The sequence below is a fragment of the Chanodichthys erythropterus genome, chromosome 4 (assembly GCF_024489055.1).
Source record: "Chanodichthys erythropterus isolate Z2021 chromosome 4, ASM2448905v1, whole genome shotgun sequence".
Classification (NCBI taxonomy): domain Eukaryota; kingdom Metazoa; phylum Chordata; class Actinopteri; order Cypriniformes; family Xenocyprididae; genus Chanodichthys; species Chanodichthys erythropterus.
The window spans coordinates 6,917,752-7,206,109 of NC_090224.1; the positions used below are offsets into that span (position 1 = coordinate 6,917,752).

Below are 288,358 nucleotides of genomic sequence, written 5' to 3' on the forward strand. Positions count from 1 at the left end.
GCGTGATGACATTAATACAAAAGGTTGCACCACATTGTTCATGTTAATTTTTGCTATTGATGTCAGGCAGCTAGTTTTCAGGAAAATAAACATCTCCCTTCTGCAGACCTGCGATACCATGCACAGCATATTCATCTCTGGAAGGTCTCTGGACTAAAGCCCTGTTTGATCTTTTGCCATGGTCTGACATTTGATACTGTGACATTTCTCAAAGAAACAAATGATTTAACTAAGGCTATTGTTACACTTGAGTTCTGTTTAAAGGAACCAAACTGAGACCCCTTTAAAGGGATAGTCCGCTCAAAAATGAAAGTTCTGTCATCATTTATGCAAGAGCACCTTGTTTCACCTTATGTCTGTCAGACATTAGCTAGGGATCATTTGAACTGAAGTCGTCATGGCATAGAATTGTAAATGAAAGTAAATGATAAAGATGATTTTTTTTTTTTTTTTTGGATGAACTATCCCTTTAAATAGACATCATTATTTTGGGAAAGCCAGTTGAAAAGAAAGCAAAAAGAAACATAAAGAAAAGGAAATGAGGCCCCCAGAATGTGTGCATGTCCACTACAGTGAGCTATTTTATATTTTGACGTATAAGCTCATTGTATTTTACTGACAACTCACCTCCCTCTCGCCCCTATAATCTTTCCATTTGTTCTCTGTACTGACCTGTGCTGTTGAGCCAGGGGATGATACATCAGAATGGCAAGGACAAAGGTCAGGTTACTCCATAATAGCACAAATAAAAACAAGACCTCCTGCTCATGTTTTATTTAATTCCTTTGGTTTAACAATTAATTTTGCACCTATTAAATTAGAACAAAGCCAATACTTTCCAAATAAATGGCTTTATGTCAAAGCTGAATTTTCAGCAGTCATTACTCCAGTCGTCAGTGTCACATGATCCTTCAGAAATCATTCTACGCTGATTTAGTGCTCAAGAAAAATCTCTAATTATTATCATGTTGAGCTGCTTAAAATTTCTGTGGAATCTGTGATACATTTTTTCATGATTCTTTGAAGAATTTAAAGTTCAAAAGAACAGCTTTTTTCTTTAAATGGAAATCTTTTGTAACATTATTCAGTCAAACCAAAGTTTATTCAGACACCTTGAACATTTCATTTATTAGTTATTTCACTAAAACAATGGTAATAAAATATGACAAGATCTCAGAATTAAACTGTGTCAGAAAAAAATAATCTTAATTATGTCAGATAACACGTGGTCATGTCAAAATGTCAATTTTTGGTCCCAAATTTTTATCAATTTACTGGTAGTCCACTGTATGAAGAATATTTGGGTATAATATGTCACAGTTTACATTATTTTGCTATCCACACTTACATAAATAAACTATAGTGTCCTGCACCCACTAGTAAAAAATATATCTAGTGTCTGAATAATTTTTGGTTTGACTGTAAATGTTGGTAACATGTTACAATAAGGTTCACTAGTTAACATTAACTACATTAGTTAACATGAACTAATAATGAACTGCACTTATACAGCATTTATTAATCTTTGTTAATGTTCATTTCAACATTTACTAATAAATTATTAAAATCTTGTTAACATTAGTTAATGCACTGTGAACTAACATGAACAAACAATGAATAACATTAACGAAGATTAGTAAATACAGTAACAATATATTGCATGGTTGGTTAGTTCATGTTGTTACGTTACAGTGGGGTCGGACACAGAGATTCACAGGTAAGTGATGTTTGTTAAAAGCAGTGAGCATAAACTGAAGTGCAGGAGTGAAGAGATGGTAATTAGGATGAATTTTGAGATGGATAGAGATAGTTACAGTCCTTTCTGTTTCAGATGAATGAGTCTTTGGAATCGCTGGAGCTGGGGATCATTGGAGACAAAGGAGCACTCACACATAGACGGAAGAACACACTGGGAGAACTGGACACACTGGGAGAACTGGACACACTGGGAGAACTGGACACACTGGGAGAACTGGACACACTGGGAGAACTGGACACACTGGGAGAACTGGACACACTGGGAGAACTGGACACACTGGGAGAACTGGACACACTGGGAGAACTGGACACACTGGGAGAACTGGACACACTGGGAGAACTGGACACACTGGGAGAACTGGACACACTGGGAGAACTGGACACACTGGGGACAGGTAAGTAGAGAGCAGAGGGTCCTTGAGATAAGCATTAACGTAAGTATCTGCAAACGAGACCGGACATGGAGCGTTGTGTGTGAGTGCTCTTTATAGTGGTGCTGATGAGTGCGTTGACGAGGTGCAGGTGGTGGTGATTAGTATTCTGGTGATTGAGTGCGCTGTGATTGGTGAACGGTGGAGCCTGACGTGTCTGTGACACATGTTAGTTAATACAGTATTTAACTAATGAACCATATTGTAAAGTGTTACCTAAATGTCTTCACTGTTACTTTTGATCAATTCAATGTGTCCTTGTTGAATAAAAGTATTAATTTCTGACCCTAGACTTTTGAACAGTATCATATTTGTATTTATTTGTTACATAGCTATTTTATTGTACAAGTACAATGATAAACAATGCACTGAAATTGTTTCAATTTGAAGTTTAATCACAGAATCAGCACTGGGATGTAATGTATGCCGATTGCCTTAATGTGAGTAATGAGTAACTGATCACATATCACTGATCAGGAAACACAGTTTACAATTACTTAGTAAAAAAAAGAAAGAGCTCATAACAATTATTAGTTCCAATACAGAGTATATATATTACAGATCTTTTACATGCTGCATGTGAAGATCAGACAGCTGCGTAATTAGTCAAGGTTTTTCTGGTCAATATGGCTCAGTTAGCCCCTGCTGGCAGATGCCATAACTATATCTTCTAGTTGGAAAAAGCGTTTTTCTCTAGCAACAACCATTTATAAACCTTGTATTCTGGTGCAATTTTTTTTAAGTCAACACTTATATAGATACATTTGACCAGATAAATTTTTTTTTTTGTTTTTTGAAAGGACTGTCCCTGGAACCACAACTTAGGACGCTATTAAAGGTTGCATGACTTTGACATTTGTGGACATAAGCAAAGCCCAATATAATTGCACATTTACATCATTGTATAAACATTAAATTATTGCTTTAGTTTAAGTCATGAGGTGTCAATGGTTCAGTCAAGCATTTCATTACTGTGTAAAAATAATGACTCTGTAATTTGCATGTCAGTTCAACTCAGAACCCCAATAGTTTATTTCTAGATCTAATTCATTGGCATCTACAGCACTTAATACTTATGGCTATTACAAGACCCGGACTTCACGTTTAGAAATACTTAAATTCATCGGACATCATGCAGAGATCAACAGAAGAGGTGAATGCAAAGACATATATGATGCAATACCTGTTAATGATAATGCTAAAAGCTCCCGTAGATCACTTGTTATCTGTAAAGTGCCATTAGCTATCTTTCGCAGTAGTGGGTGAAGCATACTTCAGCACTGGCACTTAAAACTGTTCTCAGCTTAGATTTAAAAGTTATCTTGACAGTTAGAAAAGAGATTAACTGTCTCATGAAAAAAAGGTAAAAGACCATTAATCACAGAACAAATATTCTGTCTAAGCCTAATGAAAATGTATACTACTCTCTCAGAAGCTCAGAAAAAAAATTGCCAAAAAGTACCTTAAAAGGATCATAAAGTACTTCATTCAACAAAAAGTAATCATGAAAGTGTGTATAGCACACAAGTTGTATTATTAACTCTATATAATGCCAAACTTGCATTGACTATGCTTTTTTGCTTGACAGCTGTTCAGGATAGACACTGCAAAGTGGTGCTGCAGTTAATCAAACAATAAATTATACATTATAAATTGCTTTAAAGCAGATACTATTATATAATATTTATATAATTTTTATTACAAATATTTCATTAAATATTTTAAAAAGACTTCTTAGCAATATTTAAAGTCTTTAAACTGGCTTAGGTGGTATAACAAATAATGACCGACTAACTGTCCATTTAAAATGCTTGAGTAGGAAACAGTGATTGTGGCAAATGTTGCACAAGAAAGCAGATCATTTTTATCTACTGTATCACAGCACAGACTTTTTTCTGTGGACATGCTCTGTAGCGATTTACTTCAAGGATTGCATGGTTTTGCAGAGGCTTTTGGCAGCTCTACGTCTATCCTGTCAGAAAGTGCAATGTGCTTTTTGGGAGCTGAGGGATACCTTGCTGGATTTGCTTCTCTGCTGCTGGCCACTCAGTCTCTTTCACTCAGATCGATTTACTGTTGAAGCCCAGGTGGAAAAAAAGCACACTTCTATAATGTACTTAATGTACTTAAAATGCATTTAAAAATGTATTTAGATATCACTTATAGTACATTTGAACCCAAAGTGTACTACAAGTGGTAACTAAATACATTTTTTAAATACATAGATAGTATAGCAAATTTCAGTTCATATTTCATGGTGTCTAAAAAAAAAAAACAGTTGAGTACACTTAAATGTTCTTAAGATCATCTTAATTAGCACTAAAGTACAATTTTTAGTATATTAAGTACATAATTAGTGTGCGAAAATAGAGCACTTTAAGTACATTATAGAAGTGTACTTTTTTTTCACCTAGGAGCACAGGCCTTAAATCACAGTGCCATGGCTGTGCTGACTCCACTGCACTTCACTCCTTGACCTAGGGCAGAAAAAACCCAGCAAGAAATGAAGTGATGAAGTCATCTCAGGACACAGTCTACCCATGCAACCCCCCCAGGACTTGTGCAAGGTTGGACACTGTGCTTCAGCTGCATTATATCCAAGTGCTCTCCACAGGCTTCCATAAAACATTACATCATGGAGAGACCATGCAAGCACAAAGAAATGTTTTGCAGCATGTTATTAGAGTTGACACGGAGTAATGCAGTGGTGTGGAAGTCTTATCTGAAAGACAAGAGTAAGAGGTAGGCTGTTATTTTTTGATTCATCTAAAAGGCCACAATATTTTACTCACTAGGTTATTAGTCTTATAAATGGATTTTGACATAAAAAAAATTGAACATTGTGTACAAACCCGATTCCAAAAAAGTTGGGACACTGTACAAATTGTGAATAAAAATGCAATAATTTACAAATCTCATAAACGTATATTTTATTGACAATAGAATATAGATAACATATCAAATGTTGAAAGTGAGACATTTTGAAATGTCATGCCAAATATTGACTCACTTTGGATTTCATGAGAGCTACACATTCCAAAAAAGTTGGGACAGGTAGCAAAAAGAGGCCGGAAAAGTTAAAGGGATACTCCACCGTTTTTTCATATTAAACTATGTTATTCCCTTAACTAAGACGAGTTGATACATACCTCTCTCGTCTCAGTGCGTGCACTAAATCGTTCTGTCTTGCGGCGAAACTTTGTTAGCCCTTAGCTTAGCCCAGTTCATTCAATAGGGGCCAAGCAGAGAAGCTACCAAACACCTCCACGTTTTCCCTATTTAAATACAGTTACTCGAGTAGTGTAACTCGACCTAGGACGGTGACACAAAACAAAACGTTGAGCTTTTCTAAGCGCGTAAAATGGATAACTATATTGTATGGCGGAATACCACAGCAAGTGCTCGGGAGCACTTTGACTTGGCGCAGTAATATCTTCCTCTCACCGGCCCTATTGAATGAACTGGGCTAAGCTAAGGGCTAACAAAGTTTCGCCGCAAGACAGAACGATTTAGTGCACGCACTGAGACGAGAGAGGTATGTATCAACTCGTCTTAGTTAAGGGAATAACATAGTTTAATATGAAAAAACGGTGGAGTATCCCTTTAAATGTACATGTAAGGAACAGCTGGAGGACCAATTTGCAATTTATTAGGTCAATTGGCAACATGATTGGGTATAAAAAGAGCCTCTCAGAGTGGCAGTGTCTCTCAGAAGTCAAGATGGGCAGAGGATCACCAATTCCCCCAATGCTGCGGCAAAAAATAGTGGCGCAATATCAGAAAGGAGTTTCTCAGAGAAAAATTGCAAAGAGTTTGAAGTTATCATAATCTACAGTGCATAATATCATCCAAAGATGATAAATCTGGAACAATCTCTGTGCCAAAGGGTCAAGGCTGGAAAATCATACTGGATGCCCGTGATCTTCTGGGCCCTTAGACGACACTGCATCACATACAGGAATGCTACTGTAATGGAAATCACAACATGGGCTCAGGAATACTTCCAGAAAACATTGTCGGTGAACACAATCCACCGTGCCATTCACCGTTGCCGGCTAAAACTCTATAGGTTAAAAAAGAAGCCATATCTAAACATGATCCAGAAGCGCAGGCGTTTTCTCTGGGCCAAGGCTAATTTAAAATGGACTGTAGCAAAGTGGAAAACTGTTCTGTGGTCAGACGAATCAAAATTTGAAGTTCTTTTTGGAAAATTGGGACGCCATGTCATCCGGACTAAAGAGGACAAGGACAAACCAAGTTGTTATTCAGAAGCCTGCATCTCTGACGGTATGGGGTTGCATGAGTGCGTGTGGCATGGGCAGCTTACACATCTGGAAAGGCACCATCAATGCTGAAAGGTATATCCAAGTTCTAGAACAACATATGCTCCCATCCAGACGTCGTCTCTTTCAGGGAAGACCTTGCATTTTCCAACATGACAATGCCAGACCACATACTGCATCAATTACAACATCATGGCTGCGTAGAAGGAGGATCTGAAATGGCCAGCCTGCAGTCCAGATCTTTCACCCATAGAAAACATTTGGCGCATCATAAAGAGGAAGATGCGACAAAGAAGACCTAAGACAGTTGAGCAACTAGAAGCCTGTATTAGACAAGAATGGGACAACATTCCTATTCCTAAACTTGAGCAACTTGTCTCCTCAGTCCCCAGACATTTGCAGACTGTTATAAAAAGAAAAGGGGATGCCACACAGTGGTAAACATGGCCTTGTCCCAACTTTTTTGAGATGTGTTGATGCCATGAAATTTAAAATCAACTTATTTTTCCCTTAAAATGATTTTCTCAGTTTAAACATTTGATATGTCATCTATGTTGTATTCTAAATAAAATATTGAAATTTGAAACTTCCACATCATTGCATTCTGTGTTTATTCACAATTTGTACAGTGTCCCAACTTTTTTTGAATCGGGTTTGTAATACAAATGACTGATGTGTAAAGTGCTTTATTACGTGTCATATCTTAGGGCGTTTTCAGACCTGTAGATCATTTGCTCTGTTCTGAAACAGGGACTTAAAGGGTTAGTTCACCCAAAAATTACTCACCCTCACAACGTTCCAAACCCATAAGACTTTTGTTCATCTTCGGAACACAAATGAAGATCTTTTTGATGAAATCTGAGAGCTTTTTGTCCTTACAGCTACGCAACTGAAATTTTGACGCTTCAAAAAGTTCATAAAGAGTTTGGAAAACTAATCCATATGAATCTAGGGGTTTAGTCAAAATATTCTGAAGAGACTCTATAGGTTTTTATGATGAACAGATTTAATTCACGCTTTTACTCACATAAAAACATCGATCAGTGAACATGAACAGAAACTCAACTGAACCTGAATGACAAATGAGAACAAACCTCTTGCAGAAGCTCAAACACAAGAATGAACCTCAATGGTTCTCGCACGTCAAGCAAACATGCTTGAGCTTCCGTTTGCCACAAATGATGTGTGCGTTGATGAATTTACATGTGAATTCAACAAAGCACACATCAGACATGTGACGTGATTATAAGCCTAAATTCAATCTGTTCATCAAATAAAGTAGCCTGACGTGGTCATACTCAATTCTAGTTTGAATATGAGTCTGATACTGCTCCATTGGGCTTTGATTATGGGGGCGTATTTCAACCGATCCAGGAAAGACCTCAATTGGATAGACCTACAACCAATCAGAGCTACAGAGTAAGTGATGTATGTTGAGCGACGCATAGTTGTCAACAGAACTCAACTGCACACATGCTGGAACTAGTAGAAGATGAGCGTAAACAATCTTTGCCGGTGTTGTAAAAAGAATAAGTATACACGGAGTACTTGCCAAATAATGCGCTGTCGATATCTTCTATAACAGACGCAATGGCGGAATCCACACATCTCAGTTCTTCAACAACATCATCATTGTTGTAAACTAATTCAACCCAAGCACTCTTTGATGACGTGGCTGATTACTTTTCTGGTGATAATCTGTCAATCATCGCCCTGACAAATGTGATTAGTCCGAACAGTTTCTGTTCGGGCATAATTACTCCTCTACGGATCGAGTCCAGACCGAACTCCCCGACCTCAAAATGTTGTGGGCGGGGCTAAGTTCAGCTGGCATCCAGGCTACAAATAAAGTGTCTCTTCAGAAATGTTTTTGAAGTAAAACGATTGAAAGTGGGGGGAAACTCACATTATGAAATAAATGTTTTTCTCCAATACATGTTGGCCACACTTATTGGCACCCTTAGAAATTCTTATGAGTAAAATATCTCTGAAGTATATACCCATTCATATTTACATTTTTTAGCACACCAGGGTGACTAGGAGCATGAAATTGTCCAGCCATGACTTCCTGTTCCACAGGAATATAAACATGAGGAAACACAAAGGCCAAATTCCCATAATAATTCATCACAATGAGTAAAACCAAAGAATATAGTTCTGATGTGCAGCAAAAGATTGTTGAGCTTCACAAAATAGAAAGTGGCTGTAAGAAAATAGCTAAAGCACTGAAAATCCCCATTTCCACTATCAGGGCAATAATTAAGAATTTCCAATCAACTAAAGATTTTACAAATCTGTCTGGAAGATGACATGTGTCTAAGCATTCCTATTGTGAAGTGAGGAGGAACTCTCCAAGGATCACATCTGGAGAAATGCAGAGATTAGTTGAGTCTTGAGTCTCAGAAAGCCTAAAAAACAAGTTGTTCAGGAGGGTTTCAAGAAAAATCCTTTCAAGAAATGCTCTCATTCAGAAACAATTTCCAGCATATTCAGTTGTCAGACATGACTGAAACTTCAAACGGGACCGGCTTCTATGGTCAGATGAAACTAAAAAAATAACTTTTTGGCAGTAAACTCACCAGATGGGTTTGGTGCACACATGGATAGAAAGTATCCCATGCCCACAGCTAAATATACTGCTGGATCTTTATTGTTGTGGGCCTATTTTTGTGCTGGAGGTCCTGGACATCTTGTTCAGATACATGGCATCATGGATTCTAGCAAATACCAAAAGATAAAAAATCAAAACCTGACCACTTATGCTAGGAATCAAATAATGGGCCGTGTTGGATCTTCCATCAGGACAATGATCCAAAACAAACATCAAAACCAACACAAAAATGTGTCACTGAGAACAAAATGAAGTTTCTGCCATGGTCTGCCCCTGACCTGAACCCTATAGAAAATGAGTGGAGTGAACTGAAGAAAAGAAGCACCAACATGGAGCTGGGAATCTGAAGGATCTGGAGAGATCCTGTATGAAGGAATTGTCTCTGATCTCTTGTCAGGTGTTCTCCAAACTCATCAGGCATTATAGAGGAAGACTCAGAGCTGTTATCTTGGCAAAAAGAGGTTGCAAAAATTTCCAATAAAAGGGTGCCAATAATTGTGGCCAAAATGTTTTGGAGAAAAACATTTATTTCATAATGTGATTTTCCCCCCACTTTCAGTTCTTTTCCTTCAATGAAAGGTTATAATTTTGTGAATTTTTTTAATGAAAGATCAAAAGGATAAACAATGCAGATTTATTTTCACAGCCGCCTTTGCTCATAATTACTAAGGGTGCCAATAATTATGGAGGGCACTGTATATGAATGTATCAAAGTCTTCATTTCTGCTCTAATTGATACATATACTGTTTATCAAGTAGAGAAGGAATCAGGGATAGCATTTTTGCAATGCACTTGTTTCACAGAAAAGCAACAACAAGATGAAGAGGTGCTCTTTTGTTTTCAACTGCGATACTACAACTAAACTATTGTCAGGGTGGAGCAAAAGTTTGATATTGCTGATCAGATTAGATAAAGTCAATGTTTATAGCAACTTATCTAAATAATAACATATCTGATTAAAAGTCAGCGTGGAAGCTTAAGCCGACTTTATTTTAGTATTGTGACATATTTCAGAGTGAAACAGGGCTTAATATTAGTGTATCTCATTGTAATATTAAATATAACATTTATGGCAAACAAAATAATTGAGGTTCATAGCAAGTCTGGTCAACGTATAAATTATAAAAGGCTGACTTTTCATTGTATTAAATGTTAGAATTGTGTATGATGAAATGACGATGTCATGTGACTTATTATCAATAGTGTTTGAATTTGAACACTTTTGAATTGCTTAATTCTTCAGTCATAAGAATATATGTGGTATTTCCACATGAGTGACCGATTCAATTTAGAAATGAAGATAACTGCAAATGAACTTATTATAAATGACTGTAGCAATGCAAGATGGTCCTCATTTTAATTACTTTTCAGAAAATAGATGGAGCCACATTATTTCTAAGAACTGAACATTTTGTCCTGGACAACAGCAGAGGCTTTATCTATTAACACTTTAATTGTAAAAGAAATTTTGGCTGTCCCAAACTGTGATAAAAATGATTAGTGATTATCTTATTGATTGAGAGAAGTTGTATTCATAAGAAAATTCTGGCTACATTAAAAATAGAAAAAGCACTAATTAGACTAACTCAGATTAATTGCATTACGTCTTATCGTTACTTTATATTCATCAATGAATAGTTGTCAAAAACATTTACAGAGAATTTTTTTAACATGGCAAAACAACCAGTTTATGCTCTAAATGACCAAAAGACTAATTTCAGATTGTTCCCTCAAGATTAATTAATAAAAAGTTTAAACATATGAGATCAACACAGATAATAATATCTCTTGTGGTGCCTTTTGTCTTCATGCAGTAAAGGTCCCAAAAATAGACTGAGGACTGAGTGAGTGCTTTATTTTGTTTATGATCATTTTAGATTGTTATGCTATCAACTTTCTTGAGTACACCTATACAATTTCGTAATCACTTATTCCCAGAGGTCTCTTTGATCTCTTTTATAACAACAACATTGACATAATGTCTACTGAGAGCATTCAGGTGGTCTGCAAAAGTACTTTATCGCCATGAAGCTGGCGCCAACTTGAGACAGAACCATAGGGTTGTTAAGGTGCAAAGTTCCCTCAAAATGTATTGAATCTGCCAAGAGAATACCTACTACAGCCAGTTTGATTCACAATCCAATTCCATCGTCAGCAGAAACCCCCCCCGGAATAGACTGAGGCTTTCTTTAGGTGAGGAAGAACAAATAAAGAATTCAAGACCGGGAGATAAGGGACAGAAATCGAAAAGACAGAGAGGAAGGAAAAGAAGCAGCGTGAGCTCATCTTGATTGAACATGGCCTAATGGCCTGGACTCAATTGGATGAACAATCGGACAGATCTACCTTAATGCACAAAGAGCCATCAATCTCTTTTTTTAACTAGATTACAGCACCCTTTAGGGTTGGTCAGCAGGCAGGGGAGACGACTGCTGCAGACCAAGCAGGACTTCCTGGCATCAAGCTGTTGGATCAGCTATTGTCTGAATACACCCCACCCTGTTTTGCGACCCTACTTCCTATGTCTAATCTACTCTGCAGTACGCCATGTCTCAACTAATGAAATGGCATTAACTTGGACTAGAGCCTATCACTAAAACCAAGCACTCACATTGATTCCTATTGACTACATTTATCCAGCACTCAGGAGAACGCATGTACGGTACCTGCATTTCTAATAGTGTTGCACTGTTTTCTGATCTTTTGTGAAAAGTATACAGAGGCAGGTAGTTTTTAAAATAAAGTATTGATTAAATAATACTTTGAATTACTGTAATTAATTTCGCATTATTGGGTAAAGATGTGTTTAAACTGCACTAAATAATCCTGGTGGTGTTTACCAAGTGAATAAATCAAAATATCAGCCAGTTGATTTTTAAGAGCCAATGAATGATCACTGTGATTAAACAGAAGCAACACATTGGAGACACACTGTCTGAGGTGCTGGCAGACTCTGACTCAGTCCATAAAACAAGACCTATAAATTAAGATTCAATTTATTCTGGGTAGTATTGCTTTGGTGATTTACTGCAGCAACCTCATTTAGGATGATCACATCAGAGGGCTCCTCAGTCTAATTAAATCTGATGAAGTGGGGGAGGGGGGGGGTGTCTGTCACCACACACACACACACACACACATATATATGTCATATAAAAAAAAAAAAGTGCACTAAAAGTGGTTCTTGGCTCATAATCATAGGGGAACCACTTTTGGTGCTATGTAGCACCATATCTTTAAAGGTCCCGTTCTTCGTGATCTCATGTTTCAAACTTTAGTTAGTGTGTAATGTTGTTGTTAGAGTATAAATAAAATCTGTAAAATTTTAAAGCTCAAAGTTCAATGCCAAGCGAGATATTTTATTTAACAGAAGTCGCCTACATCGAACGGCCAGTTTGGACTACATCCCTCTACTTCCTTCTTTAATGACGTCACTAAAACAGTTTTTTGACTAACCTCCGCCCACAGGAATACACAAAAAGGGGGCGTGGTCTTGTTGCGCTCCCACGGAGAAGAGCAAGAGTTGCGTTTGTAGAGTGTGTTTGTCGCCATGTCATCGAAACGTGTTATTTTCATCCCGCAGTCCAATCACCTTTGTTTGGCCTTCCCAGGGATGCTGTACTTAGAGATCAATCGTTACAATTTATGTTTAACTCGTTCCCGAAAATTATAATTGTGGTATCCTTACTGCAATAGTTAATGTTGGACTGCAGTGCACATAATGGACACAAGAGGGGACTATGTTTATGTATATGGCTGTTTTTCGTATGAGGTACTCTTCTGAGTGAGTGCTAACGTTGTACATTTTCTGTCGCTGCTTGTGGAGATTAAAGAGTTCAGTCTCTTGGGAATTATTGTCTTTTGTGTTCATTCGGCACAACACCACAATAATCCACATGTAAAACTATGTGCAGCACACGTTATGGTAAGAGGCAAGGTGCGCTAAGCTGCTGTCGAATCACAACACAGGAACCGCTGGCACAATCAGAACTCGTTACGTATTTCTGAAGGAGGGACGTCATAGAACAAGGAAGGCATCAGCCCGTTTTTATGACAGTGGAAACAGTGGTATACAGATAAGTAAATTATGTGAAAAATACTGTTTTTTTACACGCGAAATATGAACACATGTTATATTGCACACTATAAACACAATCAAAGCTTCAAAAAACCACGAAAAACGGGACCTTTAAAGGTGTCTAATGGTACCTTTGTCAAATGGTGCTATGTAGAACCCACAAGAGGTGCCATATTGCATTTTGTTTCTTCAACAAAAATGCTAAACAGAACCAAAAGTGGTTCTTTGGCTCGAAAAGAACCTTTAAAAGGGCTTAACAGGTTCTTTGTACAGCAGTAGTGCTCTATAGCATTTTAACAACCCCAAAGAACCACTGAAGAACCACTGAAGAACCATACAGGGGCTAAACTGGTTCTGCATATGGTAGAAGTGCTATATAGCACCTCAGTCATCCCAAAGAACCAGTGAAGAACTGCTGAAGAACCACTGAAGCATTTGGTTCTATACAGCACTTCATAGGTTCCCCTATGATTACGAGCCAAATAACTATTTTTAGTCCTATATAGAACCTTTTTTTTTGTGCTATAAAACATGGAAAATATTTTGATATTTTATATATTTTAATATTTTTTGATTGTCCTTTTGTTAGCTAGCTAGATATCAGCCTGTTAGCATTATTTGAAAATATCATAATTTGGTATTACCAAAAGACAAAATGACAAAAGTAGTGTTCATTGATTATAAAAAATTGATTATAAATTGATTATAAATTGATTATTAACACTGAATAAAACTTCAAAATTAATTAAATCTCTGTTAGGTTTTTTTACACTTTTAAAATCCTTATTAGTCAATGACCCATATATATATATATATATATATATATATATATATATATATATATATATATATATATATATATATAATATATGGGTCACTAATAAGGATTTTAAAAGTGTATATATATATTATATATATATATAGCACCGATGCATTATGCTTTTGTCATTCAGACACAAGCCTAACTATTTATAAAGACACCGGCACTTCCTTTTCTATACTTTGCTCCAGTACTTTACCACTTTTACTGCCATTTACAATTTCTTTATTTTATCTTTTCTTTATTGAAGTCTTTTAATTAAAACTATTTTTTTCTGCTGTTAATCAAATCCCATTTTGATGGTAATACATAGGCTGCACAAAAAACGTCCTTAAATTTACCACGCAAGCTAAAATTAAAATTCTGCCACCTAAACAAAAGCTGTGGATGGCAAACTGCCCCCCTCCCCCTCGGCTCTCTCCCTTACTGCCTCATGTGTCTGTCTACTCTGCAGAGTACATTCAACTCGCCCCGAATACATGCTCACTGTCTAACGCAAACGTAACCCTAATGTTCCTCGTTAAATACATATTTTAGCTAAATCCGGAAGCGATAAAAAACGTGTTATTTCGTCGCTAATGTAAATGGCTATTACATTAATAACAGTGCGTTATCTTGGCGCGCGTCTCTCAGTGGACGCCTTCACGTCAGCTGGTGCTGTAGAAGTAATGAAGAGGTGAATCCACAGTCTACAGTTTTGGGACCTACTTGAGCACCGGCGTCCGAGCGATTCGCCGAGACACCGTGTGTTCTCCGTGCTGTTTTGAGTGTCAGTAACTTCTGTGCCGTGTACTGCCATCATCTCATCATGCCTGGCAAGAATTGAATCCTGATTCAGCGCTCGACTCACACAGAATCGCGCGCGGAGAGAACTTTGCTTCGCAACTCTTGTGTGGATACGGCACGCGCCACGGCAGCGCGCGGAGGATCAACAACTTTCCTCAGAAACAGCGATAGCGTCCTTCCTATGTTGCTTCAAACCCGTCCATGTCACCAATTATTGTCGCTCTAATTGGACGAGAATGTTTCAGAGACCATATCTGCTCAAACTCGGGGAAAACATCGTTGGTAAGCCTTGAGAAGCGGATAATAAATGACTTTTATGCACCTCAGACTCGCGTCCTCACCAGGTGGACTGTGAAGAGACAGAAGAGGAATGTTTATCCGAAATTTATTGCCGCTCAGTTTGGGGTTTTTGCCGTTTCTGTTCAGTCACTGTTTTCTCTCAGTATTTCTTCCGTTATTGCAGGTAAGTTGGACTGAGTAGTTCAGTCGTTGATGATAATTCATAGTCAAGTACAATAACGGACTGTAGCGAAAGTGCACGTGCAATAACGATCACAGTGTTTGACCACTGCGCTGAGATTGGTCAAACCATGTATGAATATACCTAGCTAATATTAACATATATTCTTTTGTATTTGTATACTTAATCACTGTCAGACCCCATTGTAATTTAGGAATTGAAAACTATTAAATCATAAAAGGCATTTAAATACGTAATTTATATGTTATAAATCATTAACTTGCGACAGTTCAAATTAATATGCTTAGATTTGATTTGGAGATTAGTTTATGACTTGAATGCACTTGATGGTTGAAAGAAAACATACATGTGTAATATTTTGATCTTACACATCTAATAGTAGTATTTACTATAAGACCAGTGCTTTATTATGCACTACTTTTTATTGAAAGTGCATCCCCTCCCAGTTCCAGCCCTGATTAAAGTCATTGATATTGAACTGTTTTCTGGAGACATGGCTTTTGGTCCTTTACTACTGTCCCCTGTGGCAACAGTGCTCACAAGACTAGCAAAAGTGTTTCCAGGATGGCCTATTAGGGGGAGGCAGTGTCAGGGTTCACCCCTCAATACTCCCACTCCTCTGGGGGTCTGAGGCTCTGCGGTGTGGGTGGGTGCTCTCTTTGAGAGACCTCAGCCTCCACACACCCTTCATTCTCCACTTCAGTGGGAGGGAGCTCCCATTCGCCAGCGTGCCGAGAGAAAAAAGAGAGTGCTTGTGTTGTTGTGGTGTTCTCTTCATTGTAAATTGTAAGTACTATTGTGAAAAATTTACTATGCAAGTTTTTGCTGTACTAAAATGGCATGGTGATGAAAGTGACAAAAACACTAATCGAATTAGTGCTTTTTTTCTCTACCCTAGTTTGCAAAAGGGGAGCTCCAAAAGTCATGCTCCCAAACCACAGTGGCACCGCTGGAAGGGAGCTGCCAGTTGCCATGCCAGTGTAGGCCCTACCCACCGTTACCGCCTCCACCCCCTCCTCCACCACCCCCAAGGCTTCTGGCTCCAACTGGTGAGTAGCTCTACCCTGTAATGTCACTGCAGTCCTGATTCATAGTTTTTAGAAACGTGAGGGCTAGACATCTATAGAACTGCTGCTCAGGTCTGTCAATATTACATATGTTTCAACCAGTGAATATTTACATCACCTCTCTAAATAAGAAAAATAAATATATGTGAATAAACTTTTGGCACTTGCGTTTCACAGTTGCCCTCCATATACAGCAACCGCTGCAGTATTTCAATCAATAAAAACAGCTGGAAGTTCTAAGACACTTAAAGGGATAGTTCACCCAAAAATGAAAATTCTGTCATCATTTAATCCCCCTCAAGTTGTTACAAACCTGTATACATTTCTTTGTTCTGCTGTATACAAAAGGAGGATATTTGGAAAAATGTTTGTTTCAAATTCAACATACAGCACTTATTGATCATGTGTGTTATATACAGGCAAGCAGATGAGCCCAGAATATGAATGCAACATGCTAAATTGCATGTTAATGGTTTTCTTATATTGTTTTTCTAAGGTAAAATGCTTAAAGGGTTAGTTCACCCAAAAATGAAAATTCTGTCATTTATTACTTACCCTCATGTCGTTCCACACCCGTAAGACCTTCGTTAATCTTTGGAACACAAATTAAGATATTTTAGTTGAAGTCCGATGGCTCCGTGAGGCCTCCATAGGGAGCAATGTCACTTCCTCTCTCAAGATCCATAAAGGTACTAAAAACATATTCAAATCAGTTCATGTGAGTACAGTGGTTCAATATTAATATTATAAAGTGACGAGAATACTTTTGGTGTGGCAAAAAAAGAAAATAACGACTTATTTAGTGATGGCCGATTTCAAAACAATGCTTAGATAGCATCGGAGCATTGTGAATCTTTGTGTCGAATCTGCAGTTCGGAGCGCCAGAGTCACATGATTTCAGCAGTTTGGCGGTTTGTCCCGCGATCCGATTCATGATTCGATACACTGATTCATTTATGCTCCGATGCAGAACTGTGTGTGTTGCATTCATATTCTGGGTTCATCTGCTTGCCTTTATGTAGTATGTTTTATTAATAAGGTGTACGCTGAATTTGGTCCTCTACTATCAATGTCTTAATGCATGAAGACAAATTAAGCATTTTCTTTCATATGCATTCATATACTATGCATCTGCTTGCCTGTATGTTGTAGGCATTATCAGTAAAGTGTATATTTTTTTAATATCGCTGTCTTAGTTCATTAGTACCTAGTACAAACTGCTAAAATAACTGCCGGACAGTGGAGGAACTCCTTGTTTTACTCCTTGGTTCATAACAGTGGCAAACGCTGACCTCAGCGAATGTTTGAAAATGAACACAGTAGGGCTGCTCCCTAATAGTCAACTAATGTTAGTTGACCAAAACTTTATTAGCTGGCATGTCGCAGGAAAAAAAAAACTCCACAGGAAGTGGAGTAAATGAGTAGTCCATGAGGGACAGATTTTTAAAGGGTTAGTTCACCCAAAAATGAAAATTTGTCATTAATTATTCAACCTCATGACGTTCCACACCTGTAAGACCTTCGTTCATCATCGGAACACAAATTAAGATATTTTAGATGAAATCCGGTGGCTCAGAGAGGCCTCCATTGACAGCAATGCCATTCAAGCTCTCAAGATCAATAAAGGTACTGAAGACGTTGTTAAAACGTGACTACAGTAGTTCTACAATAATTTTATGAAGCGACGAGAATACTTTTTGTGTGCAAAAAAATATAAATAACGACTTTGTTCAACAAGTTCTTCTATTCTGTCTTGGGTCTGTGACGACAGCTCACGAAAGCAGCACGACACATGCGCGGGAAGAATTTTAATTGTTGGGTGAGCTAACCCTTTAACAGTGGATCCTTGTGGTGATTACAGTATGTCGAGCAGGAAATCCAAACATTCGCCTATCATCCATCACCTCAAATATGGCTTATAATGTAAGTAGTAGCCACTCTACATAGCTGTTTACTCTATTGTTAACCTAATTAAATGTGTTTGTGTTTGTGCGGAGTGTGGAAGCTACAGTATTAGCACAACATGGAGGTGCCTGCGCAGTCATTTGCATTTTTTCCTGATAACAGCAGAAACAACTTGAAAAACTCACAATAACAGCAAAACATTGTGCTTTTGTAAAATAAAGAAAACAAACAGGATGCACTTGCTGCTATCTCGGTCTCCATGACCTAGGCGGCAGAACTAGGAAAATCTGTAACACTATTTTAAGGTGATGTAGTTACATGAAACTATATGTACTCACTATAATAATAACAGTAAATTATGCTTAATTATGAGTAAATAATCCTAAACCAAACCCTAAACATAATAGTAACTTTATAGTAAGTATGTGTAGTTAATTAATATTACTCAGCACTTATCTGAGTAAGTACAATGTAACCACGTCACCATAAAATAAAGTGTAACCAAAAAATCTTTAGTTGGGGGCAGCCCTAGAACAAATTTTGTAAGCTCAAACACATTTATCTGCATCACCTCAGAGAGGTGTTCATGTAGCTTTCCGTGTGTCACAAATAAATCTTGCAATCCAGGATTTTATCTCAGTGTCATGTTGCCAGATTCTGCAGTGAATTCAATCCCCAAAATAAATGAATTGGCTGTGGCTGCACGCCTTGCCAGAAAGACAGGCGAGTTCGAAGGTAGCTTATAAGCAGTTTAATAGATTGCTCTTCTTGTTGAAACAATTTTCATTTCCTGACATTTCCCGTTTTGAGAAATGGACATGGCCGGTACATAGTACGTTGCTGTTCGCAATTGACACAAAGCTCAATCCGCTTCATTACAGGGGGAGGAAATTTTAGATTTGTCATCAGGGGTCCCTGTCAGGCTCTCAGGATAGCCAGATCAATGAGGCCACAGCTTTGAAAGGGTTGTGAAATCAATCTGCTTCTGGAGTTTTAGCTTTCTGGTTTAAGCCTGAGTAATGTACTCTCACAACAACGGCAAGTTCTTGGGGAAAGACATTCATAAGAATTTATGACAAATACATTAGTATGTGCCTTGCATCAATACCTGCCTCATGCATACATGCTTGCTAATGCTACTTCTTCAGATATGAAGTGAACAAAATCAATTCGGTTGTTAAGTCTGACGTCACGCGGCAGCGCTTCCGGGTCCTAACGCTCTATCACATACCACAAGAAAACAACAAATGGTGCTAATATACACACACGATGTGGTATAATACTACAAAAAAATTATAATCATAACCTTTATCTCCATACCAAAATTCCAGATGGCCAGACAATGATTCATCTTTTATAAATCGTTAAAATATTAATGTCTGTGACGCTGTGAGCACGGAGACTGTTGTGTAGACTGTAAGTATTTAAAATGTTTAACTTTTTAAAATGATTGATGTTTAATATGAATAAATAGCACTCATAAACAGCCGTCGATGGCAATCTCAAGTGAAATGAGTGGCTTGGACCCGGAAACGGCGTTCCTTATGTCATGACTTAACAAGCGGATATTTACCATGAGCAGCCTGAAAGACTTTAATATTATGTTTTCAGTCTGTGTCATGAAATGTTTGAGGGCGAAATGCAACATAGCTATTAACAACCATGTGAGGGCTGTGGATTTAACTGTAAAAGGCGGTTTTGATAAGTAACCAGTTGAAGGCTGGTGACAGGCTTAGCCTTTAGGGGCGAAATGGCTTTAACATTAGCTTTTTAAAATTATTCATGAGGAAGTTGCATTTAATGAGGACTCCCACACCTGTCGTTATTGAAGCAGCGATAAAAGGTTTAAACTGAGCAATGTATTAGTTGTGCAAAAGGAAAGGCGGCTTCAGAGGGCCTGATTGTAATAAGAAGCGCTACCACCCTACACTTAATAGTAGGATTAAATATAAGTTTGACTTTGACTGAATATTGGAAGCATCCTGCTGGATAAACTGATTCTTGAAGTAGTAACTGACATTCTTAAACACCCAAAAGACCAGACTGATACAGATAAAATAAGATTTTTTTTTTTAAATGGTCATTTATCACACATCCACTTATCTAGTCCAATAATTGGCCACAATGCATAATGCTATGCTGTATTACTCTCTGTTGTAATGTCTCCATAATAATCCTATTGGAGAATACACATAGTACTGATTAAACCCAGAGTATTGTCAAATTGCACACATTTTTATCTCAAGATTAGTCTGCATCTATTTTTAACAGAACTGCTAAGGATGTAGATGAAGGGAAGTAGATTAGATGGAATTGCTCCTGGGCTCTTGGAAAAGAACACACTCTTTTTAAGCCCAAAAAAGGACATGCGTGGCAGTCAGAAACACATGGCGAACACTGCTAACCTTACAGAGGTGCTCAGAGACATTAGGATTGTCATTGTGTCAAATTATAGTAGCCTAAAAGCCATAAGAGCCCATCTTCTCAAGCGTTTACCTTAAGCTGTAAAGAATTTGATATTATTTTTATGGTGCTAGCCTATGTGTCAATCAAGATGTTTGCAGTGGCGGTAGTGGTAGCAAAAAAGGAAGTAGGATTTTTTTTTTTTTTTTTTTTTTTTTACATTTTTACATTACCTTTTCCATCATCTAACACAAACTAACTTAAAATTAATCTTTTAAAAACATTAATTATATATATTTTTTAAATAATCTTTAGCAAATCTCAAATTGTACATTACAATGTTGTGATGTCAAAATTCACTTATAGCATTTAAAACAATTGATTTTAGATTTTTGGTGTTTTTTGTTTATTTAAATAATTTACATGTTTGTTTTTAATTTATTTAGGTCAAAAATATAAGAATGTGCATTGTTTATGGGCAATTGTTTTGATGTACAAGATGTTATTCTTTAAAATCTAGGCAGAAAGTCGCTGCCTAAAAAACAACAGGATATCACAAAGAGCTTGAAAATGGCAAGTACTTATTTCCTCTTGTCAGCCATTCTGTCAGCTTGACTCCCCCTCCTGACAATCAAAGTAAGGGAAAGAAAAAGCAAAGCTAATGTCTCCCTGTCCAGAAGGCTGTTTTGTCTTGCAAGTGTATGTGCCTGTTTATGCTAATTCAAAGCATTGTGACACTGTCACATAAAATACATATTTTACCACTCTATTTATTACAAATATTTTATGTATAATAGAGTTTTAATTGGTTTACATGTTTTGTTTTTAGCCATTTTATTCCTCTTATTTTAATGTGTGTATGTCTTTAAATGAGTATGGGTCTGCCTGTTATGTGACTGATCACATGACAGGAATCGGGAAGTAGACCAGTACAAAGGAGGCAGCATGGCAAACAATCAACCCCTCAATAAAAATGTGATCACCTGTTAGCTGGACTGTGGAGTTACATTTTATGGACTTACCTTTCCAGCAAATCACATCACTCTGCATTGGATTAACACTTCCGTGGACTTTTTATATACACTGATGGACACTTTCATATTGGGACTTACTTCACGCTTGGATTCTTAAGGACTGTTTTAGGGTATGGTGCAAATGGACTCCACGCTTTTAAACAGCCTAAGTTATTCTAGTTTTATTGTGTTGTTTTAAGTTCCATGTGGAAATTGTAAATACACTTTATTTATTCACTTTATTTCTGTTGTCTGTCTCATCTTTTTAAAAAACGTATAACTTCTCACACAGTTTAATCTGACCCCATTTTAATCAATGTAAATTCGACCAATAGGGCAGATCGTTACAGCATGTCAACATTAATTAAGCGTTTCGGTATCTTAGGATGTAATTAAAGGTGCTAAAGGAGGTTTAGGATGTTTTGTTTTATTCATTTTTTGCAATATCACTTGAAACTGTCTTTACTAACTGATAAAAGACTATTTATTAGGTGCACTGAAAGGAATAATATTAATATACATCATCTATGCATGAGGTAGGGCCTTAAAAACATCAGCTAATTGGCCCTCTGGTTTGTCAATCACTGCCATGACGTTCCTTGTGCTAGACGTGCGCGGTTGCGCGCTCCAGTAACTTTCCACACTCTAAAGGTGCTGCATGCAATGTTTTTGTCAGGAGTAACAACTGCAGATTATGATTTACCTGCAGTGAGTCCGTCATAATGAATCCACTAACACGACACAGCGAATGCCGGTGGTAAACACTCGTGTTCCAATACTCGTGCACGAGTTTTGGGAGGCGTTCCCTCGAAATGAGCTGTGAAGGAGGGGGGTTGTTCTTACGCATGCGTTCATTTAAAAAACTCACTAACAGTCTTTGGTTTCTCAGTCGACGAAAAGATTCTCTTTAGCACCTTTAAGTGTAGCCAAATCAAAAACACATTGACACAAAACACAAAGCGAAACAAATTAATCTCTCTGTATCTTCTCATCAGGTGAATCACGGCAGGTGACAGCACTTTTCTGTGATACTAGGCAATGTTTTTACTTATACAGCATGAATGAAGAAAATTCTCCCGCTTATGACACTTCTGAATTATTCAAATGTGTGCAAGTAGGATAGCTTGCTATAGGGAAAATTGCTGTGTCAGAAGTGTAAAATTGCCCCACACAGTGAAAGGCAGTTAGGGGCTCTGCTTTATTTTTTTTTTGTTTTACATTTTGACAAAACCTTGCTTGTCTACAATTATTCATATCCTTTCTCAATAATCAATGACAAAGTCTTTATTTTACATCACAGCTGTCAGTTATAAAGGTTTTATAATTAGTGACACGTTTTTTGTTTTTTTTTAGCATTTTTTCACTGGGGTTTTGGACCACTCCTCTTTTGCATAGATCTCCAGGTCCTTGAGGTTGGAAGGCTTCCTTGCCAACACTGCCAGAGGAATGGGGAAAAAGCAGGCTGGTTGGACATTTTTTAAAACTGATTTTAACTTGAGTGCCGTGTTTTTAGAAAGCCGTGTCATGCTTGTCATGCTTGAGATGCTGCAAAAGACGCAAGACACGAGCAACAGTCAATAGAAAAATAATGGAAGTAGCGCAGTGCAATGGAACGGTCCCTAAGGGGGCTTTCAAATCCAGGGGCGTTTGTTCCAGGCGCCCCCACAGCATTGGTCTGGTTTCACACTCATTTTATTCTTTCAAATCCCAAATGACACTTGCATCTACTGTATATGTGTTGTAAGAAGGCGGCTTTCTGAGACAGTGGGTTGCGAGCCATTCATTTACAGGTAGTCTCGGGTTCGATACCCCACTGCGCTCCTGGGTCTGCATGAAAGCTTTCACATTACCAATTTTTCATGCAAACCGTGCCCCATTTTGAACTAAACTGCCAGTGTGAAAGCATCCTAAGTACTGATAGAGTGGATTATTAAAATAATTTAAATTGTCTGATTAATTTGGTATAGGAATCTCTGTAGTTACTACTATAAGGCTGGTTGGTCTATTGTTTGGATGTGGGCATTATATTTATTTATAACATCTGTATATAATTACAAACCCAATTCCAAAAAAGTTGGGACACTGTACAAATTGTGTATAAAAAAGGAATGCAATAATTTACAAATCTCATAAACTTATATTGTATTCACAATAGAATATAGATAACATATCAAATGTTGAAAGTGAGACATTTTGAAATGTCATGCCAAATATTGGCTCATTTTGGATTTCATGAGAGCTACACATTCCAAAAAAGTTGGGACAGGTAGCAATAAAAGGCAGGAAAAGATAAATGTACATATAAGAAAGTTATCATCATTTACAGTGCACAATGTCATCCAAAGATTCAGAGAATCTGGAACAATCTCTGTGTGTAAGTGTCAAGGCTGGAAAACCATACTGGATGCCCGTGATCTTCGGGCCCTTAGATGGCACTGGATCACATACAGGAATGCTACTGTAATGGAAATCACAACATGGGCTCAGGAATACATCCAGCAAACATAGTCGGTGAACACAATCCACCGTGCTATTCGCCGTTGTGGGCTAAACCTCTATATGTCAAAAAAGAAGCATGGCCCAGAAGCGCAGGCATTTTCTCTGGGCCAGGGCTCATTTAAAATGGACCGTGCCAAAGTGAAAAAAAAAGAAAAAAAAAAAGTGGACGCCATGTCATCCGGACTAAAGAGGACAAGGACAACCCGAGTTGTTATCAGCGCTCAGTTCAGAAGCCTGCATCTCTGATGGTATGGGTTTGCATGAGTGTGTGTGGCATGGGCAGCTTACACATCTGGAAAGGCACCATTACTGCTGAAAGGTATATCCAAGTTCTAGAACAACATATGCTCCCATCCAGACGTCGTCTCATTCAGGGAAGACCTTGCATTTTCCAACATGACAATGCCAGACCACATACTGCATCAATTACAACATCATGGCTGCGTAGAAGGAGGATCCGGGTACTGAAATGGCCAGCCTGCAGTCCAGATAGAAAACCCTTAGAAAACATAGAAAACATTTGGCGCATCATAAAGAGGAAGATGCGACAAAGAAGACCTAAGACAGTTGAGCAACTAGAAACCTGTATTAGACAAGAATGGGACAACATTCCTATTCCTAAATTTGAGCAACTTGTCTCCTCAGTCCCCAGACATTTGCAGACTGTTATAAAAAGAAGAGGGGATGCCACACAGTGGCTTTTTGAGATGTGTTGATGCAATGAAATTTAAAATCAACTTATTTTTCCCTTAAAATTATACATTTTCTCAGTTTAAACATTTGATATGTCATCTATGTTGTTTTCTGAATAGAATATTAAAATTTGAAACTTCCACATTATTGCATTGTTTTTATTCACAATTTGTACAGTGTCCCATCTTTTTCCAATCAGGTTTGTAAGAGAAGGAATCAATTTAGGCAAGAATCGTGACCTACTGCTAAAGCGACCCTTCTGAGTAGTTTCCGGGATCTGACTTTCCTTATTGATTTAATTAGCTTTTTATGTTGGATGGGATGCCAGCAGGCAGTTGAACGACCAACTGTTATTTCACTCAGAAACTTGGCAAAAGGTTTAAATCCATAATAAAAGTGCACCAGGCAGCACAACAAGAAAATTAGCTTACGGTATTCACCAAAGGTCAAAATAAATGAGGAGAGATGTTATGATGGAAAAACAGACAATCACAGACAATTCTATCTGGCTGGGATTAGATTTCAGTGCTGTTGTCTGAGATGTTTGAAATATTTAGCAAGCAAATTATGTAAATTAATGAAGGCTAATATTTAACTCAGACATTGACAATAATTCAGTTATGGTGAGAAACATTATTTTCGTTATGTTTTGAAAATAGTTTAAAAAAAAATCAATCAAATTGTTGATAAAATCTTAATATGAATTGTACATGTGTAAATGTATGAACAGGAGATATTGCAATAGGAGTCAAGCAATATCTCTTTCTAGCACTTGCTCTTCCTCTTGCGCATCAAGCCCAATGCCGCTGGCAAATGTCAGGAATTGTGGTGGAATGTCAGGAGTCACGTTCTGGCTCAACCACATCTCCTCCACTGAACGGACAAGGACATGCTCGCAGGTCTGGCCCTGCACCAGGCTCCTAGCTTTAATTAAAGAGGGCTTTAGGATGTGTGCCAGAGACTTTGGAGAGTCGCCTTCATCGATCACCCTCACCGTCTCATCTAGCTTTCCACACCCCCACAGCTTTTGAATCATCTTTGTACTCTCTTTTTATTTTTTTAATTTCACCACTCATCATCATTGGATGATGGAGTGATGTTTTTCCCGCTGAGTATGACTAACTAGGTAGGATGGGGGAAGCAGCAGTTGCCTGCAGGCTCTGCACTGACCTTTGCTTAGATACACTTTGTCATGAGTGTGGATGAGCCACCCACAGGGATGGAGGCCCACGATTGCTCCCTCCCTCCACCTGCAGACTTTCCCGTTGTACAAGTAGAGCAGAGGCATTCCCTACCTGTGCTTGTGAACAAACGCAAGAGGTCTGTGGCTCGGGCGACAGAGGATAAAAGTGGGGTATAGAGTGGGGGGCTCTAGGTCTGCAGAATGAAGGTATTGGCATCTGAATATCTGCAAAATTAAAGCCAGTGACATCCACTTTTTGCTTGTGTAATATCTGATATCATTCAAGCACAAGGAAATCAGCAGCTGGTACTGCAACCAAAGAGAGAGTGAGAAGAAAAAAACATGAGCCCGTACTCTAACCGAGCGGTAAGATTTAGTCTGGAGTTAAAAATTCTTGTAAATTACTCAAAAGTCCCTGACTTTGCTCCTTGTGTGGCAGTCTACCAAAAAATGTGCAGAACTCAACTCAGATGGAGTTATTGTTTGTTTTTATATCTGGCAGCCTGTCAGTCCTCTTATTTTAAAATCAGTTTTGCCCAGGCAATCCAGAGCCATGTAACTCCATTAAACAGGAGAGCAGGTACAAAAATAGCCTAATCTAATAGGCCTGGTTTGCTCTGCCTTCATAAGACCGACCCTCTGATATGTCTGCTGCTCCTTTATCATTGACAGGAGATGATGTTATTCACATTGTACACGGTGCATCAAACTTTAACTTTGGATTACAAAATTGTTTTTATTTGGTGGTTTTTCTTATAAGGCATTTAATATAAGTTTTAGTGTAGCTGTTGAAACATGGATTGATCAAATAAATGAAGCCTAAGAGTTTATTTTAAAAACAATAATCTGACCATACTGACCATAACGACCCCAAACTTCCGGATGGTATGTTCACAATGTTCACACATATTTGTAAAATATTTTATTTAATGTAGTGTAGAATATATAATACATAAAAATTAAATTAAAACAGTTGATTTAAGTTAAGTATTTTAATTATATAAACTAATATAGCTTAGTAGTAATAAGGGGGGGGGGGGGGGGGTCATAATACAAGCCATAAACAAAGAGTGCTTTCAGTATTTAAGCTGCATTCACACTAATGCACAGATCTCTTTTGAAATATAAGATGTGGGACTTCCGGTTTGTGCAATGTAGGCAGAGGACGCGTGTGTGCGAGCCTCCCGACAACTTCAAATTAAATATTAATAACTGTCTTCAATAAATTAGACGCACATTAGGGGGCTGTAATAGTGGTGTGACGGCAAAATACCTAACTCTAAAACGAAAACTGATCAAGATTCGAAGAAAACTTCCATAAGCAGCAAGTTAGCTAAAATGGCGGCGGCTGCACCGGAGGCTAACGAGGATTTTTCTTTGAGTATGCTGACTACGGAGCTGGAAAAACAGCGAGAATATCTGAAAGAGGATATGAGTGCGTTAATCAAGTCTTCCCTGGCACCAATTCAACTATCTATAGAATCGTTTCAAGAAACCGTGGACGCATTCGGAAAGCGTCTCACAGCTGTGGAAACTACGGCAGGAGAAAGCTTCGAGGCCCTCATTAAAGCGGAGGCAGACATCGCTGCGTTAAAAGCAACCAACGAGACGTTGCTAGATCGTTTGGACGATCTGGAAAATCGTTCACGTAGGGCAAATCTTCGGATCATAAATGTGCCTGAAGACGGCGAAATCGGAACGGACATGATTAAGTTCACTTCGGATCTACTGAAAGACGTTATGGGGGATCAGGTATTCGAGAAACCACCAGAACTGGAAAGAGCGCATCGCGGATTGGCGCCTAAACCCAGAAAGGGCCTACCTCCAAGACCCATTATCGTATGTTTTCATCGATTCCAGGAGAAGGAACGAGCTTTGCACTGGGCTAGGCAACACGAGCTGCAGTATCGAGGGAAGACTATCAGATTCTATCCTGACTTAAGCGCGGCACTCTCCAAGAAGCGCGCTGCATTCAAGAACATTAAAACAATGCTCTACCAGAAAGGGATCCGTTTCAGATTTCTCTACCCTGCCCGCTTGCGATTCACACACGACGGGGAAACCTTCACTTTTGAGTCAGCACCCGAAGCCGAAGCCTTTTACGAACGACGAATCAACGCGACGTTGGCTGTAGCAGGGCAGTAATTTGCTAACCACACATTTCTAACTGACTAATGTTACTTTAAAGATATGCACACACAGCTACTTTTACTGCAGACTAAAAACACAGGCGTATGTTCTGCTTATGATTGATGACATCAATGATCGGAAGACGGACTAAGTGCCCCCCCTTTATTTGTTATTATTTTTATTTTTTATTTTTTTTCTCTTAACCTGTCTAAATACAGTATATACAGTATTTACAAATTGCTGTGATGTGAAGGTTGCCGGGGGGCTCAACAGCTAAGTAGATAATGAAGAGTTACTGGGAGTGTAACGGGGTGATAGGAGTCCTGCAGCTTACCTCAGTTGGGGAGGTAAACATAGGAAAAAGTGTTCTAATGTTCATGGGTTGGTTTACTGCCTTATTGATTGTGTTTTTCTTTTATTTTCCCTTTTTGTTTTTTTCAATGGATACTCCATTTGTTTTTGTTTTGTTTTGGGATGAGAAATTTAGCTGGGTACCAGCTCTGTCTATGCCACAGGTGCAGTGTTTATCTTCTTATAGTGAACTATGTTCAATGTTTAAACAGGAATGACAGGAAAGTCATGTATTAGGTTTACATCATGGAATGTTAAAGGTCTTAATGGTCCTATAAAAAGGTCAAAAATCTTTTCCCACCTTAAACGTCTTAAATCCTTAAATCCGGTTGAAGAAACCATGGGCAGGTCACATTTTCCATTCTAAATTTAATGCCAAGGCAAGAGGAACAGCTATAATAATACACAAAAAAATTCAATTCTCTCCCTCTGAAGTTATTGCTGACCCTCAGGGTCGTTTTATCATGGTGTCTGGAAAACTATTTCATACTCCTCTACTTTCATATTCCTCTCCTCAGTAAAGGGAGTTGATTATTCTGCTATTGTAGAATCTGATCATGCTCCCTTATTACTAGATCTCTCCTTTTCATCTAATTTTACGAACCACATATGGCGATTTAATTCTTCACTATTGTCAGATGACTAATTTTGCAAACACATATCCTCTTCAATTGACAACTTTTTACAATACAACGCCACAGAGCAAATCTCCCCTTCTCTCCTTTGGGAGACGCTGAAAGTAGTGCTCAGGGGGGACATTATTTCATACACTGCTTTTATTAACAAAGAGAGGGAAAGGAAAAGGCAACAGCTAATTGGGATGATATCCAAAATTGACAGTCAGTACTCTACTTCTCCTACACCAGAACTTTATAAAGAAAGGATTGAACTTCAAACTCAATATAATTTAATTTCGTCAAACCATGCAGAACGGCTTATTCTCCGGTCACGAGGTTTTTTCTATGAGCACGGTGATAAGGCTGGCCGACTTCTAGCCCACCAGCTTAAATCCAGATCATCAGCTCAACATATTTCTCAAATCACAAATGATGCTGGGGATGTAACTACCGATCTCCTTAAAATTAATAACACGTTTATGAACTTTTATTCTAGCCTTTATAAATCAGAAACCCCTAAGGATCAGTCTAAATTGGTAGAGTTTTTTGACATCATAAATCTTCCCACTATTTCACCAGAACATAAAAAAGATTTAGATCATCCCCTCCAGCTACAAGAAATATCTGCGGCCATATCAGCGTTGCAAAGCGGCAAGGCCCCAGGGCCTGATGGCTTTCCGATCGAATTCTATAAGCAGTTTTCTACTAAATTATCCCCACTTTTGCTTAATATGTTTGAATATTCCTTGTCCCAAGGAACTTTACCAAAGTCCCTTACCGAAGCATTGATTACACTTCTATTAAAGCCTGAGAAAGACCCTACACAATGTAGCTCATATCGACCAATTTCGTTGTTAAATGCAGACGTCAAAATTTTAGCCAAATTACTGGCTATTCGATTAGAGTCTCCCTTGGTCAATATAATTTCAGCTAATCAGACTGGCTTTATAAAAGGTCGGCACATTTTCTCTAACATTCGTCGTCTTTTGAATGTTCTTTACACCCCTCAATCCCAGGACACCCCTGAAATTGTAGTTTCGCTAGATGCCGAAAAAGCATTTGATCGCGTGGAATGGGACTACCTTTTCTTTGCTATGAATAAGTTTGGATTCGGCCCCAGATTTATAGAGTGGACCCGACTTCTGTATACTTCCCCAGTTGCTTCAGTGGTTACTAATAAATGGCGATCCAAAAACTTTTCTCTATCAAGGGGCACTCGGCAGGGGTGCCCATTAAGCCCCCTTCTGTTTACAATTGCAATTGAACCACTCTCTCTGGTATTAAAATCCACACCTTCTTTTCATGGTATAAACAGATGGGGTGTTGAACATAAGCTCTCATTATATGCTGATGACTTGCTTCTTTACATCTCAAATCCTTCATCATGCATCAATGACATTATCAAAATTTTGCACAATTTTGGGACTTTCTCTGGCTATAAATTGAATATCTCTAAAAGTGAATGCATGCCTGTTAACACACTCGCCAGGCAAATGCCTGACTCTGCGTTCCCCTTTCGCTTGGCAAGATCTGGGTTTAAATATCTGGGCATCAATATTGCACATAACTTTAAAGGACTATTTGAAAACAACTTTACTCCTTTTTTGATTAAACTCAAATCTGATCTTCAAAAATGGAGGATTCTTCATCTAACCCTGGCTGGCAGGGTGAACTGTGTTAAAATGACAGTTCTCCCAAGATTCTTATATTTATTTCAGTGCCTACCCATCTTCCTATCCAAAGCTTTTTTCAAAAGATTAGACAAACTTATTTCTAATTTTATATGGGATGGAAAAACCCCTAGGATTCGGAAAGAGTTTCTCCAGAAACATAGCAATGATGGGGGTTTAGCTCTCCCTAATTTGTTATATTATCATTGGGCAGCTCAAGTTCAAAAGATAGTCTACTGGATGCACTCATCAGGTACCACTGATTGGTGCGAAACAGAATCTAAATCTTGCACAGCAACCTCTCTACAAGCCCTATTAACATCTAGCCTACCAATTAATATAGCACAATATACATCAAATCCGGTTGTTCATTCTACTCTTAAAATTTGGACTCAGCTACGCCAACATTTACAGCTGAGACAAGCACTTTTGCTTCACAGTCCAATATGCGCCAATCATGCATTTCTCCCTGCCAAACTGGATTCTGCATTTAAACAATGGCAAGATAAAGGCATCACTCAATTTGGTGATCTTTATATTGATGGTCTTTTTGCTAGTTTTAATGATTTGCGGTCCAAATTCAATCTTAATCAAGCTGACCTTTTTCGTTATTTTCAGACACAACATTTTGTGAATGCCCAAAGCCCATCATTTCCACATATTCCACCTAAGTCTCCTGCAGACTCTTTGTTCGAAGTTCCCCTCCATCTACAAGGTTTTATCTCAAGAATCTATACAATTTTCATGTCTTTAAAAAGTGCAGGAACAGATAAAGTTAAAAGTGAATGGGAAAGAGAGCTTGGAACAGTATTCTCAGAGGAGTTCTGGAGCAATGCCCTCCATAGAGTGAATGATAGCACCTCTTGCGCCCGATTGAGTCTTATACAGTTTAAGGTTTTACACCGTGTGCATCTAAGCAGGGTAAGGATTGCTTCCTTCAATCCTACTTTTGATAAGACCTGTATTAGATGTCACACTGAAGAAGCTGATCTGACTCACATGTTTTGGACATGCCCTACACTTACTGTTTACTGGTCAACCATATTTGATACACTCTCTCAAATATGTAACGTACAACTGAAGCCATGTGCTGAATTTGCTATATTTGGTGCTCCAACTGATGAATAGAATCTGACTCGAAGACAATTAAACATTATTGCTTTTGCATCCTTGTTGGCTCGTAGACGGGTGTTATTACATTGGAAATCTGCGAACCCACCTAAAGCATCGCATTGGCTTCAGGATCTGATGTTATACTTACATTTGGAAAAGATTAAATATTCAACTAGACATTCCCACAAATTTTCATATGTCTGGCAACCCTTGTTATCTTATTTCTCTGCCATAAATGTTCTTCCTGGGGAGTATTTACATATGTAAACTTGTAGAGCTTGTGTTTATTGTTGTATCATGGTTTCACTTTTGATTGTGGTGTCCAATTTTTATTTTTTTTTTTGTGTATGTTTGTTTGTTTTGTTGTTTTTTTTTTTTATTGACATTGCCATTGTCTAACTGTGGGATATTTTTACCCTATTTTGTTTTAATATTGTATCATTATTTTCATCATCTTTTTTACTATCACCATTAATAAATATCATGTAAGGCAGGTTGTTTTGGGTTGGTTGGGGAGGGATTGAAAATGTAAAAACGTATAATCTCTGTACAAACAATAGCATTTGTCCTTGAAATAAAAAAAGAAAAAAAAAAAAGAAATATAAGATGTGGGCTGTCCTGTCTGTTTAATCCCTTAAGGGCGCAAAACATTTGCGATATTTTATAAATGTTGATAAAAAATTATTGAGACATAATGCCATTTCCATTAACGGATGTTATGCGACTAAAACTCTCGCGATGAGTCATTTTCCTCTCGCGATAAGTCATTTTCCAAAAGATATTTCTATGAGAGCTTTATTTTGAGTGTAATATTTGCCACGGCTTCTAAAAGCCCTTCTCTCTCATATATGCTTCCCTGTGAGCTTCTCAATACTACAATGGATGCTTCCTCATTTCTTCGCTCCTCCGCCTGTGATCTGGAAAATGATCAAAGAAAATCTTGAAGGCCATTTTAATTCTATAAATGCCATTTCAATTCTATAAATTCACAGCAAGGAGTTGAGGAACAAGGCATGAGGAAGCTTCCTGAGGAGCTTTGAGCGAGGATGCACAGGTGCATAGACATCTAATACTATTAGTTTCTATATTAATTATTAATTGTTAATAGATTAATAATATTAGTATTAGATGTCAAACTTTAAGGGTTCCCAGATCCCTTGAGGATCAAGAATATTCCAATATACAAATAAGTTTTCCTTTCCTGCATCGATTTCTTTGGGGCAGTCATCTTTTCTCTGTAAGCACATAGCGTGTGTTGGGCCATTTGAGAGTAAAGAGTCTTCCGAGGACAGGCCCTGTCTTCCAGGCAGCCACTACACTCATTATTGAATATTAGTCATTTCACTCTTTGCTGCAAGTTATCAGACTGAGAACACTGTGGGCCCTATACAAGCAGACATATTTTGAAATAAGGGGAGGTAAAGTCACAGCTGGGAAATGTTCTTGCTTTTTAAAGTCTTAATGTATTAACATTAAAGTTGTGTAATCAACCAGTATACATTCTCATGTAGATGTTTTAACAAATGGGCAAGTCCACTATGATATTTAAATAAGGTCACTTGTTCACTTGCCCTGAATCTTTCTGCCTTCTCTATAATGTATTTTGATTTCCGGCTGTGTCATAGTTCATCTGTAAAGAATCTGACTTGGTAATCAATATAAGAGTTACTTTCTGCTCTGTTGAATTATTTCCGCAGTTATGCATTTGTGTTTTTCCGTCCGTTCGGAGTCATCAATCTGGATGATAAACAGCAAAAGAGAAGCCCTTCTGAAGTTGCTGATGCATTGTTCTCGACCCAGTGGAGAATTATTCAGTGATTTATACTCCAAAGCTGCTGGCTAATACCTCACAGCCCTTTAATTAATGGGAGGTTTGAGAGAATAATGAGGAGTAACAAAGCGATGTTTGTAGTATTACTCCTGTGTAACAGTGTACCAGTGCTCTTTTACATTAAAATAATGCTGATTCTCGTGCTGAAGACTGTGCTCATCTGGTAAGAACTCTAAACTAGAGATGCACCGATACAAAATTTCTCAGCCGATACCAATAACCGATTATTCAGAATTAGCGATGGTAAGATTCACAGATTTGCATCGGTGCATCAGCATAAAAGTTAACGATGTGATGCATCGATTTAAAAAGTGTGCATCGGATACAAGTTGGCATTTGTATCATGATGCATCTTTTCTAACATATTTGCAGCAGTTTATTTATATATAATTATTAGTAGATGCGTTATACGTTTATTATTTAGAAAGTCAACAATAATTTGTGTACATTATTGTCACGGGAAATAAAGATAGATGTAAGTGCAAGTCAAAATATCTCATTTATAGAGCTTCACGCCAGAAAGTCAGGGACAAACACACAAACAGCAGGAGAGCGGCGACACAGGGACTTCGGTGGGCCATGGTGAGATGATCGTGGTGAAGTCCGTGGGAGTGTGAGTAGAAGTGAAGAATCCAACGATGAAACAATAATCCAGAATGAAGACACGAAGAACCAACTCCAAACGGAAGCACACACGAGGAAAACAGGGGAACAGGACAGGGAACTCCAACAACGATCTGACAAACACGAGACGAAAGACAAGGCAATAAATAGGCAGTCCTGGATTGAAAACAGCGACGCCCACATGAAACAATTAACGTGACAGCACAACATAAACACAGACCACAGACAGAGACTGCAGATCTTCAACCGTGACAATTATTTTATATGTAGATGGATTTCTTCTCTGTAAACTGTTTCTCAAGTGCATTCTCTCATCACCACTGCTGCTACGTGAATATGACCTATAACAACACTACAGAGACCGAGGCATGTCCTGAGAGTCACGGAAACTAAACAGGGAACCCTCTCATTTGGTAAATATAACAACAGAGCCCAAACTATTATATTCAACTGCTATTTATTTTCAGACATAATTATGCTATAAATAAGTGCTATATATCGAGGCATGTCTTGAGAGTCACATAGAATATAGAATAAACAGGGAACCCTCTGTAACAGAGTTCATAGTGTAGGAAGGAAGATGACGGTCGGCTTTGACTACTGGCTGCTTTTATTTATCCACAAAACAAGAGGTGTGCAGACAGGCACAAAACGGTCAAAAATCAACATCAAATTCACTCCAACAAACACAACAGAAATCCAGGAGTGTGGCAGCCAGTAGTCCTTCTCTCTCTCCCTCGCTCCTGCTTCTCCTGGCGTTTTATACTCTCTCCACGCCAATTACTGAAACAAGAGACAGGTGTTTGTTATTTGCACTTAACCCACTCACTCACCGCGTGTCTCCTGCCTCTCTCTCCCGCTGCAGACTTCGCTGAACCACGCCCCCCTTGCCACATACCCCCGACGCCCAACTCAACCCACCCCCCACCCCTTTCTGGAGAGGAAATCACCAACAGTCATCTGAACACCCGGCCTGTGGACCACTTTGAATTTAAAAGGCTGTAAAGCTAGATACCAACGGGTGATACACGCGGTGGTATCCTTCATGCGGTGTAGCCACTGCAGAGGAGCGTGGTCCGAACAGAGGGTGAATTCCCGTCCCAGGAGATAATAGCGGAGGGTGAGGATGGACCACCTGATGGCCAAACACTCCTTCTCCACGGTGCTGTACTTAGTCTCTCTCTTAGAGAGCTTACGACTAATGTACAGCACCGCCCGTTCCTCGCCCTCTATCTCCTGGGACAGTCTGCAACACAAAAGGGAGAGAAAAATCAGGAGAGTGAAGCAACGGCCCGCCACACAGAGCAGCTTTTCCCTGGGTAAACGCATGCTGGCATGGCTCCGTCCATTGAACCGTATCAGGTGCTTCCTTTTTAGTAAGATCTGTCAAGGGGCTGGTCATGTCCGAATAATTAGGCACAAACCTTCTGTAATATCCCGCCAGCCCCAAGAACTGTCTTACCTCCTTTTTGGTCTTGGGGCACGGACAGGTCGCAACTGCTGCAGTCTTATCAATTTGGGGACGCACCTGTCCATTCCCCAAGTGGAAGTCCAGATACTTTACTTCCACGCGCCCAATCGCACACTTCTTCGGGTTGGCCGTGAGCCCGGCTCCCCTCAGCGACCTTAAGACCGCCCTCAAATGCTGCATATGCCGCTGCCAGTCATTACTAAATATGATAATATCATCCAGATAGGCGGCCGCATATGCAGCATGGGGCCGTGACACTCAGCCGCTGAAAGGTAGCCGGTGCCCCGAACAGCCCGAGCGGAAGTCTAACAAATTGGTGTAATCCAAACGGCGTCGTGAAAGCTGTTTTTTCTCTGGATAATGGAGACAAGGGGATCTGCCAATAACCCTTTGTTAAGTCCAATGTCAAATAAAAACAAGCCGTACCGAGCCAGTCAAGCAATTCATCAACCCATGCCATTGGATATGCGTCGAATTTCGACACAGCATTCACCTTGCGATAATCCACACAGAACCGCACAGAGCCGTCCATTTTAGAAACCAAAACTGTCGGGCTGTTGGATTCTTCTATTACCCCCATTTCAAGCATCGCACCTAATTCTTCCTGAACTACCTTTTTCTTGTGTTCAGGCAAGCAATATGGCCGGCTGCGAACCACTACGTCCGGCTCCGTCTCGATATGGTGCTGAATGAGGTTCGTATGGCCAGGTAGGGGAGAAAACATGTCAGCAAACTCTGCCTGTAATCTGGTTAAATCAATTAGCTGGGAGGGCGAGAGATGACATCCCTGGGCTGATGACCATAGAGCAACTCGAAGGAGGAAAACCCCGTGGAGGCTTGCGGGACCTCTCGCACAGCGAACAACAGGGGTTCCCACCATCTATCCCAATTTTTGGCGTCATCCTGAACGAATTTATGAATTATTGTTTTAAGTGTGTGATTAAAACGTTCGACCAGTCCGTCAATTTGTGGGTGAAAGACGCTGAATCGATTTAATGCCCAATAATTCGTAAAGTTTGCATAACGTCCGTGACATAAACGCCGGGACCTGATCAGTGAGGATTTCCTTGGGAATCCCCACTCGGGAGATTAAAGAAAATAGTGCGTCAGCAACACTCTTAGCGGAAATGTTGCGGAGAGCCACTGCTTCTGGATATCGTGTTGCATAATCCACAATGACTAATGCAAAACGATGTCCTCTTGCTGATCGCTCTAATGGCCCGATGAGGTCCATACCAATTCTTTCGAAGGGGACCTGCACTAATGGAATTGGGCGCAAAGGCACTTTTGGGGTGGCCGGTGGGTTTACCAACTGACATTCACGACAAGCCTCGTGAATGCCCGGCCAAAAAAATCGGGTCATGAGGCGATTTAGTGTCGTCACCTGTCCTAAAAGACCAGCCATTGGATTAGAATGAGCCGTCTGAAAAAGCATTTCCCGGCGGCTCCTAGGAACTAATAACTGGGTTGTATCTTCTTTTGTCTGAGTGTCTTGGGTCACTTGATACAACATATCTTTAATAATTGCAAAATATGAATAGGTAAGCGGTTGTCCAGGATGGAGAGGCTGACCGTTGATGGTACTGACTTGTTCAAACGCATCTTTCAGCGTCTCATCCTGAGACTGCTCCTGGGGAAAATCATCGCGCTCCGAGAAAATAAATCTCTCGATTTCACTCTGTTCCCCTGAGGCAGTACTCATTGGTCCCGGTTCAGTCTCTCCCGCCTGCACACTCGCGTTCCCCTCCGGTGCATTTTTTCCCCAAGAGGCATCCGCACATAAAACCCCCAATAATTCTTTAAACGCTGGACAATTGGTTCCCAAAATTAACGGATGCCGGAGGTGCGGGTTGTGAGGTTAACTGCCACCTCAACACTATTTTTTTGCCCCTGGAATTGAATAATGAATGGCCGAATAAGATACTCCACCACATCCCCATGCACACAACGCACCTTAACCATGCGGCTTGTATCCAATGCCCCGGATTGTATCAGACTTTGATGGATTGAGGTTTGGTTACATCCTGAATCCACCAATGCCTGATAGGTACCCCCCTTGATACTCACAGGTATTTGGTACCACCCAGCTTGACCGGGGGCAGCCTGCGGGACATCCAGGACCCGGATCATTGTCTCCACCTCCATAACTGGGCACCTGTTCACGAAATGGTCCCGGTCCCCGCAATGCCAGCAGGCCGGCCCAGACCTCCCCGTTGCTCCAGTGGCAGAGAGTGGATTTAGCGGCTGATGTGGAGAGAGTGGAGAAACAGGAGCGGGGTCCCCCTGGACGGGACTCTGGGAGCCAAATAAGGAATCTGGCCATTCCCGCCCCGCCCCGGGGCACAAAACGGTAAAAAATCAACATCAAATTCACTCCAACAAACACAACAGAATTCCAGGAGTAGTCCTTCTCTCTCTCCCTCGCTCCTGCTTCTCCTGGCGTTTTATACTCTCTCCACGCAAATTACTGAAACAGGAGACAGGTGTTTTTTTATTTGCGCTTAACCCACTCACTCACCGCACGTCTCCTGCCTCTCTCTCCCACTGCAGACTTCGCTGAACCACGCCCCGCTTGCCACACCCTCTCATTTGGTAAATATAACAACAGAGCCCAAACTATTATATTCAACTGCTATTTATTTTCAGACATAATTATGCTATAAATAAATGCTATATATTTTTAAAATACTAAATGTATATTAAATGCTTTTATCAGGCGATACTGATGATTGGCCGATACATCTGTGCATCCCTATTCTGAACCTTTCTTAAAATCGGGCCACTATCTTATCTTTTCACTATCTTGCTTAATGATGACCTAACTGATTGTTACTACGTAACCTTTCCACAAACACGCTTGCTGCATCTCTTGTGTTTGTTTATAGGTTTTGAGAACATCTACTACATCAAGTTCAGTGTTTGTAGTTACATGCTGGTTTTGATGCAATGGGTAAGAAGTCATAATGGCTGTAATCAGTTCACACATGTACACAACCATTTAAAAGTTTTGTTCAAAATTTCCACCTCCTGACAGTTTGACCTGTTCTAAATAAAATTGTTCTTATGAAGTTTATATTTAAAAAAGAATCCTGAAGAATCCCCACCGTTTCCATAAAATGCTTAAGCAGCATGAAGAAAATTCAGCTTTAACACCAACTCAAACTCCATTGTTTGGAGTTTGAGAAACTCCAACTCCACCAACTCAAACTCCATTGTTTCCTCCTTCTTATATAAATCTCATTTGTTTAAAAGACCTCCGAAGAACAGGCAAATCTCAACATAACACCGACTGTTACGTAACAGTCGGGGTGTATGCCCCCAATATTTGCATATGCCAGCCCATGATCGAGGCATTACACAAGGGCAGCCAGTATTAACGTCTGGATGAAAGGCATTAGACAAGGGCAGAACGTCTGGATCTGTGCACAGCTGAATCAACAGACTAGGTAAGCAAGCAAGGACAATAGCAAAAAATGTTTCTGTCTTTCTAAATGTTTCATTAGCATGTTGCTAATGTACTGTTAAATGTGGTTAAAGTTACCATCATTTCTTACCGTATTCACGGAGACAAGAGCCGTCGCTATTTTCATTTTTAAACACTTGCAGTCTGTATAATGCATAAACACAACTTCATTCTTTATAAATCTCTCCAACAGGGTAGCATTAGCCATTTGCCACGGAGCATAGCCTCAAACTCATTCAAAATCAATGTAAACATCAAAATAAACACTGTACTTACGCGATTAGACATGCTGCACGACGAACACTTTGTAAAGATCCATTTTGAGGGTTATATTAGCTGTTTGAACTTTTTTATGTTGTTTAAGGCAAGCGCGAGCTCTTGGGGCGTGGAGCACGAGAATTAAAGGGCCACACACCCTGAAACGGTTAATTTCTAATTATGCCCCAAAATAGGCAGTTAAAAAACTGAATTAAAAAAAATCTATGAGGTATTTTGAGCTGAAACTTCACAGACACATTCAGGGGACACCTTAGACTTTACATATTTTAAAAAAGTTCTAGGGCACCTTTAAAATAGAAAACAGTTATTTTAAATTGTAGCAATATTTCACAATATTACTGTCTTTACTGTATTTTGGATCAAATAAATGGAGTCTTGGTGAGCATAATGTAATAATACTGATGTAAAAGGGGTACAAGACTGGTGTTTTCATTCTAGTCGCTATCATACAGACGGTATTTGAGCCACTATTGAAAGCTGTTGTATGAACAGAATTTGAGACTTACTAGTATATATGGTTGTCAATCCCAAACACTGTCAAAAGCCTTCGTTTCAGAACAAATACACCTGAATCTGAGGCTCAATTCTCAAAAGTATTTAGACAGAAAGGCAAAAAGTGGCAGAAAGGGAGCTATAGAGCGGTGGAAAGTGAGAAGACTAAGAGCTAGAGGAAGGGAGAGTGAGAGAGGAGAGGCAGTAGCCCTGTGTGCTCATGAGGGCAATGAACTTGTTAATTAGCCTTCTCCTGTGCATTTTTATAAGTACTATTAAATCTGCTCAGTAAAGCAGGGTGCCACTATCAGTTCCCAACCAGAAAAAAACTAATTTGAACTTTAAAGTGGAGGGGAAGGTAGAGCAACCTGAAGCACTAATATGTTTCTGGATGAGATGGCTGTGTAATGGTCCAAATAAAGCGCCTCTTGGATATGGAATGATAAATGGAGTAGAGCAGAATGCTGCAGCCTTGTGATTGGGCCATCAAGCAGTATTGGTGTGAGAGACCAGTTTGAGAGTGATAATAGTAAAAGTACTGTTCTCTACATTAGGGATGGGTGGGATGATCATAAATGGTTAAGATACACTCCTGATCCAAAGCCTGAAGTCTGGAACCCATGGACATGACCAAAGCCTGGGATTCCTCCTTTGTGATGCTTTGCCAGGCCTGTACCTGTCTTCAGTTGTTGTTTGTCTATGGGTCTTTCTGCCTTTAGTTTTGTCTCCAGCAAGTGAAACGCATACTCGATTGGGTTGAGATCATGTGACTCGGACATTGCAGAATATTCCACTTATTTTCCTTTAAAAACTCCTGGGTTACATTTGCAGTGTGCTTTGGGTCATTGTCCATCTGTGCCGTGATGCACTGCTCAATCAACTTTGCCGCTTTTGGCAGAATCTGTGCAGACTGTATATCCCTGTACTGCCCCCCACACTGCCTGTGTTTTATGGATGATGTTGTATGCTTTGGATCATAAGCTGTTCCAAGCTTTCTGATCTTTGTTTCATTAGACCAAAGAGTGCATTTCCAGAACTGGGCTGGCTTTTTTTTCCCTTATTCTTAATCTTATTCTTATTCTTGAGGCTTATGAATGGTTGCACCTTGTGGTGAAGGCTCTGTATTTGTTCTTGTAAAGTCTTCTCTTGATTGTAGACTTAGACAATGACACACCTACCTCCTGGAGAGTGTTCTATAATGGGGGTCCTGGGGTTTTTTCTTTACCATGGAGAGGATCCTGCGTTCATCTACCACAAACTGTTGATTTGGCCACTCCTAATGTTCCTGCTATCTCTCTGATTGTTTTGTTTTTGAAGCTTAACGATGGCCTGTTTAACTTGCATGGAGAGCTCCTTTGACCTATCATGTGGGTGGACAGCAACCAGATGCTTCCAAATGCAAATTTTAAATAGGGTTGGGCATTGATACAAATTTCACGATTCAATACGATTTCAATTCACAAGATTGCACTTCGATACGATTCAATTAGATTTGTATTGAATAGATTAATTGGGGCCTATCAGGTACAGTAGATGGCCAATTTCCTCAAGGAAAAAAAATCTAACTATAGTGTAAACAGGGAACCCCAGTTGGTAATTCACTATAATATTAAATGTTAAAATTAACTGATTTGTAGGCTATTTTTCTAGCTGGCTAATGAGCTGGCTTTTCTGAGGTAAATGTAACATTACTTGAAATTTGATTTCAAGCTGTTTTATTGACGTCTTTCAACATACCTTTGGATGTTCATTCATGTTTATTTCATGCTGTAACTATTAGTAAAGCGGAAGAGATAATCTGTTAATCTGCGCTTTTCCCTGACACTTTGCTTAAACTGAGGCACTATCTGTCATGCCAAATTAATGAGAGCCAAACTGTATTTGTTTGAATTTTATAATAAATTGACAGAATTTGAATGCTGATACTTTGTTTCATATCAGAAGTAACAAAGCACAAAGCTTATTGCAATTTATTGGATGGGAGGTATGCTACAAATCTCAGTTCATTTATCAACTGAAAACACTTGAAAGATCTATTCTTGGGATTTTAGAATCGATATAGCTTCTTCAAACTGAGAATCGATTATAATCGAGAAATCAATTTATTTAACCTAGTCCTATTTTTAACACTGTCTCTCTTCCAGTGGCTCCCTCCACTGTATCCCCCATAATACCCTGGAGGAGAGAGATGGAGATCTTAGTTCTGGGGACAGTAAGCTGTGCATCTGTGGTCTTCCTCCTCCTGACTGTCATCATTTGCTACAAGGCCATCAAGAGGTAAGACTCAATAGTTTTAGATATTTTATGTCAACTTTAGTTGATTCTACTTGTCATCTTTTTCAGAAACGTATAAAAAAAAAAAAAAAAAACTAAGTAAAATGTGAGAATTGGGTAAATATAAATGTGATGAACTATCCCTTTAAAGCACCAAACAAGCCTACAGGTAAACAAAGAAGATTCCATTAACGTTTTATCTGTGTCAGCTTCACGCTTCCTTAATGTAACAAGATAAGGCAGAAAAGATGTTATCTTCTTATCTGAAACATGAATTGTGAATGTTGTTGTTTTAGTTGAACTGACATGAAGCTGTAGCCTTCTTACATTAGGAAAAACAATGACAATGATTTATTCACTGCTGTCACAGTGAAGGAATTTCCCTTGCGGTGATTTTGAGTGGCACAATATCGCAGTATGCAATATTATAGCTTTTTTTTTTTTTTTTTTTTTTTATATTTTTCTGGCTATATAAATAAGAGTTACAGTGTAGTCAGCAGACACAAAGACGAAGGAGATTCAAAAACAAAACAGACTTTATTAATAATCCACATTCTCTGAATGAACACACAGGAAAATAACGCAAACCACACAATGCATAAACGAGATCTGACCAAGAACAACTAAAACACAATGCTATATAAACAGGGGTAGAACATTTTTGAAAATTACCAAAACAAATCTTAATACCAGGTGTAAATAGGGCCGGAGTCTTAATTAAAGGTGACCTAAAAGTTAAAAAATTAACTTTTATAAAGTGTTTGAACACAGATGTCTATCCACAGTGTGTGTAAACAACCAGCCTATAATGGTAAAAATCCACCCACTCCCTTTTTCATAATCCCCATAAATCATAAACAGTCTCTCCAAACGACCGGTTCCAGATTTCCCCCTACTCTTATGTAAGTGGGTTACGTAAGCCCCGCCTGTAATGAAGCGGGAGTCAGGATCGGATCCATGTGCAAGCTTTATTAAAGCAGAGTTCGTAGTTAAACAGGCAAGGGTCAAACAGTGGCAAAAAGGTACAGCAGGGACAAGGCAGAATCGTGGTCGTGGAACAGGCAGTAGATCAGGGCAGGCAGATATCATTCACAAAACCAGGAAACAATAAACAATAAAAATAAAAAAGGTCCAAAGGGCAGGTGGCAGAGATTTGTACACAGGGAACAGACAGGATCAGAAACAGGCAGGCAGACAGACAGGGTAAATAATGCTCAGAAATGCAACAGAGTAAACAAGACTGTGCAATGTGTGTGAGGAAGTGCATGGCTTAAATAGTCCAGGTAATGTGCTGCAGCTGGGTGTGGTGATTAATGATTGGTGGAGTGAGTGCAGGTGATTGCCAGGGAGGATTATGGGAAGTGTAGTCCGGGAATGACTGGAACCCTAACATAATGTCCCCCTCCCGGAAGGCGCATCCTCGTGCCATGGATGGCACAACCGGGGAGGGGAGGTGGGTGCCCTGGAGACCTACTGACAGGTGAGGGTGAATGTACGGACGGGTAAGGAGGTCTCCAGGGCAGGTCCAGGGACTCTAAGCACCACAGCAGGTCAGGTGCCTCGGGCAGCCACGGCAGTTCGGGAGCCTTGGTATGCCAAGGCAGGTCAGGAGCGTCGGGTAGCCATGGTAATTTGGGAGCCTTGGGATGCCAAGGCAGGTCAGGAGAGACGGGAAGCCATGGCAGTTCGGGAGCCTTGGGACGCCAAAGCAGGTCAGGAGCGTTGGGTAGCCATGGTAGTTCGGGAGCCTTGGGATGCCAAGGCGGGTCAGCGTTCATGGGCAGCCATGGCGGTTCAGAAGCTGGTTCGTGGTGGGCTGGAGCTGGCTCGTGGGCAGCTGGTATGCTGTTCTCAGCTCTAGTTTTGCAATTTAACAACCTCTAGTGGTGACATGTCTATATTTAAGCAGAGCATGTGCTGTTCAGCCATTTTGTGTGAGATATTTGAGAGTGCACACAGGCGATACCAATCTCTATCCATACTTCATTTACTCTTGGAAAAGGCATTGTCTGTAAGTGTTTTTTAAATGAATGTTTTTTGTGTTTTTGTTAAAAACGGTATTTTGTTAAAAACGGTACTGGCTATTACATCTCTTAAAAGAATTGGAGATCTTCAGGCACTTTCAGTTGCTCCTTCATGTTTAGACTTTGTGCCTGGAATGGTCAAAGCTTTCTTGCATCCTAGACCTGGGTATATACCCAAGGTCCCTACTCATGTCCCAGGGCCTATTGTACTGCAGGCCTTTTGTCCTCCACCTTTCACAAATGAGGATCAGGAAAAACTAATCTGCTCTGCCCAGTGAGGGCTTTAGACATCTATGTCCACAGAGCTGCCCTGTGGCGAAAAACAGAACAATTGTTTGTATGTTACAGGTCCCCTAACAAGGGAGGTCCCGCGTCTAAGCAGAGAATAAGCAAGTGGGTGGTCGAGGCCATCTCTCTTGCTTATAAGTCATCCGGACAGCCCTCGCCTTTGGCCGTCCGGGCACATTCTACCAGGAGTATGGCTGCCTCAAAGGCTTTGATTTCGGGGGTTCCCCGCAATGATATCTGTCGTCCTGAAAGATGATACAAACAGGCATTTGGTCTTATGGCCTAGTTGGGATAGCGTTCCCAAAGCGACTACGCAGCGTCAATGTTCCCATGAAAGGGAATGTCTCGGGTTACGTCTGTAACCCTGGTTCCCTGAATAAGGGAATGAGACGCTGGGTAGCTTAGCCATACTCCCTGCACGCCTGTGAACGCTTGCTTCATCCATATCAGAAGCTAGCGTTCTTTGTTCACAGGGGTGCTTTATAGTTTCCTGGTCCGTGACGTCACCCGCTCTGACGTCCAGTTAAACTATTGGTTCGATTACACAAGTGCTTCAAGACGTAATCACGCAGAGGCGTTCCCAAAGCGACCACGCAGCGTCTCGTTCCCTTATTCAGGGAACCAGGGTTACAGACGTAACCCGAGACGTTTTCAATTCATACTTGCAGCCGGAGGGCGCTCTGTGCACCTTTAGTCCACAAATACCGGCTAAAGAAGAATAGGCAATCCAGGAACTAACAGAGGCCAGAGATCGCTTACTATGGCTATTCAAAACACTTTTCAAGACAATAAATACACGATTGAGACGATGTATGCATGTATTGACTGGCTGAATCAAGAACTTCTGACATGGCTCTATTTTCATACAGATTACATAAACAGAGAATATTTGTTTTTTATTTGACTTACACGATTTAAAACCTGACATTTCAACATTTTTTTAGACATGAGTCAAAAATTTTTGTGATTAGTATTCACTAAGTTACAGTTCATTTTCTGAGAACTATCAGATTGGACTTCGTTCAGAGGGAGACAAGAGGACACACATCATGTTAGTTTTCTTTATTTTGCAAAAAGCACAACATTTTGTTTTTACTCTGAGTGTACACAAATAAAAGAAGATATTCCACAGATTAAAATGGTGTATAACTCTTAATTGTATGTGCAACATTGACAGAGTATTTTGAGTCTCTTTCACACTGGTAAGAAAAAAACCGCGGTGGTATCGCCAGCAATACCTCAGACCTCAGAGTGTTAAGTAAAAAATGCATTCTTCACTATTGTTATCATTATTAGTTTATTTAACATTCAATACACATGAATGAAGTGTAAAACAAGAAGGCCATAGCCTTATGAAAAAGAGAAAACACGTGAACATCACAGTTGTGGTGGTTGCTTGCATTCCTCTGTGGTTGGCATGTCTGCAGGTATTACAATATTGCGGTTATCGTGACAGCCCTAATGTGTTTGGCACTGATGGCACAGTAGAAGGCATTGAGTGGTGTGTCAGCCTTAAGCTGCTCTTTTGGTTTGGTACCAGTGACATGCCGTCAAGGGAAAACTGAGAGGCCTGTCAAATTGGCAGCAGACAGGGAAGGGGCCTCAGACAGCCCAATTCACTCACACAGCAAAAAAGGATAGAGGCTCCGAAACTCACTCACTCTGGGCTATACTATGATAACACGATAACTTATTTTGCATTGTGTCGATTCAAATTTCTTTTTCTTTTAGGTAATCATGAAATCTGTAAGGTTGATGGCACAGAATTGACCTTTAATATATGCTACCATTATATCACTTTCTGCAGTATCTTCAACATTTTGTGTCTATTTTTATGAGCTGTAGTTTTAACTCAAACATTTTTGGCTACATCACATTTTGTGAAAACCTGACAATGAAATAAAATCCCATATGATGTCAAGACTGGCCATAATGAGAGGTTGGACACGAGAGCCACTGAGCTATCATGGAGTTTTATTTGCATTAGTACAGCATGCCACTGTAACTTTTGACCATTTATTATGTTCCGTTACATGGACTACAATTCCCATACACACTCACCCGACTCATTATCCATGTTCATTGCACCCAGCTGGACTGTATTATGTTATTAGTGTCTGTCTATTTATACCGAGTTGTGTCTGTCCTTGGTTGTGGTTCGGTGTTTTGTTACATGCACGTTATATTTCTGGCTTTTGTTTGTGAACTGACAACGTGGAGTTTGACCTTTGCCTTTCTTGGGATTTATGTTTTGGATTCACCAATAAATGCTGCAACTGGATCCTAACATCTTGTCTGTGTGCATCCGTGACAGAACGAACCACCCTACAAGGATCCAGCAGCATGAGGGTTCTTCCGCCAGCCACGGGCAGGGAGCGTGTGGCTTTGCTGGAGACGGTGAGGGCCTTGCGACAGGGAGAAGAGGAGGTAGGGTGTTTTGCCCAGTATTTCTGGACAATGGCGGTGGGGCTAAGATATAATGATGCTGCGCTGAAGGACATATTTAACCAGTGTCTTAATGACTCTCTGCCTCAATGGGAGATGGATGGGCTGCAGATTTTGGATTTTTGGGGCTTCATCAAATATCTCGGTCATAGAAGCCAGTGGGCTACACCTGGTCAACCTGAACCCTACCGAAGAGACTTCCCAGCCCGTGAGTCCGCTCCAGTCCGTGAGTCCGTTCCAGCCGCCACAGAGGAGGTGGGCACTGAGTCTTCTCTTCACTCACGTAAGAGGAGGAAGAGGAGGAGGAAGGCTTCAATTATCCCTCAAGGCCTAGAGGCCTTCCCAGAGCCCGCTCCAGTCAGTGAGTCCGCTCCAGTCAGTGAGTTCACTCCAGCTAGGGAGTCCGCTCCAGCCAGTGAGTCCGCTCCAGCCAGTGAGTCCACTCCAGAGCCCGCTCCAGCCAGTGAGTCCGCTCCAGCCAGTGAGTCCGCTCCAGTCAGTGAGTCCACTCCAGAGCCCGCTCCAGCCAGTGAGTCCGCTCCAGAGCCCGCTCCAGCCAGTGAGTCCGCTCCAGCCAGTGAGTCCGCTCCAGCCAGTGAGTCCGCTCCAGAGCCCGCTCCAGCCAGTGAGTCCGCTCCAGCCAGTGAGTCCGCTCCAGAGCCCGCTCCAGCCAGTGAGTCCGCTCCAGCCAGTGAGTCCGCTCCAGCCAGTGAGTCCGCTCCAGAGCCCGCTCCAGCCAGTGAGCCCGCTCCAGCCAGTGAGCCCGCTCCAGCCAGTGAGCCCGCTCCAGCCAGTGAGTCCGCTCCAGCCAGTGAGTCCGCTCCAGCCAGTGAGTCCGCTCCAGAGCCCGCTCCAGCCAGTGAGCCCGCTCCAGCCAGTGAGCCCGCTCCAGCCAGTGAGCCCGCTCCAGCCAGTGAGCCCGCTCCAGCCAGTGAGCCCGCTCCAGCCAGTGAGTCCGCTCCAGCCAGTGAGTCCGCTCCAGAGCCCGCTCCAGCCAGTGAGTCCGCTCCAGCCCGCTGCCGTCCCAGGGCAGCCCGAGCCCGCTGCCGTCCCAGGGCAGCCCGAGCCCGCTCTCTCTGACACGGCCACGGGGGCCGTCACCGAGCTGCCCGCTCTCCCTGATACGGCCACGGGGGCCGTCACCGAGCTGCCCGCTCTCCCTGATACGGCCACGGGGGCCGTCACCGAGCTGCCCGCTCTCCCTGATACGGCCACGGGGGCCGTCACCGAGCTGCCCGCTCTCCCTGATACGGCCACGGAGGCCGTCACCGAGCTGCCCGCTCTCCCTGATACGGCCACGGAGGCCGTCACCGAGCTGCCCGCTCTCCCTGATACGGCCACGGAGGCCGTCACCGAGCTGCCCACTCTCCCTGATACGACCACAGAGCACCCTTGGCTAGCCCTGCTGTCAACCAAGCCGTCTGTCCTGCCACCGTCGTCCAGGCTTCCTTCCCTGCTGCCACTGCCCCGGCCGTTGGAACCGTTGGAACCCGCCTGGTCAGTTCCGCCATCACCGCCCTGGCACTCAGCCAGGATTCCAGAGGCGCTGGCACCAGCCTGGTCAGTTCCTCCAGCACCACCCTGGCACCCAGCCAGGACTCTAGAACCGCTGGAACCAGCCTGGTCAGTTCCTCCAGCACCACCCTGGCTATCAGTTGGGGACCCTGGATCTGGCCCGCCATCCCTCCCCCTGATCCTCCTCCTGTCCACCTCCCTCCTGAGTTTTTGTTTTTTTTTGTTTTTTTTTGGACTGGTGGAGCGTCTGGTAGCCGCTCCTTTGAGGGGGGGTAATGTCACGATCACCAGTGAGAGTGCCCTATCAGCCACTAGAGGGCACTCCATCCCGGACTCTCATTTCCACCCGTTACATGGACTACAATTCCCATACACACTCACCCGACTCATTATCCATGTTCATTGCACCCAGCTGGACTGTATTATGTTATTAGTGTCTGTCTATTTATACTGAGTTGTGTCTGTCCTTGGTTGTGGTTCGGTGTTTTGTTACATGCACGTTATATTTCTGGCTTTTGTTTGTGAACTGACTACGTGGAGTTTGACCTTTGCCTTTCTTGGGATTTATGTTTTGGATTTACCAATAAATGCTGCAACTGGATCCTAACATCTTGTCTGTGTGCATCCGTGACACATTTTGCTCAGAGTGACAGTGTAAATGCTTGGAGATAAAGCTTCATGTATATTCATGTATAATATTTCTTGAAATGTTTTTGTTGACCAATGTACACTTCAGACTCTGAAGATCTTGGAAATCTTAAAAACTTAAAAAGCTTCAGGTCAGCTCAAATTCTGTGGCTCTTTACTAGCATGACAGTTTGTGTATGAATTAAGTGTTATTTGTAAATATTGTTGAGCTAAATATAATTTAACATTTTAGTCGTTATTTTTACTGCTTCGAAATCGGATACAGTTCCTGTACGAATAAAAACAGTATTATATAACACAACATAATTACGTAACCACAATGAATAAATGTATATGGCGAATTAAGTTGTATGCACATGCCTTACAAAGCATAAATCTGCATTCATATTTCAGAATAATTATTTTGACATTTGTAATAGAAATGATGAAGTGTCTCGCCCCTCAGCTGATCTGATATTCGCTACTGTAATGAAGATACAACTTTTAATAAAAAGTAGGGGAAATTCCCAACTTAAACAAATAACCATTTAGATGTTTAGGATGTTCAGATATAAAAACGCCCACTCGTTAGGTAATGTTTTCATTAAAATCAAATGATTTCCTATTAATTCAATAGAATGTGAGGGAATACTAGAGAATACCAATAACCACACTAGAGAAAACCCTTAACCAGAACACTCTTAATGTGGTGGATCAGCACAGAAGGCAACCAACAGATATCATCCATAAAACATAGAATATTAATTTTTGACTGATGAGAGTCTTATGCAAGCGATAACCAGGTTATTCCCATGACCAAAAGGGAGAGAAATTACTGCATTAATTATTGACCATTTGGCATCCAGGACCAGAACTGATTGCTTCACCCCCCAAAGAACAGAATCCATGTGGTTGCCATCACTGGACTATATCTGGCCTGGTTCGTGTCATCCTGAAGCAACTCTCATTAAATCGATACTATTCAGATTTTTCAGTGAAACTAAGCGGAGGTTGAATCCAAGCTGTTAATGTTAAAACATTCCAGTCTTCTGGAAATTAATCTTTTATTTATGAAAGCTGTGGAACATCCCCTCTTGGCTATTAAACGGGGACTTGTTATGAGCTCTCTGTTTTGGAATCATTTCACTTGGTGAATTAGTTTGTTACACATTGCCTGTTCTTTTTTTTTCGCCTGAGAACTTGGTATAAGGAAGCCAGCTCCCAAAGGAAAACCCAGCTGGCAGCTATTTATCCACTAATGAGCTTGCCCAGTCTGCCAAAATGAAGAGAGAGAGACATGTTTAATGCCTTCCTTTATATGCATGTGAACACATCATTTAGCCATGCCCAATGACCGATGCACCACAAATGGTGCTTCTTCAAACACTCGCTAAAATGTCCCAGTGAAGGCTTGGATTATTACCCCAATCATTGCTTTATGGCTTCTGCATGCTGAAGACCGGTGCAGCTTACTTATTGTAATGAGTTTAATGGAATTAGAGGCACTGGAGGGAAAAGCTAAAGCAGTTTTGTTGAACAGTTGCTCAGTGCATATAGTGAAGAATAGATTTTAGAGGAGAGAAATGTGGTGCTTTGTGATTTTTGACCGCTGTAAACAAATGATAAAGCATCATTGAACAATAGTACAATTATGATAACGAAGACTCTAAACAAATGGATGTGTTTTAATTTCTATAAAAGAGTATACAAGACTTTCATAAATATGCTCTGGTTAAGCTCAGGCACTTAAATAAGAACCATGGTGATATTTTGTTTAATTCATTTGCCTGCTTTACATGTTAAAATAGAAAAATGGTAACATCAGCTCAATCCAAAGTATTGCTTTTTCCCCCCTCAGTTCTACATTTGCTTAACCTATTGGAGCCCTACCCCCCTTTGAGCTACAACCATGACAATGACAAACCTGAACTCAAACTCAAATCTTTTCTGAACCCTTTGGAGTATGTGCACAGTTGTTGTACGTTTTGATGGAATTACTTTATTACTGTTGCTTAAGTATGTCTGTCATATAACAGAGGCCGGATACAGATGCTAAACCCATAGATATTTCAAAAGATGTATAAATTGTCAACATTCGTAACATTTATCTAGAAAAAAATTTGTTAAATATCCACTTTATTAACCCTCTGGTTTTGTTTAGTCATTTTAGACTGAAAAAAAAAAATCACTACTTCATCGGAATAGTACGAAATAGACTTTTATGGCAGTTGCTATGTGACCCCCATAAAAAAATTGCGGACTTGATTCGAAAGAGCTAAATTGTTGTTAAAAAAAAAAATAGTCTCAATTTTGTTTTTTTTTGCAGTCAAAAATGATTGCCATAGAAAATTAATGGGAAATAGGTACAATGAATGGGAAATAGGTACAAATACAGAGAATTTTTTTGTTTGTACAATCTACAAATCATACACGATGCAGAAAAAGTGTACAGCAATGAAGGGGTGACACTCTAAAATATCAAGAGTGCAAAATAGACACATTCCACAACTCCACACCCCACAGACACATATATGAACTGGTGTGACTGTAACACAAAGCAAGTTTTTTCAAATGCGTGAAAAAAAATCAATAATTCAGCCACAATGCAGTAAAAAATTAACAGCAAGGAAGAGGTTACACTCTAAAATATCGAGAGCACAAAACAGATACACCCTCTCAAGCACACCCTCACTTACACACACAGACAACACACTATCATTCGCTACTAGCTTTCGCCCATCCCGAGGTGACTAGAGAGTACATCAGCTCTCAGTGGATCCAGCCTCTTAAGAAGAGCTCAGATGACCAACACCTTTGAAGAGACGGCGCCAACTCCTGCGAGAACTTCAGATGATCAACATGCACATTCCCAAATTTCTGTATACCCTAATTATTGTTAATATGTAATTCATTATTTCCAGGAGCTCATTGCTTCTACCTTCAATTAAACTGCTAACAGTGATTGTAAATTAAATTGCCTAAATTATTACATTATTAGCTAACTACATTTTCTAAATTGTAATGTTGACATGCATTCTCTGTAAAGCTGCTTTGAAACAATATGTATTGTGAAAAGCGCTATACAAATAAATGTGAATTGAAATGTAAATGTGAACTATCGTACACACACAAATGAAGTGGTGTGGCTGTAGCAATATGGCATAATTGAGCCAGAAGACTCAAATAAGAGGTTGAAATCAGGTTGATATAGCTCTGATAAAGCATTCATATTCATTTTTGTTACATTTTTGTTGAATTTTTGTTAAATGTAACAAAATGTCTTTCTCTGTGTTCAGGTTTGACTAGTAAAATTAATGGAAAAACTGACATTTCAAATCAACATCTCAAAAAAAATCTAAACCTTGACAAAAAGTAGCCTTTGAGAATGTTTAAATATGTATCCAAATCCACAACTTAATAAAAATAAGTATGTATGTCTAAAAATGATCAGATAATTTATAAGCCTTTTTATATAGAGCTATATAGGAATCTAGTTGTTAAACCATACTATTTTTATGGCCAGCTTGTTCCTGACCATCACATAAAGAGGTCCATACATACAAATGAGTTGTTTGTATTGCAAGAATTATTTATTTAATAGAAAACCATCTGTTACAGAAATATAACACAATGTCTAAAGAGTTAAATAAACAAAAGAATGAAAATCCAATGGGTATGTCACGGTGTAGGTGTGGTAGGGACGAGTCATTCACAGATTTCCACAATAATAGGGATTAGGGTTCGCAAATATGCGTTTCCCCCAGTGAGCCTACTTGCACAGACCCTGTGCAAAATCAGGGAGGACGAGGAGCAGGTCCTCTTAGTTGCGCCCTACTGGCCCAACCGGACCTGGTTCCCAGAACTCTCACTCCTCGCGACAGCCCCTCCCTGGCCCATTCCTCTGAGGAAGGACCTGCTTTCTCAGAGACGGGGCACTCTTTGGCACCCATGTCCAGACCTCTGGAAACTCCATGTCTGGTCCCTCGTCCCCCCTCCATACCCTCTTGGGACCTCGCTCTGGTGCTAAGAGCACTTCAGATTGCTCCCTTTGAGTCTTTGCAATTGGCAGACTTAAAGATTCTGTCTATGAAGACTTTGCTGCTGGTTGCATTGGCCTCCATCAAGAGGGTAGGGGACCTGCAGTCATTTTCGGTCGACGAATCGTGCCTGGAGTTCGGGCCGGGTGATAGCCACGTGGTACTAAGACCCCGGCCTGGCTATGTGCCCAAGGTTCCTACCACTCCCTTCAGGGACCAGGTGGTGAGCCTGCAAGTGCTGCCCTCAGAGGAGGCAGACCCAGCCCTGGCTTTACTCTGTCCAGTTTGCGCTTTGCGACTGTACATAGACAGAACCCAAAGCCTCAGGACCTCAGACCAGCTCTTTGTCTGTTATGGAGGCCAGCAGAAGGGAAAGGCTGTCTCCAAGCAGAGGATGGCCCACTGGATAGTGGATGCCATCGCCCTGGCTTACCAAGCTCAGGGCGTGCCCTGCCCGCTCAGGTTGCATGCTCACTCCACGAGAGGTGTCGCATCCTCCTGGACGCTGGCTCGTGGTGCCTCGCTGACAGACATTTGTAGAGCTGCGGGCTGGGCAACACCTAACACGTTCGCTAGATACTATAGCCTTCGTGTCGAGCCAGTCTCCTCCTGTGTTTTCGCCACAGGTCAGAGGCACGGAGAGGCCCCAGCTTAGTGTCGGCTTGCTTCGCTACATGCACTTCTTTTCTCCAGAGAGTCCCTACAAGGCAGACCCTGTTGAGTCCTCCGATATCCCTTCGGCAGCCGACGTGGCGGAGCGTCTGGCGCCAGGCCTATACTCCGTTGTATCCTTGAGAACTGGGTTTAGGCTGGGTTCCATATGTGTGACCCTACGGGGATCCCATATGGTTGGTTCCATGGTTGCTCCTAAACGAAGCCCGTGTCTTTCCCTCTGGGAGAACCTACCCTTCATCGGGTTGGAGTCACCCCAGCGCTTCCATATGTAGCACAGCCCTACAGGGTTAGTCCATATGTACTTCTCCACATAACTCCTTCGGGGAATGATGTGGCTTCCACAGCGTTCCTTTCCCAGCGAAAGGGTACGCTTTCCCAGCATTATCCAATAGTCTCACTGAATGGGTTTTGGGGAACAGCAGTGATCGATTCTCTCTGTGTTAGCCCTGTCCCACCATCCTCAGGCAAGGGGGTTCAGGTGGCTTACAACAGAGCGCTGCAAGGGGGCAGCTCTTGTGGCGCTTTGGTAGGGATTCCTATTCGTCGGTCTGTCCGACGTACGTCGAACGTGACCGACTGAATGGGAGCATCTCGGTTACAAAGGTAACCCTCGTTCCCTGAAGGAGGGAATGGAGACGTACGTCCTGTTGCCACAGTCGCTGTACCCCGCTGATGCTGCCGCCTATCCGGTTCGGCTCCTCAGCGAAAACCTGAAGATGCAACGCACCTGCTGCTCATTATATACCCGCGCTGCGAGCAGCTGATGCATATGATTGCATGCCAATGTGCATTGGCTCGTTTTAGTTACACTCGAAGTAGATTGGCCTCTCTAGCGAGATTCCTATTCGTCGGTCTGTCCGACGTACGTTTCCATTCCCTCCTTCAGGGAACGAGGGTTACCTTTGTAACCGAGATGATTTAATAACCGAAAGAGCAAGGATTACACCAATACACACACATAGATTAACATAAGAACTGACAAGGAGTGCAGGGAGAGAGTCCAACTTAAAGGGAGTGCTGACGAAGACAACAGGTGCAGGGAATCCAGGGAAATGGCGGGAAGACTGATGAGGGAAGTGAGTTCAGGTGTGCAGATAAAGAGGATCGTGGAACTGGAGTCCGGGAAGGCGTGGTTGTAACATTACCTCCCCCTCCCCGGTAGGCGTGTCCACGTGCCTCAGATGGAACAACAGGGGAGGGGGGTGGGCCCCTGGAGACCTACATGCAGGTGAGGGGGAAGGTGCAGACGGGTGCGGAGGTCTCCAGGTCGGGTCTAGGACTTCGGGCCGTTACGGTGGGTCAGGGGCCGTGGGCAGCCATGGTGGGTCAGGAGCTGTAGGCGGCCACGGCGGGTCAAGAGCCTCAGGCGGACTGCTGGAATGGGCTTGGGGACTGCTGGAGTGGGCTCAGAGACTGCAAGAGTGGGCTCGGGGGTTGCTGGAATGGGCTCAGAGACTGCAAGAGTGGGCTCGGGGGTTGCTGGAATGGGCTCAGAGGCTGCTGGAGTGGGCTCGTGGACTGCGGGAGCAGACACTGACACTGGAGGGGGCGTCTCCAGGAGCGATGGCTCAGGCTCGGAAGCAGAGAACGCTGGGGACTGGAACTGCACGGAGGCCGAAAACTCAGGAGACTGGGGTTGCTTGGTGGCCTTCCTCCTTTTTCTTGGCTGTCTGGGCCTAGCTGGGGACTTTTCTTTGGCCATCTTGGGGTTTGGGTCCGGCAGGACACCAGGGCAATGCCCACTGGAGGAGCAGGCGGAGGAAACCGGCGATTGGTGAACTGGCCAGGTCGCCTGTATTTCTGTGGGGACTGGACGAGAGTACACGATTTTTCAGGCTTGCTGCTGGAGACAAGGGAGACACTGGAACCAGGAACCCCTTTTTTTTTTTTTTTTCATCAGCAAATTATTCGCAGAAATTTTAAGCAAACAAGTTTAACTTTTTTTGGTTAAGAATTATCCAAAATCGATTTTTGAGCAAGTACATAACCAGCCAGAGTTCAAAACTATCTCATTGTCTTAGCTCAATTAACAACGGTAAGCTTGTAATAATGTTTTATAATAAGAGCGACATGGTGGATTTCCGCTGGAAATTTTAACATGCAGCAGTTCCTCTGTGCATCATTACGTCACGTCCGTAAACAGAAAGGAAGGAGTCCAGGCAAGTCGGTTTTATCACGTGAGGATGCTGCTGGTAGCGGCACATTTATAGCCTGTTCTCACAGCAGCTGAAATAATTAAACTTATCATTTTGATGGCGGATTGTAATCCAGAAAGATCCAAATGACAATCATCACTGACAACTGGAGATTCACCCGTAGCCAAAAAGCAAAAGACTTTGGACTGCTGAGTGGCTACAGAAATTGAAATCTACAGGTAATGCTAATATACACTAAATACACAGTCACCCAATGCTGATGTTGTTAACAATAAAAATTTGAGAACAAAGTATAACAGTAATAATAATTTGCACGGTTTGGCGTGATTCGAGCTAAGCGATCGTTAGATTTAATCATCATTGACAGCACAATTTATTGTAGGCCTAATGCCTTTTTACTCAGTTGGTCAGAGCAAAAGTGGCAGACATGTTACTTACTTGTTCAGATTATATTTTCCAGTGAAAATTCTTATATTGGTCATACTTTCAAGACGTAGAATCTGTGATTCTGAAGTTCTTATATTGGTCATACTTTCAAGACGTAACTGACAGCAAGAATTATATTAATCCGTGCTGACGAGCTGTGCCGAGGCACAACGCACGTACAGATAACTGTTCCGCATATGACTGCAATTGCAGGTTTCAAACGAGATGGCGACAAAGAGGAAAAATCGCGGATTCCAGCTTTAAGTTTGCTTGTTTATTTACTCATTTATTTAATATTTCACTTAATATTATTATCACACGAAATGACAAGGACGATATGTCAATCAAAGCAATTAACTGTTTTATCCAAATCCACATACATGGACCATTCAGTGTTCAGTACTGCAATGTCTGAGTCTCTCTTGTCTCATGGTGTTTCTTATGTGTTTTGTGCAAGCAAGAAATGTTTACTAGACTGTGGACTAGCTTTGACTCTCTGAACTATTACAAACATTATTGATTTTATTGATTATTGTCCATTGAAATCCTGTGGCAACAATCTCAGCCTGCTCTGTTTATTTTCAGAGGAAATTAATACATTCTGGTGCCTATTCCAAAGAGCCAGGTTATGAAATATTTACCTCTACCTGTAATGTTTTGTGTAGCTCCCTGCCATGTGTGTACTACACCATGTATTATTTAGGGCCCACATTTTGAGGTGAGGATGTGGCTGTTTTAGGTGCTGCAGTGACATTCTTCAATGAAAATGGAGAAATTTGCACCACTGAGCATCCAAACATGTGTTCACCAAACAGGAAGAAATGTTTTTTTGTTTTTGTTTTTTTGGGTGGGAGGTGGTGATGAGGTTGGGGGGTCTTGCGTGCATCCAGACCTAAAAAAAACAAAAACAAAAAAGTTTTTTTTTTAATTTCACATTACAGAAATATTTACAACTTCATCATTTGTTGACACAATTAACATTTCATTTTCATCCCATTATAGCATGTCACTAAAACCTGGCTAAAACCATTATAGCATGTCTCTGAAACTTTAACTTCTTCAAAATCAGATAGGATGGGCTGAATCAATAATTGCTTAATCTCTCTGTCAGTGCAGTTTAAATAAAGTTGTTGTTTTTTTTTTGTTTTTTTTTTTTGTTTTTTTTTAGGCATCTACTGTACACAGGAAGAGAATGGCTCTTCAAGATATCGCTTGTTTTTCTAACTTGAGCTATGCTTTAGAACTTATCCTTCCATCATTTATTTCAGTCTGAAAGACATTTCTGGCCCACATTTTACTACAGGATTTGTTTGTCGACCTCAGAGAAGAGGTCACATAAGACCCAGGCAACCGAACAGTGTGCTGAAATGTCTGGGGAATGGCCGCAAGGACCTCTAAGGTGCTGCTGTACATCAGTGAGAAAAGGTGGTAAAGAGAGCAGAAACAGAGCGAGAGAGGGTGTGCGAGTGAGCACGCTCAGTGCTGATTCAGGGGAAAGATAAAAGAGTTTTTAGCTTCCCGTCCTGGCACGTTACATAAGCTGAGTGGTCCACAGAGAAACTAGGTGACTGTCAGGGCATCTGCACATGGTGCAGTAGAGCAAAACTACTCGAGGGACATCCACACGACTGCTGGAATCCATGAGCCTTTAGCAGGTTGGATGGGGGACAGAAACAAGTTTTCAGTGGAAAATTACTGTTCAGCTGATAAAGCATAAACATTAATTGTATGCAGTTGACTTCCAGACAGAGTGTATGTGAATTTAAAAGACTTGCATGATGTGATCTGTCCAAAGAACCTTTTTCACCTGCGTTTTTGCCTGGAGAATCTTGACTATTCATTATTGAGTCTGCATTTTCCATTTGCATCAAATTGTTCTTAATTTGTCCAGTGGTTAAGTTTGTCAAATAGACAAAGACTTGTCCTTATGTGATCTTAATGTCTTTACGCTTCCCCGAGCGTTTTTTAGAGGGAAGCAAGACCTTGTTTTCTTCACATTTTTTTCTTGCTATATCCCTCTTCCCCACTCCACCCCTCAAAAATCAGATGAGGCAGACTTTTTCCCATGTGTAAATCATGCAATGCGAGAGAATGTCTTTATAGGAAAGCCCTGCAGTCTGGGGCATCTTGTGACAGATGGCCCCTGCAGAGCTACGGGATTGTCTCATCAGTCCTGCCCAAGAGACAGATACTGTGTTTATCACAACAGATGAGTGCAAGCTACCTCTAAACATTTAATCAATCTGGAAAAGGACTAGAAGTCGAATTCAGTTGAAGGTATAGCTGTATTTGTTCCTCAAGGTTTTAGATCTTTTTAGAAGCTGAAGAAGCTGAAGCTGAAGCTGAAGAAGAGGAAACTGTTTGTGCACACAAAAATTAGTATTCTGCCATTCACGCACCCTCTTGTCGTTCCTGAGTCTAGGCTTTTTTTTCTTCTGCCGAAAACAAAAAGATATTTTGAAGAATGTTTAAAAAAAATTAAAAATTTTGGGTTTTGAACTATCCCTTTAAAACCGTTATACATTGGCATTCAAAGGTTTTTTATGTTGGAAAGAAGTCTCTTATGCTTATTTGATCAAAAACACACTAATATTGTGAAATATTATTAAAATTTAAAATAACTTTTTTTCTTTGGTATTTTAATCCATTTTTAAAATTTAATTTATTCCTCTGAAGGCTGGAGCAAAGACTGCTTTACTGTCAATGTCACATCATCCCTCAAATCATTCTAATGTGTTGATTTGGTGCTCAAGAAACAATTACTTAAAAATGTTGAAACAGTTGTGCTGCTTAATATTTTTGTGGAAACCATTATGCATTGTTTTTTTTTTTATTATTATTTATGATTATTTGATGATAATTTATTTGAAAGAGTCTTTACAATCACTTTTGTTCCATGTAATGCACACTTGCTGAATAAAATAATTTATTTCTGACCTCAAACTGTTTACCAGTAGTGCACCAGTAGTGCACATGCAGGGGCCCATTGGTGGTGGTTGTGTAGCATCAATGTGTTGAGTTGTGCTAAAAATTTCCAACTCCTGATGAAAATGAACACCCTTAGATCATAATTAACAGGTTTACTATCATTCTGTCTCTGTGATTTAAATTTCAAATGAACGTTCACTCTGTGAAACAGTTCACTATTTATGCATGATATGGCTCAAATATGGCCTTGTCATATCAATAGAACACAAACATTTTACCACATTCAAGGGATGGATGTTGAAGATGTAGCTCAGCTCTACTCTCAAATGACATTTAAAATGGTTCAGCTGAAAAAAAAAAATTTTTTTCAACAAGTTGTTATCTCATATGTTTATTTCTCTGGAAGAAACGGGTCAATTTTAATGAGCTCAAGCTCTGTTTATGAAATAAGACTTGTCCTCTAGACAGACCCCAGAGAGCTGCAGACAGTAGAGATGGGCTCTGTAAAGGTCAGGTTGTTTTCTCTCTCATGTTCATTTTTATTTTTCCTGACCTAATCATTGATGTGTTGTGGAATCTCTCATTTTGGTATTTTAGAAATATTGTTCATTATTGTTCAAGTTTTTGGTGTAGAACTCGCTGACCATACACTTTTTATGGGTTTTGGCAATGTTGGGTGTAATGCATTACCAAGTAATTAATTACTGTCATTTAAAGCTGCTGTCCACAGTTTTTCCTCTTTGTCGCCATCTCTGTTTGAAACATGCGATTGCAGTCATATGCGGAACAGTTATCTGTACGTGCATTGTGCCTCAGCACAGCTCGTCAGCACGGATGAATCTAATGTTTGCTGTCAGGCCCACACCGCACCGGTGTGGATACTGTACTTCAGAATCACAGATTCTACGTCTTGAAAGTATGACCAATATAAGAATTTTCACGGATAAATATCATCTGAACAAGTAAGTAACATTTCTGCCACTTTTGTTTTGACCAACTGAGGAAAAAAGCATTAGGCCTACAATAAATCACGCTGCAAATGATTATTAAATCTAACGATCGCTTAGCTCGGATCATGTCAAACTGTGCAAATTATTATTACTGTTATATTGTTCTCAAATTGTTATTGTTAACAACACCAGCACTGCGTGACTGTGTATTTAGTGTGTATTAGCGTTGCCTGTAGATTTGAATTTCTGTATCCACTCCACAGTCCAAAGTCTTTTCCTGCACCAGCACTTTAAAAGACACTCACACACACAGTCACTTTGTCCGGTCTCATTCGCATTAAGGGTACTTACCTCCATGCTTACCTCAAGGACTCCTATTGATACTTACCTGTCTCCGAACTCCCTCCTGTGTTCCTGTACTGTGTGTGAGTGTCATCCGCCAGCATCTCCTCCAGTTCGCCTTCTCCGTCAACCTGCAAGTAACAGGGACAGTATTATATACAATCCAGTCTGCACTCTGCATCTCTACCATTGTTTGCTTACCTTACTGCACTGTTACCTCTGCTTGTGTCCAATAAAGACCATCATCTGCTGTATTCCGTCTCTGACTGGTACGTATTGTAACAGAAGACCGGACCATAACAGCGGGACACAAGTATGAGCCACTCCGACCCTTTCCAGGATTTGGTGGATGCTTTTCGTCGCACTTTCCACATGCAACCGCCACCACCAATGCCAACACCAGCTCTAGCACCGGCCATCACTTCCGCAGCCACCGTCACCACTTCTTCGCTGCCTGTTTATGCCAGTCTCATGGCCAGCTTCGTCGAACACTTCCAGGAAGTGTTTGGAAAACCATCCTGGGACTCGTCAATCGGTGAGAAACTGTATAATTTGAAGCAAGGGAAAATGTCTGTTAATGAATATGCTCTTCAGAAGCTGCTAGAAGTGGATGGAACGAGCAAGCGCTACTGACGCCATCGGCCTAGAACGCTTCATCCAGCTGTCAATTCGCTTCGCCGCTCGTATGCAGTCGTGTCTCAAAGAGCACCAGGGTCAGCCACAGCCCAACACCTTCCTCTGCCGACCAGAATCCGTCAGCACCCCAGAACCAGCCAACGAACCCATGCAAATTGACTCAACATGGCTAAAAGGAAGCTGACTAATGGCTTCTAGAGAGACATATGCTAGCACTTAACGTCTGAGTTATATTAGGGTGTCTTGAAATATTTATTAGGTATTGTTGAAAATCAATTTCACTATGGAGAATCTGACTGGCATTTTTACCGTCGAGCCCCTATTGTACGGAAGTGTCTTTTTAGAAGTGACGTGGTTGCTTGACATCAGGGTACTACATTAGCTTATTGAACATTGTCGATTGCTGCATTCATGGGACTGCTTTTCGTACGTCTGTTCCATCAATGCATCCTTACATTGTGAATGCTTAAGCATATGCCCCAACTATTTCAGACCTTTATTAATATTCATATTGGCATCTTACAAAATGTGTATCCCCAGCATCCTTCTCTCTACATAACCAGCTTTTACCTCAGGCCCTCTATACCATTAAGTCAATATGTGACTGACATGATTTAACAAAATATCTACAGATTGGATCTGCATGCTCTGCTGTTTGGGCATCTCTGGGTTTTAATGCAGTTATGAAGGCAATTGGCTGCAGGCAGGTTGCATATTTCAAATTGTAATAAAGAACGGACAGGCGGGGCGCGTACCACAGCTTTTTAAGTCTAGCAGCAATTACATCTTGCGGGAAGTAATTAAAACGGCAGCACTTTGATGACCTACTTTGTTAGTGTCTCAAGGAGGGTCCAAAAGGGCAAGATGAACCTTAATTTTTTTCTTGATCATAGATGGCACAAAATCTCAGCATTTCTAGCAGTGTTTTTAATGAATGGCTACGCTATTTTTAATTTTGTCATTTCATCTGAATATCAACATTTGTGAGATTTAGTCGAAACAGTTTTGAGGTTAATTGATCTAATGTTGTGCCTCTTGAAAATAGTGATCTATGACATTGTATTATGTTGATTATCAAAGTTTGTTGTGTCTATTTGTTAATGAGGGATTTGTGGACAAATTAATGTTATAGATTTGTGGATTAAAAATTATTTTGATGTGAAAGATTGAGTAAGATGGTCCCCCAGAATTGATTGTAATTAATGGGGTTATTATTCAGTAATTCCATGAATCAGGTGTACATTTCAGACATCTTTACTTTAAAAGGCTAATTATCTCATGTGAATGGTTGTCATCATGACATATCTTCATTTAAAAGATGGGCAGTTAAAAATGTAAATATTCACATGCCTGTATATAAGTAATAGAATAAATTTCTATTTCAGATTAACCTCTTTTATTGGGATTCTGTTTTGTCTGACATCGGTTATTCAGTTATTCTACTAAATTGTCAAAACAATTTAAAATGGAATAGTTGATTTAGTATATATCATTGACACTTTAAAAATATATAAATATTAATAAGAATATCAAAAATCATTTATACATAATATAATTATCATTTTGTGCTATGACTACTGATTTAGCAAATGTCTCTATTTATTTTCCTTAACACGTGATGCTTCAACCTCCTGCACATGTTAAACTTACATCTAAATATGTTGTGATTTGAAAGTAATTGCACATTGATCTTAAAGGGGACATCTTAACCCTACTATTTGTGTTTTCCTTTCCTAGTTTTTCTTTGAGCGTTGTATGTCATTTCACTCAGCCCAGGCCTCTACAACATAGCATCCTCACTCTAAGCAAAAGTAGTTGTTTGAAGTGTAATCTTGTTGTTCTCTTTTCCAGGAAACCCCTTCGAAAAGAAGAAAACGGCACAAGCCGAGGGGAGTATGCCATGAGCTCACGCTGTAAACAGCAGGTAGTGGAAACCAATAATACGGGAGTATAGTCGCCGTGCTACAGCAAGACATGTTCAGCTGAACATTCTGTACCGTACAGCACCACCGTCTCTCTGTTTGGGTTTATGAGATGGACGCAAGGTATATTATGAATTTAAGAACTGTAAAACACATGACTGCCCTTCTTGGGACATAGAAAGATGTTTAAAGAAAAGACTAACGTGAGCAGGAAATCACTGACGTGTATAGGCAAGCATAAGCAGGTTTTGAGGAGACTTGGAAACTCCTAGCAATGCTGGCAGCTGCATGAGTATCACGAGACTCAAACTGGTGGCCCCCTGGGGCCCCTTTGATGACAATATACAACTCCAACAACAAAATAAACGCATGCACTTTCTGTTGAATGCAATGATGTTTTGAAATTCCTGTCTTCTCTTGTCTTTAACTCTGTCTCTGCAGTGTCCCTCATTGAACATTAAGGGTTCTCTCACCTCATGTAGGTTGTGTGAGTGTTAATTGGTTAAATGAACACATTGGCCCCATTGTTCTGCTACAGTCTGTTAGAGCATCCAAATGGATTGGTTCATCCTGCACTTGTGTACCAAATATACGCGGACACCCAGAAATTGATTGTGGTTTGTGTTATTATGCAATTGGAAAGGACTGAGTTCTTGAGGTGCATGTTGATGATACAAAAATGCAATGCTAGCATTAGCATTGCCAATAGTCAGCTGATTAAAATTTGATCATTCTAAAGATATGTATATGTTTTAAACAGGCTTAATATGGCTGATGTAGCCTACATGTGAAAAATATCAAGTTATAAATAAATGAAAAAAGAACAAAAGGGATGATTGGTTAGTTTTAGGTATGTGTCAATATTAAAGTGAGTTATTTCATGTTATGGATGATAAATAGCTGATATTAAAATCTATACTTTTTTGTCTAAAACTAAAATGTATAGTTTTTGTGAAGGTCAAAGAAATTTTTGGATGCTTAGACAACATTATGTACAGTTTGAAATATGGATAACTATTAATTTTGAGATGAATAATTGAGAAGTTCAGATTTTAAAAGTCATAACATGTTAATTATATAGAAGTTTGGCTTTCTGTGTTACATATTTATGTAATGTACACAATATGATGGATGACCAGAAGTAGTTTACCTTTCAGTAGCCACACATTCCCGTTCAGTGGCTAATTACAACTGAAGCAATTCTCAATTTTTTAGGACTTGTAAATGAAAGTGGTCCATAATTTTGTACCAATTAGATATATTGCAAGAAATAAAATGGTGAAATGAAATTATATTTTAAAGTTGAAATGACTGAACATTTATGAAAAAGTTAAATAACTTAAAGCAATGAGGAATACATTTTTACATTAGTAATTTCCTCTAACAGAATCAGTAAGGTTAATGTAACAGAAAACTGTGCACTAGTGCAACTGGATTTGATAATCATGTCATCATTTGTGGTCTGTTGTCCATCTCGAGTCTTGGGAATGCTTGGAAATGATTCTAGATTCATCATTCATCTCTTCTTGACCTTTTTTGGCAACTCTTAAAAACTAGGATGGTACTTATCATGCTTTTACTAAAATACTAAGTTTATAGCTATTTTTTAAAGTGGTTATACTGTGATTTTATGTGGGTTAGTGGATGCTTCAAAGATGTATCAAGGTGATTCATCCAACAAGCTTAACTCTAAATTTAGCTTGTAATGGCACTCACAATCAGACCCTCTCTAATGTTTAGTTTACTTTTGATTAGAACTGTATATCCAACATGTATAAATATCTTTTTTATAGACAGAAGCTTGGTGTATTTAGAAAACAGTGATGCAGTGTTCATGCATACAGTAACACTGAACTATTAATCATAATATAAAACCATATACAACTGAGCAATGATGTTTACATAAAATACATACTTGTGTAAACAAACATCCTTCTTCATATCCTGTAAAACATTCTCACACTTTACTGTACAGTCATTCACCCTTCAACCAGATATATGTACTGAAGATATATGTGTATTATACTGTACAAAGGTACTCAGAATTGTATTGCATGAATGTACATATCAATATTTGACTTCTTGACAGTCTATCGTGTGTACAGAGTAAGAGAAACTGTTTATAGGGATAAGTATAAATCGATGTGTCGTCAGAACAGAATACGTGTTATTGTTTGTCTGGAACAAGCCATTAATGTATATTTGAGTAATCGGAGGTTGTTGCACAATGTATGCATCACATACCAAAATGTAAAACTATTATATATTGTGCATTGAACTAATTTAATTGCAACTTGCTGACTTTTTTTAGTTTTAAATAAAATTGTACTACTGAATCATATCTAGTGCTTATTCGTCTGCAAAAATAATTGGTCTGTCATAATTTAAATTGAAAGAATAATTCCATAATTCTGTATGCGCATCTTTCTACTCTAAAAATAGCATCTATGATAAGAATATATGTTTATAAATCTGTTTTAATCTGATTTTATTACACTGTTGACACCTGATATATGTCAGCCTTGGAACGTTTTGTGGCTTTATGTGGTGGATAATTATATTCCATTAATTGCTATCTGAGATATAATTATCTCTATATAATTATTGTACTAAAAATATCCTAGAACTAGCAACAACAACAACAATAACAAGGCCTTGAAGAACAAACTAGTATTCACTTTATAAAAGGACGAGATTTCGCTCACACTGTTGCATATAAAATGTGTGATTTTCTTTTAATGTAATATTTAGGTGTATAATAGGTTAATAATAAAAAAAGTCAGCAAAGACAGTTAGTAAAACCTCCATGTCAGACAAGGGGGAATCTGTTTATGAAGGAGTTAAATTGGAAGAAATTGTGGGGAGAAAATGTTGTCTGCTCACCTCTGTCTGCCGACACACCTTGCTTGACAAGTAATTTAGAAAAGTGGAATATCAAGATGTCTTTCCAATAAGATATGTTCTCTGTGCTGCCAGATAAATTACACCAGTGTGGATAAGGATGATAAATTGCTTGGAGAAACTGAAGGCCGAGTCTGCTGTCAGTCAGTCAGTCAGTCAGTCACTTTCACGTGAAAAAATGTGATGCTTTACAATGTTTACACTGTCAATTAGTCAGACACCAGTACAGCTTCACGTCAGTCAAAGTTATTTGTCCGTGGCTTCATATTATTCAGACCTAATGCTCTCATTGTACATTACAGTCTCTGAAATGTATGTAAAGCACTGAAGCTCAGAAATAAATAGTTGTTAAGATATTGTTTAGGTTAAATTCATTTGCTTTTTTTTTTTTAGATATAATAATGAACATGTAGATATAAAAAAAACAAAAAACATGTAAATTGCACATAAGGAAGGATTTGCAATTTTAACTTCTAAATATAATTATAAAGTTAATTTCTTCAATTCATTTTTTAAGTATAATCATTTACACAGTGGTTGTCATAACTTTTTTGCGAAATTTATTTAAACATACATTAAATAATAAGACATTACTAACAGCTTAAGTAAATATAGACTAATGAATTGTCACAGACACATCAAGCTCCACCGCCTTCCAGTCACAGCGCACCATGTCACCAGAATACTAATCACCGACACCTGCACCTCATCACTCACAGTATAAAGAGCACTCACACACACCACCTCATTGTCCGGTCTCGTTCGCATCTAACTTACTTGTATGCTTACCTTAAGGACTCCCCGTTACTGCCTAACCTGTCTCCAGTGTTCTCCTCGTGTGCTATCTCCTCTCCGTGTGAGTGCTCCCTCGTCTCCAGCGTCTCCAAGATCCCCAGTGTCTCCAAATTCTCCAGCGTCTCCATCTCCACCTGTAACCACATCGAATACCATCATCACCTGGACATCAAGTATCTGCACCGACTTTCACCATACTCACCTGCACTCCCTCACAAACTCATACTGGTTGTTCAATAAAGATCCATCTCCTGTGAAAGACTGTCTCTGTCCCTTCTGTATTGCAACAGAAGACCGGACTAATACAGTTCAAGACAAGTATGAGTTCCCCGGATTCGTTTCAAGAGCTTGCGGATGCCCTCCGACGAGCTCTCACCACCAGCGCACCTCCACCGTCACCAGCCTTCCCTTCCATCAACACCGCCACCTCTCCTTCACCGCCTGCACCCGCCAGTCCCATGGCCAGACCAGCGCCCTACCCAGGATCGGCGGAGGATTGCGGCGGATTTCTCCTACAGTGTTCACTGGTCCTGGAGATGCAACCGCACCTCTACCCCATGGACACCTCAAAGGTAGCGTTCTTAATCTCCCAGTTGCAAGGCAAAGCACTACAATGGGCTGAATCCATCTGGTCTCAACGTTGTCCCGTAACACGCTCATATTCCTTCTTCGTCTCCCATTTCCGGGAAGTGTTCATCAAGCCATCTTATGACTCTTCAGTTTGTGAGAAATTGTGTAGTCTCAAAGAAAGTTCTATGACTATTAACGATTATGCTTTGCAATTTAGAACGCTAGCTGCTGCAAGTGGTTGGAATGAGCAGGCGCTCATAACCACATACCGACAGGGGTTGGATCCGCGGGTACGGTTGCATCTCGCTGCATACGAGGATTCCATCGGCTTAGAGAAGTTCATCCAGCTATCCATCCGCTTCGCCTCTCGTATGCAGCTGTGTATTGAAGAACACCAGGACCAGTCACTCTTCCATCATCTCCTCCGCCGACCTGAGCCCGTCAGCCCTCTAGAACCAGCCAGCGAACCTATAAACTTAGATAACTCAAGGCTCACACCCTCAGAGCGACAAAGACGGCTGACCCTGAATCCCTGAAACGGCTGATTACCTGGGAACATCATCTCCGCGTACCCCACTCGTCCGCCTCATCCCATGGTGAGTGCCATTATTCCTTCTCTCAGCAAAATGAAACCACTCACCACTGTTGTCAGCCTTACTGTTGCAATGTCTCCTTTCCAGTTGTAGCGCTCCTCGATTCAGGGTCAGCCGGCAACTTCATCTCCGGCACCCTCTACCGGCAACTCAAGCTCAGGACCTCGCTGTCTCCGTCTATCTACCAGATCCACTCAATAACTGGAAAACCTCTGAGCCGAAGATGTGTGCGCCGCTGTGTGGTTCCCATCCAACTACACATCGGAGTGTTACATCAAGAGGAAATTCACCTGCTGGTTCTAGAGGAATCCACCTCTGACGTGGTCCTAGGGTGACCCTGGTTGGAGCAGCACAACCCGACCATCTCCTGGAGAGCCCCATGGAGAACCGCTTTACTGAGATCCCAGAATGTTACGCCCCCTTCAGCGATGTCTTCTGCCCGCAAAGAGCCTCCAAGCTGCCTCCACACCGGCCATGGGACTGCGCCATCGATCTGCTTCCGGGTGAGCCAGTACCTAAGGGAAAGATTTACCCCCTTTCCCTTCCGGAGGAGAAGGCCATGGAGGAATACATCAAAGAGGCCCTTGCTCAAGGATACATCTGCCAGTCTACTTCCCCTGCTGCTTAAAGCTTTTTCTTTGTGTCAAAGAAGGACGGAGGCTTGCGGCCCTGCATTGACTACCGCTCACTAAACAAGATTACAGTGAAATTCCGTTATCCCCTTCCTCTCTTCCCAGTGGCCCTAGAACATCTCCGTGGTGCCACTGTGTTCACGAAGTTGGACCTCCGCAGCATGTATAACCTCATCCGGATACGTGAGGGGGACGAGTAGAAGACCGCCTTTGTCACGCCCACCGGTCACTATGAATATCTTGTAATGCCATATGGCCTGGTCAACGCCCCCTCCGTATTCCAGGACTTCATACAGGAGGTGCTTCGGGAGTTTCTCCACAAGTCTGTGCTCGTATACATTGATGACATCCTGATTTACTCCCGGAGCCTGGCTAAACATCGCCACCATGTTGCGGAGGTCCTGCAAAGACTTTGTGAGTTCCACCTCTTCCTAAAAGCTGAAAAATGCTCATTCCATCAGTCATCAGTCCAGTTCCTGGGTTACATCATCGACCGCAGTGGCATCCGGATGGACGAGGGGAAGGTGGAAGCCATCAAGTCCTGGCCCACTCCCACATCCGTTAAAGAACTCCAACGCTTCCTAGGCTTTGCAAACTTTTACCGCAGATTCGTCAAGAACTACAGCTCCATCACCAGCCCTCTAACCAACATGCTCCGTAACCAGCCCAAGTCTATGTCCTGGACTCCAGCTGCCACCAACGCCTTTGACATCCTCAAGGAAGCCTACACCACCGCTCCCCTCCTCGTCCACCCCGACCCAGAGCTCCCATTCGTCGTAGAGGTGGACGCCTCCACCACAGGAGTGGGAGCTATATTGTCTCAGCAGCAGGGGACACCAAGTAGGCTCCAGACTTAACCCCAGGCAAGAACGTTGGGCCATATTCTTCTCATGCTTTGATTTCACCATCTCCTATCGCCCCGGGTCCAAGAACGTCAAGGCTGATGCCCTCTCTCGGCTTCACTCCCCCGACGAGACAGCCACCAAACCTGAGTCAATCCTTCCAAATTCTATCATTGTGAGCCCCATCTCCTGGTCAGAAGAGACCATCCCCTCCTCCAATGCCTCCACTAACCCTCCGCCGGGTTGTCCACCTGGCTTAACCTATATCCCTCGAGCACGTTGCACTCCACTGGTAATACAGGCTTATAGTTGCTCAACTGTCTTAGGTCTTCTTTGTCGCATCTTCCTCTTTATGATGCGCCAAATGTTTTCTATGGGTGAAAGATCTGGACTGCAGGCTGGCCATTTCAGTACCCGGATCCTTCTTCTACGCAGCCATGATGCTGTAATTGATGCAGTATGTGGTCTGGCATTGTCATGTTGGAAAATACAAGGTCTTCCCTGAAAGAGACGACGTCTGGATGGGAGCATATGTTGTTCTAGAACTTGGACATACCTTTCAGCATTGATGGTGCCTTTCCAGATGTTTAAGCTGCCCATGCCACACACACTCATGGAACCCCATACCATCAGAGATGCAGGCTTCTGAACTGAGCGCTGATAACAACTTGGGTTGTCCTTGTCCTCTTTAGTCCAGATGACATGGCGTCCCAGTTTTCCAAAAAGAACTTCAAATTTTGATTCGTCTGACCACAGAACAGTTTTCCACTTTGCCACAGTCCATTTTAAATGAGCCTTGTCCCAGAGAAAACACCTGCACTTCTGGATCATGTTTAGATATGTCTTCTTTTTTGACCTATAGAGTTTTAGCCGGCAATGGCAAATGGCACGGTGGATTGTGTTCACCGACAATGTTTTCTGGAAGTATTCCTGAGCCCATGTTGTGATTTCCATTGCTGTAGCATTCCTGTATGTGATGCAGTGCCATCTAAGGGCCCGAAGATTACAGGGCATCCAGTATGGTTTTCCGGCGTTGACCCTTACGCACAGAGATTGTTCCAGATTCTCTGAATCTTTGGATGATATTATGCACTGTAGATGATGATAACTTCAAACTCTTTGCAATTTTTTCTCTGAGAAACTCCTTCTGATATTGCTCCACTATTTTTCGCTGCAGTATTGGGGGAATTGGTGATCCTCTGCCCATCTTGACTTCTGAGAGACACTGCCACTCTGAGAGGCTCTTTTTATACCCAATCATGTTGCCAATTGACCTAATAAGTTGCAAATTGGTCCTCCAGCTGTTCTTTATATGTACATTTAACTCTTCCGGTCTCTTATTGCTACCTGTCCCAACTTTTTTGGAATGTGTAGCTCTCATGAAATCCAAAATGAGCCAATATTTGGCATGACATTTCAAAATGTCTCACTTTCAACATTTGATATGTTATCTATATTCTATTGTGAATAAAATATAAGTTTATGATATTTGTAAATTATTGCATTCCTTTTTTATCCACAATTTCTACAGTGTCCCAAGTTCCCTTTCATGGGAACTGTCGACGCTGCGTGGTAACGCATTGGGAACCTTCTGCGTGATATCGTCACTGAAGCACTCATGTATCTAGCCAGTCGCGAAGCGAGATGTCAGAGACGGGTGACGTCACGGACCAGGAAACTATAAAGCAATCTCGGATGCAGAGCACGCCAGCTTCTGTGTCTTCAGCAAGCGCTCTATGTTATCTTGTGTGTCTTATTTGGTGTTGTTTGTCCTGCTATCTTGCACAAATACGTTATCTCTTCGTCTGAGGACAAGAACTCTGCGGTACACCACACACACATATATATATATATATATATATATATATATATATATATATAGTGAGAAAAAGACATTAGTTAAAATGGCGGAAGGCAGACAATTCAATAAATGTGTTCACCCATGCACACGTTACATTCCAGATGGGGACACCCATGAAATGTGTGTTGTCTGCCTGGGGGTTGAGCATGCACAGGCAGCTCTCAAGGGGGCTGTCTGTGTTCATTGCGAGAAGCTCACCCTCAGAGTTTTAAGATCACGTCGGGCACTCTTTAACACTCTGAGGTCTGAAAACGCGCCGGCGCGTTTTGCAGGGTTTTTTTCACATTGCAGCAAAACAGACTTAAAATACTCTGTCATTTTTTGTCATAGAGACTTAAATAATATATCAATTGAAACTATAGAATATCTTCTTTTATTTGTATACACTCAGAGTAAAAACACAATGTTGTGCTTTTTGTAAAATAAAGAAAACTAACATGATGCGTGATCTCTCCTCTCCCTCTAAACGAAGTCCAATCTGATAGTTCTCCGAAAATTAACTGTAACTTAGTGAATACTAATCACATAAAAATTAAACTTATGTCTAAAAAAACGTTAAGATGTCAGGTTTTAAATTATGTAAGTCAAATCGAAAACAAACCTTCTGTGTTTATGTAATCTGTATGAAAAGAGAGCCATGTCAGAAGTCTGTGATTCAGCTCATTATCCGCTAATGCGGCCACGCCCACGGAGGGAGCGCTATTCAGACGCAAATTCAGAGTCAATACATGCATTCATCGTCTCAATCATGTATTTATTGTCTTGAAAAGTGTTTATCTGGATGTAAAAGTCATGGTTAGGGAGCTCTAGAAGACGTGCAGTTAGTTCCTGTTTTCTTTTCTTCTATAGATGAATTTTAGATGAGTTTTTGTTTCTTTATCGCCCTCCGGCTGCAGTATGAATTGGAAACTCCATTCATGGAATAGCCTCTTCTTCTTTTAGATGAATTTGTGGACTAAAAATGCACAGAGCGCCCTCCAACTTCAAGGATGAATTGAAAACACCAGCGCTCATAGTAATGACAATGAATATTAAATAAATATAACTCCTCTGTATAGAAAATTGACATAAGCATATGAGAATCCAATATTTCTCCAAATGTGCATGCTTTTAAACTAAAAGCTTATATTCAGACTCTTTGCATCACAGAAATACATTATATTTTAAAGTATAATATAAAACCATTACTTTATATTGTAATAATATTTTTCTGTATGTTTCATATATCATAATGAGCTTGAGACATCACAGAAGGTTTTTTTCACAGCCTACCTGACTGAAATGCCTCATTAATATGCAAGTCATTTCAGCTCATGACTATCCAATTCTTTTGTCTTCTCAGGTGTAAATGGCCCATTATTCAGTGGTGATTCACGCCTCCTCACATACTGTGTTTCTTGGCAAAAAGTGTCTTACAAAAACTAAATCAATATATTGTTTTATATGAAGGAGTAGGCAGCATAATTTTTACATAATTTTGAAGCAAAAACTCTAGTTTACAACCTCCAATACCCAGAAGTCTTGTAAACACAGATTTACTATACTTTTTTTGGCCTTATTTCAGTGACTTAAGTTTTTTGTTTTTTCAATGACCACACATAAATGTTATTCCTTCAAAAACACAAACATGTACATACATGTTCCTCACATATTATTGTAGCCTAGTTTGTGCTGAATACAGTGTAATGACACTTTTTCCATTAATATGTTTATGAACAACTGAAAAAAGCACAAATGTCAGGGCATGTCAAAACTTCTCCAGGCCCCAAATCAGCCTCAGATTCCAGAAGGTTAACAATAAAGAGGGTGCTCCGGTTGGCGTTCCCCGCGGATCGGGTCCCGCTGTTGCTGAGGCGCCGCGGCGGCTTCATTCGTGGGGTTCGCAAATGGAGCTGGCAGAGGGGGTTGAAACGGGCCCCGCCTTATCTCGCCCTTTACCTGCCAGCCCCAGTGCCTCTCCTCAGGCGGCGGAAGCACGCGCAGCGGTTTCTTACCCCCAGAGAGAGGCACCCGCGCTTCATCTCTCTTCCTCCGAGGAGGTTGATGTGATGAGCGTGGGGGAAGAGGATGGCGGTTCATGAGGAGCACATGAGGAGCTCCTGGAGGTAGTGACCAGGGCTGTGGCCAAACTAAAAATCGACTGGCCAACAGAGCGGGCAGACACAAAACCAAAAAGTAAGCTGGATGAGCGCTTTCTGCCCGCTCGGTCTCTACCCCAGCGTCGGGGTTTGCCTTCTTTCCTGACTTTTACACCGAGGTCTCCAGGTCATTGAAAAAGCCGGCATCATATTGTGTGTTCAGCCCCCAGACCTCAATGTACAGTAACATAGTGGGGCTGAAACATCAAGGCTATGTGGCGATGCCTCGGGTGGAAGAGACGCTTGCGGGCTATGTCTCCCCTGAGTCCACATCGTCGCTGAAAACCCCGACGTTGCAAGGCTTACGCGGCAGCAGGTCTGGCGGCGGCATGCTTACACACCATGTCGCTCCTACAAGCATATCAAGCTGACCTGCTGGGGGAAGTGGAAAATAGCGGGGAGGCCACATATGAGTGCATCCAGGAAATCAGGATGGCAACTGACCTGGCTCTCCGTGCCACCAAAGAGACGGCAAAAGAAATCGGACGCTCTATGGCAGCATTGGTGGCTACGGAGAGGCACTTGTGGCTGAACCTCTTGGACATAAGGGAGCATGACAAAGCCTCCCTTATGGACGCGCCGCTGTCTCCTGTGGGCCTCTTAGGCGACGCCGTTACAACAGTCGTCGAGAGGTTCCAGGAGGCTAAGAAACAGTCTGTGGCTTTCCAGAAGTTCATCCCCCGCAAACCAAGAATCCCTCCCCCCGAGGCTGATGAGCGGGATCAGCCTCGGCCGTCGACGAGCTCCTCAGCGCACCACAGAGCGCAACAAAAGATCAGCGTGGCCGCCCGTGCTCCACCGCAGAGAGCTTGGGGATCGGGTCGGCCCGCTCAGCTCGCAACTCTCGCTTCGAAGCGGTCCTGACGTCTGTGGGTCAGGAACCGATGAGGACGGCCCCCTCCGAAGGGAGACGGCGAAAAATGCATCTAACAGCCACTCCCCTTCGGCGCCCTCAGGAGATCGTTATGCCAACCCTGCCACCCAGTGTGCGTCCGAGGAGGGCCGGCCACTTGATTCGATTGTTCTCTGCCGGTTCGCCGCTTCAGAGCGTCGAGTCAGGTGCTCAAAAAACACCAGAGGCCAGTCTCGAGAGTCTGGTTCCCTTAGAAAATTTTCTGGTAGAATGGAAACTTCTCCCGAATATATCAAAATGGGTGCTGCTCACTATAAAAGAGGGTTACAAGATCCAGTTCGGGTCTCGCCCGCCCAGATTCAACGGGGTTCTTCCCACAGTGGTAACCCCCGAGCAGTGTCTGGTTATGGAACAAGAAGTTGCGACATTTTTGCGAAAAGGAGCTATAGAAAGGGTTCCTCCTCCCAGCAATCAGTCGGGGTTCTACAGCCGATCCAGGGCATTCGCATACTGAATTATATTGACGATTGGTTGATTCTAGCTCAGTCAGAGCAACTAGCAGTTCAGCATCGAGATGCTGTTCTGTCCCATATGAAGAGGCTTGGGCTGAGGCTCAATGCCAAAAAGAGTGTGCTAGTTCCAGCTCAATCCACCAACTATCTGGGTGTAGTGTGGGACTCCACCACGATGCGGGCACATTTGTCTCCCGCTTGGGTGAGTGCCATTCTTATGGCTATGAAAGGGGTGAAGTTAGGCCAGTCACTCACTGTAAAACAGTTCCAGAAACTGCTGGGTCTGGTGGCAGCTGCGTCCAACGTAATACCTTTTGGCTTTCTCCACATGAGACCCCTACAGTGGTGGCTCAGGACCAGGAGGTTCTCCCCAAGGGGAAATCCCTTCCGCATGATCAAAGTCTCAAAACGATGTCTTCGTTCTCTGACCATGTGGAAAGACCCCCGGTTCCTGTCCCAGGGACCCGTGTTAGGGGCCACCGCTTGTCGAGTAATGCTTACGACAGACGCCTCTCTCATGGGCTGGGGAGCGATCATGAGTGGTCGCTCAGCTCAGGGTCTTTGGGAAGACCATCAGCTCTCTTGGCACATAAATCGGCTAGAGATGATGGCAGTGTTGCTAGCTCTGAAACACTTTCTCCCAGACCTGAGAGGTTACCATGTGTTGGTTCATACGGACAACACTGCAGTGGTTGCATATATAAATCATCAGGGGGGTCTGCGGTCTCGCCGACTATATTACTTGGCCCGTCAGATCCTCCTGTGGTCTCAAGGGAAGCTGCTCTCGCTGAGGGCAGCTTACATCCCGGGACATCAAAATATGGGAGCAGATGCCCTGTCGAGGCAGGGGCCAAAGCCCGGGGAGTGGAGACTCCACCCAGAAGTAGTGGATCTCCTATGGAAAAATTTCGGTCGAGCGGAAGTCGACCTGTTTGCTTCGGGAGAGTCAACCCAGTGTCCACTCTGGTACTCCCTAACACATCCAGCACCTTTGGGTCTGGATGCTATGGTACAGACGTGGCCGAGGCGGCGCCTGTACGCATTTCCCCCGATCGCCCTGCTCCCGGGAGTTCTGAAAAAAGTACGCCAAGAAGGGGCCAGTGTAATACTGGTAGTCCCATTCTGGCCAACCAGGATATGGTTCTCAGACCTAGTGTCATTACTCAACGGCTCCCCCATGGAGCTTCCTCTCAGACAGGACCTCCTGTCTCAAGTGGGCGGCATGATTATACATCCCCGCCCAGAACGACTGAAACTATGGGCTTGGCCTCTGAGGGGGCCAGACTCGTAGATGCTGGTCTCCCAACCGAGGTTGTGGAGACCATTCTTAATTCCAGAGCTCCCGCCACGAGGAAGTTGTATGCCTACAAATGGAATTTGTTTTCTACCTGGTGTAGACACAATAATACGGACCCTGTCCTTTCTTCTATTAGCTTTGTGCTAAAATTCCTCCAGAAAAATTCTCGGAGGGTCTATCTCACTCAACCTTAAAGGTTTATGTTGCAGCAATTTCAGCATATCATGCTCCTCTTGAGGGGAATATCTCGGTAGGTCGAGACCCCCTCGTCACACGCTTCCTCCGTGGTACACTGAGGTTGAGGCCTCCAGTGCACACAAGGGTTCCGACCTGGGACTTGGCGGTGGTCTTACAGGGGTTAGCTGAGGCTCCCTTTGAACCACTAGAGGAGGTTCCCGAGAGGTTTCTCACTCTCAAAACGATTCTTTTATTGGCTATCACTTCTCTGAAGCGGATAGCGGATAGACTTACAAGCACTTTCTGTTGCTCCTTCTTTTCTTGAATTTGCTCAAGGAATGGTGAAAGCATTCCTGATCCTAGACCGGGTTATGTCCCGAAGGTCCCTACCAATGTCCCAGGCCCCATTGTGCTTCAGTCCTTTTATCCTCCTCCATTTGAATCTGCGGATCAGGAAAAACTGAATCTGTTGTGCCCAGTAAGGGCTTTGGATGCTTATGTCCACAGAGCTGCCCTGTGGCGTAAGTCAGATCAATTGTTTGTCTGTTATGGGTCTCCTAAAAAAGGGGGCCCAGCATCAAAACAAAGAATGAGCAAGTGGGTGGTTGAGGCCATCTCACTTGCATATGAAGCGGCCGGACAGCCCTCTCCTCTGAATGTTCGTGCCCATTCGACTAGGGGTATGGCGGCATCAAAAGCTTTGATGTCAGGAGTCTCCATGAACGATATATGTGATGCAGCTGGATGGTCATGCCAGCACACATTTATTAAATATTACAACCTTGATATCGGCTCCACTCCGGGGTCTTCTGTCCTGTCAAGATAACTTTGACAAGTGTTTTGAGCTACGGCTCAGTTGGGATTGCGTTCCCAATGCGTTACCACGCAGCGTCGACAGTTCCCACGAAAGGGAACGTCTCAGGTTACAGATGTAACCCTGGTTCCCTGAGTAGGGAACGAGACGCTGCGTCTCTTGCCGTACCCCTGCACACTTGCGAGTGCTTGTTTCAGACTTACTTAGAAGCTGGCGTGCTCTGCATCCGAGTGTGCTTTATAGTTTCCTGGTCCGTGACGTCACCCGTCTCTGACGTCTCGCTTCGCGATTGGCTAGATACACGAGTGCTTCAGTGACGACATCACGCAGAAGGTTCCCAATGCGTTACCATGCAGCGTCTTGTTCCCAACCAGGGTTACATCTGTAACCTGAGACGTTTTTTGGAATTGGGTTTGTATATATATATATATATATATATATATATATATATATATATATATATATATATATATATATATATATATATATGTGACTATTCATCTATATAAATATAAATATTTAAAACTCAAAGTTTTTATTAACTATTTATTCAACTATTTTTTACAGGCATTATTTAACTATTTATCTGTTTTTTACAGGCATTATTTAACTACTTATTTACAGGCATTCATGAATTCATCAAGTTTTCATGTGCATAGTTCCTTTCCCTCCAGGCAGACACACATTGGCCTCTGGCAGAATAAGGATTTGGTTTCTCACCTTTCAAATCTTCCTCATAATCACCATCCATAATAGGTAACCCAGTATTAATGCACTGTTTATGTTGTTTTTGACTCTTATGAAGCCATTCCTTGAGAGGACATATAGCATAGCACGAACCCGAAATAAAGGACGTTAATAAAGGAGGCATTTCTAAATGAGAGAAGCTAGGAGAGCTGTTCTCTAACTTCTCCATCAGACGTGCCATTTGAAGATAATGCAATGAGACGGCTGGGGCCATTTGGAGCACTGATGCGTCTCTTCTCCACCGAGACTTGACTTACACAGGAACAAAGCCAACCCGACAGCCTGTAAATCGCTCTGCTCAGCTCCTGCTCATGGGAAGAGAGAGAGAGAGAGAAAGGGGTCCACTTTTAGATGATGACACAAATCTATAGATATATGACTTCATCATGACAGCCCTGTAATCGATGATTCCACCGAGACATCATATGGAAATGATAGATCAATTTAAACTTTGCTCAGTGTGCATGCACAATATTTGTAATAAGTAAACAAAACACTAAAGAAGCTTTCTTTTGTGTCTGTGTCATTGTAGAGAGGGCTCTGACTGTGCATATTATATTGTCAGGATTTGTAGCACTGCATTCAGCCTGAGTTGGGACAATAACAAACTCATCCGTGGATCCCAAGCTGTGGCACAGCTGAAGCTAAGGCCTTTTGGGCCATATGGATCAAATGAAATGGACTGAAGGGGATAATCTTTCTGCTGTCCCCATAAACAAAACAAATGCACCACCGCTAATGTGGCTGCAACCATTTGCATCTCATTGGTCCAAGCCTCAGAATCAACAACAGCAACATCTGTGAAAAATGCACCTCTCTGATGTACAGGCTGTTTTTGAAGAGATGTTTTCAGACTTGGTTTACCATCAGTTATTGATTTCAGATCAGTCTTAATCCACCCAGATTTGTGATGTAACTATATTATGCATTAAAGTATACATTACAGTTATATTCTACAAATTTGATTGGATGGGCAGCATTCCAAGAGTGCTCATATAACAAGGGGCTATTTACACAGAATGATGCACTTATACATTACTCATGCACTATGTACTCATCTATGCAGTGTATGACTTTTATAAGGGTTTTTTGTCATTCAACATCAGAGTCTGACAGCCCCTCCTCTCCACTTATGTAATTAAAGCTGCCTCTTTGTTGCCATCTCTGTTTGAAACCTGCAATTGCAGTTATTTGCGGAATTATTATCTTTAAGTGGGTTGCGCATCGGTATGGCTTCTCAGCGCAGATGAATCTCTTTCTTTGCTGTCAGTTACTGGATACTGTGAATCACAGATTCTAGTCTTGGAAGTATGACCAAAATAAGAATTTCCACCAGAAATTGTCATCTGAACAAGTAAGTAACACGTCTGCCACTTTTGTTCTGACCAACTGAGGAAAAAAAGCATTACAATAAATCGCGCAGCCAATGGTGATTAAATCTAATGATTGCTTAACTCAGATTACGTCAAACTGTGCAAATTATTATTATTGGTATACTTTGTTCTCAAATTTTTATTGTTAACAACATCAGCATTGCGTGACTATGTGTATTTAGTGTGTATTAGCGTTACCTGTAGATTTAAATTTCTGTAGCCACTCCACAGTCCGAAGTCTCTTGCTTTTGACTACTGGTGAATCTCCAGTTATCACTGATGATTGTCATTTGGACGTTTCTTGGATTACAATCCGCCATCAAAAAGATAAGTTTAATTATTGCAGCTGCTGTGAGAATAGCCTATAAATGATCCGCCACCTGCAGCATCCTCACATGCCATATAGCCTACTAGCTGGGACTCGTTCTTTATGTAAACAGACATGATGTAATGACACAAAGACTAACGGCTGCATGTTCGAATTTCCCGCGGAAACCCACCAGTACCGATCTTATTTGAAAACATTATTACAAGCTTACCGTTGTGAATCGGGCTAAGGTAAGGAGATTGTGCTAGTGTGTAAATGAGTTTTGAACTCTGGCTGGTTATGTACTTGCTCAAAAATTGATTTTGGATCATTTTTAACCAAAAAAAGTTACTGATTGCACCTTTAAAAAAAGAGTATCTAGACCTTGCTTTTTTCATTCCACAAACATGTATTTCAGTTGGATGAATCAAGGAATCATCCACTTAAGTGATTTGTTCAATAACACATTCTATGGTTCTATACCAAATAAGCAAGTCTTTATAAGCAAGTCTTTAAATCTTGAACTTAAACGATTTGTTCAGGAATGAAAAACCTTGCTCAGAAACGCATTTGCTTTGGCTTAGTTTGGAGCTATTTTCATTAGCGGGGCAAAAATACAGCAGCGAAAATTTGCTACAATGTGAAATACTAAATATCTTGTTTAGTGAACTGTTGTATAAAAGCAATATCCTGTCAGTCTCAATTGTGGGTACACAGTTGAAATGTTCTGTGAGACACTGAAACATTTGACAAGAGCAGCCATACAAAAATGTACACTGTAAAAAATGATTGTAATTTTAACTTTAAAAAAATGTAAAAATGCTACAGTAGAAACATGTTAATTGGTTAACAGTAAGTTCCCTTATTAAATAGATCTAACTTTAGTAAAACACTGTTAAATGTGCCATTTTTTAAATAAAAAAAGAACAAATAATCAAATAATTTACAGTGAAAAGCCATAACATTTATTCCCAGAATTCCTAGGAAGACAGCTCGAATTTGATGTTATTTAATTATAATTATGTTTTCTTCAGATTTTTTTTATTAGTTATGTACATCAGGGTTTTATGTTTTCTCAAAATAGCTACTTTTGATTAACTTTGATTCATTATGTGGCATTTTTTTAACCTCCTGTGTTATGGTGGTTGTCAGTATATATTAAAAGTCCAAATCAAATTTTAGTAGCAGCACGGCCTTGATAATTCAGCAGAAAAGGGTTTTTGGATTTACCAGGCTAAAATTTTATATATATATATATATATATATATATATATATATATATATATATATATATATATATATATATATATATATATATATATATATCTTTAGTACATTTTTAAGTTTTACATTGTAAAATGTACAGGTTGTTCTGTGTACATTGTTTAAAGTGTATGTTTTAAGATGGGTTTAGCTTTCATTTTATTACCTAGGACTGCATTTAATAAAACCGCAGAGTCACACTCTGCAGTTTTGGAAGTCTGGGGAGAAGTCAGCCCTTAAATAGCTCTGTAGTGTCAACCGGTGCCGGAGTGTGATGGAGAGCCCTACAATGCTCTTTTGCCAGCACTTTTTGAAGATTTCTGGCCACTCATAAGTTTGCGCAAAACAAATTACCACTTACCCCTCTCCCCCAGGCCCCTCCGACAGCGAGGTGTGTAATCAATGTTCAGTGTTGACCTTTTTAAAGCCATTCATCCACATAAATGCCGCAAGGAAAACTGATGAACAAAAACAAAGCGCAAGACAGAGTGTTGTGGTTCGGCCCATCTCACAAATTTAAATGATAGTGGACAGAGTGATGGAAGGTTCCTGGGCTCTGAGAGGGAGAGAAAAGGAGAGGAAAAAGAGAGAAAATGCTTCCACATCAGTGATGAAATCATATGTGCTTTCTTTGTGTTAGTTTCAAATTTTCCTCTGGGTTAAACTGTCATATGCATTCCTATTAATATACAAACAAATATTGAACTATATAAAATATTCAAATGTTGAAATATTAAATTATAAGCACATAATAAAAATGAATCAGTGTCAGCAACAACCAATTGTCTCATCTGGGCCCTCTAGTTTTTCTCAGTTTATTTGCTATGGAGTTGCATTGCCACCCTGTGGTTATTTTATAAAGACATCAATTAATTACCTGAGCAAAACAAGTGGGCCCAGTAGGACGAACACTTGTTAAAACAGATGAAATTGCACTCTGTAATCTTGATGACTCTGAAACCTGTGAATACTGTTCACTTTGGCTTGAGTATATTACTAAAATTACACATATTTGAATAGTTATTGAGCCTGCTCTAACATATGTAATTTGAACTAAATTATTAAGGCATCTGTCATCCGCAGAACCAGTTTTTTAACAGCTCAAAACTACTCTTTATAATTTTATCTAGGAATGTATTTACTATGGTGAGTGTGACTTACATTATTGTACTAGATTGGATTCAAAAGAAGCAGCAAAAAGTAAAAAAAAAAAAAATAATAATAAAAAAAAATCAATAAATCAAAAAATAAATACATTGAAAACCGCCATTTTAAGCATTTGCCTGATAAAGAAAAAGAAAACATGAGCCAAAGCAACAAACACAGGAAAAAGTCCCACGCAGTTTGTTTTTCCATACTGCCCCCTGCTGGTGAGAACTCAGGCACACTTTTAGAGGTCATTCCCTCCTCAGTGATGTGTATTTATTGCTAACCACAGGGAATTCCATAATCTGCAATGCCACCACATTCGCCAGAATCAGGGGCGGATCTACCGGGGTGGCACGGGGTGGCAACTGCCACCCTAAGAAAAATCTTTGCCACCCCATCTGCCACCCCAAAGTTATCAGAGAATAAAATATAAATGTTAGCAGTGTTTCAAGTACTACTGCTTTTCAGCAGCGGCGCTTCAATGTGATGACATAAAAAAATACAGCGTATTTCAAAATAATGACAAGAAAAAACGTCTTTCAATAAGCTGCATGACGGTTGCACGCGCACGCAGCGCGCCCAATGTATTCGGCTTCATTAACAAATGAGTGACTCTTATGAACCGATTCTTTGGGAGTCAAAAACACAGCCTAGCCAAGTTCACTCATGCATTGTTTTTCATTTGTTCCTAATCGGAAAATTACTGCTTCTCGGCTAACTCAGAAGTCCTCAAATTTTCGTAATTTTTTGCAAGCTGATTCACCGACCGCCCACTTTCATAATGGATAAAGGTCTTTGCCATCCGACAAAACGGTAACATGAAATCAATAAGAAGATCCCGATCACAGAAACTAGTTAGGTAAGAATCTAAACGTATGTTAGCTTTTCTAGATTGTTAACACATTATAAGTGATTCAGTTGGCCCAGTTTCCCAAACCATTCGTTCAGTTCTCAAAACAAAGACACACTTCTCAAAGCGTTTAACAATGACACCATTAGATAGTCAAAATCTGAGAGAGCTGAATGAATAATTTACAGGGGTTTAAAACTTACACAGTACCAGTACTGAGGGAAATTTCACTATGTACAGTAAACTGTAGCACGTTGTACACCCTCAAACTTGTGATTGTCAACTTTCTCTGTAGCCATTTGTTATAGCCTACTTTATTTTGCAGAACTGAGAAATGACTGTCTTCTGTCAGAAGACCAATACACTGCTATAGTACCTTATATACTGTAATAAAATTTGATTTGGCCAAATGTGCAGAGGATGCTGAATTTAGTTTTACTGTAATTGACAGTAAACTGTATTGTGGTGCATACCAAGTTCATACATATCTACAGCCAGATCACTTTACAATAGTAAAATGAAATAAATAAATAAAATAAAAAATCATTGCTGTATTTTACTGTATCTGTAAATGTATTTTTGTGTAGTAGACAGTGAGCTGCAAAATAATTCCTGAATCCCAGTAAGCTGTATTTTTGTTACAGTTTTATATGAATTGTTCTCACTAGTGTTCACTGGGCAGTACAGTAGTGTGTATTTGTTAGGTTTTGTGTGTCATCTGAGGCCAAAGTTTGATTTGTCAGACAAGAATAAGTTTTTGACTAAAACATTTTATTTTGACCTGGAAGTTTGAGGATTGTACAAGTTGATACATAGTTTTGAGATTGTGTTTATAATTGTGAGAAAATGTTGAATTGTTTAATTTCAACTAGATTAAAAGTTTGAAAGACAAATTTATGCTGGCTTGTCATAAAGCCAACTTAAAGTCTTGTTTAAAAAACATAAATAGTTTGGTCAGTTAGGCCAGAATATAGATGTTCTGGGTGATTGCTAAAGTGTTGCTAGGTGGTTGCTAGGAGATTATGGGTGGTTGCTAGGCTCTTGCTGCAATTGCTGGGGTGTTGCTAGAGTATGTAGTTGATAGGCTTTTCTGGGTGAACACACACAGACATTCCCACCTCTGTTAATAACAGAAAAAATTGTTTGCAAAAAACAAGTTTTTGTTGTTCTTTAACTTGCACTAAAACATGTGATTTATGCCATCGAAGTAACCTGTGTAATATTAATAAAACTGCTCATCTCCTTTAGTGATACAAGGTCAGACTCATTTTAAATCTGTTGATGTTTTCATATAGTGCCTTTACTTCAGTGGTTCCCAACCACATTCCTGGAGTACCCCCAACACTGCACATTTTGCATGTCTCCTTGATCAAGCACACCTGAATCAAGTCATCAATTCATTAGCAGAGACTCCAAGACCAGAAATGGGTGTGTCAGACAAAGGAGACATGGAAAATGTGCAGTGTTGGGGGTACTCCAGGAATGTGGTTGGGAACCACTGCTTTACTTGGTGCCATGATGGATATTGAAATCTTGTTATTTATTTTGGTAATGCAATGTTTGTGAACACAATTGTGTATGTCAGGCCATAAATCTCCAAAAACTATGCATGGGCGCTTGCTTTGGTGTTGCCACCCCTCATAGACCTCATGCCACCCCTTTGCCACCCTATAAATAATTTTCTAGGCTAGAATTAAGCTCAGTGTGCACGTGAGCTAAATATTTAATTTATATTAAAATAAATATAATGCATTTGACCTATTTAAACGAAGCCAGTTCTTTATGAAAGGAAAGATTGTTAATGTGAGTTACTTCAGGATCACTTTCAAATAAAAATTACCCAAAGCTTTACTCACCCTCAAGCCATCCTAGGTGTATATGACTTTCTTCTTTCTGTTGAACACAATCTGAGATATATTAATATCCTGACGCATTCAAGCTTTTTAATGGCAATGAACAGGGGTCATGTGTATGAGTTGAATAAAGTGCTTCCATCCACATCCATCCATCATAAACCTACTCCACATGGCTCCCGGGGAATAATAAAGGCCTGAAGCGAAGCGATGCGTTTGTGAAAAAATCCATATTTAACAAGTTATGAAGTAAAATATCTAGCTTCCGCCAGACCGCATTCCGTATTCAAGTTACGAAGAAAGTGTAAACTGGAGTTTTAGGGTGCTTTCACACCTGCCTCATTTAGTTTGGTTGAATCGTACCAGAGTTCGTTTGCCCCTTTGGTGCGGTTCGTTTGGGCAGGTGGGAAAGCAGCAATCGCACTCGGGTGCGCACCAAAAGCGGACCAAACAAGCGTACCGAGACCTGCTTGAAGAGGTGGTCTCGGTACGCTTTCAAACGAACTCTGGAGCGGTTCGCTTGAGATGTGAAAGCAATCGACCCAGTTAACAGACCAACGAACCAAATTATATCATTTTCATAACGGAAAATATGATATAAAAATCAGTAATGTCTGATTCTGTGAGTGAGCACATTATTTACATTATCTGAAAGCCAATGATCGCCTCTGGTGTGTAATTACACTTCTCCGTGCGAGAATGCTGTCCCGACGAAGTCTCAATTCCCGCTCTGCTTCATTATAAAATTCAAATGGTCTCTCTCGACAGACACACGGACAACAGGTCGCCTACTAGACAGCGCTGGGAAATCCAGAGATGGAGAGAGAGAGAAAGAGCGGGAGAGACGGCTACATTTATAAAGTGTTTGTGTGTGTTTCGACAGTTACAAATAAAGCCACAATAAGTTCATGGAGCTAGCTTGTCAATCATTATTTTGATGGATGACGCAGCAAAAACTCTGACCAATAAGAGGACAGTTGTACTCGCATGTGACTTGCCTGAATGCATTTTGGTACGCTTTGAAATGTTGTCATGTGAAAGCGAACCGAACCAAGAAGAAAATGCAACATTGTAACAAATTTAGTCCCTGTTTCGGAACAAAACAAGCAACACATAGGTGTGAAAACACCCTTATACTTTCTTCGTAACTTGAATATGGAAGGTGGTCTGGCGGAAGCTAGATATTTTACTTCATAACTTGTTAAATATGGATAATTTTTTTTGCACTTCATTTCTGATGAGCACGATTGTGTTCATCAGAAAAAAGAAAGACATATAAACCTAGGATGGATTGAGGGTGAGTAAAGCTTGGCCAATTTTTATTTGAAAGTGAACTAATCCTTTCAGGAGGCACTTCAAGCTGAGCATATAGCATTGGCTGGGAAAGGAGTAGACATACTGGGAATCTGGACAATGCCATCAGTTCTGCTCTGAACAACCATTTGGCCATCTGGAAAGAGCCTTTTTTTGGATGACAGCAGAACTGACCTGAAAAAGTTCAGGTCGGGGTAACACCCACCTTCAAGGGCATGGAAACAGCTCCTGTGTTACTATATTACTGACAGCATTGTCGCTGACAACATTATGTAAATGTACTTACTGGTAAAAAACAAAAACAAAAAACATGTACTGTATATTTCTCCATTTTCAGACACTAGGGGGCATAGCACCCACAGAAAAAATCACGATAACCCATCAGGCAGCATTATTGTATTTTTAACACATAGTCTGACATGCATAATTGACACAATATCTTACATGACTTTGTGGACTTTATGGACTTTTTTTTTCAAATTAAAGTAAGTTTTTTCAAATTAAAGTATTTGCTTTTATAATCAGAATGAAAAACCTTTCATTATTCATTTACATGAGAACCTGTCATTGATGTGAAATCAGTTATACAATCAGTATGCTATAACATGTAGTTTAAAGGTACACTATGTAACTTTTTTGTCTTATCCTGCATCACTATTGTGTCTATTATAAGTGTTTATATTTTAGACCTAGCTAGATGAATTTGCTCCTGCCACTTGGACGTGTGTATAGCGTGGGAGTGGCATAGTTTGCAGTAACAGTAACATTAAGTGGCATGGCATCTTACACACAGAATCCATTGGCACCTGCTGCTGTGCTTAGTGGCACGCCAGGTTTTCACTGGCATGTGCCAGCGGAATGTCAAGAGATACGCTTGTGCCACTTGATGTGCCAGTGGATAGTGGCATGTGCCACTAAAACTTGTAACGCACCGATGGATTGCTTCATGAGTGCCGTATGTTGCTGCACCTCCAGTAGTGACTGACAGAAGAGGTGATATTCTGACGTAATTGTGACACAAAATCCTAAATAAATAGCCTAAATTAGTGATTCATTTTAATATTTATCAATTAAATTTATTTACAAATCAGTGATATTTTTCAAACATGTAGTCAGTTTGTGGGACATAGTTATCAAAACAACGGTGAATTTACAATATGTATTTAAATACATTGTACACAAAAAAGATACTTATAATAATAAATATAGGCCTGCATACAACGGGCAATGAGGCTGATATTAAACATACGGAGAAGCCTAATGGTTGTTGTAAAAATGACTTTGTAATGTAATGAACCCTATGTTTAAAAGCAATGTATTAAATTTTGTTCTGTGGTTAAGTTCTTTACACAATCTACATAATACTCGGGCAGACAGGTACCACAACAAACGGCGACATTAACACATTAACTTACACTATTAGTTAATAAAATATGTTATTAAGGAATTAATACATTATGACACATTTAATTAATAACAATTCATATATTACTCAATCTATTAATCATATAGACTCTTTATTAGTTGCTGATGCAGTAATCATTAATTAATGGTTTAGTTCTTCATGAGTCATTAACACATGATTATCTGTGCATTAGTTAAGCATGAATTAATGCATATTAGTTTTTTAAACGCCTTAGGAAGATCTGCTGGCAAAAAGAAAACACGACAGTGTTCAGAGCTTGTAATAAAATGAGAAAACAATATGGCAGAGATAACGAGAACTGAGGGTGATGCGAAGATGGTGTTTGTATTACTCAGCTGGTAAGTAAGGTATTTTAGGCCACGTTCACACTCAGTTTTTGGGATTGACAATGTCTCGTTCTCACAGCAACTTACAGTAGCATCTCGAACACTGTCTGTATGAACGTGCAGCGAGAGTCAACTAGCCCATATTCTCTTACTAGTAACCATAACAACAGTGACCAACGTAATATTAAAGATGGCGACGTCCAGAAAGTGAAAAGTCTTATCACTTTTGACATGACAAGAGACTAATTAGCCTTTTTCACACTTCACGCCATTTACATTTACATTTAGTCATTTAGCAGACACTTTTATCCAAAGCGACTTACAAATGAGAGTAGTAGAATCAATTAAATCAACATGAGAACAACAGTATGTAAGTGCTGAGTGAAGTCACAGTTATGTCAGTAAAGTGCTCATAGCAATTATTATTATTATTTTTTTTTTTTTTAAATAAATACACAGATAGGAGAAGAATATTAGTCAAGGTAAGTGCTACTACTACTGGGTCAAGTGCTGACGAAAAAGATACGTCTTTAGCATTTTTTTTAAAATGGCTAGAGACTCAGCTGCTCGGATAGAGCGTGGTAGGTCATTCCACCAGCCAGGAACAGTCCCGGAGAAGGTCCGTGAGAGTGATTTTGTGCCCCTATGTGATGGCACCACAAGGCGCCGTTCACTTGCAGAACGCAGGTTTCTGGAGGGCGCGTAAGTCTGAAGTAGTGAGTTAAGGTATAGCGGTGCAGAGCCAGCTGTCGTTCTGTAAGCAAACATCAGAGCCTTGAATTGGATGCGAGCAGCTACTGGCAGCCAGTGCAGACTGATGAAGAGAGGAGTGACGTGCGCTCTCTTCGGTTCGTTGAAGACCAGTCTTGCTGCAGCATTTTGGATCAGTTGCAGAGGCTTGATAGTGCATGCTGGAAGGCCAGCCAAGAGAGCATTACAGTAGTCCAGTCTAGATAGAACAAGAGCTTGGACAAGAATTTGTGTGGAATGTTCAGATAGGAAGGGTCTAATCTTCCTGATGTTGTACAAGGCAAATCTGCAGGACCGGGTCGTTGCTGCAACATGATCTGTGAAGGTTAGACCATCATCCATCACCACTCCAAGGTTTCTGGCTGTTCTGGAAGGACACTCCAAGGTTTCTGGCTGTCCTTACGCCAGGTAAAAATTTTTCCGGTTACAGTGAAAGATAGCCGAGCCTAAGAACAAGTTCGGGAATCAGTCATTTTATGAATTAATTGTCATTTTTGGTGGCAATTTATTGGTGAGACTACAGAGCTCTCATTAAGAGCTAAATCTGTGACTTAATTCGAAGTGATAGCGCTTAAATTGGTTATATTCTCCGTGTCTGTTTTGGCGCGGCTGTGTATTATTGCACTCCATGTGCTATAAAGACAGTGTCTGCGTCTCAATGTGCATACTATCCATCCTAAATAGTAGGCTACATTAGTCACTATTCTTCACCGAAGCCACTCCCATCAGTTTTGTGTACTATGCGAGACTCAAATGCAATGTCATCCGCGAGAAACTGCAAAGGACCTTAAGACGCGAGTGCAACGGTTAAAGGTGCTAAAGAGGATGTTTTGTTTTATACATTTTTGCAATATTACTTGAAACTATCTTTACTAATGGATAAAAGACTATTTATTAGGTGCACTGAAAGTAATAATATTAATATACATCATCTGTGCACGTGTAAACGATTGGCCCTCTGGCTTGTCAATCACTGCCGTGTGACGTTCCTTGCTCCACAGGCGCCGCATGCAGTGTTATTGTCAGGAGACAGGAGTAACAACTGCAGATTATGAGTTACCTGCGGTGAGTCTGACATAATGAATCCAAAAAACACGACAAAGTGAATGCCGGTGGTAAACAATCGTGTTCCAATACTCGTGCACGATTTTTGGGAGGCGTTCCTTTGAAGTGAGCTGTGAAGGAGGGGGGCTGTTCTTACGCATGCGCTCATTTGAAAAACTCAGTAACAAGTCCTTGGATTCTCAGTCGACGAAAAAATCCTCTCTATCACCTTATGTGTTCGGCGAGCGCACGATACATTAAAGCTGCTGATGTTTTGATGGAGGAACTTGCGGCTCAATTGGACTCTGTCCTGCCAAAATGATAAGACTTTTCAGTTTTATGGACGTCGCCATCTTTGATATTACTTTGGTCACTGTCGCTTTGGTTACTAGTAAGAGAACACGGGCTTGACTCTCGTTGCACGTTCATACTGTGTGAACGGGACATTTCGAGACTCGCACCTGTAAGTAAAGGCGGAAATCCCGAAAGCTATGTGAACCAGTGTTCATTGCAAAGCATTATCTAATCTATTGTGAAGGGTCTTTTCATTATGGGTTGTTGTTGTTGTGCTGTGCTGGAATTTATTTGGTTCTCAAACTTTTTGGTCACTCTGGTGCTCCACACCTCACCTCTGACCACCAAATATTTTAACAAAAATGTTTAAAACACTTTTGATTTCTTTTGATGATGCCTCACAAGCTCAGCGGCGCATTCACAATAGCAGCTTGCGAAGACCAAAAAATACTAGATGTCCAAATCTGCATTTTGCCCCAAAAAGGTAGAGAAAAATGAAGTTCAAATGCTATCATTAGTTAACAACACTTTATTGGTAGATAAGAGTCATATGGTTGGAAGTTGTTCAAATGTATGCATTGTCACAGGTAACTTAAGTGCTGACTGAATCAGAGAAATTCATGCCATTTAAAATGTATATAGAATTTAAAGTGTGAAGAATGTGATGCATTTCTAAATATTGGTTCACTTTGCAAGCAAATAAAACATCAAAATCCTAGAAAAAATGTACAACTGACTAAGAAAACCAGTCAAACGTAAAAATATAAAACTATACACATAAACATCAAGTATACTTCTTAATATGTTCAATACATTTCTACTACACTGCAATAAGTAAAATTATTTTCTGTCACCTTCTGTCATTTTTGGCACCAATAACACCCCTTATAACTTTTTTTTTTTAAGCATAGGCTACAGACAAAATAAAATACTATGATCCCACTAAATCTATTTAATACATGTTCCCTAAATTCTGTTTATGTCTGATAATTACATATAAACATTTATGGCCGTTTCACACTTAAGCAGCACATTTGTTTGTTATATTTGTGAAAAAAATGGACTCCAAATGTAAACTCCATTTATTCTAGAATTTTAGCTTAGTGCAAGTTCTTCAAACAGAAGTATATGATTTTCTAATGTCATTGTTCTCTCTGTACTAACTAAGAAACACTCAAAAGCAGGCTTAAAAGTCTATCTCTCGTTCTTGATGATTTAGGAATTTGATCAACCTTGGAGGAACTGGAAGCTTGCAAATTTTCTTCAGTCGGTTGATCCCGAGCAGTTTACGGATTTTCAGTCTGCAGAGCTGCATGAGTGGGCGTGGAGGCGCTGCAATCAGAACCAGCAAATGAATACACAGGTGACTGAAGTCATTTGCATAAATGAATAATTTAAGCAAAAGATATGGGTTAGCATACTTGATTTCTCTTTGATGCATTGCCACTCGTCATAACTGTCCAGATGTTCAATGAGGCATGCACAGAGTTTCACGTGCCCAACATAGTCAAGTAGCACATCTATAATCGGTCCTGCCCAGTGGGAGTAGGTTTCGGTGGAGATCAACTCGCAGAACTAGTAAAAAGAAAAAAAGTGTGTAAAATGTGGTACTATACACTAAAACACAATTAAACTTTATGTATTGGCTTCAGGCAATTCACCTGAACACAGGTCTTTTCCACAGTTTCATCCGAATCATATCTTAGATTACGTCTAATCTTTATAGGAGGATGAGGATTTCTGCCATAAACACAATTGAAACATGACAAGGCATCGCAGCCATTATCCATCAGATACTTCAGTAAGGTCAGATGCTTCATACAGAACATAACAGCAGCTGGAAAGGCAGTTGGGTGAGTTGGGATGTAGGCATTGACATTAGCACCATGTTTCACCAGCATAGTCACTGTCTGTATGCAACCCTGCCTCAGGGCCACCAGGAGCGGGTTGAACGTGTCTAGGTTTGGGTTAGCACCAGCCTCCAGGAGCATGGTGGTAGCGTCGATGTTGTTGTTCATGACCGCGAAGTAGAGAGCTGTGCTGCGTCGATCTTCATACATCATAGAACGATCGTCAGACAGGGTGGCGTTGACATCAAAGCCGGCCTCGATCAGTAACTCGAGAATATCATTTCTGTTGCGCTCCGCTGCTAAATGGAGAGGGCTGACACCTGAACGTCTCACTCTGGCCTTACTTGTGGCTGGGATCAGCATGGATACAATGCTGAAAATGAGAAGTTTTGTGTTCTTGAACGTTACCTTGCTAGTGGCACCAAAAGACAACTGGATGTCATGTTAGACTTTGACAACATTAGGATGAAATGACAATTATAATATGGAAAAATTATTTCATAAGAAGACTATTAATACATGTAAACCTTTCTAAAAAGCTTGTATGTATAGTGATTAGCAATAATGATATTTTAGAGAAACAGTTCTAGGGTTGGGAACCGAGAATTTTTGTAAAAAAAAAAAAAAAAAAAAAAATTTCCAGAACTGAACAACATTCGGGTTTATTAGGGGCCATTCACACGGTTTTGAATTCCACTGCGCTGCATTTCCATTGTTTTTCTATGTAAACATGCATGCACAAGATGGATACGTTTGACTGTTGTGTTCCCGTCTTGCATCTTTTGAAGTGTCTTGAATGTTCTTTAAGTTTAAAAAATTCAACTTAAAGATGCAATATGTAATATTTTTGCAGTAAAATATCAAAAAACCACTAGGCCAGTGTTACAGATTTTGTTCATTTGAGTACTTACAATATCCCAAATGATTCCAACTATTTGAAAATTGCAATTTTAACCAAGGCTCCGGGACGTGTGAGGAGTTGCATTTCAATTGCGGCATACCCGCGGCATACCATTTCTCAACACAAGCCATCCAGCATTTAATATATTCTTACTGCAGTGTGTCTCAAATAAATGTCGAACGAACGCACAGAGTAACTTTATAACATCATTTTCAACACACTCAGATGTATCTAACATGATAAACTGAGCTGTGTTACCTCATACTCATGACCGGAATAGCGGAAGTGGCATCGGCGACTGTGTCATAATAAAAATTCCACTGCTTGTGAAGCATGTGTTGCACAATCGCTCCAGCGGCCTCATTCAGCTCCCACAACACTCGGTCCTGCTCTGCTTCTTACTACAGTAACGTTAATAATCACATCCATGAACATGATTCGTTCCCAAGTCCAATCACTATTCTTTTGCACCGTCCGTTGAGGTGGAGACCACATGTCCCAAGATTCCGCTCTCAAACTTGTCGTCATCAAGCTACGCATTTGTTTTGAATAGGCCTCTAGCGGACAGAATTATTATGTACTGCACCTTTAAATTCACCATGAAATCAAAACGAACAACTTCTATTGGTTATAAATGATTTATCTGTGCATATTTTTAATCAAAATAACTTCTGCTCCCTCTTGCAACAATATCTCTTGTGTTTTCTGATGACGTGTCTACTGGCACGAGGACAGGACAACTCCGATCGCTAGATCATTAAAGGCAGATGGTAATTCCAGAGCGTAGATTTCATTCTGTATACCGTCAGCCAACCCATGCAGGAACATGTCCCACTGCGCCTCTTCGTTCCAATTGCATTCAGAAGCTAGTGTGCGAAACTCAGTGGAGTAATCCGGCACAGATCGATTACCTTGTCGCACCTCTGCCAACACCCATGCCACTTCTCTGCCAGAGACAGCCCAGTCAAACATCTTCAGCTCATCCGCGAAGGACTGGAACGAGAAGCAGCACTGATGTTTCTGTTCTCACACTGCCGTTCCCAATTGAGCTGCTGGCCAGTCAGCAGCATGATTGCCAAAGCCACTTTAGATCCCTCTGACAGAAAGGCAGATGGCTGGAGAGCAGAAAAAGAGAGCCAGAAATGGCAAGAATGCCAGAAATGGACGACACGGTTTTGGCTCACCAGAATAGGCAGCTTGGGGTGGTAGTTGAGGTTCACTGTGACGAGCAGTAAGATCTTCGATGGGGGGAACTGACGGTGGGTTAGGCGCAGTTGACGAGTTAGCTGCCTCGGTCTTCAATGGCTGGAACTGGGTAGACAACTCTGCAACCTGCGATACCAAAGCCCGAATCGCTCGACCCGTCGCCATGATCTGTTCCTCTTGGCCTTCCATTCAAGCGTTGTTGCAGTGCTCAAGTTCACATTCACGTCTTTAGTTGTAAAGATGGCTTTGGGTGGAAAGAACTGATCGTCGGAGGAAGTTCACAAAAAAAAAATCTGATTTATGAAGCTCTGTTGGTGTCACGTTCATGTTGTCTCCGCAAGTGTGATTGAGATGACGTCAGATGCAGAGCGTGTGCACAAAAGTTTTAATCGGAATGTATATAAAACATATAAAAACAGGTATTTAAATCAGATTACAATGTTTAGCGTACATGTAAACAGATCTGCAATCGGATTCAATTCATTCGGGTTGACGAAAATGGGTGCATGTAAACATAGCCAGTGAGAACACAGCAATAGTAAACTACAATGATCCAATGATTCAATCAATTCCCAATAAACAAAAGAAAAGAAGCTGTTTCACTCGGATATACATCACAAAAGGGAAAAATAGATTATCGCAACATCCATTTCATGGCGACTTGCCTGTCGAAATGCATGTTTCACACTAGATGCTGCAAAAGACACAAGACTCAAGTACAACAGTCAAAGACATCAGTCTAGTGCATGTTTACATAAAACGAAAAACAATTCAGTGGAACGCATTCTGTGTGTGAATGGCTAAATCTAGTGTTATACTTTCCATGTGCGCGAGGGTCCGCGTGACGTAAAAATCATCATCGGAGGGTGTACGCAGATTTTTTTTGCAGACATCCTCGTGCCTCCCATTTTTTGTGGCCGTGTCCTCTGGGCTAAAAGGGAGGGAGACCTTCCAGCATGTCACTAGGCTACAAAAGCACCAACTGCGCATGCGCTGGAAAAACAACAACTGTGTGAAGAAGTCCGTCGCTACCCGCATCTCCACAATCCGTCCATAACACAATATAAAGAAAGACAGATGTTCAATAATAATGATGTACAATAATCAATGTTTGTTTATCGTTCAAGCCAATCTACTGTGCATGTGTGGAACACGTCCGCCGAGCAGACCCCTGCATACACTTTTAGTAGTAAAAATACAAGTAGTCTGCATCCATGCTGTCCGCAGCTGTCCGTGTAAGCATCTGAAATAGAGTTTAACCGAGACTTAACTGAGATACCAATATAGGTTATTCAGAAAGGTGCCGTACACCTCTTCTAAATCTACAGGGTGAATAGTGAATAGAGTAGTCAGATTCCCATCGAGTCGGTTCTTTCTAGAGAATCAAAAAGATACTGTGTAATGTAGTCCAATTCCTAAACGAATGACTCTTATGAATCAAAAACATACAGCGCAGCCAATGTAGTCTGATTCTCGATGAAATGACTCTAAGTTGTTTTATTTTTTTTTTTTAATGAATGAAATACAGCTTACAACTGTAAAAGAGTGTAATAATTGACTGGTTATATGTAGTTAAAGATAATAAACATTATGTTTTTTGTTACTAGTATTAAAGGTGCTAAAGAGGATGTTTTGTTTTATACATTTTTGCAATATTACTTGAAACTGTCTTTACTAACTGATAAAAGACTATTTATTCGATGCACTGAAAGGAATACTATTAATATACATCATCTGTGCACGAGGTAGGGCCTTAAAAACATCAGCCAATCATTTACGCGATCATTGGTCCTCTGGCTTGTCAATCAGTGCCATTACGTTACTTGTGAAAGACGTGCGCGGATTGGCCCTCTGGCTTGTCAATCACTGTCATGACGTTCCTTGTGCGAGACGTGCGCGGCTGCGCGCTCCATTTACTTTCCAAACTCTACCGGCGCTGCATGCAATGTTTTCGTCAGGAGACAGGAGTAACAACTCCATATTATGAGTTACCTGCGGTGAGTCTGACATAATGAATCCACTAACACGACACAGCGAATGCCGGTGGTAAAAACTCGTGTTCCAATACTCGTGCACGGGTTTTGGGAGGCGTTCCCTCGAAATGAGCTGTGAAGGCGGGGGGTTGTTCTTACGCATGCGCTCATTTCAAAAACTCACTAACAGTCTTTGGTTTCTCAGTCGACGAAAAGATCCTCTTTAGCACCTTTAAAGGCTGTAACAAGTAAACACCTTCCGCAGGAATTGTTTTACATTTATTTATTATGTGAAAACTATATAAACATTTGACAGTAAAATGTATTTCTTTTTTCAATTAATTATTCCTAAAAAATACTAAAATATTTAAGGAATTTAAATAGTTAAGAGGAACCAGAACGCAGGATCATTAAATTCTTTACGATTCCCATCCCTAAACATCTCATGCTCTCATGAATTATGCTATGGGATGATTAGTTTAACTGTTAGGCGAGAAAAAGACCTACACACAATAAACTAGAAGAGTTAACAAGACATGACATGCATGTCAGAAGAAAGAGCACTTATCTAAATGGTATTTTGCAAATAAAACCATTTGTTCCTACTTGAGTTAGCTTGAGTTTACAGCTTTTAGGTTACAGGATTAGCACCCTTTTGCCACAGCATTGCTGTAAAGAACCCATTGAGACTTACTTAGTTTCCCTGGTATTTTTGAGGGTACGCCCGAGGTCTTTGCTGAAAATTAATGCAAGATCATGAGATGTACTAAACCTAAACTCTTAAGAACCAATGGCCTTCGCATACAAATAGATAAGTTTAGATAAACTGTGACCTGAGAACATTCCTCCCAAAGCAAATTCATTCATTTGTACTAATTCCTTATTAAGTGAATTCTTAATTCATACCAATCATTGCCACGCTGGGCAGCAATATGGATTGGCATCAGTCCTGTTTTGCCCGGCTTGTTGGCGTCTGCATTTTGAGATAGAAGGAACTCTACAATTTCATCATGACCATTTTTACAGGCTTCATACAGCGCTGTGGCTCCATCTGCGGCCTGGCTGTTGAGATCTGCACCTGATTGAGGTAAGATGCATTACATTTGAGATGCATTACATCACAAAGCAACTGAAAGGAAAATGACAAACAGTGAAAGATATTACCATTTTTTAAAAGCAGGCGAAGTGCATCCACTTTTCCACTTTGGGCGGCGACAAAGATAGGAGTAATTCCGTACATGTTGGGCATGTTGACTTTGGCTCCAGCTTTCACCAGCATCTCACAGATTTCCACATTGTTCCTGCACACACTCTCATGGAGAGCGGTCCAGCCTTGAATACAGTTCTTATTCACAGAGGCGCCATAATTCAGTAACATGGCAACCATTGCTGGGTTCTCCTTCTCACAAGCTACAGATATGTATAGAAATTATACAATTTCCATCACAGCACTGAAGGTCATATTAAATGGGAAAAAAAGGATCTTTTTGTGGATCTGTGCTTATAAGCCAGGCTTTTAAGTAAAAGTCATCTGAATGTAAGGAACCAGAATGAACAAGAATTCAATTAACTTTTAAAAAAAAAAAAAAATGTATATATATCAACTTTAAGATAATCTGAATGTTTTGGGCAGGAAAAAACATGAAATTTGGATGGATGGGTGGATGCATGGAATGATGGATGATGGATGGATGCATAGAATGATGGATGGATGGATGGATGCATGCATGCATGGATGGATACCTTTGTAAAGGGGAGTCTCCCTGTCCATATTGGAAATATCAGGATCAGCCCCATTCTCCAGAAGACTCTCCACACATGCAAGGTGATCTCTGGACACAGCGAACATTAAAGCAGTCTTCCCTTTCAAAGTGCGCTGGTTAACCATTCCGGGTTGAGCTGTGAGAATAGTGTTCATGATGAAAGCCAGAAAAATCTGTTAGAGCTCAGCTAACAAAAAGTTACATTGAGTAATTTTCAAATGAGTGCACTCTACCTCTCAGGAGAATTTTAATGCATTGATCTTGTCCATAATATGCCGCCTCATGCAAAGGAATCCATCCATCTTTATTTGGTGCAAGAACATTGCAACCAGGTTGCTTAACCAGTAGTCTCACTGTTCCTACATCACCATCCAAAATGGCCTTAACAATAGGCGCAAGCTCCCTAGAGAAGACACAACTTTTATTTTGATGCATGAAGTGTTGCAGGTGAGGTGATATTCATTATGGCTCTTGCTTATGTAAATATTAAGATTTATGTATCAAATGTTCCATGTGCAGCCTGATCTCATTAATTATGCCGTTTACAAGTTTGGAGTCAGTAAAGGTTTTTTTCCATTTCTAATAAATTATGTTCTATAGAACTTTTTATTCATAAAAGAATCCTGAAAAAATGAATCCCAGTTTCCACAAAAATATTACTGTTTTCAACATTGATAAAAAAATAAGAAATGTTATATGAGCATTATATGAGCAATCAGCAAATTAGAATGATTTCTGAAGGATCATGTGACACTGAAGACTGGAGTAATGACTGCTGAAAATTCAGCTATATGCCATCAGAGGAATAAATCACATTTTAAAATATATTAAGATTGAAAACAGTTATTTTAGGGTGCGTTCACACTTGTCATGTTTGGTTCGATTAAAACGAACCCTGGTGCGATTGCTCGGTTAGTGCGGTTCATTTGAACATATGTGAACGCTGCCATCCGAACCCTGGTGCGCACCAAACAAGCGGACCGAGACCGCTGAAAAGATTGGTCTCGGTCCGCTTCCAAACGAACTCTGGTGCAGTTCGAATGATATATGAACGCAACACGGACCAAAGACATGTAACGAACCAAAAACAGGAAGCCGAGACCCTAACAAGGACAGAATCCTCACGCATGTCGGTTTTTCTTGTCATAGTCGCGAGTTTGCCCTTCACAGGCGTCAGACGCGCGTTTCCTCACAGCAGATCGCTTATTTGTGACGGATGGATTCCCGTCGCTGTTTTGACTACTTTACACATTTTATAAGCTCTTCACGAGTTCCCAGATGGCCAAAATACCATCACATGCAGGCTACGCACACACAAGCAGCGCATTTAAACCTCAGCAAACAGCATTGTTTTGGATGTTCGGTAAGTTCCGTCTCAAAATAGGCAATACGTCATAAAATCCGACCAATCACGTTGTGAATGTATCCCTATGCTATGCCTTAAGGTTTCGGTATCTTTTGGTTCGGTGATAAAATTGTCAATCTGAACGCTAATCGGACCAGGACTAAATGTTTTTTTTTTTCTTCTTTGGTCCGGACCAAATGAACCAAACGAACCGAACTAAGTGTGAACGCACCCTTACATTGTAATAATATTTATCAGGTTGATTGGGACACTTTTTCCAAGTCTTTTCAATGGCAAAACGTGTCCCTGAATTCCCTACTTTGTTTGATCAAATAAATGCAGCCTCAGTGAGCATAAGAGACTTCTTTCAAAAATAATAAAAATCATACTGACCCCACACTTTTGAACGATAGTGTACATTTTGATATACTGTACACTGAAACACACAATTTGGACATTCTGATCACAACATAAAAGTTAAAAACTATAAATATTTACGTGTGCATAACTCTAGAAATGTAAAATCTTACGTCATAAATATTATATATATATATATATATATATATATATATATATATATATAAAATGTCTTCTGCTGCTGCTGAAACCCATCTGCTTCAAGGTATGATGTGTTTTTTTTTAGTGTTTTTTTTTTTTTAGTTACTGATGCCTTTCTATCAGCTCGAATCAGTCTGGCCTCTGGCATCAACAAGGCATTTTCGCCCACAGAACTGCCGCTCACTGGATGTTTTCTCTTTTTCTGACCATTCTCTGTAAACCCTAGAGTGAAAATCCCAGTAGGTCAGCAGTTTCTAATATACTCAGACCAGCCCGTCTGGCACCAACAACCACGCCATGTTCAAAGTCACTTAAATCACCTTTCTTTCCCATTCTGCAGATCATCTCGACCATGTCCACATGCCTAAATGCACTGAGTTGCTGCCATGTGATTAGCTGATTAGATATTTGCATTAACGAGCAGTTACCTAATAAAGTGTACCTAATAAAGGCCCTAGTATAGGCTATATTTGTTCAGCTTCTATGAAAGCGTACAAAGAATCACATTTTTCTTACAAACGTTATAATGAGATCATACTGTCATGTGGGTACAGTAATTAGGTGATCACTCACTCTTCAGGCTCAGGTACGACTTGCATAGTCCCATCATATCTTCGATACGCCACCATTCGCTTGCCAGAACCAGTCACAAAGTGACCCACCGAACACACACCCTGTGTATTTTCTCTTTTGGAGAAAAAAAAATGCATTCAGATGGGTTAATTTAATGCTACCTATTGCATAACTTTTTAGAATTCTAATTAATTTCATAATTTCAAATTAAATTACCTACATGTTATCTTTGAAATTAAACCAAAATACACAACTGGAAGCCTAGAGTTGGATCCTAACAAGTGTTTTGGGGCACAGCAAAGGATAGTGTCTATTTTTATGCATGGTGGCATGTAAACTTTATAAAGTTGGCCTTCGAATGAAGAAGAACAGGTGTGAAGCAGTTGTGTCAGCCATCGGAGAAGATGCAACAGGCTTTTGTAAGTGATATTGTGACCCTCCCCAAGAGCTGCATCATCAAAACATGCCTAGAAATTTCATGAAGCAACATATTAATGGGTATGTTTTGATCTTATGTCTCTCTGTTTTACATTTAAATGTAGCCTTGTTGTTAAGTTCCTGTATTGCATAAATCACATACTGAAATATACAGCTATGGAAAAAATTAAGACCACTTAACATTGATTTCTGAACTTGGAGTGGTCTCTTAATTTTTTCCATAGCTGTATATATTTAAAGAAAAAGTTTAGCTTGATGCCAATTTGAAAATGTACATGGTGAAAAACTGTGCAGATATTCTGTTAGCTTATGTAGGGGAGGACAGGGCACAGCCTAACGCTTTTTGACTTTCTCAGTTTGTGTAAATCTACTTAGGGTTCAGAGTTTTTTTTTTTTTTTCCCACATTAAGGGGGGGATCCAATGCTATTTCAAGCATTCATTTAAACTATTAAAGAGATGGATTCTCATGCTAAACATGGTCAAATTTCAAAAAACGAGTTGGATGTATGACAAAGTATTTCTGTGCCAAAAATACTCTTCAGATTTCTCACAGGTTTTGGACAATTTTTTCGAGTATGGCCCTTTATTATGTAATAAAGAGCGAGAGAGCAAGAGCACACCCATCAACGCGCTTCGCTCGGCTTTACGGAAGTCATCCGCAGCCCAGCACAGGACTTGCTCGAGAAAGATTTGTCACTTTGTTTTTAGACCACAAAATCACCAATGTCAAAGAAGTGTTTTTGGTTGTGAGGGAAAGATAACCTTGCTTCCAAAAGAACCCAGCGTTAAGTGGATCTGAGAGATTTGTGCTCACACTTTACATTGATGCGCTCTCAATATTTGTCATTAAAATAACCATAGAAACCACCTTAAATTAACTATCAAAAAAGGATGTGTCTGATAGTGGCAATAAATTTAGTATTGGTTAAAATGAATGAATGAATGAAACGAGAATATCTTGTGTTTTTCAGTGGCTGCTCAAGCCCTCAGGATCGGTGCTTATGGTTTTATAAACAAGGCCCAGTTCAACGCTGGATTTACAGATCATTTGAAACTGAAAGATGGAGCGGTCTCAGCGATAATGATCCTGGTCATGAGTCGGAACCACAGGTGGTGAGTAAAACTGCATCAAATGTCTGTTTTGTTGGCAATAGGCACCTAAATGCATTTAATGTAAACAACACAAACGTACTGAATTCATAAATTCATTATTCATCATTCACTATATGCTATATTCATTATAGTGATTCAAAAGAGATCCAGGGATAATGCGATGGTGTATTGTGCGTTTAATACATTTGTTTAGCTGTATGTGTTATGTACCCTTTAAAGGGTTAGTTCACCCAAAAATAAAAATTCTGTCATTAATTACTCACCCTCATGTCGTTCCAGACCTGTAAGACCTTCATTCATCTTCGGAACACAAAATAAGATATTTTTGATGAAATCCGAGAGGTGTGACTCATCCATAGACAGTAATATAATCACCAATTCAACATCCAGAAAGGTACTAAAGATGTCGTTAAAACAGTCAATGTGACTGCAGTTTTATTAAGTGACAAGAATACATTTTGTGCGCAAAAACAAAACAAAAATAGTGACTTTATTCAACAATATCTTCTCTTCTGTGTCATTCTCATACGTTGTTTACGTCCAATGCTTCCAGGTTCTATGTCCAAATGCCGAATGTGTTACATCACATGCATGACTCATACTGCTCACGTGTGCAGCTTTGGCCAATGCTGAGTCGGCATTCGGACATAAACATTGGCCGGCATTCGGACATAAACACTGTGTTTACTGTGTCAACTGCAAAAAGATAATGACAGGGAAGAGAAGAGATTGTTGAATAAAGTTGTTATTTTTGTTTTGTTTTTGCAAACAAAAAAATATTCTCGTCGCTTTATAAAATTAAGGTTGAACCACTGCAGTCACATCGACTGTTTTAACAATGTCTTTAGTACCTTACTGGACCTTTAAAGTGTTGATTATATTGCTGTCTATGGACAAGTCATATACCTCTCGGATTTCATCAAAAAATATCTTAATTTGTGTTCTGAAGATGAACGAAGGTCTTACAGGTGTGGAACAACATGAGGGTGAGTAATTAATGACAGAAATGTTCTTTTTGGATGAATTAACTAATATTTTCTAACTGTTCATGTTCTTCCTCTGTGTCTTTGTCCACCTTTTTTTTTCCTCAACAGAAATTTATAAGTTAGTTATGCCAATTACATCAGTAACTGTATAGAAAAGCATAGTTCTAATAGCGAGGCACATTGTAATGCAGTGTTACAACGTACCCTATCTGCGCAACTGGAATTTAAACCTGGTTAGTATCTTCTGCTATCTAAACTACTAAATAACAGATTGGAGATTAAAATAATATCAGATTTGTCTAATTTTAAATAAATACAAAAAATATACATGAAAAAATAACTTAAGAAATTTACTTTTGCTATTGTTATATGTTCAGTAATATCTCCCAAAGATTTCTGAATTTTTGCGCAATGTTTTCTCTATTTATTGTCGATATGGTAACTATTAAATACACAAAGTTTCATCATGCTAGCATATGTGGAAGTACTTAAACCATGTGTGTTACTACTAACCCCGTGTTAGTCTATGCCCCACTTACCCCTACTCATTAAAGGTCAGTGTGAGTAAGGTTTACTAAGCACTGGTTATTTTTATACTTGCAGTGAGAGTTGATTTATGATGGTACCTCATTTCAACTTGAATGAAATACGTCACACTGTACCTGGGTGGATTGGCAGGACACGCAGCTGGTTCTAGTTGCTGCTGGGGACGATGCGTTGGTGGAGCTTGGCGTGGTACTGTTGGCATGTTCAGAGCAGCGGGATTGTTAGAGTTTTCTGACCTCGGCCCAGAGCTCTGGCCATCAGCAAGGCTCCGCTCGATTGCCAGCTGCATGAGCTCATCATCGGACAGGTTGCTATAGAGACTGTAGTCAGCAAATTCCAGGTTGGTTCCTCTGGTACCTGGCATGGACACATGGGCGGCTGCCATGATGGATCCTAAGACAACCAAAACATTCATTATGTAATAAAACTGGACTAATTGCAAATTTCATGTGCTTTCTTGATTAGGAGATACAACTAAATGATTTAAAGCTGTCAGATTTTAGATTTTTTTTTTTTTTTTTTTTTTGCAATGATTTTTACAATAAGGTTAATTTGTTAACATTAACAATGAACAATACTTCTACAGCATTTCTCTGTAGGGCACAGCTGATTGGTTCCTGCTGCATCAGTGCAGTAGCCAATGAGCTCACTGCTCAGCAGCAGCATGAAGCCTATAGCAAATTCAGATTGCAATGTTAGCAAATATTATTTACAGCAACAGCATGCTAGCAGATGTTGCGTCAAGAATAAAAACACTGTTGTATCTTGCTTAATTGAGTTGAGTGAGATGAGTCATGTGTTGGCTAATGAGTTGATCATGCAATGTGAACATTTATTATTCAATATGCAAACAAAATGTATTCACTTTAATTACAATATGAAAGTATACGCGAGGAGCTGCATGTCTGGCAGAATTAGATTTTGGCCTTATATACTATCTTACGAACAGCAATTTATGCTAATGTGGGATACTTTCATCGTCAACATATTAGTAGGCTAGAGGTAAGTAGATCATCCACCCACATAGCAAACAGTCTTGGCCTGAATGTGGCCTTAAGCTGGCACTGTTCCTGTTGGCAGTGGCATGCGTCCTGTCAGCCAAAGCTGAGCCATGTCTGGCAATGACGACACATGGATGACGGCAAACAGGCTGGCCGGAATCAGACCACATTTTAAATTTAAATATTTTTTTAAAGGATTCCAAGATTATTTTTTGAGACATTTTAGCAAACGTACTGAGTAATTCATGATTAAATGCATAATTGAATAACAGAATAATTAAGTGCGGTTTAAGGCAGATGACTGATTTACTTCATTTGAAATGATAATATTTCTTTTCAATATCTCAAAGACTTCACTTTAAAATCCTAAAATGAATAAAATTTCTGTAATAATTTAACCATTAATGCAACGTCATGCAATATTTATTTTGTTTGCCGTTGGACATATAATGAATTTTATGAATTTGCTGTGGCTAAAATGACCATAAAATACACCACATTTAATTTGTGCACTGTAATCCAAATCTTCTGAAACCATGTGATTGCTTTGTGTGAGAATCAGACGCAAACTTATTCAATGATCTTTGTCTTCAGTAGCAATCATAATAGTCAAATCCAGCACTAATTCAAAATTCAAAATTTGCCGCCTCAGGGAGAGTTATATCAATTGCTCATTAGCTGAGTCTAAATTCAGAGGTTGCATAATTCGAAGGCTGCAATGGAAGGCAGATTGCATCACGGTGCAACAAAGGCTGTCCCAATTCGAAGGCTCACAAATGTGTCCTTGAAATGTGTTCTTCGTTTTGCGGGCAATGAAGGTCACAACAGATGGATCATTCACGTCCTACCCTGCCATAGAATTCATTGAGAGGCAGTGACAACAGGATTTTTTGAGAGAAATTGCCGGATTAAACTTTCATTTAAAAGTATTGTGTTTCAACTTACTCAAATAATCTAATGTAGCCTATGTAATGATACAAATGAAAAAATTTAAAAAATATATAAAGCAGTTCAAATGTTGACTTATATCTTATATAGTTTATATATTACCAATTTTATATAGTTTATGCTTTTTATTATGTACATAAATACACCAAGGTGAACAGGTTTTGAACTCTGTTTTGTTTTTAGATAGTTGAATATAAAAAGTCCAGTACAAATGTTACTGGCGTCCATCAATGGCTGTCAAAGTTGCTAGGTGAAAAGAACAGTCCTTCGTAAGCTAGACGATCCCATTTAACAACACTCGGGCAGACCTTCACGGACTTCGAAGGCGTGGCCTTTGAAGTTCGAGTCCTTAAAGGGATGCATCCTCTGAATTGGGACACAGCTATTGGCTCTCGCATGCTTTGTCACCTTAATTAAACAATGTAATAATCAAAGAAAACTGAATTTATATGATATTACACTGTAGCTACATTGGATCAGCAGTTTGGAAAATGACTGGATGGATGATTCAGCTGCAGGTGCCATTTTCTGGTCAGACACAGGAATTCATTCGGCATTCTACTCTCACAGTGAATTATGGGTATTCTCTAGTTGTTGAGCGCATATACATCTATGGATGAACGTGCATCGGTTGTACACTCATTATTGTATTGCATTGTTGGATTGAATGAGTTCACTCAATAACATCCACTATGCAAGTACATGACTTTGCTAATTCCATATTTCATACAAGTTGAGCTTTCATAGGAATGAACTAGACACTCGCCGTTATGAATGCCCATGCAGTCGTGGGCATTTTACTTTCGCTTTCAAATTAGCGCCAATTGGAGGGGCGGCAATTGATTGAATGGTGGGTTATTATTCTTAATGAAAAACACAACAACTAGAAAAACAGAAATAATCCATTGCAGGTTCCCTATTAGCATTGGATTTAAACCCTATATATTGCAAAAATCTTGTCAGTCAGCTCCTCACTCTCGTAATGAATGAAATCTGACTAATGCTGCTTATCTGTGCTGCGACTCTCATTCGGCTCATGCTGCATTGACGCGTTGACGTTGACGATGTTGCAGCTACACACCGTCAACACAGACTATCGCATTAAGCTTATTGGTCAGAATTTTCTGTAGCAGTTGGAGCGTGCTTTCAGAGACCATTCACCTTTCCAAGCTCCACATGTATAGATCTGCTATACAAATAATCCATGCATGATATATTGTACAGCAGCAGCATGTCTTACTTGCTCACAGTAGCATGTCATGTTTGTATTGGCAATAGAAAGTCCTGTATTTGCTCTGTAGCAGCAATAATCAACAGCAGCAGCAATAACAGCAGCAGCAGCAGCATAGCAGATTTAATTCACCAAGACAAACATATCAGCATTGTCATATTTGCCATTACCATGCCAAACACTCTGAGAGTTGTCATGACAGAATTCGACTTTTTACTAACAAATGTTAATAAAATTAATAAATATTATGGCTGCCTCCTAATATTCAACTAATCTTTATTCAACTTAAAGAGGCTTAGTGGAACAAAAATTGTAGTAGTCGGGTAGTTGCAGAAAAAAAACACAGTCCGTGAGGGACAGACTGTTAATGGTGGGTCCTTGTGGTAATTACAGTATGTCTGGCAGGAAATCCAGACGTTCACCAATTATCAATCAACCTCAAATATGGCTTATATGTAAGCGGTAGCAACTTTACATGCACTGTAAAAAGTAATACACTATATCTACTCAATAAAATTGTAGAAACAGATTACAAGCAATATTATTAATTAAAGTCAACATATAAGAATAGAGTTAGATTCCTTGAAGGTCAACCATTTAAAATGTGTAAAGTTAGCAAACACCTTTACCAAAACCACAAACTGACATAAAAAGCAGAGTCAAACTGCCCAACTAAATGAAACACTGATAACCATAATAGTGACCAAACATTTTCAATAAAATCAATATCTAAACCTCTGTTAATTCTTGTGTTTCTCTTTCCTTCAGTGATTCTACTTGTTATCATCAGCTTTCTTCAATGTTGGCAATAAAAAATAAAGAGTTCTTATTTCATCTTTGACGCTGTCTGTTATTCAGATATTTTTGTTTAAATTTTACTTGTTTTAAATGGTTGTCATTTAAGGAATTAATTTGATTAATTCTAACTCAATTCTATTTGTTGAATTTAATTAATAACATTGCTTGTACTCTGTTGCCAAAATTAGTAGATATAGCGTATTACTTTTTACAGTGCATGTAAAGTTGCTACTACTTACATATGAGCCATATTTGAGGTTGATTGATAATTGGAGAACGTTTGGATTTCCTGCCCGACATACTGTAATAACCACAAGGACCCTGAAGTATTAGAGTGCTTCCTGCAAGACATGGAGGCTCTGGCAAGATCACTTGCATTTTTCCCTGAGAACAGTGCAAACAACTTAAAATACTCTGTCATTTTGGTCATACAGATAAGAGTAATACATAATTCAAAACTGTACTTTTATTTGTGTAAACTCACAATAACAAAAAATGTTGTGCCTTTGTAAAATAAAGAAAACCAACAGGATGAGCTTTGTGTGGTCTCGGTCTCTGTATATATATATATATATATCAGGGGCGTTTCCTCCGAGTAGGCAAGGGAGGCAGTGCCTCCTCAAAAAATAGGATGAGAAAATAATCCATATTACATATAAAACAACACAAATATTACAAATTATGTCATTAAAAATAGCGCAAGTCACGCGTATTTCTTAAGGAACACTGCCCAACAGCGACACCCGCAGGTAAAGTTACACAGAGGAGTCATGCCTCCCTTTCCTCTCATAGGAATCTATAGAAAATCATCAGAACCCCGGCGTGCGGTGGGTTTTGTGGGGGGTAATTGAGAATGAATGGGGGAAAGTCACGTGAGAGGAGGCAATGTCTCCATCGCGCTATGATTGGATGTAATTGGTTATGATTGGATATGATTGGTTTGCGCGATAAATCCCACCTCTCGTTGACGTGCGCGTTCCGCACGTAGGTTTGACTGAACAAATGATGGCGTCAATCGGAAGACTAATGGAAAAGTAAGTAAACAGATCACCGCAGTTAGATATCACTGCTTTGTTACGTCAAAATCAAACTTGAAATGGACTGAAAGCATGATTACTGCGGGGTTTTTTAGTGCAATCAGCTTGGTGAAATTAAAAATGCAATTCGTGTCTGTGACAGACGGTGTTAATGGAGCATGACTGATGATCCAAAATATTCTAGGTTGACAATTAAAAAGAAAAACCGCAATAAACAAATAAAATATATTGTTTAAATTTTTATTGACTTTAGTTATTATTTTGGAATGAATGTAGAAATGCTTAAAACACTTGATGCTTGATGAGATTGACTTGGTTTTGATAAATAGAACATTACATTGTTAATGTAAAATTACAAAGTAGAGTTGTATTTGGTTTCTTTTTTTTTCTTTTTTTTTTGATGTACTGTAAAGTAATGTTCATTTAACAAGGAAGATTTGTCAACTTTAAGAGTAATGCACATGAATTTACAATGATTCATAAAAAAAAAATGTGCCTCCTCATTTCAGAGCACCACTGCACGCCACTGATATATATATATATGTGTGTGTGTGTGTGTGTGCGTGTGTATATGTATATATATGTATAGAAATCTTAAAATGTCAAGTGATTGCCAACCAACCCAAGTGGAAAACAAATATTCTCAGATTATGTAATCTAAAACATGCATGTAGACACATCCACTACTGCGGAGATGACGAGTCAGCATCACCGACTTAATCTCTGCAGCCGAAAACACAGAAAATATTATCAATAAATTATTAAAATGTTTACACAGTCTCCTTGCTGTTTTTTTCATGACACATTCATAATCATTACTTTTGCCGATGTGCTGTGGCAAGCTTTATGTGTGCACTTGAGTGCTGATTATTAGGCTATGTATTATATATAGGCAGGAATAAGATAAGGTGAGGATGTCATAGTAGATTTGTTTATTAAGTTTACATAGGAACATCATTAAGATTTGCCTTTAGTTAACATGAATGAATAAAAGAGCAGTGGCAAGAGGAAAAATAGCATTAGCCAGTCAGTTTTGATAGTTACTCAGTTGTTGGTTTTATCAACTACTGTAGCTAGTCAAATGTGTTTAAGCATCACTGCTTGCTAGGACTGAGTGATATGACAATATATATTGTGGCAATGATATAAAAATGTGAATCGATTTAAGTTTTTCTATATCCTATATTTATATATTGTTTATATACATACCGCTATTAATTGGCAGCAATTATTAAAGGTCCCGTTCTTCATGATCCCATGTTTCAAACTTTAGTTAGTGTGTAATGTTGTTGTTAGAGTATAAATAAAATCTGTAAAATTTTAAAGCTCAAAGTTCAATGCCAAGCGAGATATTTTATTTAACAGAAGTCGCCTACATCGAACGGCCAGTTTGGACTACATCCCTCTACTTCCTTCTTTAATGACGTCACTAAAACAGTTTTTTGACTAACCTCCGCCCACAGGAATACACAAAAAAGGGGGCGTGGTCTTGTTGCGCTCCCACAGAGAAGAGCAAGAGTTGCGTTTGTAGAGTGTGTTTGTCGCCATGTCGTCGAAATGGTGTTATTTTCATCCCGCAGTCCAATCACCTTTGTTTGGCCTTCCCAGGGACGCTGTACTTAGAGATCAATGGTTACAATTTATGTTTAACTCGGTTCCCGAAAATTATAATTGTGGTATCCTTACTGCAATAGTTAATGTTGGACTGCAGTGCACATAATGGCCACAAGAGGGGACTATGTTTATGTATATGGCTGTTTTCCGTATGAGGTACTCTTCTGAGTGAGTGCTAACGTTGTACATTTTCTGTCGCTGCTTGTGGAGATTAAAGAGTTCAGTCTCTCGGGAATTATTGTCTTTTGTTTTCATTCGGCACAACACCACAATAATCCACATGTAAAACTATGTGCAGCACACGTTATGGTAAGAGGCGTGACATTTCCGGGCAAGGAGCGCTAAGCTGCTGTCGAATCACAACACAGGAACCGCTGGCACAATCAGAACTCGTTACGTATTTCTGAAGGAGGGACTTCATAGAACAAGGAAGTCATCAGCCCGTTTTTATGACAGTGGAAACAGCGGTATACAGATAAGTAAATTATGTGAAAAATACGCGAAACATGAACACATGCTATATTGCACACTATAAACACAATCAAAACTTCAAAAAACACGAAAAACGGGACCTTTAACACATTACAGCGATAAAGAGACATGGACCAATGAGTAATAAAGTGTGGGATGTCTTGATAGAAAAAAGAGTTATTAAAAGTGTGAAATGCCACAAAAAAAGAAATGAAAGCTCTAGCATAAGTTCTGCCACGAAGACTCTAATGTTACGTCATCCATTAGATCAGATCTAACCAATCATTATCGAACACTTGGGTACAAAGCATCGGTACTTACACTTATCTGAGTTCGCAGATGCTGACGCAAATCTCCACCTCCACCCTTCCCACCACCACCCGGATGGTCCCTGTCCATACCCCGTGGGGTTCGGCTACACCCCTGCCTTAATTCCGAGCAGGATATGCTGAGCCTACAACCCTTTGGATGTGTGGTACAGACGGGGCCTACGCCAAAGAACTTTATCTTATTCTGTAGCTTACTGCTTGTTAATAAATTTCATTGTTATGTTATCTTGCCTCCCGAGTCTTTCTGGTATAACTCTTATTCAGGATTCACACACTGGCAGGCAGCTTTCTGTGTGCTAAATGGTAAAAAATATGTAAAAATCTGAGTATTCATATAAACATTAAGTTTATGTCTTGAGTAAAAGTAAACATTTGGGAGAATAGAATGTGTATCAGTGTCACGTGCTTGATATGTTTTTCTGTTCATGCCTGAGTTTCTTAGTTGTTCTTCTAGTATGTTAACTAGTTCAGTTTTCTTTTGTTCTCTACCTGTTTTTGTCCATGGTAACTAATTGATTAGGCTCCTCATTTTAGGTGTATCTTGTCAATTATCTCATCAGCTCCTCTATAGCCCTCCGTTTCTGTCTGTTCATTGTCTAGCTTTGCTTACGTCAAGTGTCTTGTAGTTTCTCTTGTTTATTTTTTTGATTATTCTATTAAAAGTGTCCTGAATATATCTCCTTCATCGTGCACTCTAGTACAGCCAATACTCGTGACAGAAAGCTAAACCAAAACTGAAGATGGATCTATCAGCTGTCCAATTATTATGCCTTGACCAGGAACAGCAGTTCCTCAAGGCCCACACCCTCATGTTAACTTTCCAGACCGATCACTGTGTACTTTCTACCTGACCAGCCTGAATGAAGCAACGAAGGCACGCCTATGTGGGTCCTCAGGGGAGTTTCACCAAGTTTGTGGAGTATGTGCTAGAAAGCCATAGAGCTAGCAACACCATCTGCTCAGCGGAGGATTCCAGCCCCACTCCCACCGCTCCAGAGTCCACTCCAGAGTCTGCTCAAATCTCCACACTCAGTTTAACGCCAGCCCAATGGAGGATGCAGAGGAAGAAGAAATCCATCATATCGCCAGCCTCTACAGTGTCAGACGCCTCAGCCCCAGAGCTTTGCCCAGAGAGCATGGCAGTGCCCCTAATGGCAATAGCATTTGTGTGTGTGTGGGCCACACACAGATCGGCTCCAGCCCCTGACGAGAGTCCAGTGATGGCTCCAACCCATGAGCCCACTCCAGAGTCTCCTCCAGAGTCCACTTCAGCCCATGAACACACCAGAGTCCAGTGATGGCTCCAGCCCATGAGCCAACTCCAGAGTCTCCTCCAGAGTCCACTTCAGCCCACAAACACACCAGAGTCCAGTGATGGCTCCAGCCCACAAACCCACTCCAAAGTTTGCTCCCATTCACATAGCTCACCCTGAGAAATTTTATGTCCCTGGCCATAGTGGCCAAGCCTGGCTTCCTTGTCGAGGCCATGAAGGCTGATGCTCCCTGGGCCCATGAACTGCTGGCGCTGCCCTGGTCCCCCTGAACTGCCGGCTCCACCCTGGCTTCCTGCATTGCCGGTACTGCCCAGGAGGCTTCCTGTCCCACCTAAACCACCTTGGCCACTCCGTTCTCAAGCCCTTCATCAGCCTCCTGGGCTCCCACCCTCCCTCTCCTGCTGGACTTTTTACAGCACGAGGATGCGCCTTCCGGCTCTTGAGGTGGCAGCAGGCTAATATACCTGCTGCTGTCTGTTATCAATGTTAATCAAACTACAAAAGAGAAAGAAAATTATTCACTGCTCTTGACTTAATCACTTTTGTAGCTTTAATAAATATCTGTGTATTTATTTCATACATTTCATATATTTGATCACTTTCATTTCTGTGGTATTTCTTGTGTTAGGTAGACCTACCTGAAAAACTCAAAACTGGTATTGAGAATAGTGAAATTTCACTGGTATCTACAATTTTGGTATCATAACCTCCTTGTTACTAAAAAAAAGTCTATGTTATGATATATATTGTTATTGTGAAAATTACTTGTATTGTGATAGATTTTGGTCATATCACCCATCCCTTCTCCTTGCTAGATAGCAGGAAAAGTTCCCACAGTTTTATTTAGTAGTGTTTACCTCGAGTAATAGATTGCAATAATTATAGAAATGGCTGCTATTTGGTACAATGCCTTTTTGAAATATCAGTGGTCAATATCGAATCAATAGGTGTCTGAAACACACATTGTTTTTGAGTTACTGAATAATTTTTATGAATGATGGTGATGGGGAAAAAGTGGTGTTTGGGTTTTTTTTTTTTTTTTTTCCCTACTGGGCAGGAGAAGGTAAGAGGTGGTGAAATGAAAAAGCAAAATGTTCTTTGCTTTCAGAATAGGTCCAGACAGATTTTAGCACTAAGAATAATAATACACTGAATGGCCAATTTCACATATACAATACAAAATACTGTATGTGTATTTAAATTTGTCCACACAATATTTTGAATTTATTTTGATACATTTCAACTGATGTAACACGTATACTCTGTCTTAGTTTAGTTTCATTGTGTTTTAGTTCCATTTGTCTGTGTGACTATTCCCTTCCCTTGCTAACTTCCCTTAAGCCGAGTTCAGACTGCACGATTTTAGCCCCGATTTTGGCTTGCCGACAGGTTTTGAGAAAACGCCGACAAATGCCCGAAATCACAGTGTGAATGAGCAAAGACGCGATCTGAGAGAATCGCTGACGAGTCACCGACGCCCGTGAGATATTTGGCATGCTAAATATCTGGATCTGTCGGCGATTCAAAATCCTTCTGTGTGAAAAGTGTTCTGACTGAAAACTACATCAGCAATGACTGACAGCCAATGAGAGAGCAAGATACAGAGCAGCGGGGAGTTCGGGGAGGAGTTATAGACCACAATATCAGCAAGCATGGCTTAGTTTCAGATAAACATTACAATTATATCAAACAGAAACAAAGCACAAACATTTGCTTGACCATCCGCAACAACAGAACATTGAAAAGTTATTTATTTACCTCCAACTCTCGCTGCAGAACACACAATCCACAGTCTCCCCAACCATTTCCTCCTCCATATTCTTCTTTTCTTTTTCTTGTTTTCGCTGCAAATCAGCGCACGGGCAATTCGTATTGCAAGCTTCTTGCTTTTTTTAATAATAACAATAACTCCGGTCTTGCACGCGTGATATCGCGTTGTTTGCTTGTCACATCTCGCGTGTGTTTGGCTGTGAAATGTACTTTGCGTGCCAGACAGAGTTGTCGGCGATTCTTCCTAATGTAAAATCATGCAGTGTGAAACCTTCTATCGCTGATCCATCGTGCAGTTTGAACACAGCAGCGATTGAATGCTGGCCAAGATAGTCATACAGTGTGAAAAGAACAGTGACCCGACTACTTTGAAAATCGTGCAGTCTGAACTCGGCTTTAGTCTCGTTGACTTGGATGTACGTCATTGCTTAACGTTGCATGAGTACCCACTACTGGCAGAACTCTTGCAATGGGCTGAAAGGGAACGTCCTAAGCCCTTGATCACTTGGAACCTGCTATGGAGTTTTTATTATTTAATTTTTTTTTTTCTTACAAAACTTTTTAATGCAGCATTCTATATATATATATATATATATATATAGGTGTGTTTGGGTTGTTTTAGATATTTAAAAAAAAATAGTTGTTTATGGTGGGGTAAATTAAACTTGATATGCAGTGACATCACAATCATATTGCATTGTGGTATATGGAGCTGCCTGAAGTGTACATATGAAGTAGACTAGCTCCCTCGGGCAAAATCGAGGGAGCGAGGGTCTGTCCATATAAACTTCCCTCGTCCACTTCACAAAGTGGAACGCATTTCAAAATCGTGGCAGGGATCCAACTGAGGATGGACTTCCGGTTTAACGATGTAGTGAGAGGTCACGTGGTCTCTGTGCTCTGACTTTTTTGCTTAATTATTACTTATTGCAGCTGTCTTTTCTTATAATTTGCACGGGATACAGTGCCTTTTGGTGTTCAGGGTGCTGAGCTAATACCGCTCGTGTCAGAGCTCGAGAAGTCGAGGCGAAGTTTGTCGGACGAATTCACAATTTTACTTAACTCTTCTTTATCCCCTTTACAAACATCTTTGGAGAGCATCCACAGCACTTTGGCCTCACACACCACCACTATTTCGGAGATGGAGGCTGCTCTCACTGACCACAGCGGTAGGATTACTGAGTAGGAGAACAGGTTTTGGATAAAGACACTGTACTACGTTCGGCCAAGGAACACAAAGAGATATCTTATCAAGCTCATATCATAAAGATCTATGAAGACTTCAGTGCGGGAGTCACCAGGAAGCGTGCAGCCTTCAACAGAGTGAAATCAAGTCTGTACAAGAAGGTTATACACTTTGGCATGATCTATCCAGCCCGTCTGCGCATAACACATAACAGTGAGCATGTCTTTGACACCCCAGAGGCAGCTGGGGTTGTTTCCAGGAACACATTCAAGATGGATAATGTGCAGTTGCCCTTTTACAATATTAGACAGTGATAATAGGGATTCCCCCGAGGGGAAGTGCTTAGGGAAGTTTTTGAGTGTGTGTCTAAAAGTGGAGTGGAACGCAGCCCTAGTTTTCTAGTGTGTTCCCTTGATAAATTATTTTGTTCACCTGTCATTCAGATAATTATCTCATTTAGTCTATGTGTATATATACATATGAGTACACCTTTTTACACCTATAGTACACCTATAGACTACACCTTTTTTATTCAGTTCTTTGTCTGGTCTTGTCTTTGTGTGGTGAATGTGTGTCCCCCATTTTCTACCCTGTACTCTGTGGATTATTGAATTAAAGACTTCGTCACTGAGTTCTTCATCTTCATGCATTACTTATACAGCCACACATGACAGAAGACCAGACCTAAAATAGAAGAATGTTTTGCTGCATTTTTTTTCTCCCGTCACTATGGACGATTCTGGGATAATTTTGGTGCATTTGTGGAGTGGGTGCAGGTATGTAATGGATTGCCACTTACCATCTTCCAGGGTGAGGAGGACATCACCAGCCCCACTCCACACCCATAGTCCAGCCTGCCACCCTCCTGCTGAGAATAGGGTGGGGCAAGCCATCGCCCCTGAGCCTGAGCCTCGCAAGATGTCTGACCAAGTGTGTGAGCCGGCAACATAGTCCGTCATCGTGGGAGTCCTTGTGGAGTTTGAGGGGATGGAATGGAGCCCCGCCCACACTCCCACCACTGAGGGTGAGCTGCCGCTGGCCTCTAAACTATTTCATTTGTTTGAAGAAGATGTTACCTTGTCTTTCCTGTCACCGCTTCAAGTCTCTTGCATCTCCTATGATCCCTCCCAGCCTCCGTCTTCCACCTCCTCTTCAAACTTCAGCCAGTTTCTCTGCCCAGTTACCGCTCTCTCCCATCAGCCCCTTGGGTCCTCCTCAACCTCCCCTCTTTGGCATGGATCCACCCTGGGCCTTCCGGTATCCAGCTCCTCCTGGACAGTGGTATCCATCTGCTTATCCTGTCACTCCACCTCAGTCTGTCATCCAGACTCCTCCACCTTGGTTCCTCCCTCCATTGGCTCCATCTGGGACCATCGGACTTACAGCTCCACTGGGCTCATTCATTACCCCGGCTCCACCTCGCCTAGCCTGTGCCATGGACTTGCGAGCCGCCTGCTGCGCTCCGTCTCTCCACCCCATGGCTCAGTATGGCTCCGCCCTCCCTCTGGCTCCACCTCAATCCTTAGTCTCTTTGGCGCCACTTCAGCCTTCCGGTACCCTGGTTACACTTCGCTATGGCTCCGTCTCGGCCACCAGGACCAGCGGACCAGACCCTACATTGTGGGGACAAGGATGGCAATACCAGTCTTTGACCTTGTGGGGACAATTTTTTAAAGGTTTATTTTATTTTATTTTTTGTTTGTTTGCAAATTCTTGTTTCCTACTGGGCAGGGGAAGGTAAGAGGTGCTGAAATAAAAACAAAGTTTTCCAAGTAGTTGTATACAACAAAATTCTCTTTGCAATCAGAATAGGTCCAGATAGATTTGAGCCCTAATGGTGATAATTCAATGAATGGCCAATTTCACATGTATTTTATGTATTGATACACTTAAACTACACTTGTTATTTTGTATTTTTATTTTAAACACATTTTCATGTATTTTATGCATTGATACACTTAAACTACAATTTTTTTATTTAGTATTTTTATTTTAAATACATTTTAATTTATTTATACACATCTCTGGCTGTGTGTGTGTAGTCCTGGTAATCCATACATTGTGGGGACAACGATGGCAATACCAGAAATTTTTGACCTTGTGGGGACTTTCTTTTTTTCCCAGCACTTTAGAAAAACAGCTTATATTTCAAACTAAATTATATTTTTTTCTAAAATGTACAAATTCAGAACCTTTTCTTTTATGGGTATGTTTAGGGGTAGGGTTAGGGTTAGGGGAGATAATATACAGTTTGTACAGTATAAAAATCATTATGCCTATGAAATGTCCCTACAAAACATGAAAACCCAACGTGTGTGTAAGACATGATACACTTTCAGTGGTTTTAAAACGAATGTCATATATTCTAAAAATTTAAATATACATTTTATTTTAAAACCTACTTTTTTATTTGTATTTTTTATGCCTCTTTAAAGTGTGATTGCATGTAATAACTGAAGGGTAGTTGGTCACGGTGAACTTACATATACATATGTTACGCAACAGTCAGGATCATTAATATGTACGCCCCCAAATTTTGCATATGCCAGCCCATGTTCAATGCATTAGACAAGCCAGTATTAACATCTGGAGCTGTGCACAGCTGAATCATCAGACATTGTGCAGGTAAGCAAACCAAGGACAATAGCGAAAAATGGCAGATGGGGCAATAATAACTGACATGATCCATGATATCATGATATTTTTAGTGATATTTGTAAACTGTCTTTCGAAATGTTTCGTTAGCATGTTGCTAATGTACTGTTAAATGTGGTTAAAGTTACCATCATTTCTTGCTGTATTCACGAAGATCAGAGCCATGTCATTATTTTCATTACTAAATATTTGCAGTCTGTATAATTCATAAACACAACTTCATTATTTATAAATCTATCCAACAGTGTGTAATGTTAGCTCTAGCTCCGTTAGCCGCAGCCTAGCTACTATCAAACTCATTCAGAATCAAATGTAAACATCCAAATAAATACTATAAATATGGTACAAATAAATCGGGTATGCTGCATAACGAACACTTTGTAAAGATCCATTTTGAGGGTTATATTAGCTGTGTGAACTTTGTTTATGCAATGCATTGTATCGCGAGCTTGGGGGCAGGGAGCATGAGCATTTAAAGGGAAAGTGAGCTGAATCAGCACATATTTAATTACGTCCAAAAATAGGAAGTTAAAAAAATGAATTAAAAAAAATCTATGGGGTATTTTGAGCTGTAACTTCACAGACACATTCAGGGGACACCTTATACTTATATTACATCTTGTGAAAAAGCATTCTAGGGCACCTTTAACCTTGAAAGGAGAGTTCACCCAAAAATGAAAATTCTATCATCATTACTCCCCCTCAAGTTGTTTAACCCTCTGGTTATTGTTTTCAGTAAAATATTTATGGAATAAATATTTATGGAATAATTATGATATTTTTTCCCAGTGGAAGAAATACAATATCCTATTCATTTCCTAAAGCGGTTCCCATTTATTTCTGGCCGTAATATTTTATTTTATTTTATTTTATATTTGTGGTCACACAGTCACAAAATGCACAGTTTAGTACCATTCTGATGAAGTAACGATTTTTAAAAATTCAAAACTTTTCAAAACTAAAATGAGATAAATGAACCAGAGGGTTAAACCTGTATGACTTTATATATATTTGTTTGTTTTTTTTAAAGAATTTTGGTAAACAAATAGTTTTGACTTCCGTTTTGTATGAAAAAAAGTTATAGATTTCTCAAAATATCATCTTTTATAGACGAACAAAGTCATGCGGGTTTGGAATCACATAAGGGTGAGCAAATGATGACAGAATTTTCATTTTTGGGTAAACTAAATCTTTTAAGGTAATATATCCATCCGTTCTCATCTCTGTACAATTACAAATGTTGTAAATACCAGGTTAATGTGCATTAAATATTATGGTAAAAAAACAAACAAAAATCAGATCATTTTAATCAAATTAAGAGCGTCTCAGTAGCACTGCTGCATAGACATTTTGTACAATATTAATGCACCATTGTAAATTTTTCATTCAAAACACTAACACAATCCAAAACAACAAAAAATAAGCTACTTACCCCCTTAAAAAGGTTTTCCCTTCCTTAACTCAGTCAGATTTCCAAACAGAAAGGTTTTTTTGTTGTTGTTTTCCCCAGTGTCTAGTGGTACACTCGACGCTTGCACTGGGACTTGTTTAGCTCTCTGAGAGAGGCCTTTGACTGTCACCCCACACCGACTGTTTAGAGTAAGTTATGGAGAGGACACGTGATATGTTGTATGCCAAGATTATCAACCTCTTAGCTAATACTGTTCTTGAGAAGTAACAGACCTACAGCAGAGTATGAAAAAGTCTAGTACACTGACTACAACAGAAATGTGCTTCCAGAAATATATTATCTGAAAATACCCAGTATAAGATTTTCTTGATTGAAGTGAATTTATAAAGGTAATAAAACTATTTTTTTTCTTAGTAATTTAAAACTGTATGATGTAGCTGTAAATAATGCTTGAACTTAACTTCATAAAATGGCTTCGTTTAGTGAAGCCTTTGGTGTCTAACTGGGTTAAATTGTTAGGCTGTTTTTGCTGTGTTAGGTTACAAGTGTGTCAAGGCTACGAGACAAACAGGACATTGAATAGCATTGTGTGAATACCTTATTTCTTATTTATAGGTAAAGCTGTTAAGTTAATGTCAAGTAGACATATAATCAAGGTTATGAACTCACATTATATGTTTTGTTTGGGCTAATGTAACTATTAGCCCTTTATAGTTGCCATTTTGGATAATGGATGAATAATTTGACAACAATTATCAAATAAGCAAGAAGATTGAGTGACATCCACTTGGTTAGTCTGCAAATTTGCACTTTTGCATTTGTGTCCCCTTGTTTCATTATAAGGTCTTCCATGGGCCAGAAATTTCTTGGTTACTGTTGTAACTTCTGTTCCTTGATGAAGGGAATGAGACATGGTCTCGAATGCTGACACTAGGTGTTGCACCTGGAAGCCCCAAACACCTCTGATACAATGAGAATTAGCAAGTGGAATTTCCATGTGCGCCTCGCCCTGGACATACGGGTTTAAAAGGAGCTGGCATGCATCCACTCATTCAGGTTTGTGACAGGAGGGACAGCGTTGTGACAGGAGGGACACCTCGTCTCGTTGCCTCCATCAGAGAACAGAGGTTACAATAGTAAAGAGATGTTCTCTATCTGTCAGTCACTTTGATGTGGTGTCGAATGCTGACACTAGGGGTCTCTATGTAAAATGCCACAACTGCTGAAATGAGTTACAAGGTTTTGGCAATGCATATGTCTGCAAACCACTGTGTGCTAGGTAACAAGTGCACTTGTAACATCTTAACCTACCCAGCACCCCACATAAGCTGTATAGTCCTTCATATTGCTCGGGACTGAAGGACAGTACTTACAGTGAGAATAGGTTGCCTCAGTCAGACTTTCTTGACCACTTCTGTTCTTTTTTAGGGAAAAAAATCTACAGCTAATGCAGACCAGAGCACTGAGGAAGCACTCTTCCTCCCATATAGGAGAAAGAACACTACAGAGACCACATCCTACCTGAAGGTAAGGTTAGTATATGGAGAATTCATCACATTTATTTACACCCGTGAAGGTATGCATCACAAGTACTGGGCCTGGCGTTGAATTCCTCTGCTGAATTCAACTGCTGCAGGGTGCCAAAAGGTAAGATACATACAGGGATTGCCAGACTCAGGAACTCATGTCGACAAAAAGCATACATTATCGCCTCAGGAGAGGAACAGAGGCATAGTGTACAAGTGGAGCACCCGACCAGTTGTCCACAATTTACCTACTCTTACCGGACACACAGGACGAAACTGGCTCAACCCAGAGATTGTAAAATCTCGCAAACATATTAGGTGTTGCCCAGCCTGCCACTCTGAAGATGTCTTCTAGAGTGGTGCCATTGGGTAGTGCCCAAGAGGATGCAATACTCCTCATGGAGTGTGCTCAGACTTTGAAAGGGCAGAGCTGTTGCTTTGTGTGTCGAAAGACAAAGAACTGATTTGAAAGTAGGCTCTGGCTCCGAACCAGCACTCAAACTGCCTTGGTGGAAAAAGGGTATATGAAGATATTCCCTTAGATCAGTGGTTCCTTAACTGGGGTACGCGTACCCCTGGGGGTATGTGACGTGACAGAGGTGGTACGCGAACAAAATTCTGAGATTTTTTGTTCATTTAATTCTTAATAGCTTAAAATAACATTAAAACCAAGCATGTATGGCACAATGCTGAAAATACATGACATCCAATCAAAATACCACATCTTTTGTGGTCAAACTTACTAAATCCATTTCCACATAAGCAGCGTGCATATGGGTGCTTATAGGTTATGTCAGAGTCTGCTGCCTTAGCAGATCATGCTACATCACTGCCGTTCTTGACAATGTACCTGTAGATTTAGCACTTACCAAATGCCCTGGCACAGAAGGTGCATATAGAGATCAATTTAAGATTTAAACTATTGATACAAAAAAACCTTTTGTGAGTTCTTGTTTTTAATGTTGATAATATTATACGAGCAAGAATGCAAATCCAATCCACATGTTTGCAAATGTAACATTGATTTTATAGAACAGTTCAACAAACACACGGGAAATATTAAGAGATGTTCTTCACAGTATTGTCAGTATTTAGTCTATTTTGTAACTAAATAATAGTTCCAACGAAAGCCACAGCAGAATTACAACAGACACAGTGGTGTTTCATGAACGAATCTGTTGCTTAGAAGAAAATCGTTCTTGAAAGTAATTGATTCAATGAACTTGAACTTTTTTTATTTAAAACATTAAAAATGTTGTAAAGTTATTTATAAATATAATAAATGCACTGGAAAGTCAATTTATTTGGCAAATATTGTCCCTTAATGGAAAAGTTGCAGTCTACATGGAAGAGAAGGGGTACGCAGAAGGATGGTAAATGCCTCAGGGGGTACTCCACTCTAAAATTTGGGAACCACTGCTTTAGATACCAAGCTCTTGAGCTTGCCTGTAAGGGGCCTTGTAGCTTGGGCTCTGGCCACAGGGAATCAAACGCGACATTGGTGTGTACCTTAGGGATGGGAACTCCTTTGAGTCTTTGACTTTTTTCAGCCACTATGGCACTCGTCCCTTCAGCATGGCGGTGTGGGTAGTTCGTTCCTCATAGCGCCCTTTAGGGGACATAGTACAACTTCCCATTCGAAAGGAAACATCTCAGGTTATGCATGTAACCATGGTTCCCTGAGAAGGGGAACAAGATGCTGCATCCCTCTGCCATGCTTCAGGCACTTGACATTTGACTTGGCATTTGATATTCAACAGTGATTTGATCTGCCTGCATTGACACTATTCTTTAAAAGCTGCTGTGCAGCCAAAATTATGTACCAGTTATCAATGTAAAGCTGCTTTGACACAATCTACATTGTAAAAAGTGCTATATAAATAAAGGTGACTTGACTTCTGCACATCTCCTTGAGACAAAAAGTGGATGATGTTTTTCATAGGTTCCCTTTTATACTCACGGTCACATCAGTGGTGACATCATAGGCTGCTGTCTGCAAATGTCAAGTTCATTGTCATGTTTAGACTTTAGATGCTTCAGACACCCGGACATGCCGGATACATTCCCCATAGAGCCATAGTTTCACCAAGAAGCCCCTTCTCATGGGAACCAGGTCTGGGCATCCAAATCTAGCTCATTTTAAGTTTTCTGGTACTGAATGAGATTGTCAAAAGCATTGGCCTTATCACATTCAGTCTCCATTGCTGTGCTGAGGAGTTTAATTTGGGTGAACAAGGCTTGAGTTTGACTTTTCCCACTTCTTAGAATCTCTTGGACAACATTACAGCCTGGAACTGGTCTGCTTACCAGAACAGGAACATACCCAGTCTAGGGTCCTCATTCCCTAGAAGGTTAAGAGTGATCTCCACCCAACCATGGAAAGGTCCTTTTTTTCCCATCTCTGACGTCCAGTTCCTGTGGGTCAATAATCTCTGTGAGTGGATGAAGCTTTGTGTGATTTAAATACATTTTGTGACAGGTAAGTACAAGTCCATAATGCTCACCTGGGTTCCTGTGTCTAATAAAATATAGATAAGATTACATTTCAGCAGACACTTTTCCTCATACAAGCTGAGCAACTCTCATTTGGCTGTACTGGTTTGGTAAGTATGGAGAAGTGATATTGTGGATTGTGACATTTCATACTGCGATTGCTGTTTTACTTTGATCACTGGTTTTCCCTCTTGCAGTGATCAACCCTTTTCCCTGAACTCTTGGTTTCCTAAGGCAGTTTAATTGCTCGGTGTCCCTCTGCACTGCATATTAAACAATAGCTGCAACTGGTCACAGTTTTCTCTGTGCAGTCTTGGCATTGTGATTGTCACTGTCTTTGAAAAAGAAGTCTACATGAAGAGGATTATGGTTGGGATCTTGACCTGTATTGATGTTGTGGTTGATACTAGGTCTGAGACTGCATCTGCGTGTTCAGCTTGTACAGTGGCATGGCAGATGGTGGGAATGGTGTTGGATGCTGAACGTCGAAAGTGGGCTGTTGAAAGTGATTCATGGACTGTTGGGGTGGTTTCTGTATTTGCTGATGTCTTTGAGGTTGATTTCATCACTTGTGATTTTTATTATATAGCTCAGCAGGGTTTCATCAGAAACATTGTGGTCAGAGAAGAGAGGTCTCAACTCTCTCCGAACATCACTGTGCTTTAGACTGATGCCTTGTGAAACAGTATGGAGAAACACATTCTGAGCTGTGTAGTTGTCATATCTGATGTCCGCATTTACCTGTCTAGAACAGAACAATTCCTTCTGCTTTAGGCCCAACATGCGGTACATGAACTGCTGTGATGTCTCATGTTCATGCTGCTTGGCACTCATAAGTTCCTGGAAAAGTTCAGTACTGCTGCTTTCACCTAGATGAGACTGGAGAAAACTTTTCAATTCTGCAACAGTCATGTCATCCTTGTTTATTACCATATCTTTAAAATTTCCAGGTTTAATTATGCAGAATACCCCTCGGATTATCTCGCTTTCAGTGTAGCCTTCCTTAATGCCTTCATCTATTTGCTTGGACAGGTTGCTGAGACGCCAGGCACACTGTCTCCTATTTGTCCCCTGTGGATCTTGAATTCTTGATGTTGCAACATTGCGTTGTCTCTGATGGAGACCAAGGTGTCAGGTACAAAATAACTTACAAAATAAGTGTTGTGGCTGCTGAATTCCTGCCTTGGAATGCTGGAATATACAGGGTTAGTACTGTTTGGAAGATGTTTGTGTGACATGACTGTGTTTTCTACCCAACTCCTCAAAGTCGGAAAACATTCTCTGGTACCCAACCTCTGAGGTGTCTGTGTTGTGAAGTGCAGTGGATGGCTGTGCAAGCATTACAGTCCTAGTAACACTTTGTTCTACAATTTCATCAATACAGTAATTTAAATTCAATAGCACAGTCATTTATTGGCCAGGTAGTCTAGATAATTCGCTATTTGTGTAAGTTATAATAAAATTAATGTAGCACTCTTTGTCTCCATTCAATTCACCTCCACTTAATCAAGGCACTCTTCTTTAAAATATGATGATGTTTTATTTCACATTGTACTTTCGTTGACTCTTGTATTGAGCTATTTGGTCCACAACCATTATTCCAACAGCAATTGATTTGGCACTCATTCCCTTTCTATGAAACCTGTTAAAATGCATTTGCTGGTTCTAACTCTTGCCTGAGCAGTGTAATTATTTCTCTTTTACTAGAATACAATCAAATGGCTTTCCTTGCTCATATTTTTGTTATAAGTTATATTTATGGGCCTAACCTAATTTTTGTGCCTTTATTCAGAGAGGACAGTAGAGAGCAGACAGGAAAGCACTGGGCAGATAGAGGGGGGCAGGATCGGCAAAGGACCTCAAGACAGGAATCAAATTCGGGTCACCGTGAATGCAATTGCCTTACTTACCCCTAACCTTACTTACCCCTAAATGGTACATATCAGTGCCTTAAATGTACATATTATTACTTTAAAAGTGCATATTAGTACCATTTTGACTTTTGTACCTTAGGGTACTGCCCCAGTGACAAGTGCCATACCTTTTTTCTGACAGTGCAGAGGTGAGAAGCCTTCAAGTGACATACTTTTTTCACCTCCTAATAATGGTCTTATTCTTTCACAGCCATGTTATTTACTAAAAAAAAAAAAAAAAACTCACTTGACAAAAAACTGCTGATTGGGCCACAAGACTTTCAAAAATGCATTTGACCATTCACAATACTTCTGCTGCAATTGTTTTCTATAGTATAAATAAAATAAAATCATCCTGTTCACTGAATTTTCTTTACATAAGAATGTGACATAAGAAGTGCGTAGCCTTGCACGTGTACAGCTTAGAGGGAACATTGGTACTGTCCCTTACAGAAGCAGATAGGAAGCAAATCTTCTTTTGTTTGAAGTTCTCCGGGTTCTCACCAGAATGCTGAATAGGGAGCGGTGAAGAAGTGTCATCCTCTTGAAACAATGACTTGACGGTGTTAGATAGGCTTCTGACTTGCGTTGTGCAGGAGTAAGACTCAGAGGAAATGTCATTAGGTGCCGCCTTATGTAGGGAGCAATTCCATCTCAAATTTGTGTGCTTGAATGCCATTGGCAATTGCAATGCAATGCTGTTTTCCCATAGCATCAGTCTGACGCGACGTCGAGGGAACGATATTGAAAAGGAACACCACAAACTTACAGGAATACTGGTGAGTTACACAAAGCTCTATAATATGACATGTTACATCAATGTTAAGTAATTTACAAATTAAATGTACAATAACTACACTGTGTACAGTACATCTTCATGATCTTAAAGCAGAATAAGAAAGCATCACATAATATTTCATTGTGTTTACGGCAGATTAAAAACCAGAAACATCAACTTATAGTTACATTATATAAAGTCTAAGTGTGCAAGTAAATTATGTTATGCATTATATTACAAATTGCTATAAACCCAGCCCGTCATATACTGACACTACATTTAAATATTATTCTATTTTCATGTACAAACATGTATTGAGAATTCTGTTCAAACAGAAATTATGCTAAATGATGTCTATTCTGATGACAAATTTCAAGCTTTTTAATCTGCAATTACCCTATGTCTGTAACAAAATAATTCCATTCAGCATGTTCTGTAAACTTAAAATAGGCATGATGTTCATCACAGGATATTAGGGGTGTAACAGTACATGTATTCATCCAATCACACGCCGAATACAGCCAGTCACAGGCAATCCACACTCAGAAGGGGGCATGAGAGGTAATGCAATGCTTTTTGCTAACTGCCACAACAGGAAAAAGAGCAAAAAAGAACAGGCATACACGAAAGACAGTTTGAAAACAAGTCCTCTAGATGCTACTAATGAGTCATTCTGCGCTCAAGGACAAAACAGTATACTTTGATAAGCTTGTACACTCAACTGTGCGTGAAACGGAGCAGAACGCAGAAATTATTAAGTTTAGAAGGGTTGGGCTTAAGCTTTGAATGTTTAAATTTCATTTTTATAGAATGTTTTAATATAGTTTATAGCAAATTGTAACACTCCAAATGCACAAGTTTTATTTTCCATTATTCTATTTATTTTGTACTTTTATAACAAGAGGTGCTTTTCAGTTTTGTAGCTGATTGTGACCAAATACCTTCTGCCTGTTTTTATCAGCCCTGCATAAAATATGACATATGCTATGCAAGAGTGCATTCTGTTTACTGCTTAGTACACTAGAAGACTGTACTGTACCAACTATATCAGAGAGACTAAATGCCACTGGAACAAACTGTCATTTGACTACTGTCTGTTTAAAATAAATGAAAAGAAACCTGCATTGTGGATTTGTTGCTTTTTCTGGTAACACTTTAACACCAATTCTCACTATTGTGTAGTTGCTTATTAGCATGAATATTACTAGTATATTTGCTGTTTATTAGTACTTATAAAGCACATATTAATGCCTTATTCTGCATGACCTTTTTGTACATCCTTTAAACCTACCCCATACCTAAACTTAACCAACTAATAAGCAGTAATTTGCTGTTTGAGGTAAAAGTCATGGTTAATAGTTAGTTTTAGGGAGAATTGGACCCTAAAACTAAAGTTTGACCATTTTTTTCTATTGTACCAAAATCGTACCAAACCGTGACCCCAAAACCAAGGTACGTACCGAACCGTGACCTCTGTATACTGTTACACCCCTACGAGATATCCTCAAATGCTTCTTGTTCATAACTCAAAAACTTGAGTAGTCTCCCTGGTAGAGGAAGAGCATTGATTTGCCTCAGTCTGTGGATTCCCATTTGCTGACGAATCTTGAGTCTGCTCAGATGCATCAGTGTGCAAGGAAGAACTGAAATAGAGAGGTTTTTAGTTTTAAATTTTTGTTCCATTTATTTGAAACTGAATTCAATTAATAATTTTAGGTTCTGCAAATGAAGAGATTAGAAAATTTCTCACCAGATTTCTCTTTAATACGCGCCCAATCTTTGCAGCTGTCTAGGTGCTCAGTTATCCTAGAGCAGAGTTTAACATGACCCACATAGTTAAGTAATGTGTCTATGATGGGTCCCACACATTCGCTGACTGAGGGAGTAGAGATGATCTCACAAAACTGTAAATAAATCAATAATAATTTAATTTTACAGAAAATAGTAAGAGTATGCAAATGAATTGACAATATAAATATAATAATATTAAATTATAGATTTTATTTACTATATTTTATTTTATAAAATAAACAATTATACAAAACTTACAGACAGTTTTATTCAAAATGTTTTTCACTGGAAAACAAAGAGACTTTTTTTTTTTTTCTTTAAACACAGTTAAATCATCTCCTAGAAAATTCTTTACCTGTACACAGTGTTCTGATGGTTCATCATTTAAATAATATATTGTTTCTCGTCCATTTCGTCTTAATTTTATGGGGGGATGAGGATTGCTGCCATATGGACAGTTAAAACATGATAATGCATCACAGCCATTGTCCAGCAGATACTTCAACATCAACATGTACTTCACACAGAAAACCAAAACCGCTGGGAAGCTGGTGGGATGAGTTGGCAGCAGGGCATTGACATTAGCACCATGCTTTATCAGCAAGGACACAATTTCCATACTTCCTTTCCTCACAGCCACTAGCAGGGGGTTGAAAATATCGAGGTTGGGGTCAGCACCTGCCTCTAACAGCATAGTAACTGCCTCGACGTTCCTGTTTGCCACAGCTGAGTACAGAGCTGTGCTTCGGCGATCTTCATGCATTTTTGACCAATCATTTGACAGCATGGAATTGACGTCATATCCAGCCTCAATCAACGTTTCTAGGACATCATCTCTGTTACGTTCTGCAGCAAAATGAAGAGGACTGATGCCGGAGTATTTCACTTTGACCATGTTAGTTCTAGGGATTAGCATGGCAACAATGCTGAGGAAGATGAGAGAGATGTTTATTTCTTCATGAATAAATCAGTCCTTGAAATTGTATAAAAACCTAAAAGAAAACCGATAGGGTCACATATGTAAGGGGTTTATTTTGTCATAATGATTGCCTAAATGTACATTATCCCATTTATGACATGGCTATTTGACAAATAAATAAACACTTTGAATATAAAATAATAAATATGAAATAATGATTCAAAATCATTTTATAATTTTAACTATAGGCTATATTATCATAGAGCTTCCCCTAAGAAAAAATAGTCCCTTACAATGTACACAGCAATCATCCCAGCAACAAAGAAAACACTGCAATATCACAGTAATATTAAAACTGAAATTCTTCAAGGTAATTTTCAATAGCTGAGATGCCCGGTATTGGCAGTTACGTTTGTTTGTGGCGTGATAAGAGAGACATGAAAGTAGAGCGAATTACCGATGAGTGCAGTGGCGTCAAATCACCAAAAGCCAAGGCATGGCGAACTCTGATGACGTCATCAAATCCTACTCCCTCGATGTGAAAAGTGAGTGTGGTGTGTCCAAAGATGAATCATATATATATAGCTTTGATGATAACCCTGGCCTGCAAATTATACTTCTATAGACCACTGTTATAAGAATGAAGGACATTTCACAACCTTTTTGCAACAGTCAGGTTTAAGAAGAGAATATATATATATATATATATATATATATATATATATATATATATATATATATATATATATATATAATTAACAGTGGAATTCCTGGTGAAAAACTACATTACCCATGATTCTGCAAAGAAAGCTCCACCAATCAGAGAATCGCAGCTTTCAATCAGAACCAATCATGTTCAAGTAATCTCAAGAGCTGTGTAATATAAGTATGGAATGAACTGTTATATACTATAGGCCTACTAACCTCTCATGACCATTCTTTGCTGCAACATGAATAGGAAGTAATCCTGTTTTGTCGGCTTTGTTAACATCAGCTCTTTTCGCCAAGAGGATCTCAACAACTTCATGATGACCATTCTTAGAAGCCTCAAACAATGCAGATGCATTGTCATTTGCCTGGGTATTAATATTACCTCCTAAAGAATAGGTAACTAGGTTAATGCTACTAGATTAAAGTAAGAAATAGATTTTTTTTTTTTCTCTTGTCTTACCTTACAAAAATTCTTACCTTTCAATATTAGGTAGTTAAGCACATCAACAGCATCACACTGAGCAGCCGTAAACAGACTGTCAATGCCATAAATATTTTTGGCACACAGCTTTGCCCCTGCTTGTACTAACATCTTACAGATCTCTAAGTTTTTGTTCCTCACTGCTTCATGTAGTGGAGTCCCACCTTGAATACAGGCTCTGATTGGTGAAGCTCCAGATTTCAAAAGAAGCTCCACAATATCTTCATTAGGTTTCTCGCATGCTGTATAAATCAACAGTGATGGTTTAGACCTCTTTCTGATCATTTGTGCAGTTGTTGAGAGATATCATGCTAAAATATGCTTACCTTTATGCAGCGGTGTCTCCCATTGGTTATTTGCAAGGTTAGGATCAGCTCCTTGCTCCAAGAGATGCTTCACACAAGAAACATTTTTGCGACCCACAGCCAGAAGGAGCGGTGTCTGACTTCTGTGTGTTCGTTTGTTGATTGTATCTGGCTTGGCTGTGGGAGAGATGGGATACAACTGTGATTTTTGTGAATGCGATTTTGGATTGGACATAATTCGGAATTGATTTATTCATCACCTCTGAGCAAAATTTTAAGGCACTCAAGATGGCCATAGTATGCAGTCTCATGAAGCGGTATCCAACCTTCTTTATTGGGTTCATCAAGATTTTTAGATTTGAAATGAATGATGTTTCTTAGAACCTTTGCATCTCCTCTCCAAATGGCTGTGAGAAAAGGGTCTATGTCACTGAAAGAACAAATAAGAGAATCTTAAGAATAGGACAGTTCAATCTATGAGCACGATAGCGCTTTTCGCCATTGTAAGTTACACCGTTATGCCAGTAGTTGGCATAACGGAGTGAGCCATTCAAACAATTCATTCAAAAACATTGATTCATTCATGAAGTAAACAATATGATGTGCGATTAATTCGGAAATGCATTTTAACTGCTAACTGTAATGTAGTAAGTATGCAATAAAGTACTGAGGCTGTGCTGCATCGTGAATAAGTCCGCTTCCACTTTGTGTCTAACAACGCCCTTCAGCCATGACTTATTCACCACACATCACTAGCCTTGAGTACCTTATTCCTATTATAAAACGGTTACCACACAATACAAATATTAAAGCCAAAAATATGTATCAATGCAACTTTCATGAAGTAAACTTTCACTAAAAGCCTTCCTTCTTCCAGAAAAAAATAGTCCCTGACCGTGAACAGCAACAGAAGTTACATTATTACGCCATTAGATTGCAGCAAAGACTGTCTTTATGTGTGTCAGTCAGTAGTGAAGACTTTTACATTGAAAAGACAAAGAATTGTTGTGAACACGGAACAAGACGCAACTGAACAATGCTTTAGTGCTGTCAGTCAAGGAAAACCCCTTAACTGTTAAAAGGACAAGATAATACATCAGACAGATTTTTTATTATGAACATAGGACTGACCTGAAGGAAAATGCTAAATCTGAATGCAGGTAATAAACTCGCTCACTCAATCTCTTTTTCACAACACTCTTCTACATAATACTGTAAGCTTAAATGAACAATATCAATTGAGAACATAAAGTTTATGTTGCTAAGAGTGGTTGCTAAGGGTATTGTGTAGTGATACACAGAACCATTGGGTGAAGCAGTCATTATCATGAGTAAAACACAGCTATTGACCAACCTTATTATCAAAAAGTAGTATTACACTTGTGCTGTTGGTCTTAATATCAGTAATAGGTTGCTGCTAATCGGAACCAACAGTACACACACACTTGAATGAGATCTTTCCTGCCACTCACTTCACAGGCTCCACTGTGACCTGCAGATGTCCATTGTACCTTGTCCAGGCAATCACCTTGTCTTTGTCCTTACTGAAGTAATGATCTTGAAAATCTCTGTTGATTTTGGCACACTTATTCTCACTGAAAGAAGGACATCAACAAAGTTTCATTATTTAGAGATGTAAAAGTGATTTTTGTATGCGATTGTTTACTTAAAGCATAGTTGTGCATAACAAGAGGAAAAAAAATCACTCTGGGGGGTTTGCCGAGTTAGGGATGAATTGTGGTCTTTGTGTAGGGCCAGCTGGCTCTGTGTGGGTATGCAGTTGTCGATTCTGCCATGGGGTTAAATTTGTATCTGCTAGACTTCGCTCAATAGCTAACTGGAGCAGCTGTTGTTCAGACATGTGTCCATAAGCACTATAGTCCTCTAGGTCTTCATTTGTTGTCCTTGAAGCAGCCATTGTTGCTCTGGCTACTGCCATTTTGCACCTGTGATAGTAAAATGCTCAGAAATTTTGACAGAAAAAATACTGTAGGCGTAATCCATCACACAAACTGTCAAGAAAAATTAGCTTCAAAATTAATTAAAATACAAGGTTATTAACATAAATAAATAAATAAATAAATAAATAAATAAATAAATAAAATCTATTTTTCAACTGCACACCAGTTCCCTTAGTTCTTAGGTTTCATAATTCCTAACATCAACATTATAATTCATTGCTATTAAAAAATCCACCTACCGTTCTGCAGGATATCGATAATTATTAGGTTGAATGTGTGCATGTCGTTCTGCTCCTTCCTCTGTTTGACAGCTGCTCTTGCATGCTTTATGAAGAGTCTGATTCTACGTCACGATGTAAACAAACTGATAATCTTATAAATATATCTGCCTGGCTTGCATGTGATTCATTATAGCTTGTCTGCCTAGATGTGACATGATCTTTTTTGCACATGGGCCAAAAAACAGGAAGAACAGCAGAACTAGTATTGGATTGCTCTACTTTGGTTTTGAAACTGGTAAAATCACCTTTCCCCTAAACTAGAAAGCAACATTTAACCCTGAATTTCTAAACATTTGCTATAAATGATAATCCATGTGTAAACCTTGCAGAACAGGGTTTATTCAGAAAGGAATATAATGTGAATGATTATATATAAATGTGCTTCTGTGAAATAATAGCTGTTTTTATTTGTACATTGTATTTGAACATCATACTCTCTATAATAATCTGCTGTAAAGATTTACATTGTGTCCTATGATGACCACTATACAAATTTCTACATGCATTGCAAATCTACAGTCACATTTCTTTATAGTTAAATCATTATGTTCTCTATGATTGAGTGACCCTATTTTCAGATACAGCTGTCTCTGAATGCTTTCATGTGCTGGAAACCTCTCTGTGACTCTGTAAACATCTCAGATGGACACTCACCTCCTGTCCTATTACATGACTCATGTGTTTTGGTAGTGGCATCTGTAGTGGTGTGGCAACGAAGGGTTTGGAGCTTAAAACAGTGCAAGTAATAATGAAATCTGAAGGTAGATATGATGATAATAAACCATACTTATGATCATCGTTTGATCCAAACATGCAATTCTGTCTTTATATTGGTGGAATTCAAAGTTATATTGATGACAATTTAAGCAGCAAGGAATAGTCTGTGGCCATGTTCACACTGTCAGTTTTTGGGATTGACAACCGCATTTACTTACAGGTGTGAGACTTGAAATGTCTCATTCACACAGCAACTTACAGTAGCGCCTGAACACTGCCTGTATGAACGTGCAACGAGTCAAGTCCATATTCTCTTATAGTAACCATAACGACAGTGACCAACGTAATATTAAAGATGGCGATGTCCATAAAACTGAAAAGTATTATAATGTCATGTCAAAGTATTTTGATGTGACAAGATACCATTGGAACCGTACGGAGCCCCTAAAGGGACGTGGTGGTGGAAAAATAATTAGGAAGGAAGGAAATTTTAAGTGCTGGTGGAAAAAAAATTTTGGATGGGAGGAATTTTTCTTTTCAAATCTTTTGCGTTCCCTCGCAAAACTTTTGCGTTCCCCCGAGAAACTTTGCCTTCCCTCACAAAGATGTTTACGTTCCCCCACAAAGTTAAAATCGTTCCCTTGCTGTGAGCTCGGACAAACACTTCATCTTTAATGTCTGATGTCCGCTGGCTGGCAGTAGTGTTTCAGTTAATAACATATGTTAATAATGCACACGAATAATGCGCAGCTCTTAGAGTTTGAACTTGTTGGACTCAAATATAAAGAAATGCAGTCAGTTCTTATGTCAAGCAGTTCAGTACAGTAAATATTCACAGATTCGAGCTTCCCAGATCAATAACTTGTGAGCTAAACGTTGTTAAAACACAAATGCAGCTACTTCCAATCATAGCAACCTAGACAACAAGCTACAACAACCCAATTTTCCTCAAATATGCTTTATAATAAATTGGTGGAGGCGGCGGAGATACATGTCTGAAGGGACGTCTGAAAAGTGCAAAACCCTTTTGCTCATTTTATATTATGAAAAATACTCAATAACTTCACTGTAATACACTGTACTGTCACCAAATTTAGTTCATGCATCACTGCTTTCCTGCTGGTTAGGTACTACAACACTTAGTTTGGCAAGTAGCACATAAACTTTAGCTTCTTTACACAAATGATGTTGGTACACAGCTTACATACATACAACAGCTTTTTCATGATAATTGCTTACTGGATTTGATGGCCTTTCAATTTATTTAATATTTTTACTAATAACAGTGAAGTTATTGATTTTATTTAATAATCATAAAAGTTTTATTTTATTTAAGCATTTTTTTTTCTTATCAAACTAAGTGTTGTAGTACCTAACCAGCAGGAGAGCAGTGATGTATGAACTAAATTTGGTGACAGTACAGTGTGTTACAGTGAAGTTATTAAGTTATTATTAATGTATGGAGCTGACTGAAACACTACTGCCATCCAGCGGGACATTAACCCTTTGAAGTGCCCTAGTAATTGGCGATTCTATTACACGGAACGTGAAAATAGAGACACCAGCCACCATAGTCACATGTTTGCCGGGAGCCAGAGCACCTGACATCAAAGCAAATTTAAAAGTGCTGGCTAATGCTAATCGTAAATACTCTAAAATTATTATTCACGTCGGCACAAATGATGTTCGACTTCGCCAGTCGGAGATCACTAAAATTAACATTAAAGAGGTGTGTGAACTCGCAAGTACAATGTCAGGAGAAGTAATATGCTCTGGTCCCCTTCCTGTTTGTCAGAGTGATGAGATAGTTAGCAGATTATCATCACTCAATGGCTGGCTGTCTAAGTGGTGTCCGCAGAATAATATAGGTTTCATAGATAATTGGAAAAGTTTTTGGGGCAGACCTGACCTGTTGAAAAGAGATGGTATTAACCCCTCCCGGGATGGTGCTGCTCCTCTCTCTAGTAATATGGCACATAGTCTTAGAGCTGAAACATGACAAACTACGGCCCAGGTCAGGAAGCAGACAGACTGGCTAAACCGACTGTCTGCTAGCTGCCTCACGTTACAGAAAATAAATAAATCCCAACACATAGAAACTCTTACACCTAGATATTATCACATAGAGACTGTGTCTGTACCCCGAATTAATAAAAACAAAAAACTTCCAAACCCATTTAATGGAAAAAATTTAATTGATGTTCAACAAATAAAAAATCGAGATAATAATTCTAAACAAATGATAAAGCTTGGATTGTTAAATATTAGATCACTTTCTTCAAAAGCACTTATTGTAAATGATATTATCACAGACAATAATCTAGATGTGCTGTGTTTGACAAAAACCTGGCTAAAACCAGACGATTACATTACTTTAAATGAGTCTAGCCCTCAAGATTATGATTATCGACACAATCCTTGACAGAAAGGAAAAGGGGGAGGTGTTGCTGTAATACAGTATTAGTCAAAAGTCTTTCAAATATAATTCCTTCCAAGTGATGGTGCTTTACTTAACATTATGTAAGTTGACATTTGTGTTGGCTACTGTATACAGGCCACCAGGACACCATATAGACTTTATTAAAGAATTTGCTGATTTTCTATCAGAATTAGTACTAGCTGCAGTTAAAGTCCTTATTGTTGGTGATTTTAATATCCATATAGATAATAAAAAAGACTCATTGGGATTGGCATTTACGGACATTCTAAATTCTATTGGTGTTAGACAACACGTGTCAGGACCCACACATTGTCGTAATCATACTTTAGATCTAATATTGTCACATGGAATCGATATTGACGCCGTTGAAATTCTGCAGCAGAGTGACGACATCTCAGATCATTATCTTGTGTATACTACATTTAGTTAAAGAGGCTAAACTGCCTCCCTGCCATAAATATGGTAGAACCATCACTTCTACCACTAAAGATCGCTTTATAAATAACCTTTCTGATCAGTTTCATCGCCTTAGCATACCAGACAGCTTAGAAAACCTCGATGTTGCAACAGAAACAGAAACAGAAATTGCCTCTGTCTTTTCCAGCACATTAGATTCAGTCGCTCCTTTGCGTTTAAAAAAGATTAAGGAATTTAATCCAATGCCATGGTACAGTGAGCAGACTTGGGCCCTAAAAGCTGCAGCCAGAAAAATGGAGCGTAGCTGGAAGAAAACCAAACTAGAAGTATTTCACATTTCGTGGAGAGAGAAAATGATTGAGTACAGAAAGGCCTTAAAAACTGCCAGATCTGCCTATTTTTCAAAACTAGGTATTTATTTGATACAGTGGCTAAATTAACAAGAAATAATGCTTCAACTTCTGATGTTCCCAAAGATCACAGCAGTAACGTTTTTATGAACTTCTTTACTTGCAAGATTGATAATATTAGAGAGAAAATTATAACCATGCAACCGTCTACTACAGTACCGTGTCAGACATTGCATTGTAGTGTCCCTGAGGAAAAATTCATTTCATTTACTGCTTTAAGAGAGGAAGAATTGTCTAAACTTGTTAAATCATCAAAATCAACAACATGTATGTTAGACCCTATACCAACTAAGCTATTGAAAGAGATATCATAGATCCCCTTCTTAATATTGTTAATTCATCTTTGTCATTAGGATACATACCAAAAAATTTTAAGCTGGCTATTATTAAACCTCTTATTAAAAAACCACAACTAGATCCTAAAGAATTAGTCAATTACAGGCCGATCTCAAATCTTACTTTTCTGTCAAAAATACTAGAAAAGGCAGTTTCATCGCAACTATGTTCCTTTTTAGAAAGAAATAATATCTGTGAGGATTTCCAGTCAGGATTTAGACCGTACCATAGTACTGAGACTGCTCTCATTAGAGTTACTAATGATTTGCTCTTATCATCAGATCGTGGTTGTATCTCTCTATTAGTGTTACTGGATCTTGGTGCTGCTTTTGGAACTATCGATCACAATATTCCCTTAAATAGAAAACTATGTTGGCATTAGTGGAACTGAATTGGCATGGTTCAAATCATACTTATCTGACCGTTATCAGTTTGTAGTAGTAAACGATGAGATATCATATCGATCACAAGTTAAATATGGAGTACCGCAAGGCTCAGTACTAGGACCGTTGCTTTTCACTCTGTACATGCTACCCTTGGGAGATATCATTAGGAAGCATGGCGTTAGTTTTCATTGTTATGCTGATGATACTCAGCTCTATATTTCTTTGCGCCCTGACGAAACTTACCAATCCACAAAATTAACAGAATGTATAGCTGATATAAAAAATTGGATGACCAGTAATTTCCTACTACTAAATTCAGAAAAAACTGAGATTCTACTTTTTGGACCAAAAACTTCTTCACGTAATAACCTAGAATACTGTCTAACAATTGATGGCTGCTCTGTTAAGTCTTCATCGTCAGCTAGGAACCTGGGTGTGCTCTTTGATACCAATCTTTCATTTGAAGGCCATGTTACTAGCATCTGTAAAACTGCTTTTTTCCATCTTAAAAATATATCTAAACTACGACATATGCTCTCAATGAAGAATGCAGAACAGTTAGTTGCATGAACGCATGGTTCATGACCTCAAGGTTAGATTACTGTAACGCTCTACTGGGTGGTTGTTCCTCCCGCTTGATAAATAAACTACAGCTCGTACAAAATGCAGCAGCTAGAGTCCTTACTAGAACTAAGAAGTATGACCATATTAGCCCAGTTCTGTCATCAGTGCATTGGCTTCCTGTTAAACATCGTATAGATTTTAAAATCTTGTTAATTACTTACAAAGCACTAAATGGTTTAGCCCCCCAGTACCTAAGCGACCTCTTAATGCATTATAGTCCTTCACGTTTATTGCGATCTCAGAATTCAGGCCAGCTGATAATACCTAGAATATCGAAATCAACTGCAGGTGGTACTGTAGATCCTTCTCCTATTTGGCACCTAAACTGTGGAACAACCTTCCTAGCATTGTTTGGGATGCAGACACACTCTGTCAGTTTAAATCTAGACTAAAAACGCATCTCTTTAACCTGGCATACACATAAAACATTATATATTTATTTTTTCAAATCCGTTAAAGGATTATTAGGCTGCATAAATTAGTTCAGCCGGAACCGGGAACACTTCCTATAACACCAGATGTACTTGTTACATCAGAAAAAGAATGGCATCTACGCTAATATTAGTCTTTCTGTTTATCCCGAGGATTACCGTAGTCAACTGGATTCGGGGCCGTTTCCAGATGAGACCGAGGACCGGTGTCTTGACACAACCACAACGCAGCCCTGTATCAGCAGAGACCGAGTCGACTAGATCATCCATTGTGAAGACATCATCAACACGATGATGCCAGTGCCACAGTTTCCTAAAAATTATAATCACGATTATTAATCATGTTTATTCTATCAAAAGAGTAATGTAACTATGGCTATTTTGCAAGTTCTTTACCAACCTACACTTCACCCAAAAGGCCTGCACAAAGACTTAAATTTAACCAACTATGATAACTTTGTTAGATGGTAAATCAATACAAAACATGGTTTTGGTGAGAGCTTTGTAATATGTATCACATTAGATTTTAAAGCAACACAATTTGTTTGCAATAAGACAAACCAGATTCAAATTGCCTGGCAAAATCGTAAAGCAAAGAAAAATCATTTCTAGCTGATCAACATTATGAAAACTGGTAAAACCTTTAGGAACTTCAAAAGATAAAACAGTGAAATTCCTAATATTACTTCCAATATTTCCAAATTATGTTCATTTTCATAGAGCGGGCCAATAGCATGACGATTATTTAAAATCAATCGAGAGAAGCAGATATCGTTATCGTGATAAAATACGATTAATCGTGCAGCCCTAATTTAATTTGACATTCAGTATCCTTGACATTTATTCAACAGTGCTTTTGATCTGCCTGCATTGACACTATTCTTTAAAAGGAAAAATTATATACCAATTATCAATGTAAAGCTGCTTTGACACAATCTGCATTGTAAAAAGCGCTATATAAATGAAGGTGACTTGACTTGACGCGTACGATCACACCGGTGTGATCAGTCTTGGCTGGCCCCAGGAGCGTACGATCACACCGGTGTGATTAGAACGTTCAGTGCATTACGAGATCAACTGCAAAATTCAAATGTGCGTGCGCGCTTTAACTGGCGCTAAACCAGAGACGGACGCGCGCAGCGCTTTTCATATATCACATATATTCAGTGTTTTCAACAAAATAATGTTCATTTCAGGTTTCAGACATTTAAATACACATGAGTACTAACAAAACAATATATTTAGAGTTTGTAAAATACACAATGAAGCGGAAATAACAACCCTTTCCATTATAACTTGACAACACATTTAATTCATATCAGATACACATTGTGAAAGTAACTTAAATGCTTACTCTATGCTTCCCCAGTTCACCGGCACACTTACTTTCATGTATTTCGGGAGAAGTGGATAAATTCACGTGTTGTAAATCCAACAAATCCGATTCTCTGCGCGGTGCAAACTAACATGGCGGCGCCCATCGCTCATATGGCTCAACTAACGTGATCGGTATAAAGGTGTTTAAACAGCAAAACACATCCACTTGCACATATTTGGCAATCGGAATATTAGATATTTCATGCTATAGTTAACAATTTTGTGAATACTTTGAATAAAAAGGAAAAATTTAATGAAAGCAGATCATCATTCACAGTGCTGCGGTGTGTCACATAACAAGCAATGACGCGTCACCATGGAAACCATAAAGTGATACGTTCTAAATAACAGTCGCCTTAAAAAAACTCACGCTGGGGGGTCAGCCAGAATATTTGAAACTTACGTGCGAAAGGGTTAAAGATGAAGTGTTTGTCCGAGCTCACAGCAAGGGAACGATTATAACTTTGCGTGGGAACGCAAAAGTTTTGCGGGCGAACGCAAAGTTTCTCGGGGGAATGCAAAAGTTTTGCGAGGGAACGCAAAAGATTTGAAAAAAATAATTCCTCCCATCCTAAATTTTTTTTCCACCAGCACTTAAAATTTCCTTCCACCACATCCCTTTAGGGGCTCCGTAGAACCCCAAGTTCATCCATCAAAACTTAATTCACCGACAGCAGCATGTAAACACGCGGAGTCCTTAAAGGTGCTAAAGAGGATCTTTTCGTCGACTGAGAAACCAAAGACTGTTAGTTTTTGAAATGAGCGCATGCGTAAGAACAACCCCCCTCCTTCACAGCTCATTTCGAGGGAACGCCTCCCAAAACTCGTGCACGAGTATTGGAACACGAGTGTTTACCACCGGCATTCGCTGTGTCGTGTTAGTGGATTCATTATGGACTCACCGCAGGTAACTCATAATCTGCAGATGTTACTCCTGTCTCCTGACAAAAACATTGCATGCTGCGCCTGTAGAGTGTGGAAAGTTACCGGAGCGCGCAGCCGCATACGTCTCACACAAGAAACATCATGGCAGTGATTGACAAGCCAGAGGGCCAATCGTTTATGAGATGATCGTGTAAACGATTGGCTGATGTTTTTAAGGCCCTACCTCGTGCACAGATGATGTATATTATTATTATTCCTTTCAGTTCACCTAATAAATAGTCTTTTATCAGTTAGTAAAGACAGTTTCAAGTAATATTGCAAAAATGTATAAAACAAAACATCCTCTTTAGCACCTTTAACCGATGCACAGGCACGACACTGCATTTGAATTTGGAATAGAAACACAAAACTGACGAGAGCCGCTCCAGTGGAGAACAGTGATTGGATCTAACACCTTCAGATGACACACAGCTCACATCTCTGTCACAGTACATTACTAAAAGCGAAACCACACACAAAACACCTTAGCAGATCGTCTCTCTTGCACTGTATGACGTGACACAACTAGTTGTCCAGTACGGTTCCGTTCACACAGCCCGAATATTCCGAAAATGAGGTTGTGAGTCCTGATAATGTACGGATCTGAGTTCGGTTATAGAATGCAGTTATCACTCCCGTAAATAACCGTTCTGTGTGTGAATGTAACCGTATTAAAGGGATAATAATTTTTGGGTGAACTATCCCTTTAAGGACTCAAATACAGCACTGACAACCGTATTCTGCTGCTGTGTGAACGTGGCCTGTATGTATGCAAGTGCTTTTGGTTATATGACTATCTATGCTCAAAGTTTTATCCTTTAACACACTAGAGCTGTAAGGTTAACACATTCAGTATTAGTTTAATGTGTTATAGGCAAATTTATATTATTTATTAATAATTTATTTCAATAATTAATTTATTCATTCAAAATAAGATGACTGCTTTGAATTTAGAAATTATTGAAATAAACTACATCAGCTTGTTGTTGTAAACATGTTACAATTTAAGCTCCAATGCATGAATTTAAAGGGATAGTTCACCCAAAAAATGAAAATTTTGTCATCATTTACTCACCATTAAGTTGTTCCAAACCTGTATGAACTTCTTTGTTCTGCTCTACAGAAAGGAAGATATTTGGAAGAATGTTTGTAACCAAACAGATTTCGCCCCCATTGACTACCATAGTAGGGAAAATAAATACTGCTTGATTACATTCATCCTTCTTTTGTGTTCAGCAGAACAAAGAAATTTATACAGGTTTGGAACAACATGAGGGCGAGTAAATGATGACAGAATTTTCATTTTTGGGATTATCCCTTTAATTGTACAGACTCCCACTGGTTTCTAATGTATGAAATCAATACATTGGCACCACCATGTGGTTAAAATATGTCAAACGCCTAAATTTTTACCTATGAGATTAAGATTTTTTTTTTTTATTCGCACTCATTATTCTGATCATTAACAAAACTTAGCAATACAAATCATTACAGAACTCCTCTCATAATAAGTAAGCTTTTTCATACATAACTAAACTAAATACATTGGTTTAGTGAAGGCAAAATATATTTAAAAAGGCAAAATCAACCTGAGAGAATCAACCGACTAAAGTAATTCCGGTAGAAATAGCTCAAGGTAACAACAACTCCACATTTACAATTTTTACAATATAGATTATGCAGTATAATAAAATTTGCCATGGATTTTTCATTTATAGTAATATTTTATTAATGTTGGACGAATTCGAGGCACTGAATCAGTGAGGTCACTTAAGTCAGTGAGGACTTTCCTTTACTAGAAATAAGAGACCCTCAGACATATCATATGAAGTCATGACTGGACATTTAATTTGATATATTCAGAGAGACATTCAGATATCGGAGACAGCACATGTTGAGAGGAGTATGAACAGTTGACTTGTCAGTCTAGCAGTGATATGAGAAACTTAAGTCATGGGGATGCATGGATTCTTTGAGATCCCAGTGGTAGGGAGATTTAACCTTTCCAGCTGACCTGATATGAACTGTTATCCAAGAGGGATATAAAAAAGATAGTGAAGGTTTCTGTAGGTCAAAGGAACATTTAGTTCCTTTACATGTGCTTGTAGCAACATGTGCTTATAAATAGGTCTGTGAAATATCCAGACTCTTGCATGAGTTCTACAACACAGAGTTAATGATAATTCAGTAGACATTTCACTGACTCAATTTTGGATGCTGAAGACTGACACTTTACCACTTAGAACTTGTGCCAATTAATTTGTATCATCACTTGGAAGAGCCCAATTATGGCTGTTTTACAGCAATACATAAACAATACTGAGTCTGATGAGCCTGACAGCAAAATATTTATCCTTTACAAAAATGAATTGCAATGACATTGCATTACTTTAAGCCATATGGTTAAATGTGTACTTTTGTATAGTAATATGATGCTGTGCTATACACAATAAAAAAAATTGCTAAAATGATTTACTACTGTTGTATACAGTACAACCATTTCAATAAAGCGTACTTGAAGTCCATTGTATAGTGTAACAGTTGCAGTTCCGATATGACTATCCCATAATTTAACTGCATTTGCTGCAGTGCAAATAAGTTCAGTGTAGTGCAACTGCAATTTAGGACACTACATTTTATAGTTGAAAGACATACAAGTTTATATCGATACATTCTGTCTATAGTTCAGTCAAATGCTGCAATTAATTTTTTATAATACACCTGCAGTTTAACAGCTGTACTGCAAAATGGACTAGACTGCAGTTGAAACGGAAGTTGCAATAGTCTTTTCTTCCCTACTGTGATGAATATATGAGTAAAAAAGCTTCTCGAACAAGAAAAAAGAGCAACATAGGGCAGGACATGATTTTGTGCATTGGGAATTGATTGGATTGTTGAGATTTGTTATTGCTGTGATCTCACGTGAGTGACCCTTGCACCAGTAAAGAGAAATGTTGATGCAAGAGAGAGGCAAGTTAATTAAAGATTATGAGGGCTTTCATGGTGACTTTAATGACTGCAATATCTGCAGTTGTTGACAAGGTAAATGTGGCAATTTTCATTTGCCAGCTTTAAATAAAATGTAAAAATGCAAAGTAAAAAAGGGTGGCAACTTTACTTTTCTTTTTCATTTTTACTGTGTAAATGTGGTCATTTAGACATAGTATTAATGTAGTTTTCACTTTTGCAATGTTTTAGTGTGGTTAAAAAAATGCAGTGCCCAAGTAACCACACTGTGTTCTATGTGTTTGCCTGAATTACTGTGCTAGGCACTGGTTAACAAGTTTACACAATGAGTAAAACGTCACACTTCTAAGCCGAAGGTTTACCCGGAATTAACCATATTTAGAATATTATGCCGTAAGTGAACGTAATCAATTACAACACGACGGTCAAAACCATTCGATAGTTGTGCTGTTCTGAATCCATTTTCGATGACGAACTTCGACTCAACGCTCTGACGTTCCAACCGCTCAGAGCTGCTGTGGCATGCTGTCTCCATGGAAACCTGTTTAGTTGGTGCAGTGCGTTTGCGTGGTTTGAATATTCCTGCTTGCTAGCACATCCACAATATAAAAGACGTAGCTTTTATGAAATGATCCTTTTACCATTTGAGCTAGATTTACAGAGGATTACTTGAGATGGGTATGAAATAAGCTAAAAGCACGGCTTTTCTGGAGAGGAGCTTTTTCGACAGGCCTTTTTTTCTTCAACTTTGTTGTCGTACCTATCATTAGCGAGCTAACGTCAACCGAGGCAGGTGAACAGGTATGTGCGACCTGGTTAAACTGCAAATGTAGTTCACGCTATCTGCTGATGTAAGTGCTATCTTACATTTAGCACCCACCAGGAACATCAGGGACCTCTTCTTCATATGACAACAGCCATATCTGAATTGTTTTCCCATCAGCGGGGGAAGGATTTTATTATTGATCACCAGCACGCGCTGACCACACAAGCACTCGACATCTCGAGCTGCTCCAGTGGGGAAACGCACACAAAATCCATCTTTTTCTCGGAAAGTTAGCAACACTTTTATCGCAGGAATCCCTTACAATGTGCCGTCAGCGCACGCGCGTCAGCTGAAAGCGCGTGTAGAAACTGCACAAACAATTGAACACCACGCAAATAAATTAGTGATAGATCAAGCTTTGAAACCAGTGGAACGGATTGTCGTGGGAGGACCATCCTCTCTTCATCAAAGACATCAGTCATTTACTGTCAAGGAACCACAATAATGACAGCACTTTGACATCCGCGTCTGACACATTGACGAAGACACTTAGGACAGATGTTTGTCAGGAAAATGACACCGAGTCAGTCCAGTTTGTTTGGAGAGATAGATGACCTGCAGGACCTTACTTTCATCGAGAGACCCATACGCAGGAGCCTGAAGGTATGTATGCCATTTTCATCTGTCAATAAATGACTAAACTGTTTGTTTCGTATCGTATTCATTGGCTGCTTACCATACAATACTGTGATAATTTAATGATTCAACACTTATGTCTAAGAGTGCGCTACAGATGATTTCTTCAGGGAAAACATTCACGCTTTTTGACGTTGTCGCTTATTTTGTTGCGCGCGCCACGACCTTTCGACATTATCGCGTCATGCAATCTATTATCTTTATTTGAAGTAGTAACTGTACTAGCATCCTTAGGGAAGGACGGGGGTTGCCCACTTCAGTCTGCTGAGTGACGCAGTTTCTGTCAGCTGTCCGCATCACTGCTTCGCCTCCTCGTTCTCGCGCCTCACCACTGCGGATTAGAGGATTTCCACTTAAAATCATAACGTTATTCACATTACTACCTCGAATTCCTTCATGTACAGCGGTAGCAATTGTGTGAACGTCGTGTTGTGCAATCATGTACCTGGCAGCAGTGAAGTTAAGCAAGGATACTCTCTCATCTCTCAGCATCACGTATGCGGGAATAATGCAACGCCTACAGAGGGGGCGGGTGTTTTCTGTGCCTTATCTTTTTTTAATGGGGAGGTTCCAAAGAAAAGCATCGTGGCTATGTGAGCCCTAAAGTAATAGACTAGGCTCCTACACATGGCTCCCGTCCCCCACACTATCTCTTCCCACGCAGTCCCTCTTGCCTCGCATCCTGCCTCCCTGCAGCCTCCTCACATATTTGGCTGAGTCATCTGTAATGGAATCTTGCCCAATTACTGGCCATTCTTTTTTTAAGATGCACTACTTTTGTGAATTTTCGACTTTGATTTGGAGACGCTCAACATTTTATGCTAATAACTTTTGTTTCCTTCTTTATTAGAGTACTGTTTGGTTGAGTGCAGATAGCAAGACCAGGTTTTAAAGTTGTCATCTTGCTTCCCCAATTTGCAGACTGCAGAAGAGATTGACAAGCTCACTGTGGATGAAGATCTGAATGACATAGAGCGAGCAGTCTACCTTCTCAGGTAAAATATGACCCATTTGTGGCACTGGTACTATAATAAATCTTTTCCATTATTTTTTTCGGGCTAGGTGTGGTTGTTTTGAAATTGCTAACGTTCCTAGCATTGTTAGATTATCTCAGGAGTCAGCACCCCTAAACATTTGCGATTACACTTTTACTTAACCATTTTACATCATTCGAAATGTTTTAAAGTTGTGATGTACCGGAAGAAGCGCCAGATAATTTCTTTCATATTGTGATGTACATCCGAGTAAAAAGATTATCAATTATTTATCAATATTGATTGGATTGAGGCAGATCTGAATGCATTCTTGTTTGTATGAAAGACGAGGGGTTTAATTAAAATGATTAAACACATACACGGGTTAATTGTTCACAATACAATTATTGCGAATTTTATTTTCATACGAACTTTAAAGTTTTTTCATCTATCCTCCTAGTCTCAGTCATTGGTCTCTGATACAGTGATTTTAACCAAGTATGTCACTATTATTACTGACTGATATACATTTACTGACAATTAGTTACAATTTTTATTTATTTAAAAAAAGATAATTACTTGAGAAAGATTCAAACTTGCAACCTCTCAAGTCAAAAAATCTCATGCTTAGGAAGGGAGCATGACCATTTTATTCACTATATCATGTTTTGCATCATTAGTCAAGTCTCTGCATCCTAGATTGTCTAAATCAGTTGTGCTCAGTGCTCTTTCTTTCCACTTGACACTTGGTTGGAAACTCTTTACCCATGCCAGCATTGTTGGCTACAACTGTTTAGCCAAATGTTTATCTTTGGTAAGCCGACCGCACAACAACTTCTCAATGCTTGCTGACTGGCACAGAACATCCAGCTCAGTGGGTCAGGGCAGGTGGTGTCATCGCCGCTGTACTAGTCTTATGAATAATGGATCCCTTGAATGGTCTCTCATTGATATCTAGGCAGAGCTAGCTCATCTCGAAGGACTTTAGGGAGTCACCACTCTTAAGTTTCCATGTTACTGTCGCTCAGATGCAGGTTTAGCAGTGATATGGTGTTATCTGATCATTAAAGTTGAATGGATCTGGTGCTGATTACTGGGGAGACGGAGTTAAAATTTGATCAGATTTCCCCAGAATCTTGGCACATCTAGATCTTACAATTTTATGAATTTATAGTTAGCAAATGCACATGCTTGATCAAACTTTGTCTTGTGAAGTTTTAGTCAAGACAATTTTAAGAATATTGCTGTTTACAAAATGCTGCAAATATTATATCAGAGGAGACAAATTTAATGGCCTGATTGTATTTGTCTGTTTGTGTTGCTCTTATATTATCAGCATTAGGGGCTTTTGCACCAAATAGTAATAGGAACTAGCCACTAGGATAGTTCGCCGAGAACTAATTTCTCCCCCGGGCCATGTTCCTAGTTGCATTTGCACCGGGAATAGGAACTCTGAAGTGGCCGACAGTGGCGTCTTTAAAGGTGCCCTAGAACGCTTTTTCACAAGATGTAATATAAGTCAAAGGTGTCCCCTGAATGTGTCTGTGAAGTTTCAGCTCAAAATACCCCTTTTTAACTGCCTATTTTGGGGCATAATTAAATATGCACCAATTCAGCTTGCTTCCCCTTTAAATTCTCGCGCTCCGCACCCCCAAGCTCGCGACTCTGTAATACATTGCATAAACAATGTTCACACAGCTAATATAACCCTCAAAATGGATCTTTACAAAGTTTTTGTCATGCAGCGTACGCGATTATGTAAGTATAGTATTTATTTGGATGTTTACATTTGATTCTGAATGAGTTTGATAGTGCTCCATGGCTAATGGGGCTAAAGCTAACATTACACACTGTTGGAGAGATTTATAAAGAATGAAGTTGTGTTTATGAATTATACAGACTGCAAGTGTGTAAAAATGAAAATAGCGACGGCTCTTGTCTCCGTGAATACAGTAAGAAACGATGGTAACTTTAACCACATTTAACAGTACATTAGCAACATGCTAACTAAACATTTAGAAAGACATTTTACAAATATCACTAAAAAATATCATGATATCATGGATCATGTCAGTTATTATTGCTCCATCTGCCATTTTTTGCTATTGTCCTTGCTTACCTGCACAATGTCTGATGATTCAGCTGTGCACATATCCAGACGTTAATACTGGCTTGTCTAATGCCTTGAACATGGCCTGGTATATGCAAATATTGGGGGCATATATATATATATATAATATGATCCTGACTGTTGCGTCACAGTCGGTGTTATGTCTTTTAAACAAATGAGAACTCTTGTTATTCAACTATGCCTTGTTATTTATTACTGAACTCTTGTTATTCAACTATGCCAAGGTAAATTCAATTTTCAATTATATGGCTCCTTTAAGCACGGCGTTTACAAAAGCTGAAAACCGGTTAGATGGAGGATGCCGTGATCGAAGTTGTGTTTGTTGTGTGTAGTGGGTTTCATGATAACGGAGATGTAATGTAAACGCTTAATGTATACGACTGAAACAGCAAAAAAGTGGTGCTAAGAGATGAAATCTGACAACTTTCAGTATTACATATCATCGAGGCAGAGAAAAGAACACAACCCTGTTTTCCATGTTCGAGAAGACATGCTTGACATGTTTGACATGCATTTGACCAATCAAGGAACACTTACTTCACTGATAGTTCCTATAGTGCTGGTTTAGACCCTACTCTGAAGTAGGAGCTAATTTAGTTCCCCCAATAGGAGTTCCTAGAACTAAAATCATTCCTAGTTCCTGCGGTGCAAACACAGCAAAATCCGGAAACTTTAGCCAGTAGTTCTAGGAACTATGAAAGGTTCCTCTGGTGCGAAAGCCCCTATTAAGAGAACACAAACTAATACAAAAGGGGACTACAGGCACATCGTATTTTAAAAGAGGTTTATATATCATGTTTAGAGGTCCTCGAAAATATATATTCATCTTGATATTGATATTTTTGTTCATTTGCATTTATGCAATCATTCTTATCTAAAGCGAGTAGATTTATCAGTCCTAATTCCCTGGGAATTAAACACATGACCTTGATGTTGCTATCACCATGCTTTATTGTGTGAGCTACATGCATGCTCAGTTAGTATATAGTTATAGACATATTTTCACTTCAGCAGTCTAGTTAGAACACCATTGTTTTTGACGTGATTTATGGAGTCAACTTCTAGGTCAAAGTCCAACTGCCTCTATCCAGTTTATCCAGCTATGTTCCCCAGTTCATGATATACATTATATGTTGGTTTCTTGGTACTAGAACAACATTACAGTAGTTGACCTGTAATGTGGTTACATGATGTATGTATGCCTTCATTCTATGCTGAGATGAAAACGCTTGGACCAAATATCCAAAACTCTTTCATGTTATGCTTTTTGACCCAAAACTCCGACACTTCCTTCTTTTGGAAGGTCTGATATTGTCCCTCTTTAACCTATAAAACTCTATATTGCTCCTTGCCTGCGCTAATTAAATGCCAGAGTCTGTCCACAGCCCGACTCCCTCGGGTAGCAAACTAGTTCTGAGAACAATTTAATTGCCCCTGTTCGCTGTCATTTGGCACGTAAAAGCAGGCTGCCAGAGCATCTGTAAGATGACAGGAAAGAGAGGGCTTGTTAAGAAATGGATGAATGTTTAAAAGAAGAGGTGTTTCTGATGTGCAGACACCTCATAGATTATGGTTACACAAACGTGTTGGCATTTTGAGGCATTTTTAGCATTTTGCACACTTTAGGATATTTATTTTGTATTGTATAAACTGATATCATATTTCAGTGTATCAGTACAGCTCTTGATGGACTTAACTCAATTAATAGTGTCTAGTTGTTTGTCTTCTTTGACAACAATGTAATTGTTCTGAATTTAAAAGCTTGAATAATCCACCTTGATATCAAGTAACTTCTGAGTCAGCTGTCAGGCTGACATGAGGCCTAATGTCATTATATTGTTATTAATATCACTGTACACAATGCTTTTATGTTTTAAATTCCTTGCATACTGTCAGGTTAAATGCTATTTATGTAACTTCAGTAGGTTATGTTATTTTATTTTTTTTATTTTTTTTTATCAAAGTACATTTTTAAGCATTAAGGAGCAGTCACATTAGCAGTATTTCAGTGAATTTTTGCAGATAAGAAAATCCATTGTCCACTGTCACACAGAACACACTTTCTCAGCTGTCTGTTGATCAGTGCTACGAATTTGCATGACCAACTTGAACACGATTGAAATCTGCATGGGGAATTTTTTCAGCAGAACTTCTAAACTAAAGGTGAACTTGTTATCATTTACAAGATGTACATTTGGAAAAATGTTATTTTAGTTCCTTTAACAGTGATTCCTGATACTGTATGTAGTTGAATTTTGCATATCATTGGGCGTAATTCACAAATATACTACTCTATGCTACAACAATATGAGAGACTATAAAACTCTGGAATTGTGTATTTCAGTGACAGTTTGAGTAATAGGTAAACAGTGAGAGTTTTTTTCTGATGTGCTGATGTCAGGAGTAGCATTAAATGCTCTTTCTGAGAGTCATACTGATGAGGCTGCAGGTTTTTGGGACAAGATTTTTGTTGTTTATGTCAGGACATGTTTCTTTAAAGGAGTCTCTTAGGTCATTGTATGCTCCAAAGATTTGGTTAGCATGGTCCTGTTTGCACTGCTGGTAGAACTACACAGTTAGGTTCTAAAAAGCATTGTCTACATTGGCGGTCATTAAAAATAGCATTTTTTTTTTGTGTGTGTATGTAAGTGTACATGAATTGGTCAATCTTAAAAACATTGATATTCCTTCAAGAGCATTATGTAATGAAGAAGGATGTGTATAATTGAAAAGAAAGTGTCACTTTGGAAATGTAGGGAATGAAATGTTTGTTCACAGACAGACTGCAGATAGCCTGTGCTCTTCACTTTCTTCCCAGCATCATCATTGGCCCTGCTGGGGTTGGAAGGATTAGAGAGGCTGCCAGTTGTAAACTAATTGCTAAGTGGGCTTTGTTTAGGTTTCATTACAGTCCTGCTGGCTCAACAATCAACTGCCGACTCATTTCTTTTGGAGGGGGAGAAATCAAACAATGTGTCACTTTTTGCCACTGTGTTGTCTTCTCAAGCATTTTTGCTCTCTCCCAACTATGTGTTGAATCTCTAGACACACTTGAGCTCAGCTAGGGTTTGATGTGAGTTGTTTCACAGTTCTCTTTTCATAGTTTCTAAACACAAGGTAAAGTGTTTTCAAAATAGGCCTTTCTAAAAAATATTTTGTCAAATAACCCACCATAAGATTGTGAATGAGATTATTCAACTGAGATTAAATGGATAGCAAATTGAAACATTTTTGGAGTCTTTTACCTTTCAGATTTTCTCCTTGAAAATGTACCAATGTAATCTCACATTTGCCTCCTCTAGGAATTCAGATTTGCCAAAGTCTATGATCAGCAGTCATAGATTTCAATAAGAATTCATACATTCCTCACCAAATTCTTCCTATATCAAATTATCCTGTCACAAGACGAAGAATATGAAGACGAAGGTACACAGGATCCAATACGAAGTGATTTTAATAATACAATAAACACAGTAACAGACAGAAGGTTTAATAGTGTGAAATATGTGAATCAGGGGTAAACATACAACACGCAAACATCGACCAACCACTGAAAGATGAAACCTTTCAATTTAAATACACAGTGATAATGGGATGATAATAAACAGGTGTGATTATTTGATGAGTGTCCATGAGAACTGATGACTGGAGGGAAACTAAGACAAAGAAACACATGTGTCTGATGACAACAAACTGAAAGTCCATGAAACAGAAACTAACTGAACATGTGAGCATTATGCCTGCCAGCCGGTGGGATGATGGAACCTGGTTGAGTCGAAAGGCAGAGGATGTCTGGTGGAGCCGAAGGTAGGAGGTGCCAAAGAGGAGCCAACAGGTTGATGAGCTGAGACAGAGCGAGGTGATCAGAAGCCGAGGTGGAGCCACAGGATCAGGTTCAGGCGCTGATGGTGGTTGTTTGACCTGCGGATCGACGTCACAGCATGGCATTCCAGGAGATGGAAAAGGGCTACAAACCTCCAGCAGAAGCTGGGCTGGTGGACTGGCTGAGAAGGGCAGTGATGGAGGCAGTTTATGGCTCCATTGAGTATGTTAACAATTATTTATTTTTTTCTATTTATTTTAGAAGAAACATATCAGAGATCTCAATTAACTCTCTTGAGCTCTGAAAAAGCAACTTCGGAATGCAATCAAATGTTCTTCTGGGTTAGGGCCATTGGATATCGTTCACTCACCAGGGAAATCTAATTACAAATGCGAGCGTAGCTCTTTTTACTTTCTGACCACTTTCCAGCTAGGACCTGGTCGGAGCAAACAAAGACTTAAGGCTCACGGCAGTGGGATTGTGTTTCCAAACCATTCAGCACCTGGTCTTTAGCTGGTTATCTCTTTCATCCTCCTATAGATGCCAGCTGCATTTCTCTCTGCATGGTACCTGTGTCTTTTAGTGTATAAACACAGGCATTGCTAAGGTGCTGCACATTGTTGACCATATTCAATAAGTGCACAAAGCATGACCACATTACTCTCTTTTTAGACAAACTTGGCAGCAGGTCATGCTGTTTCTTGGTTATTAAATAACCCTCTGCCAACAAAGGACACAGGAGGACAACCTATCCCTGAAAAAGTAATGAATACCTGTTTATAGTTCATTATTTAGAACAACAGCACACATGAGAGACTGATAGACATGAGAGTGTTCAGAGAGAGCAGGATGCCTGGGAGGTTCAGCTGCATTAAGCTTCAGAGGGTTCTGCTTCAATGGTAGAAACAACTACAGCACAATGGTTCTATAAATAATCAGAGCATGTGAGCATTTCCTTCACCAGCATTGTCTTCCTAATCAACCAAATGTTCTTGGACTTACTGACATGTATTGGTGCAAAAGTTTATTAGCGTAATATGGATTGTTAGAATACCTTGGTCATGTGATATCAAGATAATGGCCACTATGAGGGGGTGACCTGCCTTATGTAGAATAACATGTCTTATTTATTTTATTTTATTTATTTTAAAGCTACTGATGTGGCTGGAGTATTCATCCCATGTGACTGTACATCATTTCAAAGTATTCATGTCTAGGTCTAAAACTAGGTCATAAGTTGGTAAAATGATTTTGTGCACCTTTGAAGTTCTTTAAAGAGATTTTGTCAACTCTGTTTAAGAACCTTTAAAGAAGCTCTTCATAGTGGCTGGTTATTGTTTGTGAATGCAGACTAGACATATAGACAAAGGCTCTCATAAAGATATTGAGGTGATAAGGAAACCATCTGTCTCCTAGAGACAAGATAATGGACCTACAAGGAAAAATCTTTTTTATCACTCAGTGCAGCATCAATGCTGGGCACAGCGGTAGTTCAATGGCATTTAAAGCATTTACATAGAAGGCATTTAGCAGACACTCTGATGCAGAGCAACATACAAAAAGTGCTTTGGTTTCAAATGAGAGACCATTGTGATCAACAGATGGCAAGCATGCAACTCAGAGCATCATCTGCTACAGTAGGAAAGAAGTGCTTCCTAAAGAAATGCAAGTATGTGTGAACTAGACCAAAGAAAGCTCATATTCAATATTATACATATACATATATTGTATACATGTACAATAAAACTACTGAAAAAAAGCCAACATAAGTTGTTTTGTTAATTAATCCAAGTATCCTAGAAAAGGCAGAGTCTTCACCCTGCATCTGAAGATTGGGATTGAATCATTGTCATATAAATAAAATCAAATGTTCGCTAATTTCCCTATTTATGAAGTCAGCAATGAGGCCCTGTAAAGAAAAAACAATTCTTGGTTACCATAGTTACCTATTTTTCCAAAGGGGAAAATATCTTGTAGATTTTTGGAACAAAAACATTGCAAAAAGTTTGTGTGGACAAGGATTTAAGGAGATTCAATTGATCCAAGACTTTCATTCATCTTCACAACACAAATGGAGATATTTTAAATGAAGCCTGAGCCATCTCTGTTCCTCTATCTACCACTATAATGCTTCAAAAAGTTCATAAAGAGACCGTAAAACTAATCCATGTGAATTGAGTGGTTTAGTCAAAATTTTCTGAAGAAAGTTGATTGCTTTATATGATGAACAGGTTTAGTGTAGGCTTTTGTTCACACATAAATGTTGATCAGTGAATATAAACAGAAGCTCAACCGAACCTGCATGACGCACAAGAACAAACCTCATTGGTCCTTGTGGAAGACCGAACATGCTGTGTAATACGAGAATGAACCTCATTGGTTCTCGCACTTGAGCATCAAGACTGTGGAATCTCACACCTGAATAACATCTCGCACTGTACATGACTGACTTAGGATCAGAAAATAACTTATACAGCAGAACAACAACCATTTTATCTTTTATTTTGGTATGTGACATAGCCGGTAGATTTAGGTTCACTTGTTGTTATTTATATTGTCAGCCATATTTCTATGTTGTTCAGTTCTGGTGAGGATGTCCAACGGGCCAGTGTGATCATCAACCTGCCAAACCTGGTACGTCAGAACCCAGCAGAGACCTTCCGCAGGGTGGTGCCAAAAGTCAGGGTAGGCCAAACCATGTTTCTTTTACTGCTTTTTGGTCTTGATATCCTTCTATGACGTCTTGATATGTGATGTTTGTGAATGATCATACAGAACTCTTTCTTCTACCTGCAACAGGAAGTGCTTCATGTAGCTGGGGCGGATATGCAGCTTGCCGCAGCAGGATCTTTCCTGACCGTCCTCCAAGATGACATTGTCCTCATCCAGACACACACCCACTCAATCTTGCAGATAGTTCTCCTAAATCTTGACCACAGGGACACAGGTTGCCATTCTTTAAAGAAAATTTGTAAAGCTCCTGTAGAAAGTATATACAGTAAATTTCTTTCCCAACTTTTTTTTCAGCCTCTTTGAAATGACTGCTTGAATGCTTATAATTTGAGTCCTTATAATTTGAAGTCTTTTGATTGGAAGATGATTGAACATACACTACCATTAAAAAATTGGGTCAGTAATATTTGTTGTTGTTGTTGAAAGAAATTAATACTTTTATTCAACAAGAATGCATTAAATTAAAAGCCTGAAAAAAATCTTACTGACCCCAAACTTTTGAATGGTAGGATATGCCAGAGTGAAATATGCACATTTCTGCACATCATGGACACTGATAGATACTTTATCTTTATTTTTAATAGTGGTCAGCAATGCTTGGTTGGAGACGTTGCTGTCAGCAATCGATGCTTTACCAAAGGAAACTATCAGACAAGAGGTAACAATGGCTGTATTATTTATTTCTCCTGCCTGTTGTTTCTAAACCTATAGGATATGTCTTAAGAATCAGCTGTTAGTGAGAATTAAAAAGAAGTTTGCTTTGTTTGGTTGTCTGCACAGATTCTGAGTCCTCTATTGTCAAAACATCAGCTCTCCCAGTCTGTCCCGGCTCGTCTGGCCAGCTGTCGCATTTTAGGAAAAGTTGTTGGCAAGTTCGAGTCATCAATGTGAGTACTACAGTTCAACACTTGACCTGATCAAATAAGAGGACAGGAACAAACTTATGAAATTCCTAATATAGAATTATTTTCATCTTAAAGTGAAGTTTAATTGATGCTTAAGTTGAAAAGTTGGTTTCACAGACCAGGCTTAAACCTAGTCCCAGACTAAAATGCATGTTTGAGCTGTTTTAACTGAAAGCAACTGACATATCTTAAAATGTGTCAGTATCATTGTTTTGTCTCAAGATGCACATCAGTATAAGGCACATTTATAAAAGCTACTTAAATTTCCTAATTAAACTAAGGCCTAGTCCTGGCTTAATCTAAGCCCTGACTGTAAAACCAGAGTTTTATTGCTTGTTTGCTGACATAAAATGTCTACTGTGGCTTCTCTCTGCAGAGTGAAGAAGGACCTTTTGCCACTGATCAGGTCGTTGTGCCAGGACGTAGAGTATGAGGTGCGCGCCTGCATGTGTCGCCAGCTGGAGAACATCACCAAGGGAATTGGGTAAAAAGATATAAAGCAGAGAGACATTTCGTTATTTGAATATCTAATGTTGCTTAGTCTGAATGGCTTACTCCTGTATGGAAAAGTCCTGAAATTGATTCACAGACACTAGATAGAACACTGTGCAGAAAAAAAACAGTATATTGTATCATGTTAGTATAATGTATAGTGTATCTGATTTTAGTTAGAAGTTAGATAAATTCTTCAGTTTCTTCCATTTTATTAACAACTTTTTATTACTTTTGCTGCTTCTTCCAAATGTGAGACATTTTCACTGACATTTAAACATAGGGATGCACTGTGACAGACTGATGCTTAAACTTAAGCATTTTTTGTTACAATAAAGTTGAGGAAGAAGTCTAAGGTCTTGTGCAAGCTTCATTGATTTGTTCTGATAAAAGTAACGCCTGTGGTAAACATTTATGTGTTTGTTTTCATCAAAATGAACATTATCAGTATGATAAGCTTATCTGTATTTGCTTTGACCCAGACTGGACCACACTAAGGCTGAAGTGCTCCCTGAACTGGTTGAGCTGGCCCAAGACGAAGCCAGTACTGTGAGACTTGCAGCTTTTGACACCATCATCAACCTCTTAGAGATGTTTGACAGTGGTAAGCCACTCGCAGCCCTTCTTGAATTAGTTTGATCCTTATGTTAGTTGTTTTATTAAAACAAAACGGACTCCTGTCTGTTTACTGTCCTATCATAATAAAGGCAAAAACACCAAAAATAAATCTTTAAAAAAACAAAAAACAAAAATGACTATTCATGTCAGTTCTTGAATTGGTATTTTAATAAAAATGTATTCTTCATGTGGATAAATATTTTGTTGATTTATTGTTTGTTTGAATATATTAAAGCATTAGTTCACCCAAAAATGAAAATGCTGTCATTTTTTACTCACCTTCATGTCGTAAGTGCTTTGTTCATCTTCGGAACAAGATATTTTTGATCAAATCTGAGAGGTGTCTGCACCACACATAGACAGCAATTTCATTGCACCTTTCAAGGATGAAATTGTTGAATAAAATTGTTATTCTTGTTTTGTTTTTGGCACAAAAAGTATTCTTATCACTTTATAAAATTAAGGTTGAACCACACGTGGACTATTTTAACAATGTATTTGCTACCTTTCTGGGCCTTAAAAGATGCAATGATGTTGCTGCCAATGTATGGTTCAGACACCTCTTGGATTTCATCAAAAATATCCTAAATTGTGTTTTGAACAAGATGAACAAAGATCTTACGGGTTTGGAATGACATGAGGGTGAGTAATTAATGACAGAATTTTCATTTTTGGGTGAACTAACCCTTTAAACTAACAAAAATGAAGCTAATTTTTAAAGGATATTACCAATGTTAATATCAGCTTTTCTGCTGTGGAAGTCAGATAATCTGAAATACAGTTAAATTACAGAGAAACAGAGAGGTGTCACACTTGGATGAAAGCATTTGCACTTCCTGTTGCTTCACAGAGTACTGTTTGAAACACATGCTGTGTACCTGCTCATATCATCAGACACAGCTACTTTCTATTTTCATATCTTAAGCTCTTTGTTTTGCGTGCTGGGACATCAGATTCAGATACTGGCAAGGGGCTCTTTTGTGTTGAAACATGTCTCACACTCTTTCTCTGTCAACATCTCACCCTCCCTTCTTTTCTGTCACCCTCTTTCACAGATGACAGGACTTGTGTCATATTTCCCTTGGTGAAGGCATTCTGTGAAAAATGCTTCAAAGGGGATGAGGCAGTTCTGGCCTCCTTGTCCTTCCAGTATGGAAAGCTTTGTCATGGGCTCTCAGGTCAGTGCCATTTTCCTTTTTATGTCTTTCTGAAATATTTTAGGATTACAGTCATGTCATGGATTTTTGTACCTTTTGCTTGAACAGAGTCTTTTACTGATGAGCAGCATCTCTGGTTTCTGGAGTTTTATAAGAAGCTGTGCTGCCTGGGACTGCAGCATGAAAATGGACATTGTGAGAGCCAGCCCTACCCACTGGAGCTAGAGAACAAATATGCCCTAGTGCGCAGGAATTGTGCCTACAACTTTCCTGTGAGTTTCCCTGCTTTACATCCATAAATGTTTTGGTCTGAAGTCTTCAAAGCTTAACTGTGTTTAAAGTACTTTGTACTGTCCCAAGTATATTTGCAGAGCCATTTTAAGAGTGTAAACACTGTTGCTCTGTGGTGCTTTTAAATCATTACACCAAGTATGCACTTTAAAAGTTAGATTTCTGTCAGGCTAAAGCAATAAATTGTATTTTTAAAATGTCATGTAGGCACTCAAATCATACCAATCTGTAGAAAACCTACTGTAGATAATCCAGTCAAAGCTTTTCTTTATCCAGCATGTAAACACGTTAATTCAGAATACGGGTGGTTTTGGCAATGAGCTCTTTTTTTCCCATTTAATCCTTCAAATATTCAATCTAGGAGATGTCCTTTAGTTTATTGTAAGTATTAATCAGTGCTTTTTAAAAGTTCTAAGGACTAAGGATATTAAACAGAATATTTGAAAGCCTTTGCCTTGACCAAGCAAAATTTTCAGTCACAATCATCTATTTTTAACGTCTGTCAGTGGAGGCAAATACTTCTGGAATAGCTCAATAGCTCATTTGTGGAAATTAGACCTCCGACTGCTCCGCCATCAATGTCTGAAGTTCTCCTTTGTTGTTAGTGTGGTTATATATAGCAGCAGTCACTCAGAATAAGTTTGCAGTCTGAGATGAAGGTGACTGAAAGTGAAACCCATTTTAAATGATTCATTTTTCAGAGAGGTTATCATTAAAGGACCAGTTCACCCAAAAATGAAAATTGGGTCATCATTTACTTAATTGAGCTTTTAAGAGTGGTCTTTATGACTTGTACATTATTTATAAGTTATTCAGTGATGATGTTTCCTTCTAGTGGGCTGCAACTGGATCACTGACTCATTGATTCACTGAATTCAACTTAAAAGAACAATTTGATCACCAATCATCATGTATGCCGATAAAGGATTAGTTCACTTCAGAATTAAAATTTCTTGATAATTTACTCACCCCCATGTCATCCAAGATGTTCATGTCTTTCTTTCTTCAGTCAAAAAGAAATTAAGGTTTTTGATGAAAACATTCCAGGATTTTTCTCCATATATTGGACTTCAGTGGGGTTCACTGTGTGGAAGGTCCAAATTGCAGTTTCAGTGCAGCTTCAAAGGGCTCTACACAAGTAAATTATCAGAAAATTGAACTAATCCTTTAACTTTCATGAATGTGCTAATATCAAGATTTTCATTAAATGACAAATTAATTTGTATGACTTTTTATAATACTTTTATGGTGTTTCTATTATCATTTTGGTGCTTGACAGGCCCAGTTCTGATTCACTTTAAATATTTTGAAAAAGAATGGCTAGTAATTTTTATTTTTTGTCTGAACTACACTATTGTTCCAAAGTTTGGGGTTGGTCAGATTTTTTAAAAATGTTTTTCTCACCAAGACTGTATTTATTTGATAAAAAATACAGCAGTATTGTGAAATATTATTACAATTTATAAAACATTGTTACCAATTTATTCCTACAATGGAAAATATGAATTTTCAGCAGCCATTACTCCATTCTTCAGTATCACATTCCAATTATTCTGATATGCAGATTAGGTTCTCAAGAAACATTTCTTATTATTATTATTATAAATTTTGAAAACAGTTGTCCTGCCTAATATTTTTAGGTAAACCGTGATACTTTTTTTAAAGGATTCTTTGATAAACAACATGTTTAAAATAACAGCATTTATTTTAAATATTTTTGTAACAATGTAAAAGACTTTACTGTCATTTTTAAAGGTTACTTTCTTGGATAAATCATGAACATGTTGTGTGACTGGACTCTTCTTTGTTTATTTGCAGGCCATAGTGTTATTTGCAGATCCAAACCACTTCCTGTCTGAATTATATCGTACCTTCTCAAGTCTCTGTCATGATCCTGAGATTTCAGTACGAAGGACGGCAGCTGGTGGTTTCCATGAGGTACAGATTTTCTCTCATTTTTGTCACGGTACACAGTAAGACTCACATTTTGACAGGTAGCAATGCCTCTGTTCAGAATGAACAGTACCATCTTCTCTAATTCCTCTGCATTAGGTGGTCAAATTGCTAGGCCCAAATGTGCATTACGTACACAAAGAGCTAATCACTTTGCTGCAGGATGATTCATTAGAGGTGAGTCCTGAAAAAAGGTTTGTGTGTATGTGTGTGTTTGTTTATTTAAAAAGCTTTCAGCTGTCTGTGACAGCTTCAGTCAGCACAGTTATTTCCTTGGCACACTATGCTGTGCAAGACGTGGCAACTTTCTTCACAGAAAGATTTGATCTTTCTCAGGACCTTTTTCTCATTCAGAGTGTTTCTCTACAGACTGCTGAGTTCACATGAACAAATAGCCATCTGACCATTCAAAACCTCCTTCTCGCAAGGCCAACTGTGCTTATGTAACCTCTTTATTTGGATGCCCTTTAGTTAGTAAAGAAATGGATTATGTGAAGAAGATTGTTATCTTTGTAACGTATTAACAAAAATGAAGTACTTGTAGACTTTAAAGGTGAAGTGTGTCATTTCTGCACCACTAGCGTCACTAAATGGAATTGCAAAAATAATTAAAGGTTTCCCAAACACTTCCCCTGTCTACATTTGGTCAAACCATTGACTGCTCAAACAAATAGAGCAATGTTTTGATTTTGCTCCTTTGAATGGTTTGATATTTGAAAATGACTTTAGCGTCGAAAGTTACACACCTGACTACCAAAAATTCACGATATGCACCAGACGTACAATGCCTGTATGTGTGTGTGTGTGTGTGTGTGTGTGTGTGTGTTTGGGGCGCGTACACAAGTGTGTGAGCCTTTGCGGAGGTTGCATGCAACTGTGTAGGATGAATGAATTCATTGCACCTCCCTAGCCGAGGCTAGGAGTGTGGTATTGTTTATTCTGTCATGATTCTCTGAGCTGTGTTAGTCACACACTGCATTAGCATCCACTATAGTGCAAGCTCTCTGAGCCATCAGACATACAGTAGTGATTTCATGATTAATGATGATGGAAACCGAACATTATAGACTATTATAGTCAGTGATCAGCCAGCTTATGTCTAATTTTAGTATCGCTTCATGGGGTTGCTAGAAATGTGTTTCTGAAACATCTGATGATGAAAAGGCTTTGTTGATCTGAATGTCTTAGATTAGCATTAGCTCAATGCTTTTGAATCTGCAGGTACTGGATGCTCTGTTGAACAATCTTCAGGAGACTTTAGAGCTGGCCACTTCAAGAGGGGAGGGAGCAGGACCTGAGAGCAAGGTACCAGCTAAATGTGCTTTACTTTTTGATGCTTTTAGGTAGCATTATCTTTTGTATGATTTTTTTTTTTTTTAATTCTTAGCCTGACCTCCAATGTTTATGGTTCTAGCAGTGATAAATTAATAAAACATTTTTTAAAAATAAACAAACAAAAAAAATACTTATTTATTATTTTATTTAAAAAAAAAAATCCTTCTCCCACTTCACATCCTGTCATGACAAAAATGCCAAAAATAAATCTAAAATAATAATGTTACAGATCCCTTGTTTCCCTGGACTCCATTTCCCAGAATCCTCCTGTTCTCCACACCTGCACTCACTTCCCTCGTCAGTTCCTCATCATCACTCATCACCTGCACCTGGACTCTATTGTTAGCACTCCCTTTATATTGCACTCACTCCCTTCACTCCTCGTCCGTTCTCTGTTTTGTTAAGGTGTCTGTCTGTTGTTCATTGCCATTGTTTGAAGTAAAGTCTCTATTATCGTGGAAATCCGTATCTGCCTCATCTCTCTACCAGCCACCCGTAACAGAAGAACGGACCTAAACCGACCGGATTTTCCACGAAAAAAAAAAAAAAAAAGAAATGGAGACTTTCCCCAGCTCCCTGGATCCAGCTCCTCCATCGCCTCTCACCCTAACAGCCAGCGAACGCATTATCGGGCTCCTGCAGGTAGGACGTTCGCTGGAGAGGTATGTGGAGGAGTTCGTTGAGCTTGCTTACTTGTCTAACTGGCCCGACGCTCAGTTGATCTCCCTGTTTTTGGATGGATTGGATGACGACACTATCCGTTTTGATGAACCTGTTTTTTGTTTCTCCTTAAGCGAAACTATCAATTTAATTTTGTGGTTGAATGGCTCCAAATTCTTAGTGAAAGAGGTTCAGGATCAGTGTTGTCGTCCGGTCCATCCAGAAACACGGTTGGCCGGGCCAGTTAGTCAACCTCCGGCTTCCTCCGCACACCGCTCCAGCGAACTCCCTGCCTGCCCCAGGCTGGACCCATATTCCGCTACTGGGCCCAGTAAGCGGAGGAGGAGGAAGAAAGCGGCCCCAATGTCTCCAGAGCCCGCTCCAGTATCTCCAGAGCCCGCTCCAGTATCTCCAGAGCCCGCTCCAGTATCTCCAGAGCCCGCTCCAGTGTCTCCAGAGCCCGCTCCAGTGTCTCCAGAGCCCGCTCCAGTGTCTCCAGAGCCCGCTCCAGTGTCTCCAGAGCCCGCTCCAGTGTCTCCAGAGCCCGCTCCAGTGTCTCCAGAGCCCGCTCCAGTGTCTCCAGAGCCCGCTCCAGTATCTCCAGAGCCCGCTCCAGTATCTCCAGAGCCCGCTCCAGTATCTCCAGAGCCCGCTCCAGTGTCTCCAGAGCCCGCTCCAGTGTCTCCAGAGCCAGCTCCAGTCCCCACAGAGCCAACTCCAGTGCCTGTGGGGATTTTAATTGTATTTGAGGGGATGAAATGGCCCTCAACCCCAGTCTCCTCCGAGCCAAGTTCTCCAGTCTCCTCCGAGCCAAGTTCTCCAGTCTCCTCCGAGCCAAGTTCTCCAGTCTCCTCCGAGCCAAGTTCTCCAGTCTCCGCCTCCGAGCCAAGTTCTCCAGTCTCCGCCTCCGAGCCAAGTTCTCCAGTCTCCGCCGCCGAGCCAAGTTCTCCAGTCTCCGCCGCCGAGCCAAGTTCTCCAGTCTCCGCCGCCGAGCCAAGTTCTCCAGTCTCCGCCGCCGAGCAAAGTTCTCCAGTCTCCGCCGCCGAGCAAAGTTCTCCAGTCTCCGCCGCCGAGCAAAGATCTCCAGTCTCCGCCGCCGAGCAAAGTTCTCCAGTCTCCGCCGCCGAGCAAAGTTCTCCAGTCTCCGCCGCCGAGCAAAGTTCTCCAGTCTCCGCCGCCGAGCAAAGTTCTCCAGTCTCCGCCGCCGAGCAAAGTTCTCCAATCTCCGCCGCCGAGCAAAGTTCTCCAGTCTCCGCCGCCGAGCAAAGTTCTCCAGTCTCCGACGCCGAGCAAAGTTCTCCAGTCTCCGACGCCGAGCAAAGTTCTCCAGTCTCCGACGCCGAGCAAAATTCTCCAGTCTCCGCCGCCTACGAGCCCTCAGCTCCAGCCGCCGCCGCCGAGCCCTCAGCTCCAGCCGCCGCCGCCGAGCCTGCCGCTCCAGCCGCCGCCGCCGCTCCAGCCGCTCCAGCCGCCGCCGCCGAGCCTGCCGCTCCAGCCGCCGCCGCCGAGCCAGCCGCTCCTAGTATGGTCTCTGTGATTGAACTCTCCAGCCCAAAGACTGTTTTCCCTCCCTGCCTCCCTCTCCCGCCTCCTCCAAGTCATGTCTATACTGCACCTCCACCTCAAGCCCCCTCGCCCAGATCTCCACCTCGGACCTCTGGGCGATTACCTTCACCCCGGCTCCAACCTCCCTCTGCTCCACCGTTGCCCATCAGTCCTCCAGCTTCACCAGTCTCCATCCTGCCTCCACTCACACCTTGGTCATTCATCAGCCTGCCCTCCCCTCTGGACTTCACTCCTCCGTCTCCGCTCCGTCACTCCGTCCCTCGGATTCAGTTGGCCTCCTCACTCCCCCCGGTGTTCGTTTTGTTGGCTGTCCTTCTGCTTTCACTGCGGCCTTCTGGAGCCCCGGCTGCGCTTCGGTCGGCGGAGCCTTCGGTTCCGCCATCACCCGCCAGTCCTTCAGCGACGCCTGGGCTCAACGCCTCGAAGGCTTCGGCTCCTGACCCGCCATGGCTGCCCGCTGCACCTGACCCGCCATGGCTGCCCGCTGCACCTGACCCGCCATGGCTGCCCGCTGCACCTGACCCGCCATGTATGCCCGCTGCATGTCTGCCCGCTGCACCTGACCCGCCATGGCTGCCCGCTGCACCTGACCCGCCATGGCTGCCCACGGCTCCTGACCCGCCATGGCTGCCCACGGCTCCTGACCCCCCATGGCTGCCCACGGCTCCTGACCCGCCATGGTTTTTGGACCTGCCCTGGAGACCTCCACTCCAGTTTACTCCTTCCCCTGCTCCGGTTTGAGGTCTCCAGGGCGCCCGCCCCCCTCCCGGTTGTTACATCTACGGCGCGAGGACGCGCCTACCGGGAGGGGGAGGTACTGTTACAGATCCCTTGTTTCCCTGGACTCCATTTCCCAGAATCCTCCTGTTCTCCACACCTGCACTCACTTCCCTCGTCAGTTCCTCATCATCACTCATCACCTGCACCTGGACTCTATTGTTAGCACTCCCTTTATATTGCACTCACTCCCTTCACTCCTCGTCCGTTCTCTGTTTTGTTAAGGTGTCTGTCTGTTGTTCATTGCCATTGTTTGAAGTAAAGTCTCTATTATCGTGGAAATCCGTATCTGCCTCATCTCTCTACCAGCCACCCGTAACAAATAAGTTATAATAATAATAATAATAATAATAAATAATTATTATTATATTACATGTTCTTTTTTAAGTAAGTTATTTTTTTCTTTTGAGCTAACAGCAAAATGGCAAATCACCATTACCACACACAATTCAGTGCCACTCGTTTTCAAGTTCATTCCACTTCAAAGACAGCATGATCAGCTGCTAAAATTATTCAGGGATTTGTGAAGGTCTTTTTGCTCTTTCTCACCCCATTCATTCTACATCTCTTTCTCTTGCTTTCCTTCACTCTTTTTTTCCAACGTCTCGTCAATAATTACAGGGTGCGTGGGCAGCTATGGCGTGTCTTAAAATGAATCGTTACTCATGAAACATACATTTGAATGAAGAAATAAGATGTCTCTACCTGATATAAAGTGGCGACTCTTTGTTTTAAAGGCACAATATATACATTTTTGCAGTAAAATATTTAAAAAACCACTAGGCCAGTGTTATATATTTTATATATTTCTACAGAAAATCGCGATTTTAACCAAGGATACGGGACGTCCAGGAGACGCCTGTCAATGTCGTTATATCTGCATTACCCTCGGTTTCCAGTTTTATTTTGTAGAAATTATGGAATGGAAACACCAAAGACGCTTTAATATATTACATGTTTTATTAGTCAAGGGAACAACTGTTTTTGTTACATATATGGACAGAAAATGAATTATTGTTATATAGCTCAGCACATTTACTGTTTAAATCTATTTTTCGGTGAGTACCATGCTTTTACCATGCCTCAGAGAAAAACTATTTTGGCAAGGAGCTAAGTAATACAGCATTTTCTCCATCATACAATACGTTTTAAAATTAATTGCATGCCATTTATCAACACAAGCTGCCCAGCATTTATTAATGATATTCTAAAATCGATCTAGCTCACTGCAGTGTGCAACAAGTTTCTCATAGCAGCCACCGAGTGAAAGCACAGAGTAACGTTATAACAATTTTCAATACAAACAAATGTATCTAATATGATAAACAGTGCTGTGTTACTTCATACGCTTGACCGGAATAAGCAGAGCCACTGCTCACAAGGCGTGTCGTGTTCGTCTCTCATTAGTAATCGCTCCAGCTCCATTCGTCCTGCTCTGCTTCATACTACAGTAAAGTTAATAATCTCATCCATGAACATGATTTCTGCTCGAGTCCCATCCCGATTCCTTTCCACTGACTGTGAGACGAAGACGAAATCTCCCAAGAATCTGTGCTCAAACTAGGCGTCATCAAGATACGCCTTTGTTTTGAATAGGTGATCTCTAGCGGTGAAAAATTTTCATATTGTAGCTTTAAACTACCATTTAAAAGTTTTGGTTTGGTCAGATTTTTTTTTTTTTAATTAAGTCTCTTATTCTCACCATGGCTGCATTTATTAGATTCAAAATACAGTAAAACTGTAATATTATGAAACATTATTACTATGGATAATAGCTGTTTAGCTACTTTAATATATTTATTTATTTACTATCACTCCAGTCTTCTGTGTCACATGATCCTTCAGAAACCATTATAATATGCTGATTTGGTGCTCAAGAAATATTTCTTACTATTATCAATGTTAAAAATAGTTGTGCTGTGTAATGTTTTTGTGGAAACTGATACTTTTTCAGGATTCTTTGATGATGAATAGAAAGTTAAAAGGAACAGCATTTATAAAAGTACTAATTTCTTAAAACATCTTACTGACCCTAAACTTTTTAAAACAGTAGTGTATGTCTCGCCCTTACAGCAGGTAAACATACCGGACTTGGTGCCTGCCTTGGTGGCAGCGGAACAGAAAGCGGCATCTTCGCTGCACTGGCGGGGTCATGAGAAACTCCTACAGTGTTACTCCTGTCTGCCCCGTGTCATCTCTGGAGACCAGATCTACTTCCGCTTCTTTCAGAGAATGTTCAACATCATCACTACAACTGTAAACTTCCTACACACACACTCCTGACTGTACATCCTGTCAATTGTAATTGTGTTTCATTTGTGCTTTTGTTTACACTGTTCTAGAATGTTCTGCCAGTCCAGCGAGAAGCTGTCAGGACATTATGTGTGTTCTTGCGCTATAACCGCAAACAGGAACAGCGTCAAGAGATAATCAGCAAAATAAAGCAAGGTAAAAAAAATAAAATTGCAAGATCTGCTTATTTCTGTGAAAGAGATTCAGTAATTGTAGTTGGTCAGGACTGTTTTTTCTTCTGAACTTAAGAGCTTGCTCAAGGTAGAAGCTACTGGAACAGGCTTCGCTATCTGGACCTGTGTGAGATTACAATAGACCTCTTCTCCAAGTCGTATTTTTGCAAACATTTCCTTATTCCAGCGCTTGAGTTGGTCAGTGACCCCGTGGCCAACGTCAGGTGAACAGCTCACTTTTTATTTTTTTGCATTTGTTATTGTGTCCTTTTTCACTGTGCCATGAATTTTAATTGCTTAACTTTAAAGTATTACTGCTTATTGTTTTCTTTTATTCAACAAAAAATAAACTTTCTGGCAGGTACAAACTCTGTTATATGTTGCCCAAACTGAGATCCACCATCAGACCAACAGACAAACATCTACTTCAGCAGCTGGAGTTCTGTGTGCGGAAACTGTTGTGCCGCGAGAAGGATAAAGATGTAGTGGTAACTTTGCGTAAGGTGAGGCTCTCATTAATAAGGAGCAGCGGTCACATTAGCAAAGTGTCGGCAAAATTTAGCAATAAAGATCTGTTGTTTATTGTCAATAGTGTAGCGACATATGAAGCACAGCTCACTGAGAAGTCACTTTCAAACCAAACAGCTTTCTGTTGGTCAATGTGGCAAATTCATTTGATCAACTTGAATCCGCCACAAAATCTTTTGCACTCGAAATTTTAGATTGTGTTTATTCCGAGTGAAAAATTTACTGAATAATAGTAAATGTGACTGCACCTTTAGTCTTTTGTTAAGACTTTTTCATATATTAAATATCATTTCATTAATTAGAAGTAATTACATTTTTTTAAACTGTATTATGTTTTCTCAGACAGTTTTGGAGCTGGACAAAATGGACATTACAGAGCCGGTATGAAAGATCTGTGACTTTAACCCTTACCATTAAATTGTTCTGACATTTTTTATACACCACAGCAGTCTTGTTTTGAAAACGAGTGTTGAAATAACTCTTCATATTTATAGTATCATAAAAGGCATGAAAGAGAGCTCTTGGACCAAAAAAAGGAGAAGGAGGAGACTCTTTTACTTGAAATGGTGAGAGATATACCCTTTTTTGATCCTTTTATGAAGACAAGTTATGCTAGTTATGGTTTCTTAAAAGGGTTAGTTCACCCTTTGAAGAAACTTTAAAAGGTTAGTTCACCCAAAAATGAAATGTCTGTCATTAATTACTCGCCCTCATGTCGTTCCACAACCGTAAGACTTTCGTTCATCTTTGGAACACAAATTAGGAGGGTTTTTTATCCCCCATAGAAAGCAATGTAATTACCACATGTCCAGAAATGTAGTAAAAACATTGTTAAAGTAGTCAACGTGACTGCAGTGGTTCAACCTTATTGTTATGAAGTGACTTATGAACACTTCCAGGTTTTGCGTCTGAACTCTGACTCAGTATGTACTCATGAGCAGCGCGACACATGCGTGTGCTGCTGATGCAGGAGCCGGCCAATAATGATCTGGCTTTCTGATGCAGAACCTGGAAGTGCTGAATGTAAACAGTGTGTGAGAATGACACAGAAGAGAAGATATTGTTGAATAAAGTCATTATTTTTATTTTGTTTTTGCGCACAAAAAGTGTTCTCGTCGCTTCATAACATTCAGGTTGAACCACTAGTCTTGTTCACTATTTTAAAAATGTCTTTACTACCTTTCTGGATCTTGACAGTAGTACTTATATTGCTTTCTATAGGGGAGAAAAAAAATCTCCCGGATTTCATCAAAAATATCTTAATTTGTGTTCCGAAGATGAACGAAGGTTTTATGGGTGTGGAACATCATGAGGGTGAGCAATTAATGACAGTTTAGAATTCATTTTTGGGTGAACTAACCCTTTAACTCTTAGCTGATCTGGCCTGAAAAGCCCATGTAAATATGGGAAGTCATGTATATTTTACTTTAGAATAAACAAGACAAAAATGAAATTTTAAGTGTTGTTTTTGTGGTTTTGTAACACACAGGAACTGCTAGAAAGACAGCAGAGTGAGGCCAAACTAACTGGAGATAAACAGTCTGAGAAGAAACGTGAGTGGCATCTTCTCTTTTAAACATTGGATGTTTTTTCTAGCATACTAATGTAAATTTATGAATACTCACTTTTTTGTTTGTAATGCAGAACGAGACAGCAAGTCAGGCATGTCTGGTAGTAAAGGAATGTCAGCATCTACATTAGGAGCAACATCCAATTCTACTGGTTAGCATCCTCCTCTGATGTACAATAATGTTAATGGCGTTATGAAAATAAATAGCAAAAACATTTGTTTTATCATATACACTATTTTCAAAAGTTTGGGGTCAGTAAGATTTTTTAAAAGCAATGAATGCTTCTGTTCAGCACTGATGCATTAAAAAGTTAGTTATAGATGTTTATATGTTTATATTACAAAATAATATTAAAAAAATTACAGATAAATACTGTTCTTATAAACTTTCTAGATTTTAAAACAAACCCCTTAAACCCGAAGGAAAAATTCATAATCAAATTACTAAGCAACCACTGACAGGAATAACCCAAAATAAGTATTGTTAAAGCTTAGAAACTCAGATTTTAGTGCATATAACCATTTTGATCAACTCTTAACGAGTGCTGAGTAGTCCCTCTAAAACGTGTAAAAGTGGCGGGCACCACCTCGCTACAAAAAAATTAATAATCATATTTTTCAAAACTACTGCCTTGATCAGCACAAAATAGGTGTAATTTGAGCTGTCAAGCTTAGAATCTGAACTTTACAATGCATGATCAATGCAGATTAATTTGATTAATCCCCCAGATCCATATGTAAATAATATACGGATGTGGCATTTATGTCACGTTTTCACTCATAACTTAATGAAACATGCTCTGACTGTGGAAAATGGCACAACATTATTTACAGCAGATTCTCAAATGTCCAAAATCAACATAATCCATTGTGTCGATCACAAGATATTCCTAACGAAGGAACAACAATTTTAAAAATGCCTTTTGGGTGACAAGGACTAAACAACTACCTTTGTTCCAAATGCTATAACTTTTGATTACTTTATGCAAAATTTGATCAAAATGCAGCTCACATGTAGGGGAACTTCACCAAAAAATAACTGTCCTCCTACCTTATTTCCTTCCTGAGTTATTGCATGTCAAATAAGAAAGATATGTAAAGTTTCCCTTGAGCACACTTTGTTTTTGTCACTCAGAACAGCAACTTTAAAAATGCCTTCAGGGCTTTATCAAAGAATCCTGAAAATTTGTACAATAGTACAACAGTTTTCAAACATTGATAAGAAATATTTCTTGAGCACTAAATCAGCATGTTAAAATAATTTCTGAATAATCATGTGACCCTGAAGACTGGAGTAATGGCAACTGAAAATTTTGCTTTGCTATCACAGGAATAAATTATATTTTAAAATATTAAAATACAAGGCAGTTATTTTTAAATTGTAATAATATTTCAATATATTACTGTTTCTACTGTATTACTGATGATCAAAGCAGCCTTGGTGAGCATAAGAGACTTCTTTTATTAAAAAAAAAAAAACATTAAAAAAATATTACCGACCCCAAACTTTTGAACGGTAGTGTACATGAACCTACAGGAAACCACTGCAATAATTATTTTATGTTGTTATTCTTTTCATTATAATTTTTATTTAACATTACAAATGACATCAAAATTTAAATATTTTCTGAAAGTCAGAATTGGTAGGTGCCTATTTTCCCAACACTGATAACATCAATAATGTTTTCAGGTAAGGAGATGCGAAGGGCCAAACTAGCTCGCAGTCGTTCCCTCAGCGGCCATCCTACGACACCCAAGATGACAAACCCAGACAAAACCTTGTACGTAAAATAATCGTGTCATCACTCTTGTGTTGATGCAGTGGATTACACCAGCTGAGCTCTGTCTGGGTTTTGAAATTTTATCATGAATTGACCCATCACCAGTAGTTTCACTGTGGTACAAATTGCTTTTATATTCACAATTTTCTCTTCAGAAAAGTGAAGGATTCAGGAAGTTGCCCTGTATCGGGAAAGAGTCCTATGCTACCATTAAATGGTAACTAATAGAATTTCATACTTTTTAACACCATTTGCTCCTTGCCTTCAAATTTCTGTCATTTACCAGTTCTTGTTTGTTTTCCAGACGATAACCTTCGACCGCACCACTTCAATGTTGCTTCTTCAATCTCCTCCACCCCATCATCCTCCTCCATGCCCGTCCTGATCCGCAGCAACACGAGCAGCTCTGTGGATCACCGGAGTAACGGGAATAAAGACACACAGTCTAGGAAGCTTTCTGTGTACGTTTTTCCTGAATAGACTTATCAGATAGAGACTTCGAATAGAAGTGTCATCCTGTATTTTTTGAACATCATCTTATAATCTTTTATTAATCATATGACATCGTTGGTGAAATCGTTGAGTATTTTATGATTATAAACTGGAATGTTTCAGCCAATGTGAGCTTAACCTCTTTGATGTTGTTTTTCTGTTCTTGTCTGACAGACAGCGGAAGTCGAATTCATTTGGAATGCAGTCTGGGAGAGAGTGATTACCACTTTGCCTTCTGACTTAAAGCCCCTTTCTATAAGACTTTTCATTCTGCAGCAGCAGCAGTGTCCCTCCATTTTGATGTGTCCATTCTCTTCTATACCAGAAACGGCTTAAGATGTGCTGGGGCATCAAATAAGGTCTGCATTGATCCATCTCTGCCTTATTTCACACAAAAACTCACACCATACATCATAACATGAAAAACCGAGAGTTGGGGAGTAATTGAATGTATTTAATTTACTGCCTCATTATTTTGTTTCTTGTATTATAGCATGCTTTGCAAATTCTCTGTTTTATATTTTTGAAGTGGCTAAGAGAAAAAGAAGCACTATGTATTTTTATGATTGAAGAGTTTTGGAACTCTCCATCCCATCCCACCAATGAGATTGTGCCTGGTGCTGCCCAGCACCTGATTGATTAACGCCAACATCTTAGTACCCAATGAATAAAATTCATGTTGAATATGACGTGCTTTAATGAGTTGCATTTGAACAGCCTGTTGAAGTGTTAATACAAATACTATGCCGATACTGACAAAGCATATCTCCAGAAGCACAAGTTTCTTGTCACATGTAGCATTATACTGTGTGGGTAACACTCCATCACACCATCAATAAATCTCCCAAATCAACCATTTGTGAAAACACTATACATTTACAGTTATTTTCTTAGCAGACATTGTATTGTATCTATATTATACTGGTATTTTGGTTTTAAAACATAAAAAGCACTACTCTGTTATAGTACACAGATTAATTTTAAATTATAAGTTGGTTATTCAAGCAAAACAAATGGTGAGGATTCGATAGAGTGTAGCTTCTACTCATACATTAACATGCAAGTACACCATTAGTAGTTTCTTTATACATATTTAGTTCTTAGTTGGGTCGACAACACGCCCTATGTAGAGGATGGATTTTGTGGCCTCATGGTAAACAACGAAAATGAAGGGTCGGTTGAAAGTGAGCCTGGGAGGAAGAGGGGTCGTAAAGAGATTGATGGAGGCATCGGCCACTGAGCCTCCGGTCTCATCCACTTCCAAGGTGACCTTCTGTACCACCTGGAAGCAATGCAAGCACCACTGGTTAATGCATGCTGGTATATCACTTCTTTTACTACCATTCCATATAACTAATATGCACAGTACATGCTTTTTTTAAGAAATAAACAGAATTAAATTATATAATACATAAATGTCAAAGAATTTTATTATATATAACATTTAAAAAGTTTGGGTCAATAAGTTTTTAAAATATGTAAGCAATTAAGGTATGAGAGGCTGAGCTGTATCATGAATAAGTCACTGCTGAAGGGCGTTGTTAGGCACGACGTGCACCTTATTGCTTTTATAAAACGGTTACCACACAATACAAATATTAATGCCAAAAAAATATGTAACAATGCAACTTTCATGAAGTAAACTCTTTCTAAAAGCCTTCCTTCTGCTGAGAAATTAGTCCCTGACCATGAACAGCAACAGAAGTTACATTATTACGCCATTAGATGGTGGCAAAGACTGTCTTTATGAGTGTGTCAGTCAGTAGCGAAGACTTTTAAATTGAAAAGACTGAATTGTTGTGAACACGGAACAAGACGCAATTAACAAAAGCTTTGACTAGCGCTGTCAGTTACGGGAAAACCCCTTAACTGTTAAAAGGACAAGATAATATATCGGACATTTAAACAGATGTTTTATTATAAACATAGGACTGACCTGAAGGAAAATGTTAAATCTGAATGCAGGTAATATACTCGCTCGCTCTATCTTTTCTCACAACACTCTTCTACATAATACAGTAAGCTTTAATGAACAATATCAATTGAGAACATACAGTTTACGTTGCTAAGAGTGGTTGCTAAGGGTATTGTGTAGTGAAGCGGTCATAGCCATGTTTTATCGTGAATAAAACATCTATTGACCAATCAGAATCAAGGACAGGAACTAATTGTTTTATAAATTCCAATAGAAAATAGTTATTTTAAATTGTAACATTTCACAATATTATTTTTATACTTTTATTTATTTATTTATTTTTTTTTAAATCAAATTAGACACTTTTTTCAAAAACATTTTAAAAATCTTACTAACCCCATACTTTTGAACAGGAGTGTATGTATGCATACACATCCACCCTCCTGGTTATTTCAATACTAGTTAAAATCATGGTTCCATGAAAAATGAACTGACATAAAGTTTTAAACAGTCTCCTTGTATTGTTAGAAAGATCTCAAACCTCTGACAGTTTCAGGCCTTCATCGCTGCTGATTCCAGAGAGATCTGCAGTACTCCCAAAGATCTCTTTAATGCCCAGACTGGGCAGACTTGTACTTAGTGAGTTGGACTGCTTCAGTGAAAATCTGGGCAACTGAATCTCCAGCTTCCTGAAGAGAGAAATAAATCTCATCTTTTCAATGAAAAATAAAAAAGAAATGTGTCTTGAATTTGCATGTTTCTACAGGGTAACTATAAACTGCGTTGAGCATGTCATATGATTGCTCACTTTGGCTGCTCAGCATGAGTTTGATGGAGATTTGAGTCATTTAAAAAAAACACATTGATTTGCGAAAATGTGAGAGACTGACTCACGTCTTTTTCAGCTTAGCAACCCATCCGCGGAACACTTCACCAGTCATGGATTCGTCAACATAGGTGTAGTCCACATCTTCATCTGGAAGAAGGACAAGCATGGCAATGCCATCCTCACATGGCAGTTTCAGTATGCCAACCTTTAATGTGGGGTCATAGGCCAGGTAGAATTTTCCTGAACGGAGCATCATGGGTACTTGCACAATCTTATACTTGTTCACATAGAAACGCTCTTCTTGGGTGAAGGTAGCATTGAAGGGTTGCAGCCAATAACCTGTTAAAGATCGAAAGAATATCTTTTTACAGTCACTCTTTCAAAGCTTATAGAGTGCCCCAGAGATGACGCGTTTTTGTAGGCCAACCCGGAAGTTAGCGGCGCAGGGGTTCCCTCGACTGAAAGCCTATTCATTTTTCCCATAGACTTTTGGAAAAATCGCAGAAAATAAGCTCTGTGTTTAACAAAGGGTTATGACACTTACACGTTTTGACTATCAAGATAATCTTTACAAGTTAACACAACATTTATAGATTTTGAAGCCTAAATAAAGTCGTCAGATATAAAAGGCTAACAGTAGGCTATAAACAGACTACAGCACACCATGGTCGCGGATCAACGTCGTCACCACCATAGAGGTCACCACCAAGCTTCCCCAAACTTTATTTAGAAAACAACTCTATTTAAAAACATGCTCACTGATTATGATCTGCGCTGTGTATGAATACTTATCCACTTTTCCATGAGAAATGCAGTCCAAATGTCCTGTTTGTCATGATGATGTCTAAAGTCCTCGCCAAAGGATGTAGTCCCTTTTAGCAATTTGTTAGCAACCGCCGATTTTAAGACACAGTAAAAGTTTAAAAAATCACAAGCGGGTTATAACTGGTGTGTTTTATGTCATAGGCATATTTTATGTCAAAACGTGAAAGTATTTAGAGGCTTTGTTAACCACAGACCTTATTTCAGGCGATTTAGCAAAAACCCATTCAAAAAACCCATAGACTTTACGGCGTTGGAACCGGAAGTCCTAAAATGCTAACTCGCTTCCGGGTTTTGCCTACAAAAACCCGTCATCCCTGGGGCACTCTATTGCACTGCTCTCTGGAATTGTTGAATAGGCATTTATAACAAGCTGATTGTTTTGTACATTGTAATGGACTATTTTTCTTGGCAGAAGGCAATATATAACCAATATATAACTACTTGAAATATTAAGATGAAATGTAAATTATGACATTAATCATTTGTTTTTCTCTTACCTGTGAAAAACGTTGCACTGATTAACATCACCACGCTTTGTGGATCTACATTCTCCACCACGTCTTTGACTTTTTCCCCTGTTTTGGTTCTTACATAACTATCGATACTCCCTTTGGCCAGCTGTCCATTGGCATAATTCACATTTTGAACATCTGCATCATAAAACTGCTTAACCTGGTTGCTGAAGTTTTCATCTGCCTTGATGTCCTGCTTCATAAAGAGGCCAGTGGCCTGGATTTGAGCAGTCGTCACCCTCAGTTGCTGGAGTAGGGTCTGAATTCTTTCCAGCTCTCCTTCTTTCTCCATGAAGGCCACACCTATACCCTGTAGCAGCTCGGTGCGAGAAGCACCACCAGCTCCGGATGCTAATGTGGCTAACGCTAAGGTAGCCCCGAGGGTTGAGACAGCTACATTGTCATCATTTGCGCTGGCAATCTTACTGTAAAGCCGGGTAGCAAAGTCGGCATTCATTCGGGCAAGCTCTTCGACATCTGTGGTTTGCCCAAGAACCGACAAAGCAAGGAGAGCTGCTCTGACCAAGAGGGAGAAGGTGTCCATCTTCATGATGCTCTGGTGAAAAACAGGCATTTCATTTATCATTATGAACCAAAAATAGCTCCATTATATAGATCTCATACAATTAACCCTGTAAAACCATGAAATAATAGACAAAAATTAAAAGCAAATCTAAAAAAGGTTTGCATATATATTTTGTATCATATTTGATACATCAGGCTTGTGATGTATCAAATTTTGAGTGAGAATAGGAAATATTGGAAAAAAACTTTTATTTAGAGGCCCAAACGGAGCAAAGATATGCAATTTGGTGCAGATGTTGTTATATGAAAGTGAAAATTCTCATAACTTATGCAAATCAATTAGATATTAGATAAAAATAAATTGTCACTCTATATCTCCCAACGGTATGCCTCAGTGATATATTTAAATGCTTAGTTTTATTATCAAAGCTCTGCAGTTTTAATGACAATAACACGGCCTTTTTCATTGTAAAAATCTTAAGTAACGATACTAAGATGTTTTTGTGGTTTGTAGAACCAAATGGCAGATGTATCTTACTTTTAAAGGCTGACAAACATGCCGACGTTTATCAAATGTTCGTAGAAGAGTAATCTGTCATAATCTGTAATCTGCCAATTCACTGCCATTCTCATCACAGCCAAAACAATAGCTAAACAAAACAGCATTGCTTAAATTAGGATATAAAGATGTGAACATTTGAAGTCGTGATGATTACAAGGTGTTGACAGCGCAGTTACTTTAAGGGTTCTTTCACATAAGTTACATACTGCGCTAACATACAACAACATTGTTATTAAACATAACGTTAAACAACTCAGTACAGTGTTTGAATTCATTATATTGTATTCAACAGAGATGCAATCATACACTCTAGAAATATGGCAAAATACGGTGGAGGCCAAAATACTTACAAATTTTTGATTCGACGTCAGTGCCTAATATCCTTGTTAAATAACTGCAGACAGGTCTGTTTTAAAATTATTCACTGCAAACACAGAAAATAAATCGACTAAACTAACGGTTCGCATGATGTCGCCATCAATAACAAACCGAACGTACGAAGTTTACGCAACATCCGCCCTTTGCGCATTCTTGATGACGTACGTAGTTTACGCATGTCCCACATTCATCGCACATGATGAGATTTATAAAACAAACAAAAATGATTATTTTGCCTACTTAATTTTCGTAACCAGTGAAATTTATTTTTGCTTTGTGTGATTTTTTTTTAGTTATTTGAACAATGGAGTGGTAACATCAAAATGTAATAATAATAATAACAACGAATGTATTCCAGTATAAAATAAATATGATAAATTTGAATACCATTGTAACGTATATATAATCGTTAGGTGTTCACGAGAATTAAAACTAAAACCTCAATATTCCTCCTCAATATTTTATTTTATTTATTTATTTACAGTCTATCTATGGTTTCACCATTTACTGTAACATATGTAAACAGATGTAAAATAGCCAAACGGGAAAAGGGTCTTTAAAGCCGATTGGCTGCGTTGTCTTTTGTGTTGTCTGCATTTTGGATTTTGTCTTACTTGAAGCATACGAAAAAGTAAATATATTAATTTCAAGGTTTTATATCTGAGCAACAAATGGAAATCTACCTTTGCACTCATGTTTGAAATAAAGGTGCGTTCACGCGGCCTCGTAATTCCTGTAGTTACGAGATTCTAGCTTGTAAAAAGCGTTCACGTCTTTTACAGTCAATGGTTCACGTCCTCGTAGAGCTCGTAATTACAGCTTGTAAACTGGGAGTTTTCTGAAAGCTCCCAGATGTACCACGTAGCCGGTGTACCACCTGACCGCTGTAGATTCATAGGCAGGCGTTGATAGTGGTGCCATGGAAACGCATAATCCAAAGCCCAAGGACTTGAACAACTCCGAATATAACGTCACGTATTGTCATCTCAAGATTTCGGTAAATACGAGGTGGCGTGAACGCAGCATACATTGTCGTGCATTCACAATGACTGTGATTGGTCAATACGGTTTACCTTACCAGCGCTGAGAAAAGTAACATGTACGTGACAATACTATTCGTACATGCTAGCTAGCTTCAGCAGAAGAGTTGTCCAAGATGGATAGTACGCTGTTAATCGGATGCTTAGCTCGGTGATGGACTGAAAGATAAGTGCAGAGAAATCTCTTTAGTTCAAGGGATTTGGTTTGGAGTAGTACTTGTGCCCGAGAGTCAGGCATCCTTTGGCTTGCCTTGAAGGGATTATCAAACATAACAAGAGCAAACTTGTAATGCGGTAGACAGGCATTGTCACTTTTTTGTATTCACATCTGAAATGTAATGAAAAAGGAAATATTTTTTAAAATCTGATGGCAAAGCTCAATTTACAAGTGATAGTCCTACTAGGCCCCTGGGTTTCCACCTTTTTACAGGCACCCTTTTGTGCCCCCTAACAGCGTTTTATCAAGGAGTAAACATATTGGCAACTTTAGCCTACCCTACGTTATGTTAAAATCGCACAATTTTAACTTTATTATAATTAAGACTTTAGTTTGAAAAGATGGCTTTAAGTGATTTCTGTCTTTATTTCTGCATAATGCAAGATAGCTTAAGTTTAATTTGATCTGAATCAACAGCAAATATAAGAAATAAAGTAGCAATTGTGAGAAATAAAGTCACAATTATAAGATTGTACACACCATGGGTTTAATTCATTGCAAACAGTGAGACTTATATAAAACATCAGTGCTGCAGGAATGCATACAAAAGCCACTGTTAATACCCTATTGAAGCAGGCCCAGTAAGTATACAAAGTAATATATGAATGATTGACTAGTTGTAATAGTGTACTGAATAGACCTACAGTGAAACAAATAAAGCAAAGTGAGCAAAAGAAAAAGATCCTTGATGGATCCCAAAAGGCATTTTATACTTTATGGATGGTAATACTTCCTTAGTAATGGAACAAAGGCCTATACTTGAACCCTTTTCAGATTAACTTGAAATGTGCTTATCATTAAGATGATATTAGAATGGACCAAATAATCTTCATTACAGGGAAGAGGCACAGGGAAGCTTGTCTTCCATTGCCATCTTTGTTAACAGCCATGTTTACCAGTGTTACACCAACATATTTATCCCAATTTACTTTGTAAATCATCAGTCACAGGAATTATTCCACTTTTACAACTGCAAATGCAATTATACATAAAGTGATTGATTGATTGATTATTGAGACTGATTGGCTGTTGTCATTCAAATCAATCCTGTTCCCCAGCATTTTAAAATACATTTCATATTTCATACTTTTCACTTTGTATGGCACAAGGATTACATTGCAATGAAGTGCCTTTTACCTGAGATCACCTTTTCAGCATTCAACATGATTTTTTTCTTTTTCTAGTTCATTCTTCAATTTTTTTTGTCTTTGTGTGAATCAAGTAAAGGCTTCTCCAAGGCTGCCATTGTTGAATGGCTGGGTAAGTCTCAATATCCAATGTCTCTTGTACTACCTGGCAACAGGGATTTGCTTTAAGGGCACGTTCTCTTGTGCTTGCTGGCTGGTTCTTGGTACATCTATGTTGGGGTCATCATCTACCTGGTAGCACTTGCCCAGGTTCTTGATGATGTTGAAGTTATAACGCGCAGTGTCTGCAATGCTGTTCTCCAGAAGCCAGCCATCAGACTCAGAGTCCGGGTCCCCACACCTCAGCACATTCTCCATGGCTGTCTGAAGATAACGCACTCCTGTCAGCACAGACACCTAGAGGAAGGTAGAAAAGATTCAAGAAAATGAGGAGACTACAAGTGACCAACCCATATTGAAAAAAGCATGAATGCAGGAGAAATAAGCAGGAATAAAGATATGAGTGACTTTGACAAGGGTCAAATTGTTAAGGCAAGGCGACTGGGTCAGAGTATCTCTGAAATGGCAAGGCTTGTGGGTTGCTCCCAGTCAGTGGTGAGAATTTACCAACAGTGGTCCAAGGAGGGACAAACCACAATCTGGCAATACGGTGTTGGGCTGGTCCGTGCCAACAGAAGGTCTACTGTGGCACAAGTCACACAATTTTAATGATAGTTACGGGAGGAATTTGTAACAACACACAGTGTTTTGCACTCTGCTACATATGGGGCTGCATAGCCACAGACCAATCAGAGTGCCTATGAAGTCTAAGAAAGCATCCAAACTAGACCTTGGTGCAGTGGAAGAAGTTCGCCTGGTCCGATGAGTCCCTGTTTTCACGTGGTGTGTGCCATTTACCTGGGGAAGTGATGGCACCAGGATGTATTGTGGGATGACAACAAGCTAGTCGACGGAGTGTGATTCTTCCACCCATTCATGTGGATGAAATTTGATACGTGCCACCTACCTAAACATGGCAGACCAGGTACACCCATTCATGACAATGGTGTTCCCTGGTGGAAATGGCCTCTTTCAGCAGAATAATACACCCTGCAACACTGCACATATTGTTCTGGAATAGTTTGAGGAGCATCATGAAGAGTTCAAGGTGCTGAGCTGGCCTCCAAATTCCCCATATTTCAATCCAAATGAGTGTGATGTGCTGGACCAAAAAGTTTGATCCATGGCAGCTCCACCTTACAACCCACAGGACTTGAAGGATCTGCTGCTAAAATCTACCACAGATACCACAGCAAACCTTCAGGGCTCTTGTGGAGTCAATGCCTCCCGGTTTATTAGGCAGTGGTCATAATGTTTTGTAATATATATATATATATATATATTTTTTTTTTTTTTAACATATTTGAAAGAAGTCTCTTGCTCATTTGATCACTAATTCACTAAATAAGTTTTTATTCCTATGATGGCAAAGCTGAATTTTCAGCAGCCATTACTTTTAGTGTCACAATATTTATTTGAAACTTTTTATTTTGTAACATTTATAAATGTCTTTATTCTCACTTTTGATCAATTTATTGTGTCCTTGCTGAATAAAAGTATTAATTTCTAATTCCAAAACTTTTGAATGGTAGTAGTGTTATCACACTTTCCACAAAAAAAATAAGCAGCTCCATTGTCATGTGACACTGAAGACTGGAGTAATTGCTGCAGAAAATTCAGCTTTGCCATCACAAGATTAAACTACATTATACTGTAAAATATATTAAAATAGAAAACAGTTCTTTTAAATTGTAATAATATTTTACAATATTACTGTTTGTACTGTATTTTTTATTGTAGTTTAATCATTCAAAATCAATTATTCCAACCTTTTACCCAGTAGTGTATATATACTGCAGAATACGGACTTTAATTTAGTCAGATCAATATCACACACCTCAAAAAGCCAGATGATGAGAACGATTAAGCCAATGGACTGCATTATCTGTGTGTAGTGCTCCAGCAGAGCTTGTCTGCAACCCCTCCGGTTCAGGTTCAGCTCCTCCTTGTGGTAGTCATAATTATAGTGCGCTGAGCTGTTGGTGATGTGATGCTGGATGCAGGGCCGAGGAGAATGCAGACCACAGCAACTGAACGGCACCCCGTTGATCAAATACTTCCCTTCCACGTTACTCCGTAGCCGCCTAAAGAAGAGAAGAGTGCTTTAAATAATGTATGGAGGCTTAATTATGATGATGAAGGATGATACATTGATCTAAAATATTAATATGCATTAAAATGCATATAATCCTCAACTTTCTGCATCATCTATGCTAAAGGGATACGTACAGTGCTCAGCGTAAATGAGTACACCCCCTTTGAAAAGTAACATTTTAAACAATATCTCAATGAACACGAAAACAATTTCCAAAATGTTGACAAGACTAAGTTTAATATAACATCTGTTTAACTTATAACATGAAAGTAAGGTTAATAATATAACTTAGATTACACATTTTTCAGTTTTACTCAAATTAGGGTGATGCAAAAGTGAGTACACCCCACAACAAAAACTATTACATCTAGTACTTTGCTTGTCCTCCATGATTTTTAATGACATCACCAAGTCTTCTAGGCATGCAATAAACAAGTTGGCGACATTTTGCAACATCTGTCTTTTTCCATTCTTCATGAATGACCTCTTTTAGGGACTGGATGCTGGAGAGTCCCAGTAGTCTTCATCTTTGTCAGCATGGGCTCTGGTAAACTCTAGGTGGGCTTTTTTGCGCCTGGGCTTTAGAAAAGGCTTCTTTCATGGACAGCACCCATGCATGCCATTCCAATGCAGTGGACATCGTATTGTGTCATGGGAAATAGTCACCCCAGTTTGGCTTTCTACTTCTTTAGATAACTGCAGTGAACTTGCATGCCGATTTTCTTCAACCCTTCTCATCAGAAGACCCTCCTGTCGAGGTGTTAACTTTCATGGATGACCTGGATGTCTCTGTGAGATGGTTGCAGTTCCATCTTTTTTAACATTTTTGTACAACTTTTGCAACAGTATTCTGACTGCTAAGTAAAACTTTGCTGATCTTCTTGTAGCCTTCCCCTTTCTGGTGTAAAGAAATTACTTTCTTTCTCAGGTCTTGTGATATTTCTCTTCCATGTGGTGCCATTACTGGCAGCATAAAATGGGAAGGGGTTTTAACACCCTTTAATAGTCAACTGTCTGCCGGACACCTGTGTAATGAATAATTAGACTCACCTGTGGTTGAATTCGTGTAAAATTAGACATTTGTAGTCTAAAATTTAGCTTTGCTCCAAAGAATTGTTTTTGTGTTAATTGAGATATTGTCTTTTCAAAGGGGGTGTACTCATTTACACTGAGCAATGTATGTCATCATTTACACACCCACATGTTATTTCAAACCTGTATGATTTTTTTTCTTCTTTGGAACACATTTATTTTTCCTACTATGCTAGTCAATGTTCCAAACATCATTCTTTGTGTTCAGCAGAACAAAGAAATTCATACAGGTTTGGAACTACTTGAGTAAATGATGACAAAATGTTAATTTTTGGGTAAACTATCCTTTTAAATTTTGTGTTCTGCAGAAGAAAGTTTTACAGATTTGGAATGGCGTAAAAGTGAATTATGACAGAGTTTTCATTATTGAGTGAACAATGCCTTTAACCACTTAACATGAAAGTGCAAGTGTGGGTGAAAATGAACTTACTCCACCACTTCGCTATTGGTCATATCCAGGAAGCGGTTACTGATCCACTGAATGTGAAACCAGTCCCGATAACCTCCATTTCCGCAGCACTGAAACTGCATCTGTAGCATGTCCATTGTGCGCTTAATGTAGCAGCGACCCGGCGTGTCCGTGTCCTTATAGTAGCGCATGGCGTCACGCAAGCCTAAAAACAGTGACTCTTCTAGATCGTTGCGCATGCTATAGCACATCAGGGCGCCCAGGAGGATGCAGAATGTAAAGAAAAAGGTACATATGATGTAAGGCAGCATCAGCAGCTTCCACCGCAGAAACTTGGTAGTGTCCACGCAGTCATAGCAAATCTTGCCCCCCAGGAAGTTGATTGTACAGGCAGTCAAGCCAACACAGATAAGCATGTTTGGCACCGAGTCGACCTCTTTTGACATCAGCTCTCGCCTCTTCTCGATCTCCACCTTTAAGAACAGGCCCAGGCTGAAAAGTGTGACTCCCGTGACCACAGACACCCAATTCAGCACCCATAAAACCTGGGCCAGTTTGTCTCTGTTTGTCTTCGTAAATGTCACTTTTAAGACTGCCATTGCCAATGGAAAGTGTTACTTTTACCGTCTCAGCAGTACATTTTTAGGTCCATGTGTGAAGCTCATTTTATTCACATCGATATAACGTACTGGGTAAATGGAGAGAACAGGGAACATGTTCCACAGGGAGGAGGCAAGTAAACTGGGAGAGAAGGCCAAGACGGCCACATAAGCAGCTTAGATGAAGTATTTTTACACTCCTGGATGACGGTCTTAGCTGCATAACAGAGCAGGTACTGAAATCAAGATGAAAATGTAAAAGATTAATGCACAGACATTATATATAGATATATATAGATAGGTAGGTAGATCATTACATTAGCTGTTGCAGAAGAACTTTAGCTATTATTCTAGGCGCGATTTTTCTCTAATATCTTTGTCAGTTGTATTTCCACATCCCCATACCTCTTAATACCACGTAACCTACCTGCTCAGATCTCACATAGTCGGATATGGGCTTGTAATCCATGGATCTTGATTGTAGGTGCTGTCATATTCCTTTTTTGCATATTTCTGGCGAGGGACTACAGAAGAGGTGAGAAGCGTGTTTAGAGTGACTTCCGTCCAGACTCACTTTGACCTCCACCTAATCCATTTATCCCTAGGATTTAGCAGAACACCTCCAAGCCATCTGGGCCAATCCCAAGTGAATAACATCAGTGCTTCCACGCCCCCATGCTTTAAATAAAAATTAATAATATATGTAGTCCACCAACCAAAAACACGGGTCAGTTCAAGGACAAACTCCCTAAAATGTTTAGATTTGAGGGAGAAATCTTGCATTCCTCAAACTGGTATACTATGTTTACATATTTTCAAACTGGTATTTGTCAGTATACTTGACAAATTTGTTTTGACATAGCAATGGTTATGTAGAAGATTGGGAAGATTTGTGTTGGTCAGTTCAGAGATAAAATGAAGTCAACGCTTAAAGGGTTAGTTCACCCAAAAATGAAAATTCTGTCATTTATTACTTACCCTCATGCCGTTCCACACCCATAAAACCTTTGTTAATCTTCGGAACACAAATTAAGATATTTTAGTTGAAATCCGATAGCTCCGTGAGGCCTCCATAGGGAGCAATGACACTTCTTCTCTCAAGATCCATAAAGGTACTAAAAACAGATTTAAATCAGTTCATGTGAGTACAGTGGTACAATATTAATATAATAATAAGCAACGAGAAAATTTTTGGTGCACCAAAAAACAAAACAAAATTAAGACTTATTTAATGATGGCCGATTTCAAAACACTGCTTCAGGAAGATTTGGAGCACAAATTAATCAGTGTGTCGAATCATGATTCAGATCGCGTGTTAAACTGCCAACGGCTGAAATCACGTGACTTAGGCACTCCGAACAGCAGATTCGAAACACTGATTCACATGCTCCGATGCTTTCTGAAGCAGTGTTTTGAAATCGGCCATCACTAAATAAGTTATTTTGGTTTTTTTTTGGCGCTCCAAAAATATTCTTGTCGTTTTATAATATCAATATTGAACCACTGTACTCACATGAACAATATGTTTTTAGTACCTTTATGGATCTTGAGAGAGGAAGTGTCATTGGTCCCTATGGAGGCCTCACGTCTTGGGAACACAAATCTTAATTTGTGTTCCGAAGATTAACGAAGGTCTTACGGGTGTGGAACGGTATGAGGGTAAGTAATAAATGACAGAATTTTCATTCTTGGGTGAACTTAACCTTTAAAGATGTAAAACTTTTGTCCGCTAGAGGCCTATTCAAAACAAAGGCGTAGCTTGATGACGCCAAGTTTGAGCACGGAATCTTGGGACATTTGGTCTCCACCTCAACAGACGGCGTGTCACAGTCACAGTCGCCGATGCTGCTTCCGCTTTTCTGGTCATGAGTATGAGGTAATGCAGCTCTGTTTATCATATTAGATACATTTGAGTGTGTTGAAAATGATGTTATAACGTTACTCTGTGTGTTCGCTCGGTGGCTGCTGTGAGACATTTGTTTGAGACACTGCAGTAAGAAAGATCTTAGAATATCATATTAAATGCTGGATGGCTTGTGTTGATAAATGGCATTCATTTTAAAGTGGATCGTATGATGGAGAAAATGCTGTATTAGTCTACTGTTACTAAAAATAAAGCTGCATTTGATTATGCTATGTTAGCTACTTGACAAAGTAGTGTTTTTCTCTGAGGCATGGTAAAGCATGGTACTCGCAAAAAAAAAAAATCAAGAAAATGAGATTTAAACAATAAGACTAAACGTGTTGAGCTATATAACAATAATTAGCTTTGTCAAGTCAAATCAAGTCAAATTTATTTATATAGCGCTTTTACAATTGGTAATTGTTCAAAGCAGCTTTACATATTAGAAGCACAGAAAAAGGGAAGTGGTTAAAAATAAGCTGTACAACCAAGCGTGGTAATATGTAACATATACAAGATGGTGCTACATTAAGCCAATGTCGGCTGACTCCCAGGGGTGGAAAAAAATCCCTAGGAGAAAAACCCAGCGTGCTAGCACTGGGAAAAAAGTCCTAGGAGGGAAAAAACCCCTTGGAAGATATATATAATATATGTAAATGGATATGGAGATCAAAATATGAATTATACATTTTTATTATAGAGATTAAAAATAGATTATATATAAATATATGTAAGCGGATACGGGGATTAAAAATCTGAATTGGCAATAGATGCAGCCAGAACTGGGTCTGTAGGCCCATTGTCTCCTGGGCTACGTTGTAGTCAGGTCCAGACACAGGTTCTCCATCTGATCTGGATACGGCCTGAATCCAGCACCCGGCAAACCTCAGGATAAGCAGAGAGACAGATATTAACGGAGATGCCATTCTTATTCTGATGTACAGGTATATCTAGTGTTATAGGAAATGTTCTCAGTTCCGGCCGACCTAAATATTGCAGCGTAACAATCCTTTAACGGATTTGAAAAATTTTAATGTATTGATAATGTGTTATGTGTATGCAAGAGCAAAGAGATGTGTTTTTAGTCTAGATTTAAACTGACAGAGTGTGTCTGCTTCCCGAACAATGCTAGGAAGATTGTTCCAGAGTTTAGGTGCTAAATAGGAAAAGGATCTGCCGCCTTCAGTTGATTTTGATATTCTGGGTATTATCAACTGGCCTGAATTCTGAGATCACAATAAACGTGAAGGACTATAATGCATTAAGAGCTCACTTAGGTACTGGGGAGCTAAACCATTTAGAGCTTTATAAGTAAGTAGCAAGATTTTAAAATCTATACGATGTTTAATAGGGAGCCAATGTAATGTTGACAGAACTGGGCTAATATGGTCATACTTTCTGGTTCTAGTAAGAACTCTAGCTGCCGCATTTTGGACCAACTGTAGTTTGTTTAAAAGCCGAGCAGAACAACCACCCAGTAGAGCGTTTGTAACGAAGGCGGGACTCAGGTAGGGATCCAAATGCAAAGCTTTATTTACAGTGAGCGTTGTCATACAGGCAGGGTCAAACGGGAGCAAACGGGAGCAACCAGGAACAGGCAGAATCGTAGTCAAGGTGCAGGCGATGGTCAGGACAGGCAGCAACGGGTCAACAAACAGGAAACAGGCAGGAACTGTAACACAGGACAGGCAGACAGGAAGTAACGCTTGGAAATGCAACACTTGGGAAAACAAGACCTAGCAGTGAGGTGGTGTGTGTATGAGTCTTTTATAGTCCGTGTAATGTGCTGCAGGTGTATGTGGCAACTGGTGATTGGACAGGAGTGTGTGCATGTGACTGATGATGACTGGCAAAGAGGATGATGGGAACTGTAGTCCGGAACTTGACAGGATTCATGACAGCGTTACAATAATCTAGTCTTGAGGTCATGAATGCATGAACCAACTGTTCCGCATTTGTCATTGAGAGCATATGCCGTAATTTAGATATATTTTTTAGATGGAAGAAGGCGGTTTTACAGATACTAGAAACATGACTTTCAAATGAATGATTGGTATCAAAGAGCACACCCAGGTTCCTAACTGAGGACGAAGATTTAATGGAGCACCTGTCAAGTGTTAGGGAGTATTCAAGGTTTTTTCGTGAGGAAGTTTTTGGTCCAAAGATTAGGATATCAGTTTTTTCTGAATTTAATAATAAGAAATTTCTTGTCATCCAGTTTTTAATGTCAGCTATGCATTCTGTTAGTTTTGTGAATTTGTAGGTTTCGTCAGGGCGCGAGGACATATAGAGCTGAGTATCGTCAGCGTAGCAGTGAAAACTAACACCATGCTTCCTAATTATCTCTCCTAAGGGCAGCATGTACAGAGTGAAAAGCAACGGTCCTAGTACTGAGCCTTGTGGTACTCCATATTTAACCTGTGATCGATACGACATCTCTTCATTAACTACTACAGACTGATAACAGTCAGATAAGTACGATTTGAACCATGCCAAAGCAATTCCACTAATGGCAATATAGTTTTCAAGTCTTTTTAGAAGAATGTTGTGATCGATAGTGTCAAAAGCAGCACTGAGATCTAATAACACTAATAGAGAAATACAGCCACGATCGGATGATAAGAGTAGATCGTTTGTAATTCTAACGAGAGCAGTCTCAGTACTATGGTTTGGTCTAAATCCTGACTGGAAATCCTCACAGATTCCATTTCTTTCTAAAAAGGAACACAGTTGTGTTGAAACTGCCTTTTCTAGTATCTTTGACAGAAAAGGTAGATTCGAGATTGGCCTGTAATTTACTAAATCTCTCGGATCTAGTTGAGGTTTTTTAATAAGAGGTTTAATAATAGCCTGCTTAAAGGTTTTTGGCACGTATCCTAGTGTTAAGGATGAATTAATTATATCAAGAAGTGGACCTACGACCTCTGGAAGCATTTCTTTCAGTAGTTTAGTCGGCATTGGGTCTAACATACATGTTGTTGATTTTGATGATTTGATAAGTTTAGATAATTCTTCCTCTCCTATAGTGGCGAATTATTCTAGTTTTACCTCAGGGACACTACAGTGCACTGTCTGAAGCGAAACTGTAGACGGTTGCATGGTTTTAATTTTCTCTCTAATATTATCAATCTTGCAAGTAAAGAAGTTCATAAAGTCATTACTGCTGTGCTCTATGGAAACGTCAGCAGTTGAATCTCTGTTTCTAGTTAATTTAGCCACTGTGTCAAATAAATACCTAGGATTATGTTTGTTTTCTATTAAGAGATTTGAAAAATAAGTAGATCTAGCATTTCTTATAGCCGTTCTGTACTCAATCATTTTTTCTTTCCACGAAAGGCGAAAAACTTCTAGTTTTGTTTTCTTCCAACTACGTTCAGCTTTTCTAACAGCTCGTTTTAGAGCCCGAGTGTGCTCATCATACCACGGCGTTGGATTAGTTTCCTTAATCTTCTTTAGACGTAAAGGAGCAACTGCATCTAATGTGCTGGAAAAGAGAGAGCCAGTAGTTTCTGTTGCAGCATCGAGTTCTTCTAAGTTGTCAGGTATACTAAGGTGATGAAACTGCTCGGGGAGATTATTTATAAAGCAATCTTTAGTGGTAGACGTGATGGTTCTACAATATTTATGGCTGGGTGGTGGTTTTGCAGCCTTGGCTAATTGTATTATACACGAGACTAGATAATGATCTGATATATCATCGCTCTGCTGTAGAATTTCAACAGCATCAATATCAATTCCATGCGACAGTATTAGATCTAGGGTATGATTACGACAATGAGTGGGTCCTGACACGTGTTGTCTAACTCCAATAGAGTTTAAAATGTCTGCAAATGCCAATCCAAATGCGTCTTTATTATTATCTACATGGATATTAAAATTACCAACAACAAGGACTTTATCCGCAGCCAGTACTAACTCTGATAGGAAATCAGCAAATTCTTTGATAAAGTCAGTATGGTGCCCTGGTGGCCTGTATACAGTAGCCAGCACAAATGTCAACTTACATAATGTTACATAAAGCACCATCACTTCAAAGGAATTATATTTGAAATTCTTTTGAGTGATTCTGAATATATTACTATAAATTACAGCAACACCTCCCCCTTTGCCTTTCTGTCGAGGATTGTGTCGATAATCATAACCTTGAGGACTAGATTCATTTAAAGTAATGTAATCGTCTGGTTTTAGCCAGGTTTCTGTCAAACACAGCAAGTCTAGTTTATTGTCTGTGATAATTTCATTTACAATAAGTGCTTTTGAAGAAATAGATCTAATATTCAGTAACCCAAGCTTTATCATTTGTTTATCTGATTTATCTGTGATTTTCATTTTTTGAACATCAATTAAATTTTTACCCTTAAAAGGTTTCGGAAGTTTTTTGTATTTACTAGTTCGAGGTACAGACACAGTCTCTATGTGATAATATCTAGGTGAAAGAGTTTCTATGTGCTGTGAATTATTTGAGTTCTGTGACGTGAGGCGGCTAGCAGAAGGTCGGTTTAGCCAGTTTGTCTGCGTCCTGATCTGGGCCCTGGTTTGTCATGTTTCAGCTCTAGGACTATTTGCCAAATTTCTAGATAGAAGAAATTGTGAAAGATTTTGTGTGTATAAACGTAACCAAACAGTTGTTTCCTTGCCTAAAACATGTAATATATTAAAGCGTCTTTGGTGTTTTTTTACAAAATAAAACCGGAAACCGAGGATAACACGAGTATGATGTAATTGACAGGCGACTCCTCACATGTCCCGGAGCCTTGGTTAAAATGGCAATTTTCTCAGGATTTACAAATAGTTGGAAACATTTGGGATATTGTAAGTACTCAAGTGAGCAAAATATATAATACTGGCCTAGTGATTTTTTGGATATTTTACTGCAAAAATCTTACATATTGCACCTTTAAGAATGATGCTAAACACATCTGACAACAGGTATTGTTTATGATCCCATAACTTTAACAGAATGTCTATAAAATGTGTAAAATAAAATTTCAGATTTCCTTTTTATACAATAAACTAGAATACTACAATTAGAAAAAAGGAATTTTGTTCAATAAGTGAAGATGTCCAGTGCTGAACTAAATATTACACAATTTCTGCATTATACAGCGTTCGACATCTTACATATCTAAACATTGTTTGTTAATAATTTAATGTTTAAAATAGTTCAGGCAAAGATGCGAACACTGCAATCAAAAAGCCCAAAATCCTCAATCAGGTGCAATGCATGCAGTGGTGACATAGTCGTCCAATAACAAGATGCCGACATAGTTCAACATTCACCGTCATGCGCAATAGCAGAATGCAGTCGACGCCGGAACGATGGCCGTCGATAATTTTCTCTTTGGCCAGTGCATCCTTTATTTTTTAGCATTTCTTTTCGGTTTTATTGCCGTCGTGCCGCTCTCTGAAAACGGCGATGACTTTCAGGGGAAATGCCTGCTGTTTACTGAGGGAATGTGGCAAAATGAGAACATGACGATGGGGAAACAGCGCTTTATAGTTGAAGAATGGGGACCAGAGTCGTCCTGCCGCTTCATCACTTTCGTGGGCATCGTGTCTCTCATCCTCTCTGCTGTACAGGCGTGGCGGACCTTTTTCTTCCTCTGCAAAGGCCACGACGAGTAGGCAACTGCTTATTCATTTACATCATATTGATTATTAAATGACGCCAACGTTTCAAGCAGTAAATTATGTACTTTTCTGTCCTTACATCTCTTTCCAGCTCTCTTTTTCATGCCTTCTTGAATCTTCTCCTGTCCCTCTTGGTGGTTTTTGTAGTGTTTGTGGCCGGTACTATTTCCAGTGTTGGCTTCAGTGGATGGTGTGATGCTATCACTGAAAATGGGGCCATGCCCAGCAGGTAAACTGTTTTTAACCATTTTAAATGAGCTAGAATAACACAAGCATTATATATATATATATATATATATATATTAGTACAGTCCAAAAGTTTGGAACCACTAAGATTTTTAATGTTTTTAAAAGAAGTTTTGTCTGCTCACCAAGGCTACATTTATTTAATTAAAAAATACAGTAAAAACAGTAATATTGTGAAATATTATTACAATTTAAAATAACTGTTTTCTATTTGAATATATTTCACAAAGTAATTTATTCCTGTGATGGCAAAACTGAATTTTCAGCATCATTACTCCAGTCTTCAGTGTCACATGATCCTTCAGAAATCATTTTAATATGCTGATCTGCTGTTTAAGAAACATTTAATGTGTACAGTTGTACAAAATATGTGTGTACAATATTTTTTTCAGGATGATTTGATGAATAGAAAGTTCAAAAGAACAGTGTTTATCTGAAATCTAATCTTTTGTAACATTATAAATGTCTTTACTGCCACTTTTGATTGATTTAATGCATCCTTGCTGAATAAAAGTATTCATTTCTTTAATTTCTTTTCCAAAAAATAAAAATTCTTACTGACCCCAAACTTTTCAACGGTAGTGTATAATGCTACAGAAGCTTTGTATTTCAGATAAATGCTGTTCTTTTGAACTTTCTATTCATCAAGGAATCCTGAAAGTACACAACTGTTTTCAACATTGAAAATAATCATAAATGTTTATTGAGCAGCAGATCAGCATATTAGAATGATTTCTGAAGGATCATGTGACACTGAAGACTGGGGTAACGATGCTGAAAATTCAGCTTTGCATCACAGGAATAAATTACTTTGTCAAATATATTTAAATAGTACACAGTTATTTTCAATTGTAATAATATTTCAAAATATTACTGTTTTTTAAACTGTATTTTTAATTAAATAAATGTAGCCTTGGAGAGCAGACGAAACTTCTTTTAAAAACATTAAAAATCTTAGTGGTTCCAAACTTTTGGACTGTACTGTATATACTATATATATATATATATATATATATATATATATATATATATATATATATATATATATATATATATATCGACAATGCTGTTGTTGTAAATAGTTCCAAAATATTGTCACTTTTTATATTACTTATGGTTTAAATTTGTTTAATTTCTCTTTGGCAGTTGTGAGGATCTGCAAGACACAGATTTAGAGCTCGGTGTTGACAACTCCTCCTTTTATGACCAGTTTGCCATTGCACAGGTAAAAATTCATCCACAAGTAGCATAAAATCTACATTCACAAGCTGAGGTTTTGCAGTATGTATTTCAAAATATCCACAGTATGTGATATTAATATATAAATATGCTAATATGTTCCTTTTCCCACAGTTTGGCCTGTGGTCGACCTGGTTATGCTGGCTGGGTCTTACAGTGCTATCCTTCCTGAAGGTTTACCATAACCACCGACAGCAGGAGCTGCTGGACAGTCTAGTTCAAGAAAAGGAGCTGCTGCTAGGTCATCCTTTACAGAGGAGTTCTTATATGTACAACAGGAACGCCATGATTTAATCAAACAAATCTCATATAGTCCATTTACACTGCATGAGCTAGTTTCTGAGAGCAGAATTAAGCCCTCTAGATAAACATTTTTTATAAACCTCTATCAAACATTAGATATGAATCTTAGTTATTAGAATCTTTACAAACTTTGTTCATATTTAAATAAATGGTCATGGAACGCAAGGCTGATTCCAGAGTTAAATTGTTTCCATCACGTTCATATACACTCTTATTTTTTACATTATAGGACATATGAAGACACTGCCTGTGAGATATTGTGTTGTATCTCATTCTCATGAGAAGGCAGCTGTAGATTTATGAGACTCAGTTAAGCGTAAATGCGGTCCCTCTCTTTGAGCAGATGTCACAGCTTCACAAGTTCACTCAGATGTAAAATGTAAAGTCTGATTCAAATAGAAACTATACTGCCTTTACTGTACATGGGAATAGAATCAGAAATAATATGGAATAATGGCTCTTTATGCTGGCTTTATTTTCTTACCTAAAGGACCAGAGTTTATCCTCACTTTTATACAGTATTTTTATTTTTGCCAACACACACTATATTGTCAAAATACTTGATTGCTTCTCTCTTATTATTGCTGGTCCCTTATGTTATTACTTATTTAAAAAAAATGTGAAAAAATTTGTGGTAGCCTACTGTTTTTAAATGCAACAGGAATTGTTATCCTTGCTGATTATTAGGCACCTGTTTATGTTATAAAGCTCAAACATCTTAAATAATAATCAGCAATACCATTTTTTTTTTCTTTCATACTGATTATTATGTAAAGCTGTGCTGGCTTCTAGGCATGTGCCAGTGCAACCCGCCATTCATCATGTGTATGGATTTGCAGTTTCATTGTCTCTATCTCCACCAAGTGGCTGAAAAATAAAATTGCTACACGTACAGCTAAAGGTACACAGATTTTGCTCATTCAAAACTGCCCAATTGACACATCTCAAAAATAACACAAACTGCTTTATTTTACACTTACAATTACATTTATTCATTTAGCAGACACCTAAACGATTTAGAAGTGGAAACAACATTTTTATCCTAATAGGCATTATGATATTGTAAAAACGTATTTTTCATTTGCAAGTAAAAAAGGAAGGAATACTTTCTGCATTACGTAGCTAATATGAAAAGCCTATGGGAACGCAGTGGCACCGCGATGCGACCCCAAAACGCTATTGTCGTGTAAATGAACATCCAAGTTTTCCATTTTTAGTTGAAAATGGTGTTGTGTTAACGGCCTCTTGGTTAATTTATGGACAATCTTTGACTTTTGCAGATCAATTAGAGAAGTATTAAAATATGGCTGCATATTTCCCAGACTGAGTTTCTCTGTGTTAAAAGTACAGTCTCCTCATATGTTGAAATCACAGGGATACACAATTAATTGGCACTATTCTATGTCATTAAGGATAAGGTTCCAACCCTCTAGGGGCCCTCAGCAAACTTCCTAGGGGGGCGGAGGATGACTTAAATGATTTAAATGAATATATTACTATGAATACAATTAATATAAATATTATTACTAACATATTAAAATAATCTAACTTAATTTAAATGCTGAAAAACATGATGTAAACAGAATCATATTTTTCCCCATCTCTTTTTCTTTTGAACATACAGTTCTTGAAATTTCTGGAATCATAAAATGAATTTTAGTTAATTAATATATCAACACTCCTAGTTTATGTTAATAACAAAGTTGTAAAACATGCAGCTTTGTCATAATTACTGCAGAAATACAAAAGAAATATGAATATTGTGTAGGAAATTGGGTTTGTACAGTTTGTACATTTAGATTATTTGATTATACCTTTCCTTCATCTAACACTCACTTTAAAAACAGCAATAATTTAAGTGTAATCTTTAGCAAATATTAAAATGAATATCTATTTTTTCATACTTTACATGGTAAATGTTGTGATGTGTAAATTAAGTTTAAGCATTTCAAACAAATCAGTTTAGCTTTTAGGACAAAACTGAATAGAATTTTAATACTGGCCATGTTTGGTTATACTGTCCAACATTTTAACAATGGATGGCATTAAAATTTTCACAATGAAACTGCTTTTTATAAAATATTAAAAACTTGACAGACCATTTCCTAACATGAACATTATGTGCCGTTTTCAAATAAAATAAATCATATTACAACAAAACACTTTATAAAGAAAGGTACGCATATTCTATTTCTTAGCAATGCATATGTTTTTTTTTTTTTTTTGCACATCCCAAGCTCTGAAAAACTCGCAACAATGATAATGTGAGGATGACAGTTTTCAAAGAACATGGGTTGTCGGTAGATTCCACATGAAAGAGCTGTTTTGATACAGATCTGTCACAAAGGCTAAAAATGTCACAGATCCTCTCACAGAAGAAGAATGTGGAGGAACGATTGTTCAGTTCAGTACAGACAACATTCCACTTATCTCCCTCCCATTTTTCTACGGGCCCAGTGATGACTTCATAGATGTAGCATGTGTGTAATCTGTGAACAGTTTTTACCATTTTGTTGTTTCCTGTTATTATAATGGTTGCTTAGAAGCCCAAGAAAACAACAAATTTTCTTCTCTGTGTTCTGATTGTATCGTACAACTTATAACATCATTTGGCTGTTTGAAACCTGTTCAAAACAAAATCAATGCTTGGCAAAAAAAAAAAAATGTTTTAGCAGGTAAGCCTGGGTCTGACCAGACACTCCCGTGGTGGGCTACGGCTACTGGAGACAAGTTTCATTGGACTATTTGTACCTTATATAAGAGACAGAAAATATCACACATTATATACTACAGGTATATAGGTAAATACTAGACCGTAGGTATATGTAGGTAAATACTTGGGTCTGCAAACAACTCTCTCTCTCCTTGAGCCTTCAAAAAACAAATAAACAAAGAGATGTGGTCTGATGCTACCACCGGAACTAGCTTTACTGCACAAGCAAGTTTAGCCAACACATGCTCTTAGAAAAAAGATAACCTTAAATGGATCTGTCAGGTGCTTCAAATAACAATTTAGGGGTCTCATCATGGGATTCATTATGGATTTAGTTTTAATTATTTATTTTTTTATTTTAATTACATGTTATGAATTAAACCATTTGTAAACATACTAGAAAAATCGAAATAACCCATTAAACATGAAAATATTATGCAATAATTTAAGACTTTTCTCCTTAAATGGAACCTTTTTGTCATATAAGGGTTCTTTAAAATTCAAGAACCCTACAGGGTTTTCATATTGAACCCCAATTAACCTTTTTTTCTGTTACATCACTGTGAGCTTCAGTTTTTAGGTACAGATTTGATAGATTATAGATTTTTATATTATTATTATTATTTGAGTCAATTTCTTCTAAGACTTTGGTTAATATTTAATTAAGATGTCATTGTGATTTTGCACTTAGCTTCATAGAACTCCATGTTTATTCATATTTACTCATATTTCAGATTGTGAATTATATGTATTTATAACTGTATTGTTGAAACATTTTAGTATGATTTAAATGCCCTCTCATGCCATATGGCCCTCCATCACATCCTTTTTTTTCTGAACGCAGAGGAATGCTGCAGTTAGGCTAGTTTCACTGTGACCTCAAAGAACAGGTCTGCCGTGTCGGCAACAGCCTCTGATTAGACCTCGCATGATACAAGATGGCATCTTTACAAGTATATCCTGTAGAATGGCATTCATGTGTCTTTCTAAATTCAGAGCGAATCCTTTCTTAAAGAATACAGTAACGTCTTAAAGTCTTTAACATTATGGTTATTTTTAATTTTAAGTCTATTCATGTGTCTCAATAGGCAGAACATTGAATTTTTTCTCTCTTATTCACAATATGATGTGATATGCATTTGTCAAGCAAATTTCAATGTGTTCCAATGCTATTTTAAATGTAATTATTACTACAATATTATATTCTCAAAATGAATAGATCGGTGTTCTCTGAGTTACGTATATACTATTTTAATCATACTATTTAATCATAATTTTAAGCAAGAAGATGAACTAATACATTGTCAAAACAAGTTTTTTTTTTTAAATATATTTAATAAGTCAGTTTTATATTATTTGGGTATTGTGTAAAAATACAATGCCAAACATTTTAATTCTTAATAGGTTACACATTATCTATTAGGATATATACAGTCATGGTCAGAATTATTGGCACCCTTGGTAAATATATGATCAAAGTAGTGCTGTGAAAATAAATCTGCATTTTTCATCCTTTTGAACTTTAGTAAAAAAATAAAATTAAATAAAAAAAAAATCACAAAAATCTAACCTTTCATTAATGTAAACTATAGCGAATGTGTGTGTGTGTGTGTGTGTGTGTGTGTGTGTGTGTGTGTGTGTGTGTGTGTGTGTTTGTTTATATTACACTCTAAAAAATGCTGGGTTGTTTCATCCCAAATTTGGGTCAAATATGGGCAAACCCAACCCCTGGGTTAAAAAATGCATTTAAAAATTTAACCCAATGGTTGGATTTGTCCATTTTTGACCCAAACTTGGGTTGAAACAACCCAGCATTTTTAGAGTGTACATTGTGGGGACCAAATGTAAAATTTGGTCCCCACAATGGGGGGGTCACATTATGAAATAAATGTTTTTCTCTATACATTGGCCACAATTATTGGTATAAATTCTTGTGAGTAAAATATCTCTGGAATATATTCCCCTTCATATTTACAAATATGAAGGGGACCAGGGTGACTAGTAAAATTAAATTATCCAGCTATGACTTATTATGACTAAATTCACTTAATCATCCATCACAAAGAGTAAAAACAAAGAATATAGTTCTGATGTGCAGCAAAAGATTGTTGAGCTTCACAAAATAGAAAGTGGCTGCAAGAAAATAGCTAAAGCATTGAAAATTCTCATTTCCACCATAAGGGCAACAATTAATGTTTCAATCAACGGAAAATGTTATGAATCTGCCTGGAAGAGGATGTGTCTATTTTGTCTTCATGCAAGGTGAGGAGGAGAGAGGAGGAGAGTTTGAGTGGCCAAAGACTCTCCAAGGTTAGTCTTAGTTGAGTCTTGGGGTCAGAAATCATCATCAAAAAAAAAACAAGAAGAAGAAGTAAGAAATCAGATGGCAGCTACGTCACCACAAGTTGTTTAGGAGAGCTTTTTGGCAACAAACCCACAAGATGGGTTTGGTGCGCACAGGAATAAAAAAAATTCTGTTAGAGGTCCTGGACATCTTGTTCAGAGACATGGCATCATGATTCTATCAAATACCAACAGATAAAAAAAATCAACACTTGAAAGCCTCTACTAGAAATCTTATAATGGGCCATGGTTGGATCTTCCATCAGGAAAATGATCCAAAACAAACATCAAAATCAACACAAAAATGAGTCGCTGAGCACAAAATGAAGACATGCCTGTACGATGTAGACCTATGCTTTTTTTAAATCTCACTCATCATTAAAGGGTTAGTTCACCCAAAAATGAAAATTCTGTCATTTATTACTTACCCTCATGCCGTTCCACACCTGTAAGACCTTCGTTCATCTTTGGAACACAAATTAGATATTTTAGTTGAAATCCGATGGCTCCGTGAGGCCTTCATAGGGTGCAATGACATTTCCTCTCTCAAGATCCATAAAGGTACTAAAAACATATTTAAATCGGTTCATATGAGAACAGCGGTTCAATATTAATATTATAAAGCGACAAGAATATTTTTGGTGCGCCAAAAGAAATAAATAAATAATGACTTATTTAGTGATGGCCGATTTCAAAACACTGCTTCAGGAAGCATCGGATCATAAATGAATCAGTGTATCGAATCATGATTCGGATCGTGCGTCAAACTGCCAAACGGCTGAAATCACGTGACTTTGGCGCTCCGAACAGGAGATTCAATGCACTGATTCATTTGTGCTCCAATGCTTCCTGAAGCAGTGTTTTAAAATCGGCCATCACTAAATAAGTCATTTTTTTTTTTTTTTTTTTTGGCACACCAAAAATATTCTCGTCGCTTTATAATATTAATATTGAACTACTGTACTCACATGAACTGATTTAAATAAAGTACCTTTATGGATCTTGATAGAGGAAATGTCATTACTCCCTATGCAGGCCTCACGGAGCCATCGGATTTCAACTAAAATATCTTAATTTGTGTTCCAAAGATTAAGGAAGGCCTTATGGGTGTGAAACGGCATGAGGGTGAATAATAAATAACAGAATTTTAATTTTTGGGTGAACTAACCCTTTAAGTAAATTAAGTAAATAATTTATTTATGAGTAAAGATCAGTAAATTGAAGAATTCAGTTGTTTAAGTAAACTCGAAAACTGCAAAAAGTTGGGTTTTCTCATAAGGAAAGGTGTGCTCATAACCGGTCTAGCAGGCAGGTTTAGGGAGAACTAACCCACGCACGATAGGAACCTCTCTGACGAGTCCAACCGGCAGGATCATCGCATTCCACGCCGCCCTGAGTGACCCCATCCTTTTGCTCTCTATAAAAACACCGTGCGTTCGGAAAGAGATGTGCAGTTCGTCGGTGCGAAAAAGATCTCTTTAAAACAGAGCACATCGGTTTCAAATGTTTGTTTTTTTTTCAAGCAGGTTTCGAAGATCTCGGATCTATGGCGTTCACTCTACACTGATTTTCCTCGGTAACCTGTGGCTTCCTCTTTGGCCGAGTGGTTCTCAACAGTTCAACAGTTCTTTTGAAAATTGTGAAATGTTCAGGACCACTTGATCAGACGAAGGAAAATTTCACCGTTGACTCGACTCTGTTACTTTGTTAAAATCAGGTTTGTTGAAATCACGGTGATGATGACTTCGTTGTTGGCCTCTCTCTCTCTCTCTCTGTCATTGCTCTGTGTGAAATACCTGATTGTATGGATTTACATAATGTGTTGTATTTTGTTTTATAATAATAAACGTAATTCAAAATGAAACCTTTAACTACTCTTTTTGTTACAAACACTGGACAGCTTGAGTGTTTGCCTTTGGTAACGTACACTTATCAACTTTTTTTTTTTTTTTTTATCAATTATTAACTAGGCTACTTATTAGTCCTTGGACTAATTTAATATTATTGATATTTTTGAAACAGCTCATCTAATTTTATTGGGTGGTAAGTTTGCGGTAAGTTTTGTTTTGTTTTGTTTTACCCTTTAACAATAGTTTGGTTTAACGCGTTAGGGCTTTACGCGTTAAACCAAAGATTTGAACATACTTTTCATAATTGATGCAGATGCAGACAAGCAATGATTATGTCAGAAATCATATCTGATTAGGAAATAACACATTTTATTAAAATGTAAAGTAAGTATTGACATTTTAATAGCTTGTAATATGTTTCAAGATTAGATAGAAAAATAAATCTATAAGTATTAATATCTATAGGCTAATATTGTATCTAACAGATGAAGTTTTTGAAGATCAGAGTATAGAGTAAGAAAGGCCTAAAAGAAGTAAGATATTTGCAAACTACAAGGAGAGGAAAATGTGGAAAAGCAGCAGTAGAAGAAGCCCTGAGTTTTCTGAAACTAAACATTTATTATGCTGTGCATATACAGAAAGGGGCTAGGGAAAGTATTGAAGTTCTTAGTACTTCTCTTACAACCATTTAAGGATGCACTCAAGACAAAATGTACCCTAGCAGGTCTTATTGGGTCACCATGGCCCTTGTAAGGCACATGGAATAACTTAATAAGCATTTGTGGTTTAGCACCTTTAAGAGAATATCGCAGATCTTAGTTTATTCCGTGTCTGCTGAGATGGAAACAGACATATTTTGATCCCAAGGTACATCACCTTAATCAATTCTGATGGAAAACACACCCGGTCAACAGGATAAACCCCTCAACATTACAGCACCGAAGCGACACAAAAGATATTACATTTGAGAATAATCAAACATATCAGAGTATATGGTAGAATATATGTAAATGATTAAAGGAATAATAATAATAATAAATACTTTATTCATCCCTTTTAAGGAAATTCAAAATAAGAAATCAACATCTAAAAGAATAATCATGCAACATAAGGAATATAACGATTATTTATGATTAAATGAATACATAGCTATCAAAGACGAATTCATAAAGAAAATATTCATAAAAGGAAAATTTCATAAAATAAATGAATAAAAGACATTAATCAATAGAATAAAATTGAATAAATTTAAATGTGAATAATTTTGAGTACTCCAATGATTTCACCTTTTTATTATTATTATTTTTAAGCATTGTTTTAAAAATGTCTTACATTTTAAAGGAAAATTTCTAGAGTTCTGCATAATTTAGCCTACTCAGGTTTGTTGAATTATACGGATGAGATGTTCACAAACGACTTTAAGACTTTCGAGCAGATATTCTTCAGAGGTGGAGATGATGTTTCCATTATGGGAACATGGCCAGATTACACAGGCGTGAAAACAGCTGAGGAGTTCCCCTGGGAAGATGTGTTTAGGATGCAGGACATGTCTGTGTTACTCCAGGGACCACTGGACACGATACAAATCAATTCAATGTGGATTATAAAGATCGGACCCCAATAATCCCATACAATGTAAATTTTAACCAATCAGACTGGTGGTACTTAATTGTTTTGCTCATTGCAGGGAAGTATGAAATAAAGGCCTGCAAAGGTCAGACATTATTTATGCAAATAGTAAATAATTACTCAGTGCAGTGTGTTAACCTGCCAAAGATATTGTACACTAAAGTAAGATATGATGTATAAGACCATTGCAATGCCATAAGAAAAAAGGCTATAGGCTGGATTATGAATTAAATAAAATAATGGTAACAGGTGAAGTAGTGGGATGAGAAGTGACAATAATTCATACAACTCATTTGAGGATGGAGAAGGAGGGAGAGAGGCGGAGACACAGGCGCAGCTTTGAATTGATCCACATGGTTCACGTTTAGTTTTGTTTGGACTACCAGGTGTGCGCGCGCGTCTGGAGTAAGCACGAGCAAAGGATGGAAATGGTCAAACATTCGCTGAAGCATCTGAAAGACATCATTTCCATTTAAAAAGTCACAAGTCTTTGGTCTTATTCTGGTACCTGTCAAATGGTTTTATTAAGCGTCGCGGTTTGGTAATTAGAAATTGGCTGTAAGACCCAAATGAAAACAAGAGGTTCCCATGGCTTTACGTGATTCAGAACAAGATTCAGGGAATATACAGCAGAAGGAATCAGCCGTGGAACTTGACACTCTCCTTTTGGATACCGATATAATATTTGGATTGACCAGTCATTATCTGAAGAGAAAACAGAAGGTAATAACTCCTTGTCCGTTTGCATGTTTTGTTAACTTCATATAGCTGTCAAATATCACATTTGAGTCAAGATGCTTAGTTTAACTGTCATACGAACAGATGCAAAAGGATCAAGACTATTTCAGAACCATGAACAGCTCCCCCGAAAAGACCCAGAAATGTGTGTCTACTGTAACCACAGCAAATCCCACTATTTTATCATATCATATTTTGCATCTCACAGACACGTTTTAACAGCTATTGAAGTGTGCTGGTCACAGTGCAGTCTAAAATACATATCTTCACCAGTTCACGCATTTTCGAGGAGTAAAATATGTTTATATAAGCTTCACCTTCAACAAGAAAAAAACTTCCATAATCGATTGTTTTATGGACATGCAATTGCAGATGATGGCCATGTGATGGCGCTAAAGTCAAATAGTTGACTACCTCACTGAAATTACACACAACGTTATAGTGCGCCTCTCTCCCCCTTTAGCTCTCTCTCTCAAAGTACTAAATTAGCAAGCTTGTTTTACATACAGTGCATATTATACACCAAAATAAACTGTGACAGAAAAGAGAACAAAATATAGCCTAATGAAAAACAATTGTGTGTAGTGGCAGTATTGGTAATAATATTTCCAATATATGTACATATTAATGAAATAAAGACATTATGACGTCTCTTGTACAGACAGTGAATAAACTCGTGAGATAATGAACCACATATTCGTGACAGGTTCTCATGATTGTCCCATTAACACCCGAGTTTCTGACAGTTTAGGAAAATTAGGAATTATTTTTCTGAAGTATTTCGCTCAGCTATGGAATTTCTGGCAGTCGATGAGAAAGTGGGTCTCGGCGTGCAATATGATACATTGAAAATAAAATGCAGCGAGTGGGTTATATACTGCATACGCCAACCGAATTAAAAAAGGATACATTCTCCCCCTACTCACAAGAGAACGCAGCGCCTTCAATGCGAATCAGATTCAGGAGCGCGCGGTGTGAGCTGCGATTCTGCTCCGCCCCTCAGTGACTCAATATCAGTCTAACTGATCCCTGATTTAAATTAATTTATCGTCAACATGGGATTGAGAAGCGCGCTAACAAGCAAGACTGGACAACCTAAACTTTAGAAAAACTAAACTTTTGAGTTATAAGTTAGAGTTAACATCCATGAAATGGATAGTTTACGAATCTCTCAGTGAGTCGGAGCACACCAGACTCTGTCTGACACGCGGGGACATTTAAATCCAGAAACATGCGTTCTCATTATTGGGTTCAAGGCGAAGGACGCAGACCAGATTTCAGGAGGTTCACGGTGAGATATAGCATGATGAAACTTTTCAGATTATTTTTAATGGTTTTATTAACTTTGTTGTGTCTTAGCATTTGATATTGATTAATGAAGTATACTTCTTCATACTGTTTATCCTACTGGGGGAAAATGTGTAAACTAAAGGAATACTTGGTTTGGTGGTCTTAGCTGGGCTTTTGGCTGGTTTAGGAAGACTTTTCATCTGGTTGGGAGAACAGATAGACTATCTGATGACCAGTGGCCAATTCTGCATAGACTAGTCTTAAAATGTAGTCATCTATTTTTCTTCAAGACTGGTCCTAACTTTTTTAAAGCCAGTTAAATAAGATTGGATTTGAATCGGAAAAGTAAGTCTGATTAACTTTCGTCTAACTGCTAGTTGGTCAACCTAATTAGAGATGCTAAGCTTAGCCAGGCTGGGAAATCATCTCAAACCTAAGACCAGCAAAATATTTAGAGCTGGTTTAATCAGCAGGACAATGTTGTTGTTGTTGTTTTTGTGAGGTCCATATGAGTCGTACATTATTTTGTTTCTGTTTTTAACAGTCTACTACAGTTTATTCCAGCAACCTCATTTTCAACCTCTCAGTTCAGTTCATCTCTCTTCTGCTTTTTTCTCACATAAGGTGGTTGAGGTATCAGCAAGCAGTGAATCAGGGCAGAGTCCAGCACTCAATCCTAGGAAAAGGCTTCATTCGGCAGAAGAAGTGCAATGCGGCAGCCGGCCAAACCCGGAGGGTGCTGGTTCAGTGTCCATGACGGAGTTAAGTTATTCCGAGAACAAGCACGGGAGGGAAAGCCTGTGTCAGCGATGTCAAATCATTGCGAACCAACTGAACAGGCAGGCGCGTGAGCTGGCCAAGCCAGGAACTCTGAAGGTTTGTGCATTCAACTAAACCATTAAATCAATTCATCTCAGGGCCTGTTACACCATGAAGACAGTGATAGTGGTGTAGAAATAATTGTTTTAATCTTTGCAGACTAAACTGTAATTAAAGGCAATAAAAGTTCTAACAATTCCCACTGCAGTCAGATTAAGGAATGTAGGAGAGTTCAAAAACCTTAAAAGGGATAGTTCCAGTTTTTGACACACACACAAACACACACAGGTTTATTTTTGTGAATTGTGAGGACATTTCATAAGCGTTATGGTTTTTATAATGTACAAACCATATTTTCTATCGCCCTACACCAACCCTTCACCTAAGCCTACCCAACACAAGAAACTGTGCACATTTTTACTTTCTCAAAGAAACTCATTCTGTATTATTTATAAGCCTTTTGAAAAATGGGTACATGGGGTAATGTTCTCATAAGTCACCCTCTCCTTGAAATACCTATGTCATACCCATGTCATTATACAAATTTGTGTCCTGATATGTCACAAAAACGCTGACATATAACCCCCACCCCCCACATACACACACAGGTTTGTTTTGCTATCAAAGTGAGGACATTCCATAGGCATAATGGTTTTTATACTGTACAAACTGTCCATTCTATCCCCCTACACTACACCTACCCATCACAGAAAACTTTTTACATTTTCAAAAAAACATCATTTATTAATCCATTCTCTAATATGCACCATTGGCTGGTCCATCTAAAATTTACAATATGCGTATGAATTTTATTAAAACACCATTTGACATAAACACCTTGGGACATATCGCTGTCATTGAGGATAATACTGATCCTATGAAGATGAAATTGTAAGACAAAGAAAGACAGAGTATTTTGACTCATCTGCCTCTTTAGCCCACCATGCATCTAAAATGCTCCTAGACAAAAAAAAGACGAATGCGTTGCATGTATTTGACACAGCCACCAGCATCTCCACTGTCCTCAATGATTATTTTAGATGATAGTGAGATATATTGCAGGTAAAAAAAAATTTCAATGACCAGTGGAACTGTCCAGCTCAGCAGGATTTTATGGTCCCATTAATCTTGAGTGATGACACACTTCGAGTGGCTATATTCAAGAGAAGAACTGCTGAGATGAATGCAAGCAGTCATGCCTATCATTGGTGATGAGCGCTCTGATGATATTAACTGTTCTGGCAGTGCATAAAGAGAACATTGCGGCCCAACTTAGTGTTTCACTAAAGAATCAGCTCAAACTAAACTGAAAGTAAGCTAGGTTTATGGCCGAAGCATAACTTTTAATGAAAATCTCCAGTCCCTTTGTGACTGGTAAAGTTTGGAGATTAAACATCGTCATTGACTTACAGTCATTTAGATTTGACCCACTTGTTTCCTGTGTTATTGCTTATATTTATTATGCAGTGACATCATTATTTATGAGTGTTTATGTATATTGTCTTGTTTCTATGCTTGTATACAGCAGCACTTGGTTGCTATTGTTCTTAGGAACAATGCATGTAAAAGGAGGTGTAGAAGTGATAGCATCTGGAAAGGAAGTTAAAGCCACCTAAATTTTACTACTCAATGAAAGTGTGATCCTGTTGGCATGGTAATACATTTCCTCAAATGGCCAGAGGCTGTGCATTCCTTCACGTTGACTTGGCATATAAAGAGCCGGACCTCCTGTTTTTGAAGATTTGTCCAGCTAACAAGGAATGTTCTCAGAACTTTGGCAAACATTTGGCAGAATGTTCTGGCAATGTTCTCTCAAAGTTATGAACAAACATTCCAGTAACATTAATAGAACATTCGTTAAGGCTGTGTGTCCACCAAAGTGTTTTTAGCCAGCTTTAGCATAGCTAGGCGCTATGCTGAAAATGCCTAGCTGTGGAGTGCTTGAGAGCACTTCAGCAGTGTAGCATTTTTTTTTTTCTTTTTTCAGTTGAGACGTTAGGTCGCTATGAGAGAAGCTTCTCGCTGCAGCTTGCGGTGGACATCCAACCTGGCCCATATCCAAGTGTGACGTCAGAAGCCAGGCACTGCAGCCGATTTTTAAGATTTTATTGGTCATGTCAATCACAGTACTGATTGCTTACACCCAACACTGATCCCTAAACCTGCCCGTCCCGGTAACCAATGAAATTACCTGCAGGGCGGGATTTCTAGCGAAGAGGTTTAGTGGAGAGTCACGAGGTGACATGGGCACGGGCGTGACTTCTGACGTCACACTTGGATGTGGGTTGGATGTCCACTGAGCCCTACTTGAATATTCGCGGCACTGTTACTTGTAAGTGATTTCGCAGATAATTTGTTTCAGACTAAAAATGTCGACACAGTGTAGAGTACTTGCTAACCCTAACCCTATGTTCGGAGACCAGCAATATTCATTTCTCATCCATTTTGTCCGTTCTCTGCTTGTTGATGTTGTTGTACAGCAAGAATGTTGTGATAGTTGGTCTGTGTTGTTTTTGTCTATACCCCCCCCCCCTCCACTCTGATTGGACGGCCTTCTAAAAAGTGACAGTGATGAGCGCAGCGTTTTACTCAAAGTTGTACTGTACATTCTTAAACTTGAGGCAACCAGTAAAAACACTCGTTACGCTCCCGGTGCTCCCATTGAAAGCAATTGGAAAAGTAGGCTACGCTAGCCTCTTTGGTGGACACACGGCCTAAAAGTTATCTGATCTTTAAAAATGTTATCAAAAAGTTTGCACGAAAACATTCTTTATACATCATTCAATGAACGTTAATTTTTTTCTGAAACGTTTTAGTTGGATGTTCGTCTAATGATTTTATATGATACTAGGCTACTTGTTTCAGAATGTTTAGAGAACATTCACAAGTTACATTCCAACAATGTTTGCAAAATGATAGAATGGAATGTTCCCTTAATGTTCACATAACCAAGAAAAAAAGAGCTTGTAAAAAACTTTTAAAAACATTTAAAAAACTGGACTTTGGAACATTCAGAAATAACATTAGCAACACATTTTTAAAACATATTTATGTTAGACCAGCCACAGGGATGAAAAGTTTAAAAGCAGGCCAGCACATTTTCAGATTTTCTTCTCCTTTGGAAAGAATATTTGTTGCTTCTTTATGATGGAAATATAGATTAAATAAAAAAAAATACTTATTTAGCTAACACTGTTAGGCAGTACCATAATGCAGCATTGCTGGTCCATAAAGCTGAACTGTATAATTCACTCACTCCCCTTTCAATCACCACAGATTTCAAGGTTTGTTTTGGGGATAGTCATTCACCAACTTGTTTTGGGAAACTCCTGCTCTGCTATTTGGCTCACAAAAAAGTGGTTTCTTTCCATTCCCTCCCTTTGCACTGGAACATAACAATTCCATCCCAATACTGTATATCACTGAGTCAGCAAATCTGAGGTAATTTTAGAGGTATTTATTTTAGATATAGTTAAAATGTATATGGATACAGATCCCCTAAAAATATGATTTGATTGGTCAATTATTTTGCATATCAAAAGTACATATATGAGACCAATACAAGACCAAGACTTTGAGGGGTTGAGACCAACACAAGACCAAGACTTTGAGGGGTTGAGACCAACACAAGACCAAGACTTTGAGGGGTTGAGACCAACACAAGACCAAGACTTTGAGGGGTTGAGACCAACACAAGACCAAGACTTTGAGGGGTTGAGACCAACACAAGACCAAGACTTTGAGGGGTTGAGACCAACACAAGACCAAGACTTTGAGAGGTTGAGACCAATACAAGACCAAGACTTTGAGGGGTTGAGACCAACACAAGACCAAGACTTTGAGGGGTTGAGACCAACACAAGACCAAGACTTTGAGGGGTTGAGACCAACACAAGACCAAGACTTTGAGGGGTTGAGACCAACACAAGACCAAGACTTTGAGGGGTTGAGACCAATACAAGACCAAGACTTTGAGGGGTTGAGACCAACACAAGACCAAGACTTTGAGGGGTTGAGACCAACACAAGACCAAGACTTAGAGGGGTTGAGACCAACACAAGACCAAGACTTTGAGAGGCTGAGACCAATACAAGACCAAGACTTTGAGGGGTTGAGACCAATACAAGACCAAGACTTTGAGGGGTTGAGACCAACACAAGACCAAGACTTTGAGGGATTGAGAGAGACCAACACAAGACCAAGACTTTGAGGGGTTGAGACCAACACAAGACCAAGACTTTGAGAGGTTGAGACCAATACAAGACCAAGACTTTGAGGGGTTGAGACCAACACAAGACCAAGACTTTGAGGGGTTGAGACCAATACAAGACCAAGACTTTGAGGGGTTGAGACCAACACAAGACCAAGACTTTGAAGGGTTGAGACCAACACAAGACCAAGACTTTGAGGGGTTGAGACCAATACAAGACCAAGACTTTGAGGGGTTGAGACCAACACAAGACCAAGACTTTGAGGGGTTGAGACCAATATAAGACCAAGACTTTGAGGGGTTGAGACCAATACAAGACCAAGACTTTGAGGGGTTGAGACCAATACAAGACCAAGACTTTGAGGGGTTGACACCAATGCAAGACCAATAATTTGAGCTGTTGAGACCAACACAAGACCAAGACTTTGAGGGGTTGAGACCAATATAAGACCAAGACTTTGAGGGGTTGAGACCAATACAAGACCAAGACTTTGAGGGGTTGAGACCAACACAAGACCAAGACTTTGAGGGGTTGAGACCAACACAAGACCAAGACTTTGAGGGGTTGAGACCAATACAAGACCAAGACTTTGAGGGGTTGAGACCAATATAAGACCAAGACTTTCAGGGGTTGAGACCAATACAAGACCAAGACTAAGGCAGGGCGAGACTGAGTCATGACCAAGACCAGACCATCACTCCTTAAATTAATCTAAAAGAATCTTGAGCATTACAATACTGTCTAGTTTGATTCAGTTTTATGAAGGATTCACTCAAAGGCAAAGAAACTCAAGCTACAATTTAATCTTGCTACATGAAATGTATTAGGAAGACTATTCAAGCTTCTATTTACTTGAAGCATGGACAAATAGTTGCTTTCTTAGACTCTAATTACAAGCCTACAGATAAGATGTGGTAAAGCTGTAAAATGTGCAAGGACATTTTCTTCTTGGCCGTCTCAGACAGAGCTAAATTGTTTGTCGGCTCAGACAATCAAGTCTGGGTCCAGACAGTCAGATTAAGCTGTAAGATACTCCTTCGAAGGCTGAGTGTTCAACAAAAGCAAGATGAAAGAATCCCAGGCCACTTTTAGAACACAATGATGCGGTCAATACCAGACTCCGTAAGTTTGCCTCATGGAGTCGTATCTCTCCGAAAAAGTTTAAATTAAAAAGTGTAATGGCAATCTAAATCCATTCTGACGCATCAATGGAAAACAAATTGGATCGTATAATGGAGAGATTTATCTCAATTTCAGATAATTTTGATCGCATAAAAGTGGGTTACCCCATGAATTAAAGGGATAGTTCAACCTAAAATTGAAATTCTGTCATCATTTACTAACACTCCAGTTGTTTTGAATTCATTTCTTTGTTGTGCTGAACACAAAAGAAGATATGTTGAAGAATATTGTTAACCAAAGAGTTGCTTGTCCCCATTGACTTCAATAACTTTTTTTTTCTTTTTTCTATACTATGGAAGTCAATGGGCATCAGCAACTCTTTGGTTACCAACATTCTTCAAAATATCTTCCTTTATTTTCATCAGAAGAAAGAACATTCAGGTTTAGAACAACTTGACAAAATTTTCATTTTTGAATATGATCTACATTATCTGAATACATTTAAAAATCTATATTAGCAATATATTTTTGTTTATATTTTTTATTTGAAAAATATTTAAAATGTATATCTAAAATCTATATTTTTTTGATGCATGGCCAGTTTAAGCTATAGAAATGTGACATTTAGGTTGAAATATAGTGAGCACAATTTTTAACATGTTCTGAAAGCTATTAAAAATGTTATAATGTTTCTCGTATTGGCAAAAAAGTCTGAATTACTCCAGGCCATCACCCATTTCCAATATTTGAGGTCACATGACTTAAAGTCACATTAAAATTTCTGTGTCAGGGCTAGTGCCATGACAATGTTAAGGATGGCTTGAGGCTTAGTAAATCATGGGATAATTTTCATTTTTGGGTGAACTATCCTTTTAAGCATGTGATATGAAGTATTTATTGGTAAGACTAACCACCGCATTATTAAGTCTGCTGTGCGGTTTTGGTTTTCATTTTGGCACAATACTTTCCTTGTGGCCGTTTTTATCATTAGAGACTTCAATAATGTAATTTTGAAAGCTGAAGAAACACATGATTTCTGTAAAACGAATGACTTGTTTTCTCCCTTTAACCAGCTTTATGCAAAGATATTCTTCCATCTATCTGCTTAGGTTTCTGCTATTCCAAGTGATAATACTATTTTACATATAGTGTTTTCTCAATTTACTGTCATCATCCACTTCAGTGACTTCCTTCAATCGGTCTTGAGGCATATTGGGACATTTCTAAGTGCTGGCTCTTTGAATATCCCCTAAAATGCCAGAGTAAATAACTTAAGGCTCCCAGCATGTTGTGCTTTTACATTTACTGATATAATCACCCAAGAACATTTTCCTAGCTGTGAGCTTTGGATGACACAGTAAGCGTCTGACTGCCCCCCTGTGTTCAGCGCTGATATGAACAAAGGAACATCCAGCTCTGACAATATTTACTGAATGTACTGAGAGACTACTTACCAAGCAGTGCATTATAGGTAAAAAAACGATGATTACTGCAATCAGCCTGGATCGTCCGAAGGAAAATCACCTCACCGTAAATTGACTGGGAAAGTCTCAGAAGGGGCCCACGGTGGTCTCACTGGAGGGGGCGAAGCAATCTCAAAGAAATAAACTGGGATGGAATGATGTGCTGGTCCATGTGATGAAAATTTAAACCTGTACATGTCCCTGCTGCCTCAGCAGTCAGTCTGCCAGGCATGACCGCAGTGTATTGGGGAAAGCAAGTAGGGTATTTTCCCAAGGGGATTATAGCTTCTTTTTTTTACTGAACCTATACCTGTACCCTCCCTCCCTCTATGAGATTATTCTTGCAGCCATCTTGTCCTTGGCTTCCTAGCAGGTGACCTTTTGGCACGGCAAATGCTCTTTTTAGTTTTCCAACTGCAATACATAGTGGAGGGCAAAAGACTAAGCCTGAAGCTGTTTCTGAGGATCACAGTCTTTCCTTTCACTCAAAATGAATGCGCAACAGCTTTCATGTAATCTGCCATGCAGTCAAAGCCTCATCTGCATCACAGAAGCAGTTCATTATTTAGGCCCATTTCCTTCCTGTTATTTCTCCTTCCAAAATCTGGACTTGGAAAAGGTGTGATTTACTCTAGTGAATAGGTAATCTTCAGAACGTTTGTGGCCAGATGACATATCATCACCGTGCTCGTCTCTGTCACTCTCCCCCTTCCATCCTGTGCTGATTATGTCATGCCCTGAGGGGTCACAGCTTGTCCATCACCGATCAATCCATCACACTGATGGGATGTGGTTGTCATAACAACGGATGGATAGAATAAGAATCACAAGGCTTTCTTGCATTTGCTAATGCTTAGTCATATTGTCTGTCTGCATGCCTACCTGTGTGTCCACCTAGTGAATGCACAAAAATATTTTTCTTTTATAGCATCTAAAGCAGCTGATTGATTGTGTATTCATCAAAATGTGTGTGTGTGTGTGTATCAAAGTAAAGGCTGTTTCAGTTTTGAGCAAATGGTTATACAGTACTGTTCAAAAGTTTGTGGTCTGTAAGATTGTTTTAATGCTCACCAAGGCTGCATTTATTTGATCAAAAATACAGTAAAAACAGTCAAATGCTGAAATATTATATATTATATAATAACTGTTTTCTGTTTTAATATATTTTAAAATGTAATTTATTCTGATGATGATTTGATGATCAATTTCAGCAGCCATTATCCAGTCTTCAGTGTCACATGATCCTTCAGAAAACTTGAGGTTCTGTGATCACTTTTCATAAATCATACAGAACATATTAAAACAAAATGTTAATGGCCTTAACAAAAAAAAAGTTTGTCAAATATATAATTGATAACCCTAATATTTACAGATAGTATAATACAGACTCTTTTTTAACATTGCATGTCCATTAATCACATTAATGAATTGTTAGCATATTTGGCCACCATGGCACTTTTGTATGCTTATCTGGCCACCATAGAGTTTTGTCTCCGGTGAGTCCAAACTAATGAGAGTGACCTTTGATTCTCTCTGGAGTCACAGAGGCAGGGTGAGTCGTTCTGCAGGTAAAGAGTGGCTACACTCCTGCAGCTGAGTGCAGACCTCAGATCAATGCTGCATTCGCATTAATCACTCCAGAGTGCTCATTCACGGCTAACACATGATGACTGAAGAATGTGTGAGTGGGAACATGTGTGAAGAGTGGGTTATAAACCACCCAGGCTATGGAGGAGAGCCAGGAGCTAATCAGGGGATTGCACTACGTTCGGAAACCCTACAAACCAGCACCTGTGTGTGAGAGACTCCAAATGAGAGGAGCTGCATGTTAATAGATCCCCAGTGTTCCACCAACAGTTGTCATTCCACCTCACAGGACAAAAATATCACATAATCGGCACATCTGGCAGTATTTTTGGAACATATTTGTGGTATTATGTGGGATGGATTTAAACATGACAAAATATTCTAGAAAATACTACAACAATACAATAATAATACAATTTTATTGACAGCTGAAAACATAATCAAATTAGCCAAAATATGGATTAAACCAAACCTAAATGCTATGGAATATTTAGAGATTTTTGAATGTTTATAATTTTTTTCTATTGAAATCTGCAAATCTGTGGGTGCAGATTCAGTGTGTTCAACACAGCGAAGATGCAGTTCGCTGCAGTCTCACTAGGCTTTGAAAATGCTAAATAACTTCGGACAGCACAAATATCGGCAGAACAACAGCAGCAGGATATGTCATCAGGCTCTAATGCAGTGGTTCTCAACCACAGGGCCTTAGCAAACTTCTAATGGGCCTCAAGATGCCATAAAATAATTTAAAATATCACATTAAAATAGGGTCCAATTCTCACTATTAACTAAATATTAACTATGACTTTTGCCTCAATAAACTCCTAATCACTGCTTATTAATAGTTAGTAAGGTGGTTGTTAAGTTTAAGTATTGGGTAGGATTAAGGGATAGGCAGTGGCTAAGTGCAAATAGCAATATATAGTACTTACACTAAGTGCAAATAGCTGTAGATTCTATTTACACTTAGTGAAAATAGCAATATATTCTATTTACACTAAGTGACAATTTTCTTAGCGATATGTTATTTACACTAGGTGAAAATAGCGATAGATTATATTTACACCATGTAAAAGTATCAGTTCTTTGCAATAATATTAGATGCTATCTATGCTTTATATTGGCAAATACTATTTGCACCTCAGTATTTTTGTACATTAACATCAAAGAGTGCAAATGAAGAGTTTGGTTCCAAATCGCAATAACTCCATTTTGATTAATTTGAGTAAAAATGTGTTTTCTTTACCAAGAAAGTGGCAAGATGAAAACCACTATTTTCTGTTTCAAACTTTCACATAGCATCTTTGGTTATAAAAACATTAAAAATTCAAATCTACATTTTGATTTTAAAAATTTTATTATAAAAACTCAAAATGCAATAAATCCATGACATTTTTTTTTTTTTTTCAAAATGCAATTAATCCATCAATATAAAAGTTATTTTTCAAATTGAAAATACACAACAGAGTAAGTTGATTCACATATATGACAGAGTCTAAACTTTGCCAATATTTATCATATATATACAGGCATTTTACTAAAAAGACATTCAGCCGTCACTCCCAAAATGAATTCAAAAAGTCATCTTGTTAATGTTATAAATTATTTGTCATTACCGATTAAAGAGTATCTGGCACCACAGCAAGGTTAAATAAACACATTTGCAGAGTACATTGGTATTAAAAACAGCTTTTAAAAAAGCCTTCAATGTTTACAGTGTGTAGAATGGTGCGCTGTGATTGGTTGAGAGCGAATATATCGCGTTCTGCAGAGAAGGGAGACTGGCGTTTGTCGCGTTTTGGAAAGAAAGGGAGAAAACATGACAGAATAACATGACGGATATTTATGGAGGGCAAAATTAATAAATGACTTTTCAATACCGACTGGTGGAAACTCAATTTTTTTTTTTAAATGGCGTTTATCACGTTTTGGAACCAAACACTTCAAATGATTATATTTATTAAAATTATTAAATGGATGCTGCCTTATTGGGAGAATAAAAACCCTCCCTACACCTTCCCCTTATCCTACCCAATAAATATTTTTAATATTAATAAACACTTGTTCGCAGTTTACTTTTAGAACATTTTCATTTTTATTGAAAATAAATGCAAGCTCGGCAAAATCTGGATTTGAACCCGCGTAGATCACGTTAAAAGCCACGTCTTTGAGCTTTACTCGCGACTGCTGCGCCACTGAAAATATTAAATCCTGTGTATCTTTTTAAAAATTTGAGAGGCTCAGCTAGACATTGGTGTGCAGAGCTAGTGTAAATAGCAATCTAAACGTCAATCTGTGATGTTTAGATTCTCTATTGAACATTTTTTTTCCTAGATGAATTTTCAGGTCAGTTCCATATATGCGTATAACGTAACTGAATGGACCAGGAAGTCTAGTGTGAGTACACCTTGAGAAAAAGAGGAAGTCCTATGGTTAAAAGAGACCAGAAAGAATCATTGCTGAGAAGACATGAACAAAACAGGGACAAATCCAGCTTAAGAAAGACAGTGGAAGGAAGAGATATAGGTTTTGTCACTGCATCCTTTAGAGTCTGTCATTAACCTGAGGCAATAAGGGTCTGACAATGTGGCAGGATCAGCTCGAGTATATGGGACAGGTAAGCTGATAGAAGCACACTGAAATAGATTAAATAACAGGCTAAGTGAGCTGTGAAACAGATCAATGCAGTGGTTTGGTAGCAGTAATTCAGTTCTGTCGCTGAGCCTGAACTTCAATCAACTTTCATCGTTTGGCACTGAGATAAGTGCATCATATAAGTCACACTGAAAGCCCAAGTCACAAAAAAAAAAAAAAAAAAAAAAAATAGGCTTCTCTTCATTGACAAATATCGTAAAATCTTAGCACAAAGCAGGAAGTAGCTTAGACACTATCCATTCACAGTTTTGCAGTGTAACTTCAGTGTTAAAGCATGCCCAAGAGAATGCTTCCGTACCATACTACCACAGTTTTATGCACCAGTTTGCCCAAAGAGGCCCCATAAGCCTTGTCAAAGCAGAAATATTTAAGTTCTCACTGGCTTTATAACCCTCACCACACTCATTTTCAAAAGCCACCGGAGCAATAAAGCTGCAGGGTTACGGCTCTCTTCTCATGAGCTCTGGATGCCAGTGCTGTAGCAGAGCAGGGATACAAGCTGTCCAGTGAAGCAGACACAGGACAAGTTTCCTGGTGTTATTTTGGCTACTTTGAACTCGTGATTACCGCTTTGGGTGTGTTAACTTGTCTTTGATTAAGTCACTTCCATCAGTCGTTTGTCCTTGTTGTCACTTCATGCTACCAGGTTGTCTATGTCTTACTTTCAACTGCCTTATCTCCTTTCAGCCACAGCCTGCCTGGCGGTCACACTTTCAGATTAGTTGTCATTAGTGATGGCTCTGAGATTGGATTGGGAGATTTTGGTGTTTTGGGAGACGCATAGCAGCTGTGTTAAGGAGATAGCTGTATTCTCGCACCTGAGACTGAATTTAAGCTTATAGTACAAAGTCAGAATGTCATCAAAAGGAAGATGTCTGGAATAATTAAAAAGTTTCACAGACTTCATACGACTTTTCTGTTCGAGGAAAAAATCATGCATTGAAAATCTGGTGTATTGATTTCCAGATTGATATCTTGTATATGTGCACACAGTATATTTTAGTGTTAAAAAACACACTCTCATACACTGTTTTCGTTCAGCGTTTCCAGGCTTCCATGAATGAAGGTATTATGGGTTTAGAACAACATGAGGGTGAGTAATTAATGACAGAATTTTCATTTTTGGGTGAACTAACCCTTTAACTATGAAGTCAAATAAAATGTCAAGTAAATGTATGAATTTCATTGGATACAAACATCAAACCAAGCAACATCTGCAGCAAAAACAAAACAAACCAAAAATTGCTAAACACTTTTCCCAAAATGTCACTTCAGCCATTTTAACCAGCAGCTGATTTCAATGTTATTTTATCTATGAATCTTCAAGTTTACACAGTGGTCTTAGCAGAGTATTTCAACCTAGTGTCCAAATTCATTTTAACAGTATATCTACTGTTATTAGAAAACATAGTTTGTGTAACATTAGCAACACATTATTAGCTGCTTGATAACGTAGTCAATAAAAACACTAATCATATTAATTACCGTCATGTGTCCGACGTTGTAAAAAGCGATACTGTGCAGCGTTTAACAGTAAGTTGACCGAGTGGATCTCGTCTGAGCTTGTGTGAGTGAGTGGAGGCGGAGCTAATTATCATATTCATTGATCCATGTATATTAAATGAGGCAAGGGTGTAGAGTTACTTTAAACCTATTTTAAGGCATTAAGATTTTTTAAAAATAGTTTAAATATATAATTTGGGTGATCAAAGATGAGTTTTAAGTGGTAAAATTATTGACTACAGGGGGACTTTAAATAATTTTACATCATTCTGTGGATCTTACTGAGGCCCCCTAGTGGGCCTCTTTCCCCTGATTAAGAACCACTAGTCTAATTGCTTCTCTAATGTTGAGGTCAGTTCCACTTCCTGTGGTCAAGTATTTTGCCACTTTTACTGCACCTGCAAGAATCTTTTAATGTATGAATTCAGCTTGCAGCTTGTCAGTTTTATTTGACTGGGGCTAGTGTGACATTTACCTGTAGCATATAAAATAACTGAATGCTTGACGTTTATTATCGCATTGACATTTCTAAACAGCTTTCTCTAAACATCAGTTTTATAGGTGGTCTGCTGCATTATTGTTAATGTAGCAAAGATGTGCGTAAAGTAGTTTCTCATACTTACACTTGGTGATTAGAAGTTACTTTTCTCGAAGATGGATACATTTAAATGTGCGTCCAACAGAATGCATACAGATCATGTGAGAGCCTTAGAGAGGAAACTCAGCTGGCGGCCTGATGAAAAACGGAGGCAATGTGTGAGAGGACACAACAGCAGAGCTTTAAAAAGGAAAAAATATTTAGCCATAACTGTTTTCTTTAAAAGGAGGTGCCATCACTGTCCATTCCCTGTAAAAACAGGAAACTACAGGCGGACACAGGGAGGAGTGGAATCGTTCATTTGATCTCTGTTGACTGGGGGCCTGGCATGTTCAGCTTTGACCTTCTTGGCTCAAAAACATGTTCATAAAAGACAAAACCTGTGGTGAGGTACCTAAAATAGGAACTTTGACTGCCTTGTTGACATGGAACATTGAATTGTATCTCCTGCTGTTGTGGAATACTCATTCAATCATTTTTGGAATGACCCAGAGCAGATTTGAATGCTCAATCGCTATGTGTCAGACAGATATGTGTCTGCTGTGATAATATTACAGAAGAAGAACAGCTTTTTATTTTTTAACAAACTTGCAAGTGTCTTTTTTTGCTTCAGCTCATTTTGACTATTCCTGTCTGTAAGTTCTGTATTTCCAGTGAAGACTGATAAATATATCAAAACTATACTAAAACTTGGACATCACAACTAAAGCTAAATTGCATGTTGATTACACAGAATGTATATGTTCGGCACATGATTGATAAAAACAAAAGGAAAGACAGTTTAAATTTGCTTTTAAAATTAATCATGAAAATTCCAGTCACATTTTGTCTACACTTGGAGCACTTTGACAAAATTAAATTTGACCAGTTATCTTCACTTATCTTCAGTGGCAGAAGTGGATTGCCCATAGAACTGAACAGAAAAACTAAATATAGAAGTCTGGAGAAGATTTTCTGTGAAGGAATGTAGATTAAGTAACTTGAAATATCCATCAAAGAGTGACTTACAATATTATGACTGACTAATGCAAAGTCATTTCCCAATCATCTTTGTGACTATAGAGATATATCATCATTCTAGCATGTGAAAGTAATAAATTCTAAGAGAACATTGCAGACAGTATATTCTGACATTGTGCTCTGTGTGTCACTTAAGAGGAAGCCAGGTCAACAATATCTTTTTAGCCATCGTTTTGTCCAAAAGCACACTTAAAACTACTGCTGATAAATTCCCACTTTAATCTCTGTAAGGTTTCAAAGTGCAGATATCTGCTCATCCCTATAATAACATTTTCCACACAAAAAACTCAGCTTCTCTTTTGGCTAGCAGATACAAATAGTTAGAAACAGGCATATGGGAGTAGGATAATATTTATGTTCAAAGTATGAAATTATTTCAGCACCATCTGAAAAATTCATTTATTCCATTCATTTATTATGACTCATTCCGCTGAATGATTGTATTAATCATCTGGCTAATTGGCTTGGCTGATATGCATCAGTGGGACACTAATGATTCTTATGAGAGTGCTACATTTTTCAATAAGGGATGACATACTTGCTCCATAATCACTGCTGGAAGGATTGTATGTAATGTTAATTAAGCCCTCTAAAGTCTCTTTGTTTGACCACAGAGCTCAACCAGGGTGAAACAAATCTTTCTGTTTCAATTTCGGTTTGTTTGAAACAATCAAAGTGGCACCAATGGCTCTAAAACAGAGCTTTTAGATTTGATTTGGCAGCTCTTACCTAATCTTTATGATTTTCTTACATTCTCATTTTACCTGTGTGTATATCCACCAGCACATTATGCAATAATCTTCATGGAGGAAGCATTCCTTTGAATGCATCAATGATGTATGTGTGTGTCATCTCAGTTACGTAACATTCTCATTACATTGACAGGAACTCGGCTTTGATACGGATGACTTGGATTGCAAGAGAAACCCAGGATAAACAAGTCTTTGCTAAGTCACTGTGGTGGAAGAGTGGCTTTTCTTTTTCTTTTTTTTCTTTTTTTTTTATTACTGCTTCATTCCCTTATCCTCCTTTACAGAACTAAATCCCCACTCTGGTATTCTGTCACATACATCGTTTGACAATATCTGTGGGCTGTACGGTGAACTTTGCTCTTAACAAAGTTGCAGGCGTGTTATTCCCTTTCCCTTCTTAATGACACACAAGTCATTTATGAACATTGCAGTAATTTTCTTAATATTGTCAGGAAAACATTTGTGAGTGACAATGTTATACTAATTAAGAAAAATCTTTGGCATAAATTCTACCCACCAGGGAGACTATAATTGCAACCAATTACTCATGTAGCATGCTGTAATTTGTCTATCTGCTATAACCTGTTTGTTTACCAATCTCTATGAAATTAGTTTTCTAAATGTAAATTAGACAAACAAGGTTGGTGGAAATGTTTTGGGAGTCATAAAAAAAAGGGTATTTCTATAGACGGTCACTTAAATGTACTGTATAATATAGGCCCACCCACATGTAATCAAATGCTGTCATCAACTCTGCGCTTGCTCATGTTAATGGGAGCTTATTGGGCGAGATGTTATCCTAATGTGGGATAATTGCTCTATTAAGTGCCATCATTACAATTTCTCCCTGCATCTCATAGTCAATTATGCCTGCGCCGTCAACGCCATTATCTTTGGTATCATTGGTGCCGTATGACCAATCAGAGACTGATGACTGACTGGGAAGGAAGTTTTTAAATGCTTTCACTGTCAATGAGACAAACTATACTCTGAAGACATAAGCAGAGTAAGCCTTAATGAGAATCTGCAATAGATTTCGTGAGGGATCCTGGCAGTCTCAGCAAAAATATCACTCGCAAATTAATATTTTTGGTTTTAGGCGCAGTCTGGAGTTCTGAAAGGGCCTGAATAAATTATGCAGCTTACTGTGTTATTGTTTTAATGTTTAATTTATTTTTTTACTCATACCGTTAATGTGATATTGTAATCTAAGTACGTTAAAGGGTTAGTTCACCCAAAAATAATTGATAATAATAAATTAAATCGGTTCATGTGAGCACAGTGGTTCAATATTAATATTATAAAGCGACGAGAATATTTTTGGAGCGCCAAAAATAACAAAATAACGACTTATTTAGTGATGGCCGATTTTAAAACGATGCTTCATGAAGCATCGGAGCACAAGTGAATCAGTGTGTCGAATCATGATTCGGATCGCGTTTCAAACAGGTTTCAAACTGCCAACGGCTGAAATCACGTGACTTTGGCGCTCAGAACAGCAGATTCGACACACTGATTCACTGTGCTCTGTTGCTTCCTGAAGCATTGTTTTGAAATCGGCCATCATTAAATAAATCGTTATTTTGTTATTTTTGGCACTCCAAAAATATTCTCATCACTTTATAATATTAATATTGAACCACTGTACTCACATGAACCGATTTAAATATGTTTTTAGTACCTTTATGGATCTTGAGAGAGGAAGTGACATTGCTTCCTATGGAGGCTTCACGGAGCCATCGGACTTCAAGTAAAATATCTTAATTTGTGTTCCGAAGATGAACGAAGGTCTTAAGGGTGTGAAACGGCATGAGGGTAAGTAATAAATGACAGAATTTTCTAATTTGTCGCTGGTTCCTTTGAGATTTTCCTATGGGGTTTTGAATTTAACCCCCATATTTGTTTAATAAAATAAAACCTGTAGTAAACATAACTTGACGATACTTTGATGTTTTGTTCTACAACGTACACTGCACACACTCACACCCCAAGCTTTTGTAGTTAATAATTAAAAACGTACATTTTCAAAAATGAACATAACTGCTTCTTAATGCGCATTTTTGCTATGGGTGTGTCATGTGTAATTTATGTTGTAGAACAAAACGTCAAATAATAATCAAGTTATGTTTACCACAGGCTTTATTTTACACATAAATCGAAAAAACCCCGTAGGAAAATCTCGAAGGAACCAGCAACGAATTAGACTTCCAGGTTCAAAGTGCAATGGATGCACAGAAAGCTCAGAGATTTCATTAAAAATATCTTTATTTGTGTTTCGAAGATGAACGAAAGTCTTACGGGTTTGGAAAAACACAAGGGTGAGTAATTAATGACACAATTTTCATTTTTGGGTGAACTAACTAATGTTGTGGACAGGATTAATTTGCATTACTCATTAGAGTCTCTTATTTGAAAGTATTTCGTGACACATACATAGTTTTATAATGAGTTTTGTTTAATGATGTACACTTCCACTGAGGGATGGAACAGGTTTCATTGGGAAGAGATGTGTTTTGATGAGAAGATTGCTGGTAGCATGAATATGCAAAGAGGCGAATTCATGAGGGTTGTCTGGGGGCAGCCCTTGTGTGGATGAAACTGACTTGTAGATGGTAAATTAGGTTGAGACCAAGGAGAGGGGATGCACTTTTTGAACTCTGTCTTATACTTTATTTTACATCAACACTACTAACTTTAGCTGGTTTATCTGCTTACATTTGATTTTTTTTGGCCTGGATAAGAAAAATTATATCATAGCTGTCAAGTTATTTTTTTACTACTTGATATAGTCTCATCAAGTTTCATCATGAATAATAGTACTTGCTCTTTTTATCTTTTGTTATTACTGGTAACCTTCTTTTTGTTGTAATAATCCCCTGGTATCCTCTAGTGTCACTGTTGGACAGTTTACTTTAGAAATATTTGTGGTTTAGAAATTAATTTTCTTAATTTTTCTATTTGTTTTCATTTTTGTACTGTACATTATTCCCATTTTTCTCCCTTTCCACCTCACACAAAACACCAGACTGCATTCATGCTGCATTTGTGCACCATGTTAGCAGAGCCCAATATATTCCCCTCTCAAAACTGACGTTTTAACCGGGCATTTTGTTGAAATAATTTTGCATGACATTTTGAATATCTTCTCTTGTCTTTAATGTCTTAGTATCTTATCATTTTGAAGTTTAACATCAGGTATTTTTGGCATTTCTGAAATAAGCTGCTCATTTCTAGACTTCTGATAGAGGAGGATCCAGTCTCCCCCTGACCTCCAGCATACAAAGCACTCCGTCTGTTGCTGCTTATGAGGATATATCACAATTGTGTGTGTGTGTGTGTGTGTGTGTGGAGTGATTTACAACACTGCTTTGCAAGTAAGTATAGAATTGTCTCTGAGTTCAGTCAGTTGTGGTCTGACTGCATACCAGAATCCATGGCTTGAGAGATTACGAGAACCTGTAGTAGTCAAGAGACAGGACCAGTCACGTTTTATCAGCCATTATTATCGGATTACTGAGGGGAAAAGCAGGTAATTTAAAAATTTGTCTTCATATTGTGATTATTCAAAAAAAAAAAAAAAAAAGTAAACAAGGTAACAGGTAAACAAGGATTGGATTCTTGGATTCAGGGTAAAAGTATAAAGATCTTGTGTTGTTTAAATTTTTGTCTGTTTTGCTGAAGCTGTAAAATTTACCACATGGTTCTGTTGAGAAGCTGCAATATCTGTTTTATATGTTTTGTTTTTGTTTTCTGTTGAGACTGTGGCTGTTTCCCAAAGATTAAGAATGCTGGAGACCTCAAGACACATCCAAATCCAATTTATCCAGCATATATGTATCATTCACTGCCTACTATATGGTATCCCCCCAAAATGTGTGTGTGACTTGGCAGTTGGTCAAAAAACAGGGTCTGACACAGCTGTTGAATGGATTACATTTATGGATGTCTTTGACTAAATCACCTCAATGCTTTTTAAGTGTCTTTTACATGATGAGCATCACATTTTTAAGACTGCACTATTAAGATATGAATTTTTGAGATTCACAATTCTGATTGATTGAGCCCTTTTCAAAGCTGCTGTAAAATGCAGATAAAACACACCTGTAAACACATGTTGTGTATGAATGCGGGAAGTTTCTTGGCAGAAGAATATATTTTATTTTATTTCATTTTATTTGTGCATCCATTTAAAAGAAGGTACATTCAGTGTTCTTTTCTATTCTACATTTTTAAACTTAAGAGTGTTCTGTTTATGAACGGCCCATTTGACTGTGTTCAGAACTTTTCATAATATAAATCTTCTCAAACTTCCTGCATTCTGTTATTCCAGTCACTCGTGTGTGCCCTCTTCTTGTGTTCTGTCATGCACACTGGATTTTTCCCAACCTTTTGTGACAGTCCTTACTTATTCCTTGCCTGCCTTCCTTCTATTTCCTGTTCCTCTTCTCTTTTTCCTTCAGTACCTCCATCATCTGTCTGTTACCTAACAGAACAGAAAATTGCAATTCACCAGCAATTTTCTCCTCTGTGGAGCATGGATGAAGACTTCGAAGGAAGGCCTCAGTTCTCTCTTAGCCTCATATCTAGCACGGCATCATAGTCGACAGCCTCTGTGATCCTATCATTTATTTAACTGCATGTCAGTATGCCACACTCTTCTTTGTTTAAGCTACGCCTTTATTTATTTATTTATTTTTGTGAACAGGGAATGTAATTCCATCACCAGTAATGCCTACCAACTAGTATTTCAGATTTATCACAGGTGCAGTTGTAGATCCATTTCACTCTTTCCATTGTGCCTTATAAGGTTTAAAAAGAAAGTCACTGTTGGTGGATGGTGGGGAAAATAATCTATACAACATAATATAGTGATATTTTATGTAGCGATATTGTATTAATTAAGATTACTGATTTTGACTTGATTTTGGCTTGGGGTTGCGAGTGTTGTGCATAATTTTAGTGGCATATATTCAGTGTTGGAGAGTAGTTATAGTAGTTATAGTGGTGCATCTTGTGGCTTTATAAGTTTGTCAGCAGTTCATCGAGAAGAGATCGCCTGATGATTATTTAAAGGACAGGAGTTGGTTCACACTGCACAAATTGATTATTAAAGGTTATAAACATGATTAAAACGCTGTTTGTCTGTGATGAAGACTTAAAGCACATACAGGTGAATAATAGCCTTTTTAAATGGATTATTCTGCTTTATTGCAGTCTATATCAAATGTATGCAAACTATATTATTGCAGTGGTGACCCGCCATAGCCTAATCTGTCCCGCCAGTTTTATAATGAACATAAGATCACTAACGCTGTGTTTTGAGTCATTGCATTGGCAAAGCATCCATCAACTGAACAGAAAACAACAACATAGCTTGTGCGCTGATCTAATAAAATGGGTTGCTCGGAATGTTCACGCGAGAAGCACGAATTGCGTAGAGACATTTAAGAAGTTAAGTCATTTTACAAATAATTGGAATAGAATTTCAAAAATATTGATACAAAAATTCTAATACTTTTCGAGTCTGCATTTATGCTTATTTTTATTATTACACATTTTTGTCCCGTGTTATGGTTATGGTAGCAATTTTGAGCGTGAATCCTGCATTTTTATTTGAGTATTGTATTTTTTTTTAATATAGTTTACAAAATAAAACACTATGCTTTGAAATCATAATTGTAGTGCATTGCTTTGTTTAAACCCCAAACATCTTACTTAAACATTCTTCATTAACAGTTATCCAGTTATTTGTAATATGGTATGTCATAAAAAAAAAAAAAAAAAAAAAAAAAAAAAAGTAGTTTCAATGTAGCTAGCTACTTTTTGATAGTAACTTGTAGTGTAGCTAACTACTTTTTCAAAAGGGTAGCTTGACTGTAGTTTAACTACTTTAATTCAAGAGTAGCTTGTAGCTTGTCAAACTACAGTTTCAGAGTAGCTTCCCCAACACTGGATATAATAATAATAATAATTTGAAATATTTCTTTCAGACTGTAATTTCACAAACAGCTTGAGTAAATCTTCGCTACTACATTTCTGTCTCGTTCTCTCTTAGAGCTGTGTGTAAAGGAAGCTCATTCTCGCTGTTACATACTGTTATATATGGTCGGTGATCCCGGTTATACTCTGTTGAAAGCAAAGTTTTCTTGCGTTATTGTGTAGGCTATTACACAACAAAAATAACCCCATAGCGCCATCTAGCGTCCAATTTTTATGCTGTTTCTGTAAATAGAAAATGTATGTGTTCCTAAAACAATAATATAAATATGATTTATTAGTTTTCATATCTGAAAAGGAGCGTAAAATGTGCTGCCTGCATATGGCGTCTACTTTGAACTTTCCTAAAACACCGTGTAGTTGTAGCTGAGGCCTGGAAGAGTTTGGTTTGTGTTGTCGACATGTTGAGAAGATGCTCTTTTCAATGCTGCAAATCCACTTTGGCTTCAAAAGGATGAGGACTCACACTGGAATTGATATGGGAAAAAATGACGCCATAATTCGTGATATCACTGTGTATAAAGCACTGACGAAGCCTTTGGAGTTGAAATTCAGATATGGTAATAGGCAATAATTGTAATAATTAGTTTCTGACACACACTGTAAGTGGTAGACCAATCGCAAGACTGACCAATCAGAGCAGGCTCGCAGAAAGGAGAGGTTTACAGGGACTGAATCTTTAAAAAAAAAACATTTTCACACTCTTTTGAGAAATGTGTGCAACGTTTGTTATTAGAAAATTAAAGTGTTTTTTGACCTTGGATGCATGTAAACTTATTGTAGGAGATCATTAGGAACCTTTAAAATAGCATAATAGGGGCACTATGATAAAGGAAAATATTGACGAAGGACGTGATGGAGGAGATGGATAGGAAAAATGTGAAATGAACAGACTGAGAAGTAAATCTTTGTCGATATTTGCAGTTGAAAAAGGTAATAAATTTCAATATATTGCAATACATGTTATTGCGATACTTAGCATCAGGGCCATGGGGTATCTGGGGCCCCAGGTTGTTGCTGTGGGCCCTCCTCAATTGAAATTGCATTCCTGGTTCCCCTGTGTTGATATTGCAGGGAAATTGCAATAATATCATATCGTGGCTTAAGAATTGTTCAAATAAGCCATTGTGGGGCCTCTGGTAATTCTTACTCCAAGTGGATAGGTACATATCTTTAATGTTGTTGTCATCACAAAGTGTGCCTGCTCACCCTCACCCTTTTGTCCCATCTATCAGAATGCAGTGGCCACCGCGAGCACATGTGGGGTGGGGCTCAGAGGGCACGGGCTCATAGTAAGGCACTGACTCGTGAATAACCACTGCGTGTTTGCCTAGGAGGACACCAGAAGCCACAGACACAATAAAGGATGCAGACGGCAGCCTGGCTTTAAATCTCTATACAAAGGAAGGTCCTCTCCAATAGCACTGTGTGACTAGCACTTAACAAGTGCAGCTTGTGTCTGTTGAGTGGGTGGATGGACTCACTAACACACGCCATGTTGTGCTTGCATTCGTGTCATCTGGTCATTTTGCATTCTGCAGCTGTCATTTTGCATTTTTACGATTCGCAGTGTTTAAATGTACACACATGAAGGCTTCTGAGGACACATGTTGGCTGAACTGCTCCAAAACCCTTTAATTACTAGATTCTTCATGTTTCTAATAGAGAAGCAGAGTACAAACATCCAAAATCTGTAGAACTATTTAAATATTTGCATTCTTTAATTTTATTTTTTAATGAAATTTTATATTAGATTAATGCATTTCAGTGAATTTACTATTAATGCAATTTATTTATTCGTATTATTCATATTATTTCATGCTTTTTGCTTTATTATGTCAAATTTGAACTATTTTATTCTGTTCTATTCAGTCCCAACTAATTCACTTTCATTCAGTATCATTTTCTGTACTCTCAGTCATGATCATAATATTATCAGTTTTCTGGACTAGGCTTAGGACTTCCTTGTAAAGATGTAAGTCGATTCTGTTAAATGAATAAATGTAAAGTCTAATGCCCACAGGCAGCTCTAACAGGTTGGAGGAGATGCCTGCATGCCGACTGAAGCAGATTGCAGGCATCTGACATGCCAATGCCGTATGGTTTCCCCCCTTAGTGAATAAACCTGCTGTAGAAGTCCTCCAGTCCCAGACAAAAGCACTCAATCATGGTATAGTGTTGTGCTGAGGTCGGGGCTTTGTCCCCTGACCTCCATTTCACTCCCACAAAATATACACTTATGGTGTTGGCAGCATAAGCTTATTATTACAATCCTTAAATCAAGCTACACACAATGTTGTGTGGAGAGAGAGCTTTGATTTTATGGTTTTTAAAAGGAGCAGCTGTTAGAAGTGACATTTATTTGACAAAGTTCACCAAAAGTTTACCTTAATTTATATATTTTCATCTAAATATTTTTTATAGTGGCCACAAAAAGTATTTGGGTAACTTTTAACCTATTGTTGGTTCATAGTTCAGTTTTTATTTTATAAAAAAAAGAATGGAAATGCTTTTTTTTTTTTTTTTTTTTTGCTCATGAAACATTTACATCGTTCAGAGAAGGTTAAATGATTGTTATTGTAGTATATGCATTCATGTGGGCTTTGTTACTGCCACTGGTTCTTATTTGAAAGTTTGTACAGCATGTGTTCCATGTGATTGACGAGCTAATCAACTATGAATTAAAGGGTTTGTTCACCCAAAAATTAAAATTCTGTCATTAATTACTCACCCTCATGTCGTTCCACACGCATAAGGCCTTCGTTGATCTTCAGAACACAAATAAAGATATTTTTGATCAAATCCGATGGCTCAGTGAGGCCTGCATAGACAGCAATAACACTTCCTTTTTCAATGCCCAGAAAGCTACTAAAACATTTTTAAACCAGTTTATGTGACAATAGTTGTTCAGCCTTAATATTATAAAGCAACGAGAACATTTTTTGTGCGCCAAACATAACAAAATTGTGACTTTATTCCACAAGATCTAGTGATGGGCGATTTCAAAGCACTGCTTCATTAAGCTTTGAATCTTTATGAATCATTTATTTTGAATCAGTGATTCAGAGCACGAATCAAACTGCCAAAGTCACGTGAACTATTGAAGTTTCAAAACACAAGCTGTGTCTGAAACTGCTCCCTATCCACCATATAGTCCACTATATCGGGTGTCGGCCATTTTGTAGTGGTGTCCGAATTCTGAGTGATTTTTAAAAAAAAATCACTACTTGAATAAAACCTACTAAAATGTAGGGGGACATTATTATATAGATGAATAAAAAAAATGAAATTATATTAATAAAAATATTATTTTTATTATTAAAATATGATGTAGGCATTAAATCAATTTATTGTGTTTTACTAACAGCAATGTGTTTTAATAATTTGTGGCACTGTTAACTCATTAAACTTTAAAAGATGATAATTTAGCGGATGATTTAAAAAAAATAGTTAATGTAGCGTATTCAAATCATAGCGGTCGCCTGAGGGCGCTCAAAGACCACGTAAACTGTGAGCGTGAGAGTTTCTAACAACTTTATTAAAAAGGATAAATACTTGAAATTATGTACACTTGTTAATGTGTTTATTTTTGTTTGCAGTATTTTATAGTATTAAATGATTATGAACACATTAAGCATGATAAAAAAAATTATACAATCGATTAAACTACAAAGCTGGCACAGAGGCCATGTATGATTACAAAATGAAGTCATTATGATTATCGTTATTATCATTGTTTTATAATCTAAATAACATGTAGGATAAAATAGTTTTATCGCGTGTCGAGCCGTATCTGATATATATATCTCCGACGCACAGTGTATACGTCAGCGTCCAAATTCACTTACTTCATTTCATTCACTCCATACAGATATAGTGCACTCAAATGCCATACACTATATAGGGATTAGTGAATAAGTGAACGAGTGAGTGGTTTCGGACACAGCTACAGTTACGTAACCAAACCTCGTTTACTGAAATCATGTGATTTAAGCACTCTGAACCACTGATTCGTAAAGATTCGAAGCTTCATGAAGCAATGTTTTGAAATCGCCCTTCACTAGATATTGTGGAATAAAGTTGCTATTTTGTTATTTTTATAGCACAAAAAGTATTCTCATCGCTTTATAATATTAAGGTTGAAACACTGTAGTAACATGAACTGTTTTAAATATGTTTTTAGTAGCTTTCTGGGCATTAAAAAAGGTAATGTCATTGCTGAAGGCCTCACTGAGCCATCAGATTTAATCAAAAATATCTTAATTTGTGTTCCGAAGCTAAACATAGGTCTTATGGGTGTGAAACGACATGAGGGTGAGTAATAAATTAAATAATTTTCATTTTTGGGTGAACTAACCCTGTAAGCCCAGCTTTTGCTTTGTGAATAGAGAATATTAATGCACAAGCTCAGAAAATACAATTAGCCTGTTAATTTAACCAGAATGCAGCATGAACAAAACCAAGATGTTTTTAGCAGCTGTGCTGTAATAACTTGTCATGTTGCTGAATTTCCTTGCAGGACCCGAGCTTTGCAGCGTTCCTTCTTGACAAGCTCCAGACTCTGGAATGGCCTCTTCGGGGTTGGGAATCCCAGAGCAGCTGTGAAGTGTGTGGAACCCCCCATCACTACCTGAGGTGCCTGGCACTGCGCTCTGCCCTGGGGCTGGCGTTCGAGGACATGCCTGACCTGCAGCCCGGACCCCTTTCTGGCCTGCTGCCACCACGTGTGGCATCCCACAGTGCCACCTCACCCCATGCTTCCTGGGAATGGCCCACACATAGCAGTCAAAACCTCACCAGACATCCTTGTGGTTCGATGTCCAGGGAAAAACCACAGGGAATGGGCTGGAATCAAGACGGAGCAGCGAGAGTGGGTGGCAAACGAACCTGTTTGGCCACTGTCACACCACTTCCTCTACATGCACAACACTACCTGGAGGGAGTGTGGCGTGTGACAAGCACATCAGAACATCTTCGGTCACTGGTAAGAGTAGCTATTGGATGGCTAGTTGTGAAGCTATGTTATTATTCATGAAGCTGTACAAACTGATTATTCTACTATTGAGGCTAAATTTACTGAAAAAAAGTGCTGGTTCCACCTCTTCATGATCAGGAGTGTAGAAATAATCTGAAGACACAATTTTAAAACCAATGATCTACTCTCATGAATATTAATTATGTGGCATCAATGATTTAATTAATATTCAATAAGCCCTCTAGTCTTGTTTGATTTGCAGAAATACGTAGTTCAGGCATGAAATTCTAACCGAACGCTGATTGGTTCTTTCAGTGCCGTGGCACCAGCCAATCAGAAGTACTTCCAAATGCATGTTACCATATATAGCCTGAAATCACCATGTTGTGCAATTATGAAAGCTTCTGTTCTGAGAAAGCCGCCTCCTCCCCAGCGCCACCTGTAGAAATCTGCTTTTCCATTTCCTGTAGAGATCCATTTTCTTGTAGCAGCCTGTCCTTTTGTTTGTTGTTTTGACTAAGCTGAACAAATTTTTTTCCCAAAAAATACTGTGAAAACAGTAATATTGTGAAATTATGTATTTTAAAATGTAATTTTAACCTGTGATGGCAAAGCAAACATTTTCAGCAGTCATTACTCCAGTCTTCAGTGTCACATGATCCTTTAGAAATCATTCTAATAGCTGATTTGGTACTCAAAAACACTTATTGTATTAATATTAATATTGAAAACAGTTGTGCTGCTTAATATTTTTGTGGAAATTGATATTTTTTCAGAATTCATGAAAATTTCAGGCATGTTATTTAATTTTTTTTTTTGTTACTTCCCAAAATTTGTTCAAACGAGATCGTCTCTGGTGGTCCTTGTGTCCATTTCTACTCCAAGGCCACTGTGGGGACTGTTTCTGAGCACATCATGGTTGCATTGCAAATATCTTTGTGATTATGGCCTAGTGATTTGGTTTATGGTTTGACCTTGAGCAGAGTATTAGCTTATATAAAAGAATCCCTCATCGCAGGGTTTATGTGACTATATTTATGCCATTATGGAGCCCATGTACAGTTCAGGGCCGAGGATCTGGCTGTTAAGACAGGACTCAAGTACCCTTCTCAAAGAGAATAAGATGTCAACTTTTTGATAATGTGTGTCTCAATCATATGGTAGTGTTCTGGTTTAAGTTGACTTAATCAAACAGAATGTTAAAATGGCAAACATTATATATTATTAGATGTTTTTCAGCATATGAATTGCTTTACTATGAGTTGGTTCAAAATTATCATGGAAATCGTAATTGATTTCGCATGCTGTAAAAATATGTGTGGCACATCAGAAAGTCACATTTAGTCCACATCCACAAATTTAAATACTTTATCCTTATTAAAAGGTCCAAATGAAACTCTTTTAATATTTCATCCTCGATTTGTTTGTGTGCTGAGTGACTTAGCATTAGCCAGATTCTTAGCATTAGCCAGATTGGTTCTACTTGACCTTCCCGTCAGGAGATTGAGCATTAAGTCATCTTGATATGGAATGCAATTTGATGGGCATTTGGATGGCTCGCTGTGACCCCATTGTCACAGATGAGCCATTTGTCATGGCTGATGCTTAGAGAGATGAATAAGATTAAAAAACTTAAGCACTGTGAATGCGAGTTACCCCTAGTTTTATGCACTTTATGAAGGACGGCAACATGTGTGAGAGTTATGTCAAAAGGACGCAGATGTGATCGTTCACATCCTTTTCTTGTCAATGATAACTTGAAATGTCGAGGTTTCCATGGAAATGCAGCATTCAAGTCATAAAGTGTTGATTGTATGAGTGACCTTGCTTGCATAGTAAACATAGAATCTGACCGGTCAGTTTCTCAATATTGTTTAGTATTTGTGATCATAGGTTAAGATTTACATCATACCAAATCATACCATAGCAATCAATACGTCTATAATCCCGTGCGACTGTGTAATTAGCAAATTACAGCCTGAAAATGTTTTATTTTATATTATTATTTTATTTATAATATTTTTAGTGTGAAATGGTGTGTTGCCTATAGTCACTGTTGTGGTGGTTTGTGTTCCCCTGAGCTTTATACATTTCTGCATCATAAATTTTTATAAGTTATGGATGCATGCAACTATATCAAGCTTAGCAATGTTACAACCCCCTGAAGTCCTTCATGTTTTTATATCCAGTCATGATTAAAATGATTGGAACTAATCCTAGATATAAATATTGTTTCAAAAATAGAAAAAAATAAATCAAAAATATTGTTCATGAGCTGTGAGTATAACAATTCTTGGTGGAAAATGGGCTCCCCTCCATCATGTTTGTTGGAATGAATCACTTGTATGTTTTCTTTCTGATGCCAACAAATGTGCATTTGGTAGTCCTCCTGTAACACCTCTGCATAATACAGAATATTGTGGTAAAGAAAGGCCGACTGGCCCTGTGTCAAAGGAACACAATGGATGCTGTCTTCCCTCTCATCTCACAGGGTATGAAAAGCAATTAGACCTTGAAAGTCACAGCACATCCAAACCACACAGAAACACAAGGCTGTTAGCACTCTTGAGAATGTTTCCACCCTTGTAGACAAAGACTTTGTGCCTTGAATTTCAATGCAGCCATCTTTGACAAAGTGTTTTGTCATTTTTGCATGTTTTGTTTTGTATATTTCAGCACTGTAAAGAACTATAATAAACCTTTGGCAAAACGCAAAGCTGTCTCAGGAAACGGGTGGACAGTCATATCTTTTATCCATACATTCCACTTAGTATAATATCAGCCTGGAGGGAGCCAGAGGCATCCTGGCCGTGTGTTTTTGTAGTGTAGGACGGGCCTCATCAGCTTGTCCTCAGGCCTAAGTGCCACCCGCAGCCCACTAATGGGCCTCCTCTGGCAGCCGGGCTCTTATAAGGCCTTGAGGAGCCCCATACAAGCTTTATTTGAATGTGTGGAGGAAGCCAAAAGTGCAAATTGTCAACAGATGGGACTGCAGTCTCACCTGGGGTGAAAAAATGCCACCTGACATCCATCTGGGATGGTTGTCTGCTAGACTGCACATGCTGCCCCGTTTTAACTTGGCAGTGGGCTCATCCTGTGAAGGACGTTAAGGGCCTCCTCTGCAGCACTCAAAAACAGCAGACCAAATTTAACAATTTAATTTCCTTTCCTATCCTGCAGTGGAGAATCACTCATTACTTACAGTGATTTTTAATAGTAATGTGATCTGGGTATATTTGATTTGATAGCAGGGTTGAAGGTTTTATAAATTGTTTTCGTGGCTAGCAGATTACTGTTGTCTGACAACATTTAATATAACCTGATAATTAATAGCGTTTCAGAGGGGCTGCTCTCTCCTGTCACCACTTGTGCTAGTGAATGCTCTATAAATGTCAAAGTTAAAGTCCAATGTGACCTCTTTGCTGTCACTGTGCTCCATCTGCTGCTGGGTTTTATTGGAACACAGCTGTGCCCATCTAACACACACTTGTGAGTCTGTGTGTGTGTGTGAGAGAGAGCAAGAGCAAGAAAAAAAACAAAAACAATATTGGACAGTAAAAAGGTCTGTATTGAAATGTTGACTACAGGGGAAGGTCATTATGCAGTTTAACTTAATTTGACATAAACTGAAATGGATTGTCATGGCTGTTATACTAAATGCAGATTTGTTGTTGATTTGATGGATGAGTCTCCTTTTTTCCACTGGCTCTAGTATCTGAACAATTATCCAGACACTGTTAAAGTTATTCTAAAGGCGAGCGTAAATAAATAATGCTGAAATAACCTAAGAATTTTATTATTCTATATATATATATATATATATATATATATATATATATATATATATATATATATATATATATATATATATATAAATGATATAGGCCTACTCTGAAATCGAACCAACAAGCAAAGAAAGTCAGTTGAATTGATGCTTGATTTTTGGAGTTCAAATAGGCTTGCACTGTCAACAATGGTTTTGTGGTTCATTCCTATTTTCCTTCTTCCCGGAATGCACTTCAGAAATTATTCTAATATGCTAATGTTGTGCTCAAGAAACATTTCTTATTATTATCAATGTTGAAAACAGTTTTTTCAGGATTTTTTGATTAACAGAAAGTTTGAAAGGACAGCATTTATTTAAAATAGGAATCTTTTGTATCATTATAAATGTCTTTACTGACATTGCTGGCAAGAGAGGCCTCACTGAGCCATCGGATTTCATCAAAAACATCTTAAATATTTTAAATTGTGTTCCGAAGGTGAACGAAGCATCCTTCTGGGTTCTAATTGTGGATCCTGACATGAGACTGTAATTACGGCTGGAGTGAAGGTAGGTAGATTAGCACACAGCCATGGTGGGTGTTTGAGATGAGTCTCTCTGGAGCAGAAGACCCTGCACGCGTGTGCTAGAGATTTTTCTGTGCTCGTTATCTCAACATCAAGCTGTCAGCAGATCACAGCTACTCCAGTTTTCCCAGATTCGGTTGTACCTACTCATGCCTTCTCATTTCCTCAATTTTTCCCACTTCTATTCAAGAGTACATGTGTATATGCGTGTGCTGTCATGTTCTACTCGTGTCTTTTCTTGTAGTTGGAAAATTCTAATTAAAACTTGCATCACAAATGCATATACATATGGAGGATGCTAAGATTAAGTTATTTTAGGATGTTGTGCTAGCTGCCAGATCTGTGTTAGTTCCAGGGGCATCATGCACCTAATTATTATTATAATTATTTGAGAGGACACCAGTCCTGGCCCTCTTCAGTTCCCTAGGCAAAATAACACATGACCAAAGAAATAATTTAGAAACTCATTGGTTCATCATGAGAGTTTAAAATTTGTTAGACTAGTGCTGCAGTTTTTAATTTATCATGCCTGGGAACTCAAATCCAGACCTAATGTAAATTTTTACTGTACACTGTACAGGTGCATTTGATCTGGAGCTACTTATTAAACTCCTTAAGAACATTTTCTGGAGTGCTTTGCTCATGAGCACAGATTTCTAGTGTTTTTCTTCAGTGAACTTTGTGAACTTTGCTGGTTTCCAGCCAACACCACTGTTTTAAATAAAAATGATACCCATAAAGCTCAGAAGATGGGTGTTATAGCAGTTATAAAGAGAATATGGTTTTGCTATATTTATTAGTATCACTGAGAAATGGCCCCATGTATAGTTCATGGGCTGCTTGGCTGCTTTCATATTACTTGTGTATGAGTAGTCCTTGTCTTTTTGACACCAGTATTTGCTAAGTATCCCACAGGATTTCATTACTTTACTGCAAGCTGTGCTTGTGATATTATGGAATGTATTTTGTAATCCTGTTAGCCAAAGACTGAGTGTAGAGAAAAAGCACACCCTTCAGCAACCTACTCTCCTCCAGACACAATCATGCCATGACTGTAGTGTTTATCCGGTGTAAACCAGAGTAATGACACATTTAATCTACAGGGTGATAAAAGGATTATAAGTAATTTTTTTTTTTTTTTTTTTTGTCATCATTGGAAAAATATAATTTCAAAACAAATTTTCAGCGATGTCATATATCACACTAGAACTGTGTGAGATTAGCTTCATTTTGGAACAAACCAAAATATTCAGGGTGTATGTAAAACAGTTACTTGTTCAAATTGTCGGAAAAGTTGTCAAAATGTTTTTGAGGAGCAAATCTGATGCTTTATTCTACTGCGGCCTGCTCCATAACTCCACCCATCTCATGTTTGTCCCACAGAAACATGCTTATGATGGTTCATTTGCTTTGATCATCACTGTTCTCATACTCCACATCCTTATCTCATACCTAGTCATAGTTCACCCAAAAATGAAGAGTCTGTTTGTCATTTACCTGTATGATTTTATTCTGTGGAACATAAAAGAAGATCTTTTGGAAAAAAGTTCTTGTTTTTTGTGTACATTTTTTTTTTGTGCATACAGGTTGGAAATGACATGAGGGTGAGAAAATTATAATTTTTATTTTCGTGTAAACTATCCCTTTAAAGTCACCATGAAATCAAAATGAACATTTCTTATTATTTTTATGGAATATTGCAGTATTTATTAGAAATTATTTATTTGTGCACTTCACTTTTTTTAAGGGGACCTATAATGCCCCCTTTACAACATGTAACATAAGTTTCTGGTGTCCCCAGAGTGTGTCTATGAAGTTTCAGCTCAAAATACCCCACAGATAATTTATTATAGCTTGCCAAATCTGCCCCTATTTGGGTGTGAGCAAAAACATGCCGTTTTTGTGTGTCCCTTTAAATGCAAATGAGCTGCTGCTCCCAGCTAGCTTTCCAGAAGAGGGCGGAGCTTTAACAGCTCACACTTTGGTTGCTCAACAACAAAAAAGCTGGAGAATCTTGTCAGTAGCGGTGTTCAGCCTTACATTTATGGAGAGACTCAGGAAGAAGTTACAACTTATACAATGCATCTGGACGTTTCTGAATGGTTAGTGGATAAATTTATGTAGTTGCTGTGGAGTTGATTCAACTCATCGACTAGCATGTGTCGCCATGTTAATCTTTTGTGCAAATCCAGAGTTAAATTGACTCTAGTTTGTGAAGCAGTCCGACGTAAAATGATGGCATGGCAACAACACTGTACTACAACAACTCTTCCTCTTCTCTAAAGCAGCCCAACATGGCCTAGCCCCCTTTGTTGGGTGTTCCTGGGGGCAGGGTTTATGTTTATTTTAGGGTTAGTGATGTCAATAAGCCGGGATGAAACTCATTGTAGTCCCTACCAGCCGTTTGTGGTAGTCCTTAAACAGAGAATTCTTTAAAATAAAATATCTCCCTTTGCAATAAACTTTGAGCTTCGTAACTTTGCAGGTGTTTTTTCTGCTCTAACAGTAACATCACACAATAACTAAAGTTAAAAAAGTGAAATCATAATCAACCACCCCTTAAATTCATGTGCACTCAAAGTCTTTAATCAAAATAACTTCCCCTTTCTCTTGCACCGACATCTCTTTTCTTCTTTGATGATGTGTTACTGGCACGAGGACGGGACAACCTTCATGCACATGAGATCACAGCAACATTACAATTAAGTTTCACTCAGATATACGTCACAATAAAGAAGAAAAGTCTAAATGCAACTTCTGTTTTTTATGCTGACTTTAAAGGAACATTTACTACACTGTTTTATCATTCTAATAGTGATTTATTTCCCAACAGAGTCCTACCATGGAGAAGGACAGTTTGGCAACTCTAGCCTCCAGGTCCAGTCAGGCCAGTGCTGTACCCTTGGTTTCTCCATCAGGACATAAACCAACCCACCATGACCAGCCAGCCATCCCACCAGCACCTCAAACCAGCTCAGCAGCCTCATTCTTCCTCAGGTAAGCCTAAAAGCCTGTTGGGGATGTGTTTTACTCAGTGCACAGCCATCAATTCAGCGAATCGTGCTCAGTGGATCCCAGTTTCAATGTCGTAGTCCCATAGCACCTCTTCAGGCCCTTGCTCACAAGGACCCAGAATCCTCCATTGCCTCTGGCAGTTGCGTCACAGCAATGCTTTCTCAGCACTGGTGGAGACTGCAGCGATGTTGAGAGTTTTCCAACCTAATGTTGAAATGTCATTGATCAATCAGGCTTAACAGTCAGAAAGAGTGCAAAATCCAAATGGCAGGGGTCTCAGAGCTGGATTGTCCATGTATCGGCAGGGATAATAGTTAACCGCGATGTAGCAGACAAATTATTTGCCAAAAATTGTTCTTGATGGTTTAGTGTAACATTTAGAGGATGTGTGCATTTAACTCTCTCTGGAAAGAGGTCCAAAAGTGTTTTTTTTTTTTTCCTATTTTAGTAGAATTTTTAAATTACAATTTAGAAACCTTTTGGAAAGTTGATTTGAGAAATTTACATTTTTAATTTCAATTTCTAATTTTCAATTAAATTCTTTAAATGATCCAAAGAGAATCTTGTACTTCAACTGAAGCAGGAATATCTGACCGTATATACAAAAAACTTCTCATAGTCAATGTCTTTACATTTTTTTATTGGATTAGTGCAGACAAAAATCTTCATAACTTTTTTGGGTTTTTAAATGTGTTAAAATTGTGTTTAAATTAGATTTTATATTCCCAGATTTCAAATGTGCTCTCAGTCCCCACTAAATATACATAAATATACTAACAAAAAAATGGAGGCACTTTCTTAGGTGCACAGGGGAGCATGAATAAAGAGACAGATATTCAGAATACTGTCTCTCTATTTGTCATCATTATTTCGGTCAACAAAAAAGACAAAGGAACAAGCGACAATGGCTCACCTAATAAACACAAACAGGAATTTGTTTTCATGGCCAAATGTCTGGGAAAAGAATGAGATGCTTAGAGGTGTGAGACACTAATAGCTATGTGACACTGCATACAATTAGCCTATTGACAGCAGCGCTCCTCATCTCTTGCTCGCCACCTTCAGTACCACCTTCTGTAAATGACTGACAGACATCACCCCAGGGGGTTTGCCTTGGCCATTAAGTTAGTCATGCCATTGATTTTAGACACTGATCACTGTATGACCTGTGCTTCTGTGCACATCATTAGAGATTACTGCTAATCTTTTCCATTTGAGTTGACCCAAATCTAGTGAATTAGTATGCACTGTCAGCAAAAGCATGTCTGTCTTTTTGATGGCCAGTGCACACAGTGGTTGATAAATAAGGTGGGTCATAAGGGAAGCTTTTGGCAGTGATTTGTGAGTATACTTAGTCAGTCCAAAATCCAGTGAAAGAAAGAATGTGCCATTATGCAAATTAGGCATGACTGACAAATAGACATTTTGAATATTGCTTAGACTGCCTGTGGCAAAATATGCATATTCATGGCAAAATGTTTTCATCCTTTCCTCAATTATACGAGTCAGAGCAGCTCAACTGTCAGGGGTAGAACTTGTGTCCTCTCCCTGGCCTTGACTTCCACCTGGAGCTCACACCTTGCACAGTGTCTTTAAAAGCAAGTTGCCATGGTTGCACAGTTGTAAAAGAAAGAGAGGCAGAAAAGACGAAATAATAATGAGAAAGGAGGTAGAGAGGTGATCAGAAACATATAATTTAGGAACCCCTTTTGCTTTTTTATTTATTGAAGGCATGTTTTGTTAAAACTGAATCAGAATATTTATATATTCTCTTTTTCTAATTATTAGCTCACCAATTGTTTGTACTGACAACAGAATGGGATCATAGATGAGAAAAATTAAATGTACACACAAAAAACTGTAAATGTGGGTGTTGTGTCATGAATGTTGAGATGAAGTAAAAAAAAAAAACCGATATGGGAAAGACTGCTTGGAGGAAAAAAATTCTGTTGCCATTTTGGGGAGGAATGACAGGATGGGATCAGCTCAGATCAACCAGTAAGTTTACATGACTATACTCCTTTAAATGGGTCGTTCTCAAAATGTGTCATGCGTAGCTGCAGTAAAATAGCTAACGAAGACGAATGACTCAATAATATAGTCTTTAATAAATCAAAACCAGGGAAACGCAATCACATGAATTAGACAGCACAGAACACTGAACTAAGAAAACTGAGGGCTTAAATACACACAGAGATTGTTAACATAACGCATCCCACCTGGATAACTCCGTTAATGACTATGGTAACAAACAAGGCAAAGAGAAGCAGGCAAACAGAAAACAATGAGGACTGAATAAAAACTCAGAAGTTAACTAGACAGTGCATAACCCTGACTGTAGCTCCTCATCCCCAAAGGCGCATACTTGCGCCACAAAAGAGTACAAAGGAGGGAGGGGCTCCTGGAGGATGTGGAGCTAGAGAGGGGCAAAACAAAACAAAAACAGAGATAACAGTCCATGGTGGAGCTGATGGAGGGAGGAGCCTTGATGTAGACCTGGGGTGTACAGATGAAACCAGGGGGACAACTGACTGAAGCAGAGACCGTGAGAAAGAGCCAAAGAGCCAGGGTGATGCTGAAAGTCCGGAGGGACAAGGTGGAGCCGTAGGTGGGTGTGACTGAAGCACAGGCATGGGCTTGGCAGACCAGGGCGGAGACCGGCCGAACCGGAGGGAAGGAGGAGCCCGGTGAAGCCAGAGGGGTGGAGGATCAAGGCAAAGCCACTGACCTGGAAGTCCGAGGTGGAGCCAGAGCGATGATGGAATGAGATGAGGTCAGAAGGACGAGGGAGCCCGGCGGACCCTTAGGGATGACAGTCCGTGGTGGAGCTGAGGGAGCGTTGCGCGAAGGTGAAACTGCTGTGTCAGAGGGCTGAGGTGGAATCCGGGGCCCGATGACTAGAGGCAGAGACAGGGGATCCTCTGACCGAGACGTTGCTAAGGAAGCTTTGGAAGACCTGAACTGGATCATCAGCACATGAAGGAGTCAGCTGAGGAAACTCTGAGGGGCTGACAGAAACCAGCAAAGGCAGGTCTGGAGAACTGGTAGACTTTGGAGGAGGGGGCGGGAGAGGGAGGCTGGGTGGCCACACAGGAGACGCAGGAGATCTTAGGGTGGAAAACCTCTTCCAAACATTCCTCCAAATATTCAGAGACCAGTGGCAAATTTACCTCAGTGGTGGGATAGGGGTAGGGGCTCCTCTCTCCCGCTCCCCATGAGCTCCACTAATATGCCCTCAATGGCCGATGTTGCTGCCGGTTTACACACCTTGACTGATTCGAACTCCGGGACAACATCAGCTTCTGGGGTCTCGATGTTCACGGAGGGCTCTGGCTGCTGCTCGGACATGGGTGGCGCCTGGCTAGGTTCTGGCTAGCAGGCTATGAAAATGGATCCTCTGTGCTTGAGTGTCCAAAACAAATTTTCTAAATATGGCCTTTGTTCTGGGAGGAGGAGGAGGAGGAGATGGATTGCTGTTGTGTCCATGTTTAAATATACTTGTTTTGTTTGTTCCGTGTTCTGTCATGTGTATGAAGACAAATGACTCTTTTCCCTTAGACAAACGTTTCCCTAAACTATTCGTTCATAAATTTAGGATTTGACTTTCATTTTGTTTTGCACATTTAAATATATTTTAATTTGTCAGGTGCCTTCATTAGTCTATCATCTATCATTAGTATTATTCATAAATTAAAAGAATGTTTGTCCATGGATTTCATGTCATTGGTGTTAAAAATGTTGAACTTTAAAAATAAAAAAAATTATAATTAAAAAATTCATAGTAAGAAAATGCTGTTTAAATGTTCAAAATTTCCCATGTAATGTATTAATTTTCAAGTTACTCATTTAGTCTGACAGTCAACATTTTTTGAGAATGACCCATATAGAGCATGCCAAATTCCTAGTGCGCTCCCAATAGCCATCCAAGCTTTGTGTCTGTGCGAATCAAGGTTCACACTGCAGCAAGACAGCCCACTGGAGAGGCATACTGCAGCTTCAGTGACCTTTAACCCCAGTTGTTTCCCTTACAGATACAGATCAAGGATGGTTGTTGTGACAGATTCCCTTCCTCTCATCTGTTTGAAAGTGTCAGTCTAGTAAACACGCCAGAGGGAGTGTAAGAACAGATATAGACTCACGCACACTTTCTCACTCACAGATTTGCCTCAGAGGTTTCAGGTATAAGGTTGCTTTTATTTTCTGATATAGCACAGCATAACCTTAAGTAAAGAGGTAAACACTCAGCTTTTGTGATGGAGGGATTTTTACACTTATCTCCTGCAATCAACAGCCCTGTGACCTTTAGGATCACTACTGGATAAAGCAGATCAGTGATATGTTTTATGGCAAACATATATGTGTCATTTATTGTGTGTGATATACTTCGCAACATGCATGATGCTGCTGAATTGTGCAGAGGTGTGCAAAAAGCAAGTACCAGGAACAAGTGGGTTTTTACGACTGAAGGCCAGCTGTAATCTCGCCTTTAAAGATTTACAGATAAAAGCAGAGTGGCTTCTCCATCCCCGTAGATGGGGACCGTCTCTCCCCGGCTTTGATGTCGCTTTGTGACTGAGGGGCTCTCTCATGTGCTTTTCCATGGGCTTTCATCGGCACGCTGAGTGTGTATTATCTGCTGGAGTCATGCACCGCATTATTGTCCTGCTGACTGCTGTGCTGAAATGCATAATCGTCAGGGAACAACAGAGACGACACCTGTTTGCACTGAATGACAGTGCTTGTAATGAATGCAGGGGTTGGGAATGCATCATGTAACTGATGTGGCTGAACACGCATTTCTGCTTTTAACAAGTTCTGTAACCTGCTTTTAACAAAAGCTTTTAGGTTTGACAATAACCTAGCTCTCTCATGTGTGTGATACTATATGCACTTTATATGTGTCAGCTTATCATGGTTAGGAAAAGTTATAGCCTGCAAAACTTCCTAAACCTAAAGCTTATATGTAAATTTGTTGTGACGGAGCATTGAAGCTTCAACACAAAATCCAATGTAACGAGATTTACTGCTGCATAGCAGTATAAATACAAAGCGTCTGTAGTATGAACTGACATTGTTTACTACTAGTCTGCACGCTTCTTATTCTCTGTTTTGTTTATCACTTTGCATTATGCTTATCTTGTTTTTGTTTTTCTGAGCCAAGTGAACTTTCAATAACCTTTCAAAAAGTCTATTTTAATTTTTATTTTTCACAGTTATCATGAAATCGAAACCATTTTGTGTATAATGCTGCAAATAATGTGTAAATGTGGTTAGTCCAATCAAATTGCACCTTTTGCATAATATTTCAAAAGAATATTTTTTTCATCAGCTGTCTAAGCTCAACTTTTCCCTCAACAAACGGAGTTACTTGGTGTACAAAAATGCACAGTGATTGCAGTATATCATGAGAATAACATGTCTTGCATATACAGTAAGAGTATTTGTTTTATATTGATTGTGTTATCTATTGTGTTTATTATTATGTGGACTACACACTTTTTATTTATATTAATATTAAATATTAATATTTATTAACTTTACTTTGAACTTTTCATAAATATAAAAAAACTAGATAAAAAAGTTTGTCAAGACAAACTTTAAGTTGGCTTGAAAAAAACGGCCCAGAAAGTTTGAAATGGTTTTAAAAGTTCTCAGTTTGAAAGTTTTAGTTAAGTAGTTTTGATAGTTATGTGGTTGCTAGGGTACTCAGGGTGGTTGCTAAGGTGTTGCTATGCGGTTGCTAAGGTACTCGGGGTGGTTGCTAAGGTGTTTCTATGCGGTTGCTAAGGTATTCTGTGTGGTTGCTAGGGTGTTGCTATACGGTTTGCTAGGGTATTCTGGGTGGTTGCTAGGGTGTTGTTATACGGTTGCTAGGGTACTTGGGGTGGTTGCTAAGGTTTTGCTACATGGTTGCAATTGTACTCTGGGTGGTTGCTAAGGTGTTGTTATGCAGTTGCTAATGTATTCTGCGTGGTTGCTAGGGTGTTGCTATGCAGTTGCTCGGCTACTCGGGTGGTTGCTAAGGTGTTGCTACGCGGTTGCTAAGGTGTTTCTACGCGGTTGCTAGGGTATTCAGAGTGGTCGCTAAGGTGTTGCTATGCGGTTGCTAGGGTACTCGGGGTGGTTGCTAGGGTGTTGCTATGCAGTTGCTAGGGTACTCTGGGTGCTTGCTAGGGTGTTGATAGATAATAGATAGATAGATAGTTTGATAGATAGATTTAGTTTGATAGATAGATTTAGTTTGATAGATAGATTTAGTTTGATAGATAGATTAAATGAGTTTGAAAGAGTTTAAATGGCTCAGAAATAGGAATGGCAGTTTAATTGAGTATGTGTGTTTGAATTTGAATTTTGACAGTTGGACGGAATGTTCAGATCAGCCAAGTTCAATGAAAGTCGATGGGATTTTTCCAAGTTTCCAAGTCGGATCAGTTAAAAAAGATATAGCAACTAAGTTAACAACAGTCTGAAGGTCTGACCCGAGTTTGGAGTTTATAGACCTTATTTTCCAGAGAAACATGCGCGCCGCCATCTTTAGAATATTGTCTTTGAACTTCCGTTTTCGCGGTAGCCCTGTATATTTCTATGGCATCGCTGGTGAAGTGGATTTACGTGTTGTAGAGTTAATGAAAGTTATCATGAGCATTGTAATGTTTAAAGCAGATGTCTTAACAAATGCAGTAGACCGGGAAGATTTTAAAATGAGCAGTTCATTCATAAATACATAAGATCGCTGTGGAAATACAAGCCGGAAGTCAAAAGACAACGAGCGCAGCGCTGAAAAGGTCTATAGAGTTAAAGCTCTAGGACAGGGATGGACAACTCTGGTCCTGGAGGGCCAGTGTCCTGCAGAGTTTATCTCCATCCCTGATAAAAACTCTAACAAAAACTTTCTACTAATCCTAAAGACCTTGATTAGCTGGTTCAGGTGTGTTTGATCAGGGTTGGAGCTAAACTCTGCTGGACACTGGCCCTCCAGGACCGGAGTTGTCCATCCCTGCTCTAGGAGGAGATAGAGTTGGTCTCAGAAGAATAATAATAAGTTTAAATAGCGTTACAGTAAGTTGGCTTTTTCAAGCCAACTTAATAAATAGCACATTTTTCATGTTTTCTTTCATTTTTTTTATGCATAGTTTTGGCTAATTTGGCTAGCTTCTTCCAAGTGACATGAATTAGCACTAAAATAATTTAATATTGTGGCCTTTGACATTAATAGCCAAAAGGTATGGGAAGAGTTTTCACCTTCATTTTAAAGACTGATAAGCCTATTTAATTTACAACCCTAATGATGATTGATGATATGCTTAGTTGTACTTTATTATTAGCATTTAGCATAGTTAACATTTAGCATTACTTTTATGAATTCATCTCATTCTTGTCTCTCTTCATGTTACTGATGAGGACATATTGTATATGTGTGTATCAGTATGCAGGTTATGTGGCAGCTTTTGTTCCTCAGGTTGAGTGTGTTTTGTTGTTGTTTTCATGGCATACAGCCATGTCCTCGGTCTGGCTGACTGTGGTGATTATTCTGGGCCAAAGTTTCAGTCCATGACCCAGTTTGTTTGCAGAGAGATGGAGCTGAATAAGTAATTTTAAAAGTCTGATGAGAAAGAGCTTGTATTCTCTCTCTATTTCCACCCATCACTCTATTTTTGTTTCTCATTCGCTCAATTCTCTCTACAATCACTCCCTGTCATCCTTGTTTCTCCAGCCTTGTTTTGCCTTGCTCCCTCACTCCTTCCTCAACCCTCGTTCTAGCGCAGTAAGTAGCTCATGACATGAAGTCTGTTTAAAATGCTATTTACAGAGAGAATATTCTCAGGTGCTTTGAGCACCAACGCTGCCTGACAGCGCTGTACTCACACAGGTGTGTGTGTGTGTGCGCGCATGTGTGTTTATTTGTATGTAAAGGCATGTGGTAATTAAACATCAGTCTGCGAGTGTGTGGAACAATGACACTCAGAAAACAGCTGACAGAGATGGAGAGAGAGATGGCGAGAGAGAGAGAGAGAGAGACATAAAAACTTCAGATTGAGCAAAAGTGGAAACATCTCAACACAGACTGTGAAAGTGAGAGAAAAAGGAAAAGAAAGACAATGAATTGCTTACACAAGTGCAGCAAAGCTTTTTTTCCCAGGTCAGCTTTTAAAGGGCAAAACAGTATTGGAGGGGAAAGTATTTCAAGAATCATAAAGAAAATGCTATGAATTATTACCAGCCAAAACTTTCCTGTACTTCACCAAGTAGAGTATTTAAGGGATACTCCACCGTTTTTTCATATTAAACTAGGTTATTCCCTTAACTAAGACGAGTTGATACATACCTCTCTCGTCTCAGTGCGTGCACTAAATCGCTCTGTCTTGTGGCGAAACTTTGTTAGCACTTAGCTTAGCCCAGTTCATTCAATAGGGGCCAAGCAGAGAAGCTACCAAACACCTCCACGTTTTTCCATTTAAATACAGTTACTCGAGTAGTGTATCTCGACTTAGGACGGTGACACAAAACAAAACGTTGCGCTTTTCTAAGCGTGTAAAATGTATGGCGGAATACCATAGCAAGTGCTCGGGAGCACTTTGACTTGGCGCAGTAATATCTTCACTCGTGAGAGGTCGGTGAGAGGACTTTTCACGAGTGAAGATATTACTCCCGAGCACTTGCTATGGTATTCCGCCATACAATATAGTTATCCATTTTACACGCTTAGAAAAGCGCAACGTTTTGTTTTGTTTCACCGTCCTAGGTCGAGTTACACTACTCGAGTAACTGTATTTAAATTGGGAAAACGTGGAGGTGTTTGGTAGCTTCTCTGCTTGGCCCCTATTGAATGAACTGGGCTAAGCTAAGTGCTAACAAAGTTTCGCCGCAAGACAGAACGATTTAGTGCACGCACTGAGACGAGAGAGGTATGTATCAACTCGTCTTAGTTAAGGGAATAACCTAGTTTAATATGAAAAAACGGTGGAGTATCCCTTTAAAGGGACACTTCCTGTAATTTTTCCTCATAAAAAACGTTTGACACATGAAATGAATAGTACTTTTGAAAAAATGTGTTTAAAATCATGTAACTCACATAAGACTCCAACCATATAAAAGTTATTTTGTTTTGATGGAGCCAATTTGAAATCACATGGTGAATCGATTCTGATTTAGTTTATGTGGATGGAAAACATGATCAGGTGTGTGAATAATTTTTGGTTCCAAATTTTTATCAATTTTACTGGTAGTCCACTGTATGAAGAACTTTTGGGTATAATATGTCACAGTTTACTTTATTTTGCTATCCTCACTTACATAAATGAACTATAGTGTCCTGCACCCACTAGTAAAAATATATCAAAAATATCAAAACTGTCTGAATAATTTTTGGTTTGACTGTAATTTACCCTCTTGTTGTTCCAAACCTGAATGTCTTTCTTTCTTCTGTGTTCACACAATGTAAGTAAATGGGTCCAAAAAACTTTAATTAAATGGAAAAAAAAAAAAAAAATTAATGTCTTTTTGTGTTTCACAGAAGAAAGTCAACATAAGGGGGAGTAAATTATCCTTTTTTCAGTGATCTATTCCTTAAAAAAAAAAAAAAAAAAACAGTCTGGCCTTATTCAGGTTTTTAAATTTAAAAATTATTTATTTATTTTTTGTCTCACTCTTTGTAATTCACACTTTTTATGTCCTCTAATGATTTTGAGGCATCCCCTTAAACCTGCCTCTCTCATTTCACACCCCATGCCATTATAGATGAATGCTAATAAGATCACTGGAGATTACCTGCTTTTCATTTTTAACCACCTCTTTTTTGCATTTTGACCTCCTTTCAAGAGGTTTTTTCATGCATACAGTAGCTATTCATTGTCATTCAAAAGGGTAGAAAAAGAGGGAGGAAAAACAATAAAGAACACATGGCAGGCAGATATTGACAGAGTCGATCCTTGAGTCTCTGAGCTGGACTATTTGATGTTTTCCAGTCGGGCAGTATTCCTTTGAAAATGAAAAGGGGCTGTGCCTCCACCCCACTGACTGAACTCCCCCTTCTCCATATTATGTCTAAGGGGGAAACGGGGGGATTCAGGGTTTCGATCAGTAGAGCTGCCATGTCCTTGAAGCAGCTGAGCCCCGGTAGCTCCTGATATCTGCTCAACCTGTTGTTAGCCACAATATTGAACGTGAATGTTTGATTGGAATCGGCTCCTAGTGGCTTCTACTTTATCTTTTTATTGTTTTCATCCTCTGCCAGCAAACAGAATCAGAATATGTTCTGCCAGGCTGAATCAAAATGAGTGCGTGCTAATAGTCGGCAACAAACTCAGATGTGCTAGCATGCTGTTAAAGAGCTGCCTCATAATTTGTGGAGGTAATGCCCCCTGGCACTACATGACAAAGGCTCTCGTGTACCTCAGGGCAAGGTCGCAGTGCACAATTCATGAAACAGAAGTCAATAATGACGGGAGCTCAAAGCAGCTGCCATACAACATTAAGACAAAGAGCTGAACGAGTGAGAGCATGGCGGCTCAGCAGGTAACACAGGTGTCGGGAAGATGTAGAAGGTGTTGAGTGATGTCGTGGTGTTTTGGGTACACCATTTAGATTTCACAGCAATTATTGAGCCCCAGTGCCCTTTAAGCTGATCTTTTTCTAGCCATAGGCATTGAAGCCTCTCAATGGTGTGTCATATATGAATCAGTGGCTTCATGCTGATTCTAACCAAGGGAATATAGTCGAAATGAAAGAAACCCTGCATGCCAGGACTAAAGAGGAGGACTTCGTATTCATAATTTAAGAGATTGAGTATATTCGCTGAGATTTAAAGGAAAGAAACAGCATAGCGGATTAGCCTTGTTCAGTCACATATGCATTGTGAGGTAATACCAAACACTGTGCAGAATTATGTTAAATAACAATGCCACCAACATATTGTACATTGTAGGACACGAAGACTTAGAGATACCATGTGCATGCTTGTTTTTGTGTTTTATTTATTTATTTAAATTATTTTTATTTTTAATTTTAATTTATTTTTGTCTGTTTTGTAGTATGTTTGGCAACACTTTAATAAGGTCTCATTTGCTAACACTAGGTAACATTAACTTATAGTGTACAGCATTTATTAATCTTTGTTCATATTCATTTTTATCAACATTTACTAATGCATTTTAAATCAAAATCACGTTATACACCGATTAGGTAAAACATTATGACCACTGACAGGTGAAATGAATAACATTGATTATCTCTTCATCATGGCACCTGTTAGTGGGTGGGATGTATTAGGCATCATGTGAACATTTTATCTTTAAAAGTTGATGTGTTAGAAGTAGGAAAAATGGGCAAGCATAAGCTAGTGGGCTAGACGACTGGGTCAGAGCATCTCCAAAACTGCAGCTCTTCTGGGGTGTTCCTGGTCTGCAGTGGTCAGTATCTATGAAAAGTGGTCCAAGGAAAGAACAGCGGTGAACCAGCAACAGGGTCATGGGCGGCCAAGGCTCACTGATGCATGTGGCGAGCGAAGGCTGGTCCGTGTGGTCTGATCCAACAGACGAGCTACTGTAGCTCAAATTGCTCAAGAAGTTAATGCTGGTTCTGATAGAAAGGTGTCAGAATACACAGTGCATCGCATTTTGTTGCATGTGGGGCTGCATAGCCGCAGACCAGTCAGGGTGCCCTTGCTTACCTCTTACCACTGCAGAAAGCGCCAACAGTGGGCATGTGAGCATCAGAACTGGACCACGGAGCAATAGAAGAAGGTGGCCTGGTCTGATTTCTTTTACATCACGTGGATGGCCGGGTGTGTCTGCATCACTTACCTGGGGAACACATGGCACCAGGATGCACTATGGAAAGTAGTCAAGCCAGCAGAGGCAGTGTGATGCTTTGGGCAATGTTCTGCTGGGAATCCTTGGGTCCTGCCATCCATGTGGAGGTTACTTTGACACGTACCACCTACCTAAGCATTGTTGCAGACCATGTACACCCTTTCATGGAAACGGTGGTTTCCCTGGTGGCTGTGGCCTCTTTCAGTAGGATAATGCGCCCTGCCACAAAGCAAAAATGGTTCAGGAATAGTTTGAGGTGTTGACTTGGCCTCCAAATTCCCTAGACCTCAATCCAATCAAGCATCTATGGGATGTACTGAGCAAACAAGTCCGATCCATGGAGGCCCTACCTCGCAACTTACAGGACTTAAAGGATCTGCTGCTAACATCTTGGTGCCAGATACCACCGCACGTCTTCAGGGGTCTAGTGGAGTCCATACCTCGACGGGTCAGCTCTGGTCAACTTTGCTAGAGGTCTTCAGCAGTAATCTTCAGTTTAACAGCAGCTTTTGAGTCCATATAGAGACAACTAGACAAATTCTCAAAGTTATTTAAAATTTCTTTCCAATGTCGACTTGCCTTATATTGATTCAGTGTGGAAATTTGTCAAACATATTTCTATCATGACAACTCTCTGAAGATTTTTAACATGGTAGTGGATATGACAATGTTAATGTATTTGGTCTTGGTGGAATAGATCTGCTACACTGCTGCTGCTGCTGTTGATTATTGGTGATATTGTAGATTATTGCTGCTGCTGCAGAGCAAGTACAGGTACTTGCTACAGCCAGTACATACACCAATGTGGTGCTGCGAGCATGTAAGATGTAGTAAGATGTAATATTTACATCATTAACATGTAGTTAATGATGTAAATATCATCAGGTTGTGTTAAGGACCCGGCCTGTGTCATCTAGAGTTTCACAACAGAATTTGATATTTGATATATAACTCATAGCAAAAAGTTTGATACTGCCATATTGAGGGTTTTGGGTCAAAGACTTCTTGCCTATTCTTCTTTTTCAGCTGCAGAAATCTCTGATTGCATGACACAGGTGAGGACACCTGATTTTTCAGTTTTAGATTGATCTGCTGCTATGGTTTGCTTAGGATTTTCTTGAACAGTTGAATGATTCAAGGAGACTGAAGCAAAGAAAATAAGTGAGAGGAATGAAGTGGGGGAATTAAGGATGTGTTATACGTCTAGTCACATAATGAGCTTCAAGATATAGGTTGTAAGGGGATTAGAGAGGTTGGTGGCAAATTGTCCTTTAGTAATCTAAAGTCTGTCTCAGCTAATGACCAAGCTGCAAAGTTGGCTCTTGCTTGCAATGACGAGACTACAGTGGGCAAGATGCAACTTGTCAGCATGAAATCAAAATTTACCTTATTTACAATTTGAATGCATGTACACTATTGTTCAAAAGTCAGTTAATATTAAGCAGCACAACTGTTTTTAACACTGATAACAATAAGAAATTATTCTTGAACACCAAATTAGTATATTCAAATGATTTTTGAAGGGTTAATCTTTTTTTTTTTTTTTTTTGCCTTTTAAATATACACTGCCCGGCCAAAAAAAAGTCGATGATGATTTTTAACTCCAGCCGTTGCCATCTGTCAGTCAAATAATGCGAGTGAATAGGAACTCGAACAGAGTCAAGAAAAACATGCACAGACAAATCCAAATTAAACCCTGTGGCTCGTGACGACAAATTGATGTCTTAAGACACAAAATGATCGGTTTGTGCGAGAAACCGAACAGTATTTGTATCATTTCTTACCTCTAATACACCACAATGTCCAACTGTGTTCAGCATTCACTTGGTGAGGTCTGATCGTGCTCTGACAATGGCAGTGATGTCTTGCACATATACTTTAATGAGTGCTAGACATCACTGACATTGTCAGAGCGCGATCAGACCTCACTAAGCGAATGCTGAAAGCAGTTGGACATAGTGTAGGTAAAAAATGATTTAAATACTGTTCGGTTTCTCACACAAACTGATCGTTTCGTGTTTTAGGACAACAATGTGTCATCATGAGCCGCAGGGTTTAATTTGGATTTTTCTATGCACATTTTTTCGACTCTTATTGTTCGAGTTCCCATTACTTGACTGACAGACAGCAACAGTTGGAGTTAAAAATCATCATTTGTGTTCTACTGAAGAAACAAAGTCACCTACATCTTGGATGCGCTTGGGGTAAGCAGATAAACATCAAATTTTCATTTTTGGGTGAACTATCCCTTTAAGAATCTATGACTGGATTATTATTACAGTGATTATTATTTTTCTAGCCTGTTATGTTTGGCAACGGTTCTTTTAACCCTTAAAGATGGAGTGTGTAGCTTTTTATTTCTCAAACAACCATGTATTAAGATGTATCATGGCCATATTCCAGGATTCATCAGGCTCAAATTGTGAAAGAATTGTTGGGAGGGAGCATGAAGAATCATTTTCACACATGAATTGGCACTGACCTTAAACTCATTGTAAGTTTTTGGGATGTGCTGGAGGAGACATTACAGAGAGCTCACCTCTTGCATTGTCAATACAAGATCTTGGCCAAAAAAATGATGCACCTCTCAATGGAAATAGATGTTGTGATGTTATTTCCATCGAGAGGTGCATCGATTTTTGGCCAAGATCTTGTATTGACAATGCAAGAGGTGAGCACTCTGTAAAGTCTACTCCAGCACATCCCAAAGACTTTCAATGAGGTTAAGGTCTGGACTCAGAGGTGCCAATTAATGTGTGAAAATGATTCTTCATGCTCTCTGAACCATTCTTTCACAATTTTAACCCTGTCTTGACATTGTCATCCTGGAATATAGCCATGATGCGTCTTCCTACATGGTTGTTTAAAGAAATTGAAAAGCTACACACTCCATCTTTAAGGGTTAAAAGAACCATTGCCAAACATATATCATGCTAAAAACAGTTGGCATTTAAACATTTTGTCACAAAAAGACAAAAACGCTAGAATTTGAATCCTTTTTAAAACTCAAAAACTGAAAAGACCAATACTTTTTTGGAAAGATTCGAGTTTGGAGAGACACTGAAACAAACTCTCACCCACCTGCAAACACAGAGTTATCTGAGTTTATTGCATTGTCAGCTTGACCGATGGCCATATTACATATTGTTGAGGGAATGGCGACTCAGAGCAGGTGAATCTACTATTGGACAAAGTCCTGCAAGGCTATATGTCATACTTTCTGCTGGAACAGAACATCTCTCTTCTTTCATTCCACCTCATTCACCAATTCATCATCCCAAACACACACACACACACACACACACACATAAATATTACATGTTAATTGGCACTCTTGTTTTCCCCAAGCACCTAAAGGCTGGGTCTGCATAGTTAATAGTTAACAGCATTGTTTTCTGACTATTAGTGAAGCAGTGGAGGTCTGTAGCTTCGCTTGCGGGCTAATGTCCTCATTAACATCTCGCAGCACACCTGTTTGTTTTATCTTGCGCCATTGATTTATCTACCAGTGCTGCCATCCATTCATCTAACCAGACCTTATTTGTATTCTGCTAATCACCATCCTAAAAGGAACAGTTCACTCAAAAACGACAATTCAGTCACCCTCATTTCATTCCAAATCAGTATGATTTTATTTCTTCTTCAGTGTTTTGTTTTGTTTGTCCATACAATGAAAGTCAAAGGGGTTCAACGTTGTTTTGCTTTCACTGTATGGCAAAAACAAATGTAGAAGTACAAATTAGATAGATTTTCACACAGTTGTCAGAATATCATCTGTAATAAGTTTCATCTTCATCTTTGCTCTCTTTTTGTTATGTTAATAATAGGAAACAGATTGACATGTGTAAGAGCAGGAAGACACTTATTATACTGTTTCCTTGCTTCTGTTCCACACACACTAACTCAGTCTCTTTGAAGTCCAGCAGAATGAGGAAAGGGGGCTCCTCAGCACTCATGAAGTATTCATGCCAGTGTGTGTGAAAGTGCATGCTTTGCACGTCAGCGAAGTGTGTTCGTGTGATTGAAAGAGAGAATGTGTGTGTGCGTGCGCAGACAAGTGTGTGTGGAGCATGCTGCCTATCAGTGGCGCTTTGCACAGCAGCTGTGTACTGACACTGTGTCTGGGAGGGGAATGGAAAGGGGGCTGGGCTGAGGAGAGGAGAGGGAGAGAGCGAGTGCAGCAAAGCGAGAGGGAGAAGGTGAGAGCGACTCACCAGATTGAGGGAGAGACGCGGAGAGTAGACGGAGAGGACCGTTGGACTTCTGCCAGGGTTTCCCAGCAACAGCAGAAGCAGGAATCGACTTTTTTTTCCCCTCATCCCAGGGGATTTGCCTTTTCCTCTGTCTTCCCTGGGAGTTCCGTCAATGGGCTAGTGGCAGAGAGGAACGCAAAGAGCGGAGGAAAGGAACGCAGGAGAGAGGGATGATGTGCCCCCGCCCAGCCTCGATGCAGAGGTGAAGTGAGGGCTACCTTGGAGGGAAGTGGAAAAGAAACATGAAAAGTTGATTGCAGTTTTGGGTTACAAACACATCAGTTTCCGACAGGTGAACGGAAGAGCTAAACTTTGAGAAGTCAACCGTTGGTGACGTGCTCCGTGGAAGTACAGCGTGGCGGAAAATGCTTCACTGCAGGAGCGCTACTTACCCGTCCGTGCCGCAGAAAACTTTTGGGGGTCATCATGAGCGTTTCTGACATCTGCTTCTTGCCTCTCGCATCTTGCCGCACCTGTATCCACTTCCTCGTCTGGGAATTTGCATGAAGTGGACCCCTGATGACAGTGACAGTAATCACATCGCCCCGTCCTCCAGCAGACACCTCTAGTCCCCCATCTCCAGCACGCCTTCCGCACCCGCCCCGCCTTGCTCTCACACGTGCCGGGAGCCGTGGAGTGCTCTTACCGGGGTCTGGAATGAACAAGTTAAAAAGCTGCTTTTCTCACTGCTGTGCTGATATGACCTCTGAACTGAGATAATGGATTGGAGAGAACTGTAAGTATAGTGGACTCTTTTGAGTTGCTCATTTACCATTACATTTGTTTTTCTGTAGGGTATGTGCAGTTTAACTGGTGTTTGCAGCCCAAGAATGTGGGTTTGATTCCCAGGGTTTTGTCCAATAAAATGTAAATTCTGTCCATATTTATTCACCCTCAAGTCTTTTTAAACCCGTATGCCCTTCTGTCTTTTGAAAAACACAAAATAATATATTTTTTAAGAATATTTAAGTTGATTTTGTCCATACCAAAACAACACTGAACCTAACTGATTTTCACTGTATTGCCAAAACAACACTGAGATATTTTTCAAAGTTGTGTTTGATTCTATAAAAGAAAGAAATACTGAAATGACACGAGGATGAGTAAATTATGATAGAAATTGTATTTTTGAGTGAACTATACCTCTAATGTGCTGCTTCATTGTTCAACACCTAAGTATGCATCATTAAGGTTGTAAAAGTGCTTTAGTAACCACAGTGCATTGGTTTGCTCTCAGCTGCAACCCTAAAACATCACCTGCAGTAATAGCAAATCGAGAGAGAGACTGCTCACTGCAGGGCAGGGAAGGGAGATTTAACAGGTGGGTGCATCTGGAAAAAGCCCAGCCTAGCGTATCGGAGCTCACTCTACCATGCTGCTTTTCTCCCACTCTGGTCACTCACCTCTGTTCCCTCCTGACTGATATCTCAATCTTTTGTATGTGTGACTGTGTTGTGCTTCATAAGAAGCTTGTAAAGCATTTGTCGTGCAGCCAGACGCTGTGAATGCGGCTCTCTGCCCTACATGTGGGCGTGGGTTTCCTCTTTATGTTAGAGGATGCGCTGTATGTGTGTGTGAAAAGGTGAGGTGTGTGGAGGAGGAGGGGGCAAAAAAAAGGCTTTGTCTCCATAGGTTTAATTTTAATAAAACCCTCCTCCTCTCACTCAAGTATTTTTTTCCAACCTCTTATGCCCCCTATTACAAGCTCTCTTTTTTCATTCTCAGTCTCTCTGTCTCATTCACACTCCAGGGTCCAAAATTAACACTCGACAAGTGCCAAATGAGAATAAAAATGGCTTTGGTGAGAAAGTAAAATGCCTTGCTGGTTACTTTATATTGTTTGTTTGTTTTGCTTGTTTGTTTATTTATCCCACTGGCCATTCAGAACATATTATATTTGTAATACATATTATATTTGTTATAATTTATAATATATGTGACCCTGGACCATAAAAACAGTCATAAGGGTCATTCTTTTTAAAAAATTGAGATTTATACATCATCTGAAAGCTCAATAAATAAGCTAGTATGTCATACGAATATATGCTTTTATAAATGTTTAGCAATTATATGAAATATTCAGTAGCTGCACTTTTTTATGCCGTTGTTAGAATAGGACAATATTTGGCCAAGATACAACTATTTGAAAATCTGGAATCTAAGAGTGCAAAAAAATCTAAATATTGAGAAAACCGCCTTTAAAGTTGTCCAAATGAAGTCCTTAACAATGCATATCCACTCACAAAAAAAATATTTATGGTAGAAAATGTTCAAAATGTCTTCATGGAACATGATCTTTACTTAATATCCTAATGATTTTTAGCACAAAAGCAAAAAAAAAAAAAAAAAAAAAAATACAATGTATTGTTGGCTAATGCTGTAAATATACCCATGCGACTTATGCCTGGTTTTGTGGTCCAGGGTCACATATTATGTTGTTATATTATGATTTATTTTGCAGTGTTATTAATAAAAAAAATTGTTAATTTCTATATTAGTAATAATTTTATTTATATATGGAGAGGCTGGTAAGACATACTTATTGGCGTTAAATTTTCTCAATTTAGCCAAAAATTCTAATTTAATAGTGTTTCCCTATTTAAACATACACATGGTGATGATGCTCAGTGATAATTTCTTTCTGTAATTTGTGTGTGTTTGCACACACGTTCACTCACACCTTTTAATGCATAGCACATACACATTTCCTGTGGGGGCCTCCTCTTGTGTCCTTCATGGAGACTGTAATTACACAGTGTTCGCTGTGATTTTTCACCCCTGAAGAGGCTGTGCTGAAGGAGTTGGAGGGAGAGAGAGAAAGGATGTGAGGAAGAGTGAGGCATTTAATGAGCTCAATCTTTTCTACTCAAGCCCTTCAGCCTCATGCTAACAGGCATAGAGACCTGAATGTGAGCTGAATAACACACAGAGCTTTAGGTAGCCTGCACCTTTTTACAATTACAACATTTGTATGGCCAAAAGCATGTGGACAGCCTAACACCACAACAATATGTGCTTGTTGAACACTTATTTTTCATTATCGTGTACTTCTTAAAAGGTTCTGCTCCTCTGGGAAGGCTTTCCACTAGATTTTGGAACATGGATGCAGGTTTTTACACCGTGAGGTCAGACACTGCCATTCGACTCACTGTTCCAATTCATCTCAAAGGTGTTCAAACATTTCATATGGAAAAGGGCACTCCACAAACTGTTGGAAGCCATTGGTATAACATTAAGATTTTACTTAATTGGAAAGCCAAACCAGGGGTCTCCCTTTTGACTATGTAGCTAATTATGACATTGTCTTTATAAACCATTAACTGTATGAGTTTTTTTGATCTTTTATTTAAAAAAAAAATCACAAAATTGTAACCTTTCAGTGAAGGAAAACAATTGAAAGTGGGGGGAAAATCTCATTATGAAATAAATGTTTTTCTCTAGTTCACGTTGGCCACAATTATTGGCACCCAATTATTGCAATGTCCTTTTCCCAAGATAACAGCACTGAATCGTCTTCTATAATGCCTGATGAGTTTGGAGAACACCTGAGAAGAAATCAGAGTTCATCCCACTCATTTTCTATAGAGTTCATGTCAGGGAACTGGGTTGGCCATGGCAGAAGCTTCATTTTGTGCTCAGTGACACATTTTTGTTTTGATTTTGATATTTGTTTTGGATCATTGTCCTCACTGAAGATTGAACCACAGCCCATTATAAGATTTCTAGCAGAAGCGGTCAGGTTTTGATTTTTTTATCTGTTGGTATTTGCTAGAATCCATGATACCATGTATCTGAACAAGATGTCCAGGACCTTCAGTAACAAAATAGGCCCACAACATTAAAGATCCAGCATTATATTTAACTGTGGGCATGGGGTACTTTTTATCCCTGTTTGCACCAAACCCATCTGGTGGGTTTGCTGCCAAAAAGCTCTTTTTTTTTTTTTTAGTTTCATCTGACCATAGAAGCCAGTCCCATTTGAAGTTCCAGTCGTGTCTGACAACTGAATGCTGGAGTTTGTTTCTGGATGAGAGCAGAGGATTTTTCTTGAAACCCTCCTGAACAACTTGTGGTGATGTAGGTGCTGTTTGATCATCTTTTTTTTTTTAGGCTTTCTGAGACTCAAGACTCTGCTAGACTCTCGGCAATTCTCCAGCTGTGATCCTTGGAGAGTCTTTGGCCACTCAAACTTTCCTCCTCACTTCACATTAGGATAATTTAGACACACATCTTCTTCCAGGCAGATTTGTAATATCTTTAGTTGATTGGAACATCTTAATTATTGCCCTGTTAGTGGAAATTGGGATTTTCAATGCTTTAGCTATTTTCCTACAGCCACTTTCTATTTTATGAAGCTCAACAATCTTTTGGTTTACATCAGAACTATATTCTTTGGTTTTTCTCATTGTGATGAATAATTAAGGGGATTTGGCCTTTGTGTTTACACATATTTGTACTCCTGTGGAACAGGAAGTCATGGCTGGACAATTTCATACTCCTAGTCACCCTGGTGTACTAAAAAAAATTAAATATGAATGGGAATATACTTCAGAGATATTTTATAAGAATTTTTAGGGGTGCCAATAATTGCAACCAACGATCATTGGAGAAAATGACACACACACACTTTCAATTGTTTTACTTCAATGAAAGGTTACAATTTTGTGAATTTTTTGAATGAAAGATCAAAAGGATATGCTCATATTTACCAAGGGTGCCAATATTAGTGGAGGACACTGTAAGGGTCAGTAAGATTTGTTTTTTATTTTATTTATTTATTTATTTTCTTTGAAGATATCAATACTTTTATTCAGTGAATTAAATTGAATAAAAATTTACTGTAATTTTTTTTTACATAGTTACAAAAGCTTTTTATTTAAAATAAATGATATTTTTCAAGAATAAAGAACCCTGAAAAAAATGCATGTTTCCACCAAAATAATAATAATAATAATAATAATAAATTAAGCAGCACAACTGTTTTTAAAATCGATAATAATAATAGTAAATATTTCTTGTGTGCCAGATCAGTAAATCAGAATGATTTCTAAAGGATAATGTAACACTGAAGACTAGAGTAATGACTGTGGAAAATTTAGCTTTGCCATCACAGGAATAAATTACTATATAATTTATAAATTTAAAAAACACATTTAAATTGTAATAATTTTACAGTATTATTGATTTTAGTATATTTAGATCAAATTAATGCAGCCTTTAATTTATTGTGTATAAATGTAGTTGCTCGTAATCATATTCTTTTGCTGCTGGTTTGTCACAGACGTGAACTCATCCATTGAAAATATGTTCATCTCAAATCTTTGGAGGACAGATATGTAGTCGTATAGCAATGCAGGTGTAATGCAGGAAGTGCCTTCTGGACATGACTCCTTGACCTAACTTTTTGTTTGCTGATCTTTCACAGGGCTGCCCAGAAGCTGAACCTCTCCAAACGAAAGAAGCCTCAGCCGCTTCCTCCCTCCCCACCTGATCCAGAAGAGCCGTTCTTCTACACTGATGGCTTCAGCGCTGCCCTGCAGCTCTCGCCCCCACCTGTACCCCCATGTCTCCTCAGGGCAGGGTCAAAGGCTAAGGACAGCCCCGGGATGGGAAAGGTACAATAAAGTCTTCTTTCACCTTTACCAGTTCTTCAAAAGCTTTTTGATTTATAAAACATGATCCAAGCCTAACATTTTGTGAAAATTATTGTAATCTCAAAAGTGAATAATAAGCCATGACAACTTACACTTCATAATTACAGGAACTATTTTTCTTTTTTATTAATAAACTGACATCATGTGTAAACCTCTGGTTGCCCTCTGCTCAAGAATTCTCAGTGGGTTTATCAATTTGGCTAGTTCTCGGGTTACCATCAAAGCAGACTGTGTGTGACAGCATGGGTTGGCCCAGTTGTCCTGATTTCCCAGGCTGTTGGTATTCCAAGAAGCTCCTTCGGAATGCCAGACAGCATTCTTCGCTGCAAGTGACTGACAGGCCGTGGGAGTGGGAAAAGCAATGTATGAAAACAGAAGGGTCAGAGAATGACATCAGGGGGCATTTGGATAAAAGACATATTTCTCTCTCAGAATAGGGTTGTTTGTTAATGCTGGACAGTCTGAGCATAGAAATGCTTATGCTGACCCACTGGCCATTTCTGGGTCTCATTCTTGGATTATTTGAACACCAGACTTGTGAGCATTACTTTTTGTCATCTGGATTATTGTGTTTGAGGATTCCCTATAAGTATATGAAAAACAATCGACAAATCCGATGTTGTTGTTTGCTATTTGGGATCATAAAAAATAACACTGTTTTAAGATGGCAGGGATAAAATTAGCAAACTGACATCCCTGCTGCCCCATGTTGGTTGTTTAGTATCAATGCTGAAGTTTAGTATCAAAACTTGTATGTTTGCGGTCAGTGCCAATAGTCTCGTAGGCAGCACGCCGATATATATAGCGCCTGATCCTGCCCCCCCCCCCCCCCTCTCTCTCTCTCTCTCTCTCTCTCTCTCTCTCTCTCTCCCACTTCGCTTCCTGTCTGCTTACTGTCATGACAACTCTCAGAGTGTTTGGCATGGTAATGGGTATGACAATGCTGTATGTTTGGTCTTGGCGAAATAGATCTGCTATGCTGCTACTGTTGCTTTTATTGCTGCTGCTGTTGATTTTTGCTGCTGCTGCAGAGCAAGGACGGGACTTGCTACTGACAAAACATACACGGCACGCTGCTGTGAGCAAGTACAGTATGAGATGCTGCTGCTGTGCAATATAGCGCAGATGAATTACCCTAGCAGATCTATACAGGTTGAGCTGGGGAAGGTGGAGGGTTTCTGAACCCTGAAAATTTGATACCGTCACATGCCTAGCGCCATCTAGAGTTTAATGACAGAACTTTATATATAACTAATATTACATCTCCTTTAGGGATGCACAGTATTCAAATTCTGTCTGATATGATAAGCCGATAATTATTATGGCTGACAACCGATAAATGGTAAATTTCTATACAATTTATGAAAGATAAAACTATGGAGCCGAGCCCCGGACATGATATGCAGGAAAAAAAAATAGTAGACTATACATGCGCACGATTTACTAATTCGTCCCCTTGATTTACTAAATTGTGTGCACGATTTACTATTTCGTTCTCTCGTTTTAAAAATCATGCACATGATTTATAAATCGAGGGAATGAAATAGTAAATCGTGCACACATCATGTGCGGGGTTCCATATAAAACACTAAAAACTAAAAAGAAATTGTTTGAAATTCTACATGTGAATTTTAGACTTCACAACTTTAATATACCCACAATTTTAATGTACAGAATGAAAATCCGTATTAATTTTGGAGATTTGCTTAAGATTACTTTTAACAGTGTTTTTAAATAAGGATTAACTTTAAGTGATGTTAGATGACAGCATTAGATGACAGCAAACGTAATCTAAATGTAAAAACGGTATTAAATATCAACCAACACCAATTAAATTAAAAAAAATTCTAATATAGGCCAATAATCGTTATGGTGTTAATATATTGTGAATTCCTACATCTCCCTCATGTAGTCTTACAGGCAATACAGGGATGAGTTGACCATTTGTTTCGCCTATAAAATGCCATAATTCTCAGTGTCTGGACAGTTACTATGTTTACTGTCATGCTAAAGCACACTGCTTCCCATTAGGCAAAGCACTTAATCCCAGGTCGCACCAGGGGGACTGTTACTGCAATTAGTGTACTTTAAGTCACTTTGTATAAAGAGAATCTGCTTAATATTAACCTGCTAACCATAATGAGCTGAGGTCATGCCCTTTCACTTCTCTGAAACATTTTTACATATACTGCTGTATCTTGCCATGTAACTGACAGTTCCATATATATTCCCTTATGGGACTCTATAGAGCATCAAGAACATCTCAGCATGTTGCCGCTATTTTGGGTAACAAACTCATTCCTTTCCTTAACACCCCCTGGAGGTCTAAAAGCCAAGGAAGATTGCATTGACCCATGTATGACCCTCCTCCAGCACAGGTGATGCACTCTAAATAAATTCAGAGAGATGGGACCCATTAGAGTCTGGTTTAAGATGACTTCTCTGTGGGAAAGTAAGAAGATAATGTGTGTTCTTAGCATTAGATACTATAATAGACTGCTGACTCATAAACACCAGCAGGTGGTGCAGGTTTATTATGGTGTCATGTCTGCAGGGAGATGATTCGCTCATTAAAAACAGTGAGGTCACCTGACTTAGTCTTCAAAATCTCAAGAGAAGCTTATTACATCAATCATATCCATTGCAGTTGGAAGACCATATGTAAATAAAGCATTTTCATTCCCTTCTGATTGTGTTGTGCAAACACAGCATTAGAAAATGTGCTACAACAGGCATTAAAAGTTTTTTAAAGTCACACCAAAGGCAGGCAGCTGCAAGTATTTAATGAGGTTTATCAAGAAAAAGACAGTGAAATGATTGCTAATAAGCCCCACTGAGTTTAAGTGCGTTGCCTACTGATTTTGATGCACTTGTGCAGGAAATGGGTATGAACACTCTCTTTTTTTTTCTTTTTGGAGGAAGGAAATGTCAAAGTGCTTAGAAGATGGCAGGTAGAGAGGAACAGGTGATTGTGGGAAGGCAGCGCTAATGGAAGTTAATCTGTGTGGAATTGACTGATTGACAAATGGTGCTTTTGCACTCAAGGGAATTGTTTGATTTGCCATTTTTATATTTTTATTGCAAGATCCATAAAGGTACTAAAAACATATTTAAATCAGTTCATGTGAGTACAGTGGCTCAGTATTAATATTATAGACCCCTTAATCGCCTACGTCATTGTGACGTCACCGCTCTAGCTGGAGGCAAAACATAAGAAGAACTCATAGCAGCCGCGCTAAAAGTTTGAGGTTTTGACTTTAAAATGTCATCTTGTTGTGTTTTTGGCTGCCAGAATAGAAGGAACAGCACTTTTGGTTAAAAACAAAGTTTTTTTCAAATCCCAGCAGACATTCCTTCATAGAAATCAAGGAGACAAATTGTGGTTGAATGCAATACGGCGTACAAAATGGACGGAGACTATCATAAATAATGCTCATGCATTGCACACTTTGCAGTGCACACTTCATATCAGGTAAAATAATCGATGCATATGTAATGGTGTATTGGTTTTATCTAGTACAAATCAGCGAGTTTCTGTTGTATAGGTGAAAATTCACCAATCTTCAGCGCACTAGCTGGCTTAAATGTTAAACAAACATACAGCGATAGATGTGTGTGCCATCCTTTGAATGGTCTCTTAAAATAATCCACATTGCTAGCCATAATCATAGTTAGCGCAGCGTTAATTTACATTAGACAACAAGCCTTAAATTCCCCTAACCACCCGAAAGTAATTCATATGTTGTCTAGGAAATATCCAAAACTTAAGTTAATTTACAAAAATAGCTGTCACGGTCCCGCAGAGTCAGTGACTGTACATATTCGGACAGTTCTGAAGCTTCTTGTGCATCCATGTTTAATAAATCCCTCCTAAAAAAAGCTAGCTTACGCTTGTCAACATTGCGTCCAGCTCCTCTTTTTGCCTCCAGCTAAGCCCCGCCCACCAGGAAACGTTGCAATGTTTACAAACTTTAAGGGGTCTATAAAGCTACAAGAATATTTTTGGTGCGCCAAAAAAAACAAAATAACGACTTATTTAGTGATGGCCGATTTCAAAACACTGCTTCATGAAGCATCGGAGCATAAAGGAATAAGTGTATCAAATCATGATTCAGATCGCATGTCAAACTGCCAGTGGCTGAAATCACGTGACTTTGGTGCTCCGAACAGCAGATTCGATACACTGATTCATTTGTGCTCCAAATCTTCCTGAAGTAGTGTTTTAAAATCGGCCATCACTAAATAAGTCACTAATTTGCTTTTTTTTTGGCGCACCAAAAATATTCTCGTCGCTTTATAATATTAATATTGAACCACTGTACTCACATGAACTGATTTAAATATGTTTTTAGTACCTTTATGGATTTTGAGAGAGGAAGTTCCATTGCTCCCTATGGAGGCCTCACTGAGCCATCAGATTTCAACTAAAATATCTTAATTTGTGTTCCGAAGATTAACAAAGGTCTTACGGTTGTGTTCAGTTGCAATTGCGTTTTTTTTTTTTTTTATATATATATATATATATATATTTTATTTTATTTTATTTTATTTTATTTTATTTTATTTTATTTTATTTTATTTTATTTTATTTTATTTTATTTTATTTTATTTTATTTTATTTATTTTTTTTTATGTCAGAATTGGACCTGGATCCTCATGTGTGCTAAATAAAAATTATACTTCTAGACTAGCACTTTTTAACAACCCTAAATTGTAAAAGTACTTTATAGTTGTAAAAGTATTTTATATTTTAATTTGGTCTTTTAGGTTTATCTTGCCTAGAATACTAAGTGATTTTAAAAGAATGTTGATTTTCTATCTATTTCTTGGAAGAGAAAGCTAACAGTCTTTAATGCCAAACGTCACTATGAATAAGGAACATAGAGAGTCTGATCAGGCAACAGAGAACTATATTGTCTGCCAATTGAATACTTTATCTCAGTGGAGGACTGTAAACTTCAGGGGCTGTTTGTTGCTGTCTACTCTAAAAGTGTCCCTAGTGGCAGAGCTATAAAAATAAGGCGTTAAACACTAACAGTCAAGTACATTATTGCTTCACTGAGTAGGTGTAGTAATAAACTGCTCTGCCTCAGTCATACGGGATGTGTCGTTTCATTTTGTTATCATTCATTTGCTTGTGTTTAAGACCGTAAAAAATGGATGGATGTTGCATGCAAGTTTCACTAACTCTACCGTCTGGAACCTTATTGTGTTAAGTCTATCATGTGTCTCATAGTGATTATAGATAGTTCATGTTACTTTATCAGACACATAGCTTTCGATTTATGGCCCCTAAATGAAGTTGAACTTAAATTAGTTTTTGATTTAATAAGGAAGATAATACACTTCTTATACAGTAATAACCAGAAGCATTGATCTTAGATTGAAAATAAAACTGATGCATTAAAGTATCCCTATTTACCACATTGCTATCGATGTGAGGAGCTTTAGTCATATGATTTTGAAGGACACTTTTGATCAAGTTCTTTGTGCCATGTTCCAGGTGACTTCTGAATGCTTATAAAGTACACTAATGTTCAAACTGTTAGGGTATTGTATTAAAAACACAATAAAAACAGTACTTTTGTGAAATATTATTACAATTTTAATTCCCAGATTTCTATTTTAAGTTTAAACTGTAATTTATTCCTGTGAGGACAAAGCTGAATTTTCAGCAGCCATTACTCCAGTTTTCAGTGTCACATGATCCTATGGAAATCATTGTATGTTGATTTGGTGCTCAAGAAACATTTCTTATTATCACCAATGTTGAAAACAGTTGTGTTCCTTAATATTTATGCTTGGATGATCAGTTTCATTTTGATTTGAAGTGTCTGGTCAAAACAGGGCAGGTCTGTTTTGTGAATCCATGCAGCCACACTTTACAGCAGGATGTTCCTTTCTGAGAACAGAAGGGCTTTGGGAATCTCAGCATTCATCTTCCGCTGATTACATGCTTTCCAAGTTGCCAGTATGAGGGGAGTCCTTGGCCAGAAAACTGAAAGACATTATTCTTGCAACAAACCACTCAATAATTGTGAGAATTAGCTGGTAGGAGGGTGCAATTATAGTGGAATAGCTGCCAATTCAAAAGGCGTTTGTCACAAAAAAAAAATTATGTAATAATATAATTATAATTTGAATGTAATTGTGTGCTTTGCAGGTGAAAGTAATGGTGCGGATATGCCCTGCCAAAGGATCGCGAGACACCTCAGAATCCATGTCCTTTCTCAAAGTAGACGCCCATAAGAAACAGCTGACCTTTTGTGAGCCGCCCACCTGCACACGCTCCACCTCTGCCACCGCCCCAAAGATGTTTACCTTTGATGCCGTCTTCACTCAAGATGCTTCACAGGTACAGTAAGGGTATAAATGCGTCAATTTTGGGCAATCAGAGTAATAAAAGCAAGCATTTTGCAAGTTATACCAAAGAGATGTCCCCATTTTCCTGTCAGTACTTATAATTTCATTTTGAGCAAAAATCTACATAGAATTGATGTCAAACAGGCAGGACATCCATGCTGAGATCAAAGCCATTCGTAAGGGAGATATTCAGTTTCACTTGGTTTGTGAGGGAGATAAAAGGTTTGGTTGGTGAGTTGGGGTTATCGTTCTGAGCCCACAGTGCCTGAAGGAATCTCAGAGGAAAAGATAACAGAGCTCTTTTCTCTGCTTCCTCCTGAACTCTTTGGGAGTTTGGAGTCTTTGGGTTTCCTGTCCTAGAAACATCAGGTCTGATGATCAATGACTACCCCACATTGTTCAGAACAAAAGAGGCTTTGAGCGAGCGCACATCAGAGGTTGTTCTTACAACAACACTGTCAAAGCTTTCCTCAAGCTGCAAAATACACACACATAATTCCAAGGTTTAAAATCTTCATCTGTGTCTGTATTCTTCATCTGTTTGGAAAGTTGGCAAGGACAAGCAAGATGTTACAAGGGGAATCATTCTCTATCATTCTGGTTGTCTGTCTGTCTTATCTGTAATTCTGTCATTTTGCTGGCTGTTAATCAATCCATCCATTTATAGTTCTATTGTTCTGTTTGTTGTTCTCTCCGTCTCTTTTTGTCTGTCTGTCATTCGATCTATTGTTCTGTCTGCCTATCTGTCTGTCTGTCATTCTACCTGTCTTATTTTGTCTGTCATTCTGTCTGTATGAATTATAAATATGTAAAACTAATAGAACTGTTTGATTTGATGTTTAAATCTTTGTGTGTATCCTCAGGCGGAGGTGTGCTCAGGGACAGTGGCAGAGGTTATCCAATCTGTGGTCAACGGGGCAGATGGCTGCATCTTCTGTTTTGGTCAAGCCAACCTCGGTTAGTAAACATCGATTCAACCTAGTATCCACTTTTTACAGTAATTAAGGGATTAGTAAACTTCAGAATTCAAATTTCCTGATAATTTACTCATCCCCATGTCATCCAGTATGTTTATGTCTTTCTTTCTTCAGGCGAAAAGAAATTAAGGTTTCTGAGGAAAACATTCCAGGTTTTTTCTCCATATAGAGGACCTCAGTGGCTACCAACTGATTGCAGATTAAATACAGCTTCAAAGGGCTCTACACGATCCCAGCTGAGGAATAAGGGTCTTATTTAGCTAAACGATCGGTCATTTTCTAAAAAAAATAAACATTTATATACTTTTTAACCACAAATTCTCATCTTGCACTGCTCTGCGATGTTGGAAAGGTCAAGCGTGACGTGGGCGGAAGTAGGGCATAAAACTCGTTTTCTCCTCCAACTTCAAAATCATCCAAAATCGTTGTTTTACCTTTTTTTGTAACGGTTGTTTGTCTTTGCACATTTGTTTTGTAAACACTTACTCAGTACTTCCACCTACGTCCCTTGTGACCTTTCCAACATGATTACGTAATGCGTGGCGCATTGCAGAGCAGTGCAAGATGAACATTTGTGGTTAAAAACTATATAATTTTTATTTTATTTTTTTAGAAAACGAATGATCGTTTCGCTAGATAAGACCCTTGTTCCTCATCTGGGATCGTGTAGAGCTCTTTGAAGTTTCTTTGAAACTGCAATTTCAACCAGTTGGTAGCTGTCTAAGTCCACTATAAGAAGAATGTTTTCCTCAAAAACCTTAATTTCTTTTCGACTGAAGAAAGAAAGACATGAACATCTTGGATGACAATTTGAATTCTGAAGTGAACTTTTCCTTTAACTTAATTGTTATTATAGCCCACCTCCCTCTGTCACAACTCCTCATGCTTTGACAGATAATGCATTGTTCAGAATCCATTTTCAGATAGAGTAGCCATTACTCACATGAGGCGAAAGGCAAAGTGATGCGAAATACACTAATGTTTTGGCTGCACTTGAAATTGCCTAGCAAGGAGGCAGAGAAAACGCGGAAAGGGCATATGTGTTTGAGCAGTAATAGCAGTTTGTTGAACACAAAGTGCCCTCGTTTTACACTTTGTGTTTGAAAAGCGCTCAGTTTTTTGTTGTTCAGCCCCTGACTGTGAGAGAATGTCTGCCTCCCACCGTGCTGCTTCAATCCCCCATAGTTAGCTTGGCTGCTCATTTGCTCTGCTTTAGTGTGGTATATTCTCTCATGACTAACATCCTGTTAGGTTAATTTTATTAGCTCAGGGGCATTTTACATGCACAGTGCTAATTTTAACACAAATCGTATTATAGGCCTGCTCTTATATCATTATGTAGTTAAGTCAAGCTAAGTTAATCAAGTGACAGTGTCACAGTGTTTTCCAATGCTGCTCACTTATTTTATTACTTTTTTATCTAAGAACCATATAAAGAGAATTAAAACATGATATAGTGTAGTATTTATCACTTTTAGTAAAAACTAATATTTTACCTTCAGTCCCACAATCTGAATGTTTGGTTACATCTTTCATCAACAATGCCAGCTCACCATAATTCACCTTTACCTCACAGGCAAAAGCTACACCATGATCGGCAGGGATAGCTCAGCACAGAGCTTAGGTGTGGCACCATGTGCTATATCTTGGCTCTTCAAGCTCATCGAGGAAAGGAAAGAGAAGGCCGGCACACGATTCTCCATCCGTGTGTCCGCTGTGGAAATCTGTGGTAGGGAGGAGGTGCTGAGAGACCTGTTGGCTGACTTTTCCAAAGGGACTTCCCAGGACAGTCAGGGAGCAGGAATTTCCCTGAGAGAGGACCCAGTCTGTGGATCCCAGGTGCATTAGAGTTTCTTTTAGTATGTGTAGGTCTACATAATGTTCCTGTAGCTCAAATAATAGAGTATGGTGCTAGCAGTGCCAAGGTCATGGGTGTGATTAAAAAAAATTTAAATGTAACATAATTAGGTGCCACGTTATGGGGCCCTATTTTAACAATCTAAGCGCATGGCGCAGGTGCACTTAGGGCATGTCCGAATCCACTTTATTTGTACTGTCACTTTTGATCAATATAGTGTACAGTATATCATTTCTGAATCAAACATTTGAACAGTATCCGGTTAACTGACAAATTGTTTCTGTCTTTCTTTCTTTATCTCTGTCTCACTCTCTCTTTAAAATATGTCCAGCTGCAGAACCAGAGCGAGTTACGGGCGTACTCTGCAGAGAGGGCGGCTTTTTTCTTGGATGCAGCTCTGGCAGCACGTAGCACCAGCAGATCTGACTGTAAGGAAGAGGACCGCTGGAATTCTCACATGCTCTTCACCCTACATATTTCTCAGTACCGTATGGAGAAGAGCACCAAATCAGGAAGTATGGCTCACTGTGTTCATTTTCGCAGCTATGTGTACATTTTATTTAGGAAAACCATAAGTAAGCTATTTAAATGGTTAGTTCACCCAAATAATGAAAATTCTGTCATTTATAACTTACCCTCATGCCGTTCCACACCTGAAAGACCTTCTTTAATCTTCAGAACGCAAATTGAGATATTTTTGTTGAAATCCGATGGCTCAGTTAGGCCTCCATAGCCAGCAATGACATTTCCTCTCTCAAGATCCATTAATATAGGAAAAACATATTTAAATCAGTTCATGTGAGTACAGTGGTTCAATATCAATATTATAAAGCGATGAGAATATTTTTGGTGCGCCCAAAAAAAATGAAAAAAAATTATGACATATAGTGATGGCTGATTTCAAAACACTGCTTCAGGAAGCTTCGGAGCATAATGAATCAGCTTGTCGAATCAGCGATTCAAAGCACCAAAGTCATGTGATTTCAGCAGTTTGGCGGTTTGACACGCAATCTGAATCATGATTCGGCACAGAAGAATCATAACGCTCCGAAGCTTCCTGAAGCAGTGTTTTGAAAAATGTCATTGCTCCCTATACAGGCCTCACGGAGCCATCGGATTTCACCTAAAATATCTTAATTTGCGTTCCAAAGATTAATGAAGGTTTTACGGGTGTGGAACAACATGAGGGTGAGTAATAAATGACATTGTTTTCATTTTTGGGTGAACTAACCCTTTAAGAGCACAATATTATTTACTTTTTATGTTGACAAGAAATGCTAAAAGTTATTTTTAAACAGCCATACCATTATATCTAGGCCTTAAAATGCTTTTAAAAGTAATTTAGCTCAACCTCACAAATTAAGTTTTACCCTCTTATCACTATCCAAGATTTCATATCATATGTCTTTATGCATCATTAGTATTTTGGGAAGACTGTTACACAGGGCGGCCGATACCTGACTCCATTATCATGCTCTCCATGTTCACAGAGAGTATCTGTTACCTCAATTTAGTCCCGTTGATAAAGGTTCTATGAGAATGCTAACAAGAAGGGTTAGCACATTTTCATACTGGGCGTAACCATCCTGTCAAATCAGTATCTCAACATTAGCATGATCATTAGTATTGCACTCCCGTCACTGCAATGCGGGCTGGGTGCTGGCCATTGACACTAGCCAGAATAGATTTTAATATGTAATGAGGCTGGAGTCTCTTCTGCAGAGGTGTTTATAGAGCCCAGCATGAAATGAGAAGCTCGTTTGCATTCCTGCTCCACAGAGGCTTTCAGTTCTGAGCGCTGGCTTTGTAAATCCTGCCGACGTGAGGTTAATGGCCTCGATCTCAGTGTGAAATAAATGCATCTCCTGTAATGATCCTGAATGAATTTTAGTCTAGTGACCTACATGGGACTGTAATCTAACTAGCTGTACTTACTTTTATTGCTTGCTGTTTGATGGACTGCCAAGAATATTGAATCACCACTTAACAGAGATGTTATATCCAACCTTCATTTCATAAGGTCCCCTGCAACAATGTGACCGGTGGCCTTTTTGATAACAAAACACTTTCTCCTTTCTCAGCTTAATGCACAGAGACAACTAACCATTCACAGGTTGGTTTTTTAACAGTTACACTTTGTTTATTTGAGTGGCCAGACATACAGTAGCAACATCTGTTTGTCCAAACAATGGTTATTTTGGTACTGCTGATGGTACTGCTGATGGTGCTAGAAACTAAGCATTACTTTTTTAAACAGGACAGAACTCTTTGTAAAATGGAGCTTTACTGTACATGTTTTTGTCATGGATGTCTACACTTTTTATATATTTCTGGAATGTTTAGGGACTTGGAATATAGACATGTGCCCTGTAAACGGTCAAACTATGTGTTTAAATGGGATGTTAATGAGTTTTTTTACAGGGACATTAGAAGTCAAGTTTTTTTAACAGGCTGTGTATAACTTTGCAGTGTCTGGAAATCGTAGCCGTCTACACCTTCTGGACTTAGGCAGTTGCGAGTCTGATCTGAGCCAAACGCGAGATGGAGGGAGAGGCCAGTGTCTGTCATTGGGTGCCCTTGGAAATGTCATCCTAGCTTTGGCCAATGGAGCTAAGCATGTGCCATACAGGTATGAGTTTTTTGGTTCAATTAATCAATACAGACCAATACTGGGAGATGATAGATCTCTGTTAATGGTAGTAATATGTCACCGATCACCCACTGAGTCCTCCTGATCTGCATCTGCAGGGGTTTCATTCTCACCCTCCTCAGATCAATGAAGCCAATTAGCCAGCTTTGCAGAGAGAGAAGGCAGCCAGTGTGAATTGCACTGAGGTGGGATGTATTGATAGGAATGTGGGTTAGGGAGTAACAGATTTATGCTGAAAGAAATTGAAGAAATACTTATCGGAAGGTGGGATAGTAAATACAGTGGCACAAGCAGAAATCTTTTTCTTTTAAATGTGGCTTCAGAAAATGACATCCTCCACAACAGATTAAAATAAAAACACTCCAAATCAGGTCACTAGAAAGTGAGCATCAAAAGGAGGGATTTCTTTTATTCAAGTATGATTCATAATCCTCTATTTTAAGACAGCCTCTCAGTGGTCTTAGCGGGAGAGAGGCAGAACGTTGTAAGGCCTAGCTTCCTTTTTGGCTAACGAGAAGATTTTTTGATGTATAATTCAGAGACAGCAAGCTTACCATGCTGCTGAGGGAATCGCTGGGCAACATCAACTGTAGAACCACCATGATCGCCCACATCTCTGACTCGCCAGCCAATTATGCCGAATCTCTTACCACTGTGCAGCTTGCCTCCCGTATTCACCGCATGAGAAAGAAGAAGTCCAAGGTATGTAATTCAAACTGATATATGGATCATTTATGTATGCTTGTGTATTCATGGTCTTTTTTAAAAACAACTTTACAAAGCACTGATTTGTGTTACTAAGGTAACTTTATAAGACAGCAAGTACTGCACTAAACGTTATTCTTAGTTTTGGACCAATTTTTATTGTGAAAACAATATATAACTATGTTTAAATTAATAGTTTCTTTTGACTTTATTATAATGAAAACAAAAAAAGTATTTATTTTTGTCAGAATTTTGTTATTGTCTGTATACATTCTAGAATAGATCATGACTGTTGTTTTCTTAAATTACTTTTTGGCTTTTATTCATCAGAACCATCCACAATTTAAATAATGATTTGGTTTTTGTCAGAGGAACAAATGATAAAGTGATAATTTAACTGCAAAATTTCTCATTGACCTATGTCATGTAATCAACAAATGTAATCAATGCTTTTGCTCCAAAGGGAGAACAGCATGTAACCTTTCCCATCACACAGGCAATTTTCACCATAATTAAGCTGTTTTGACAGAATATATTAATATTTTATAGATAAAAAAAAAATCCTTTCCCTGCCTAACTTGTGCATAGTATTGGCAACAATTGTAGCTTCTCCTTTGATGTGCACTTTTAACCTTTGTTGATATTGACAGGCTGTTTCATAAAGGGATGCCTCTCTGAAATGATTGCATGCTATGAATGAGCTATCTGCAAAGAGACAGTATATTGATGTCAGTGTGGTTATTGGTTTTATTCTGTTCAGTATGCATCAAGTTCCTCTGGAGGGGAGAGCTCCTGTGAAGAGGGACACATCAGACGAAGACCCTTCCATCCTCGAACTGTGGCTCTTGACCCAGACCACCCTTCAGTGTTATCCAGTGACCCTGATTACTCCTCCAGCAGTGAGCACTCATGTGATACAGTGATCTATGTGGGGCCTGGTGGGGCCCCTATCTCAGACCGTGAACTCAGCGACAATGAAGGCCCTCCAGCATTTGTTCCTATCATTCCCTCCCTAAACAAGAAGCGTGTAAAAGAGGGACCTAAATCTGATGGGGACCACCTCAAATGCAACACCTTTGCAGAGTTACAAGAACGGCTTGAGTGTATTGATGGCAGTGAGAGTACATCTGTTTTCACCAGTGAAGGGAAAGGCCAACAGACGGCCTCAAAAAGTGGAGTGGACAAAATGTCAGAAGGTGCTTCTGTATCATCCAGGACCGCCAAGTCCTCTCTTCAAAAGCTTCCAGACCTGCAACATGGGGCCGTATCTGAAATTAACACAATTTTAAGGCAAGATTCAGAGCCTGTTGTGAGGGAGAAAGTCTTTAGTAGAGGGCTTGTACAAAAACCCTCTTCCTCACAGAATATCACAAAGACCTCAGTTCTTAAAACAGAGTGTGGCTTAGCCACACGGACACCTCCAGTGGGTATGAGCCAGCAAGCCCTAAGACAGGGAGAACGAAATGACTCCTCAATTACTGACAGATTCCATAGCCTCAGTAGAAGTCCTATGGAGGTGAGCCACCTACGTGCTACTCTGAGAAACAGGTGCCTTGATAGGGATGTTTTAAGGACTACAGTTACACTGCAGCAGCCGGTGGAGCTCAATGGAGAGGATGAGCTGGTGTTTACAGTGGTTGAAGAGCTGCCTGCTGGTCTGGTTCCAGACAATGGAAGACCCTCCAGCATCATTAGCTTCAATAGTGACTGCTCTTTGCAGGCCCTGGCATCTCACTCACGGCCTGTTAGCATTATCAGCAGCATCAACGATGAGTTTGATGCTTACACATGCCAGATGAACAGTTCTCAGCTGAACCAAGGTGCTGCTTCCAAGTCACAAGAGGAATTTACAGATGGACATGCCACTGCACACTCTTCAATCAGCTCCTGGTCTTGCAAGACAAATATTTGTACCCCAAGTAGTGATGAGACTGAAAGGACCCTCTCATCAAAGGGAGTGCGCAAGGGACCGGTCAGCAGCTCCATGATGGATTTACCTGGTGGTTTACAAGTTGAGTCTTTCTCCCCGCAAAGAACAAATAGTCCATTGGGTGACAGTGGAGTTTGCTTTTCAGAACAAGACTATGATTCTGCAACCATTGACAAATTGTCCATTTCTAAGTGCCCTCTTTCTCATGACAGTACCAAAGCATCCCTCGGTGGTCCAAAGTCAATCAAATCTAATAGACTCATGACTTCACAGTCTGCCCAGATCTCATATCTTTCTACACTCCCTAGGAAAAGCACCCAAATTGCATCTTCTAGCAATAGCTACAGCCATGAGCTACAACGCCAAGGTAGCAGAATAGATGAACAGTTGACCCACACTAGTAGTGGGCTAACATCAGCCAGGAATTCTGAGTTTAGCTCTGTTAGTAAACCACCAAAAAATGGCACAAGTGGGATTCCATTTAGAAAGACAAGCGGGAATAGCAACAGTGTACCTCGCCCTCCCAAAATGCATGTGTCATCCACATCTCAAAGGGTTGTAGATGGTTGTGAGAAGGCCAGTTTTAAGAAAGACCTAAGCAAGATGCCTCAGCTCAGGCGAGGGGCCACCACTCTCGGCATGGTCTCAGTGCCCCATAGCTCCTCTGAGATGAAATGGGGTAATGATGCCTTGCACACAACTTGTAGCCTGAAATTCTCGTCCTTAGGAAAGAGAGCTAATGGACAGAAGGGTAGTATGCTTCCTAAGTCTGGAAGCATGTCACCCCCTGCTCCACCTGTTCGAAAGTCAAGCCTTGACCAGAAAACACGAATTTTGTTGTCTCCTAGTGCCTTAAAGTCTGTGGGTAATGATGGAACAAGATTGTCTTCCTCCAAAGCATCGGTTTCTGAGGAGGACTTTGATGTTCGAGTTAGGGGGGAATCCTTTAGCTTTAAGTCATCTAGCCTGAAGACAGCTTCTAGTCTCAGATCACATAGTGCTAAAGGAGACAATGGAAGGCATTTTGGTAGTCTTATGTCCCTTGAAAGGTGTGAGAGCTTAACCTCAATGGGTTCCAAACCAGTAACCTTGAGGGAGAACAGTAATGTCAGTATCAGTAGCACTGGCAAATCTACTAAAATGGTGCCAAAACTTGGGACTCCCTGTTCCATATCTACACCAACCGCCACTTCTCCTCCATCTACTAGTGGAATTTGTAAGCTTGGACAGATAAAGGCCAGTATAACTCCTAGAGCCATTGTTGGGAATGGCAACAAAGGAAAGTCCTTGTTGAGTACTGGTTCAAAGGCCCTTAGCTCCTCCACCAAGTTCCTTGCCGCCTCAGCTGCTCGGAACACCAGTCTACCTCCAACTGGAAAACCCCCAACTCGCTCTGTCACAGGCTCCAATGCTAAACAAGGAAGAGGCACTATTATGGGCACAAAGCAAGCGATTCGTGCAGCCAACAGTCGGGTCAGTGAATTAGCAGTTGGTAGCTCCAAGAAAAACCTCAGGGGCTCTGACCAAGCAGATGGCAACAATGATGACCGAACTTCCAGCGAGATGCCACTGGCAGCTTGTTTACCCTCTCCATACAGCAAAATCACTGCTCCTCGCCGTCCACAGCGCTACAGTAGTGGCCACGGTAGTGACAACAGCAGTGTACTTAGTGGTGAACTGCCCCCTGCCATGGGGCGCACTGCACTTTTTTATCACAGTGGAGGCAGCAGTGGCTATGAGAGCATGATCAGGGACAGTGAAACTACAGGCAGTGCATCTTCTGCCCATGATTCCATGAGTGAGAGTGGAGTATCCACATCCAGTCGAACAAAGGCCTCAAAATCTCCCAAAAAGAGATCTAATGGTAGGTTTTACTTTCAAGACACTCTGGACATTATTTATGGTGATCAATTTAAGATTAATTTATTTGATGGCCTTCAAAAGTTAGATTGGAGAGCCTCTGCAATTGACTGTTTCTATGCTTAAGATGTTTAATGTATCTGTTAATTAACTATACATACATATACATTTGATAGAGAACCACAAATATTGGTTAATATTTTCAACTTCAAAATGGTTTCAAATGATTTGACAGAATGACTTTTACATTACATTCATCCAGTATGATAGGACAGTTGGGTTCAAATTCTCCGCTTTGATGTGTATTATACAGTCTGATATAAACATTTCTAAAAGCATGCCCACAAAGTTTGCTGTTCATTTGCGGCCCACATGAAGAGCATTGCCTTGTGTGACCCTTCCAGGCCTCCAGCGACGGCGTCTGATTCCTGCTCCTCTGCCAGACACCTCTTCTCTGGGCAGGAAGGTTGGTTCAGCAGGCCAGTGGGTTGATCTACCCCCACTGGGGGGTACTATGAAGGAGCCCTTTGAGATCAAAGTGTACGAGATTGATGATGTAGAACGCCTTCAGAGACGCAAAGAAGGGTTGGCAGAGGTAAGATGCTATTTGTATGCATTCTATATTGTTTGCTGTGCCTTGTACCCTCCAATGAATTCAATCTCATTCTGGTTCAATTCTGAAGTATATACCAAAAGTCTAGAGAAATGAAAAATAAACTGAGTATGTTTTATGTCATGCATTGCCAAGGCATTGGTTAAAAAAAAATATTTAAAAAAATAATTTATAAGTGTTAGCTAATATATTATAATAGAAGTAGAGTAGATATTTCCCCCTTTATCTGACTTTTTAAATTAATATTTATTCTTTCTAAAACAAAACTACAATTGATTTTCATCATTCCTTTCACTTTAGAGTTCAGCATGTGGCACAGTCCCAGTATGATTGAGTAATATCAGTTTTTCATTTATGCTAAACTCAAAAGCATCAGAGCATTAGCTCTGAATTCTCTCACATCCTGTGACAAGTGCAGTTGTCAGGAATGAAGCTTATCTCTGTGACAATTACTTATGCTGGCTAATTGATTTTAGATTGCACTGATAGCTTTAGTTAGACCAGGATGACTGGTGTCGTACAGCAGAAAGAAGTGGAAAGATTAGTAAAGGTCTTTTCAGAAAGAGGAAGAGATGGTGAGAGAGATAGAAGGAGAGAGAGCAATGGGGATGGGTCATGATGAATGAGGTGTGGCTCCACAATCTGTGGCCCGCCTGATCGGTCTTTATGGCCCACTCCACACAGCGTGTCCATGGGTCATTAACCATTTCTCTGTGAGTTTCTAACCCTGATCACACAGTCAATTGTGTGGACAAGACGAGAGGAAAAGATATTAACTCAGTCGAATGGCGCTCTGATTTATTTTCAATTAAGAAAAAATGATCTCAGCTCGCATATTAGAGTCTGGCAGTTTGCTCATGAGGAATTAGGCTGTTCACCGTCTTGTTTTATGCAGATCTGTATGTATGTGTGTGTGTAGGAGGTTGTATAACTTCTAGGTTTATTTATGTTTCGTGAAATTCCAAATTCGAGTAGAAATCGGCACTGGTGAGTATATGAAACGCCAGTTGGCCGGTAACATTTTTATGAATTCTAACAATGCATGAATGTGAACAAACCTGAATGACTCTTGGGACAGTTGGCCAGTGCTGCATCGTCACGAAAGTTAAAGCCTTGAGAATTGAAATATTCAAGCGCGTGCGCACACAACCAAACCACGCGCCCAGAAAGCCGCATCTCAGACAGTGCGTGAATACTAAACTGAGCTCTCTTTCACATCTTCTTGCACTTGAGGGGATTATGTAAAAAAAAATAAAGAGTATCCTAGTAAACATAGTCTGTTATGTCTTAAGTGAATGTAAACAGTTGACAAAGTAAACACATGTGTACAGTATGTGTATTAGGCTACGTTCAGACTGTCAGTCCAAATCCGATTTTTGTGCATATCCATTTGAAATCTGATCAGATTTAGTGAAACGTCAATAATTTTAGATTCCAGTCAGATTCCAATCAGATACACAAATAATCGGATTTGGACTGACAGTGTGAACGTAGCCATAGATCCGTGCATTTACTGTTGAAGTGACAGCAGCCTAATATGCCTGCTACTGTCTGTGTTATTAAAGTTATTCAAACAACAAAGGACAAAGAAAGATTCTCTCACTGCTCTTGTCTGAATAACTTTTGTAACATTAAAAAGGATTAAAAAATAAGTATGAAGACTATGCAGTTTTGATAACTGCCTGTTTTTGCAAAAACTGTTTCATGGCCTGTAAAAAATATTTATGGCTGGTACAAGTCACCGGCCATTAGAAGATGTGGCAGAAAGTTAGTTTTAGGCCTTGGGCATACAGTAGTAACAACAGCTTGAATAAGTTTTTTTTTTTTCATCTGTAGTTCACAAAACATATATTTTTTTCTTCATTTGTTTTCTGGTCACCTGTCAATGACAGAATGCACATGACAGGAGGAACCTATCCTGTAATTCAACCTTTCAGTAACCAGTTCCTCTTGAACTTGATCTCACTTTTTAGTCCTCTAAAAGACCAGTGAGTGTTTAACCTGGATACTAATTTTATTTGCAGCTTGGCCCTAATTAATCTGACCAAAGCGCTGAGGACCTAAATCCTCTGTACAGGTTAGCAGGAGGATTAAATCAATTCAGCTTAAGCCACGGCACTTTAAATCAGCCCTGAGGAGTCTAGCAGGTGCTTGAAATGGGTATAAGAGGTTTGTGGTTCACTGTGCACAACTCACGCTTCTGTCCCACACTTGCAGGGTTTGCAGTACTTCAACGCCCGTCTTAGGATGCTGGAGAAGAGGCAGCAGCAGATCAGAGAGTTAAGAGCCAAGCACGAGAAGCTAAAAAAGGAGTTGGAGGATGCCAAGATTCGTCTCATGCTGGACCCCAGCAAATGGATGGGAGAATGTAAGTTCCCAATTGTATTATTATTGTATGTGTCAGGGATTTTATGAGAGACCCCCTTCTTAAGGTATTATGGCAAACATATTTTATTTATAAAGACCCATTGATGCATGATATAAATTACATGTTGTTTTTAAAATTAAATAATTTAATTTTATGTTATGTTATGACTGCACTAAAAAAAGTTCATTATTAAAATGTTATCTGGAGAATATTTACTTTGTATTAAGCTGGTAGCATGTCTTTTTTCTATCCACTTATTGTTAAAACTATGACTGTTAATAGAATAAAATGTGCAATTATTCAAATTATTTCTGTCTTTAAAATAATAATTATGATTTAATTAAAATTGTTAAGCATTTTAATATCTGAAGTTAACAAGTTAACTTTGATGCCTGACTTATGCCTGTTTTGACCCCAGTTTGAAACCCCCTGATTTATGTAACACTGAAGATGGTCAAGTATTACCATGGCATACAGTATGTGTGCTGTTCAATACTGATGTCAATTATCACAAAAAATGTGTGTACAAAAAAGTGTGTACATTTTGTTTATTTTGTTACACTTTTGTTTGACTAAATTAGTGGTGTGGTTTACATGAGCAACACTTCAATTTCACATGCTTTTATCCAAAAGGACTTTCTTTTGGCATTTTTACAGTGATGCTCTAGCATGAATCAAGGATAATTAATTTTACCATGCATCTTAAACAACATGTGTTTCCCAGTAATGTGATGTAGACGAATGGCTCCCTTTATGACTTTTAGTGTTTGAATTTAGTGGCAGTGGATTTGCAAGAAAATTCTGAGGCAATGGTGCATTTACAGAAATGTCTTGAGCATTTGCCTAAATTGAATTGGTGCCTAAATGTATGGCAAGAATGGATGACATTGGCTTTCCAGAATATTCGCCATTAACCTAAACTGTAAAATAATTTGTTGAGGTTTTTGTAGTTGTAATTCTCATTTGCTGTTGCTGCCTTCAATGCTTAACACATGTCTACACCAGACGTGAGCAGCATGACTCGACACAACAAATCCCTGATAGTAAACTGAAGCCCTGTTCTATTTCTGATGTACGCCAAGCACTCGTGCTACTTCTGACATGAAGAAGTGTAGTGTAGACAACCTCTAGTCTCACATAGCAAGACCTTCAGACTAACTACAGAAGGTTAGGACTCCATAGCAGCTTTCATTGTCCAAGGACCGTCCAGAGGCTGACTGACATGTCAAGCAACCAATCACAGTTTGCTTTGTTCAATGTCATGTTTAGGAAATGTAATGTTGTTGTCCCTAGACCAACTCTTGGACTTATTTTAAAGAGTCTAAGCTGTGAACGTGACATCCTAGACATACTTTTGAAAATACAGCGTTCAGTTGATCCTGATAAGCATTCATTGTCACAGTTCCATGCGGGCTTGTTTCAAGGTGGACTGTTAAAAACGTGACACAGATGACTACAAAACTCCAATTGAAGTGTTTCCAATTTTGTTCAGCCAACGGTCTGTGGGCGTGACATCTGATGATGAAACTAGACCAGTGTTGCCAAGTCTGCGGTTTTCCCATGGAATTGGGCTACATTAACACTGTCTGCAGGTTGAACCAATCCCAAATAACATGATATTTCACACCTAAATGTGAATTTTACCAGGGGAACCCCATCAAAAAGCGGATTTTACCTTCCATAACACAATTTTTACCAGGGGACCCCCTGAAACGGGGCTAGTTTTGAGTAGCGTTTGGCCGGGTTTTGTTGCGAACACCTGGCAACCCTGAACTAGACAGCCTCAAGCTGTTGGACACAGTGTTAGCTGTAAGAACGAACTCTGGGTGAACTAACCCTTTAACCTGAAGGTTAAATGCAGTAAAGTTAAAAAATGAAAATTCTGTCATTTATTACTTACCCTCATGCCGTTCTACACCCATTAGACCTTCCTTAATCTTCGGAACACAAATTAAGATATTTTAGTTGAAATCCGATGGCTCCGTGAGGCCTCCATAGGGAGCAATGACACTTCCTCTCTCAAGATCCATAAAGGTACTAAAAACATATTTAAATCAGTTCATGTTCGTTCAGTGGTTCAATATTAATATTATAAAGCGACGAAAATATTTTTGGTGCGCCAAAAAAACAAAATAACGACTTATTTAGTGATGGCCGATTTAAAACGCTGCTTTAGGAAGCATCGGAGCACAAATGAATCAGTGTGTCAAATCTGCTGATCGGAGCGCCAAAGTCACATGATTTCAGCAGTGCGATCCGAATCATGATTCGATACACTGATTCAATTATGATCCGAATCTTCCTGAAGCAGTGTTTTGAAATCGGCCATCACTAAATAAGTCGTTATTTTGTTTTTTTGGCACACCAAAAATATTCTCATTACTTTATAATATTAATATTGAACCACTGAACGAACATAAACCGATTTAAATATGTTTTTAGTACCTTTATGGATCTTGAGAGAGGAAGTGTCCATTGCTCCCTATGCAGGCCTCACGGAGCCATCGGATTTCAACTAAAATATCTTAATTTGTGTTCTGAAGATTAGCGAAGGTCATACGGGTGTAGAACGGCATGAGGGTAAGTAATAAATGACAGAATTTTCATTTTTCGGTGAACTAACCCTTTAACAATGACCAGATACACCACAGCACACTATTCAGCAAATGATTTATTATTGCATTTCAGGACTTTCTCAAACAAATTCAAAAGCTTTCAGTATCAAATCTGAATCATGTTATTAATATTGTTTACTCTACTGAGAATGAAAAGGAACATTGCCTGCAGCAAAAAACAAAGCTGTGCTGATTCTCTCTCTTTGTTTTATTCTGTATTCATCCCTCAGTTTCAGTTATAAAAAAGAATAACAACTATTATAAAGTACCAATACAAGAACCTTGATACTGCAAAGTATCTGTCTCTGCTTGGCTAGAAGACACACATTTGTAAACAGAAATCACAGGACATAAAAGAATAATGTTGAGAAAATGGCAGGCGCATCGAGAGAGCGAGTGTATATGCGTGTCTCTGTGTGTTCTTGAATCAATAAGGTATTATTTTTCTCTTCTGCAATCACTACCTGCCCACTGGCCAGGTGATGTTTACTATTCATCTGTGACTGCTGTCTTGGGTAAAGCTATGATTGGGGCTGTCATGCTGTATAAATCAGCTCCTCTTCAGAGCCCAGTAAAATGAAGACCGTTTCTGCAAGCCCATCTCCCACATCAACCAACCATCACCTGCATAGATTTTTGTTTATGTCTTGAGTGATAAAACTGTCAATCTAGGTGTGTCAGTGGAGGTGCATAGTCGCATCCTTATTGTGTCGTACAATAATTGTCTATTTATTTTAGAGATGTTTGATGGTATCTATTAGGGGTGCAACGGTTCTCGGTAAAAAATCGAACCTTACGGTTCTCCACTTACGGTTCGGTACGCACTTGCACCGCAGTCCATCTTGAATGACGACGCATCTATTGGTTAATATGGTTTGTTTAAAAAAGCAACGTGGGAAACAGACAGACAGAGTTCAGATAATGTATGTTTCAGTCGATGGATGCGCAAAACTTTACAACAACGATAATCAGAATGCGTGGACAAAACAGTCACTCTTTGTAAACTGTTAACTGCGAGTGCCGTCTGCTCTAATGTCCAGTCATTTACGCCGTCATCACCCGGGTGTTCATAGGGCAGGAGCGCAGGTGAGACCTGAACAGCACACGTTGCTATCTGTGTTTAAACTAAACTCATTTAAAGGTGCTAAAAAGGATCTTTTCGTCGACTGAGAAACCAAAGACTGTTACTGAGTTTTTTAAATGAGCGCATGCATAAGAACAACCCCCCTCCTTCGAAAGGAACGCCTCCCAAAACTTGTAAAACACTCGTATTGGAACACGAGTGTTTACTACCAGCATTCGCTGTGTTGTGTTAGTGGATTCATTATGGACTCACCGCAGGTAACTCATAATCTGCAGTTGTTACTCCTGTCTCCTGACAAAAACATTGCATGCGGCGCCTGTAGAGTGTGGAAAGTTACTGGAGCGCGCAGCCGCGTAAGTCTCACACAAGGAACGTCATGGCAGTGATTGACAAGCCAGAGGGCCAATCGCTTACGCGATGATCGTGTAAACGATTGGCTGATGTTTTTAAGGCCCTACCTCGTGCACAGATGATGTATATTAATATTATTCCTTTCAGTGCACCTAATAAAGTCTTTTATGAGTTAGTAAAGACAGTTTCAAGTAATATTGCAAAAATGTATAAAACAAAACATCCTCTTTAGCACCTTTAAGCCTTGCTGATTTAAACCTTCAAGAACAAGATGCGAAAGAGAACTCGCACGCGCTGTGAGAAGATTTGTGTGCCTCATCCGAAGCGCGCACACGCTTATTTCAGTCAGCGTGCAAATACTGAGTTCTCGCGCTGAGAATTGAATTGCGCTTCAGCGGACAAATCATACAAAAATTATGTCAGCATGCCCGTCTTGGCGAGTATCCTAGCAAACATCGGTTATGTCTTAAGTGAACCTATATTATTCGAGAAAGACAGCGCATGTGTAACAGTATATGTTAGCAGTATAATTAGCATGTTAAATTGACAAACTTAGTTAATAAACTGAAAGTTTCAAAATAACAAATGTGTTAACATTTTTCACCTTTTTTTCCATAAGTTGATGTGGACCCTGATCTGGACCAGGAGTCGCAGGCCTACCTGGAGGCTCTGGCTCAGGCCACAGGAGACCTGGAGTTTTGTGTCAACCTATGCAAGTCTCGTGTAATGATGGAGACCTGCTTCGATATTGCAGTGCCCGCGATTCCAGGACAAAGTGGACAACAAGAAATGGAGGTCTAAGAGACAACAAAACAAGGCATTATTTAGCTGCGAGTTGTGTGAAGAATATGATTTTTTTTTCTGGGATTGAGACTGTCCTGCTTTGAGCAATGCAACAAGTGAAGGTGTATTGAACAAGCATAGTTAGAAACTCCCTGAGATAGAATAGAATAACAGCAAGACTGTGTCCTGAGATCTTCATTAACGTTACCAGGAAGTGCCTTAAACCAAAAAATCCCAAGAACTATCTTTGTTTTTTGATTGGTGCTAGTATTGAGACCAACTTTCCCAAGTACACTTTGAAAAACAAAGTATTTTGCATTGCAGTGCAGTGTATAGTGTATTTATAAAAGCTAACGTGTGTAAAAATATAATTTTAGGTAATAAACATAAAAAAGTTGAGAAAAACTCCCCGTACTATTGCCTTTTCTGATATCTAAATTACCACAGTTACAACTGTTTGATTTTAACATGCAGTGTTTCTTCAGCATCATAAAGAAAAATGTGCTTGCCCCTGACAGATGTGATGTCACTCGATTGGATAAAGATGTTGAAGCTGTGACATTGTCGTCTATCTCATTTAGTTACAGTTGCTCTGCATAATGATTGGCGCTCAGACCATTTTCCCTGGATCCGGTTCTACTGATTGTTGCAGACGGTGGCAGATCAGAAATTAGAGCTCGTCTCAAACACTTCTCAGGACATCAAACCGAAGTGAGTTTGTACTTTGTAATTACAGTGTGTGCTGTATGCGTCATACTGTAATTTATGCATGTGTCTGTTCTTCTCTGATCATGCAACATCCAGCGTTAAGCTGGTTTCTTTTAACGTGGTAAACAAATCCACTGTATCTACCTGAACTTCAAAAGATTTTGCCTTTCTTCGCTGAAGATGAACTTCAAAATATTTGAATATACAAACGGCTATCATCTGTTGACAACTTCACAGCACAGGACCTCCTCCTCACTGTGTCCAGTGATTTATCTTCAGCCTCTGATTTTTTTTTTTTTTTTTTTTTTTTTTTTTTTTTGTCATGTTAATTCTTAAAGTGTCTCTGCAGAGAAGTGTGACTGCTGTTTCTCATAAAGAAACAATTAAAAGAGATTATTTGAATTTGCAAAAGTTTTTAAGTAGAATTTGTGGCTATTTTTTTACAAAGTTCTTTTTGTTGCTGTTGTTGAATGATTCTTTATTTAAAAGAGAGGGAAAAAAAGACTTTTTCCAAGTTGCTGCATGACATCTTTTATTTGGTCTTTGTAAAATTTATTTAATATTTCTCTTTGTTTTATATGTTAGTCTGTGATTTCTACTAATAGTTTATGTTTAACAAATTTGCCAAGCGTTTAGACTTTTTCAATGTCTATGACATTTTATCAGTGTTCCTGCTTTATATTGTACAGTTTTTTATCCTTTTTAAAAATCATGTATAGACTCTTAAGTTTGCATTAACATAAAATTATGAATAAAAAGAATGTCTCATCTTTATAATTCTTTGTGCAGTGTGGCTATTTCATTTGTCTAGAGATTTGTTTATAAGTATTTTCTAAAGAACATTAAGTTTTTTCTGTTATAAAGTCCAGATTAAAAGTCACATTAAAATATTTTGCACAGGAAAATTAAATTTATTCCATAATAAGTCTTTAAAAGTATCTGTGCTTCCATATATATGTTGCATTTTACCAGGTTATACACTACCAGAGGTACACCATTCAAACGATTGAGGCATGTAAGTTTTAGTAAGAAATTAATACTTTCATATAATTCATATAATATAATATCATAAAATTGATCAAATGTCACAGTAAAGACTTTTTTCCAAGGATTTTCTGTTTCAAATAAATGCTGTTCTATTGAACTGTCCATTCATCAAAGAATCCTGAAAATATTAAGCAGCCACTGCGTTTACATGGACCATGATAATCCGTTTTAATTGAACTAGTAGCACAGTCCAATAAAAAAATCACATTTAACCACATCAATCGGAAAGAATTGGCCAAATCCAACTGAAATTTCATTCAGATTGTAATGGGTGGTTTAAACCTGTTCTAATCTGTTCAATAGTACATGTAAACACTTGAACGGATTTTTAAAACAAAGGAAAGACACAATGGCAGGATGATAGTAAAGCTACTGTTTTAAACACTGATAATAATAAAAATGTTGATAATAATAAAGTTTCATGAGCACTAATTCAGCATATTAGAATGATGTCTGAAAGATCACGTGACAATGAAGACTGGAGTAATGATGCTCAAAATTTAAGTATCTGTTTTCTATTTCAGCATATTTTAAAATGTATTTTAAATGTCAATAATTCACAATATTAGTGAAATTAGGGGTTCAAGCTAAAATTTCCAAGGATCAGCATTCTCCAAACCGTAAGTCGTAGAGACTTGAAAGTTGTAGAGACATTGAGGGCTGGTAGTAGGCTACTCACACCGTCTACAATGTCACCAAGGCTCGCCCCGATAGGCCTGACGGGGGCGCTACAGTGGTGAAAAGTATGAAATCGCTTATTACTCATAAACGGCTCAAGTGTTTTATATCGTTGGAATCCTTAGCTCAAGAAAGTGACTGATTTTTGGAACCCTAGCATATTTTGGAATTTTTGAAAATCCTACTGTTGCGAAATAGTCCTATAGGTTTTTGACCCGATCAGAACCAAACCAGTGCAGCAAGATTCCCTGGAGTCTGACTGTCAATAATTATCAAAAACAGTTGAAATTTCGATACGTTCTTACACATATGTAAGAGCTCATTCTGTTGTTGTTGAAAAAGATGCAGCAACTGGCCACTTGGTGATGCTATAGCATGGAAAAAAAATTAAAAATGGGTATAACTACGCAACCCTAAGTCTGATTGACTTGAAAATTGGTGTGCGGTGCCGTTGTTCAAGGTGCCAAGACTGTCTTTGAGGACATTCGTGTATCTCAAAGAACGCGGCCGGCTGTGAGAAATTTTAGAAATTCTCTTTTGTGTTTTTCACGTGTGTAAAAGATTATCACGTGACATTTAAAACTAAAACACTGTATTTTTAATCAAATAAATGCAGCCTTGGCGAGCATAAGAGAGTTCGGTTGTGCTACTGTAATCTTACCGAACTCAGACTTTTGAATGGTAGTGTATAATATGTCCATAAAACTGTACAAGTTATCAACCAGATGAAAAAGATCACATCCCCTGATCATTTCATATGTGCAGGAGAAGAGACTATGCAAAGTAATGACATTAAAGCAATCGTTCACTGTGGACTTGTTAAATTGTCATTGGTCACAAGAGGCCCGGTGAAGAGATGCTCCTAGACAGATGGCTGGAGCCAAAACAAATTTGAGAATTTAATCATACCACAGATTGAGCTCCGTCAGGTTTTTAGCACTATAAATGATGGTATACTGGCTTTAGAGATTAATTTAGGCTCTCGAGCAATGTGAGTCTACAGAATAACATTAGCCACGCAGAAGAGACCTGAGAGCTTTAAAGGCCAATGGGGTAAATTCCCTTTATGAGTAATTCCATTGGCGGGTTATTCCACCTGCTCTATCCTGTTCTCCTCAGCAGATGGTCTCATCAAACGGATCGAGATGGTTTAATCAGTCTCTCTGAAGACATCTAGTCATTTATGTCATAATGTGTCACTGAGAGTCACCAAGTGACCCTGTCAAATTTGCTGACTAGGAACACACAGAATCTGTTCCCTCAGAAAGCTCCGGAGAATTTGATCACCCGTCATTCCTAAACTTCAACACATCCCCCAGTTGTTGGTCTCCTACAGTGAGTACCTTCTATGCATCTCTTTCGGATTCTGCTTCCCTCTGTTCATTACATACATGGATGGGGGAAGGCAGGTTCAAAAGCAGACAGTCCAACCCCCAGGCTCTGAATGTGATTGAGTTCTCCGTCACCCTCTGAATATGCGCAACAGAAACGGACAAAATGGAGGTGGAGACGTGGTATTTCAATTCCATCCTCTGTCACAATGCTACTTCTTGAACTACCATAAATGGGAAAACATTTTGAAAAGCATTACAGAATGCACAAATATTACTTAATTATAATATACTTATAAAATGAGCAGGACAATGGTGATATAAAACCACACCAACACCACATTAGCCAAATATCAGTGTGCATTTATGTGAAACTGGTATTATTGCATTGAATAATGAAAAAGCTAATGTACAAACAACAAACTCATAGTTTATTCTGATTTCAGCTCAACTAATTCTGCTGTTTTATGTACTGTGAAGAAATGTGATTTCCACAAGCAATAACCATTGTTTTATGTTTTTTTGTTTTTTTTTATGTGCTTTGTGTTTTGTTTAATGTTGCTTATTTCCTGCTCATGCCTGAACATGCATTTATCTTTTGGACAGCAAGAATGCTCGTTCTCAAAGCATTGGCTGCTATTATGATTGAGTTTGTCTTGACACCTTGACTGGGGAGCTGAAGCACTGAACCAAGCAATGGGAAGTCATTTGCAATGAACATGGCTTATTTCCTGCAGTGACAGTACAAACTGTGAGTATGCATTGGTGAATACAGTTTGATTGGCACATAGCGGTGACAGGGTGAGGTATCTTTCTTTTACTGGCACATTGAAATGTAAGGGTGAATAGTAGTGGGGTTAATTGCTCCTTGTTGTGCCGCCTGTCACGCCTATTGCATTAATCCCATCAGAGGCAGCATGTGCCTATCAAATGCATGGCAACGGTTGCTGTGACTCCCATTTGAGAATATAGCCTTTCCTAGCCTGCGGTAATAGTTTTAAAATTCATTTTTAGTTGCGGTGTAGACTGGGCTTGGATATTTTCCTTCTTTGTACATGTACATCACTTTGTGAAAGAACAGACCTTTTGGAATGCCAGCTATACTGGGTAAAATGCACCTTGCAATAGAACAATATTGTACAAACAATATACTCAAAAAATGTCACAGTCTGAAAGGTAGATGACATGCATATAGATCATAGAAAGCTGTTTATACACTGTAAAAAAAAATCCTGTAAAAAAATGGTAAAAAGTCTGGCAGCAGAGTTTCCAGAGAAATGCCATTAAATTACAGCAAATAACCATTTCACAAAATTACATGCAGAAACTAAAAATACAGAACAGACTTTACAGTCAAAATTCATCAAATTACAGTATATTACTGTTGATAATAATTTATTAAACCGTGGAAAAACTGATAAATTCTGTCAGATTACATAGAAAACAACTAACTTTCAGGTTAATCTCTGCAAATTTAAGGTTTTTATGAGTTCTTTTATCAAGCTGCTGTGTCAATCTACAGTTATTTACTTTTAAAATATAGATTTTTCCATGTACAATAACTAAAAAATTATTTATAAAAATGCAATTAGCACATAAATTCAAAAACAAATGTTTGCATTTTACAGTATTAATTTTTATTTTCACAGAACCACTCACAACTTCA

The 288,358-nt window shown here is 39.1% G+C and overlaps 8 protein-coding genes across 14 annotated transcripts; 4 read left to right on the plus strand and 4 right to left on the minus strand.

The window, feature by feature from the left end:
- Positions 1–14,513: 14,513 nt before the first annotated feature.
- LOC137018395 (proline-rich membrane anchor 1-like) lies at positions 14,514–63,548 on the plus strand. Its single transcript, XM_067383017.1, has 4 exons — positions 14,514–15,231; positions 16,148–16,298; positions 42,198–42,330; positions 63,228–63,548. Exons 1-4 carry the CDS (start codon positions 15,139–15,141, stop codon positions 63,328–63,330), a joined length of 480 nt encoding a protein of 159 aa, XP_067239118.1. The 5' UTR covers positions 14,514–15,138; the 3' UTR covers positions 63,331–63,548.
- A 26,946-nt stretch (positions 63,549–90,494) lies between these two features.
- Positions 90,495–119,114, minus strand: asb2a.1 (ankyrin repeat and SOCS box containing 2a, tandem duplicate 1). 4 transcript variants are annotated; one of them, XM_067383885.1, is made up of 12 exons: positions 118,979–119,114; positions 115,691–116,504; positions 103,349–103,625; positions 100,149–100,262; positions 97,906–98,075; positions 97,653–97,808; positions 97,074–97,319; positions 96,816–96,987; positions 96,604–96,645; positions 91,641–92,202; positions 91,401–91,554; positions 90,495–91,311 (listed from the first exon to the last, which is right to left on the minus strand). In XM_067383885.1, the coding sequence occupies exons 2-12, from the start codon at positions 115,848–115,850 to the stop codon at positions 91,166–91,168; spliced, it is 2,199 nt and encodes a 732-aa protein (XP_067239986.1). In that variant the 5' UTR covers positions 115,851–116,504; positions 118,979–119,114; the 3' UTR covers positions 90,495–91,165. The 4 variants fall into 4 exon arrangements, with proteins under 4 accessions (XP_067239986.1, XP_067239988.1, XP_067239987.1 ...); XM_067383887.1 differs by lacking the exon at positions 115,691–116,504; XM_067383886.1 differs by lacking the exon at positions 96,604–96,645.
- A 183-nt stretch (positions 119,115–119,297) lies between these two features.
- On the plus strand, positions 119,298–171,600 carry ppp4r4 (protein phosphatase 4, regulatory subunit 4). Of its 4 annotated transcripts, XM_067383893.1 has the most exons (26): positions 119,298–119,346; positions 120,386–120,484; positions 122,749–122,917; positions 154,118–154,220; positions 154,335–154,482; positions 154,853–154,926; positions 155,049–155,155; positions 155,550–155,657; positions 156,148–156,269; positions 157,339–157,461; positions 157,549–157,712; positions 159,550–159,669; positions 159,784–159,861; positions 160,906–160,989; positions 166,096–166,278; positions 166,365–166,470; positions 166,564–166,711; positions 166,849–166,990; positions 167,358–167,396; positions 167,510–167,581; positions 168,505–168,568; positions 168,660–168,737; positions 170,276–170,366; positions 170,522–170,583; positions 170,671–170,827; positions 171,033–171,600. In XM_067383893.1, exons 5-26 carry the CDS (start codon positions 154,362–154,364, stop codon positions 171,076–171,078), a joined length of 2,289 nt encoding a protein of 762 aa, XP_067239994.1. In that variant the 5' UTR covers positions 119,298–119,346; positions 120,386–120,484; positions 122,749–122,917; positions 154,118–154,220; positions 154,335–154,361; the 3' UTR covers positions 171,079–171,600. The 4 variants fall into 4 exon arrangements, 3 of the variants coding, with proteins under 3 accessions (XP_067239994.1, XP_067239992.1, XP_067239993.1); XM_067383891.1 differs by lacking the exons at positions 119,298–119,346; positions 120,386–120,484; positions 122,749–122,917 and adding exons at positions 142,239–144,574; positions 145,529–145,602; XM_067383892.1 differs by lacking the exons at positions 119,298–119,346; positions 120,386–120,484; positions 122,749–122,917 and adding exons at positions 144,518–144,574; positions 145,458–145,602.
- Positions 124,501–132,154, minus strand: asb2a.2 (ankyrin repeat and SOCS box containing 2a, tandem duplicate 2). The gene is made up of 10 exons (XM_067383889.1): positions 132,075–132,154; positions 131,581–131,820; positions 131,347–131,469; positions 130,135–130,304; positions 129,896–130,051; positions 129,566–129,811; positions 129,302–129,473; positions 127,814–128,384; positions 127,418–127,571; positions 124,501–127,310 (listed from the first exon to the last, which is right to left on the minus strand). Exons 2-10 carry the CDS (start codon positions 131,811–131,813, stop codon positions 127,159–127,161), a joined length of 1,977 nt encoding a protein of 658 aa, XP_067239990.1. The 5' UTR covers positions 131,814–131,820; positions 132,075–132,154; the 3' UTR covers positions 124,501–127,158.
- A 153-nt stretch (positions 171,601–171,753) lies between the features above and the next one.
- Positions 171,754–176,544, minus strand: serpina10a (serpin peptidase inhibitor, clade A (alpha-1 antiproteinase, antitrypsin), member 10a). Its single transcript, XM_067383894.1, has 5 exons — positions 176,377–176,544; positions 174,925–175,495; positions 173,668–173,941; positions 173,315–173,462; positions 171,754–172,140 (listed from the first exon to the last, which is right to left on the minus strand). Exons 2-5 carry the CDS (start codon positions 175,487–175,489, stop codon positions 171,952–171,954), a joined length of 1,176 nt encoding a protein of 391 aa, XP_067239995.1. The 5' UTR covers positions 175,490–175,495; positions 176,377–176,544; the 3' UTR covers positions 171,754–171,951.
- A 2,406-nt stretch (positions 176,545–178,950) lies between these two features.
- On the minus strand, positions 178,951–183,103 carry prph2lb (peripherin 2-like b). The gene is made up of 3 exons (XM_067383018.1): positions 182,526–183,103; positions 180,746–180,992; positions 178,951–179,205 (listed from the first exon to the last, which is right to left on the minus strand). The coding sequence occupies exons 1-3, from the start codon at positions 183,101–183,103 to the stop codon at positions 178,951–178,953; spliced, it is 1,080 nt and encodes a 359-aa protein (XP_067239119.1).
- A 7,222-nt stretch (positions 183,104–190,325) lies between these two features.
- On the plus strand, positions 190,326–192,416 carry tmem179aa (transmembrane protein 179a, genome duplicate A). The gene is made up of 4 exons (XM_067383019.1): positions 190,326–190,627; positions 190,729–190,866; positions 192,030–192,108; positions 192,237–192,416. The coding sequence occupies exons 1-4, from the start codon at positions 190,326–190,328 to the stop codon at positions 192,414–192,416; spliced, it is 699 nt and encodes a 232-aa protein (XP_067239120.1).
- A 10,309-nt stretch (positions 192,417–202,725) lies between these two features.
- Positions 202,726–282,946, plus strand: kif26aa (kinesin family member 26Aa). Its single transcript, XM_067383020.1, has 15 exons — positions 202,726–202,989; positions 203,613–203,864; positions 229,234–229,698; positions 236,873–237,036; positions 258,543–258,732; positions 264,935–265,126; positions 265,998–266,091; positions 267,688–267,950; positions 268,301–268,484; positions 270,439–270,598; positions 271,159–271,321; positions 272,085–275,118; positions 275,519–275,709; positions 277,945–278,095; positions 282,765–282,946. Exons 1-15 carry the CDS (start codon positions 202,930–202,932, stop codon positions 282,944–282,946), a joined length of 5,745 nt encoding a protein of 1,914 aa, XP_067239121.1. The 5' UTR covers positions 202,726–202,929.
- Positions 282,947–288,358: the final 5,412 nt, after the last annotated feature.

Excerpts from the sequence above, each read along its gene's own strand:
- LOC137018395 (XM_067383017.1), top strand. The coding sequence starts at position 15,139 with ATGTTTATCCGAAATTTATTGCCGCTCAGTTTGGGGTTTTTGCCGTTT. Across the intron at positions 16,299-42,197 it reads AAGGCTTCTGGCTCCAACTG|TGGCTCCCTCCACTGTATCC; the intron begins GTGAGTAGCTCT and ends TCTCTCTTCCAG. Across the intron at positions 42,331-63,227 it reads TGCTACAAGGCCATCAAGAG|GAAACCCCTTCGAAAAGAAG; the intron begins GTAAGACTCAAT and ends TCTCTTTTCCAG.
- asb2a.1 (XM_067383885.1), bottom strand. The coding sequence starts at position 115,850 with ATGACGGACTATGTTGCCGGCTCACACACTTGGTCAGACATCTTGCGA. Across the intron at positions 97,320-97,652 it reads GGAGACTCCCCTTTACAAAG|CTTGTGAGAAGGAGAACCCA; the intron begins GTATCCATCCAT and ends ACATATCTGTAG. Across the intron at positions 96,988-97,073 it reads TCGCCTGCTTTTAAAAAATG|GTGCAGATCTCAACAGCCAG; the intron begins GTAATATCTTTC and ends TACCTCAATCAG.
- asb2a.2 (XM_067383889.1), bottom strand. The coding sequence starts at position 131,813 with ATGGCAGTAGCCAGAGCAACAATGGCTGCTTCAAGGACAACAAATGAA. Across the intron at positions 131,470-131,580 it reads AACTCGGCAAACCCCCCAGA|TGAGAATAAGTGTGCCAAAA; the intron begins GTGATTTTTTTT and ends TCCTTCTTTCAG. Across the intron at positions 129,812-129,895 it reads GGAGACACCGCTGCATAAAG|CATGCGAGAAACCTAATGAA; the intron begins GTAAGCATATTT and ends TGATTTATACAG.
- ppp4r4 (XM_067383891.1), top strand. The coding sequence starts at position 144,470 with ATGTTTGTCAGGAAAATGACACCGAGTCAGTCCAGTTTGTTTGGAGAG. Across the intron at positions 145,603-154,117 it reads CGAGCAGTCTACCTTCTCAG|TTCTGGTGAGGATGTCCAAC; the intron begins GTAAAATATGAC and ends TATGTTGTTCAG. Across the intron at positions 170,828-171,032 it reads CAGTCTAGGAAGCTTTCTGT|ACAGCGGAAGTCGAATTCAT; the intron begins GTACGTTTTTCC and ends CTTGTCTGACAG.
- serpina10a (XM_067383894.1), bottom strand. The coding sequence starts at position 175,489 with ATGAAGATGGACACCTTCTCCCTCTTGGTCAGAGCAGCTCTCCTTGCT. Across the intron at positions 173,463-173,667 it reads GTTGCTAAGCTGAAAAAGAC|GAAGCTGGAGATTCAGTTGC; the intron begins GTGAGTCAGTCT and ends TTCTCTCTTCAG. Across the intron at positions 172,141-173,314 it reads AAGGCCTGAAACTGTCAGAG|GTGGTACAGAAGGTCACCTT; the intron begins GTTTGAGATCTT and ends CATTGCTTCCAG.
- prph2lb (XM_067383018.1), bottom strand. The coding sequence starts at position 183,103 with ATGGCAGTCTTAAAAGTGACATTTACGAAGACAAACAGAGACAAACTG. Across the intron at positions 180,993-182,525 it reads ACCAATAGCGAAGTGGTGGA|GCGGCTACGGAGTAACGTGG; the intron begins GTAAGTTCATTT and ends TCTCTTCTTTAG. Across the intron at positions 179,206-180,745 it reads TCATCATCTGGCTTTTTGAG|GTGTCTGTGCTGACAGGAGT; the intron begins GTGTGTGATATT and ends ACCTTCCTCTAG.
- tmem179aa (XM_067383019.1), top strand. The coding sequence starts at position 190,326 with ATGGCCGTCGATAATTTTCTCTTTGGCCAGTGCATCCTTTATTTTTTA. Across the intron at positions 190,628-190,728 it reads CTCTGCAAAGGCCACGACGA|CTCTCTTTTTCATGCCTTCT; the intron begins GTAGGCAACTGC and ends ATCTCTTTCCAG. Across the intron at positions 192,109-192,236 it reads ACCAGTTTGCCATTGCACAG|TTTGGCCTGTGGTCGACCTG; the intron begins GTAAAAATTCAT and ends CTTTTCCCACAG.
- kif26aa (XM_067383020.1), top strand. The coding sequence starts at position 202,930 with ATGCGTTCTCATTATTGGGTTCAAGGCGAAGGACGCAGACCAGATTTC. Across the intron at positions 266,092-267,687 it reads TTTTGGTCAAGCCAACCTCG|GCAAAAGCTACACCATGATC; the intron begins GTTAGTAAACAT and ends TTTACCTCACAG. Across the intron at positions 275,710-277,944 it reads GCAAAGAAGGGTTGGCAGAG|GGTTTGCAGTACTTCAACGC; the intron begins GTAAGATGCTAT and ends CCACACTTGCAG.